The 230,515-nt window shown below is 41.1% G+C and overlaps 2 protein-coding genes and 1 long non-coding RNA gene across 11 annotated transcripts; 1 reads left to right on the top strand and 2 right to left on the bottom strand.

The window, feature by feature from the left end:
• Nucleotides 1-93,181: 93,181 nt before the first annotated feature.
• TMEM167A (transmembrane protein 167A) lies at nucleotides 93,182-101,392 on the bottom strand. The gene is made up of 4 exons (XM_083404482.1): nucleotides 101,260-101,392; nucleotides 98,996-99,105; nucleotides 97,996-98,030; nucleotides 93,182-94,743 (listed from the first exon to the last, which is right to left on the bottom strand). The coding sequence occupies exons 1-4, from the start codon at nucleotides 101,260-101,262 to the stop codon at nucleotides 94,673-94,675; spliced, it is 219 nt and encodes a 72-aa protein (XP_083260608.1). The 5' UTR covers nucleotides 101,263-101,392; the 3' UTR covers nucleotides 93,182-94,672.
• A 56-nt stretch (nucleotides 101,393-101,448) lies between these two features.
• On the top strand, nucleotides 101,449-205,128 carry XRCC4 (X-ray repair cross complementing 4). 9 transcript variants are annotated; one of them, XR_014503089.1, is made up of 10 exons: nucleotides 101,458-101,597; nucleotides 109,837-109,988; nucleotides 110,348-110,500; nucleotides 115,379-115,569; nucleotides 143,863-144,029; nucleotides 146,736-146,888; nucleotides 148,905-149,008; nucleotides 161,546-161,693; nucleotides 168,431-168,598; nucleotides 203,172-205,128. XR_014503089.1 is itself a non-coding variant. In XM_083404271.1 (10 exons), exons 3-10 carry the CDS (start codon nucleotides 109,958-109,960, stop codon nucleotides 203,278-203,280), a joined length of 1,056 nt encoding a protein of 351 aa, XP_083260397.1. In that variant the 5' UTR covers nucleotides 101,496-101,597; nucleotides 108,341-108,593; nucleotides 109,837-109,957; the 3' UTR covers nucleotides 203,281-205,128. The 9 variants fall into 9 exon arrangements, 6 of the variants coding, with proteins under 6 accessions (XP_083260401.1, XP_083260399.1, XP_083260398.1 ...); XM_083404271.1 differs by lacking the exon at nucleotides 168,431-168,598 and adding an exon at nucleotides 108,341-108,593 and having other exon boundaries at nucleotides 101,496-101,597; XR_014503088.1 differs by lacking the exon at nucleotides 109,837-109,988 and having other exon boundaries at nucleotides 101,449-101,597.
• LOC310660205 lies at nucleotides 128,126-133,035 on the bottom strand. The gene is made up of 2 exons (XR_014503305.1): nucleotides 131,176-133,035; nucleotides 128,126-129,067 (listed from the first exon to the last, which is right to left on the bottom strand). It is a non-coding gene; the product is annotated as an uncharacterized lncRNA (long non-coding RNA).
• Nucleotides 205,129-230,515: the final 25,387 nt, after the last annotated feature.

Genomic DNA, 230,515 nt, shown 5'->3' with positions numbered 1-230,515 from the left:
ATGATATAAGAAGTGAATGTGTGGTTCTGTCCTTGTAGGTTAAAAATACGGCTCTTGCCATGAAGACTCAGCAGTTTGTTATCGAAACTGATGCAATGACTTGAAGAAGTCTGAGATAAACAGCTGTACTTGGATATACATTGTATATAATGGCAGCCAGGGGTAGGGACTGGGAGCCTAAATGAACACACTTCTTTCCAGAATTAGAGGCTGAATTTAATCATAGGCTAAAGTGAAGTGGTACAGAAGAAAAAGGCTGAATTAATTTTATGCTAAGTAACTCTTGACTACATAAGATTTCTGCAGACATAACATGTAAAATTTTATTTCAGATATTCCAGTTTTCTTTTATTTCCAGCTATAACCCTATTGCTTTTTTTTAAGGTGTGGTCATATTAATGGCTTTTCATTTCTATTAGTTAGAATGGAGACTTCAGATGCTGTACCAATATGTTGATACTTACTCATACCAATGATCTCTAGTGCTAAGCCAATGTGTTGGTACTTAAATCACAGGAAGGAAAACAACAATATTCCATCCATCACTAGTAGGTCCCAGGTCAGGTTACAGCAATATAAAATACAGCATTAAAATCAGCATTAAAAATTCTATTCATAATATTACTTGATTAAATTAAGTTTAAAATGCAAGATTGTACAACCCTTCCTTCAATTAAAAAACCCGATTTGTATTATTTTTATTGTGCATTACACGAAGAAATAATTTGAAGGTGATCTCCCCCCTTTTTTTAATTTTCTGAATCGTGCTGAATTCTGCAGATCTCATGCATTGCTTCACTCTGTCAGTAACCACTATTACCAAGGTCATTCCATCTTTGCAAAATAATCTTTTGATCTGTATTGAGACTAAACAGGTATTTTCTCTGTTTACTTTTGGAAGCACTGAACATTAAAAAGCTAACCCTGGGGAATAAAATATTAAAGAAGCTTGCTTTGTGCGCTGAAGTCTAGCCTTTGGAAGACATTGGCAACAAATCTTGTAGAAATATTGCTCTATTACCTTAGGTCCCTGGTGGCAAAATGCAATCTTGAACACTGATCAGAATTTAACAGTATTTATGAAAGAGAGTAAGGCAAGAGCTACAAGCACCCTGAATGCATCTGGAATCATTTTGCTTCTGTCTGAGAACCCCAACAAGAACAGTTGAGATCTGAATTTGCACTGCCTGGTTATTTCATGTCTTGTAAAAAGCTTTATTACTGGGTCCAAACAAGCCAAGTTTAGATTATTTTTTCATGACTCACAATTTCCATGACAAATGAAAATTTACTACTGAGTTGAAAAGTTAATCCTGATATACACATATCCAGCACTGAAACTCAGGGCAGGGGAAACCTCTCTAGCCACCGGTTTAAGTAAGTCAATGGAAATGGAGTGGGTGGGGCGGGGGGAGACCTTCGTAATACCTCTGAAATAGGCCAAATGCAGTTCAAATTAAATGAAAGTAAACAAGATGCTTGCTCAACCTGCTGAGAGCCGACATATCCATGAAGTTATTCATGAAGCATGTCACACATCAAAAGCTGGGGCTGCCATGTGCCATTATTTACAGAGGACGAGCTATCTTACCCACTATGGTGAGGTGTATTGCCTTTCTACAGTGGTACCTCGGGTTAAGTACTTAATTTGTTCTGGAGGTCCGTTCTTAACCTGAAACTGTTCTTAACCTGAAGCACCACTTTAGCTAATGGGGCCTCCCGCTGCGCTGCCAGAGCACGATTTCTGTTCTCATCCTGAAGCAAAGTTCTTAACCTGAAGCACTATTTCTGGGTTAGTGGAGTCTGTAACCTGAAGCGTATGTAACCTGGAGCGTATGTAACCCGAGGTACCACTGTATTTCAATTTTAGTTCTAAATTTGCCTCTTGAGCACACAATGAGCACATGCAAATTCTATGCAAACCTGTGCCATCTTTTGCCCATTACAGTCATAACTCGGGTTGAATGTGCTTCAAGATGAGCGCATTCGAGTTGCGCTCCGCGGCAACCCGGAAGTAAGGGAGTGCATTACTTCTGGGTTTTGCCGCTTGCGCATGCGCAGAAGCGCCAAAATGTGACCCGCAGACGCATGGACACAGGTTACGTTTGCTTCTAGATGCGAACGGGGCTCCGGAATGGATCCCGTTTGCATCTAGAGGTACCACTGTATTCTGCTGATACATTTGCACTTTTTGGCAATGCATAAGTGCCCATCCTACATCAAGGGGTGGAGACAGAGGGAGCAAGATCCCCAGAGTGGCTTAACAATCAATCCTTCAACTGTTGCTATTTTCCAGGGACCATCCCGGATTTACAGAAGCCATCCCAGTTTCTGATTGGATCCCGGAATGTCTCACTTTCCCTTCGGATGTCCCTATTTTTATCAAAGAAATGTTGGAGGGTATGGTAGGATGTCCCTATTTTCATTGGTTATGGAGTTCTGTGACCCCCAAGCCAAGGAGATAAGTAACTATACAACCTTTAGAAGACATCTGAAGGAAGCCCTGTATAGGGAAGTTTTTTCAGGTTCAATGTTTCATTATGTTTTTATATACGTTAGAAGCCGCCCAGAGTGGCTGGGCAACCCAGTCAGATGGGTGAGGAATAATAATAGTAGTAGTAGTAGTAGTAGTAATAATAATAATAATAATAATAATAATAATAGAATAAGATATTCATATTTTCATTGGATAAATGTTGGACGGTATGTATTTCCAGGAAAACCTTGGGACTGAACTCTGGGAGAGGCATGGGAGTGTCCTCATAACTCTCAGCACCCTTAATAAACTTCAGCTCCCACAAATCATTGGGGGAAGCCATGACTGTTTAAAGTGGTGCTTTAAATGCATGGTGTGAATGTGGTCACAGTTAGATGCATACCATAAACCATATGCTATGGAAAAATATAAATCAACGTGTCACAAGATCATGGCATTTTGCATCAGCAGAAGATACTTGGGGATGGGCCGTAGCTCAGTGCAAAATGTCCCAGGTATGCTCCCTGGCCTGTTGTCTTTGTCAATGGAGTTTTCTTGGCAGGGATACTGGAGTGGCTTGCCGGTTCCTGCTCCAGGTGGATCACGTTTAGTCAAAACTCTCCACTATGACCTGTCCATCTTGGGTGGCCCTACACGGCATAGCTCATAGCTTCTCTGAGTTATTTAAGCCCCTTCACCACAGCAAGGCAGTGACCCATGAAGGAGACAAGGCAGTGATCCATGAAGGAGATTTTACTTTCTTGGGTTCCATGATCACTGCAGATGGTGACAGCAGTCATGAAATTAAAAGACACCTGTTTCTTGGGAGAAAATTGATGCCAAACCTAGACGGCATCTTAAAAAGCAGAAACATCACCTTGCCAACAAAGGTCCGTATAGTTAAAGCTATGGTTTTCCCAGTAGTGATGTATGGAAGTGAGAGCTGGAGCATAAAGAAGGCTGATCGCTGAAGAATTGATGCTTTTGAACTATGGTGCTGGAGGAGACTCTTGAGAGTCCCATGGACTGCAAGAAGATCAAACTTATTCATTCTTAAGGAAATCAGCCCTGAGTGCTCACTGGAAGGACACATCCTGAAGCTGAGGCTCCAATATTTTGCCCACCTCATGAGAAGAGAAGTTTCCCTGGGAAAGACCCTGATGTTGGGAAAGATTGAGGGCACAAGGAGAGGGGACGACAGAGGACGAGATGGCTAGACAGTGTTCTTGAAGCTACCAGCATGAGTTTGACCAAACTGCGGGGGGCAGTGGAACACAAGGAGTGCCTGGCGTGCTCTGGTCCATGGGGTCATGAAGAGTCGGACACGACTAAATAACTAAACAACAATAACATGCTCCCTGGCATCTCCAGGTATGGCTGGGAATATCCCCTGTCAGAAACTTTGGAGAGCTGCTGCCAGGCCGTGTGGACAATATGGAGCTAGACAGCCTGACATTGCCAAAGGCAGCTTCCTATGTGACTAATTATCATTTTTTCCCCTTTGAAAAAAACATTGATCACTCTGCCCAGCTGACCTTTTTATCCCACATATCACAGTCCTGTGTGTATTGATGTATAGAAGGCCAAGGATCAACAAAGACTTGAAAGTGGGTAAGCAGAGGGCTTATTTATTCTTCCCTCTTTTCTCTGGAGATGGATTTCAAAAGTGGGAAATAAAACCACGGCATTCACATCTAGCCCAGTGAACAGACAGATGTTCCTCCTGCAGTAAAAATAAGCAGCAACCGCCTGGTGAATGTTAGTCTGCAATGAGATACATTTATAGATCAGATGTGCTTCGATGCACAAGAATAAAGAATAGGGGCTTAAACGCTTGTATTTTGTGAAACAGTTGTGACTGTGAACAAGCATGAATCTAGTGCAGCCTTCAGAATTAAACTCTGGATATCTTCCAGCAAGCATAATTTCTTTGGCGTTTCTCATGATTAGCCACCTCACACTTTCTCTTCCCTTAGCAGTGTTGCCTGCAAAATAAAAATAAAAATTCTGTAGTTGTATATAGACTGGCAAACAGGCACAGAAAATGCACAAATCCTTGATAATATATGCTGATAAATCAGTCTAATTCATTCTCCAAATATACAGTATAGGGAAGATTTAATTTGCAATAGAAAAAGGTCAACAAACCCGGAGAACATCCACTGAACTCTTAAAGGCTTTTAGTATAAACTGAGGACTCTTATTCCCCCCACCAACCAGATGCACTCAATGGGCCCCTCAAAAACAGTTCTTCCAAATATGATATACAAATCCAACTATTTCAAAGATGTCCAGCAACACTATCAAAATCTTCTTGTCCCTCAGCTTCAAATTCTGTAACATGAAAGTGTAGCTTGAGTGTTTTATTTTCTTCTATGTATGTCTGGCACCTGACAGACATATGTCAGTTCAAATAAGCAACCGACCCTACCAAGTCTACAATTATGTTTTCCTGCTCACTTTGAATGTGTGAGGTAAAAAAAGCACCATTATTCGATGGAGTATATTTGTAAGCAGTTAAGCTAACACACACACACACACCCTGCAGCAGTATCAACTTTTTTTAGAAAAAAATTGTCGCTGGGGTAAGTAGAATATCCAGTCCTAAGAAAAAGACAGTGCAAGTTTTTGTTTTTATATCAGCTTCTGGTATGGGAAGCTGCACAAATGGCACTAAGATCACACTCTGTTTTGTCTTGTTGCTGCAGACAGCTCTTGTGTGGTAGAATTGCCACCTGGACAGTGGGAATTACTGTTGGGAAATGTATATTTATTTGCATTCTGCCTCAAGTTTCCTCCTTGTCAGGAACAGTGCATAATATGTTTGTAAAACTGGGAATTGCTACAGACTCAGCCTGGAACACAAAAGACTTCACATGAAGCAAAGACTTACTCTCCAGCAGCCCTGATTTCCTCAAGGAGGGCTCTGATTTTCACAGCACTGCTCCAGGCTCTGAGAACTTTAAAGAAGCAGCTGAGTGGCAGAACCTTGGGACGAAATGCCTTCATTTAAAGAGCCTGATTTTTTAAAAAAGCAATAGGTTTTGTGGCAGCACACCTACCCCATAAATTGGGCTAAAACTGAAGGATTGAGAACAGACACATGAAAAGCTGTCTGCCAAAAGTTGTATGTCAACCTCTGAATTTTTTTTACCTCACGGAGATGCAAACAATGAAGAAGAGCTGGGCATCTGGGCCTGCCATGGCCTGTTTTAAATGTCCTGGGAAGCCTGATTGTTCCTTCAAGCCCAACCCCGGAGAGCCCAGCCCAGCCATGCCAGCCTGCCATTGGCCGATTGTGTGACAGGCTGACACAGAACAGGATTTTCCATGAGCTGAAGCTTGCCCTCTGGCAGGGATCAGACCCTGATGCCCAGCCCTGCATCATTGGTGGGAGGGGAGGCACTGGCCATCCCGCAAAGCCGCTGCACCCCTAAAAGGGGGTACGCAAACATCAATAACTTGCAGTCACATAACCAGTTGCTCTGCATAAGCCAGTATGCTGAACTATGGCTCAGTGAGACTTCACGCTTCTGGATAAGAGTTTCTTTGCACCTCCCTGATCCTTCCCATGACAGTGTTAAACTAAGTCAAAGCTTGGCTTATCATGTCATCTGAACTAGGAATTTTGCTTAGTGAGGAGAGGCTTAATCACAAGTCTGGGTTTGGGTAAGATACTAAGCCAAGCCTTAGCTTAGCTCCATGCAGCTGGTCAGTAAAAAGTGTTCAGAAATAACATCCTAAAGGGGGAGGGTGACACCAAGCAGCCCAATGAAGACTGAACATGCTCAGTTGCTTCAGAATGCTGACTGGAAAATGGTGGGCAGAAAACTGGAAGGGAGAGCAATGGAATGGAGTATTCTGCAAATGCAGTTTGAACATTATATAGGTGAACTCCACACTGCAGTATCTTGTTGCAGGTTTCACTTGTGTGGTATAACACCCACCAGTAAGGATGTTGGATAAATTATCCAAATTCACATTTATGCAAAAATTCAGGGTATTTTGGAACAAACCCCACTTCCAATCTTATAACCTCTACATAAAAAGGTCCCTGTGGTGCAATGGGTCAGTGTGTCTGGCTCTTAATCAGAAGGTTGGTGGTTCAAGCCCATCCAGGAACAGCTGTGGTCAGGGGGTTGGACTAGTTGACTCTCGGTGTCTCTTCCAACTCTACAATTCTATGATTCTGTGAAATTTACAAGTGGTTCTTTAAATATATTTTTAAAAAGGTAGGCAGCCCACCTGAAATGTGTGGAGAGTTGGGAAGTAGTTGACCAAATTACACTACAAAGCAGAGATAAGTACACCTGGAGACTCCAATGAAAAGAAGAAATTTTGCTGGAGGGGTGAAAAAAACCTAGACTCTCCTTGCTTTGGGGTACATCTCTGTCTTTTCCCAGGCCTAATATTCTTCACTGCAAATGGCATTTTGCTCGACAGAATCTTAGGAAAGGATGGAAATATCATAAAGGTTTAGTTCCTCTGCTGGTTTCTTGCCTTTTGTACAATACTGGCTTTGTAGATGGAAAATAGCATCAGAAATTTATTTTGACTTGAAACTGCTTCTGCTTTTTAATAACTTGAATTGTTGTAGTTGTTTTTTTATTAAAAAATCAGCATAATTATTTTCTTTGATCATTCTAATTGCAACTGTCTGCTTCTGAAATTTTGTTTTTCCACAATCATCTGCAATGAATGAAGGACACTGGCAAATAGCTTCTGGGAGCAGAGGAGGAGTTGGAACGTTTGGCCCTTCTCAGAATTGTAGCATAGCTTGAATTTTAAATAATTGCAGGCCCATATAGAGCAGAGGGAATCCAAAATTGCTAAATCCCATGAAGCTGTGCTACCTGGCACAACATGTACCCCCAATAATATAATTAACTATAATGGTTAATTAACTGCTGCAGATAATGTTTTCTATTACCCTACAATTTCACTTTGTTTTTCACACTCCATGTTGTCTACTTAACTTGGGATTCTTGTATCCTCTACACAATAGCCCAGTCCAGACATTTATTAGTCCAGCAAGAGTCTTTCATTGTACAGAAAACATCTCATAGGACTTAACTTGGATGCTCCATATGAATACTTGATTCATAAAGACTTCCCACATTTCTTTGAGGGAAACATATTTTGCAAACTAGATATCTATGTGATTGGTCACCTATTGCTCACCTTGACAGTTGTAAATAGTAACTGATGTTTGAGCCATTGAAGGAGCCACACCCAGCACAGGTCCCTCTAACATACGACGTGTGGGCTGACAAGTGTACACAGGGGCGCCAGCTCCTAGGGGCTGAGCCCTTTTGGGCCTCCCAATATTTTGGGGGTGGGGGTTGCCCCCATGTTCAAAAAACATGGAGGTGAAGCATGGAGCTGAGAACAGCTCAGCTTCAGTGGCTGGCCCCTCCTCCTGCTGGGGAGGGGAGGAGGGTTGAAGCAGCCTCCCACCAGTGGTGGCGCCAGGAATGTTTAGTTGGTGATAAATCACAGTGCTGAAAAGCAAGCATCGCTCAGCCCTAAATGAACTGCCTTGCATATTTTTATTAATTTATAGTTAATAACACAATGGAGAATGTTCTCCATTGCCTAATTAAATGCAAAAGTGGTTTCTCAACCTCTCCCTTTGGGTATAACTTATATTAATTGCCTTTACAAATTGGCTTGTGTATTTGATTAGTTTTTAGTCAATAGCATTTAATAGAAAATATTGGTTAAAAGCAAATGTATATTTTTTTTGCAACAACCTATTAGGGTTGCCCTTGCTTGTAATGTAATCCTTCTGAGTAACCTTTATGAAGGCAAATGCAATTAAATCCTACATTTTTAATTTTAAAAAGCTGTGGGTTAGTTTGTATTTAGCATAAGGTGGTCCCTGTGTTCCTGTGCTCCTATGTTCCACATGGCTTTAGAGGAGAACAAGGGGTTAACAATTAACGTTTTGTGTGCCTATGGAAGCAGTAGCTTTGGAAATCTCCTCTGCTGAACATTCCCCAGCCCTGCCTGCACTGCAGCCTGATAACAATTCCATGCTGTTGGAGGGCTCCTGGGTGAAATTGTACCTGATTCATAAATTGTCCACGCATTGCGGGTGACACAAATGTATATTCCAAACCAGGTACATTTGAGATTGAATACCATCATTTATTAACGTGTGTGCAGTATTGTGAAATACAGCAAACTGGCTCATTTCTGCTACTGGCATTGCATGCCTTGCGGATTGGTTCGGACGACACACTGAAGGCTAAGAAGCAGAGAAACTGCACACTGAGGTCTATTTTCACAATGAGTGTATCATGGGAGCAACAATTTTTATCTTTTTGTGGGAAAGGAGCCCATTTTTCCAACATCACAGTTCTCATTCTGGTAGACCAATTTTAGGAACGGTTTTTTCCATTTATGTATGTTGCCTGCTGCAGTAGTATCCAAAGAACCACCCTAAGGCACATTTATTTAATATATTACATTTTTATCCAGCCTTCCTTGCACCATATTACACAAGGCACTCACTTTATTTACTATTTATTTATTTTTAAAAATTCTATTTCATTAAAAAAATCAGAGAAGTTTGCAATAGTTCTACATAAAATATAAACCATGTGAAACTTAAAACCAGCTGGTATGGAAATATGTATTATTAATTGCCTGCATAAGCTGGATGAAACAGAAAAATTGACATCATGCAGAAGCTGCTGAATCTCTACTGGCTGAGTATGTCACAAGACTGGGCCAATGATACGAAAAGCTTGGTTTCTTGTTGCTATCAAATGAGCCTTACCATCTTGGCAATAATGCTCCAATAATGTACCAATAATGCTCCTGCAGAGGGATCACCTATCACCAACAGCAGCTGGTTGGACACAACATAAAACATCAGATGTAGCTTAGGGAGCTATTTCTGGGTTCTCTGCCATGTAAGTCTTGACAGGTGGTTACCAGAATTTTGTTGGTATCTGACACTGGAACTACCTCTTAAGTGCCTGGCAAAAGTCATACTGGTCTCACAAGCTTGTGATTTTATTTATTTTATTTGCATATAGAGAGAAAAATAGACAGGCATCCCCCCCCCCCACTTGTGCACAACCAAATCAACCTTGACCTCATATACATGCAGTGCCGGGAAATCATTAAATATTTCAATACTAACCAGAAATGGTGGGAGAGAGCAGGAAGATCCTCGTGGCTCATGAGGAGATCCTTTACAGAGTCTGAAGTTCATAAAAAAAAGACTTCAAGGGCTCCAAAATGGCGCATAGGAGCTCTCAATGCTGCCATGCTACCCCACTCAACAGCTGTTGGGCAGGAAGCTATAATTTTCACAGGTTCACCACTTTCTGCAGGCTCCCCACTTACATGCATTTCACTTATGCACATGGGAGCCCAGAAAGTAACCCCCTCGTAAGTGGGGAGTCGTCTGTGTATATCTATCTATCTATCTATCTATCTATCTATCTATCTATCTATCATCTATCATCTATCTATCTATCATCTATCATCTATCTATCTCTATATCTATCTATCTATCTATCTATCTATCTATCTATCTATCTATCATCTGCTGGCAACATTAAGGGGAAATATCATAGGGAGCTTCTGGCTCAATATTGTCTACACAGACTGGCAGCAGCTCTCCGAGGTTTTCGGCAGGGTTATCTCCTGGCCCTTCTGCATGCAAAGCACATGCTCTACCGCTGAGCTTTGGCCCTTCCGCAACTAATCCCTCTCCCTAATCTGGAAACCATTATATTATGGCGCTACTATATTGTCATGGTGAACAGCGTAAAATCAATACTAAAACTACATCCATAAAACAAGGACAAATTAATGGAACCGATCAATATATCAGCATAGCTTTCCTGAGGAAAGGCCTGGTTTTAATGTCATTTAGATTGGTTTCGTTCTCTCCTCCTGCCCACTCCCACCCACAAAATAAGTACTGATTCTCTTGATTTCTAACCAAGACAAAATGGGAGCAGGACTCTGAGTTTTTAGGCTTGGCAACAGCCCCGTCCATCTATAAAAATCAAAAGCTGAATGTGTGTTATTTCTGAGAAAAGATGAAGGCATTGCTCATCTCTGTTGTGAAGGAAAATATTGAAATTTCTGCAAGGCTGAAGGAAACTTTGGTAAAGGCTGAAGTTAAAAAAAGAAACCCCCTACAGACAATAAACTATTTTTCCAATTAGCTCTTTGCCTCATACTTGTCCTAATTCTGAGCTGGGAATGAGCACCAGAGGAATACTCCTTGTGTAAAGGTCAAGAGGACCCAATGTTGCAAATTAGATTCTCAAAGTCAGAGGAGGAAAAATGCCTAGAGGTGACTCAGGCATTTTGCTACAGCCATAACCTCCACAATGACCCAGACATGCTAAAGGTGCTGCTTGCAGCATTGGTACTTTATTCTCTCTCTCTCTCTCTCCCCCTTTAAAAAACAGCTAGCAACTCTGTCCTTCACATTCTCTCTCTCAGTAATGAGTAGCTCTGAACTGGACTGCATCAACTATCATGGGATAATGAAATGACGCTCAGATTCTGAAGTTCCTTTTCTGCAATGCTGATAGACATGTGGCCAAACTAGAGGTGAAGTGGGAGACCTATGAGTAGCAGGTGGTGAAGTGATAGAGGCACCATCCTGGCATTGGTGGCGCTGCTACTTCCTCTGAAAGAATGGGGTGAGGTCAGAACACAGAGCATTCTTACTTGGAAGATGGAGAGATGTCTGTCTATCTGCGTGGGTGTAAAAGTAAAATGGACATTTGTTTCTGTACCCAACTTTTCCTCTGGTCCGGCATGTGACCCTCAGAAGTTGCCCAGAAGAAAATGCAACCCTTGGGCTGACTATGATTCCCCACTCCTTAAATACTGTAACGGGATAAGAGTACTGAATAATCGAAACATCACTACGAATAGATAGCTGTAGATTTAATTTCTGTTTAATTTATCCATAAATATAAACAATTTGTTCTGTTCTATCTTGTGTTTTTGACTGGTTTAAAATGACTGTCAGAGTTATTATTATTATTGTTGTTGTTGTTACAAAGTTCACAAAACCATTGAAAGGTTTGAAAACTAGGATCTAGCTGATGTTTGGTTTATCTCGGCAGCATCCAGCATTTCTATCTTGTTTCTGAAGGGATCTGCCTGCCTGCCTGCCTGCCTGCGGGTGCCCTAGCCTCCTCCTGCTTCTTTCTCTGGTGTATCCCCAGGGTGCTCTTCACTAGAAAGAGAATCCACAACAAAGTAGTTCAGAAGCTGACGGGTGGGTTGCCTCTGCCCCAGTGACCCCGTTTCTGATTTCCATCTCCTCTCCTCTCCTCTCTTCCCTGTTGTTCTTGTTGCTTCAGCTGCTGCTGACTTTCATCTCGCAGAATCCACCGTCTTCAACCGGGGCCTGAATACCATTTCCCTCCGGGGCTGATGTCAGCATTCCTGCAGTCGGCATGCAGAGTCTTGCTAAGTAGTACTTAAAGTGTGTGTTTAGATACTGTATCTTCCTTTGGCTGTTTTTGGTCCTAAGGACAGGCCTCTTTTTTTGTCAGAAGAAGGATTCACTTTAATGTCATCCCTGCAAGTGCATTGATTGATGTTTCCTTAAACACATATATACCATTTGTAGTTGCTGCCGCCTAAGTAGCAGCAGCCGTGTTAGCCTGATTTTTTTGCAAGCATGATTTTCAATGCACGTTTTTCTGCATTCATTTTCTTTCACCCTAGCTTCAAAATCCTCCCTTTTGAAGATTTATTCTGCTGGTGAAATGAGCTGCGTGCTTTCCGCTGACTCCAGAGCTATTAGTTCACACTGCTGAATTTCTCCATATGATTTACATGGGTGCAAAGACACGTGGAAAAAGGGTAGTGTGAACTGATTGGTACACAGTGACCTACCGTGCATGTCTGTGGTCAGGCAGCATCTTCCATTAGCAGCCACAATCTCCTAGACAGCTGTAGGGTGTATATTGGCAACCAATTTTCAACAGGCAGTTGTGTACCTGCAAACATAGCCACATGTAGAAATTTAATGGTGCCAGCTAGGAATGGTTGGATGTGTTGCATCTCCCCTTCTCCTCAGATTTACCTTGAAATTTAGCTGGGGGCAGGCAGGGGCGGAGAGAAATAGACTCATTTCTTGAATCAATCCCAGGAAGCTCCCCTCCCTTGTCTTTCCCGCCTGAAGTAATCCATATTCACAAACAAAAGCATTCTAGAAATGACTAAAGCCTCCTTAGGAAGCTTCTCCTACACTTTGACGGTCTTTCGTTTAGCAGTCGTAATTATCTGATAACTGAATGACACCTGAAGCAACAGTTCATTGCAACCTGTGATTTATTGTCACAATCCTCAGATGCCTACAGTGTGTTTTTATAGGAAACGTCAATGCTATAAAATTCCATTTTAGAATTTGCTGAGCAGAGGCAAGTTATATTTGAATGTATGTGTGCTTGTGTGTGCTAGATTGTTGCATTCTGTACAATAAGTAATTTCTGGTTGCAGATTTGATTGGGTAGCATTCTTAAATCACAATTTATTTTCTAGATAAGCACTGTTTACATTAATCAGAGCACACTACCTAGAAGGCTGTAACTCTGGTTTGTGATGTGAGGGTGCTTTTTGCCCTAGGGAATAAGAGTTCTCAAATAGCAATGCAACGTGAGCTGGCCTAATAGAGAGTTCCTGTGCTATAGAAATCAACGGCTATTATTCAATCAAGTTAATAAACCTCATTCGCTGATTGGAGAGCTGTCATCTGGAGATACTGATATTGAATGAATGGGATAATTTATACTTCCTTCAGGAAGACAGAAAAAGGAAATAACATCCTTTCAAAACTGAATCACAAATTTCACTTCCCCCTGAGAAAACCCAGTGCAATCATTATAATTTTTTCATTTCATTGTCTAAAGAGTTTCCCACCAATCTAGGGGAGAGGCATGGATAGTCCAGATCATCATATCAAGGCCTTCTGGGGCAAGAGTTAATCCAAGAGAGTACTGGCAGAGGCATACTGTCAGGGAGGTGTGTAGGAGAAAGTACAGTATGGCTTACAAAATAAGACCATACAATATACGACTCAGTTCCATTTGCTTCAAGAAGAACACCATGTGGCAGCATCCTTCTGATCCTCTGCAGTGCTTTTCTTCTGGTGGTACTCAATAAATGGTACACAGTGCCAGAACCCTTTCCCCCTCTCAAATCTTGCAGTAATGTAAATGGAGGTTGGGGAGAGCAACTGTGACTTAAAGGGGGACTGCAAAAAGCAGGAGGCTGAGGCAGAGACAGCGGGGAAATGGAAGTCCTTGTTTGCGGCTGTAGTTGCTCTCAGTCAAGAGGTTGCACAGTTCCCCTTTGGCTGCCCTGCCATGCATGCTCTCGCCCCGGGTGTGCTGCTGCCATGTCACCAGCTCGCTGCGCCGTGAGGTGTGGGGCGAGAGTGAGCACCGCTTTCCTTTCATCTGTGCTTCTCTTCCCATGTCTGTGGGGCAGGGGTGGGGAAAGGGAGGGAGGGAAAGAAGGAGAGAAGGGGCAGGAGTCAGCAGCTTCTGCTGCCTAGGCCGCCATCCTCCACTATGGGGATGAGGCAAACTGTAGAGGCGAGTTCAGATGTTGTGGCTGGTTACAGGAAGGAGAAGAGAGTGTGAAGACCAGATGGAGCAATGTATGGGGCAGAGGCGCACCTTGAAATCAGGACTTGCATATTTCATGCAAATACATTTCTTTTTCTTTTTTCTGATGGTGCCTTTCCTCTCTTTTGGTGCTGTGTAGCTGGCTGTCCTCACTGCAACAAGGAGTGCAGGAAACGTAAAGGCAGGATGAATCCACAACATCCTTCTCCATCTCTCCATTGTCTCAATTTTAATGAGAGCCGTACAAAACAAATGTGATTGTTCATGGAACCTTAGGAGCCATGCTTGTAAAGATGCCCAATAGCTCCTGCAAATACTGTCAGGATGGCTCAAAGTTCATTCATAAGGACAACACAGCCTCACAAAAGAACCGTTCGCTCAGCTGCTCCTTGAGTTGACCTTGCAGGCAGGCGTCTTTCTCTTGTGTGTGTGTGTGTGGCTTGCGGCTTCTGCTAGAACACTTTAAAGTCTGACTCTTTACCTTGACATCCAATTCCCACTGGAAACAAGATCTGGGTTTCGCTTACTGATCTAAGCTGGAGAGATCGTTGTAGTGGCAGGGCAATGTGCTGAGAGAAGGTCAACCCTGCAAGGAGAGAAAGGAATAGATCCACTGACTGAGAAAGCAAATAAAAGACTTTTTATGCACCGTTTGCTGTATAGTTGTGTATGTGTGTGTGTGTGTGTGTGTTTAAAACTATATGTAGTAGGGATTATGGCAGGCAATCACATGAGCACTTTAGTCAAAGCATTTCTTTCCCTGGCCACCAAAGTATGTCTTTCATTATTAAAGGAGAGGAATGTTCAGTGCACTTAGAAGGACATTGGGCTAGTTCAGTGCATGTCAGCACTTGCAGCTTACTATAATGAAATACTTTCTTATAGGCTGCGGTGTAATCTCTGAAAGGATATTTTGATTGTTCCTTTCATAATGTTATGGAAGGCATTTCAGTTTGGGTAATTAAAATGATAGATGGAAAGTGCACAAACACATTCACCATTTTTTATTTTCTTTTTGCACGAACGAGGTCAGTTTGCTAAGTGCTGCCTGTCCTTTCACCGGTTTACTATGTTACTTTCTCCCCTATTGTCTATTACAAAATAAATACTGTCTCAGCTGCATCTTTTTTCCATCAGCAAAATGCAACATTGGCTATTGTGAAGCTCAATCAACCTAGTGGCTGCTATCTAAGCCCTGTGTGCACCTGTGAACACCTTGTATCTCTTGCATTCCAGCATGTGGCGCACCTTGTGTCTAAGGAACTGTGCTGGGATCAATATTTATGATACTATTTTGCTACCATTTATCTTATAGTCTGGGGCTGTAGTCATATGACCCTAAGGGGGTTCCATTTATTATAATGGGCTGGAGCACAATTTTATTTCTAGTTCTCTTAGTTTATGTCCCATGTTATTCCTGCAATAAACATTGTTTGGTTAGCCGGCTTCTAAAGTGAGTATGCATTTTATTTATGTATAAAAATATGTTCCTAGATAAAAGGATCATTATGGTGAACATAATATGGTAATGTCAAAGCCTTAAAACACTACAGTTGCAGTAAGCAAGCAAGGCTTGCAAAAGCAATTTCATACAGATCAGAGCCAGTATAAAATTTTAGTACTGGGGCTCTAGGAGCCTATAGAGCAGGAATCTCTAGATGTTGTTGGACTGCAACTCCCATCACTCCTGACCATTGACAAGGCTGGCTGATGAGAGCGGGAATCCAGCAACATCTGGAGGGTACCACATTGATTATTTTCATAATTGATCATTGATTGTTTTCACAATTCATAATTCACAATTTGTTTATTTCATATACATGAAAAAATAGCTTACTTTGATTATTCGTTTCATTCTAGTTTTTGTGGAAGAATGGGAAACCTATTTTTTTCAGTATGTTAACATCTGAGATGTTAACTTATGAGAAGTACGGATGCTTGGTTCTTAATTCCCAAATTCTTAATTGTGAGCTTTGATAATTAAAGCAGACTAAATAGAATCTCTCTACTGAAGAGCTAGCCTTGACCATGGCTATTTTAAGGGGGGGGGTCACACTTCTATAGTACAGATAATAATCCCCTTTCATGGATGTGATAGCTTTTGTGTTATCATGAAAGAAATGCTTGAATGTTACATTTGTTCACATTTAGACATGGGATCAGAATCCAATGTCGTTTGTCACTCTCTGTGCTGTGGCCTGAATGGCACACTAAGATGGCAGTGAAAAGTGATTTCTTGGCTTTAAAAAAAGCCATTGTCAACATGACAGAGCAATTGCAAGGCAAGGCAAGACTTCTAGTGTACTGTACGAGGGATATTGGTGATAATTGGTCATGCCAACATGAAAATATTGTGACCTGCTCCCTTAAGAAATTAAAAATGATAGCTGTTATAATCTTGGATAAATAAGTTTTATTCTTCAGCATTAATGCATTCAGGCATTTGTGAGGAAGTCCATAAAGAATGAGCAAGTTGAACCCCTCTCATAACTTCATAACTTGGGGGAAATGACTGAGAAGGCACTCTACATGGTCCCAAACAGATGGAAAACAGAAACGGGTGGAAAGAGGGTATCTGCCAATGACCTTCCTAAGTGAGAGGGTTCATGCAGGAGAAGGCAGTCCTGCAGATAATGCCAGAAGAGACCTTCAGTAATGTGTATGAAGTCCCATTAGTAGGCTTCTCTTCAAAAAGTATTGTGGGCAGAACCCAATGATCTTGTTGTACAATTAACAACAAAAGTCTGGCCTCCCTTGCAATATAAGGCATGCTCCACATGAAGGCCGTTACCAATTATAAGGGCAATTCAGCTGAGGGTCCTAAAGGAGATTCAAAACCTTCCTGTGGAAAAAAAAAGCAGCTCAGAAATGCTGTGCCTGCTGCTGTTGTTTTAGAGCAGAAACAACAAACAGCGAGGGGTTTGCAAGATCAAAGTCTTCAGAGGGGTAATTAGAAAAATTTGAAAATTGCTTCTTATTAAAAGAAATTCACCACAAAAGGAGCAAAAAATTAAAATTGTTTCCATTTCATCAGGAAAAGATTATTCTTATCATGTTGTTGACCAAAAAAGGGACTTGATTGCATTTGTCTGTGGCATAATGGAGTTACTCTGATAACAAGCGGCAAGAGGGAAGAACACAAACTAGACAGAAAGTGTCTGCCTGCTTTTCCATTAGAAAGTCACTCGTGGGAGCATTCTGTTCACTACAGGCAAAGAATTATGGGATTAGGTTGATTTGCTGCACTTTTCCTTTAGTCTCCATGTGGTATCCATATGGAATAGCAAAAAGAGATGCGCTTCAGAGCACACGGACACCAGCTAGTTCCCATTAGGGGTGTATTTTGTTTTCACCGACGTGGTTCATGGGCCTGAGAAATCACAAAGGATCTGAGGGAGCCTAAATACAGCCCCTGTTGTGAATAAGGATGCACAACCTTATCTTTTGGGGGCCTTTACACAGAAAATTTGGTTCTCACTTAATTTTCCCCTCTCTTAGAAGTCATGCTTTTTCTTTCATACTTAACTCGCATTCATATTGTAATAAGAAGCATCTGTCAGCAGATCAGGTATTTCATGACATGCTCGTCTTTGTTATCACAAGAGTAGACTAATATTCATTTTTGGTGGTGCTAATTATAGAGAGAGCATCCCAACACTGGCCAGGATGCTAGGAAGAATGGGCCATTTTGTAAGGTTGCTGTAGCATCTGTTCAAATGGAGTTCCCCGAGGCTAATGAACAGCGCTTGAAACCACAACCACACCTCAATAAAACTAAATTCAAGTCATTATTTTACTACATGTTTTGTATTTTACTACATGTTTTACTACATGTTTTGGAAGGCTGTTCATCTTAAAATATCAAAGTTTTGCACAATAGTTCCTGAGATCAAGGAGCAGATTTTCACAGTGTTTGGGTACAATTGGATGCCATTTTGCATCAAGACAGTATAATGTATCTTTCAACTTTGCACTGATTTTATCCACCGATTTCAAAACTGTACTGATTTTTTTTGTTTCTTTAATTTCTTGAGAACGAGGCTGTTAGTTTGACTTTTTTACACATTTAAATTAAGTTTTGAATTTGCATACTCCATAAGCAAAAGGGCTTCATGCTTCCCACATTTCATATTTTGATAGTGCAACTCAGACACAATAGTGTCAAAACCAGAAGTTTTATAATATGGAAAATATGATTGGCTTAATTTTTATGAATTTCACATGTCACTTCTAATTAAAATTTTGAATTTTGTTATTATTATCATCAGCATGTTGTTGCTGTTGTTATTTTATTATATAGATGTATATTTACCTGCCTTTCACCATGAGGACCCAGAGCAGCTTTCAACCATCTAAAAATACAATGTTAACACTGTTAAAATAGATCAAGAGAACAGATAGGGTCTAAAATAAATTTCTCATGCATCAGAGGCCAGAACAAAGAGGTGAATTTTCAGCAAATGACAAAAACTACATAATGAAGGCCCCACAGGAATACCTATGGGAAGGAAATTCCATAGCTTAGGGGCTGCCCCAGATAAAACCCTCTGCTGGGGCTGCTGGCACAACCGAGTGGGTCCCTCTGCTGATCTTAGGACCTGAGAGCATCTGTAGAGAAAGAAGTTGTAGTTCAGCTTTCTGGGACCTATATTATTTAAAGCATTAAATACTAATTTGAGCACATGTAACTGAATCCATAAACAAACTGGCAACCCCTGCAGCTGTTTTAAAACAAGAGTTATGGAAGTTCTAAATGGAAACCCAGTCAGTAATCTGGCTGCTGCAAATGCAGATCCAAATGGTTCCTTAATCAACAGCTGAGTGAAAGATGTTTTGAATGAAGAAAGGATTCAACTATTTCGTTTGACAGTACACTTTCAAAGTTTCCCCATTTTCTCAAAGAAATGTGATCTCTGGTAGTAATTGACTCAGAGAACAACTGACAATGTCAATTAATATCTGTCTGATATATCCAAATGGTTTCTACTTCTCAGTGAGTGTAAAGTGGGGTAGCATTTTGGTTCTCATTGATTGGAGGTCAATGGCAGTGTGTGTCAAAGTGACAATTTCCAGTGTTATGTAGCCGATGGACGTTGGCACTGCTCAGATGAGCGGCAGCACTTTCTGAATATAATCATTGTAGTGTTGCAGATAGATTCCTTTTGTGGAAGTGTAAACAATGCAACTGGTACAGAGCTACTGAATCTACAATCTTGGACATTCTCTTGAAAATTCTGTATCTTTATCAAGAGGTTATTTTTAGTTTATATTCATGGATTCCTTGTATATGGTTAAGGGAGAAATGACTGTTGTGCATAGATAACTCTCTCTCTCTCTTTTTTTTAAAAAAGGTCCTATGAATAGCGCTTGAGCATATCAAAGTGCTTCATTATTTGTCCTTCCTTGATGATGGCAGGGACAGAATTCCAGCTTTCTTTGCAGCTGTGTGTATGTAGAACAAGCCAATAGACATGTCTGCCCCTTCCTGCAAAGTTCAAACACAAATACCCATAATATCATGTCACTAAGTTCTTCCGCCAAAAGCAATGGCTCATTCTATTCCACCTGCTAGTTTAAAAATGTCATTATTTGTATTTCACACTACAGCTGATATTTTAATCCTCAGTTTGAGCAGATGTGCTGTATTCATATAGAAAAGGCACTGAACTCATTTAATTAACACCAGATTTGCACAATGCTGCGAGTACTTCACCGTGGAGTCAGCTAGAATGCAATTACAAAGATGGGATTCTGATATAGATACACCCACCCCAACCCCCACAATGTAAAGCACATGCACAGCTCAATCTGAGGCATCCTTCCTTGGGAATAAGGTTCTCTGAGTTCAGTGGGACTTACTTCCAAGTAGATATGCATGCAATTTTAGCCTTAGTGCTATATCCAGTGCTATTTTTCTAGAAAAAGAGGTGCCGGAACTGAACATAAACAAGTTCTGGCTGAAAAAATCCCTGGCTATATCCAATGACCCTCTGAGCCCATGTCAACAGTGCTTTTCAATCTGGCTTTCAGCTGATTCTGTGTATGATCCATCTTCTTCTTTTGATGTTTCATGTTCTGAAACAACAAATGAATATGTGATGAGCAGATGCTTCCTTGCCCTACTGTACCACCCTCAGATTATTTGACATATTCACAGACACCTCTGCTCTCTAAGAAGCTGATCAGAGGAAATGTGTGTTGGTATTCCCTCTCTTATTCAACATGGATCAATTCCCCCAGGCTTTAAACGGCTCTAATTTTTACCCTCGTGTAGGAATGGGGGAGAAGTCAAAATGAGTTTGATTTTAAAGGCAAATCTACCTAACCTGCACTTTCCAAAACAAAACAACCTGAGGACCAAAACACAGAATTTCTGACACTTCCAAATTTTGAAATGCTCTTCTCTAGCCAAGTAATGTGTACAAAATTGCCAAGAGTAAAGTGTGCATGAAAATGCATATACAGTGGTACCTCGGGTTAAGTACTTAATTCATTCCGGAGGTCCGTTCTTAATCTGAAACTGTTCTTAACCTGAAGCACCACTTTAGCTAATGGGGCCTCCTGCTGCTGTCGCGTCGCCGGAGCCCAATTTCTGTTCTCATCCTGAAGCAAAGTTATTAACCTGAAGCACTATTTCTTCGTTAGCGGAGTCTGTAACCTGAAGCGTATGTAACCTGAAGCGTATGTAACCTGAGGTACCACTGTAGTGGTAAAAATAACTTACAAAAGTGTACTGTATTAGGGGACACTGAACTTCAGTGTTTCACTTCCAGGGGGCACTTAAGGGTATGCAGCACTGGCACTTTTGTTTTGTTAAAAAAGTGTGGCACTTACTGCAACAATTTCATGGTGAGTCTAGAAAAAAGCACTGCTGAAAAAAGGAGGAACTGAAAATTGACAGATTCACCCATCTGCCACCCATTTGTGACATGGTTATATAATATGGTCTATAGGGCTTCTTAATGAGCTCATTCATTTCAGGTAAATCCAATGGCTAGCCTAGCTGCACCATAGATAGGTAGATAGATATAATCTAGCTGTTGGCTTTCTGGATAGCTTCCATGTTAGTGACCCTCTTTGCATTTGTCTGCACAGAGGAGAAATGATTCCCACCCCCTGTCTTGGCATAAAGCCACTTTGGATGACTGCCCGTTACTAAGTAAAGAGACTAAAGTGGATCTTTCAAACTTACATTTAAATACTATTTTAGTTGCATGTGGATGAGATCACTTCCTAAGTTAATAACTAACAGGAATGACGGTTTAGACTGCTTGCTGAAAAAAGAAAACAAAGGGAGATTAAAGACACTTCAGGATCTGGATGGTTGCACTGAACTTCACAGAATTTCACATTTTAATCTGGTGCAGTGAAAAAGTCAGGCAGCATGACGGCATAATATATTATTGTGCTTGAATATGGAATCCCTTTAAGATGGATTAGGAAATGAAGGTACGAAACAAATGACATTTTGTCCTTATCATATAGCTCCAGGCTCCGCAATGTGTTCTATGGGTGTTCTATGTGTTCTATGGGTGATGCTGCCCCAGGAGACAGGAACTTATAATAATAATAATAATAATAATAATAAGAAGAAGAAGAAGAAGAAGAAGTTTTTATTTATACCCCGCCCTCCCCAGCCAAGACCAGGCTCAGGGTGGCTAACAACCAATAATAAAAACAAGTTGATTAAAATACAATTAAATACAATTAAAATACAGTCATACCTCGGGTTACAGATGCTTCAGGTTGCACGTTTTCGGGATACGGATGTGCCGAAACCTGGAAGTGCTGGGTTACTTCCGGGTTTTGCTGCTCGCGCATGCGCAGAAACACTAAATCACCCTTTGCACAAGTGCAGAAGCGCCGAATCACAACCCAATTGTGCACAGACACAGCGCTGTGGGTTGCGAACGTGCCTCCCAAATGGATCACGTTCGCAACCCGAGCGTCCACTGTAATGTTCTATATCTGACCAAGGATCACCTTGAAGATCAGCGGACCAAAATAATTATTATCAAGGCCATAGTCATTACAACGTAACGACCATTGATTTGGGGCCGCTTACCGTATTTCAAACTGGGCTGTGGTCAGACGACTTGAGCTAAACGAAAACCACTCCTCTGATGGCGCAGCCTTATTCAGAAGCTGTGAAAAGAAGGGCAGGGCTTATTCAGCTATGTCTGGAGGTGGGGATAGGATGTCAAGGCCAGGGGTACAGACTTGTGGGTGCTCCCCAAGTGTCAGGGACTCGATGGATGGGGAAGAGTGGTGGGCACCGCCTGCCTAATCGCCCCCCAGGGATGACACAGAAGATGACTTAGACCCCAAATTGTGGTGGTGGGACACTGGGGAACAGTCTGGGGAAGGGACAAGATGGGAGGTGCTTGAAGCAAGAGGCTTGTACGATCAAGGGGGGTCCAGAAGAAGGGGGCCCTTCTAGGACAGGGCTGGAGGATGAGAGTCTTAGTGTCTTAGTGTCAGTGCAGACCCAGACAGAAACAAATCAGAGATTGTCTCAATGAAAGCAGCTTTCTAAGTGCCTACGTTCCAATTTATTTTCAGGAACAAGCCCTAAGTCAGCTACGTTAAACAACAAAAGTGAGGAATTTTTTCTTTCACATAAAAAATTGCGGCTACTTCTCCCAGAACAATTACAAGTGGAGCTAATCCAGTTCAGGCTGCATCACAAGATACTCATAATTCACTCTACAGAGATTGTTTTGCCAACCAGTTAAATCTTGTGAGAAAATATTCTATGTTCTTCTTTTCAAGTCCCCAGAGAAAGATTTGCCTAGAATTTAGTCGGGGTAGCGTTAATGTCTCAATATTGCACATGCATGCCATTTGTGGTTTTTCAAGAAAACAACTGGTTCCGAAAACTCAATAAACTGGCCTTGAATGCTGATGAATTTGTGGTTGTTCTTGCCATTTATAGGGTTAGTCGATGCTCAAATATGCAAGCCCAACACATTTTTCTGCCTGAGACAAAAGACAAGATGGCACCCCCTATTCCACCTATATAACCCAACTAGACTGAAAGTCAGAACACAAAAACAACGTGCTGCATCACAGACCAGTGTCCCATCTAGTACAGCATCATGTGCTCAACCAGATGTTGATGGCAAGCCCACAAGCAGTACGGTACAACAGCACTCTCCCTGCCTGTGGTTTTCCGAAGCCTACTGCCTTTGACAGTGGAGGTAAAACATCGCTGTCCGAATTAGCAGCCGCTGACAGAGCCTTATCTGAATCCATGAATTTATCTAATCCTCTTTTAAAATTAGTGGCCACCACTAACTCTTAACCAATAACATAGGATGGCCATATGCTGTGTGAAGAAATACTTTTTGGGTCTGTCTTGAATTTTTCAATGTTCAGCTTTGCTGGATGTCCACAAGTTCTAGTATTATGAGCGAGGGATAAAAGCTTTTCTCTATTCACTTTCTCAATGGCATACTTTTTTAAATATACTCAGAGTGCCCCTTCAGCTGTTCCATTATTGTTTTGTAAGGAACAGTAGTGACGTCTTTAGGCGCAAGGAGAGCCCGGGCAATTTCGAACGTCTCCTCTCTGCAGACGCTGAAGAATATCGCCCTCTTCTTGGCATCGTTGGTGACCCCTTTGGCTTCTAGGAGGAAGGTGAAACAGGAGGCGTACGCTTCCCAGTCTCTGGATGCTGGGTTGAATGGTGAGAAGCTGCCGTCAGTTGCCATTCTGAGTTCCTTGGGTCCCGGAGCTGAAGCCTGGATACACGGTGCGAGGCAGCTGTGCGGCAGGTGGCGGTGCTGCGGTGCTGTGTGTGGCGGTCAGCTCAGTGGGATCCCATAATCGTCACCAGTGAAATATACTCGGAGTAAAGTGTGGATTTCATGTTCATATTCAGCTCATAGTAACAAGGAATGGAAGTTTCCCCAAAACGTCTGCTTTATATACATTATTTACACAATGGGCCCCACATGACTGGCTAATTCTAGGATTCTCCTGTAGGCCAATCAGGTTGTGGATTCACTTCCACCTGGAGCTGGATTGGGTGGCTCCTGCGGACCAATCAGACTGCTGCATTCTGGATCCTATTGTTCTAGGACCAATCAGACTGCTGCATTCTGAATCCTATTGTTCTAGGACCAATCAGACTGCTGCATTTTGGATCCTATTCAACTCAGTACATAACACTTTTAGATATTTTTATGGTGTCACCTCTTATTTGCCTTTTCTATAAACTTCTCTAACGTAGTACAGGCACAGGTTGGAGTCAGTAAGCCATGGTACACCAGCTTAAGCTCAATCCTGAAGAAATGATGCTGACCCATGAGAAGAGCTTTCGATCAGACAGTTTGGTTTCTAATTAGCTGTCTTAGAAAGGCTCATTTTAGAAATTAAGCATTGCACATTTGAAAGATGGGCTCGAATTAATGCCTGATTTTTCACCAGCATTTCCCCAATGAGAATGAAAGGAATTTTACTCACTGCAGATTCCTGTTGCATTGGTGGCTAAGTTTTGCTTGGAGAACATGAGTACCAAACACCCTCACCCCAAGATACCTGTTATTTTTTTCTTTTGCAATTAATTGTTTTATTTAAAAATGGTTTTATGGAAGAACTCTGTTAGGGAATTTAAAGGATGGGAAGAAGGCATGGCAGAAAGAGTGTAAGTAAGGCTGTAGGTATAGTACAGTGGGAAAGTGGATCAAAAGAAAGTGAAAGCAGAGGAATGTTGAATGAAATGTCATAGGTGCATAAGAAGTTGGTTTATGCCAAGTTAGACCACCAGTCCATCTGGCTTAGTACTGTCTACTCTCCAGGGTTTGGGGCAGGAATATGTCCAAGCTCTACCTGAAAATGCTGGGAATTGAACTTGGGAGATACTGTACCATCAGGTGGAACACCCTCCCCTCAGGTGTCAAAGAGATAAACAACTACCTGACATTTAGAAGACATCTGAAGGCAGCCCTGTTCGGGGAAGTTTTTAATGTATGACATTTTAATGTATTTTTAATCTTTGTTGGAAGCCGCCCAGAGTGGGCATACTAATAAATTATTATTATTATTATTATTATTATTATTATTATTATTAACCACTGAGCCACAGTCTTTCTCCTTAAAGGAGACATTTTTCTGGAATATTATCAGTGCTTTAGGAGCTGTCTGTGTAGTACTCTTGGGTCATCAGAAGGTGGTTGCTAGTCCTAGTGTAAATGCACAGACCAGTGTCTGCAACAAGGCATATTGTTATAGTTAAAACCAAATGGCCTTTGGGTTGATAGCTACCATATGTTGCAAGTTTGCCTTTCTGACCAAGAACATCTTCCAAGACCAATAGTTACTTTGTGGTGCAACAGCTTGTGGAAAAGGGAAGATTATTGTTTTTTGGTTTTGTTATGGAGGCCAATAGATTTTGCCCTGATCTCCAAAGGGATTTTTTAACAATGTGCAGTTTTACTTTCCCCTTATTCAAGTCACATGCTGGAATTATAGAATCAGTGCTCCCCCCCCCCCAGGGGGTACTCAAGGATACGCGGTACTGGCACCTCTCTCTCTCGTTGTAAAAAAGTAGCACTTACTGTGACAACTTCATGAGGAGTACTGGCACCTATTTTTCTAAAAGAAGAAAAAAACCCCACACTGCATAGAATCATAGAATTGTCGAATTGGAAGGGACTGTTTGTGATGTTCCTCAGTTTCATAATTTGGGTGGTGCTGAAAACAGCCTTGTCCCATAACTTGGAAACTACAAGCTTTCTATGGTCTCAGTCAAAGACATTTTGGATATTTCCACCAGTCCAAAGGGAGAATTGACAGGAGAATTGACAGATATAATCTGGGGCCTCCATCCTATAGATCCAAGCTAATGGACTTGCATCAATAGCTCCCAAGAAGGTACCCATTCACATAACTGTCTCTGTGCAATTATTTCTGGCCCGGGAGTCTGCCAGTACTCTACATGTTCCCAAGATGTGGATCACATGGCGCATGTATGAACTAGGGCAAACTCCACTGAAAGCAATGGGACATGCTTGTTGCAACAACTTTCTTCCAGTGCTTTTAGGGGGACGAAGTCAACTAACTTTAGCAGGAATGAGGCCATAATATGTTTATGGGTAATAAGCCTGGGTGTATATCATTCTGAGGAATAATGGACAATAGTTTTAGAATGGCTTGCTCCTAAATAGAAAGTACCCCAGGGAAGCTGGCACTGACAGCAAGCATTCATAGGAATAATTTGCCATGCCAACAGATTCGTTGAGCACTTGATTTTAACATGCAAAATGTGACTAAGTAGGAAAGGCTGCCTTGGACTCTTCTTTATCCCCAGCTGCTTGTCACTTTTCATTTCTTGTTCCTTCAAAACTGAGGAGGCTCCTCAGAACCACAACACAAGATAGCCCAGCCAATTCCTGTAAAAGTTTCAAGAAAACCAGTATAAATTGCTTATTGTGTTACTGGGTTTATACAATATGTGTTTATTTAAAACTTGTAACAGCTTCCAGCTTTCGACATGCAAATTCCAGGGAGATAATAAGAAACTGATCTTCACATCTAAATGTCACCTTTTACTGTGCACATCGTTGTATATAAACACAGGGTGGGAAAGAATATTACGCTCAGCCATTAAGGGGAGAGCATGGCTGTAATGCTTAAAATTGGATGCTTTCCTGCAAAATTCATTTCCTTCCCCTGCATGATCCTTTGACCCTGCTGAGTGAAGTAATGTGTTCCTTAGGCTAGGATCTAGTTCGCGGAAGGAGGAGGTACCACTTTTTAAGGTCAACTGCTAATTAAAAATTGCAGCCTGATTTTCTACTCCTAAACAGGCTTAGAAATATTCTACCACAGTAAGAGCACTTAGAAATTCTTGTCCGATTCTGAGAAGCTTCAGAAACATTGAAAGACTTAACCATGGATTTCATTCATTCATATTTTATAGTTACTAGTAAACATTTGTCATAGGCATGACTCTGGAGGTGTCTTCAAGGAAACAGAAGTTCACAAGATGGAGAAAGTGTAACTCCGTTTCTTCTGAGCTGCATTAAAGTGCATTTTGTGCTACAATTAACTCTGGAGAGCCACTGTGGTGTAGTGGTTAAGAGCGGTAGTCTCGTAATGTGGTGAACCGGGTTCATGTCTCCACTAATCTATATGCAGCTGCTGGGTGACCTTGGGCTAGTCACACTTCTCTGAAGTCTCTCAGCCCCACTCTCCTCACAGAGTGTTTGTTGTGGGGGAGGAAGGGAAAGGAGAATGTTAGCCGCTTTGAGACTCCTTCAGGTAGTGATAAAGCGTGATATCAAATCCAAACTACTACTACTACTACTACTACTACTACTACTCTTCTTCTTCTTCTTCTTCTTCTTCTTCTTCTTCTTCTTCTTCTTCTTCTTCTTCTTTTCTTGATGGGGGAACGGGGATGGCACACTCACCATTCAAGCACTGATCCCAGCTCTGTGACAGCTGCTTTTCTGTGATGTACCCCCACATGACTCCTTCCAAGGGAGGCCCAAGACATTCTGTTGCCTAAGGCACAGGACAATACAGACTATGATCATACTGGTAGCTGGGACAGCCATGCCCTCACAGTGCACACCTTAGGCATCAGGCTAACTGGGAGGGATGGGAGGGACTGCAGCCATCTCCAGCATTTGCCACCTGAGGCGGCCACCTCACTCTGTTTAATGGTAGGCTTGGGTTCTCACCTGTTCTATGGAATACCGGGTAACATTCCTTTCAAGCTAGGACAGGTGTCCACTACATGCACTTTCCAGAAAGGCATTTTTGTTCTGACAAGTTCACCCGGATGCATAAATGATTCTTTGCAATATCTATTCTGTATGGGTTTTGTTTTGTTTTAAATGTATATGGGGTGTGTGGGGGTGTGAAATTTTTTTAACTGTTTTTGCCATTTTTAATGGTACATTGCCATGAAACAATTGTACAGAAGGCAATTGACAACAATACTACTATTACTAACAGTATGTTATGCACAGGCTGGCGGAAGGTGTTTTTATCACAAAACATCGGCTTAAAAATTGATCACTACTTCATTATTTATTTGCAAAAGCTGTTCCATTTGCCTTTTGATTGTATATATTGGTATAGAGTAGACAGAGTTCCTCAAGCACCATTTTCATCTTCCCCTCCTGCAGCCCTCTGCACACCCTCAAAATCTGGAAGGCTGGGGGACCCACTGGAGAAGGTTTTTTTGGGGTGTGTGTCTGTATTGGGCTGCAGGGGGGAGAAGAGGCGATCACAATTGCATTTCTTGAGCAGAAGTCTTCATGCACCGTGTTTGAGACTATCTCTTATAAATCCACAAATCAGTTGTTGATTTCCTATCACTATGGGCAATGCACTGGAAGATTTAAGTAGGGTGTTCTTAAGGCTTATTTAAGAGGCACGGAACCTCGGGGTAAAAAAATAATCAATAAAAGCATAAATAAACCTTGGAAGTCAAGCTGCAGAAGGGACTTTTCATTCACAGCACGTCAGGAACTGTTCAGGTATCCGCTAGCACCACCACACACAGTGCTTTGCGGCTTTGCTTCCTTGCAATGTCGTATCAATGGCAGCTCTCCAATCTCCCCTGAGCCTGTTATTATCCCCGCTGTATTCCTCCATAACACAGTGTGAGGTTCTTTCCCTTGCAACATGATTTCCCATGCCATTCATAGACCTTGGGTAGGTTCCAAGGGTTTCCTAATCAATCTGCCATTGAAAGCTGTCAGATCTCATTTTCATTCCTAGCAGCTCAGATGACTATGCATTTAATATCTGCCGCATGCAAAACTTTCTCTCCCTTGTTCTTGTTTACTGCTTCCTTTGTCTTGTGGCATTTCTCCTCCGCTTCTTTTCTGGCCCCTTCCCATATAATCCCTTCTAGAACTGTGTTAGAATAACTGAGAATATTTTCAAATAAACAAAAAGACCCACCACGCCATTAGTACGATATTTATTTAGTGCCAACAGGGTTCTAAAATGTGAAATGTTTTGTCTCCTTGAGGTTTAGTGCAATGGTTTCTGAAAGCCTTTATTAGGAGTATCTGCCCAGGGAACCAATTTATTCAGCAATGAATAGTATTGTGCCATTTTTGACCGGGAAATTCATTTCCACAATTAATTTAAAACGTGTTTACTCTTTACACTAAATTCTTAAGAAAGCACACCTTGGCACATTAAAAACAACAACAACCTGAAGTACAAATAGTACAAGTAAACAATTAAATCTTGATGGGTCTTCTCATTCACAACATGGTAGCAGCTTTGCTAGTATTCTTTAGAACAGGGGCAATGAAAATTTTGCAGGCCAAGAACCACGTTAACTTATTTGAAAGCAGTTGGGAGCCACATTCCAGCAGTGGGTGGGAGCAGACCTGCACTCTTAGCTCACATACAATTGCATGCACTAAGAGAAAAGCAATTTCCTACAGAAGCAGAGCACGTATTTAATTCTTAGTAATTACACTCAAGTGCTATCTTTCATTTTCCTAACACATTTTAATAGTTAAAAAAAGCTGTCTGATACCTTTTATCTGTCCTGGTTGTGCAAAAGGAAAAAATAATCCCAGCAGATGAATGCCAACAAGGCTAGTGTGCATCTGAGCTGCTTGCCCTGCCTTACAGCTATTTAAAGCCTCAAACTACAAAATGCAATTGCACCCCCCCCCCCCAATTGCATGCGTGCAATTGCAAAAAGCATGGAGACATTTTTTTTTGCACTTTCCTCTCTGTTTTGACCTTCTTGCAGCAGGTCTTGAAGAAGAAGGAGCTGCAACGTGACACTTTGCACACCAAAACCCTTTCCTCTCTCTGCTGAACAGCTGGTGGCCAGGAGGGGACCCAGAGGGCTGGGTGAAATTCATCTGTGGTCTGCATCCAGCCAGCAGGCCAGGGATTTCCCTGCCGGAAGGTTAAATTGTCAGCATCCACTGCTAGTCCTGGGATCCATTCCACAATCTTTTTTCCAGTATCATGTGTACCACTAGTTCAAACTGTGTAGAAAATAAATTAGTTCAGAAGGGAAACCAAAGCAGCTAACAATGTAAAATTAAGAGGAGACTGACAGTGATAAATACATATAACAATTTAACCAGAGAGGCAGTAACAATAAACATCAGCTAGCTAAAAAAACAAAAACACAGTCCAGGAGAAACGCAGCAATAACACAATACCTCTGGACAGCAGAGAAATCACTTCAACATGTCAGGAACCTGCTGGACTAAGAAAAAGGAGGCCTCCCTGGACAGAGAATCCCAAGCCCTGTACACAACTACTGAGAAGGCTTTCTCCTGTATTCTCACCAAATATGTCTCTGATTCTGATAGGGCACAATGGAGGTTCCATCCTGCAGATCTTCATCCATGATCAGGTTTATATTACTGAAGCTCGTCCTTCAGGTAAACAAGTTCTTAGCCATTTAGGACTTGGAACTGGGCTTGGAAACTAAATTGGCAGCCCATATTTTAGTAGGTTTTTTTTGGTTTTAAATTTGGTTGGTTACATTTTTTTGTGTGTGGTTTACACCTCCTCCACTCAACATACCTGGTATCTGTATTGTTAATGGGTGGGTTATACATATTTTTAAACAAATTAAACTGAGATGTAACGAGAGCACATGTGACTATGGTTCTACACCATAGGAGAGCTTATGAACAGGATCTCGTCTTCAGATCCCGTGTACAACATGTGGACAGCAGAGGACGGCAGACAACATGGACACAATAGCTGAGGGGGCTTGGCTCCCTTCTCCCTTCCCCCTTCTCACAGTGTTGTTTGAAGGAATAACACTCAAACAGGGCCAATGTGTCATTACAAACCAAGCCAAAGTCAAGATGCTTTAAATGCCATGTTCAGTTGTAAGCCTAGGCATTTGGTAAAACCTATATGATACTGAACCACAGTTCAGCATGAATCCAAATTCCCAGTTGTGGTATGATACACCCTTGCTTCTTGACCTGCATTTTGCAATGTTCAACCACTTAACAAAAAGGCAACAGTTGTAGAGACATCTCCTTTTATGTACTTGATTGTAGGATGTGTTTCCCAGCCTTAAAGCCTAATAATCATTGTTGTAGGATCATCTCCAGTTCCCCAAAGAGACTCCAATAAAGAGTGGTTCACTAAATCAGAGGGGCTGATTAAATGTATTGACTGGGACTATCCAGCGTGAGCTTGGTACAATATGTCCTGGCTCTAGTCCTTTTGTGTTTCTTCCCTGGTTGACTGATACTGGCAAAAACAAATGCTTTTCAGAATTATGTTTGTTTATCCCCTTTTTTCATATGCACAAAAAAACTATCTCCAAGCTGTCAACATGTACTCCAAAATGTTATAGTATAACCCAGTACATACACACACAACTCATTCTAAAATGAGTCTGCTTTTTGATGGAACAAACTTTTAGTTATAATTTCAGTTAGCAGGACAGCTGAATAACAGCATGGTCAGCACATAGTGCAGAATCATGTACATAATGCAGATTCTGCACATAATGCAAAATTGCCTATCATGGCAAATATTCTGTTTTATTTGATGCAGGGCCAACCAATATTTAGATTTGGGTGGGCAGAGGATGAATCCAAGCAGCAGGGTTACACAGATTCATGGTCTTTATCCTTGCCTTGCATAGTTGCATCAAAAACTACTCTTCCACTCAGGAAGCATGCAGGTTTCAACTGGGTGACAGACAAATCTCTCAATTTCAGTTTTTCTCCATTTCACATTTTTTCCAGTCTTAAGATAAGTACACCACATTTCCACATCAGCTTGTTTGTTTTTTAAGTCCTCAGGAAAATTTGTCAGCGTTTTAGTGAAAATTTATCCCAATACCCACCTTTTTCTATCGAATTGTGACAGATATATACATTTCTCCCCCAAAATGATTTCCCCTAATATAATGCATTTTTGTTTGTGATTTCCTAAGAGCTGCTTTTTAATAAACACTTTCTCTTCATGTACAAAAAAAATTTAACAATTTTTTTGTTGGTTAGCCTCATTGCAAAATTCTGAAGGAATTTTGAAGGATGTCTGTGCTGTGGTCTGCGTATTGTTTCAGGATGTGCAAATTAGGTAAGTCCACATTATAATTCATGCCAAACTGAATTTATCCCTAGTTCATCAAATGAAACATAATTCAGTGTATAGCTTAGAGAAACATATATTTAGGAAAGACACGTTAAAAGCGCCGAATCTTAAGAAGACCTAGGCAGAAGAGAGAAACTATTGTTCACTATATCCATAGAGGACCAGGAATGGGGCAATGTGTTTTAAGCCACCTGACAAAAGATTTAATGTAAGTAGGGGCATATCTTTAGGAGGGGGCAATATTGAGCGGCAACATGGCATGTGCTACATCAGTGCATTGCGCAACGTGGTGTATGGCATGAGACACCAGCCCCTCAATAGCAGGGGCAAGCAGCTATTACCAAAAACAAAGAAAGACATGCCTTTCACATATGATTGTTTTTATCCTGCAGAATAAAGGTGAAAGGAATTTGAAGAAGGGTCGTAGCTCAGTGGTAAGTCATCTGCTTTGCATGCAGAAGGTTCTAGGTTCAATCTGTGGCATCTCCAGGGAGGACTGAGGGAGACCTTTTTCTGAAATTCTGGAGAGCAGCTGCCAGTACACAATACTGAGTGGGATGGGCCAATGGTCTGAATCAGTAAAAGGCAGCTTTCTCTGTTCCTAATTTGGAACTATACAGTTGTTTTGTTCCGGTTTATGTTTTGAAATGGCCCACCAGTTGATCATTTCCATGTGTTTTTAGTTTTACTAGAGGGCAGCTCTAGAGGCCTTTGCTGAGGTTATCAGCACAAACTATATCATTTGAATCACCTTTGTTTGAAATTCCTTTTGCTGACAACTAAATGTGTGTGATGAAATGTAAGGTGGCAGTATCTGGGTATGCAGATTATGATATCGGCTGGGGCTTGGAGAAGAAAATTGGAAAGCAAAACATTCACCATCTATTGATTAGATGAATGTCCGCTCACCCGTTGCCACAAAAGATCTTTGCCTAGCAATACTTTCTTGCCTGCTTTTCTGATTGACTCTCGGTGTTGGTGGTATTCGACTAAGTTTCACTCTATGTAGACCCACTAAAATTAATGAACATGACTAAGCTAGGCCCATTAATTTCAATAAGTCTGAGTAAAACTTAGTTGAACACCACCCTATATGATTTCCATTAAGATAACAGTCTTAACAGAGGAAGGAGTTGTGTAACTAGAAATGCCTTAATTTCTTTGATTTAGAACAGTGCTGAGGAAGCTTTGGCTCTCCAGATGTCGTTGGACAACGCCCATCATCCCTGACCATTGGCCGTGCTGGCTGGGGCTGACGGAATCCAGACTCCAGCAACATCTGGAAGGCCACGAGTTCCCCATCCCTTACTTAGGAAATACCAAAAAACATTTCTATGACCTGGAACCCTATTTCCGGAACATGGACCCTGGAGGAGCTGCCAGCTCCAAAGGAATGGTGAATCATCAGCTAAGCCAGCTGTCACTGTGATAACGGATGCCAAGTGTCCCAAAGAAACTAATTTTAAGTACAGGTGATTATTTGTTACAGTCAGAGATAGTTGCTTCCCTTTTTGGGGGGCTATCAGTTCTAATCACATTGCTATAGCATGACAGCTAGTTAATTTTATGAAGAGAGGGCAAGTGGGTTTTTCTTCAGGGAGTCTAGCAGAGCTGAATCCTCTCCGATGGATCATGCAGATGCCCCCTGACAGAAAAATAATAATCAAATCATCAGTTATGGTAGCGTGTGTGAAAGCGAGGGGGGAATGCTGTTCCCAGGGAGCTTTCTGAATCTGCTATTGGTAAACTTCTGTTGACATTTCTTTCCCACTCCTAGACTCTGGCTTTCTTTTTCGCACATTGTTTCATTTTATTTTATATGCCATTTCCCCCTTCCCCTGGCTATTTGGAAATGGGCAAGCGCCAGAAGGGGTGTGGGAAAAACAACTGCTGTATCGTATGAAGTCAAGGCGAAAGCCGCAGTGCGTTCTACCAAAAGTCCTGCTTTCCACTCTAACACAGTTTAGCCCTGCCGAAGATCCTACAATATTGCCTTACAGAAACTTCTTGGAAAGATCAGGCCAGAGCTCTCCAAGGTAATCAAAGAGAAAACACAATTTTTGGCATGCGCTTAAGACGCAGAATGAAGAACTTAAGGAAAGCATAGGGAATGCTCCCAGTTTTTTTAAAAAACAAAATTTACACAATGTGCACAAATGTCTACACAATATTAAGAGAATTCTGTAAAGTTATAAAGGAACATCTCTGGGGTATCCCAAGCCTTAAAGCATAAAAAACTTCAGCAGTGAGAGAAGGGTCAATGCTTATTAAAGATAAAACTATAGACATGACAAATGTCAAAGGTGCTTGTCTTTACAAGCCAAAGCCCTGTCATTATGATGGGTGGATTCTGTGTCAAGGGAGACCCTGTATATAGGAGGGACCTACTGGTGCAAAATTGTATGCATTTTGTATTTTCTTCCTGTATTCATGCAAGTTGTCTTGCTGTATGGTGACAAATCAATTAATAACAATGGGAATGACAGACCACTGTGAAAGATCTAGGGTGGGGAAACTTTCCCTACTGACATAGCCCCTATTTGTATAAAAGAATTACAATAGGCTGCTAACACTGGCTAAACCTACCTTTAAAAGTTGAGTAAATGGTTTAGCTTTTGACCAAACTGCGGGAGGCAGTGGAAGACAGGAGTGCCTGGTGTGCTCTGGTCCATGGGGTCACGAAGAGCAGGACATGACTAAATGACTAAACAACAACAACAACAAATGGTCTAGCTGCTTATGGGCTTCAATCTAAGCCCTATTGACAAGAACTCCTTCCTCCAGCCCAGCTTGGGGGTAGGGGAAGGAAGATGCTTTGGATGTACTCCCCCAAAGCCCCAAATGCTAGATCTTACAGAACTTTGTCACCTATCCTTAGAACACAACCATGCTGTTTTAGCACATGGATGATGTTGATGAGAAATTCTTTTTTAAACCCATGAAACCAAATGTCTAAGTATTTTTTTAAAAAAGAGATTAGTTTGAGAAAAGGAGGGCGGAGGAAGGCAAAAATCACCCAGGGGTACTTGTGGTACTCATTGGCATGCTGGGGTACTGGCGCTTACCTGACCTCCCAACACCTGAGTTGCTGCTACTTACTGGGAGATGAAGGGACAAAGCTTTGGGGAAACCAGTGTGGGGCAAATGCATAGTGGAGTCCAGCTGGCACTCCTGCCATGTGTTTGCACTGCCCTGACCTTTCTGCTACTTCTCCCCTCTGCCCTCTGAGTAAGCCGCTGTGACTGTTGGGAGGTTGGGTAACTGCCACACAATGCTGTCCACTACTGGAGGCTTGCAAACGAAATCAAAAAGAAAAAACTAATGTAGCTAGGTTCAAATTATCTGAGTATCCTTGGAAAAGTGAGGCTCTGAGAGAAAGCATCTTGGGTCATCACCTGTCTGGATGTTCCAAGAGACTGAGAGTGAATCTTCACATTTTCTATAGGAATCCAAGAGCAGGAAGAGCAGGACCCTTTTGGAGATGGAGAGTTTTGTCCATAGTGAGATATGCTCCATCTCTCATTGCAGTGGTCTCTGTGGCCAATCGGAAACATTTTAGACCATGGGTAGGCAAACTAAGGCCTGGGGGCCGGATGCGGCCCAATCGCCTTCTAAATCCGGCCCGCGGACGGTCCGGGAATCACGTGTTTTTACATTAGTAGAATGTGTCCTTTTATTTACAATACATCTCTGGATTATTTGTGGGGTATAGGAATTTGTTCATTTCCCCCAAAAAATATAGTCTGGGCCCCCACAAGATCTGAGGGACCTTTCAGCCCCCTGCTGAAAAAGTTTGCTGACCTTTGTTTCAGAGGGTAGATCCGCCTTCATAATGACTCTTCATTAGCATTATAAAATTCGGACTCCTTTTTCGGGGAGTCAGAATTTTAAGCTAGGAGTTCATCACAACCGCACCCTCTGCTTCCTTCTTACTGTTCAGAATTGAATAACTTTGAATTTTGCTTTTTCTCAATATGCTTTAGGGCTACTTTTCTTTCTAGCTGTGACAAAACTGGGTGATTTTTAGAAGTAACAAGGGATTCTCCAATAGTCCAATGGGCTGGTATAGCTTTAGGTTTTTAAAAGCATATAGCAATTGATCCGTGAACATTTTTAATCAGTTAGCATTTAATAATTCACATCCAAAAAAAGCATTCCGTTTCAAATAGTGTGTGTGTATAAATTTACATTTTACAAAAAAAATATAGCCAAAGTAAAATGATATTGCTGCAGGCTTTCCTATTGGGAAAAGGGCTTATATCTATATATCGTTTGTTGATTTCAGTAACCTGAGTTGTATTTCATGTAGTAAATATAAACCAACTTTTCCTGATATACAATATAAAAATTATATAAAAATCTCATTTTCACAGGTACTGAACTCCAGCAGAACTTGGAAGGAAAATGGAGTCACTGGCTTAAGTTTGTAGAGCCAAGAGTAGAGAAAATACCATACACATAATGATTGAATTTGTTCCCAGGGGGGCATTTATTGCAGAGTATCATTGACAAACACAGATGTTTTATGAAGGCACTGAAAGTGTTCATAAAGAAATATAGGTCTTTAAGTTACTAGTCTTCCCCTAAAAAATAACCAAGCAAAGAGAAGATAGTTTCAAATAAACATGTGCTTCTAACACTGTATTCATGTACAGTGCAACCTTATTCCTGTCTACTCAGAAGTAAGTCCCATTGAGTTCAGTATGTATAGGTTTGCATCCTCAAACACCTGCTTGTTTTTGACATATATGAAATAAAACAGCATCGAGAAAAACAAACCCACAGCCTGGGAGGACGAGGGAACTGTTTTGCTGGGAAGCACTTACCAATAGTGAATTTAGAGGGCTCTCGCAGAACAACATTACTACATCACTTTAATAGATTGTTGGGTTTTCCCTTCAGTGGGCATCTGCATGAAACATGTTGGGTGATTCAGCTGCACTAAATTTCCTGAAGCAACAACCACTACTCAACCCATCCATAAAACTGATTACTTGATAGTTGTCAAAATAATAAAATAATAAAATAATTGTCCAGTAGCACCTTAGAGACCAACTAAGTTTGTTCTGGATATAATAATAATAATTTATTATTTATACCGCGCCCATCTGGCTGAGCTTCCCCAGCCACTCTGGGCGGCTCCTAATCAAGTGTTAAAAACAGTACTTCCCTGAACAGGGCTCCCTTCAGATGTCTTTTAAAGATAGGATAGCAGCTTATTTCCTTCACATCTGAAGGGAGGGTATTCCACAGGGTGGGCACCACTACCTAGAAGGCCCTCTGTCTGGTTCCCTGTAACCTCACTTCTCGCAATGAGGGAATCGCCAGAAGGCCCTCGGCACTGGATCTCAGTGTGCATGCACACTTCTTCAGATATGAGGAATGCACATGAAAGCTTATACCCAGAACAAACTTAGTTGGTCTCTAAGGTGCTACTGGACTTAAAATAAAAATAAAAATTACCGTATTTCGACTGTGTCAGACCAACATGGCTACCTACCTGAATAGCTTGTCAGTTACTGACTTACCACAGAATGTGTTCAGATTTTCATTCTTGGGCTAGGGATTTGTAACTTTTTTCTTTTTTATTGTGGCAACAAAAACTTAGGGGGAAAAACAATTCCATACCCTCTATCAGAATACTACCACTCACCACTACTACATGCTTGTCTTCTGTAATATTTGAAGGAGTGATTGCACAATATGTTCCAGGCAGGGTGGAGGGAAGCTCTGAATTTGAAATAACTTGGAAGAAAGGAAGACGCTGACTGAGACAGAGGAGTTTGACACAAACTTTTTAAAGTGGCATCACAGTGCTTTAAATGTGTGGCGTGAATGTGTCCTCATCTTCAAACTGAACTTATGAACTTGGAATGGAGGAGTCCTTTAAACAGAGGACTGCCCTCTAGCCCTTCAACTACAGGGCTGTGCTCTGTTGGACATATGGCCATTATGGTAAGTCAGTAAAAGGGCCAGGCCCTATCTGCCTTCCCTCCTTGCAATTATTTCAGCCCTTATCTCACTGCTAGACTGTCACCCTTAATTGATACCTCATCCTGTGATTCCCTGAGTTGGGAGAGTTCTCCCATTGCAGAATACTTATTTGCTGTTTTTTTTAAAAGAAACATTGTATTTGTGCTCATTTTAGGTGTTTTGGATCCATTTCCAGACAAAATGAAATCTGCTGTCATAAAACATTCTAGAATTTTCCTCTCAAAAGCTTCTAAAAGATTTAACAATAAAGGAGGCAGCCAAAGAGACAGACCACTTGGAAGAGGGTCTTGTGTAACATAGGCTTAAGTTTCAGTCAACCGAAACCTTTGCTTTATACTGCAAATGACTTTTATTTTGTATAAATGTACAGGAGAATAAAGAAGAGAAGGTTTTAAAGCAGACACTGGAACAATATCTGACTTAAAGAAAGTGCACTTAAAAATGCCCTAATAATGAATGATCTAATATCATACCACACACACTGTGAGAAAGGCAAAAACTTCCAGCAAAGTCCATTATATTCTTTCTGTATATGTTTCCAATTTCTAGACATTGTAGGAAATGACGATCAGTTGATAAAAAATATAGCTGTACACCAACTGAATGTAAATATGATTTACTTCCTAATGCATACTAAAGAGACTCAGCAGTTTTGCTAGAAAGCCTGTTGGCCATATGAAGCCAAACAAATGCAAGATGTTGACAACCATCTGATTCATGCAAAGGTTCACCCTGGATAGAAAATTATGATGCAGACATTGTCAAAGAGCAATACCTTTATTAGATGAACTGGTAGGGCCTTTTTGCTTCAACAGTTTACCCCAAGTATTGCTTGCTTCTGCTGAGCTGTAGATCTCTCCTTCCTCCTCTCTAATCAAGATGCAGCATCCAACATGCCCTGAGAGAAAGACTAAGGAAACTCCGTAGGGAGAAATAAGAAACGAGGGGAAAAGGTCCAGAGGCAGAGAGGAGGTCATTTGTCAGCACAGCTTGCCTGTTACCTTTTGACCACTAATGAGAACATCACAGAAACTCCCAGCGCAACACAGTGGTTTCCCAGCTGCTGTAGACAACTGCTCTGTGTTTTGTTCATCGCACATTACATTAACTGGCAAACCTTCTTTGCCTCATCTCTCTCCAAAAGCCATACATTGCAATTTCCTGCGTTGCTGCTCACAAAAGTTAACATGGGGTTTTGCAGGACAAAGGGATCCTCCGCAGCAAAGGCTGTGGGTTAGGGAGGGAGATTGTTGGAAAGAGATCCAGATTAGGAGGACATGGTGAGGTTTTGAACCTTTGCCAGGGCAGACAGGGCTGGCAAAAGGGAAGGCAATTAGAATTGTTGTTCTGGCAAGATGGTTTTGTTATTAAGTGTCTGCTTACTGCCTTTGGGAAGCCTCATCTGTTCAGGGGAGAGGATTAATGTATCCAAGGAAGGTCGCACCTTGTAAGGAACATGGCTGTGGACATCAAGGCCTTTGTGGCAAGGCTTGACAAAGAAGAAAGGAAGCCAAGCTCAGGTGGTCCCCTCTTCTGACAGAAGGACCAATATGGACATGTATTTATCCCCAATAGGGTATTAATGGGAAGGTGTCCGGGACCTCCATCTTTAAGGACATGGAAAATAGCAAGACACTCACAAGTCTGGAGTGTCTCAAATGTGAGGATGCTATCTAAAGCAGCCTTTCTCAACAGTGAGTTCCCAGAAGTTTTTGGACTATGACTCCCATCATCCTTGAACACTACTCCTACTAGCTTTGGATGATGGGACTTGCAGTCCAACAACATCTGAGGACCCAAGGTTGAGAAAGGCTAGTCTAGAGTAATGAGACAACCAGCAAAGTTTTAGGAGGAACACACACTCATCTAGTCCTCTACGCAAGAACATGCTTCCTGCCCCCACAGCCTTCCCTTAGCCTTTCTTGTTACAGACTAGCTTTCATTGTTTATCACTGACCTTGCGCTGGTCAAATATTGTGGTGCCTTGGTGTTCCCCGGGCCAATCAGAGAAGGCCCAATATATTTTGCTGCCTGAGGTGAAGGGCAAGATGGCACCCTTTCATTGTGCGTAACAGAAGCCAACTGGGCTGGCAAGCAGGGATGAGATAAAAATGTGATTCTGTTTGCATTTAAAAGTGATCCTTTCTGGGTGACCTTGAACCAGTCACTTTGTCTTAGTCTACCCTACTGCACAGCATGGCTGTGAACAAAAAATGGAAAGGGGAAACTATGCAAACGTTCTTTGCAAGACAAGTAAGGTGTTAGTGCAGTAGTAGTGTGGTGGTAGTAAATATAAAGGAGAGGTCTATTGCCACTATCCCCTGCTTGAGCTTCCCATAGGCATGTGGATGACCACTATGGAAACCAGATGCTAGATTAGATGGAACTTTTAAGCAGGGGGCTTGGGGGGGGGGGCGAGGGACTACAACTCAATAGCAGAGTATTTTGCATGCAAAAGGTCCCAGCTTCAATCCTTGGTGCCTCCAGGTAACAAAAGATTGCCTAGCAGGTGATTTGAAAGGGAGTCAGAGTAGACTGGGCTACATGGATCAGTAGTTTGACCTGGTATAAGTCCACTTCTTGTGCTCTTAAGCACAAGTCTCAGAAGGAGGCATGCCATCTTTGCCCTCTGCGCCATCAAGCAACACTTTCCTACCTTTAGTAAAATATTTCCACACTGGGGAACAGCTTCCTCTGCTGAACTTTTGAATTTTAAAAGCTCACGAGACTCAAGAGGGTGGCAGATTGAGAACCCTAGTACTTTAGAGGCCTGCTACTTTAAGCATTTTAGGAGATCTGAGTGATGTATCTCATTGCAAACAATATGAGATATGGAAGGTGAACTTCACACAACAGAGGGCAGTGCACAGAACAGGAAGCAAGGAACTTCCATTACTGCCCCTCAGTCCACTTTATGGTCAGTCCTTATGTAGACCTGACATGGTCACAATGACATGGTCATTGCACATTGCAGGCATCCCATGTGCATGCTAATCTGACCACTGTATCCATAAGTGATATTGTTTCCACAACTATGATACTTTTTTGAACTAAATATGTGATTGGACCTACTCTAAACTTAGGACACCATCACTCAGTCCATAATTCTCCAGCTCACAAGTTTAGGGCTATAATCCTAAATATGCTTACCTTAGAGTAAGCCCCATTAACCACCATAGGACTTACTTCTTAATAAATGCGCATAGGATTGCCTTGTTAGAGGAGCATCTTATTCCTGGCCCTTTCTGCTCCATTTGGTGTCTCATGTTTTTTGAAATGGCTTTCTGGCTGGCTTCCCCTGCATTTTCATCAATGAAGGTCATGTTTCCATGACCTCATCTCTTTTTACCTTGAGCTTATATATATATATGAAGCACTCCACACCTGCACCCAGCAGGAGCAAGGCCCTTGATTCTCTATTCTCCAAGCCCCTAATGGCTGTTGTAGCAGCCAACTGTGATGTTACAAACACAGAATTACAAGAAGTCACCTGGTGAGGGAATAAGCAGCTGGAGCAGATGAAATCTTCACTACAGAGCATCTCGTGGAGCCAGAAAAAACTGGAAAAAGAAACAGGGAATAGTTCTAATCAATGCATTTGACAAGCTGCTCACTAGGATAACTTCCTGAAATGCAGCCAAACATTTTAATGTTTGTGTTATATCATGGGGAAAGCAATTATACAGTCGTTGAGTCAGACTATTAAGCTTCCAGGTAAAACAGCTGCTCTGTCTTTCCTTAACTGGTTCTTTCTTCAGCTGTACTCCATTAATGTGGAGGAATATGGAGCAGATGCCTTCATACAATTGTTCTTTCCTTGATTCTGTGGGGTTCCTTGAAGAGTATTGTTACGGTGGTGGTTGGGTGAAGGAAGCCTGAGAGTTGCTCTAGGCATGTATTCCATCACTCGTTTGACATTGACTTGGAACCAAGTTTGCATGAGGAGATGATAAATGCAGATACTTTGCATAAGGGATGTTTTTGCTTCCTCTGTTGGAAGCAGTCTTCCTGAAGACTGGCAGATATATCTTGCATGTAGACAACCCACTTCCCTGAGACATGGCCCATAAACACCCCAGGGGGAGGTGGGGGGGTGGGTGGAGAAAGAACTGCATGTGGGCTGAAACCAAATGTGAATAATAGTTTGTCTTGAACCATGTTTGGTCAGTACCCAGTGTACTGAATGTATATATACAGAACATTTTATGTGTTGACTAAATAGCCTGAGTTACAGCTGTATAACTGTACAGCTGTACAAAAGAGTTACAGCTCTCCTCTTCAGGTTATCAAACCTTGTTCAACTTATTGAAGATCATCTACATTTTGAGATAGCGGTGCTTTTGTATCACAACTGGGTCATTGGCAACAGGTTTTTCTAACACTGGATTTCCCCCCAGAAGGGAAAATCTGAATGAAATGGGAGGAACTACCCATGTAACTTTGATGTCAATGGCATTGTGTGGATGTTATGACAAATGTTCATGCATGAGGGGGACTGATGCCGCAATAAAAACCTCCCTGGAAACACACATCAACTGATACATTAGTAGTTATAGTAGTATTTAACAACTACAATGGTACCTCGGGTTAAGAACTTAATTCGTTCTGGAGGTCCTTTCTTAACCAGAAACTGTTCTTAACCTGAGGTACCACTTTAGCTAATGGGGCCTCCCGCTGTCGCCGCGCCGCCGGAGCACAATTTTTGTTCTCATCCTGAAGCAAAGTTCTTAACCTGAGGTACTATTTCTGGGTTAGCGGAGTCTGTAACCTGAAGCGTCTCTAATCTGAAGCATTTGTAACCCGAGGTACCACTGTACTAGTATTATTTAATTATTCACCACTTTTGCCAAGGTAGCTTCAAAGCAGTTTGCAAGAATAAAACCTTATTACAAAGAATAGGAACACACATAATTAAAATACACAAGTTTCCACCCTTAAAACATTAAAATAAATACCCACAATTAAAATGTATAATAAAACAAGCACATTAAAACAGTACAAAAAATAAAGCAGAAGGTTCAAATAAAGAGACTAGAGGAATTAAACAGGTGTGTCTTTAAAGGCCAGTGCATAGGCTTGAACAGAATCTTAGAGAGTTACTCTGGAATTACAAAGAGGTTGCAGGAGGTAAGGATAACAAGTGGTTTGGAACCAAAGGCTAAAGGTAGTTTGCAGAGTAGCAACTAGGGCCAAGAGTCAGTGGTTGAGGACTACATTTCACCTTTTTCTGTCAGCAAGTCCTGTGGCTCTCTAGCTTGACTAAGGAAGCAGTTCATATGTGTGTGTTTTTTGAAAAGAAGGCAATGATAGCTCTTTCATATTTGTACCAAAAACAAAAAATATTTTTGTATCATTTAAAGTACATCTGTATATGAGTGATTGCATTATTATTATTATTATTGGTAAAGTTATTCTGTGTTACGGACTGATAAAGCCTGCAAACAGAAACATTCCCCAGAAAGCACAGTTTCTTCATTGTGAGGAAATATTAAAAATACGTAGCATTTGCAAATGTAGACATTTTTGTTTGTTTGTTTCTTGATACAGCATACGCAAGCTACTGTGGGAAGTGACAATGTACCAGTCAGTTAGTGTGATCATTAAAAGGAGACAAATCACATGCTAATGTCATTTTCATTTGGGCTGGAACAACACAGAGCCATTATGGTCATGGGCTTCTAACAGCTGGTAGCATTACAAATTGAATTTGTTAGCGCAGTTGGTGGTGACTGTCTATTTTTATATCATAAGTTTTCTTGGGGGGAATGACTAAAAGGTGTTAACATGTTGTTCTGATCCATCAGCACCTCATGAAGGTGAGGTGTTGATGGATCATAAGCCAGCTGTACGTCTTGTAATGGGAGTCATATGGATGGAAACTTTAAGGCAGCGGCTGCTGCTATGGAAAGTAGATAGTGATTTGATGAGCATGGAACATTTGGGGTAACAAATAGGATCATTAAAGGAAACATTTATGGTTGCTAATTGCAGGCACTTTTGCAAAAACCATCCAACTGAGAATAAATGCAGAGGACTTCAAAGCATGCAACTGAGGTACTCAACCCAATTCTAATAGGTACCAGATTGTCTAATTCATTTCTACACCTTTTTATTTTACACTGAAACTAATTGTTACATTAAAAGGACAGGCGATTTCAGCTTGTACCATACAAAGTAAACTATTGATTTCCTTTTTATATCATGATTGCATTGGTTTCAGCATAAACTGAAATACGTGTGTGCAATAAGATCTTCACTATCTGTTTACCGGTAATTGTTTGTTTGCAAAAGGTATTAGAGAAAAATCTATTGCTGATTGGTCAGTGTGTGTCAGAAGATAGACCCCAATTTGCCTCATTATTTGGCTCCCACACAGAACGGATGCATACCCCTACCACATTGTCTTTATGAGGTTGCCAAGGGTCTCTTTCTTTCTTTCTTTCTTTCTTTCTTTCTTTCTTTCTTTCTTTTTCTTCAGCTGACTTCAGAATTAAACTCTGGGAAGGGCAGGCTGACAATTTGATGGGCTTAGGGGCATTTTTCCAGCTGATTCCACTACCTGAGACCCAGGGCTGCCCCTGGCATTAGACAGAGGTGGCTGCCTCATGCAGTGGATGCTGAGGAGAAAGGAAGCCGTTGGAGGACAAAGAGATGTGTACCACATCCCTGCTCTACACCCCTTAAGCTAGCCTGATGCTCTCAGGTGTGGTAGAAGATTATGTCCCACTGCCACTGCTGAAGTAAGATTCAACTGTCAGTCAGGTCTGTTGATGTAATGTGAACAATGTGTTAAACTACACAGCGTTTGGGTTCATTCTTTAGTTAGCACATCTCCCAGGCCTGGATGTTCAGAGATAAGAGATCAGGTGCAGTGGATTACCAGTGTATGACTTCCTGAGTCCTTCACTCTCCCGTTGGTTCAAGAAATATTCCAGCATGTAGAGATGGGCATAATAGTCTCTAGGGCAGGCTTCCTTAACCTCGGCCCTCCAGATGTTTTGAGACTACAATTCCCATCATCCCTGACCACTGGTCCTGCTAGCCAGGGATCATGGGAATTGTAGGCCAAAAACATCTGGAGGGCTGAGGTTGAGGAAGCCTGCTCTAGGGCATTGCTTTCATTGGGTCTTGCCTTGTTCTGTTGCACATACTGATGTTGTTGTTTGCTGATGGGTCTGACTCTGAAACTGTGAGAGTCAGGGGAAGAGGCTGTGGGTTTTACATATCAGCTAAGCTAGCATGGTGATAGTGTTAGTGGATCTGCATATACAGTGCTTTTAAAAAGGGGTGTTCACCATGAAGTTGTTACAGTACGTTTTGCTGCCACACTTTTAACATTTGGGGCAGAAAGGTGCTGGTACTGCATACCCTTTTGTACCCCCAGAAAAAAGCACTGTGCATTTATGTATCTTTACTTCAAAGACCAGAAAAACTGTACATAGCAGATAGCAGTTTTTAGCTTTGTCTTGTGTCTGGAGACAATAAACACTTTGTTACTTTGAACTGTGTGGGAGAGGGGTTTTTCCCTTAACCAGGGACTCTGGAAGAAACTGTTTCTGCTGGGAGTAGGAAATCTCTGAAGACTGTGTGGGGCTCTGCAAAATGTGCTGCTACATCACACTGGTTGAGCTGTGGTGAACGACCAGCTGATTCCACAAGTCACCAACAAGGTCAGCTTTGAAAAAAGAGGCTGGGCACCATTTTGTCCTTCACCTGAGGCAGCAAAACATCTTGGGTTAGCTCTGGGCAGGCAGGCCTGTCAGGATGCGCAAGTATTGAACTATAGGATTGCTCTGCAGATAAAGATAAACCACCAAAGATAAACTAGTAGTAACCACATCCACTTCCCATAAATCACCACATGAAAACATATCCAGCACTGAAACAATTATATAATTTTCTCTGTTGCATTTAGGATATGATTCATAGTACCTTCTGTGAAAATAATCACTATGAAAAGCAATGAGGCTTCAACATAAAATGCTTTAATTTGGGTGGCTATTTACACAAAACAGTCCATGGTCACTTTATAAAGCAGGAGCTAGCTGTCCTTGATTTATGACTATGACATTATGGTTTTTATTTTCCCTATGGCAATTTCCTTATAGTAATAGAAGTGACTTTAATGTGTTTATGTCAGTTTCCAGACTGATAACTCATATGAAGAAAGAACTTTAAAATAGCAGATACATGCCGGTAATGCAGCATTGCAAAATGCAGACTGGGCTCTATCTTGGAAATGATAAGGTGGCTTGCTGTTACTCGAAACCATGTTAAGTCAATTGGCCCTTCCTGCCTGCTTGGTGTGATGGAGGTAGGAAGACAATATCCAGCTGCCTCAAGTGCTTGAAACAAGTTGCCTTTTAACTCAGAAGTCTCCAGCATGCAGTCATAACATTATCTTAGCCAAAGTGATGCATTAAATTTCCCCCCACAAATTTACATCAATGAGTTGGGCTCCGTGTTGGAGATGAAGTCTTTGCGGTAACTCCTAGGTATGCCCTGGAGAGTACCTGGCTTATCACAAGACTGAGTAACTGAAAGCTGTAGCAATCGCAAAGGAAACCTTTCTAGTTCAGTCAGAAGCAACATATAGGCCATCAAATGCGTTTGACAAATGTTCATTCATTACCAATGCAAAGCCCTACCAGGAACATCCCCCCAAAGTAATCTGGGGGCAAAAATTGTTTCCCTTTCTTGCTATTCTTTCCCAACACACCACTGACTATTGCACTGTCTAGCACAGGGATGAGGAACCTGTGGCTCATCAGAAGTAGCTGGACTCCAAGTCCTATCATCCATGGCTATTGACCACGCTGCCTCGGTCTGAGGGGTGCTGGAGTTCAGAACCATCTGGAGGATCGCTGGTCCCCATTCCTATTCTAGCATAATAAAAACTCTGCACAGTTTATGCATAGTGGGTTTTATGTGTACAAATCCCAGTGCAGAAATTATTATCAGTGTGTGGAAAGCAGGGCATAGAGATTGATGAGGACCAGGCACTATTCTAATTCCACCTTCCATGCATATATTTATATGCACCTTGACCACATGGCACAGGGCTGAATATTTTTCAGATTATGCAACTGGCAAAAGAAAGGATGCACTGTAGTTTCCAGTGGGTTGTTTTTTTAAGCACTTCCTTAACAATTTTATCACAGTTAGGCCCAAGTACCTTCAGTGGAAATAAGGGCAGAAATGAAAGGTTGATTTTCTGTACCCACAAATTCATACATAAATATGATGTATCTTTCTACATAGCCTTATATGTATGTGCAGCAGTATTGGATAAGGTGTAGGAGCATTATTTATAGTCAACCTTTTATGGTCCTGCTACATTTGACCATGTAAAGTGGAAAGCCAACACTTACCAAAGCTGCATTGCTATGGGTACCCAGCAGCTACCCATGCAACCATGTATTACAATATACCCACTATGACATATGGAAATCAATCTCTTCCATAATTATCACTGCATGAGAGGAACTGTGAGTGCCCTCCTCTGTATCAATGCCATTCTCTGCAGCGTTTCATGAGTTAGTGTTAGTTGATCAATGTATTATCTACTTATGAAGGAACCTTACATGGTTTAGAACCCCAGAAGATCAGGGTTCCAAGTTGTGCAGGGAGCCTACACAAGGGGTTTCCACTGCAGAAATTCAGCACCCAATATATGGAGAACTGCAGGGACAGGAACACAGACAGGGCTCAGGGATTGCACCCCTACTCAATCATGTGAGAAGGGGGAAGTGCCTGAAAAGGGCTTATGTCTATAAGCTAAAGTTGCTAAGGATAGTGGCTCTTAGAACTCTACTGATTTGAAATGAGCACATTTTCTATTTAAAATCTCACACCAAACCTATTTAAAATCACCTTGGGGCAAATTTGAATTGATTATTGTCATTTCAAGACTACTTGAGGTTAGGGGTGCCATCTCTGTGGGGCTGTGGGGCAAAGGCCCCCAAAAAAATTCACTGAGGGGGCCAGGCCCCTTCAATATTCCACAGTCCACACCTTGTCACACCCTCCAGAAAGGTCCAATGGGGCCTTCTGTGGCTGCAACGGGCTCTGTCGGGCCCTCTGAGATGTCACAAATGTTGGGCAAAACCCAGAGCACCTGCTTGAGGTATTGTTAGGTACTATGTTCATGTTCTCCCCAAATGTCTCTTCTCTAACCAATATCCTGTTCCTCCACTTCTGTTCAGTTCCGAAGGCTTATTAATACTTTTAAACACCTTTTTCTGTTTCCAGATTTAGCTGGCAGCTCTGAGCTCAGTCAGTTCCACTTAGGGCTTCCGAAAGAACTGAGCATGCATAACAGGATATTGCCCTTCATTATTTATCTTTTCTTATGATTGCTATTTCCAGGGTTCTTAGGCCTGTAGTGACAGGAGCTGTCTGGCATGTGATTTCTGATAAGAGAGAGGTGTTCACACATGTGAATGCAAGAAGGCAGATAAGTGACAGTGTGTCAGATGAATGAAGAAATAAATCACCTATTGAGAAGCACTGAAGCAGCAAAGGGGAGTGGGGGTGGAGAGTGGAGGTTTCCCAAGACACTATTGTCTGAGCTCAGACACAGTGAGAGGGAAACAAACTTCGTCTCTGGAAAATGTTGATTCCTAATTGAATCTACAAGTTGCAATAGAGAAGATTTCTCAAGTCTTAGGGAGGGTTTAACTGAAAAAATGCACACAATGCCCTTCTTATAACACTGTGAATAAAGAAACAGCTGCTCAATTCATTGTTAGAGTTTCCATGGCAAGAGAGGCAAGAGATAGGGCAAAGTTTGGAGACTCTGCAGGCAAGATGCCAAGAGGAAGGTTTACATTTGACTTCTTCCACTCTGTCAGAAGCATGAATAGCATTTGCTTGTTGCTGCCTCTACCTTGAACATTGTCCCATGAATGATGAGATTGCAAGGAGTGCTCATTTTTCTTCTTCTAACCCCTTTGCTGGAAACTGGTACCAGTAATTTGCTCCGTAGCCATTACAGTTTTATGGGTGTTTTAAGCTTATTTGGATATAGTTGTTGGATATAGTTAATAAAGGAATATAGTTGTTGGATATAGTCAATAAAGGAAAACACAATTAGTTCCCCCCGCAATGGCTTCCCGCACTCCAGGAGAACTCCTGGAACAAAACACAGAGGGAGGAGAGGGGGGATAGTTCTGTCTGGCAAATGGAAATACTTGTCCTGAGGCAATGCTCACCTTAGCACAATACTGAATTCCTCATCCCTGTGTCCATTATCTTAAGCAGTCATTCAGTAACTTACTTTATGGAATAGGAAGAAGTTTTTGCAATCCAAACATTGGTTTGTGCTGTGGTTTGGCCATTCAGCCCAAGCTGTTGTAGAAGCAAAAGCTAATGCTGGAGGCAATTGTTAAGCTTTTAAATCTTAAAATGCATGATTTCTTCTGCACAGGAAAGACTGCTGTTTGAAGACAAGCCAGCGTGGGGGACCTGGCAGATGTTATTTCAATCCCTTGCAAACACACACTCTTTTGAACAACGCTTCCACTCCATCTCATAGTTATTTATTTTAATCCTGAAATGCATTTCATTTTCCCTCACATTATGCTGAATAGTGCTGAATGAAAACTAATGCACACAGACCAAACATTCCTTTAAATCTGAATATTGGTGAATTTGAGCTATGGATGATGAAATAGATGACAGCAAAGTAAAATATGAAATGTTGTTTTAGATTCTGTATTGTTATGTGTATGGGGTGGGGGTCTGAGTTTGTGGGTGCAGAGGCATCCATAACTCCTGGAATTAGCAATAGTTAGCATTGATCAGACTTTGATTAAAACTGTGCCAAACACTGCTGGATTAAATTTAGGATAACAAACCAGTCCAGCTCGATAGAGCTGGCTGGAGATAAGCCATTAAGAAACAAAGGCTAAAATGGCTAGTCAACAACCCATTAACAAGGCAGAAGACTCTGCAAGCACCGAGGGGGAAGTTGCCAGGGTTTCAGTGGGCAGTGATGTAACCAGAAGTCGTGTTTGGAAAGGCACAAACAAGCCCACACCCTGGGCCTATTTTTCTGCAGTTTGATAGATTTCTTACTGAGGGGCATTTCTCTCATGACTGCTATTTTCAGACCAGTTTTCCACAAAACTCTAGGGGGAGATGATGTTAATCTTTCTTACCCATCCCAAAACTGTGAAGGCTGCCCTTGCAGAAAAGTCACCGTAGCTATCCTTCTGAAGTTTGGCTGGAGTCATGTCCACAGAACTTCCTTTTAAAATAAAATATCAGTTTTTAAAGGTGCCCAGCACAAAACTCTGTGAACATATTTGCCTGTAATTTGGCAGGCTTGAGGTGCCAGTATTGTGTGTGAGGGATTTGTGCAAATGCTGGAACTTTAAGTTGGCTAAATAAAGTGGATTAAAGTTCCCTCTTGCCCTAGTGCAACAAATTCACTTTAAAACCCCCCAGACTTTTTGCAGTTCTAAAAGCCATGGGGAAATGTATTGCAAAGTGTAGGATTAACAAATGATTAACGGGAAGCCATGTAAACACCATGCAAGGAATCAGGATGAATGCAGGATTCACAGTGCATTTTTTTTTAAAGAAGAGTGCATGCTCAATAAAGATGTGACATAATCTAGCGACTGTGTAAACTTTGAACAAGTAAATCAAGATGAATGCTAAATAAACAGGTTGTTGGGAGAAGTCCTATATTCACAGTGGATGGGCTATTGTGCCTTGAAATTTCATTCACTTCTGTCAAAAAGAGGGGAAAGTTATGCCATTGCTTGATTTCATAAGAGTGAATGGGAAGAATGAAGACTCTCCCTCCCTCCACACCAAAAAAGTAGGCTTGACCTCAGACCCTGAGCTGAATCAGGCAATCTCCAAAGTACTTTGAACTAAGGCAGTCTGCTTTCCAAAATGCCGAATTAGGACTGGATTCTATGGTTGGTGTACTCCCCTACTGTTTACCACGTTATTGGGGACTGCACTACCCAATAATATTTTTTATATGAAGTAGTGCAGAATTGTCATTGATTTGGCAGGTGAAGGATCCAGAAGCACAATGGTCACAAATAATCAAATATCAATTTTTAAAAAAATCCCTGTCTCGTATTCATTGCCTGAGAAATAAAAACAAGCTGTTATGCTAACTATATGATGTACTATGCTGTGGGATCTGATTCTGGTGATAACTATTTGACAGATATAAAAGTGAAATATTTTTCTCTATTACACTGCACATACTATGACTTGTCAAGGCAAAATCTTCTGCCTATCCATCTCTCCAACTAAGCACTCCAAAAAGCTTGGTTAAGCCAGCAGTATAAGTTGGTTTCCTTTCCTGTTTTCCAATTCTGACTTAACCTACAATTCTTGGCATCCACCTCCTAGTTGAACATAGTTCATTACCTAGAACTTGAGACCACCACTGTGGTCACAGCAAACCACTGGCACATGGGAGAGATTGTGGCTGGTTTTTATGACCACCCAAAGCACTTTCCAATTGGAATCCCACTTGTCCTTTGAAAATACACTGAAAAAAGGCACTCTTGTTTTCCCCTGGCACATAGGCATAGGATATGAGAGCAGGGTTTTGGTTAATTTCCACAGGTGCATGTATTATTTTCTCTTCCTTAGAAATAATAGCTGCCACCTATTGCATGACCTAAACACCCATTACTTCCTGCTTTGTAACTGCATCTCTTAATACAGTATATATGCACTGGGAGAAAAACAGATAGACATCTCGGCCTCCAGTCACATAGGATATCTCCACATAAATAATTGACAAAAGAGCAGGATAGTTCTGTCAGCTTAAGATGCAGGTGGAGCGGCAAAAGCATCAAAATGGAGAAGTGAAACATCTGGCTTTGATACTCTATGACAGCTTTTTGTGCTACGCATCTGTATATTTTCTTTCATTTTGGCAGACGGACCGCTTTAATACTGCTCTTGTGCTGTAGGGTTTCTTTAAAAGGATGAAACTTTTATATATGTAAAAAAAGGAGCCTTAACAATGAGCCAAGGCAGTTCCAGATATTCAACCTTTGTCTGATTCTTTGGAACGTTCCTTCTCCCATGCTAAGCATCAGTGGGTTTTGCAGGGAGATGAGCAGACCCACCTTTTCAATAGACTGGACTTGAGAGAAAGAGAAACCAGACAAGCCGTTGGCTCTCTGCCTTGTGTGGTTGTAAGTAAACGTAGTGTTTCCTGTTCTTGCTACAGTTCCAGGAGCTGTAATAGACATAGCTCTGGCTGGCAGAGACTCGTTGAGCAATGCAACCTAATAAAACACTGGCCCAAACCCATTTTTAAAAATCATAAAGCTACAGTGAAATATAATGCAATAAATCTCAAGCCACTATACAGATGTTATCATGCAAGTCTACTTTATTAAGTGAAAACTACAGTAAAGCTGTCATGACTTAACATAGAACATTGGATTCAAGATCTAGCAACTGTAATAAGACGGTGCTAAAACATGCTAAAGTGCAGTTTTATCCTAGTAGCTGCCTATATTTATTATAAGTAAGAACAATTTAACAACAATGGAAGAACAAGAAGGATCTACTTGACTTTACTATGATTGTTACTTAGTATGAGATTTAGTGTGTTGAGTAAAATCATCAGTTTTCCTTGCTGAGTTGGTAGTTTGCCATGGGATCTCAGGTCTATGACAATTAACCAAGCTTTGCTTTTTATGAACTATAATACTTTCATACTGCGAGGTTAGCCAACATAGTGCCCTGCAGATTTTGTTGGACTACAACTCCCTTCATTGTTGCTCATTAGTCATGCTGGCTGGGACTGATGGGAGTTATAGTCCACAATAACTGGAAGGTACAATGTTGGCTAGCCTTAGTCTACAGTTTATTTCCCACAGGGAGAGTAAATCCATTTCTGGACTGTACCCATTTTATACTGTATGTATAGGGCAGGGCTGTCCAACAAGTTGATTACGATGTACTGGTTGATCGTGGGATGGCCTTGGTCGATCCTTATTGATCGCGGGATCATCTTGCCCCCCCAAAGCTCTACAACTTTGGCTTCCCTAAAAAAAAACTCAACAACTCTGGGTAGATCACTGTTAGTTGTTTTTTTTGTAGTGGTCGTAGATCACAGTCTATTGGAAGTCGGACAGCCCTGGTGTAGGGACTCACATGATGAAATGCTTTTTCACACACAACCCACACACTACATAGGGTTGCCATATTTCAAAAAGTGAAAATCTGGACATAAATGTTGTTAAGATTCATTTTTTGAAGGGGGTGGCAAAGTTGTTGAGCTTCTTTTAGTTTTGCCCAAAGTTGTTGAACTTTCTTGGCAAAATCACAAAAGAACAACAACAAATTTAGAGCTATTTTAAAGGGAAAACAGCAAAAATGACACTGCTGACATGAGTTGCCATACACCAGATTTTCCCGGACATTTCACCAATTTCCACCCAGACACTGCTTCCAACAGCAGTGTATGTCCGGAAAATTCCGAATGTATGGGAACCCTAACACTACAACTAGATTAGACTCCTTGGAATCTAGATTTCTATGTTGTTTTTTTAAAAAAAAACACACAGAGAAAATAGCATTCCTTTATGTGGCCTTCTATTTGCAGTCTGAAGTGGTACAATCTATATAAAAAATTATAATCTCTAAAAGAACTCAGGGAAGGGGAGATTAACTGTTTAACCAGTCTGAGAACTGCAGTGCTCTGGATGGAACAGAGGTCTCTTACCATCCTTGATAAACTGCAGACCTTCAGAGTATATCTGTTTCAAACCTGTTTGAATTTGGAGCCAACTTGCATTTTAGATAGCACTGCCACCAAGTAGACCCATTCTAGGCAGTCAAAAACCTTGAGGATGTCTAAGGACATGACTACCAGGTAGTTGCCCATTCACTATGTTTGATTTTGTTTAAAAGTTTTCTGATTGGTTCAGTGATGTTTTGATGGGGGACAAAACCATCTTGGTCTGGGGCTATAAGTTTATGTAAAAAAAAACACCTTAATCCTGTTGACTAGCACTAACGTACATATTTTATAATCCTGATTCATTAGAAAGGTTGCCCGAAAAGATTCTACCTTCTGTTGGCCATTAAATGGTTTTGTGAGAGCTACAATCTTGAGCCTGTTTGGGGATTCTAGCAGGGGAGCGCAGCTATCCTATACCCTTGACCGAAGAATGGTACACTCCTTCTATCTGGGATGGTCATCCTCTTCCACCGAGCGCACAGTTTTGGGAGGGATGCACATAGAGCGGTGAGGGAGCAAGGGGACACCCGGCTAGCCAGCCAGATCAGCCGAATCAACCCTGGCGATCAATGTGGTGACGGATGTTGCAGCCAGATCGCCCTCACATCCGTGAAAGCTACAATATAGAAGTGGTACAATGTTTTGGGGAGGGGTGTTCCTTTCATGAGGTTACTAAGTAGGCAGACTAGATATGGGAATAAAGTTTCTTTGAATTGTTCATAAAGCTTGAAATTGAAGCCATCAGCTCTTGGAGGTATATGTGGTTCCAATTTTTTTTAAAGAACATTGCCAATTTCTTTCTAGTGAGATAAGGCTATCTAGAAAGGTTTTCTCATCATGAGCTAATGATGGTATATTTAAGTTTTCTAAGAAATTGTGAATATCTTTTTTTATCTGGGGATTGTGGAGTATATAATTTAGAACAAAAGGAGGCAGATTCTCAGCAGATGTCTTTAGGTGACAATGTTTTAGTGCCATCCTTTTTTTTTAATACTGTGTACCCCTGACTTAGATTTTTTTCTTTTCACATCTGTCTGATGAAAGTCTAGAGTTTTACCTCCATATTCATAAAAGCGTTGCTTCATGTATAAGAGGCTGACTAGTGTGTTATTAATTTCAAAAGAGTATATTTCTGCCAAGTGGCACATGGGAAGGACCTCTTTGCTATAGCTATACTTTTGGATTGGGGTTGGCTGAATAGCACAGAGACCTGATTGGCCAGAGAACATAAAATTTACCAAAATGCCTCCCCAGGGCGTTGTTTTTTTACTGCCGGAACTCACTGGAACTCAGTTCCGGCACCTCTCAACTGGGCACCATTGCCATTATAAGAGAAAAAGGGAGGTGTTCATGGTGAGTTCCGGCATTTATTTTTCTAGAAAAATAGCACTGCCTAGAAGTATCAAATGTATGTATGTCAGGAAACTGTATATGGCTTTAAGATTGGGTTTGTATACAAAATTACTTGACATTTTGCTTAGGAAGGCTGTGCCTCAGTAGCCCTCCTGTATCAGCCTTCATTGAGTAGAAATGCTTCTTTAAAGGATCATTAGCACATCAGTATATTCACTACTGATGAACAGAAGCTGACTTGGTTTCCTTCACCCCATTCAAAATCATGTCTATATAGATAATTATATAGCAGAATACATTGGGTAATGTTTGAATTAGAGTTTTCAGTGAACCAATTAAAAGTTTCCACAATAGTCCATCTGTTGTCAATCAGTGCAATAGAAATCATATTTTTGTCTTTTGGTCCCTGAGCAAGTCCCTCCACTCTCAACAGGGGAAGGCAGACTAAATCAAATTGATAATCTTTGATCTGGCAGCTGAATTATTCCTCTGGAATAATGCATATTGGTTCAAGCTGTTTCTACTGCAAGCCAAAATCATGGAAGCCATTTTACAACTGTGGGCCTGAAGATTATCAGGGGGATGAAATATCACTAATTGCTCTCAGGAATGAGAGCTAACAAGAGAGGCAAGGAAGATGAAGTTCAGGAAGGGAAAGGAAGACAGATGTGCTCTTAAATTTGATTTTCTGGGTTTTTTTCTAAATTGTGTTTCAACACCAATATTATTCAAAATATTTTGTCTGCATGCAGGGGAAAGAGACACTAGATAAATGGTAGTTCTTTTTCTACATGATGTTTTTCCTCTTCATTATTTTACTTTTTGATTGTAAAGTTGCTGCAGAAAGTTTAATAACTGGTGACACTGGTGCTGAGTGATTGACAGCTGTGCACATATAAATGAAATTATAATTTTCCATAGAAAGCATCTCTCTCTCTCTCTCCCTCTCCCCCCCTCCTCTTCTCTCCCTCTCATCATTTTAAAGGTTACAATCCTATATACACTTGTTGTTGTTGTTTAGTTGTTTATTCGTGTCTGACTCTTCGTGACCCCATGGACCAGAGCACGCCAGGCACTTCTGTCTTCCACTGCCTCCCACAGTTTAGTCAAACTCATGCTGGTAGCTTCGAGAACACTATCCAGTCCTCTGCCGTCCCCTTCTCCTTGTGCCCTCCATCTTTCCCAACAGCAGGGTCTTTTCCAGGGAGTCTTCTCTTCTCATGAGGTGGCCAAAGTATTGGAGCCTCAGCTTCAGGATGTGTCCTTCCCTTGAGCACTCAGGGCTGATTTCCTTAAGAATGAATAGGTTTGATCTTCTTGCAGTCCATGGGACTCTCAAGAGTCCAGCACCATAATTCAAAAGCATCAATTCTTTGGCAATCAGCCTTCTTTATGGTCCAGCTCTCACTTCCATACATCACTACTGGGAAAACCATGGCTTTAACTATACAGACCTTTGTTGGCAAGGGTTACACTTACCTGGGAGTAAAACTGATTTGAAATTCAGGGGACTTACTTCCAAGTAGACATTTATGGGATTTCACTGTAAATAAACTACTCGATCCACAGTGATTTTTCACACATACCCAGTAGGACTTACCTCTGTGTATATAAGATTGCATTATAAGATTTTATTTTCCTGTTCGTTGCTAAACAGCTCTAAGGCCTGTTGCTTAGTTGGAGCTCAGAATTGGGGTTTGCTGTCTCCCAAACACTCTTCAACCAAGCTGCTGTTGGAGGGTAGTGAATGTGGGGCAATACTGGGGCAATTCCATGTGTAATCTGTGGCAGCAACATGGATAAAGAGCTTGCTGAAGGTTAGCTAACTTTCTGGCAGTTGGTATTATGATGATGATGATGAATTAAATTTGTATGTCACTCTTCATCCGAAGATCACAGGGCGGTTCACGACATAAAAATACAAAATGAGAACACAAATACATAATAAAACAAGAACAAACCAATAGCGCCCCTCCCACAAACACATTTAAAAGGCCATAGAACGTTAATTCAGCTAAAGGCCTGGTAGATCAACATCTTCACCTGGTGCCTAAAGATATATAAAGAAAGCACCAGGTGAGTCTCCCTGGGGAGAGCATTTGACAGACGGGGAGCCCCTGTTGAAAATGCATGTTCTCTTGGTTCACTGTTGCTTAGTGGAAGGGAGCGGGAGCAAGGGGACAGGGAGGTCAGTGTGGTGGAAAAGCAGAGCATCGGATTTGCTCCACTGGTATGTTTGTACCACATGACCTGCCAACTACCTCACTACCCTCCCATTCCTCTCCCTCTTGGTAAGCAACAGCTAGGTCATACCCTCCAGCACCATCCCATTCCACAATTGTAATATTTATATTCTACACATCTTACTGGGTTGCCCCAGCCACTCTGGGCAGCTTTCTATCTATCTATCTATCTATCTATCTATCTATCTATCTATATCTATCATCTATCTATCTATCTATCTATCTATCTATCTATCTATCATCTATCTATCTATCATCTATCTATCTATCTATCATCTATCTATCTATCCACATACACACACACACACAAGAAAACATTAAACGGTGTTTTTTTAAACAACAACAACACTTCCCTATACAAGATTGCCTTCAGACGGCTTGGGGGTCAGATAACTCCATACCTTCCAACATTTCTCCAATGAAAATAGAGACATCCTAAGGAAAAGTGGGACATTCTGGGATCAAATCAGAAACTGGGATGGCTTCTCTAAATTAGGGATGTCCCTGGAAAAGAGGGACACTTGGAGGGTCTGCTAGCTAGGAAGCTATCATAGCAACTCTGCCCTACCTGGTCAGCTGCTTCTACATGTTAATGAGTAGGGACATCACTCTAGCAGCATTGGGGAATATATTTAAAGCCCTTGAATTTGGCTGGGCACTTTTATTGTCGCTTAGCTTAAGGGTTGGTGTAGCTCTGGAACATGCACATTATCTTAGGATCATCAACAGCAGATCACAGGAGAATCTGCATGTGTTTTGTTTATTAAATGGACAAAAAATGGTACTTGAATTTGTTTTTATTGCTGATGGTCTTAAATTGCTTTGGGATGTTTGTTGGGAAGCGATTCATATCAGATAAGAAAAGTAAATATTTCCAGTACAATGGTACCTCCAGTTGGGGACGGGATCCATCCCGGAGTTCTGGTCGGATCCCGAGGTTTTCGCAAACGGAGGTGCCTGTTCTGTGCATGTGCGTGGTGCGGTAGAGCACTTCTGTGCATGCGCGCATAGCGAAACCCGGAAAAATACTTCCAGGTTTGCCATGTGCGTATCCCGAAGGATACGTAACCAAAGGTGCGCGTAAGTAGAGGTACCACTGTACAAGAAAGCTATAGGAGGGAAACGACATAACTTAAGTTCCCTTTTGTTTGTCTAATGTGTGCCATATATTAAAAGCAAGCATTTCTATGTGCTTCAAATAACAAATCCGGAATGCTTACTGTGGGTAGAACAAAGATGGTAACCACAATTTATTGCGACAAAACCTATACTTCATGATTGTATAGTGGTACCTCGGTTTACAAACTTAATCCGTTCCAAAAGTCCGTTCTTAAACCAAATCCATTTTTAAACCAAGGCGCGCTTTCCTAATGAGGCCTCCCACCAGCGGTGCCCTTCCACCGTTTGGCTTCCGTTCGTAGACCAAGGTAAAGTTCGCTAACCGGAACACTATTTACGGTTTTGTGGAGTTCCTAAACTGAATAGTTCGTAAACAGGACAGTTCATAAACCGAGGTACCACTGTATTTCCTTTAAGGGTGAAATGTTGGGAGTTGACTTTCAGCACTGGAGGGGGGAAGTTGTGGGCAGCATAATATTCTTATCCTCACCCCAAACTAGCTGTCAACCATTTTAAGCTGATTTTGCCGGAGAGACTGACTTGACTGTACTGCTGGTCCCAGCAACTTAAACTGGTTCAACTGACATGGCTTTTGCCAAGGAGCCTTGGAAGCTACAGAGGCTAAAATGAGTTGGTGGAAAATATCTAGAATTCTTCTATTTCAGATGTTCAGGCTGTGAGTTCCATTGACTTGCAGAGCTAAGATATTCTAAGATATGCTTAGACATACTGTAGAGTTGGCCATAGAAATATGGTAAGGTTATCTGCTGCACTGACTGACACGGCTATATTCTGCAAGCAGTGATGAAGCTGCATCAAGCCTATACAGACAGCTACTTGTATAACAGGCCAGCATAGCAGGACTCTGCATTGCTTGTGAAGGGGATTTCATTAGACATACCAGTCTGTGCTAGGAACAGTAATGTTCAAGGAGGAAACATGGAAACTTCCTAAAGAGACAAGCAGTATTATGTATGGTCAGCAGAGGGAGCAGAGACACTACCCCCTGGTACTCTTGGTAGGGATCTGTGTTGGTTTTCAGCAGAATTGCTTTTCAAAGTATCCTCAGGTTCCCCAGTTCAGTTAAAAGGATTTTTAATTTAAACATAATGTAGGGTTTCCATATGCTATCTACAGATGAAATCTATTTTTTAAAAGAGATCAATAGAACTCTTCATCATGCCAAGTTCCTCTCCCCAGTCCCTTGAACTGCCTCTGCATCTTCTACTTGCCTTTGCAGGCATGTCCAAAGTCCGTTTCGGGGGCCTAATCCGGCCCGCCGGTCGGTTTAATCCAGCCCCTGTGACAGTTTATTTCCCTGGGGTAAAATCCTAAAAAAAGCTCAAGAACTCCAACCCTAAAAAAACTACTTCAATCCTAAAAAAAGGTCAACGGTCAACGACTTTGGTCGGCCCCCACGGCCCTTCACTTCGTCAAATCTGGCCCTCTTTGAAAAAAGTTTGGATGCCACTAAAGCCTGCATGAGGACAGAGGACTCCATTTTAGCTGCACCATGAAAGGCTGCTGAGGGAGCAGAGGAGGATAGACCTCTCAGGGCACATTTGGACAGAAAATGGACAAAAAATCACTCAGTTCCCCATTTATTTAACAGAAATGCTGGCTCAAACTCTGTCATACACAGTTTTTCTAAACGAAACTGGGGGGGGGGGACAGGGGGATGGGACTTGTGTATCTCCAACTAGAATTAAAGGTGGGAACTGTACATCACCTTGAGATGATTGAGGCGACTAATCCTGGAATCTGGAAAAGACCCAGATGTTGGGAAAGATGGAGGGCACAAGGAGAAGGGGACGACAGAGGACAAGATGGTTGGACAGTGTTCTCGAAGCTACAAACATGAGTCTGACCAAACTGCGGGAGGCAGTGGAAGACAGGAATGCCTGGCATGCTCTGGTCCATGGGGTCACGAAGAGTCAGACACGACTAAACGACTAAACAACAAAATCCTGGAATAACAACAACATAGAGATGCAGCAATAAAACTGCTGGCACATTTGCAAAGCTAAGCAGGGTCCAGTATGGCTTCATATTGGATGGGGAACCCATGTTGAGACTGCTGCATTGCAGGAGACAAGACTAGATTATTGTTGGGGTCCTGTCCAACTCTATGATTCTATAACTGCTTAGCTAAAAGGTGAAATGGACATTTCAAATAGATAGGATAAAAAAAGTTGAAAAATTAGGAGGAATAGTCAGGAAACAGAAAGGATCCAAACAGACATCTTGGAGATCCTTGGTAATGTGATTCCATCCATCCGGCATTTGCTACGTATACCTCATAAGGTCATTGTGAGGATAAAATGGGGAGGAAGAGAACATCAATGCCCACCACCTTGAGCACCTTGGAGGAAAGGTGGGCTATACATACAATAAATAAATGATAAATATTGACAATTGGTGAGCAGAGGCCTTTTAAATCAGAGGCTATTCTTCTCACAGCAAACAGCCATGATAGCTTGAGATAACCAAAGGGCAGTTCTGATGAGAAATGTACAAAGGACACCTGATAGCATCTCCTCCATTAGCAGCTATTAAGATAGAGTCTTTTGCTCCCTCAGGTATAAATAGATTCTTAGCATCCTAATCCTCTGGCATCCATTTGCACATGCAGGGATAACAGATAAGGAAAGCCAAGGCTTAATGCTGAAAAAATGATTGACTGAAGTAGCTCCTTCCTCACACAACTGCTTTAAAAATACTCTCTCACACCCCCACCCCACCCCCATTAGGGACTTTGTTGTGGCCAGAAGCTCAGCTAGCATAACTTGGCAGATCACATTCTGTTTCAATTGAACTCTACCAACCCACGACTGTTGTTTCTAATCTTGGCTTTATTTGTTTACTTACTCATTTTAAAATGGGGTGGGGTGGACCCTGATTAAAAGAACATTCAATCAGGGTTGCCATACGTCCAGTCGGAAGCAGTGTCTGGGTGCAAATACCTTGGAAAAGTGGACATATGGCAGCCCATGCAGGGAGTGCCGTTTTTGCCAACTTTCCATAAAAATGGCATGGGGGGATGATTTTGCCAAAAAAGATCAACAACTTTGGCCAAAAAACCCCAAAGCTCAACAACTGTTTGAAATATGGCAACCCTAATTCAATTCTTATAAATGAAAATGGACAGATTGTGCCCCCCCCTTTTAAAAATAAACTCTTGGCTACCACCGGTGGCAGGCAGACTTGGGTACTATGACACCCTGTGTGAGGCCAAAAATTGGCATTGTTCCCCAGCCCTCGCGCGGCCCTCCCAAAGCCAAGCAAGGAAGCACCCGGCTTTGGGAAGGAGGAACTGCAAAGGCAGTTCTGTTATCAAGAACCTGTTGATATATGCAGAATTGTGTCCACTACAGTTGAGGGAAGATGAATTTTATAACACACACACACACACACACACACACACACAAGCTCCAGATATCTTTGTTTTAAAATCCCTTTCTGGGTCCAAACTTGGGCTGTATTGAACATTAGCTTTGGAGAGAAAGGAAACTTTAAGTGGGGGTTGAAATGTTTGCCCAAAGCCATCTAAAAATTTTTCTCGTTTGTAGCAGTTTGAAGGTTTTTCAATCTCAGCTGTCCACTGATTGCAGCACTGTTTATTAAAGTTAGATCTCTTGACAACTTTGTTGGGGTGGGTGAGTCAGATCCTAGTCCTTTGGCCATAGGTCTTTCACAGTTTAAGTTATGAATATATTTGGATAAATTAGCATTGAAAGTTGTATGCACCAAAGCTTTGATAACCCTCTAGCCCCTATAAGAGCACTTCTTCACAGCCACATATTGCCCCCCTGCAGGACCTCTGATGACTTCATTTCCACATGTCTTTCTGCACAAATTGAGTCTACAATCCTTTGGAGGTGCAGTCATACCTTGGAAGTCAAATGGAATCCATTCCGGAAGTCCGTTCGACTTCCAAAATGTTCAGAAACCAAAGCGTGGCTTCTGATTGGCTGCAGGAAGCTCCTCCAGCCAATCGGAAGCCATGGAAGCTCCATCAGATGTTCAGCTTCCAAAAATACTTCGCAGACCGGAACAGTCACTTCCAGGTTTGCGGCGTTTGGGAGCCAAAATTTTTGAGAACTAAGCTGTTCAAAAACTAAGGAACGACTATATTTAAGAGGTTCCAGGCCTACTATATATATATATATACTTGATTCAGAGACAAAGAACATCCCCTGCAACCCATATACATGTACAGCCAATATACATTTTCTCTCCAACTAGTATACATGTTATAACCTCCAAGTATGGTTTCATATCTTTTGTTTAGCTATTTCTCCTGACGTCGTGGCACAAGCTACAAACTTTTCAGCAACACTTTTGTTGAAAATGTTCTTATTCTTAAGTTGCATTAGTGGATTCATGGGATTGAGTGGATTGAGCTTTTGAATTTCATCAGCAGTTTTGGACAAGCTTGTTGTGTTCTTTTAAGGCTGCTTTGGTGATGTTTTATGGAAATTTTCTATAGACGGTAATATACAATTACTAAACCAACAACTTGTCAAAATGGAAACTTACATAAAATCAACGGCCAAATTAGACACATGTCACATGCAACAGCACACTGAGTTGGGGTGCAACATACGTGTAAACAATCAGGACAAATCAGCTAAGTCACAGACAAAATTCATTTTTGAGAGTTCGCCTGAACGTACTGCATGATTTAAAAACCTTGCAAAGGCAGCATTAATGGTGACAAGGCTGGGAGAAAGGCCTAGGCATTAAAAAGCATGTTTCTGCGAGTCTGAGAAGATTTGGAGTAGCAAATCTCTAGCAGGAGACCACATTGCACATTACAGAAGCTGTGTGCTTTATTTAAAAAATCACAAATCCTCAAACTAATCGAATCACCCAGGCTTCTAAGCTTTGATATTATATGCGTTTAACTGCACAGGAAAGAGACTTTCAAAACATGCCAGAAAATTACCAAATGCTTCTTCATATGTAAATTGCACATAAAGAAAGATAATTTGGTTTTGCAAAATAGCCCTGTTTACTTTTAAATCACCACCTTGTATGTACATTACATGCTAAGTTTATTTCAGTTATCAGCAGGAGGAAGAAGTCCCACTTGTTGAGGCTACATGCTAACCCTGGGCCTCTGGACAGGGAGAAGACTGGCATAAATGAATGAATGAATGAATGAATGTTCTGCACAAGCAAATAATTCTCCATTTCTCAGGGTAATTTATAAACCCAAAAATTCTTTACTTTTAGAAAATATACATCCTAAACTTTCACAGTAAAAACAAAGCAAAGCAAAACAATGCTCTGGGCAAAATTTGCAAGACTGGTGTAGTAAAATAGAGATTCCATCTGCTGTTAAGAAATGTTCTTTAGTCTAGGAGGCAAATAAAGAAATTGATGGATTGCAGTTAATGGCTGTGGTTTTTTTTTTTTGCCCCAAACCATTCTAAAGTCTATCCTATGACTTTGCTAAAGTTGACAAAACTTTCACCTGATGATGTCTCATGTAGTCTTGTATCCAAAGAGGATAAAGAAAATGTTTTTTGTTTTTTTAAGGATGGCAGAGATTACTAGTGAAGATACCATCCTTATCATGGCAAATAAAAATACCAATTTGCAGAGCAATCCTACCAGTGCCTGTTCTATTCCCCACCATTCACTGAATACAAACAATTTTCAGAAAGCCTTGTTTGTGAAGCTGAATAAATGCATACATTCTCATCACATTCTGGAAACTGGCTGCTTCCAGAAGATTCTTTTTCTTTTGTAAACTGTTATACATTACCCCTCTTCTTAATGTACTTTTAAGCCATGGAAAGTTTTGCTAGCTTCACTTTCCAAATTGAAGCAGTGTGTTGTCACACCAATGGCAAAAGCATCATTAACTCCATATGAAAAAGGCACAATTCAATATTTCGGAGTCTGAGGATGCAATCCTATACAGAGTCTGAGGATGGTCCACCAGTTGTTGAGGGCTATTGGACTCAACAGAAACCTGGAGACTGAAGGGGCATCACTAGCTGTGTCCCTGGAGCTCATGAAATGTTGTATTACCTGTTGTGTGTATACTGATGCCTGGTGTGTGCTGGAGGTGTGCAGGGGCGGAGGAAGGGAGGTGTGGTGGGTGCGGGACACCCCAGGTGTCACCACTGAGGGGGGTGACAAAATGCCGGGTGGCACTCACCGCAGGGCCTGCAGCACACCTGAGCCATGTGTCTCTCCTGGGAGAGATGCAGTGGCTTGGGAGCACACAGACTCCATGCTGTCCAAACGGTCCGCCCGCTGCCTCCCCTCCCCAGCTGTAGGGTGGCTGAGTGGGAGGAGGCAGGCAGATTCCAGAGGCCCCACGACGTGCCATCCCATGTGCCCGAGCGGCTTCCTCCACCGCTGGAGGTGTGTATCGTCGTAAATTACTTACTTCACTCAGAATGACCGTCTAGAGGACTCACAAAATACCTCTCCATGTATGAATGCAATGTGGGCACCATCGCTTGCATACCAGTCCTTGATTCATGAGTGCCGGTGCACTTGCCAGGGATGTTGTGGGTGTGTCTGTTGTTTTTACAGTATCTTTGTGTTTTCCACTGGTGTGTTTCCCCCAACTGAGCACACATTGGGCATGACAACAGTTGTACTGCAGCAGCAGCGTATCCTTGTGAGCATAGTGATTGCCCTGCAATCCTATAATCTCTTACCTTGGGGAACTCAGTGAAAGTTACTTCTGGGTCTGCACATGTAGAATTGCACTGTGACAGTATTTTCCAAGTATGATAGTACAGTCATACCTTGGGTTGAAGTAGCTTCAGGTAAGCATTTTTGGGTTGTGCTCCGCAGAGACCCAGAAGTAACAGAGCGCATTACTTCCGAGTTTCGCCGCTCGCGCATGCACAGACGCTCAAAATTACGTCATGTGCATGCGCGGAAGTGGTGAAATGCGACCTGTGCACATGCAGACGTGCAGTTGCGTGTTACGTTCTACTCAGGATGCGAACGGGGCTCTGGAAAGGATCCTGTTCACATCCAGGGTACCACTGTATTGGGAATGTAGTCATACTATAAGTAGCACTATTATTATTATTAAATGTGCTTATATACAGAGTTTTATCGCAAGTAACCGCAAAGTGGTTGACAATTTTTTAAAAATCATACCATTACGAATCAAAAAGATAATGGCTGCTTACCCTCTTCTGTGGTGAGCGGCGGTTGCGGCCTGCTGTGGCACCTCCATCGCTCCTGGAGTCTCACCACGTGGCCCCGTCCAGTTGAATTTCCTCTCCAGCCACCGCGGAGCACCGTGGGCACTGCCAGCCCCCTGTTTGAATTAAGCCTATCCGTGGCAGCCTGGGAGGCAGGGCCTGGGGAGCAGACCTGGACTTGGCAGGCTCCACTCAGGTCTGCTCCCCGGGCATATATTTGGGCCGATGGGGCTCTTAGAAAATCAAAAAGCAAAATTAAGATAATAAAATATCAACAATATCAACATTCAGGCAAATTTGCTGCATGGAATTTTTTACTGGATTATTATTATTATTATTATTATTATTATTATTATTAACAACTCAATCAGTTATTTTGGAGCTACATACTTAGAATGTAGTGGATTTCTTCAATATTTGCACAGCACAGCACAGTGTTGGATTCTATAGCTGTTTCAGCCAAAGGTTTTACGGATGAAATGTGCACAGGAAACTACAAATAATCACTATGCAATCTGGTCTCAGCTTCAATTAACCAAGCCCAAGGATAGCGTACTGAAGTCATTTTCAGAATTATAGTCTCCAGGGGACAGTAAATTCCACACTTTTGAGTTGCTTTGCTAGTAAAGATGCCTTTATTCTGTGGTAAAATATCCACTGGGCACCTCCCATGGAGCTAAGGATCAACTTCAGTGCAAAGCATCATGACTACTTGTCAGGGGAGACAGCGATGAACTGCCTCTTCAAAGGAAGCGAAGGAAACTTTCTTTCCTTCTGTTCACATCAGAAGCGAGTTCTCTGCCCACAGGACCCCTGAAAGGGAGATTTTCTGTTTTCAAAGGGGGGCACTGCTCCTTGTGCAATAAAAAGCTTCAGGCAAGTTTATTTGAGCTTTCCACTTATCTTCAGAAAGGTTCTTTTGGGACGGGGGTGGGGAATATAGCATGGTTTTGGGAAAAATGCCACCCCCCACCCCCGAGACAACATAAATCCATCACACCATGTCACATTTATTTTTTTGCTTATAAAATAGACTAAAAATGACAACCTATAAATTGTGAATAACCTTCCTGCTCTAACTGGCAGCCCCATTCTGATGTCATGAAATGTATATAAATGCTCTAGTGGCTAAATTCTATGCAAAATTCAATCTGTGCAGTAGCTGTGAAGAAAAAGGAAACCTGGGAAGGCTGCAGCATCACAGAGCTGAGTGAGGGATAAGAATTGCTGAGATCTCTTGGTGTGAAGAAATTTCAGGAAGCAGATAAAGAAGAGAACCAAAGGGTGTGGCTTCATTGCTAATGCTATATGAATTGTAATACACAGGTGGTAGTGTGTTTTTTAACTAGGCTTGCTAATACAAGATGATAAACATCCCCCAAGCTCATCCACACTTCCGCCAGATAAATTTGCATGTCCAGGACTCCTGTGATTAAATAACTAGTGCAACCATAGCTCATATGCTTCTTTACCGGAAGTTAGGACAGTTGTCAATCAACACAGGTATTTTGGAACCCACAACCTGAATTGCATGTACCCAGGAACCCACCACCCTTTTTCTTATAGATGTTCTCTCAGCATACAGAAGAAGTCTTGCTGAGGATGTCTCTGCATGGCTTCTGCAAAAAGCTCACCTGTTGAGAAGCTCATATATCTTGATAGATACTGTATACAGTGGTATCTTGGGTTACATATGCTTCAGGTTACAGACTCCGCTAACCCAGAAATAGTACCTCAGGTTAAGAACTTTGCTTCAGGATGAGAACAGAAATCACACGACGGCAGTGGGAGGCCCCATTAGCTAAAGTGGTGCTTCAGGTTAAGAACAGTTTCAGGTTAAGAACAGACCTCCAGAACGAATTAAGTTCTTAACCCGAGGTACCACTGTATTTGCATTTTCATAAGCTTTTTAAATAAAACTCTTCATCAGAGTGTTTTTATGTTTTTCTTTTAGCAAACATTCAGTAAGAGCAAAAGTCTCTTATTGACTGGCAACTTGCTAAAAGCCTTTTCGCTTGTTTTATTTACACTGCAGTTTAGCAAACAGATCTTCATTACATATCTGTAGGTGCCAGGCAAAAACATTCCTCTTCTCCTATGTCTTTGGCTAATTGAAGAATCTGCGGTCTTTAAAACTGTGTGTGCGCATGGGAGTGAGGGTGGGTTTTTTTTTGCTACTGTGATATAAATATTTGTGCTTTTATATTGTAAATTGCCCAGTGATCCTCATATGATGGGCAGCATAGAAATTTAATAAATAATAATAATGGCTCAAGGAATGAAAAGGAGTTGATCACAGTTATTTTGGGAGCATGTCACAAGGAGGAGTGAGGGGAAATGATAAATAGGTGGAGTCTTGAGGTACGCCCTAAGAAAAAGTGAGACAGCGAAGGAAACATGTAATCTCCTGCTTGTTCCAGCATCAGGATTACTTAGCCGTGAATTGTGATTCATAGGCAGTGCCATTTGAGTCATGTTTCCTCTGGGGGGCTCAGCTTTACATATCTTAAGGCTTAAATTCAGTCTAGTTAATAAAAGACAAGGCAGGAGAATATGATGCAGACTTTACTTCATCTACCATCTTTCAAATTTTGTCATTGTTTTGCACAGTCATGGAATGTCCCTCAGGCAGCTGTTCAGCCAAATGAAGCCTCCCAAAAAAATGTATTATCTGTCTGTGTGTTTTCTTCAGAGTCAATGGGTATTAATCTATTCAGTGTTCACTTGTTTTGCCTAATTTACTCTAGAGCTTCTGTTGTGAGCCTCAAGTGTCTTTTTGCTTTCTGAAGCCAATATTCTTTTCAAATACAGGAAACATCGCTGTGTGGAGAAACAGCATGCAAAGTTTTGAAAAAGTAAATGCCATTCAGCCATGATCTAATAACCATCTATTGAGAGACCATGGGGTTGCATCCAATAGTGTCATTCAACTGACGGTAAAGTTTCCATCACTGGAGAGAAGCCTTTTTGGGCAATTCTCCCTGCAGCCTCTGTAGTGATTGCAATATTGTGATGACATTTCCTTACTAGAGACATTGGGAAAGCCACCATGTTAACTAATGTCTCCATATGTTGAAACCAAACCTATTACAGCCTCTGCCCTCATTATCTGCTCCAAGGGGTTGGGGGACTCTACAGTGCAGGCATAGGGAGGGGATATGCAGAGGGAGGGACAAAATCCCGCAAGTCGCTTCCCAGACTTATCATCAATTGAGTAACACCATAGGATAAAATCCAATGAGGATTGTATTCATACAGGCCTGGTGCCTCCACATGGAGGGATCCTAATAGGAACCAAACTCAATTTGTTTCCTCCATGTGTGCATACAGACGCATGTGCAAGAACTATATCAGGCCATTCTAGGGAAAGACAGGTCTGCATGCACACCCCATATCCTTCACGCAGCTATTGGAAGGTGCCATCAGTGCCCCCCCCAACCTTGCCCCCTCCCAATCCATACAGCTTCTGAGAAAGAGAGGGAGAAGGGAGCTCTGTTTTCTCATTCTGGTCACTGCTTGCGTGGAGGACAGAAAGAAGTTTACAGAAAACGACAGTGGGTTGCCTGCAGGGGAGTGGGCCTTTACAAGAGAGCAAGGATGCTTACACCTGATATTGGCACTGTCTTGATCTACCCTGCCCCTTCCGTTTAGTATGGGCAGTGCAACCAAACTTCCCATTCCTCCTAATGTTCTGACTTGCCAAGTGTTTATGCTCACATGCTGAGGTAAAGGTAAAGGGACCCCTGACCATTAGGTCCAGTCGTGGCCGACTCTGGAGTTGCGGCGCTCATCTTGCTTTATTGGCCGAGGGAGCCGGTGTACAGCTTCCAGGTCATGTGGCCAGCATGACTAAGCCGCTTCTGGCGAACCAGAGCAGCGCACGGAAACGCCGTTTACCTTTCCGCCGGAGCGGTACCTATTTATCTACTTGTACTTTGATGTGCTTTCGAACTGCTAGGTTGGCAGGAGCAGGGACCGAGCAATGGGAGCTCACCCCGTCGCGGGGATTCGAACCGCCAACCTTCTGATCGGCAAATCCTAGGCTCTGTGGTTTAACCCACAGTGCCACCCGCGTCCCTCACATGCTGAGGAGGAAGGGGGAAATCTGCCCTCTGTCACTCCCTATCAAGATGCTTCTTTGTGAAAGTGAAGTACAGAGAAGATATACCCTCTGTAAATTTGTCTAATCCTTCTAAAATCCATTAGAAAAACCAATTATTATATTATTATCGTCATACATATGTTAAGGTTGATTAAAATATCACACAAATGTAAACAGTTTCTTTGCATTTTCTCCAACACGCAATATGGCCTACATAGATTTTAGCTGATCCCAGGAAATATTGAAAGCTGTTGCTCCTGGTCAGTTTTTGTCTTTTAAAAAAGCAGGAGATCCTCCCAAACAGAGTTTGGAGATGAGGGAACACTAGCTACACTCCCCCACCAAAAAAACCCACAAAAACCCCTTGAAGAAAAATCTGGCGCTTCCTACAGCTGCCATAGGTTGGCCGATGACAACACTGTTCAGAAGACAGTTTTGTGGTATATTGTGAACATTGTCTCCTTTTCCTAACATGCAGACCGCAGGAACAAATTTGAATAGGCTTTTACGCTAGCTAATGCCACAAAACTAATGGACATAATTATATGAGATCTGCAAATCCTTTTCATTATGAATCATACAGAAGACAGAACATTTGTGGGACGTAACAAATGGTTTTGAGTGGGAACAAGCTGATCCACTTCCTATGCGGAATGTTTTTTAAGCTCAGCAAACAGTTTCTTTCCAGAGCACAATTAGCTGCAGGTGATGGTGTGAAGAGAAAGTAAGAATTGCCTCCTCTGAGGTTTAGTGTGGACTGACAAAGCAGGAAATCTATAGCCCCATTCCAGACAGTTCTCTAAAATGTAAGTGTGTGTGTGTGAGAGAGAGTGAATAAAAGTGAGACATTGTAATTCAAGCAGGCATGCACACCCATACGCACACAGTCACATGATCATTTTCCAAATTGCTTTGTTGAGGCTTGTAGAATTCTCACTAAGCAGTTATCCTTTCCTAGGTTTTCTATCTACTGGCAAATGTCAGGCCTCCTGCTGTCATCAATAAGAAATCAAATGGATGAGGTGAAGTAAGTTGATGCCCTCTGGTGTGGATCTGGTGTGCTCTCTGACTGGATTGTTAAAATAAGGAAGAGAGGCAAGGGGGGGGGGCACACGCGCGAAGACACCCATGCTCAAAAGGTGACAGGGGAAACTTCAGTACTGATAGTCTACAGAGTTTGCAGTTCCATTGTTTGAATGGGAGAGTGCCTGGCTCATTTCCCCCCAGAAATGGTTCTCAGCTATACAGAAGACCAGACAAAATTTCATGATGTTACTGTGCCACAGGACCTATCAGCACATATTTGCGTGCTGAAGGATTCCTATACATGGCATTGGCATTGACAAAGAGCTCTTTGAATATATAAACATGGATCCTTACATTTATGAAAGAGCCAATGGAAGCCAATCGCTCAATGGAAGAGCATCTGTTTTGCATGCAGAAGATCCCAGATTCAATCCCTGGCATCTCCAGGTTGGGCTGGTGCAGCCCCCTGCTTGAAGCTCTAGAGAGCAACTGACAGTCAGTTGTAGACAATACTCAGCTAGATAGACTATTACAAGGGTGGCCAACTCCCAAGAGACTGCGATCTACTCACAGAGTTACTCTACTCACTGGCCGTGATCTACCCCTTTTTTTCAGGTTCAGGTCAAGGTTGAATGTTGTTGAGCTTTTTTTAGAAAGGAGGAAGACCCATTTTGGGAGGGGGGGTTCGGGTCAAATTTGTTGACTTTTTTCAGGGAGGAGGTAAAATGCTGAGCTTTTTTTAGGGGCGCCACAGTTGTTCAGCTTCTTTGGGGGGAGCCAATGGTCTACCAGTGATCTACCGCAGATGTCCAGTGATGTACCAGTAGATCTACCTGTTGGACATGCCTGGACTAAAAGTTTCATGTACTTTGCTCATGGAAGGAGCATCTGTTTCAGAGGAAGAGCTCATAGAAAGAGGTGGTGTCTCTGCCCCAAATGCTTATTCAGCTCAACTTCTTAGCTATATCCTGCACTCCACACATTATACAAGAAAATACAATAAGTACACAGATATAATCATGTCAGGTTCCTAATCTAATCTGCAGAAATAGCCAATAATCTTATATTGATACCATACAGACTAGCAAATTTATTATGGCATAAACCAGGAGGAGCTCACATGATGCTCTCCAGATGTTGTTGGACTATGACTTGCAACATTCAAGAGCATTGGGCTTATAGGTGTTGAAGTTCAACAACATCTCCAGGGCACACGTTAGCTGCCTCTTGAATAAACGTTTGTGGGCCTGAGACAATTATCTAGAGCAGAGGTTCCCCAATTGTGGTTTTCATTCAGCTGGTCTGTAGCATGTCTGTAGATCTGTGGTTGAAGATGGGAAATGGCATCTCTATCACCATAAAATATCCATATTGGTCTTCTATTGTATTCGCATTGCGTCCTTTGTTGTATTGCAGTCTGGATTCTACAAAATTCAGTGGTCTGCCGAAACCTTCAGGTCAGGAATTTTTAAATGATCTGAGGGAGGGAAAGTTTGAGACCCACTCATCATAACCTCTAGTCTATGCAAGCATATGCCAATAATAATTATATCTATGTTTAAAAAATTCTAAGAGGTGAGCAACATAAAATTCTCCTTGAACAATATAAATTCAATACAAAGAATAAACTAGTCAATTGGTCAAGGACAGAACAGATAACACATGGCTGGGTCACATTCCAGAGAAGGCTTGAGTGATTAAATACATATTTAGCAAGTATATGCCACTTAGACCTAGTTGACACGCTATGCTATTCTAAACCATGGTTTAGCATGAGTGCATGAGTGTGTTTGCTCCAGCAGAAGAGATTGACATGTCAGTCTGAAACCAGGCTTGTGGTTTAGCAGCCCTGGACAACCTACGCACCATAAACCATAGGGCAAACCTTGGTTACATCTAAATAGAGCTAAACCACAAGCCCAGGTTTGGATCCATGGCTCAGTGCAGTTCAGCAGCAGAACAACGCAGCCACAGTACTTCTTGAGTATCCCAAATGCTTGCACATTCATGTGAAGCCATGATTTGGCTTAGTATGACATGTGAAACAACCCTCAAAATTGATGGTGCTTGTTTGATGTAAGGTGTTCCACATTATTGGCACTGCCGCACTAAATCCTCTGCTCCTAGTATTCATGCAGCAGACATCATTTACTGCAACTAAAAGTGCTTCTCTCAATGATTGCAGGGGTTGGTCAGGGATATGCTGTGGAAAATGGTCCCGCTGTGGAAAATGGTCCCGCACACAAGCTACCTGTGTATACTAACAAAAAAAGAAAAAAAGAAAAAAAAGAAACTAGTGCAGATTTTTCTGCAAAGATGTTGTATTCTGTTGATGGTCCTTTCAGTTGACAACTGGGCTGGTTCCATTCTGTGCCACTACAACTTCTGAAGCAATGTGTTAGTCTTTAAGCTTTTTGTTGTTTTTGCTGCAACAAACTAACATAGCTACTACCTCTAGAAACTATTTACAGTAATCTGGACATTATTATTATATTGGATTATACTCAACCTCTCTAACCACACTGTATTACCACAGATATTTTGAATTAACTATCCCATAATCCAGGGGAAATGTTTTCCTTAAAAAGAATGAATGAAAATGCTCATTGTATTATTAATGCATTAATGTTGTTACAGCTTCTGACTGACTATTCTTCTGTTTCATTAATGGTCCAGAACTGTTGGTTAATGTTTTCTCTGTAGAAACTAATTGTTAGGAAATAGTCTCTTAATGCCTCGACGTCTCTCCAAGTATTTGAGTAAGAGGGTCATCAGAACTTAGAAAACTGCTCCCTCCTTCCCCAGATAACAAGAGAGGGTGATGTATTTGAGAATCCCTCAGGAACAGGAATTCCAAACAAAATAAAAACATTCCTTCCAGTAGCACCTTAGAGACCAACTAAGTTTGTTATTAGTACAAGCTTTCGTGTGCATGCACACTTCTTCAGATACTTCAACTACGGCAGACCAACACGGCTACCTACCTGTAGCAGGAATCCCAAAGTTAGACTGTGATAAAGGTGAGGTGACATGACTGAAAGGTCTGTCTTATTTCAGGTGCTTGGGGGCAGGAGGGTGGAGGAGAGAGTTGGGCCTCATTTGCACTATACATTTCAAGCATCATATTACCAGTTTAAGCAGTCATAGCTTCTCCCAAACAATCCTGGGAGCTACAGTTTGTTCAGGCTATAGAGAGCATTCCCTCCACCATGACACAACCAAAATCTGGGACAAAATCCCGTGTGAGTCATGTGACCCACATGAGATTGGGAGCACGGTGCCTCCAAACATGTGATTTGGAACACCGTGCAAAATTGCAGACCTGAAAATAACCACTTTTTTTCAGGGCGAGACCTTGGTCTGCAATCACACAAGAGCAAGGCACCTAAAATGGCTGCCGTACTCTTGCGTGGGGATGGGGACGGGATGTCCCAGGTTTTCCAAGGCAGTTGAAGAGTATGAGAGAGCGCCCTTGGGAGAATCCTGTTCTCCTCACAGAGCTATAATACCCTGAGTTGCCTGCGGGGAGATGGTTAAACCATTCTGCGTATTGTAGCTTTGCAAGGACAATAGGGATCTTTTTACAACTCTTAGGAGTCTTAACAAACTAAGGGGGTGGGGGAAGCCATGTTTGTTTAAAATGATAATGCTTGAAATGTATATAGTATACATGGACCTAGTATACATGGACCTAGGACTCAGAATATGACAAGCTATTGTTATTAAAATCCAGAAAGTTTCATTATTTCAAAGGAAGTTATTTCCAATTATCCCATTGGTAGTATCTGATATAATTTGGACACTTACCTTTGGACTACTGCCATTGCTAATACTCACTGAGACAGAAAACAGATATTTGAGGAAACCTTCCTGCTGGCATGGAGACAGATAAAACACCATAAATGGGACACAAACATGCTTAGTCCATAGTGACCCAGATCAGGGGAAAACTACATCCAGTCAGATCCAAGAATATGGGAGAGCAAAACAAAGTTGTAAAAGCAGATATGTACCAGGAATTAATGAATCAATGTGATCTCCAAGGCCAAATAAAAGAGCAAAGTAAATTACCCAATAGGATATATTATGGAGCACTGTAATGAGATCTGCCCACATTTTTGAAAAAAAGATGGCTGGAAGTTATATGATCACTGAAAGTATATGTGATTCAAAATATGAACTGGACACGTGTGATTTTATCAAACACAACTGTTTAGATCCCACTATTCCTGCAGTTTAAAAAATGCAAACATGTAAATGTTGGTAGATAATTATAAAAAATATTATTTTTACTGTGCTTTCATCTATACATATATTTTGGTTAGGGCTGAAACTTGATTAAAGGATCCTTCTGCATGTTTTGATCATTGGCATTGTGCAGGGTCTCAAGGGGTTTCTCAGGCTGTTGGCTCGTTCTCAGTTTGGGTATGTGGGCTTAGTTAGCTACGGTAATTTGATTGATAAAGGTCAAATTGGGTTCAAGTGGGGTAACTATTGTTGCCACCTTGCTGTTCTCCACTGTGCAAAGCTCACCCTGGAAAACAGCTGGATTTGCTGTTGCTACCTGGCTTTCTTTCTCAGAACAGAAAGAAGACCCTGGACAATATAGCAGTGAACTGTAAAGGAGACACAGAGATCTAAATAAAGACCATTATTTGTGGTGTGACACCCCTTTTACTTGTATTTATTTTTGATTCAGATTTGACATGGCCAATGGCTAGTACAACAAAGTTATTTGGATTTGGTTGATTAAAGGAATTTTATTTGATTAATTATTTAAATGACTATAGCTTAATTTTGCATATGGGTGGGGTATTAATTAATTAATTAATTAATTAATTAATAATTGGTAAAAACAATACTATTGAAGGGAGAAAAGTGCTTCCTTTGTTTTCAGATGACCCCGGTGGGGAGTTGCCACCATAATTTCTAGTGCCCTGCGAGTAACCACCCTAAGACAACCTTGCCTGAATCTTCGTTTTGTAAACAAGTTTGCTACTTGCTTGGGACAAAGGGCAGAAACAGTTTTCATGATGGGGATATATATCCAAAGAGACCTACCACAGTTTGTCAGGGACTGGGCAGAGAAGGAATGGTGGAGACCGCCTCCCCAGCCTGACCCTTCCAGAGAAGAAGACAGTTCAGAATTACAACAGAGGTTTGAGGGAGGTCACAGCTCAGAGGAAGATGAAGGGAAAAGTCGGGAAATAATGGGAGAGGAGGCAGAGCCAGAACTGCTGGTTGACATGTTATCACTAGAAAGCATTCCAGACCCACCATCTCCCAGAACCTGGTGAGTCTTAAAAGTAGGAGAGCAAAGAGCTCAAAGACAGATGGCGCTAAGCAGCAACTGTAAGGGGTGTGTGTGCTGTTGACGAATGAGGAGGTGGAAGAAAAGAGGGTGGAGATTTACTCGGGACAACGCCATTATTCCAAGAGGCTGCATTCTCAAGCCTCTCTCTGTATATATTGAATAAAAAGCAGATGGTAAGGATTTTCCCTTGTTTTATCCATTCCTGGCAACTTGCCATGGGGGTTGATTCCTCTGCTGCCTGACACAGTTATAGGAGTCCCTGCTCTCTGGTGTACATACATACTTTGAGCTCATACAGTACTTTCTCCACACAATTGCATGGAGGAAATTCTACCATATTATGAACCAATTCTAACGTCTTTAAATTTGAATCAAAGTCATTGTCATTTACTCAAGCAGAGCCTCTATTGACTTCCCTGAATTTTGCAAAATAAATAAATAAATAAAAATGAATTGGATTGAAAATAAGAATTTGTGCATAAGCTATTCTTATTCTTAGTCATGCTTTACCCGCAATTATCTAGCTGTCTCCAATATTATAGATACAGACAATGAAAAGACTGGATGACTCTTACAAAAAGTTTGTGGTTATTTTTGTGCTTCAAGAAAGCAGAACTAGTTGAACCCACTGCCAGAGGTTTACAGAATCTCTGCCAGACACAGGAAAGAAGATGCCTTTAGAGAATTTTCTAATGGAAGTCTGAAAACACAGGGGCTTCTTCTACCCGGACTGTCACACACATCTTAGATGAAAAACGAGCATAATGTGAGATTCTCCCTCTTAATTTATGCAAAGGCTTTATTCAGCCAGCTGGATTTGTTTGTTATGCATTGGGATGCTCACTGAGAGGATAAACAGAGCCAAAAATAAAGAGAACCAAGCCAAATGTGCAAGTGATCTGGATTCACAAGTGTCACATTTAGAAAGATTTCATCATCAGGCAATCCCAAGATAGAGCAGACTACGGTTTGACAAGATGGAAATAAATTGCCCTTTATATCTACATTTTTCACACATGCTGACAAAGCAAATGTGAACAAATGAAATATTAAACTAATAATAAATAATATCTAGCATGTGTATCATACAGTTTAAGTATCCTGTCAAAAGTGCTTCTCACATATTCTCAGAAATCCTTAAAACTTCTCTGTCAGGTAGGCCAGTATCATTATCAGACCCATAATACAAATGGGAGACCAGTGAAAGTGAATTGTTTTCTTTTCCTCCCGGCAAACTTGTGGGACCCCAATCTGGATCAGGACCACAGAAGGGACAAAGGGCAAAAATCCCCCCACACCAGCATCCTGATCTGGTCTGGGCCCTCTGTGATGGCAATTTCTCAGGAAATATAAAGTACTCAAGAACAAAACATATGAGTAGTTTGTCTCTGAGATCCAGAAAACAGTAGCTTGTGAATTCTGACATTCCACAGCTCAACTCTATTAGGCATTTTTTACAACTTAAACGTTCATATGTAAATTAAACAATCCATCAGCATTATGGATTTCTTTCAGTGAAATAAATAACCATCTTGTTGCTCTGGAGTCTCTAGAAGCCCCAATAATTGCTAATCTAGTCCCACTCACCAGCCACCTTTTGTTATTTTTGATGGTGTTTGGTTCCTTTATTCCACTGATCACAGCTTTTGTGCACTATGATTGGAAAAGCACACTGGATTATCAAACCTGGTTTCTTTCACAGCCTTTTATACTGCACTAATGAAAATTGATTAGAGGTTGTCTATCAGTTTTTCCAACTCATGGTCCTAATGGAGACTGCTATTTTTCCTTTGTTACACTTAACTTTGGTGAGAAACAGCTCTCTATTGTCTGAAATTTGGTTTCTGTCTTTTAGCCACTTAGGGATGATTTCTTTTTTTAAAAAAACTTCATCTTGTGTCAACTTACATTATTTAGTAAACTGTTGAAGGGCCTTTGTAAAAGGTGTAAAGCATATGCAGATGAATTTATGTCAGCAGCTTCTCCTTTAAGACATTGTTCCTCTGACATGTTGAAGAACTATGGAGAACAAAGGCGATTCCCTCCCCCTCCCCTTTGCAGAGGTACAGAGAGTTCAATGCAACTGTTAATCTTTGGTGGTATATCATTCTATGCCTGTGGTCTTAATTTACTCAGTAGCAAAGGAAGTCATGCTTTCAGTTTGTGCTTTGCCCTTTTAAAAATTGATAGAGCCTTGTTTCTTTTATGCTATAAATGTGGTTTTTATCACTTTTCCAATCTAGTATATAGAAGACATGTGTGCACATCGAGCAATGAATAAATGTAATTTCAAAAGGTATCCTAGCAACATCACATCCGTCTCCCTGATTGACAGCCCTGTGTAGTAATATTGAAGCATATGTTAGAGCTCAGGTTATATTTGTTTCCTTTATTTAAATATATTTCTTCCCCATGCTACATCTGCACAACAAGTTATTAGGCAGTAGCATAATAATATTTGATATTTGTACGTTTGTTTGTGTGTGGGAGGGACACATGTGGAGGTATAAATTGGCCGGTTATAAAATATTGAGTAAGAATATAGTACAATAAAACTGTAGCAATTGGGTCTAGCTCGCATACTGATGGCTGCAGGTTCAGTCCTCAGCATTTCTAGGTAAAGACTCCTGTCTCAAACCCTTGAGAGCCGCTGCAGACAGTATTGAGCTAGATGGATGAATGGATCTCACTTGTTACAAGGCATGTTATCAGTGCCATGGGAGCCTTTTTTGCTGATTGGCAGAGTAAATTTCAAATTAGAATGAACAAATCAATATCATAATCTGAACTCCTTTGTTGAACGAGGAATGCAAACATGTTTAAAATAAATATCCTTGATGTCTGGGGGGGAGGGGCTTTATTTTTTATTTATTTTTAAACCCAGAGACCTAATATGCAGCTTATAACAACATGCAATTTGGGGGGTAATGTCAGGATATCTCACTTAACTCACACCTTGTATAACATTTTAAAATTTTCAGGGTGCCTCTGCTTCCCTGTCAGACTCTGGGTGCCTCCAGACTGTATTTTGCGGCAGAGATTCAAATGCATGCTGGGAGTTTAGGTTTGCGTGGTTATAAATACTGCTTTTAATGTTTTTATACTGCTGTAGACAGCTCTGATATTTTATGAGAGGGTGAGATATGCTGTGTCACAAATCCATTTTTTAAAAATGAACTTTTTGCGTTTTGGAAAGTGACAGGGAAATGCATTGAAAATGTTGGGTGAACAAACAAGTAATGGGAAGATGATTGAATACCCCACAAGCAAATCAGGGTGAATGCTGGCTGGCTGCTCTTTGTCATATAAGCACCCTGTAAACAAATCAAAATGAATGCTTAATCAAGACCAGACATAATCTACCATGTGAGCTTTGTGCAAGCAAATGAGGATGAGTGCTGAATAAACAGGTTGTCCAGAACTTTTCTCTGATACACCAGCTGCACTCTGTCTCTCTGCAGGAAGAGAGTCCTCCTGTTTCTCTCTCTTCCTGTTTAATTATACCCCTGCTCAGGCAGCATACGTTCCGATTTGTCTCTCAGGGCCATTTTATTTTTGCTTCATTTTTGATGAGGCCCCAGAGAATTATCTAATGAGACAGATTTATAGACAATAAGACAAGACACAAACGATCTTTTATATTGTTAAGTCAGAGCCAAAATGACAGGCACACTAGCACAACAAGAGTGGGGGAGATTGCTGGGTTTTGGTGGGCTTTTTAAACCCTAATCTTCTCTGCCTCCTTAATTTTGAACTTGTCTCTTTTCCCCTCTGTAGTGGCCCAAGACATTTTGCCGCCTGAGAACAAGATAGCGCAATCACCCCTCCTCCATGCCATGTTTAGACGCTGACTGGACTGGCAGCTATGTACATACTGTTGATGGGGCAATGTTTTCATCTGCACCTGAGGGCAACTGGATTGCTTAGACCAGCTTTTGCCAAGCTGGTTCTTTCCAGATATTTTGGACTGCAACTACACAGCTGTGCTGGACAGGGCTTATGGGAGTTGCGGTCCAAAACATCTAGAGAGGATCAGGTTGGTAAATGCTGGCTAAGAGGGTCCAGGGCAGGCTGCATGGTACATCTGCCCTCAGAATCATCTGCCTGAAGCAGCTGCTTCACTCTGCCTAATGATAGGGCTGGCCCTGCACTCATTCTTATGCTTGCATCTCTCTCTCTCTCTCTCTCTCTCTCTCTCTCTCTCTCTCTCTCTCTCTCTCTCATATGCTCTTCTCACTTTTAGTCCTGTTGTAAAAGCTTTCACATATTCCAATTCTTCATTTATGCAGGTGCATGAAATTACTAGTGCCATTCAGAAAAATGATGGTTAGAATTAGAAAGTCAATGGTGAGCATAAGGATGACAAAAGCCAGTGGGAAGTACATTTGTTGACAGTTCAGAAGTGTGGGGGAAAGAGCTTTACTTTCAGGAATGAGGGACTAATTATTTCTCTTTCAGATTTTAAAGTGCTGGCAAGTTGGAACATGTCCTGTATTGAAACCCCTGAAAGGCATTGCCATAGCCAAGATGTAAGCTTGGACCATTGTATCTTAGCTGCAAGCTTAAGTGTTCAAATTTCATTCCAGGAATTTAGCTAGAATGTGTCTGAAAGGCTTGGCAAATATTTGTAGAAGAAAATATGCTAGACTACAAGCTGATGAAATCATTTCTGCCCACATCTGCAAAAATTAATTTTCATCAGCAAATAGATTTACAGAAGGAAAAGCGTTGTGAATATTCATTATTGCAGATAAATTTCCGAAGAGCAGCAGCATTAGATCACTTTGCACAAAATACAAAGGAATCCTGTCAGAAATATATTTTCCTTTCAAAATATATGCACATGGGAACTGGAGAAGGCCTGGGATCTTGGTTGCAGGTATGTTGAAGAGTAAATATGTGTACTGCAAATACCTTATGCAATAGAGCTGTCACAAATTTATTGTTCCTAATTACAGAATGCATCATACAAAACAGACTTTGCTTTGCAGCAGCTAAAAGAAACTTCAGATACAACACTGAAACATTTCAATCTTCCTGGGCATTCTCTCTAAAATTGTGCTGGGGAGCCCTGACTGGTGGCAACTCCTCAATAGGGCTCTGCTATTTGTTTAGGAACATGTAGCTTCCCTTTAAACCCGAAGCAGGGACCTTCTTCCACCAGAGAACCACATTCCTTAATAGGTAACCATCTGGGAGCTGCAAGCCAAAACCACAGCACACACATAGGCACCCTCTCTCCACCCTCCAGTCATTCCCTTGGGGTCCCTTCCAACTACACAAATCCATGGATTCTATGGTGATTTTCTTCTCACCAGAACCTCTTCCTTAATTTAACCTGTTCACTCCCTAGTTATGGGGTTGCCATATTTCAAAAATTGAAAATCTGGACACAAAAGTTGGGTTGGGGTCTTTTGGGGGGGGGAGTTATTGAGCTTTTTTTCTTTTGGGGGGAGGCAAAGTTGTTGGGTTGGTTCTTTTTTTTTTTTGCCAAAGTTTCTGAGCTTTCTTGCAAAACCTCTCTCTCAAAAAAAGAAGTTTTTGAGCTACCGGTATTTGTTAGGAAATTCGCCAAAAAAACCAACACTTCCGACCTGGGTTGCCATATGCCGGGGTTGCCATACCCCTATCCGAGGTGACTCTTCCTGAATCCCAGAATGGCTTTTGGCCTTCTAAGGGGACAGTGGACATGATTTTCACCTCTCGACAGCTCAAGAAAAATGCAGAGAGTAAAATCAACCCCTGTATATGGTGTTTATTGATTTGACTAAGGGCTTTCAACACTGTAAATCGTAATGCCCTGTGGACTGTCCTTCTGAAAATTGGCTGGACAGCAACAATCACAGATAACAATGGCTCTCAAAGCGAACCATTCACAGTGGGGTCAGGTGTTAAACAGGGTTGTATTATTGCCCCAACTCTATTCATTATTTTCATTGCTACGATCCTACACTTTGTCAAAAGGAAACTCCCCACCGGAGTAGAAATCATATATTGAACAGATAGAAAGCTCTTTAATCTGAGCAGGCTGAAAACAAAGAGTAAGGTTACCGTAACTTCCGTCATAGAGCTTCAGTATGCTGATGACAACGTAATGTGTGCACGCTCAGAGGATGACCTCCAAACTATCCTAAATATCTTTGCAGAAGCTTACAAAAATCTTGGCCTATCACTCAACATTAAAAAAACCCCAAAGTGCTGCACCAACAAGTACAAAATAACCCCTCTGTGGTGCCACAAATCCAACTCAGTGGTGTAACGTTGGAAAATGTCGATCACTTCTCCTACCTTCTCCTATTTTTCCACAAGGGCCAACATTAATGCTGAAATCCAGTATCACCTGAACTCTGCGAGTGCAGCTTTCTCCCGATTGAAGTGCAGAGTGCTTGAAGGCCGGGACATTTGCAGGGAAACCAAAATGCTTGTTTAGAAAGCTATTGTACTACCAACCTTACTGTACGCTTATGAAACATGGACCACTAGTAAAAGTGACGGGAGCACGCACAGGCTCTGGAACCTTCCCAAGAAGAACTCGTATATACGCGTTCACAAGGCCCCTCCCAGCTCCTCTAGAAATAAGGTTGCTCCCATAATGAAAGGCTGCCCAAGATGGCTCTCCCACACATGCGCACAGTGCCCGCCCATCTCATCTTTCAGACACCTCCCTACACCCATAAGCGCATGTGTGGAGTCTTTATACTGACTCCCAATGTGTTCTTTGTCTTCTTTAGAAAATCTGGTTTTAAACAAAACACACACAGAAAAACCTCCTTTTGGAGCTGTGCAGGCGCGAGCGCTATTTATTAAATGATAATAGTGACATAAGCATAATAAAAGTTAATTTGGGGCTAAACTAAATTTGGGGGTGCTGGGCGGATCTTTGCACCACAGCAGCGCATATGCTTAAGTTGGCCCTGGGTAAGTCGGCATGACTGCTGCTTTATTGATAATATTTGCAAAGCATCTCAAGGTTTTCAGAAGACTTGCAATGAACAATTGCCTTATAAACCACCTGAGTTTTGTAAACAGATGCTTCTCCATCCCTAGTGAATTGCTCTCCTACTAAACCACACATGAAAAGGAGTTTTCTTTGTTATTCTAAAAATCTTTTCGTATGGTTTGTCACACTTAAAATGAGTGAACTAGGTCACCCATATATACACCATCTATTTGAAGAGACAATGATGATATATGGGTTTCTTCTTACATTTCCCCACCCCTCATTTATTTGCTTCCAATTTAGTATTCATCAGTTGCATCAGGTATTTTCATATTTAATATTCTAATAGAATTAATTTAAAATCTGCCATGTTAACATGAAATTCAAAGAGAATTTCTATTTTAGCCTGAAATTTGCTGGATTAACACGAAATACAAAGATAATATAATTGAGAGGGAAATGGGAGGGAGAGTTTGGTAGCTTTATAGTTAACATTTCTAATTTTTGCCCTTATACCCCCTTCCCCTTCCCTCTGAAGGGCACTCTTTGGATAACTGCCATGCATAATCCTTTATGTGCATAGTTTTTAATGGGGTTCCCCCCCCTAAAAAAAACCCCACACAACAAACCTTGAAATCACCTGGAGGTCTGTTTTATCTGAAGCTTTGGATGTGACAGGTTGACATAGTAAAACAAGCGCCTTTTGTGTCTTCTGGCTAATCCTCTGCATGTGATGAAAGCTTATGATGACAAATAGACTCTTTCAGCATATCTAAATGATTATTTTAAAGCACGACAAATATAAAAGAGAGAAAGCACAACTCCCTGCAACAGACAACATTTAAAATGCACGATTGTGAAAGAGTTTCTAGATTTAATATGATAAATATTTTTTTTAAAAACCACATCTTTAAAAGATAAATAAATCACACCCTACCATAGGTTAGTAAGAAAACAGATGCCTCAAAAGGCTACCAGTCTCTAGGATGAGAGAAATAAATTGGAATAGTCTTGCTATAAAAGGAAGTTGGACATAAAATATTGTCATTTCCTAACTGTACATAGTTTCACTGGTAGAGTGTCTGATGAAAGGAGTTGGGCTAATGGGGTGCTCCTGCCAGCAGAAGGGGGAGTAGTATTTTTTGATGCTATTCTCTTCCTCCTGCAGAACATTTGCCCCTCAAAAATGTGCTCCAGAGGGTTGGGTGACCCTTTGCAGCAACATGCCACCCCATCGCCATACTCTAGTAATAGCCTGGACGGAACACCATTTTCCTCAGCTAATGGAAGGAGTCCTACCATTCCTGGATGGCTCTTTGGTATCCAGGCCATTGTTCTTCATTTTATCTAGCCCATTTCCCCGCTTCACCATGAAAGTGTGGACAAAGTAGAACCCAACGAAGGCCAAATCCACATGCATTTAAAGCACTGTGATACCACTGTCAACAGCCATCGCTCCCCAAAGAATTATGGGGACTGTAGCTTGTTAAGGCTCCTCACAGTGCTACAACTCCCATTCTGTGGCCTGCTTGGTGGGGATGATGGAGGTGTAGTCTAACACATCTGAAGGGCACCAAGTCAGCAAAAGCTGTTATAATGCATGGGAAAGAATAATGTTAGGGTTTGCCCACGTTTTCTGAAAATCTGGGGAGAGATAACCATTGTCTATATCAGCCTCTCATTGTTTATGTTTTATAAAGTTAGGGGCTGACTGTGTCTCACCTGTGGATAACACATAACATAAAGATACAGAGGAGCCTAGGGAAATAATGTGTTGTAGTAAACCTGTCATTAAAAGTGCAGTAAATCACAGGAGTAGTCATGTTTAAGTAGCACATATGGGAAGGGAAAGCATCCATTTGGGTATTCATTTATTGCACTTCCTTGAGTACGTTCTCACATGTGCCACATTTGTGAAAGGCAATTTTTAAAGACATAAATTTTGCAAGAGTAACTTCACCTCTTTAGAGCTATTGGCAGTAAAACTTTCCTCCCTCAGGCAGAGCTGCTGAGAGATGTTTTAAGAGGATTTTGCTTCATCCCGGCAAAAATTAAACTCAACGAGACCATTAGACCTCTGTAATACAGTGGTACCTCGGGTTACAGACGCTTCAGGTTACAGACTCCGCTAACCCAGAAATAGTACCTCGGGTTCAGGACTTTGCTTCAGGATGAGAACAGAAATCCCGTGGCGGCAGTGGGAGGCCCTATTAGCTAAAGTGGTACCTCAGGTTAAGAACAGTTTCAGGTTAAGAATGGACCTCCAGAATGAATTAAGTTCTTAAGCTGAGGTACCACTGTAATGACAGCAAGATACCAGATATCATAGACAACCATTGTGACATCAGTAAGTAGCACTGCTGTATTCATGGTCATACATTTTATGCATATGCAAAATGATTGTCAGAGTAAAATGTAAATCCAATGTCATTACTAAAAGAGAACTTCAAAATGGACTTGGATTGTCCCTGTCCCCCCCCCCCCCCGCAAATCATATAGATTCTAAAAGGCAGCATTTATAGTCAAATATACCTTTTTAACTCATAAGGGGAATGAAGCATTTAATGCAAGTCAGACTAGTAGAAGGAAGAATAAATGGGTGGTTTATAGATAATGGGTAGTTTGTCTATAGATTCTATAGATAACAATATGTGAGAATTCCTGAATAATGCTCCAGCAGTTAAAAGGAACTGAGTGGGAATGTGAGAGCCATGCCCCCTTAAGCATGTGCCCTGGGTGTAACCCCCCCTCCAGGTGGATTGGGGCCCACTATTTTCGATGGCACCTTGTGTAGCATATCTCCTAGTTCCATCCCAATTAAGCAAATAATTGTCCATATTTGTGAAATAAGCATTACCTACTACAGCCCACAGCTTGCTTAGTCATGGAGTCTTAAAAAAAAAGGTAAAGGTACCCCTGCCCGTACGGGCCAGTCTTGCCAGACTCTAGGGTTGTGCGCTCATCTCACTCTATAGGCCAGGAGCCAGCGCTGTCCGCAGACACTTCCGGGTCACGTGGCCAGCGTGACAAGCTGCATCTGGCGAGCCAGAGCAGCACACGGAACGCCGTTTACCTTCCCGCTGGTAAGCGGTCCCTATTTATCTACTTGCACCTGGAGGTGCTTTCGAACTGCTAGTTTGGCAGGCACTGGGACCGAACGACGGGAGCGCACCCTGCCGCGGGGATTCGAACCGCCGACCATGCAATCAGCAAGTCCTAGGCGCTGAGGTCTTACTGAGTTTAAAAATACTACTCTGAGGCACCTGGACAGCTTTTTGCTTTCTCTTCTTCCATATAAACGCTGGTAGCCTTGGAGGGCTTATTTGGGCTAAGGCTGGTGGCCCAGCAAAGAACTGATGAGCTCTCCTTGCACATAATGTATGACTCAATAATATGCACAAAATGCACTGTACTTGGGGTCAGGTTCAGTGTTAGATGTGTCATGGCTGCTGAAGTGGGGTACAGATGCAAATCGCAGCCTTGGGTGGGCGAGGAGGGGAGGGTTAAACCCTTAACTGCCTGCCGCACTCATGCGCTGGATCAGATCTCTCACCCCACACAGAGTGGCAATCGTTTGAAATTAAATTCCAATATGAATTTGACATAACATGACCTTTGGCCTTTGTTTTCCTTGCACTCTTAGGCTATAGCATCTGGATACTGGTCTTCAGATCATACAGTATTTCATTATGAGAAGAAAAGCTGAGGTCTTTTCATGACAGTGAAATCTCACAGAGGCACTCTGTGTGAATACGGTGGTCCTATTGCGCACTGTTGAGGAATGTGCTTCGCTTTCTTTCATAAATGTGTTTTCCAAGTGCAAAAGGAGTGGATATGTGGCATGTGGGAATAATGTCTTGTCTTCAGTTCGGATTCCACAAGCACATATTGAATCATTTTATCAAGTTGCAGGATTTCTTTTCCTAAACCAGGGAGGTCATCACCTCCCATCTGAGCGAGAGTAACACACAAAAACAAGAAGTACTTCATTCTCAGTGGCCCATAAGGGTTGCTACAGGAAGCAGGTGCTCAAGTGTGGCAGACTTGGATCCAAACAAACAGGGAAGGGAATATGAGGTTAGACAGAAGGGTGAAAAACCAAACAATTGGACATTCATTTCTCATGCTCAGGATGCTAATTTCCCCACTCCCTTCCCCACCCCCAGCTGTCATTGTGATGGACACCCAGCATTTGTTAACTTTACAGTAATCATGCTTTTTCTCCTCTGTGTGAAGCCCCACATGGCTATATCTCTCAACACACTTGGCTACAGAAGAACCTGTGCTTTGCCAAATATGTGACATGTGGGGAATAGGGTGAACAATTACACACAGACTGTCTTCCAGGCCAGGTGGGTCATTAACCAAACAATTTCACCTGAGACTTTGAAATGTTTCCTACGCACTTACCAGAGAGCAGGTTCCATGGAATCAGGGGCCTTTCTTCCAAGTAAAAAAAAAGATGCATAAAGCCCAAGCTGTTAGCACTGCATGATATTCAAACGTCAGAAATAATAATACTAACGCTAGAAAGATCCACAATGTGACCACTCAGGCTTTCACTAAATAAAGTTCTCTGTCATTGCTGACTTTCTTTCAGATTTGGCAACAACTTTTCTAGAATAGTGGAAAGGGAAGCATGAAGGAAAGATAAAAGACTACCAACCCTTATGTTTACTTACCACTTTTTATTTTATGCTTTATCCATCCTTGATTAGGAAAAAAAAAGTTATGGATCTGATCAGGAAAATCTCATTGTCATTGGCTGACTTCATCTCTTTATTATATGTAGTTTGAAGTCAAGCTAAGCAAATTGCGTGAATTTAAAAACAAATAGATGCATTGTTCTGTTCTCTAGTTTTAAGCAGTCCTTTTTGGGGGGGTGTACGCGGGGGTATGCACACCCCTAAACATTTTGTGAATCTTTGTACTTTTGTCCATTTACTGTATTTATTTTCCCCAATTTGAGCTATAAAATGGTAATTTTCTTGAGTCAAACTGAGAGTACCCCTAATCATTTTTAAAGAAAAAAAGCACTGGTTTTAAGTGTGATTAAGTTCATGAAATATTACTGGGTAAGTTTCATTTTAATAATGACTGGTTTCTGGCAATCCTATTTTCTTGTCCATCCTGTAAAACAACATATAATAAAGAGATGAAGTCAGCCACTGACAATGAGATTTTCCTGATTAGATCTGTAACTCCACCCTCCCCCCATTGGTGATAGAAATTGATGATGATGAACAGTAGAGATTGCAGATTAGGTGATCGGCTATCAGAAGTCTAGAAATAAAGATTAGCAATGGCCTGTTTTGAGAGCCCATTGCTTGGTGGCAATTCAATCAGATGGAAAACACTGTAGTTTTTCTAGATTGGCTTGCCCTAGAATGACAGTATAGTAGTATAGGAAGCACAATCTCTAAGTATGTTGGTAGCAGAAGCAAGTCCAGTTGATACCAGTTGGATTCATTTTCAAGTTAATGTTTGGGATCACAGCTTTATCCTGTAACTATATCTAGTAACACATTCATTGATTCCACGGCCTTTAATAGATCTAAACATTGGTAACTATGTTAAAAATAGCATTGAAAGGAAGAGTGTTGTAATTTAATTTCAAGATTCATTGTTTAATTTGTGTTCTTGAAAATCAATCAATAAATGCACGGGGGGTGGGACTGCAATCCAATTTGTCTTTCATCATCTCAGAGCATGAGGATGGTCAGATTGCCCCACTCCAAGATCTTTCTGATTTCATTTGCACACACACCATGCACACAAGATGTTAAAACTACCTACTACAGGTATATGTTCTGACATTCAACATCCAAAGCAGCTTGTTAGCTTTGGCAATGATAGAAAATGCAAATTATTGTCCAAACTTTTATTTTTGTTACCAGCTATGTAAGGGAAACAACTGTCTGCATCTTACACTTACAAAAGAAAACCCCCAAATTTTAATACAGTAGCAATGAAGCAGAATTCTAGCTGCTTAATTTTTGATCTAGAAAAACTTTTTAACAATGCAATTCTATGCATGGCGGAAGTTCCATTGAGATGTGGGTCTTTACTCCCAGGTAAGTGGGTATAGGGTTGCAGTCATAACAGTTTAAAAGCCATGACTTGCAAGAGGATTTCGTCCTTCTCACCAGCCTCAGCTAATTGATAACAAGACCTTTGTTGAAAGTTTGCCACTGACGTCAGAAGTCAGAGAGTTTCACGTTTTAAAGTTAATGCTTATTCCAGTAAAACGGAGAGCTACCACCTGGCAGTACATTCACTGCCTTCATTAATTAGAGGGGATGGGGTGGGCAGAAACATGTGGTCAGCATAGATGGCAGGGAAATCAGAAATCCTAAGTGAACTTGGCTGGTGGATGCAATAAAGCTAGCTGCATTCTTTCATTCCTGTGGTACATATTTAAAGGTGGTAGTGGAAGTATATGTTGAGAAGCATAGCTTGCCAGTGGCTTAGAATTATTATTTCTTTGTGGTTCCTCTGGGTGTGTATAAACACATCCATTATTTTGCTAGACTTTCCCTTACTCACAAAACTCGGGTGTTATTTAGGAGGTTTTCTGGATTATGAAAAGAGGCAGCTGTCAACGTTCTAAAATATGGATATTTATTCATTCAAGGGTAGAATTCAACATCATGCTATGCTGAATGTTACATCTGAGCAAGTGTAGCAGCTTGCCAGACAGAAATATTTCCCCTCCCTCCATGTGCTGATTTGGGGGTTCCCCTGACCTCCCTGGAGCAATTTTGGAGGGCACAGGCAGCACATGAGGTAAGAGAGGGGAAGCCCTGTTGTGCCTAATACAGGGCTTCCCCTGCTGGGGTTCATGAAATGAATCCCACTCCAAGGTATTTGTTTATTATTTACATGTAAAATATGGGGGAAAGTCCTCTAAAACAGCGAGGAAGAAGACAGAAAGAACTAGAGAAAAATGAACCAATCACAAGCTGCTACTGAACCAAAAGGGTTGTGCCTACCCCCCCCCCCCCATTGCAAAACACTCAGCTGAAATCTAATAAAAGCTTCTTTGGGGACATGCATTATAGCCCACTAAGTTTTACTCAAAGGAGACCCACTGAAATTAATGGACGTAAGTTTGCCATGTCTATTAATTTCAATGGGTCTAGTCTGCAAAGAACTTGCACTGGATTATTTCCCCTTGCTTTTGTTTGTTTAAAGCAACTCTCTCAAAATTAGCACTTTTACTGACAAGTTCCTAAAGAGCTGTCGGCACCAAGATATTATTGGTGGGGAGTGGGGTGTTGAGGGGAAAAGAAGAAAGCTTTTCATTTAGTATCAGCTTGAGGCTTGGCTCCCTATATATAGAGAGTGTGTTTGAGAGCAGTGATTTGCAATACTGTAGGGGCGGAAAACCAACTAACCAAAAACCAACGAAACAAACCACTAAGAATCTGGTTGTACAATTGTCCACACTCCAGTATCCATTTCTCTACAATCCAACAAACTGAAGAGGCCATGTGCACTAGGTCACATCCCCATCCTAGGCTTAATGCTCATTTAAAGCATTTGGCTCCCCCACAAAGAATAATGGGAAATGTAGTTTTTTTAAGGGTGCTGGCAATTGTAGCTCTGAAGGATAAATTTCAGTTCCCAGGGTTCTTTGTGGGAAGCTATGTGCTTTAAATGTACCGTGTAGATGTGACGCTATATGTGATTCCAAGGTTAATCAGAATAAAACTCTCTTTCCAATATGGCACTCACAGTTTAACACCCACAATCATAAAGAGGCACTCAAAAGAAGCTGAACCTACCCTTTCCTCATTCTCTGTAAATGTGACCAGGGAAGAAGCAAGTTCTTAAAGGATGAGAAAACCAATTGGTGAACACAACCATGTGTTCAGAGGTTGCTCTAAGTCCGTTATCTGTATATAAAGAGACAAGAGCTCCTGAAGAGCCAGAAGCATTTTTTGTCCCATTTTCAACATTTTGAGTCTCTACGTCAAACCTAGGATTACGCAAAACATTAGTGCCCTTGAGGTGAAACTGGACGTACATCAAGAGTATGTGAGGCCATTTTTCCTCACGACTCTCTTCCAAAGAACTTCCTTCCCTGAGGACCTCTCTCTCCTGCCAAGTATTCACATAACTGCACACTTGCTATCTGACTGCACATTTGCCACACTACAGAAGTTCAGTTGCAGTCTGTACTCTTTAACCAGACATGTCGTTCCTAAGTGCTAGAGTCATTCATGTTAATTGCTAGAATTGGAAAGTTCAAGACTGCCAGGAAGACTTCATCTTACTGGACTATTTAAAGCTAGTTATACACTGCAGAATTCTTTACAATGAAGAAATACAAAATCCGTTCCCCCACCCACACAATACCATCACTGTTTTCTCCATGTTTAAGGAATATGCTGTTCAACCAGCAATGGCTTGAGGCTTTTAGGTCTCTTCCAAATTCATTCTCGTACAGTGCAATGCAGCCTTGGGCTGAAAAAGAACGTGTTAATGCAAACAAATTATTTTCTGACTAGAGTTTGCGCTAGGCATACGTGCTAAAGCTCGTTTTTAAAAGATCACAATACGATTTAAGGAACTTAAAAACACAATGTAGGCACCAACTCTTAGGGGCCAACCCCATTTTTCCTTGAAAAGGTCAGGGGCCCCTATTGTTCAAAGGGCAGGAGGGCAAATGCGGAGCTGGGTGTGGCACTTTGGCGGCCAGTGGCTTCTCCTGCGACCACCACTGGCCAGGAGCGGTTCCTCCATCTTTCCCTTGTGTGGCAGGAGGATGGGGGTCTCCATCCACTAGGGTGATGTTGCCGTGTTCTGCTCCACCCCTGGCTCCTTGTAACAATATGCATCACTTCACACTTGTTTATCAGTTACATCTGCCATTTTACCACCCATTCATTCAGTTTGGAGAGGTCATTTCAGAACTCTTTGCAATTTTTAATGACCATGAAGAGTACTATTTTTCTAGAAAAAATGCCAATGGTGCCCACCTAAGAGGTGCCGGAATTGAGTTTTGGCTGAAAAAAAGCCCTGACCCTGAAAAATTTAGTATCATCAGCAAACTTGGCTACCTTACTGCTAACCCCTAATTTTAGATTGTTTATGAATAAGTTAAAAATCACAGGTCCTGATACCAATCCTTGGAGAAAACCACTTTCTACTTTTCTCCATGCAGACTACTGTCTATTTTTTCCTACCCTCTGCTTCCTGCTACTTAAGGGGTTGTGGAAAACTGAAACTTTTCATAAACATTGTAAACACATTCTGCTTTGAGCTACTTAATTATTATTTTTTAATCCCCAATTGTAACTGTGTTTTAATTCTGGGAACAAACATTTATAAACAATGGATATTATAAACTGAATACTTCAATACAGGATACAATGTAATATATTTTGTATTTCCTGATCACATTTGGAAACATTTGAACAGGCATGAACTTTCTGAAATAAATTTCTCTTAGCATTACTGCTTTTAAAAAAGGAACATCTTTTCAGAATAAATTTTGTATCAATGTGCATGATGCGTTTTCTCAAGGATAACAAATTTTATTTGTTTTCTCAGGTTTGTATTCAGAAGCTTGATTATAGTTATGGAACTGCCATTGTTAAAAACATGGTCAGAAAACAGGTTTTTTAGAAACTCTGTGGAGAGGTATATGAACAGATCAGAAAAGCATACATTTTGACCACTCATAAAAAGGAAACAATGCATAAACACAGCATTCTGAAGTAGTCATGGTTGGCCCCTTCTGTTCAGGTTTTCAGAAACTTCACACACAACAAATTGTGATGTGCATATTGGGAGTTCTGTGCATTCTTGTTCTGCAAACGCTACATGCAGGATTATGCCATGCCACACTGCTTTCAAAGAATATGAATCCATTGGCTGCTGACATCGCCTCTCAGTTTCATGAATAAATTTACATCTTAATTGTGTGAAAAATACTGCCTGCTAAATATCCTCCAAAATACACACCATTTTCCACACAAGAGTTTAGCAACAACTGCTCAACAATGACCTTTCTTTAATTTTGCGCTTGTTCATCCTGTTATTTATACAATTACTGTAATTTTGAAAAATATAACATAACGTATTGTAAAGAGAATTCTCAGAAGGTTGTAAGAAACTGAACACATCACTGAGTACAAAAATACACTTGAAGGTCCAAGGATATTAGCATTACTTGTTAAATAAGCACAAAATCCAGAGGGTTTTTGGTTGTTGTTGTTTACAGTAGCCCTAATATAAAGATAGCTAAGCAGAAATAGGATGGCCACATTATAAAAGCTCAGTTCATAAATAAGCCAGTATTATCAATTGTTCCTTTCTGAATTTTTGTATGAGCTGTAGTGAATATTCCAGCAGATACAACTACTGAATGAATATAAAAGCCAGGTTTCAGGAAAAGTTCTGGATTTCATAATAGGAGAAACAAATATATTTCTCATACATTCAAGACAAGTTCCAGAATTTAACAGCCTGCAGAGATCATAAGCACACAGCACGTTATTATATAAATGTTTATTTTAAAAAAATCAGAATAAACCAAAAATATTTGATTGTTAAGTGTTGACTTTAATACAGAGCAGCGTTTGCCTGAAGTAATTGCGAACAGGATTCAATCTTTGTAAAATGTATTTCTTTTATTTTACAGGTATTTTAACAACTAATTTAAAAATATTTTCAACCTGTGGTTATATGTGTGCCTGTGTGTGTGTATAAAACTATTAATCACAAATTTAATGTGCTTCTAATCTGAAACATTGTTTTGAACTTTTGCATATTTCCCTGCTTTACCTCAATCTCTACTGCTTATTACACCACCACTCTTATTGATATTGGTACAATATTGATCTGATTTTACTTTGTCTCTGCCTATGCTTTTAGGATTTTATTGTTTCAAGGTGATATCCAGCTTTGGCGTCCTGCTTGCACAAAAGGCAGTCGCTCATGCAAACAGCACTTCTCCTTCGTCTCCTTCTTCCTGCATTTTCATGTTGTGGGAATCCTCCAGAAAAGACTGGAGAAGGCACAGGGGCCATTGGGGAAGGAGAAGGAGAAGCCCAATCATGTTTGCTAATGTGACACTGGAATTCTATCTTTGTGATTTTGTATTTTTAAAATCAAAAGTTGTTGCAAAAAATATATACTTTTTAAAAGGTTTTGTATTTTAATAGCAACTCAATTCTCAAAGAGAGGTTTCTACTTTGTCCATCTTAAAATGTCTCATCTGAAATTCAGAATACAGTTCACATAAAAGAATTCGGCAGAAGTATGACAGTGTTAATTAATAACTGCATTTTTATAATTTAATACACCACTGCTCCCCTAACTGAAATATGGAAACAAATTGTCAAAGGTGTATCTTGTCCAGCATTAACAAAGAAAGTGAAGTGTAGAACATATTTTTCATCTCTTCTGTTTTCCCCGAGTCTTTTATTCCGTATGCGCTTGACAAATATATTCCTGACATTTCCCCATTTTTACTGTATAAATAGAATACTGAAGGCCATCGCAATACAGCACACAGCTACATAAGGGCTCTTCCGCTCGCCTGGAAAAAGAAACAAAATTGAATTACTGGCTAGTTCACATCACACAAGCGAGTATGACTGCTTGAAAGAAATGCAGTAACGTGAAGCAGGGAGATCTGCAAGGGAAAAGACACCGAAAATTAGAATTCCAAGCACGTTTTTGGGATCTACAGGAAGGTGAAGAGAAGGAGATGAAGGAGACATGCTATTTGTATGAGCAACAGTCTATTGTGCAAGCAGGACACCACAACTGGATAGGCTAGACAGAGCATAGACAGAGAGAAGGTACGGCCACCCCTGCCCCAATGCAATATCTACAAATATGCAAAATGTGTCAATATCAGCCTAATTTTCTGCCCAGACCACTTCCAGTGAAGGCTATAGGAACAATACTTTTAAGGTAAATCTGCAGCATTTCAGGGGTAAAGTGCATCAAGGGCACCAGAGAAACACAAATACAGCCTCTCTTTTACAATTTTAAGTTTGTAATCCCCCCTCCTTGTAACCGCTCAGCCCTCCCCTAAATCTTCTTAACATGCCCCCCCTTGCACAAGAGTTTGAAACTGCTAATATGTACTACAAGCCTTAAACAGACATGGGCAGCCTCCAGCCTGTAAGTCAGTCTTGTATCATCAGGGGGTACAATTTGGCCCACAAGGTCATAGTTGCTAAACCATGCCATTTGTAGACATCACTGGTGATGCCATTGGGTTTAATGCTGCATTGGCTCTGTTCCCTGTTGGTGAGCACAGATTGAAGCCCTTTGCAAAAGTGCTTTGTGAAACAGCTGTGTGCTTTTTCTTTACCGGTAATTGAGTGGGTGGATAGTGGACGTTGATGTGGGAGAAGGAGCCTCTTCTCCCCTATCTCCTGCCAGCTTAAATGGGCTACTTCAAAAACTACTTTGGCAAAGGGCATTATGACAGCGCCCATACTTCCTTTCAGTCTCTGTGGGTTGCTAGGTGCTTGGAAACCCTGCACAATGGATTTTAGGTGGGTGGGGCCTGCTTGTCAATCGGTCAATGTCATTAATGATGTCAGGTAGTTTGACAGGTGGGCAGCCCCACCCACCTGTCAAATTTGGCCTGCAAGGATGATCCTAATAATGATCTGGTCCATGGAGCCAAAAGAAATTCCCCACCCTTGCCCTAAAGCAGAAACATGTCAAAAATGTTTCTCTTGTAGTGAACAATTGTTGCCATATATCTATGGTGGGTAACATTTGGACAAACACCATAACATTTAACTGAATAAATGCTGTAATACCCAGAGTATGTTAAGCATGAAATATAATTCTTCTTCTTTGCTGATAACTCATAGCTGAGTAAAATTGTCTTCCATGAACATGGTCTTAGCAGTGAGTCCATAAGTGACTGTGGAGGCCAATTCTGGATCCACATGTCCTTCCACAGTGGGGACATAGGTTTCTGGGTGGGAGTTGATCATGGTGAGGGTTTGCCAAACGTGCCTTCCTCTTAGCTCGTTTCTCCTTTTCACCTTGAATTCGTGCATCTTAAAAGTCCATGACACCTTTGGTAAAGGCTGTTCTCCAATTGTTTTCCAGTTATTAGTGTTTATGTTACCTTTTATTAGATTTGCCTTGAGAGTGCATTTAAACCTCTTTTGTTGGGAATAGAGTAATTGCTTTGGAAGACGATAATCAGGCATCCAAACATGACCAGTCCAACAAAGTTGATGTTGAAGATTCATTGCTTCGACACTGGTGATCGTTGCTTCTTCCAGTACACTGATATTAGTTTGCCTGTCTTCCCAAGAGATATGTAATTTTTTTCAGAGACACTGTTGATGGAATCTTTCGAGGGGTTGGGAGATGGCATTGCTAATGCTTCTGTATTGGTGTGCTCAAAGGAATATGCATACAAGTATCCGCTCACACACGCTGGCTGCTTAGTGAGAAATCTTTCCACAGCAAAGAAACAGTTCACTGAGTCTTTGCACAAGTGAGGGCCACCACAATTACATTACGAGACACTGTCATCATCTGGCACACATTTAATTAAACTGCAAATAGCTGTGCAAATTAACGTCTGCAATTTCACATCTGCTTAGAATTAATGTTGAGGAAGTCCACCTCCTACAGTTTTCTTACATGTTGTACTTTTCTGTTCTTAATTTTCTTGAGAGAGGCATCCATCATCAATTAGGATTCAACGCCTGTTAGCACTACTTTACAAATAGGCAACAGCTTGTCTGCTCAAAGGTGCAGACATTAAAAAGGCTGTTTAAACACAAGGGGAAGAATTGCATTCTACACTGATGTAGCTTTGTGTTTATCCTTTTACAGAAAGAGAACAAGTGCTAAAACAGTCAGAAGGCAGGAGGGGGAGAATCACATAATGTCTGCTAGAATTTTTAGCTCTCCAGACAAGAAATTATGATTCTAATAAGGTCATGCCAAACCTGCCACATCTTTTGTGTCAAAACTAGGCCCAACAGGTTTTTGAACAAGTGATTAATTTTTTGTTTTGATAACTATTAGCCTCATGTGCTGCTTTGAAGATTGGGGAAGTGGCATTCTAGAGTGCTTAACGCTTTCCTCCTGTGCCCCTTTCTAAATCACAGCTTCTCTTGTGTTTGCATTTATATGCTGAGGACAGAACAAAATCTATAGGCACTCATGGCACATGAAGTGTGGTGCTGCCACTGCACCACCCTTTGAGTTGTAGTGGTGTGGCAGGGAAGAGTGGAAGGGAGGATGGGAGAAATATCAGGGGGGCAGTGGTAGCAGATGCAGGTTGACGCACTTGCGTTTGCTGCCACAACTAACCCAGCGCTCCCCTCCTCCATCCTGGCAAGCAGAAGTGCCACTCTAGCCAGGACAGCAGTGCCTTACCTCATGCACCACGACTATTCTTGAATCTCTCACATCACTCCTCACATTTTTCTGTCATATAGCCTTCCCACAGGCAGCTCAAAGTAGCATACATGCAGTCCTTGCAGACTGATCCCACAACAACCCCGTGAGACAGGCAGAGAGTCTAGAGCAATTTAGTGCTTGAACTTTTGCTAGCAATACTGTAATTCAGTATACAGAACATTTTTGCTCTTAAGTCTACACATTTTGATTCCTAATACTAGTAACACTTACATTAAGCAGTCTGTTTATCAAAGTTAAAATTGCAGAAAAGTACATGCTGTGTATTTGAAAATAATACCACTAAGAATTTTTTAAGGCAAATAAAAGCATGCTTAGATGACACACTAACATCCACTAATACAGTATATTTTTGGGAAACAACATGCACACTTACCAATCCTGGCACACTTCCAGAATATGCCCAATAATCTGAAAATGCATTTTGAGAAATTAGAAAAATGCAGCATTTCATATTTTATACACATACACACATACACACCCACCCACCCACCCACCCCATGCTTAATGGCTCAGGCATGCCCAGTAGTATTTTCGGCTGTTTTTGTTGCAAAAATTTGCACTTGAGATAGTTTTGTTTCAGATGGCTTTTCTTTTTTGAAGTTAGAGATTTTAAGGATACAGTGGTGCCCTGCAAGACGAATGCCTCGCAAGACGGAAAACCCGCTAGACGAAAGGGTTTTCCGTTTTGGAGGTGCTTCGCAGGACGAATTTCTCTATGGGCTTGCTTCGCAAGACGAAATTGTCTTGCAATTCCTGGGGGTTTTTTCCGCTCCCCACCCCCTTTTTCTAAGGCACTAAGCTGCTAATAGCCTTTTAGCAGCTAATCCGCTAATCCCTTAAGCCTTTAATAGCCGCTAATAGCCGCTAAACCGCTAATAGCGCTAATCCGCTAATGGGCTTGCTTTGCAAGACGAAAAAACCGCTAGACGAAGAGACTCATGGAACGGATTCTTTTCGTCTTGCGAGGCACCACTGTATGTTGCTTTTATGATTTAACAGTTCTTTCATTAATTTTAATTGATTGACACTGGGTTTAAAAAAAATAATCTTAAACCACCTTGTGTGTGCATCGATAAGAAAGGTATCATATAACACCTAATGCCCCAAGAAGCAAAAGCTCATGAAGATTTGTTGTAATGAATTATAGTTTAGCTAGGCTTTCAAAGGTTAAAATGCTTATGACACAGATCTCACGTCAATGATTACAGCTGAGAAGAAAATCCATTAATGGTGATATCCAGTGAAATCAATGGGCAAGTAACTTGTCTATTAATTTCAATGGATCTACTCTATCACTTGTGTCAGATATCATGCTGAGATTATAAACATGCAATTTATATTCCCCCTCCCCCAAAATTTCTAGAGTTACATACCCAGTTTGATTATTATCCAGTAACCTGGGAGCCAATGATCTTATGTATGCACAGGTACATATAAGCAGAAGGATTACTGTCAGTAGGCTCTGAAAATTGAAGATTGCAGACTGAAAGAAAAAAGTAAAACAGAAGAGGAGTTATGGTTCACTTTTGAAAATCATCTTCCTGCCCCATTTGTTTCTGCATCCCTCCCTGCCAGTGAGTAGAAAAAAGTGAGTTTTGGGGGCCCATTACGTTACGTACGTCTTTATGTTGTGAACAATTTCAGTACGTGCACACACCCTAAATCTCCTAGCAAAGAAATCGGTACAAGAATATGATATCTTTTCAATGCAGTACATAATCTACTGGAACTCTGTATTTATAAGCACTATACAGACCACAAACTAAACAGGCATTTCAACTCTCAAAACAAAAACAACTGATGAAAAAGTTATCTGCAACTCTGGAGTTCCTGCTTGTACCACACAACCACCAAAATGCTCATAATTATGGAAGCCTGGGTGTGTGCAAATGGAAGACTTGTGCATTTCAAGGACATACTGAGGGCACCGGAAGTCTCACAGACCCATTGTTCTCCTTTAGGGGATACCCTGTCAGTGAGGATCAGGCCACACAGCGTTAGGACACAAGGTCAGGTTTTGCCCTCAAAGAAATGCTATCACAACTCCAGCATTTTACTTTTCCCCATAGGTGTTAACTGCAGCCATTCCTTTTTAAGGTAAAATTAAGTAAGCTTGGGAACACAGTTGATGTGGTGGTCAAGCTTTTTCTTGCTGATCCAAGCCATTGATAATTAAGTCTTCTCCTATCTCTGAGGATGGGCTGCAGCTCAGCTGTTTGTTTGTTAGCATTTAGAAACAATTTAGTATTTTTTAAATCCTTGAGTAGCAAGCTGTAGAGCCCATACTTGGCATGCATTGATCCTGGGTTGAATCACTGACCTCCAAAAGGAGGGTGGGAAAGACCTCTGCCTAAAAGCATGCAGAACCATTGCCCATCCATGTAGACAATGCTTAGTTGGATAGACCAGTGGCCTGATTTGTATAAGGCAGTTTCCCATGTTCCTATCTGCATCTCATCATCTATCCTATCTAATCATGGATTCTATTTCTTGGCAATGTTCAAGTATGATGGACTGACTCTAAACTCACAAACTCAGACAGCTATAGTTGATGTAAAAAGACGAGAGTGATGTGTGTAGTGTAAAGTGAAAAAGGCAGAGAAAAAGTAGAGTTTATACCAGAACATCTGTGGTCTCACTATTTGAAAGAACTATGGTCAGGACCCAGAATCAAATACCAAGGACTGTGCATCAGATGGAAACTTTGAGCTAGTTTTTCCTCAAACAATAGCCACTCGTATCACACAACTAACTTCTTTTGAAACCAAGCGAAGATTCAAAAGCAACTAGAGATATAAGGTGATGTTTCACTAATCATCCCAACAAAATATCAAAAGCTGTTTGGCGCTCGGCACATGCACCTTTCTACTGAATAAAACCCCATTAGTGAAATCCTATGTAAACAGCATGGCTTGTACGTGTGCCTTTATCTATAGTTACATGTAAATAATGTAAAACACTACACTGCAGTCCTGTGCACATCCACTTCCATGTAAACTTGGGATAAGATTGTGCTGCTGCACACATGCAAGGGGGCACTAATTCCAATTGTTTAGCCACTGCATTTTAACGGGTACTTTCCAGTGCTTTTTACATGGAAACCTATGGCATCTTGATGCGAGGACAGTTTAAAGTCACGCAAAGGCCTCTGCAATTTAATGCAAATTATTATTATTAATTTATTAACCAGTCATTATTAGCACACAAAAAAACTCCTAAAGAATCCGAGTGCTGCTTTGGGGAAAGTAAAATGAAGATATGAGACCCTGAGTCATTTAGTTATTTCGTTATTTAGAATAGCAGGTGAGAATGCAGCATTTTAAATATAACAAGAAGAACCTCTTGTAAGTTAAAAAGGGGGAAGCAGGTTTCACAAACGATAATTTCACCACCACATTCTGGGAAAGGGAAGATGCTACAACGACAACAAGCTTTTTTTAAAAAAAGGAAAGGCCACTATTGTAGTGAGAGAGAGGCTGAGCGGGGGAGGAGCGGAAACGGGCAGAGACCACCCCCGGCGCCCATCTCTCAGCCCAACGGCCCCACTCACAAATACAGGCGGACTACCAGAGACAAAGGCGACCTAACCGAAGCCCCCCCCCCCCCATCCAAATAAACCCCCGACCGCCGCGCTTACCATAGTTACGCAGCGCCGCGAGCCACATCACACATCCGGTAGCCAAGGGGCGGGGCACGGAAGAAGCGGCGCCTTAGACGCTCCACTGATTGGTTCGGAGGAGGCACAGGCTCCGGATAGGCGCAGGCGAAGACGGGGCCGCCGTTCCCATTGGAGGAAGTGTGTGGGACGGGCAGCGCTCGAGGGGGTTGGAGGGGCCGAAACTGGGGAAAGGCGCTGGCTTCCCGTTGGCTAAAGAGAAAGGAGGAGGCGGGGCACTTTCAACCGACACACAGAGAAAGGGGGGAGGTATTATTGGTTATAGAAGCCGGAAGTGGCAGTTTTCAATGCGGTGTGAGGTAGGCAAAGTGAAGGGCAAGGAGCAGAGCCGGGGGCGGGGGGCCGAATGTGTGGGGTTGGAAGCGAGGAAGTTCCTTCCAAGGGGCGCGTTGAAGGAGCGGGCGGGAGAGAAGAAACACGTCTTTTGCCAGCAGTGCAATTCTGTGCCCGCTTACACAGGAGTAAACCCCGCTCTCCCTATAGAACTCACTTCTTGGGCGGCATAGTGGTCAGGACTGAACCCTAAAGAGTCCTATCCGCCCCGCGCCTCTTCCTTGCTCTCTTTCTGCATCAGGGAGGAGATACTCCATTCTGGGCACTTATACTGTATTTCCTGTACGAGAATTAGGCGTTTTGTTTTGGGTGCTCCTCACACGTTGCTTACAGGGGCTGATGGGAGTTGTAGTCCGAAAGCATCTGGAGGGTGCCCAAGGCTGCGCTAGAGAGTCTTGAACTGACAAGCCACACTCTGCTTAGATGATCTTTGTGAAAAGTAGTTCGTCGAAATCGGAAATAAGTCATCCTATATGCTTTGGTGGGGTTTTTTTTTACGAGAAGCCCCCAGACCTAGTAGGTGCTGCAAAGTTGCTCCGAACACAGTTTTTAAGAATTGGCGTTGGGTACCAGGACTGAAGCGGGTTCACGGGCCTTTCACGCAAAAAAAGGTCTGCTGTTTGCTTACTTTCTTAATTTCAGCAGCCTAACATTACAACGTTGTTTTTGCAATTGGGAACCAGAAAGCCACCCAATGACCTGTCAGTACATCCTGACCTGACTTTTGCCTGCCCCAATGTAGTTCAAGACAACTTAGTTGGTCCATGGTCTAAATGATAATAAAAAGCTGAAAACTATTTATTTAAAAAGATGGTTTTTTGTTTTTGTTTTTAAAAACACCTTTGGCTGTACTAAATCCAGACACTTGCATAGATCTGTGCTTCTGAGCTGCTGTATTTGTATATGAAATGAAGTTGGACCAAATGGCAACTCCCCTTGTATGCAGGGGTTCTATCTGAGGCACCACGTGTGCCAGCAGAACACACACAAGCCTGCCCAGCCCCCTTCCACCCCAACCCCCCTGCAGTGCTGAAAACGGGGGTGGGGTGGGGGGTGTTATCACGTGTTACTTTAATGCTTGCAAATGGGAAGTTGCTGTATTTTCAGGGAGAGTTCCCTAGTTTGAGCCAAAAGAGATCTGTTTGGAACCTTGGACTAGAGCTTTTTCCAATCATCTTTCTGAACACCCCAGTTTTGTTCCTACTAGGACCTAGAGTTTTGACCTGAAGTAAAAATTATGTTTAATTTTTTTTTATACCACAGTGAAACTAACCATTTAATGGGACCCAAGGAATCCATAATAATCACTTCACTGGCTTTTAAGTTGCCAATTGCATTCATTGCTTCTCTGCCCAGCTATGAAAAAAAGAGAAGCTATTAAATAACTATTTTCAGAGAGAGTGCCCTTGTATGACTTCTATTTTTGTTAAGAGTGCTTGTAATTGTAGCACTGTGAGGGGGCCCTCCTAACAACTCTTGGCAACCTTAACAAGCTACATATCCCAGGATCCTTTGTGGAGTGTGGTGACTGTTAAAGTGGTATAAGAGTACTTTAATTGTATGGTGTGGATGTGACCATTGTTGGACTTCAACTCCTATCTGACCATTGGCCATGCTGACAGAGGCTGATAGCAGTAGTAACCCAGCAGCAACTAGAGTGCACCATGTTGGCTATTCTGACTTGGTCTAGAATAGCTTATCACCCAGGAATGCCTGGAGTTGATCAAACACAATGTGCTTAACTATCTTTTTAAAAAATGTATTTCGAGGGGTTCCAGGTAGTAGTTCCCCAAATCTACTGGCTTGGAGGACACCGTTTTCAGCAAGGAAGGCTTGCCATAACACTCTTTTGTGTCACTCTTGCACAAGGTATTATTAGCATTATTGAAAGATGGGATAAAATGTTAAAATGTTTTAATAAATACTATTAATTAACTACCTTGTTCACAATAGGGGCCTGTGTTTTCTAGCTAGCTTTAATAAGCCATAAAAAGCAAGGATCAATTGTGGTTGAATGGACTTTTCCAAGCACCCTGTCAACATCCTCAGTTAATTATAACTGGAACTGATCCAAGCAATTGAGATAAGTGGGTGACACGAACATCTCAGACATAACTCTTGACCCAACAATAACAAGTTTGAATGGATGTGAGCAACTTTATCTGCAAACATACAACAATTATGTTACAGCAGGCTGTCAGGTATGAGGAGAAATGACTGTGATAGCCATTTCCAGACTGAACAATAGCTCTACTGCACAACATTCCATAGTTGCAGTGATGGCAGAGAAGGAGGATCTCTTTATCATCACACCACAGTCTTTCAAATAAACTCTATATTATGTTTGTCCAGAGTTCTCCTGTCAGAACTGGGTTGTTTGCTCAAGAGTGTCAGTACCTTGGAACTGAGAACTAGGATCTAAAGACAACAAGGAGGCAGCAAAAGATAACTAGCTAGAAGCATAGACTAATTGGGATCAGAGGACAAACCAGAGAGTAGGAATTGGGACCATGGAGGGAGCCCAGAAATGTAAGAGACACTGGAGCTTGTGTAAACTTCATTACTTAACCAAGGATTAGCTAGAAAAGTCCTTATATAACACCTTTCTGCCTAAAATCCAATGGCAAATCTGAGTGGGTGGAACCATGCAAGGTTGGAAGTGTCTTCCCTGAGAGGTTGCAGTTGTGTAGCTCACCACATGGGACATGGGCCAGCAATTTTGGACACGTCCAGACTTTTGTGTTCTGATTTGTTCCTGCAACTTGATTAACCTTAATTCCTCAGAGTAATTGTGTCAGTAGCCTATGTCAGTTCCTTATTCTGAGCGTCAACAAGGCCAGAGCTAGAAGGTTTGGTAGAACTGGTTGAAAAATATAGAGAGTTCAGCAGTCTGGCAGCAGATTGTTCTACTCGTGTCTCCCAGCTCTGCAAATGAATTCATGGCAAGAGGTGCAAGCCAGCTCCATGCTCTTCTGGAAACACATAGTTCACCCAAATCTGGGCCAGACCAGAACACAAGGTCTTGTGTGACTAGCTGTGTGCAATCATAGTCTTATGATTGTTTTGGCTGTCCAAACTCCTAAGCCAGGTTTGGTAAGGTGTTCTGAGCATGGAAGTTGTCTGCAACAATTTTATCTGTGTGATGACAACATGGGTGTAGCCAGGATTTTTGTTGGGGGAGGGCAAGACTTTTGTTAGGGGTGCAGAACTGATGTGATTGATCCATTAGTTAAGTATTTCTATTGTTTTACTTGATTGGGGTGGGGCCAGCTGCCCCCTTGCCCACCCACGCCTGCTTCACTCATGAATGACACCAGTACTTTAAATAGTTTCTGTCATCTCAGCTGTTTTCCTTTATGGATACAAAGTGGAATTATGTAAATTGAAGATTTGATATGTACTTGCAGCGATCCAGGTTGGTAGTATGAAGCAAGGGATTGGATCGCCCAGTTCCCTAAACTTCCCCTCTCCCTGCTGTACACTTTGATTTAGTTCAGATAGTCCTTTAATATGAGATATAATTGATTTGGGACCTTCAGGAACAGTGTTTATATATTAAGTTGGTAGTGGTCATGTTCTCTGGTGAGAGGAATACGTGAACATCCAAAATAGCAGGGTAATCTTGACTATTTGAAATGCTTTTATTCCTCTCCCAGCACCAGCAGACTATGGAGAGCAGAGGCACAATGGCAAGTCCTGGCCCCTAACTTGCTCTCACTAAATTATTTTTTCTCCTTTTTGGTAACATTAATGCTTAAGCTATGTAGTGATTTAGACTATACTTGAAATTTGTTCATTACATTTTATTTTGTTTTTAATGTTAATTATGCTTCATTTATATGGCAAGTTGAGTTGTCAGTAGAGGCTCCATGTTGAGTGTTTAGCTGAATATTATTTGAAATGATCCAGAAGCCTCATGTGGTTATGAGGACGAAGGCCAAATTCAGTCCCATCCACAGGTGGCAGGAAACTGATTATGCCTGCATTTGAGTCTTCGATAATGTTGGCTTTGGTTGCTGTCAGTAGATCCAAAATGAAATGCACTGGAGGACTGATGTTTACTGTGTCCATGTTTGGGGGAAATGATATACAATAATAATGTTTACAAAAAATATTACTTTAGGTCCACCATCCACTCTCAGAAATGAAGAATGTGTTTCCTTTATTGGAGAATAAAATAAATGACCTGAGAATGTGAAATGTAGACTTCCTCTGAGACATTTTGGCAAAAGAAAGCAGAAAACATAGGAAATACATCACTACATAGAGTTGTCTATGTTTCTTTACTGTTTTGTTGTAATATACAGGCTTAGTTAATATGTTCCCATTTGAAATCAATGGGGCAAACTAGTCCCGTTTTCAGTGGTAACTAAATGCAGCTAACTTAATCAGTCCATTGTGTGCAAACTTCAGTAAAATATCTAAATGTTGTAATACCATTTTGATAACTCTACTACTGATGTTGAGTTGAGTAATATTCTAATGGGCTCATTGCACTCCCCCCCCCCCCTAAAGTTCATTTCATTTGTTTGCTTTGTGGATCAAGCTGTGTGTCTGATGCAGCTCACATTAGAACATGGTTTTAAAAATCATGGCACAATCCAGCCAGAGTTAGTGAAATTCCAGTTCCATTGATTTCAGCTTGAAAAATGTAATCATCTTATGAAAACTTATTTTGAAGTCAACAGAACTATAAAGTACTTATGGTTTTTTTAAAAATACAGTAGCAACCCATAATAGGTTATGTGTAAGTAAGGTTTGCTCAGAGTTGGTTGTGCCTATTAATTGTGCCAAAGTTAGTCATGCCTATTGATTTCAATAGGGTTACTCTAAGTAGAACTAACGCTGGATGCAATCCAATGTTATATTGTTCTAACAAGAAGAAATCATAACTGATTAGTTATGAGATTAAACAAGTTGCTGCTTAATTATATATTTTCTGAGTTTTTAGCTTGATGGGAGGAACATAGCAATGGCTATTCTTCCATAAAGTCAAGAGTACCATGACTTGTTCTGGTTTACATTAGCTAAGTTCCAGAAAGCTAGCTTAAGCATTGCTTTGTTTTGTTGCAGCCATCAGTGACCATTTCTGTTCATATAAATTTAACCTGTAAAAGCAAATTAAAACTTTAAAGGCTTGACTTGCAAGTTTGAGATGCTCATGTTTCCTTGCCACCTAGAACATACGCAAATCTTCTGCCTGGCTTGTCTTCTACTGAGCATGTTTAGTTCTGGCCCATAACTCAGCAACAGCATGTTGTTCAGCTGAATCTCCTGCCTTTTAGAAAGGAGATGCAGTCAGCATTGGGATCAAAGAACTAATGATTCCCTAGGTTTGCTAGTACTTCCTCCAGTCCCAGCTAGCATTAGTCCCAGTGGGACATTGCTTTCCTTGCTCTTCATTGCTGTGTGGAGGTAGGACTGTGAACATCCTATTGGGTAGAGTTCTGCTCTTCTAAGATGGAAGGAGGCACACTGTTTGACTGATGGTGGTCAGGGAGTACCTGTAGAGAATAGTTTTTGGGGTAGATGGTGTGTGTGTGCATGTGCGCACGCCACAATAGCAACTGTAACAGAGATTCTTGCTATGAATTCCCTCAGGAGTGATGGGAAAACAGTTTTTTTTCAAACATCCTGACTGCAGGAATGAGTAAATGGTTGTGGGGCTCCTGTGTGATAGAAGGTTTGCAAGAATTTTGCCTGCTGCTTCAAAAATAATTACAGTGGTACCTCGGGTTATAAACACCTCAGGTTACAGACATTTCAGGTTACCGACTCTGCTAACCTCGGGTTAAGAATTTTACCTCAGGATGAGAACAGAAATCATGCGCTGGCAGTGTGGTGGCAGCGGGAGGCCCCATTAGCTAAAGTGGTACCTCAGGTTAAGAACGGTTTCAGGTTAAGAACAGACCTCTGGAACGAATTAAGTTCTTGACCAGAGGTACCACGCAGAATAATGACGACACAGCACATTTTGGCATGGAAACGCTCTGCTGTCATACAGAATAGACCAGAAAAGTTGGCAGATTTTTTTTGGCATTGGGTTGAAATATTGGTTTACAAGGAGGGACCAAACTGTAGAGGGGAGTCAAGATGTGTTTCTTTGCCCCGATCCACAAGAGGTCCCAGCCAGGCCCAAGCTCTAAGGCTAGCAGAAGGAAGCCTCGTTTGATAAGCCAATGAGAGGGGCACAGCTTTGCTCCTTTTCCTCCCAGGGCAAAATGAGCTGTGGAGAAAGCTAGTTAGAAGTGCACTGTACATTGGTTGCAAGTAAGTGGACAGGCAGATGGAGGTTGGTTGAGGCAGATTGGGGCTAACGGGCAGCCCTTACGGACAAGCCTCCACCACTGCTCATGTGTTTCTTGAAACAAGATCAGCTAAGGCTATGTGCCATGTGGACAGGATCAAGCTGTAAATGTAATTGCTCAAGAATTGTAATATTTTTTCTTTTAGATCTGCATGTTCCCAAAGTATAATAGCGGAGGTTTGAGACACCTGCTGCTGCAACCTTTCTCCCTCAATCACTCTCTCAAAAGACAGTTGTGTAAGCCAGAAAGAAAAAGCTGGAGTCGAAGTATAAATGACACTCTGTGGAACAGTGAAGGAAACCTAAAAATTGGCTTCTGTATTGTGCCTGAGTGCTGTCCAAAGCAGTGTACAAAATCATTTGTCTACTAATTTTTTTAAAAGTGTCTTGTTTATTCATCAGGAATGTGGACTGTCATTGTTTGTGGAGTAGACTCCAACTAATTACATGCCAGCCAACAGCTGATTCTTACCCAGAAGGAAGCATTGCCTAATAAAGATCATAGATGCCAACACTAAAAGACACAAAGTACTAAAGAGGAGCAGCTCAATCGTCAACTGTCTGATGCTTTCAATACAGCCAGTGATGTACAAATTGGGGTGGAACTCTGTGCTTCCCACCTGCAAGCCAATCTTTCTTCCTTAGCAGTTATATGGTGAGGTGTTGATATGTAATATGATTCTTCAAACCCTTAGGAAAAAAATGCTGGCTTTCCTGTTGCTATAATCAATCAGTTTCCCTAAAGCGTTTCTTTGTATTAATGAAGGGACATAGAGACTGAGTGCTTTAATTTTCCAGAGATGGCAAGTATCTTCAGACTACAGAAGCAGCTTTATTGAATCTTTAAAGGCATTCCAGGATACTCCTCCCGATCTGGCTATTACTGGCTGAGAGATGTTTATCATAGGATTAAAAATGGGTCTTATTTACAATAGCGTCTAAATGAGGTAGTGCTAGAAAATATTTGGGTTTTAACAGTCTGCTTTAATTAAACAGTGATATTGTTGTAAAAGTAAAATCCCAACAGTTATTATTCAACTGGCTGTCATATCAGAAATTTGCAAAAGCTGCTTTTAAGAACTTGTGAAGTTTTTAATGTGTGTTTTTCTTTCAGTAACAAATAGAAGCAAACTGTTTTTAATTGTTTATTTAAACATTTTCAGAAGAATTCACAAGCATTACAATAGGCTACTGGGTGTTTTAGGAACAAATGCTGAAATATGGTTGTAATGTGGATGATGTGCACTGAAGGGGACCTGTGTTATAAGTTTGTATTCCCCCTCCTTCCTGCCCCCATACTGTCTGGGCCCTGCGGGCTCTAAGGCCATCTGCATCATCGGCATCCCAGTGCAAACTGTGACTTCCACAGTGAATCAGATCCTTGATGTCTCTGTGGAATGAGAGAGGGGACCTGATCGACAGATGCCTCTAGGTTTGGCATGCACTGAAGATGATATCATTGCATTCTGTAGCCTAGATTAGTTTCTGACAGGCCTGAAATGAGCTGGTGTGGTGAATTCTTACAGGGTGGGTTGTGTCAAATTATCTTGGGTGTTTCTTTGCTTAACCATAATCTTCTATCAAAAGCTCCCCCCCCCCCATTTGCCCCTTTATCTACACTGCTTCTTTAGTTGATAAAAAACTTTTAAATAAATGAAATAAACAAGGAACTTATGTGTAATTACTAGAAGCCTTTTAAGCTTTGCATTGGTTACTCTGGGTATTCATGCTCAATCAAGAGTAGAAGACTGATTTTTCACCTAGAATTCAAACATGCTTTTCCAGTTGATGAGTTCCAGTTGTGATTTTTGTTATGGTTATAGTCTTTAGGTCCCCTCAGCATTATTTTAAGTGAATTGCTCCTCACTTTTTTTCTTTTTCTTTTTATTACAATGCAGCTGTTTTCTAAGTTAACATTTGGAGCTGAACTTCTCCATTGCTCAAGAGCAGAAGGCTTTGTTGACTTAGATCCAGGGATGCATGTGAACAGCAGTGACCACTGCCTATGGGTTTGCGCACATGTGTATAGTTGTGCTTAGCTTTGGGAGAGGTAAGAATCCTGACACAAAGGTCCCTCTTCCTCCACTTGTTGGCTCAAGTGAACTATATTTAGTACTCCCACCCCACTTGAATATTTACTCTAAAGTATAGTACAGTCTCTTTCAGGTTATGGAGGCCATGCAGGTTTTGTGTATTAGATTTTAAATTCCTACAGGACAAATAAAGGAAGCTTAAATTATTTGGTCCCATAGAGAAATTGAAACATTATCTGTATTAATTCACAGGGCTGTGGTTAGCATAGCTTGCCAATTTCATATTTTGTTCCTCTTCATTGAACTGGGAATAGATTTAAGTTATATATTGTTTCTCTCCGCCGCCCCCCCTCCATCTCTCAATTTTCCTAAACAGCCTTTTGGAGAACAATGGAGAAGAAAGTTGTTCGCATCTGCCCTGTTTCTGATCCAGGCACAACTTATTTTCTTCAGATAGCGTGGCAAAAAGATTTGGGCGCCGGTTTTGATGTAGTACTCAGTGATGGCCTATCAGCTTGGACTGGGAAAGGTGATGTATGATCAGATGCTATTTATTTATGTAATGATTTATTTCAAGGATTTCTGTCTCACTTTTCTGCAACAAGTGCACAGAATGGTACATGTGAAATGAGACTTTCCCCAGATTCTTCATAGTCAGGCCTCAAATGCATAAGCAAAACTTCAGAACTTATAGTGTTGAACTATAAGGCTAAGCCACAAACAGTGACTTTCCTGAAAACCTCAGCAGCCAGCCAGGATATAAGGTATCAAGTGGGCCTTAAGGTATCCTGGACCAAAGTTGTTAAGGGCCTTGTAAATTAATGCCAGAATCTTGAACTTGACCTGGTGCCATATAGATGGTCAATGCAAGAGTTTAAGTACTACAGTTTTCGGTAGTCTGACCACAGTGCTGATGGTACAGTCTGGCCACAGCATTTTGCTGTTGAGACAAGTTCAAGGGTAGCCCTACATAGAGTGCATTGCTTGCCAATCCATGATACACTACAGTCACGCTACCCCTGTTGAAGAATACCCATGGTTGGTGTACCAGCAGTAGGTGTCATGAACTGGCGAGATGACGGGGAGGAGGAAGCGGATCCCAGTGAGGGGCGTAGCCAAGATTGGGACACATCAGGGCAAGCAAGGAATAGGGAAGGAAATACTCACAGGATAGTGGAGGATGGCGAGGGGGATGGGAGTCAGTGCACCAGAACCAGAGCAGCAGGACCCATCACCAGAGGCAGAGAAGCCACTGCCTCCATGAACTTGGCAGACTCTGAGGCATAGGGAGCAGCGGAAGTGCCACTCTAGGAAGCTAAGGCAGGCAAGTGCCCATGACCCATCTTCCTAGCTCACTAGGTGAGGCTCACTAGTTCTGGGAGGAGGTGTGTGATTTTGCAGCTGGAGGAGCCTTGGAACAGGTGAGGATCACAAGCCTCATCATCCAGATACTGCAATCAACATGCAAAGTACAAAAGAGAAGCAGAGCTGAGAGGCAGCGTCTATTCAGCTGCCCATGTTGGTAGACCTTGACTTGGATGCTGTTGGACTGCACCTTGGGTTTGACTCTGGACTGTATCCTGACCGTTGGACTTCAGATTTGGTTACTTGGATTGACCCTGGACTGCATTTCTGGACCTTGGACCTTGCTTGTGTGGCTTGACCCCTGGTCTTTGAGCTTTGGACTTTATATACTGACTTGCCACTAGGTAGGCCAGGGGATCAGGACAGTAGGTGGTTGGAGGCACTTCTAGCTACTGCAGCTACCCAAGCCTCCAACAACACAGATGGATCCTTGAGCAGCCACATACTGCAAACCTTTCAGAAAGCATGCAGCCCTGTCCAGAACAGACAACCAACCAATTTCCTGGACATGGGAACCACCCACCCGCAGTGCCTGCATCTGCCAAGGATTCAAACTTAGTTTATTGGCCCTCATTTAGTCTACTGTTATATCCAGGAAGTGGACTAGATATTGCATAGCCTTTCCTGACTCAGGTGCTATGAAGATGTGGAGCTGTGTGTCATCAGCATACTGCTGACCCTTTGCAGCCCCCACAGCTCCTAATGATCACTTCTGCCATTGTCCCATTCAGGTTGCAGTCCAATGGAACTAGTGTGTGTAGGGAAACGGAGGGAGAGCCATGGTGTTCTTTTTAGGTTTTCATCACTGAATTACCCAGAGTTGGCAGGGCAATCTCCTTTTAAACTGAGCAGTGGCTTGACTCATGGGGTGACACAGAAGAGAAATCTCAAATGTCTTATTGGTTCATGCCTGGATATAAATGATTGTTCTGCATATATAGCTTTAGAGATTAAGTGGTTTACGAAATGTCGAGTATTTGAAGTGACCTTGTAGAGCTTGTTGGCAGGAAGAGTATTACACATATGTGTATGTAAAGTAAGTCTGTTTGCGGGTCCTTTCTTTATGCCTGTTTTGTGCTCCCAAGTGTGGGAAGCAATTGTTCTGGTGATCATCATACTTGGGTGGGTGCAAGTTGCTAAATCCTAATGCTTGTCACCCTCCCAATGATTAATGGACATCAATAATCTACACATTATCTTTCATTGTGAGCCATTTTCCCATGGTTCCTTTTCATGCTTGATTGTACTCCATAGTATTGCTCTGCAAAACTGTTGTGGGAATTACAGATGCCATTGAAAATTTTCTTTTAAAAAAATAATCTTTATTAATTTAAATTACACACTTTTACAAAGAATTTACAATCTCATACTACAAAAAGAAAATTAAAGAAAAAACAATTAAGAAAGAAGAAAATACAGAAAAAAGAAAGAAAAAAAGCAAATTTACGTACATAAAACAAACAAATTTAATCTTCCTAATTAATACTTAGCCATTGAAAAATTCCATAACAACTATGGATGCTTATTAAAACAGAAATTTTTACCAGGTGTCAGATGGCCCTGGACAAACAGTGTTCAAAACTCCCATTGTTCTAGGCGCATTTTGTGACAGAGAATTTCATTAGCATGAGCAATTTTTGAGCTCTGGGCACAGTACTGCGCCTAAGATTTCAGATTAAAACTGCAGAGTGGAAGGAAAGGAGGACTTTTTTCTGCCTCCCCACTTCCAGTTATTCCATGAAGACTGGAGAAGAGACCCTCTTAAGAATATTAGGGGGTGGGCATGGGAAGAACTAGACCATATGAAAAATGAACATAATATTTTAGCTGCAGTTCGTTCATTTTCAGTTTTGTATTCTTGTTACAGTGGTGCCTCGCAAGACGAAATTAATTCGTTCTGCGAGTTTTTTCGTTCTGCGAGTTTTTTCTTCTTGCGAAGCAGCACTGTGTATTGACGGTTCGTCTTGCGAAGCAAGCCCATAGGGAAATCCGTCTTGCGAAGCAACTCAGAAAACTAAAAACTCTTTCGTCTTGCGAGTTTTTCGTCTTCTGAGGCATTCGTCTTGCGAGGTACCACTGTATTTAAAGCACTTCTAGACATTCTGTTGTTGTACCCATAGCCTAGGTTTAAGGTGCCATTTAGCTCCTTGCTTTTGTATCTCAGTTTCTAACACTGTGGACAATGCATCCTTTGAGGAGCCTCTTCATTTGTCAATTGGCCCTGTTGGGTTTACCTGGCCGCTGTATTACAAACAGCACTTGGCAGCTCAGTCTAACCACCATTACAATTTCCCACAATGCCCCAGAGTGATGCTATATAGCAGGGATGTCCAACAGGTCGATCACGATCTACTGGTAGACCCCCGGGAGGTTCGTTGGGTCCCTTTCCTTAGCGCTGGTAAAGCTCCATCCTCCATTGTTGCACAATCTGCAGAACGGAATATGGAATACAGTGGTACCTCGGGTTACATACGCTTCAGGTTACAGACTCCGCTAACCCAGAAATAATACCTCAGGTTAAGAACTTTGCTTCAGGATGAGAACAGAAATCGTGCTCCGGCAGTGCAGCAGCAGCAGGAGGCCCCATTAGCTAAAGTGGTGCTTCAGGTTAAGAACAGTTTCAGGTTAAGAACGGACCTCCGGAACGAATTAAATACTTAACCCGAGGTACCACTGTACAGAGTTTAGTGAGGCTGTTTGTTTCCCCAGCAATCTGTTGGTGAGTGGCTGTCCCCCTTTCTCCCTAAAAATGGCCAACAGCTAAACTTTGAACTCCCCCAAAATGTGGCTCTCCTCCTCCATTAAAAAAGCTCAACAACTTTGACCTGAACCCCCCAAATGGGGGTAGATCACTGCTAGTTTTTAATTCTGTGAGTAGATTGCAGTCTCTTGGGAGTTGGCCACCCCTGCTATGTAGGAGCATTATATGAGATGAATTTGACAGCTAGATGTCTGAGCTGGGGAATTAATATGGCAGTTGATCCGACTGTCAGGTGAGATGTTTTAAAGGGGAGCTTGGACCAGATACTGGCACTCGACTCTGCTGTGGGGCTGAGGCCTCAGCAGTTGCCCAAGGGTGTTGGGTGCTGATACTGGCCCTGACTCCTAGTCATTAAGAAGAGGGGTGATACATATTAATGGAATGTGCAGGGTGTCACCATGGAGAAATGGCTCACTACAAGGATCAATAAATGTGCAGGATGGCTCTTAAATGGATTAGTGTTGAAATCTGGGTGGCGGTACATGCTGGTGTTGGAAGACCTGTTGAACTAAACCTAACTTTATTTGTGAATTTGGTTGAGTGTAAGAGTTAAGAAAGAAAAGGAGCACAAAAAATAATTGAATAATAACATTAAAATACATTGCAGTGGAATATAAAAGGGAGATATCAAATTATCTGATCCCAGGCATATGTTTACTAAGCCCGTAGTGTTTACTTCTAAGTAGAAATGTTGAGCTTACACTATCAAGACCAATGCCAAAGTGCGTACTTGTTTACTCTTAAAATCATCCACATGTTTTGGTTTGATGCTTTCCTTAACATAGGATTGTGAAATGGGCTTTGAAATCATAGCGTAACTTCAGATGGGGCGAGCAAAAACTAAATTGAGTTGTAAAGGTTAAAAAGAAGAAGATAAGGAGCATTAAAGAGGAGAGCTGATTCAAATACTACTGAGCTCTCTAGAAAGGTCCTCTAATCCTGTGAGGTTTGGTTCGAATCCTGGATTTCAGGCTATAATCCTTGCAGAGTTATGTGCACCTAAACCATTTTATTTTAGTGGGTTTATGTTTGCCTTACCTGGATATCATCAGGCAGTTCATATTTCTTTAGCTTTAGAAACTTTTGAATCCTTGTGGTGATTTTTAATTACTTGCTTCAGCAGTCAGCAGCAATAAATTGACCTATAAAGTGTTTGATAAATTACAGAATGTGATAAGGGATGGAATATAAAACCAACCATGTCTTGCCTTATTCTGTACTTTGAAGAAATCCTGTAAGAAACTGCATTTTGACAAAAATGTGTATGGAATCTTCCAACAGTGCCTGAGGAAGATATTTCCAAGGAAGCTGCTGAAATGGAAATGGAGCGAGAGAAATACATTGGAGAACTTAAAAAAGTGTTGTTATTTGAAGGAGGACTGGCAGACAAATACAATTTTGATATTTCTAAAGGAGGAGTGGATGGAGAGTGCCTCAATTTTTCTTATGAAAAGAATCTGAAAGATGTTTCTGTAAGTATTGCTTTATTAAGAATTGTTACATTATGGTTTTCCCAAGAGAGTTTCAGTATAGTAGACCATTAATCTTCAGTAATATAGTGGACACTGCACAGCAATTCCTTAAACTTTATTTTTCAATAATTCTGTAATGGGTAAGATCTGTGAGGTTGTTTTGATCAGTATAAGGATTTCCTTGAATTTTTGATTCCAAAATTGAAGTAAAGCAAGAAATCATTTTGTTAAACATACATTAAGTTTGAGTTATTGTCTGAATCCCAAGGAGTAAAAGGCTGTATAGTCTGATGAAGGCAGCAACAATGAAAGCTATGGGAACGGCTTAAATTATAATATAGCTTTGTATTTACCCTCCTCTTGGGAACATAATTTGAATGAATTTATTTTAATTTATTGCTTTACCACTTTAGACTATCTGGCGTGATTTGAAAAACGACAGAAGTTTCTTGTAAGTTACTAGCATTGATAAATAAAAATATTTATCACATGAGGTAAACAGAGGCTTGCCAGATCTCTAATTTTTTTCAGACCTGGTGGTAAACCTTTTATATGGATTTTAGTCATTAACATTTCTTCAATAACTCACACTCAAAGCTACACATGATGTTAATGTTATGTAGTTTTGTCCCTTAATGCTTCAACTAATTATTTTACTTAAAAACAACTGCTCAGGCCATAGACACCAATGTGGTACCTGTGGATATGTATGAGAGAGAGAAAGATCTGCCGTTTTACCATCTTCTATTTGTCCTTCCCAGCAGTGCCCTATGCTTTCCACTTTTATGTTGGAAAACTTATACATGTTTGTTTCAGGGGAAATAGGCACTTTTTTTGAGGAAATAACTACCTATCTGCACCAGAGAATTGTAGAGTTTGAAGGGACTTTGAGGGTCATCTAGTCCAATCCCCTGCAATACAGAAATCTTAACTAAAGCATCCGTGATAGATGGCCTCAGTCCACCACCTCTCACGGGAGTCTGTTCCACTGTTCAACAGCACTTACTGTCAGAAAGTTCTTTCTGATGTTTAGTCAGAATTTACTTTTTTTGTAACTTGAGGTCATTGGTTTGGGTCCTGTCCTCTGGCGCAGGAGAAAACAAGCTTGCTCCATCCTTCATGTAACAGCCCTTTAGATATTTGAAGATAGCTATCCTCCCTCCTCTGTCTCTTTACCAGGAAAAACTTATCAAATTCCCTTCACTGTTCCTCATAAAGCTTGGTTTCCAGACCTATGATCATCTTGGTCGCCCTCTTCTGCACACATTCCAGTTTGTCCATATCCTTCCTAAAGTGTGGTGCCCAGAACTGGACACAGTACTCCAGGTGTGGTCTGACCAAGGAAGAATAAAGTATACTGTCCCCTTAATCAGGACAATTTACTTCTGTTGATGCAGCCTAGAATAGCATTAGCTTTTTTCCTGTTGCATCACGCTCTGGACTCATGTTAAGCTTGGGGTCTTCTAAGACTCCCTAGATCCTTTCCACATGTAGTACTGGCAATCCAGGTGTCTCCCATCTTATATTTGTGCAGCTGGTTCTTCAAACCTAAGTGCAGAATCTGATATTTGTCCCTACTGAGATTCCTTTCTGTAGTTCTATTTCCATAGTTCTAGTCTCACTGAACCATGTAGGTTCCAAAAGGTGGCTTACCAGTCAAGCAGACCAGACCTGGGAAGCTGTGCTCATCAAGCCTATTGCATGAAAACTGCAATAAGATCAGGCTGCACTCTTTAGTGTACATCATTGGAAATAAGTCCTGTTGACTTTATTTATTTATTTCAACAAAATTTATCTATCACTTGATAGTAATAAAGCCATGTACAATAACATATAACATTTTCAGTAAAGGACAGCCACAGAGATATTTTTAAAAACGTTCACAAATAATTGGAACCAACAATAAGCTGAAAACAAGATTAAAACCCATGTAACTTCTATATGTCTGGAAAGGCTTTCCTAAACAAAAATGTTTTGAGCAACCATGAGAGAGTACTGCAAAGGTGTTTGCCTGATGTCATTAGGCAGGGACGTCCAAAGTGTAGGTGCTGCTAGACTAAAATATTGATTTCTATTATTTGGCACCTGAAACAATACCAGTTTCAAAAATTGAAGCAGTCAAGTGAGCATATATGGGATAAGATAAGATCCCACAAGTAAACTGGTCCCATACTGTTAAGGGCTTTATATATGAATAGCAACACCTTGAACCTGGCTTGGTTGAAAATTGTCAACCAGTTGCAGAGCAGAGATGTGATATACTAACAGGGTCTCCCTCCTGTCTTCAACTGTGCCAGAATTACTGTGGTTAAGCTCCCCTGGTCCAGGGACAGCACTGGTCACAGTTGAAATAAAAATAGGCCATGCTTCCACATAAATGTGTTCAAGAATGAGAAGCCAGGGTAACAATTTTTTTAAAAACCTAATTTGTATTTTATTTTTTACTCATCACATTTGCATTCTGTCATTTGTGTGTGTTATCTTCATGACAACCCAGTGGCTTGCCCAAGGCCACCCAGTCAGCTTCATGGCTCGATGGGGATTTAGATAAGGAAATGATTGAGGCGGACAGTCTTGTATAGTGGTGATGACATTAACCAGTGGCATTATCTGTGCTTTTGAAGTGTTAACATTTTTCATAACGGGATGGATAATAGTGATGGGTTGTTAAAAGGGTTGTTAAAAGTTAACCCACTAAGCATGTGGATAATTTGCATAACGATACTAATCAGGAAGGGGGTCTGGGGAGCATAACACAGTATGGGCCTCCTTTAGCTGAAAATTTCAATGTAACCCAGTTAATTTTATCTACTATATTAGATGTAATAAGTTAAAATAAAGGAAAGGAAAATAAGGGCTGTTGACTGGGGAACATGTACAGTTGGCAAAATCTGTATGTCTTTGGAAATACTTGCTGGAGGAAATAGTGGTAGTTTAGTTTGAGTCATTCTGCAATAAACTAGACAAAGCATTGGAAAATCTACGCCTTGAAGCAGTCTTGCATTGGCATTGAAATGCATTTCATGACCTAATTAGGTGTTTTGCATCCTAGAAATTTATAATTCTGTGACAGCTAGCCCACACATGGGGCAGACATGAAAAATCTTCCAAGCAATGATGTTTTAGTGAAGTACAATTCATTCGAGTCAATTCACAATACAAGCTAGTCCTCCTAAAATTTGATCTTCAATGTCTTGTGAGTGTTGATTTCAACACTAGGCCCACTGAGATGTGCAATTGGAGTCACATTCAAATCTACATCTCCAACAGCTGCACCAATAGAACTTATTTCTTTTTTGGCAGTTTAATTTTTTGCATTATGAGACTCAAATAGATTAGGAATTGGGGGTTCCTGTTTTGTGGTTTTATATTTTGATTTTGTTCTGTGAACCACCCTGAGACTACAGTGGTACCTCGGGTTAAGTATTTAATTCCTTCCGGAGGTCCGTACTTAACCTGAAACTGTACTTAAGCTGAAGCACCACTTTAGCTAATGGGGCCTCCTGCTGTCGCTGCACCGCCGGAGCACGATTTCTGTCCTCATCCCGAAGCAAAGTTCTTAACCCGAGCTATTATTTCTGGGTTAGCGGAGTCTGTAACCTGAAGCGTATGTAACCCGAGGTACCACTGTATTGGGTATAGGGCGGTATATAACTTCAATAAATAATAATACTAATTCTTTGACTTTACTGAATAGAGCAAAAGAAAACTTCCTTTGCCTTTCTGATTATGATATCCTAGATATATGTGGGATGCTGTGAAATTGTATTTGATGTTTGTCAGAAGATGATATTAATGTGCAGTGTAGAGAATTAATAAATTATTGCTACCAATAATTATTCTTCCCATGGAAGAAAAGGATTTACTATACTGTAGAATGTTACAACTTCATAATAGTTTGATAGCCAAAAGTAATGTTCAAATCAATTATTGTGTGGTTTAAACTATGTTATGAAGAAATAGAACAAGTATATAACACTGCCTCTGTTTCTGTGAAATGCTTTGTTCTAAGTCCACTGAACTTTCAGTCAAAGGACATGAGGCTTTCGTATACCAGAAAATACTAGAGATCTGTATTAGTTGCATCTGAAGCCACTAAATTATATAATACCAATTATTAATGACTTTGCCTCTTAAGACAGCTGTCTTTTGTCTTAAGAGTTTTTAACATGCTGCTCTTTGGAAACGCTCTTAGACTGGTAAGGGCAAACTAGACTGTTGAGAATTGCATTAAAATAACAATAGGCTTGGTACACAGTAGGGCTTGTGTGTCAAAGCAGCTGCAGAGCAAAATGGGCCACACACACTGAGAACTCAGTAAGGGGCCATTGAGGCTCGGCCAGCTAAACTGCTGCCACCTAAACAAACACCATAACAAGAGTCAGTGATTTACTGTTTGATCTAAGTAGGTGACCACTTGGAAGTAAATCTTTCCAAGTACTTCAGCTAGGAACTCTCTGCATATAACAAATAAATGGGACTCCTGCAAGACTTTCTCATTGGAGGTGGCAATTAAATTGATTAAAGACCTCTTGATAAGCAGCATTTGAGGGCTAGCAAACCTTTCTGTATAATAAGGTGGCAAGTATTGTATTTTCTTTCTGCCTCCACCCCCGCCTAAGAACATTGCTAAAATTTTAGTCAATGAAGTTCTGTCAGCATGCGGAAAACGACATGATTTACTAGGCTGAAGAAAGAAACCCACATAATTTGTTTCAGCTTGTCCATCTTTTTTGTAGCGTGTTCTTAAAATACAGGTCACAGGACAGAAGGATAATTTTAATTTTCAAATGGATTAAAGCATCACCTTATATGCATGTGTATATTTTCACATATCCCTCTGCACCACCACCAACTAGAATTTGTGTGCATTTCAGAGTTTCCCATATGGTAATGTCAAGGACCCAAAGGCTCTGAGTTGTGCTTTCCTGTTTTGGGATGCATGCTGGGCATTATAGCTCTTGATATTTCAAGTCAGTGTTTACATTTACTTGTTCAGCTGAGTTAAAATAACTTCTTGTCATGAGGAAAATCTTTAAATCATGGGGTGGTGACAAGACTTGGTTTCCACAGAGGGAGGAAGAGAGAAAGAGAAGAAAGAGATGATTATGGAATATCAAGTGCATCGTGACTGCTCTGCCACATCATTCATATTGTTAATTTTTTAAAAAATATAAACCTACAGGACGTAAAATGTTTTGCCTACAATTTGCCTTTGCCAGTGTTCTGCATCTTCAGAGAAGGAACTCATGCCCTATTAGATACTATGGAAACAGCTGCAGGCTCAAACTGTGAATTTCTATCATTTCACATTCATAAAGGCAAATGTTTAAATTTATTGGTTGCACAAAAAATTAAATCCTCATTGTTTCTATTTCTGATAGCCAGGCTCGAGTGCCAATGCATATGTAACAAAAACGGGACCACCCATGTGCAAGCTCTGGGGAACCCAGCATGTTTGGGGGAGCCCAGATGTGCATATGTATGGGGAAGAGGAAGTGAATCTCTAAAGCAAATTTCCCCAAACAGCCCATTGTGCAGTGAGCATGCTCAGTGGCCACCAGATGCTGACTGGGGGGTCTAGGGGATCAGAAATCAGGTAGAAAGACGACTGGAATGGAGTATGGTTGGCAAGGGCATGGCTGGGTAACCGGAACAGTTAACAGAAGCAGGGGAACTGGAACAGTTAACAGGGTATTTTGTCATATTTATGATATTTATGGCTGGATTCAAAAAGAACTTATTTTTTTGCTTACAAACATGGGAGTCTAGGGAAGCCCTGTGAGGACAGAGAATGATAAAAGGGTGGGGGGCAGTTTTGAATCAGTGCCATGCTTGTTGCTTGCTTGCTGCTGCTGCTGCTGTTTAAGAAGGCAGGGTCTTTTTGTATCATAAAAGTCATTCCAGGACTATTTGGATTCTGGCCACACTATACTGTAGACGGTTTTGCTCTTTGCCCCTCTGCCAAATCTCTGATTTAAATTCCCCACAGTTATGGTTAGCAGCGTCAGTTCCTGAACCTTAGCATTTTTGTCTCTGCAGCTAACAGCAGCTTCTAAGGTGGAGGTGCAGGGTAAAATTCTCCTCCTCACCATGTTGTATCCAGATCTCTTCTCCAGTGGCTGCTTCTTGAAATACTTGTATACTGCAAGCTTCCAGTCCAAAAATTATGGCAGCACTTCAAGCCTTATCTTTACAGCCATTGATGGACCCATCCTTTGTAAATTTGTACAGTTATTAGCTAGTACTGTATTGCAAAAACATCTAAACTGGTGGCCATCATAATGTTTTGTAGTGAGATTTCATAAATGAAATATCTGTCATGTGAAGAAGTAAATTAACATTGTGGTTCATCTTGTTTACCTACCTAAACTATTAAAAACTTTTCAAGAGTATTTACTATATTTCTAATCTAAGAAAACTGTTTTACACCAGTGATATTTTGTTTCGTAGCCATTTGTTGGATTCGCAGAGAAGCTATACCTTGTTCATAAGAAGACTTAGAGGAATCTCCTGATAGCTGGAACTCTGACTCCCATTACTAGAATGAGATTTAAATTAAACAAATGGCCCTGATTCTATGTACATAGGCATGGCCCAGCATATAATGTCCTGGGAATACAGTGGTGCCCCTCAAGACGAATGCCTCGCAAGACGGAAAACCCGCTAGACGAAAGGGTTTTCCGTTTTGGAGGTGCTTCGCAAAACGAATTTGCTATGGGCTTGCTTTGCAAGACGAAAATGTCTTGCGATTCCTTGGGGTTTTTTTTCGCTCCCCACCCCCTTTTTCTAAGGCACTAAGCTGCTAATAGCCTTTTAGCAGCTAATCCGCTAATCCCTTAAGCCTTTAATAGCCGCTAATAGCCGCTAAACCGCTAATAGTGCTAATCCGCTAATGGGCTTGCTTCGCAAGATGAAAAAACCGCTAGACGAAGAGACTCACGGAATGGATTCTTTTCGTCTTGCGAGGCACCACTGTATTGTCAAATATCAACAACCTCTACAACTGGCAAATGACAATTACAATCCTCATTAAAAACCTGGTGTTTTCCATGAATAATTAATATAAGCCTTATCAAGGTGGTGTTCAGGACAAATCCATTTCATTCTCAGATCCAGGGACTAATTTCCTAGCTCTTCAGATGCATGAGTAGAGTCCAATTTGCTTTCAAAACTTTTTTCTGGTTTACAGGGTTTTTCCTCCCTTCTGTCCCCAAGTATGCATACGAGCCAGCTATCCTACATGGCTTAGCTAGTGGGTGATGAAGGGTGCAATAGCCTCAACAGTGTTTGCGATAGGGCTATGTTGTTGCTGTTATATATCACTGAAAGAAGTTAAATGTAAAACCTCCCCTAAAGTCTCCCATATATCATTTTTCAGGAATTCCTCATTAACAATCCAGTAATTCCGTTCATGGGCACAGTTACATAATGAATGTTAGGGAGCGGGTGGTGCTGTGGTCTAAACCACTGAGCCTCTTGGGGTTGCCTATCGAAAGGTCAGCAATTTGAATCCATTGCTGTGTCCCAGCTTCTGTCAACCTAGCAGTTCAAAAGCATACGAGTGCAAGTAGATAAATAGGTACCACTGCAGTGGGAAGGTAAACGGCATTTCCATGTGCTCTGGTTTCTGTCACAGTGTTCCATTGCGCCAGAAGCAGTTTAGTCATGCTGGCCACACGACCTGGAAAGCTGTCTGAGGACAAACGCCAGCTCCCTCGGCCTGAAGCGAGATGAGTGCCGCACCCCATAGTCTACTTTGACTGGACTTGACCATCCAGGGGTCTTTTACCTTTACTTAGATAATGAATAGTAGTGACCACAGACTTTTCTGGATCACTTGACAAAGTTGGAAGCAGGGAGCACTGTTTTGTAATGTTTCCACTTATCTGTTGAGCAAGTTCCAGAACTTAATACAAAGAGACTATCACTCCATCTCAAAGCTATGCATTTTGTCTTTCACTGTTTAATATCTACTGGACAATTTACTGGACAGGGATTTGGAGTTCAGTTTCAGAAATATGTGGCTCTTAGTGAGATGGTGGTTCAGTGAATCTGGTATCTGGCGTCAGTAATGGGTTAGATGAACACCTGTGGACGAGCTCACTGTAGATATCACTGAGATGTTAGTGATTTGTGGCCAGTTGAACTTCTGGTTGTGGTTATTATGTATTGAAGGATCCGGTTTATAGCTTGGGAATTTTTGGTGTTTGGTGTTTCTGGACCTGGCTTTTATGTTTAGGTGGCATATGTGACCAAGAATATTTTTTCAATCCAGCTTCCCCAGTCTTCTAGCTCTAATCTCTTAGCTATGGTGTTTGGTCCACTTGTTGCAGGTTTTGTCGATGGGGTTGAAGTTCATTCTTTTTCAACAAAAGCTTTTATGTTAAGTTTGCAACTCTTCTTTGCATCTGGCCTTCTGACTTATCAGACAGATGGGAAAAAGCACTCCTAGCCAGATAATTTCCTAAAGATTTAACAGCTGTTGATATGAAACTTAAACTAGCAAACATTATTCATACTCCTCATAAAAAAACATTTTTGTATGATGATACGAAAATAATGAATATTTTGAACTCGGAGCATAAAATTTATATGGAGAGAGAGAGAGAGAAATACAGTTTTGAGGAGTATGTAAGCAATTAGCTAAGTTCTTGAGAAAGCGCTTGCTAGGATCCCTCCAATATGGAGAGGGGGGCAAACTTCATGCTATTCTGTTGGTGCTTGCTGAGTGCTGTTGCTACACCAACACATGGCAGCAGAGAATGTTCATTGGCTCTTTATGTGAAGCAGATGGTGCCAGAGAATTATGTGGTGTTCATGTAAATGTGGGTATCAGAGGGATAAGTCCATATCAAAACTTGTCAGCTTTTTTTCATGGTTGGTAGATAGTGTGGCATTGCCATTTATGTGTGTCTGCCTGCTCTCTGTGGTATCTCTTTGGGCTATGGCCCTTTGTTGGCATCTGGTGATAATATGTTTTCCCTTAGTATTATGCTTTGGGATTTTATTTTTGCACTGCTACAACATGGCTTCTCTCTGTGTCTGCTCCCACTTTACCCATATCTGGTACAGTTGCAATGTCCCACGTTGCTTTGCTGGTGGAACTTAAAGGTGTGCTTGTGGTCACAATCCCAGTTACCTTAAGCACTTTCTGTGCTTAAGAACCAGAAACTAAACCAAAGGGAAACATCCAAGGTGGAGATCTTTCTATTTGTTAAGTAATCTTTTTTAAATGCTTGATCATAACCAGGCAAGGAAATTCATAGTCATCTGTGACCAGAAGAAGACCTTTAGGGCTAATGCTGCCTTTAGAGTAGTGATGATAGCCATGACGGGTTAAACCCAGGGATATTGAAAGCTTGTGGATTTTAATTGCCATGTAATTTAAATCAGACGTGCCAGACAGTATTTGTATAACATTTTAAGCACAAAGGTTTGTGCCTGGCATGCTTCCAGTGCTGCATGTGTTCCTCAAATGTTGTTTAGTCATTGCAGTATATTTATGCTATCTAGAAACACATGTATTTAGTTTCCTGAACAATGAGCTTTAATCAAGGCCACCTCCTAGAGATAGACAACAAGGACAACAAGTATGTAGCAAGTACATTGCCAGGATAGAAATTAAGTGTACATTTGCTTGAATCTCTTTTAATTCCCCCCCCCCCCCCATAGTTTTCTAAGTTGGCGAGGAGTGGGGGGTGGGCTGCTAAAGATGTTTTGGGCAGAGGACTTACTCATATCGGATTTTATAGTTTGGACAGTGGCCAAAACATTAAAGCACTTAAGGAAAAATAAAACGGAAGTAATTGTCATCCGTGAATGCTTGTATCAGCTTAATGTTGGTCCTTGTTGTTCAGCTCTGCGTTTCTCACAACCTGCTGGTATAAAATTTCATTGTAGTTTTCCAGTGGTAATGGCTGTGATCCAGAAAAATGCCTGGCTAGAGTCTCCCCCACCCTGCAAAGGGAACCTCCCACGTTGAAAACTACTTTAAAATAAAGAGGAGTTTTGAAACCAATTCATAATAGTGGGGGCAAGGAAAGTCTGGTCATGCATGATGTCCACAAGCCCTTGATTACCAAAGGTCCTTTCTGCATGATACTCACTTTTTACAAAATAGGTTGATAGTTGTATTATTGTTCTGGTATTACTTAGAAGCATACACTTAAGGGATAGTCCTCTGTGCAAATAATGTCATATGGACTCCACCTTTTAGGAACAATAGCTTGGTTTAATATTGATGGAGTTTGACCAGAAATCATGGAGTCTTTTTAAATATGACCCCCCCCCCACCCTTACACAAAAATACTTTGACCAAAATTTGCTCACAGGTCTAAAGTGTTGGGCCCAGCCATGCGGATAATTTTTTTCTTACATTTTTTCAGGGTCCCAGCCATTAGTAGTGTAAGAAACAGGGAAGTTCTGTCCTTTGATTCAGTCCTAGCCTTTCTGTCCATAGGCATGTTCCTAATGTACACCACAAAATAGCACACTCTCCTCTAAGGTAAAACAAACTTCAGTCAACTGGTTGTGTGCCAAAAGCAGAGAGTGGGGGCAAACTGGATGACTCACATAATTATTGCCTGTGTGAGTTTGGAGCCAGCGGCCACACCTCAGGAACGGCTTTGCCTGGCCTCCTATACCAGGGGTAGCTGATGGATCTCAAACATTCAATGAGTTAGGGACTTCCCCTGCATGTGGAGACAGGCTCAAGTGGATTGAGAGGACAAAGCCAATAGTGGGTCCAACAGTCAAGAATGCAGTTTCTGGATGAGGTGTAGAAGGAAATGAGGGGCAACCTCAGACGGTAGCCCATCTAGGAAAAGGAAAACTCTGCTTTGAAACCTCTGCTGCCTTGCAATATATCTTTGTGAGGGGGGAAAAGGCAAAGGTGTAAACCCTACACAAATCCGGAGCACAGTCCCTAAGGTAGTTGGATGGCGCATTATTTGCTTCCTTCTGGTAACTCCTGCAGCCAAGCTGGTGCCAAATGTATTGCTTCCCTTTCCTTTGAACCACATCAGCAAGGCTGAGGGGGAAGGGGGTCTTGTTACCTGGGCAGCCTAAGGACTTCCATATACGCTGCTCAGGCTTGAATCCTGGAGAGGTCACTTTGGTTCTGCTACTGCAGCAAAAACTACATGAGAGGCAGCAGTTATGAGTTACTGGTCTGCAGCCACAGCAGGTCCTGGAATTCTCCAGTGGTTTGACTTCACCTTCAGAGGTGCACTCCATTGTCTCTTGAGACAGACAAATGCCAACAGTGTTTCAAGGTTGGAAGCAGTTATGTGAAGAGGTCAATGTGTATTAAAACTACATGTTATAAGGGAGTGCAAAAGGAAACTCAATACTGTTCATTCATTTCCCATGTGGTAAAACATGTTTCGGTAAAAGTATTAATTTTAGTGGAAAGGAGGGATGGAAATAATCTTAATAAATAATGAAGACCACTTTTAGTAGCCTTTGTCAACCTCACACTTTCCAGCTGCTTTGGACTAGAACTCTCATCAGCTCCAGCTTGCACTGGCTGGGGCTGACGGGGCTCCTTCTGACCATGCATCATTGTCCCACCACCAGTATCCCGACTCTGAGCCTTCTTCCTCTGAGCATTCCCTTGGTGGGTTCCCCAGCTGCTGCCTCCCATCTCTCCTCTGCAGCCAGCCAGTCCACGACAGCATGCAAATTCATAATTCAGGAGTTCCATGTCTCACAAGGAGCAGGGAACGAAAGCATATTTCAGGTTCATTATTGAATGTTGCATCTCTCCCTATCTGGGGGAAAAAATAGGCATCCTTGAGAAAATGGAACTGAAACCTGCGTGAAGGCAATAGTGCTGTGTGTAATTGGCCCAGTTTGCTCATCACTTTAAACCATTGTTTAAACCAGGGGTCGGCAACCCGCGGCTCTGGAGCCGCATGTGGCTCTTTTACACCTTTGCCGCGGCTCTGGGGCAGATACTAGCGAGGGGAGGAGGCGCATTGTGCGCCCCGACACTCCCCACTGTGGCAGGGGCTGTACTGGCTGTGGGTGGTGCGTGCGTTAGTCACGCACTGTCCCGATGTCACCTTCCCGCCCTCCCGCTACATTGTAAGGGGCATGTACGCTGGTCACTGCATTGAAAGGGGGCATGTACGCTGGTCACTGTTTTGAAGGGGAGTGAAGAACACACACACACAAAAAGGTACAGTGGTGCCCCGCAAGACGAATGCCTCGCAAGACGGAAAACCCGCAAGACGAAAGGGTTTTCCGTTTGCAGAGGCGCTTCGCAAGACGAATTTCCCTATGGGCTTGCTTTGCAAGACGAAAATTGGCGAAAAATTATGAATTTTTTTTTCTCGCTCCAAAACCCCTTTTTCTGAAGCGCTAAGCTGCTAAAAGCGTTTTAGCAGCAAAACCGCTAATCCCTTAAGCCTTAAAAAGCTGTTTTTAGCCCTTAAAATGTCAATCGCGCTAATAGCGCTAATCCGCCAATGGGCTTGCTTCACAAGACGAAAAAACCGCAAGACGAAAAGACTCGCGGAATGGATTCTTTTCGTCTTGCGAGGCACCACTGTAACTTGTTAATTTAACGTTTATTTCTATGAGGAGGAGTAATTCTGAGGGGTCAAACAAAGAAATAATTAAAAAGTGACAAAAAAGTTATTTTTATAATGACAAGTTTTGCGGCTCCCAGTTTTTTTTTCTTCGGAAACGGGTCCAAGTGGCTCTTTTTGTCTTAAAGGTTGCAGACCCCTGGTTTAAACTATGGCTTCATGTGATGTGTGAACCAGGACATTATCATGAATGAACTAACCATTAACATGTTAGATGAAGAATTGTGATTGGATTAAAGGTTATTGTGGATGTGATACTGAATATGCTACTTGGAAGTACAGAGGTCAGAAATTTGCTCTTGTTATAACAGCGTCCTGCAAAGCAATATATCGGGTGCCAAATAATTTATATACCAAATAGTCATGTTTTCTAGCGGTTCTTACTGCGTTGTGAACTCAGTGACTTTTTCATTTCTGGAAACTTGTTTTAGACACCTACGACCAGAGAGCAAGATCATGCTTTCATGAGCCCAGTGGAAGTGCTTGGCACAGTAAAAACTCCATGCTCAAGTATCATGAGAGCAGTCATGATACTTGCAGTTTATCAGAACTTTTATTACTTTCTCTGCTTGAGAAAATTTTACAGACCATGGATCAAAGTCTAGGGATAGCAGTGGGGATCTTTCCAAAGGTTTCTAATCTCTCATTATGCCTTCTTACGAACCTTGGCACTTTGGAAGAGGAACTTGAGTCTGATTTGGATGATGAAACAAAAAAGTTTATTCATATATGTTGACTTTAGGATTTCACAATGTTATGGCCTTGATAACAAGATGTCCTGTCCTTGAATGTCCTATGAGGGCAAGCTGATAAAGCATGACTAATTCATTGAAATGGAAGTGAAGAAACAGAGCCTCAGAATTGTGCTTGAAAAATAGCAGTTTGTTCTTATTTGAAGATCTCTGTTGAAACATTTGTAAATTAATTCAGGATACAATCGTGGTATATATACATTTTGTAAGTAAAGAGATAAACAAATAAGAGTGCTGAGTCTGTGAACAAGGTTAAATATACTAAAACAAGTTTTTTCTGCCATTCAGGAGTAGGAAACTTGTGGTTCTTCTAATGTTGTTGGACTCCTAATGGTCAGGGATGATGGAGCACGTAAGCCCAGCAACATCCAGAGGGAAACAGGTTACTTACCTCTGCTTTGGTTAACATATGCATGCATTAATAGGCAAAACTGAAATTGGCTTATTTTCATTTTTCTGAGGGTTAAAAGGTAAAGGTACCCCTGACCATAAGGTCCAGTCGTGGACGACTCTGGGATTACAGTGCTCATCTCGCTTTATAGGCCGAGGGAGCCAGCGTTTATCCACAGACAGCTTCCGGGTCATGTGGCCAGCATGACTAAGCTGCTTCTGGCGAACCAGAGCAGCTCACGGAAACGGCGTTTACCTTCCCGCTGGATCGGTACCTATTTATCTACTTGCACTTGACGTGCTTTTGAACTACTAGGTGGGCAGGAGCTGGGATCGAACAACAGGAGCTCACCCCATCATGGGGATTCGAACCACCGACCTACCGATCGGCAAGCCCTAGGCTCAGTGGTGTAGTCTAGAGTGCCACCTGCATTCTGAGGGTTACATCTGAATAAATACACAGACAACTTGCATTGCACGCATTTCACTTGCATGATTTCAGCTTTGTGTGCTTGGCAGCCAACCAGCTGAAATTGCACAAATTAAATGCACACAAGGCGGAAAGCTTAAAAGCTCTTCCCACACTGGGTTTTCCTAGTGCACCAGCTTCAGAAAGGTAGGGGTATTCATGCGGAAGGCAGTTCCAGGTTGTCGTGATTGCAGGGATTGTCTGTAAATCTGAAATCACATACAATGTAACCTCACGTATGTTGCAAGGTGACGGGGGCAGGACACAGATTCAAATGCATGTTGATGTTTTGTATTCTAATACCTTGCAATGCTTCTTACCATGGAAAGTCATCTTGGGCCGATCTTGGCCGGGGGGGTGGGGGCTGCGCTGAATGTCACCCCCTCTTCGGGCTGAAGGGGGTGTGACATTCGGTTCTTCCCAACTCTCAAGCCTACAGCTTTGCTGCTTGCTGGGCTTGGGGGGAGTCACGGGCGGTGCGGGGCACGCTGAATGTCACCCCCTTCAGGATGACAGCCGGGACGGCCTGCACCCCCCTTCTTAAACCCCTGGCTGCAGCTGATCAAGGAAGCTAGTGTTTGTGATATTCCTGAGCGAAAACAGAAGGATGTGTGGGCCTGGCCATAGGAAGGAGCCAGGGCTATAGTCTTGTCTCCTGCTCCAAGGCTAACTTGGCTGCTGTCTGAGAAGGGTAGAGGCAAGCAAGTGAGCAATAAATAAAAGCCGCCAATGCAATGTAATATAGCGTGCCTTAACATTACATTGTCTAAAACTTTGAAATTGAAACTTTAAATTTCATCCCTGTTTTTTCCAAACTCCTTGCTTCCATTTCCTGCTCCTTGAACCCGATTTCCTCTTTTCTCCCCCCACTCCTGCACTTTGCCAACAACCCTTTACAAATTAACTGAAAGAAATAACTGTTGATTCTGCCTTGGGTATACATTTTTTTTAATGTTTCCCCACCATTTACTGTTTTACAGCCTGCATCCTGCATATTGCTACTCTTTTTCTTTTCTTTTTAAGTTGGGAAAATGATAGCGGAAACATGTTGGTCAATATATCCCTGCATTAAGCTAGAACAGCTGCAGTTCAGCTTTTTCTTCCTGAAAGCTTGTGGGATTGGCTGAAGTTCATTTTGGATCTCACTAATTCTTCACGCATTTAGCCTTTTGTGTTCCCTTTGGCTCGATTGTGGAGGGGGAAAAACTCTTTCTAAAAATGTTCTTAAGCTGTAATATTTAAAGTAAACAGACTGTTCATTGCTGTGGTAACGAGACAGCACCCATGAATTGTATCAGCTTTGTAAACTGAAAAAAATATTTAAGTCGTTCATCTTGGACGGTAATCTCCACCCAGGTTTGTATTTGTCCAAAATACAGTTTCCCCCCTCATTACTTACTTGTTGACACACTGTGTGATCTTGTGACGTCACCTGCTACGTCCTTGTTGCAAAAACCTTGGAGGGGATGGGCAATGGTTCAAATACCCTAGTGGATAAATCTTTGTATGGGAGTCAAGTCAAAAGTTTCTGTAGCCAGTCAGTATTGTCATGACATTGATTGAAAGGGCAAGAGAAGAGTGGAGAATGGGCTACCCAATTTAGAGCTGAACGCTGCATTTCTGTTGTGATCAAGCTGTGAATCAAGCCTTCCTACCTTGCAGAGCTGATGGTTGCACAAGGAGGCATTCCTTTGTGGATATCTTGTGTCACTTGACATGGTGAAGCATTGCAGGTTGTCAACCTGGTCCCACTGCCCGCCAGTGGGCGTTTCAGGATTCTAGGTGGGCAGTAGGGGGTTCTACAGCACAACCTGAATCCTTGTTCCATCGAGCACTGGTGGGCGGTAAGGAAATTTTACCATCAAGAAAGATGCATTAGTGGGCAGTAGGTATAAAAAGGTTAACTACCCCTGCATTAGATGGAGCATTATTTTAATTTCTTGCCCAATGCTACTGCAGAAGGGACAAAAAGAATGAAAAAAATAAATAATTACCAATAAATAACCACCACTGCCCAATACCAAAATCAAGCGCTAAAAGAATCAAAGAAATTAAAACAGGCAATCATTTAAGAACTTACATAGTACAGTGGTACCTCGGGTTACAGATGCTTCAGGTTACATACGTTTCAGGTTACAGACTCCGCTAACCCAGAAATATTATCTCGGGTTAAGAACTTTGCTTCAGGATGAGAACAGAAATCACGTGGCAGCAGTGGGAGGCCCCATTAGCTAAAGTGGTGCTTCAGGTTAAGAACAGTTTCAGGTTAAGAACAGACCTCCAGAACGAATTAACTTCTTAACCCGAGGTACCACTGTAATTATTACCTATGTTTCTGTCCATTCTATGGGGTCAGATTTAGAAAAAGCAAGGTATGGATATTGCCTTAGCGTAGAAAGAGAGTTGAATATTGCTACTGAAGAGAAGCCAGTAGCAGTGCTGGAGTATGGATTGTTTTAGTCCATCATAGAGTGATCTATCCAAGTTAGTCACAGACTGGAGAGGAGCAGTGGAAAAGCTTGCATCATTGACCTACTCATTTCAGATCACTTTTTACTTTTTCACTAGTGCTGATTAGACTTTGGCTTTTATAAAGCAAGAAAACAATCTTGCAAAGCTCTTTCAAACTTAAATTGGCCCAATAAAATTCACTTTAATGACGTGCATTCTAGTGCTTGGTGAAGCTCATATACCTGAATGAATATTCCCCAAGGAATTCTACCACTTTCAATTTAAATGCCTGCTGTTATAATTAGGTAAGTTAAAATATCGACTGACCTAGGTCACAAAATTATGCCCACTTACCTAGGAGTAAGCCCCCTTGAAAACAAAGGGGTTTACTGCTGAATAAGATTGCACTTCAAATGCTACCCCCCCCCCCCGACATGAGGGAAAGCAGTGGAAAATCATGTTGTAAGAGTGCAAGGCACAGATGTACTGCCAATGCCGTGATTGTGGATGTGGTTGTGAATGCATGTCTTCCAGACACTGCAATAATCACAGTTGCTGCCACTTAGATTTATGATGATCGGGTTTCCTCACATTCCATTTGTTTAAAGGAATACCCAGGAATGGTTTGGGACTGTTTGCATGTGAAAAAGTGTTTTGCTCTTCCCTAATATCATACATACCATTATCAACTTTCTGAGATGGAAGCAATTTAAGTTTCCTTCATTCATTTGTCCTGTTGGGAAGACCATGTTTCACGTGTGTCTTAAAACGCATTTCAGCATGCCAGATGTTACGTTCTCTGCGAGTAGCTGCTGAAAACATGATGCAAAATGTGGAATAATTGAATTGTATTAAGACAACAGACTCCTTGATACCAAGGACTTTGGTATGTAGGGCAGCTGCATGGCTTTCAGTTTGTTTAAGCCTTAATGAACTTTGGTTCTACTGTTTTTTTTTGCCTTGCAAGCAGCCAGGTCCAAGTTAAATTATCTAATTTAACAGTACAAATATTTGACAGTAGAAATATTTTAGGATTTTAAATTTATTTTAATGGCTGTCATTGTAGTACATCTAAGACAGGGTCGGGGAATCCAAGGCCCAAATGCGGCCCTCCAGTACTTTCTGTTTGGCCCTTGGGACTATCTCCAGACCATACCATCTCTCAGAGGCCACCCTCTTGAATGCTTTCGATTGGCTGGAATGTGTTCTGTAACTGTGATAATGCCTCTTGTCTTCGTGAAAGGAGGATGGAGAGAGGTGTATGTATTTGGGCATGTGGAAGTCTCTGCTATTGGCATGGCTGGAGTGTAAAATGTCACACAAAGGTAGGAGTCACAACCTTTGCTCTGCCCACTTTTTTGATTGGCTCCACACACACACACACACACACACACACACACACCCGGCTCCCAGAAGGTCGCTCACAATTTAAGATTTCTTTCCCCATATGAGTACCTTGTGTGGACTGTAAAATCGGGAGCTGCTTGTTGCTCCCTAGGCTATATATAAATAATACAAATATGCCTGACATTTTAAATTCATTATTAAATATCAACCATTTAAACACATCTAAATCAATGTTATTTATCAGTTTTTTAAAAATATATAATAAATCAGAGTCAGATATGATAAAACTTTCCAGTGTGGTCAGGTACAGTATTAATAAATAATATTAACTAGCAGCTAGTTCCTAAAAAGAGCCAAGCAGGAAATAGCAAACAGATTTCGGCTGATGCTGTCTCCTGCTCCTCCACTCTCTCATATTCTGGTGCAGTTCTTAAAGGCTCCAACAGCAATAGAGACAAGGGGAAGGGGAAACTGGTGTTCAGGCTTCCACCTTGTGCTTTGGATGTTCCTGATTTTTCGCGACCATTGTCGACACTAAAAGCATTTTTAGAAAGGGAGCGTTTACATGAGGTGTTTGCTCAAACAAATGGGTGTTTGTTCAGAAGTAAATGCCTCTGAGTTCAGTGGAGCTTCCCTGCAAATAACCGTGCAACAGGATTTTCTGCGGCCTCATTTCAGAAAAGGCGTATTTCCCAAACAGATATTCCATTTGCTAAAGAAGTATAGAGAACTTTGCCACAGTAGAGGAAATGTGAACCCTGCTTCACAGAGGATGTGCTCTTGATTCTGTCAAGCTGTTTGTAACTCAGAGTGCAGTTCCAGAAATCAGCATTCAGTCTTCTTGTGCTATGTATGTAGTAACCAGGGTACGCTAATCCAAAATACGGCTTGAGTTAATTAACTTAAAATGATTATTTTCTAAACTTTTGCTGTATGCAGCTGAAAGAAAAAGTAAAGTAATGTTTCCTGTAAAAACTTGATCTGAGTAAAACACTAAAAGTTTGGACACCGTTTTTCTCAAATGTGTACTTTGTATACAACATACATTTTAGGTTAAGCCCCCAATAAATAAATCAATGAAATGACTCTCCCTCGGGTACCACCTTTGTTAACCTTGGCACAGCTGTTGTAATTCAACTTGCACACACAAATATAATGAAGTCCTTGACATCGCAGATTTTCTGTAACTGCTGCCTAATGGCCAGGCATTGTAAACATATATACCCCCCTCTGAAATTGTACTGATTCAAAATGCTTTTAAACTTTTTTCAGCTGAAGTTCATACTTCTCATCTGTGTGGTGGCCGATATTGTACTCAGGTTGAATTAGATCTTTGTTTTTAATGACCATTAATGGCTAGGTGCTGGGCAGCAGGGTCATTATTTACTTAGTTACCACAAAATACCACCGTGTACTTCACTGAAATTGAACAGCAACGTCTCTGGAAACAGTGATAACGCTGGCTTACTAGCACATTATATCCTGCCAGACTGTGACTGCATATTCTGATCTTGAAAGCTAAATGGGATCAGAGTCTTGGAGGCGAGACATCCAACGAAACTCCTTTTTTACTGCATGAACGGCTGTTGATCATTCCTCATGACACTCTTTATTCAAACTCTGTGTTTCAGGAAAGGGAAATATGTGATGCCATTCATGGACTTGTCACTGGAAACAGCATTGTGTGCCATGATATCCCCCGTTGTCTCCCTGTAACTTTTAGTGAGAGAAACGTGACGTGGCATTATGCATTTCCCCACTCCTGCTCCACAGTGCAGTGATGGCACATCAGTCAGGTATAAGGAACCCGCAACCATCCAGATGTGATGTTAGCACAGCCTTCCTCAACCCGATGTTTTGGACTTTAGCTTCCTTCATTCCTGACCATTGGCCATGCTGGCTGGGAGTGATTAGACAATGTCTAGAGGGCCAAAAGTTCCCCACTTCTGAACCAAGAGAGCCAGCAGAGCAGGCTGTCCTGCTGCAGGTTGCCTGGGCCATTCATTCACTTCCTCTTATTCCACTGTAGTTTGCAGCGCCACCCATCTGTGGCCAAGCAAACTGTTGCATGATGACACTTGTACATTTTCATTATATAGTAAGAAATGCTTACATGTTAATTTGCTAAGTTATCACCCTTCTAATTTTTATTTAAGTAACTAAATTTGTTTTTTTCCCAATCAAGTTAGAGTGCATTCCTCTTATACTAGACATGCTACTCTTGTTTAACATAAGACAGTCTTCTCCAAGCTGGCATCCTTCAGATCTTTTGGACTAAAATTCCCATTAGCACTGGTAGCTAGCACACCTGTGCTGTATAGAGGCTAATGAGCAAATAGAGAGAGGTTGAGAGAAGTAATGAATGGAAGATACAACTGGTGCATTAAGAAAACCTAAGAATTGGCTATTATATTAAGCATGTATGTTACATAATAATAATAATAATAATAATAATAATAATAATAATAATAATAATTTATTTGTACCCCGCCCATCTGGCTGGGTTTCCCCAGCCACTCTGGGCGGCTTCCATAGAAACCAAAAATACACTAAAATATCACAGATTAAAAACTTCCCTGAACAGGGCTGCCTTAAGATGTCTTCTGAATGTCAGGTAGTTATTTATTTACATGTGGGTTCAGGGACTGTTTCTCCCCTTCAAAACAAAGAATCTGAAAATTTGTGTTTTACAGTGGCAAGGTGGACTTGTAATCGACTATAGAGAAGGGTACACAATCTTATTGCATTCAAGTTTATCTTTAGTCGAGAATATTTGTTTAAGAAAGGAAAACTGTTGCTGACCTCTTGCACAGTTAGCACTATCCAATTGGTTTTGATAGAAATATTGTTTTCATAGTTGCCAGAATTTCCTCTTGTTTCACTGTGAAGTATCTCCCAGTTTTCCTCAAGAGAATTTTATGACACAATCCTAATATTATGTATTGAATTAGTTTTGCTTTGTAGGCTAGAAGAAAATATTGCATGTTAACCAATCGACGGCAATGTTTTCCTTATGTATTCCAAAAACTGCCTTCCAGTTTCCTGTCCTATGTTCTTTCATTTTCCTCCTTCTCCTATGAAATAGCCTTCTCACACAAAACTGACCGATAGAAAATATTTGCCTTTAGATTTGATGACAGACTATAGAAACTGTAAAACTATAACAGTAGACACTTCCTCTCACTGTCCACTCACCATGATATTTCCTACCAGTATGACCATCTCTGCAGTCCTACCAGTATGTCCATCTGCAGTCCTTGGTGCCAGCTAGCTTTTGGGGTTAAGGATAAGGAGTCTCTATCAATAAAGCAGAATCTCTCCTAATCTTCCCACCATATAGATTATTGAAATGTTTACACATGAACTTCCCAATATATTAATATAGAAAGTGGTGATTCAAAAGCCTTAAAATAATACTGAATGTGCCATTAAGGTAAGATGGGGAATATGCAGGAGAAATGATTCTGAGGAGATACGGAGGGCGCTTGTAGAATTTGTACTGTTAAAATGGACAGGGGTCAAACCATTGCAAGAGGTGTTGAAATTTTGGGAGGTTGGATAGTTATAATGGAATGGTCTCGGTGGTGGGGTGCACATTTTTATTCTTATTTATTTATGATTATTACTTTGTCAAAATATATTTTTTAAATTTAACAAATGTATAAAAATAGATAAAAAATTAAATAATAATGTTATTAATAATACTAATAATACTGAGCGCTAATACTTTAAGGCTAAAGTCTTTAGAGAGGTTTGTACTTGCTAATAGGTGATTTATACATAATTTACTTGACAATTCTAGCTGGATGCAGTTTGGAACTTCAGTAGGATTTTGTAAAATATTAGTATTATGAGAATTAATAATTCAATTTATATCCTGCCTTTCTTCCTGGAGGAGCCCAGTAAAAAGCACCAAGAAAACAGGCTATAGTTATTTGAAATGAACATAATGTTATTACTCATACTGGAAAATTGTTTGTAGTACTCAATTTAGAAACATGTATATTTTGCCTCAGTCTAGGCATTATCTCATGCTTATTCATATTCACGGGGGTATACATTGACTTTCCACGCTAGGAACCAAAACACAGAAATGTAAAAGCCTCCACAATGGTTCAGATTTTCACTTTCTGATTACTGTATATTCAAAAGGAGTTGGGTTTAAATTACTGCACACCACTGCCGTATTAATTTCAGTGGTATGTTTAAGAGGTACTTTATATAGTTTCCATTACTTCTCAAATGAAAAGGTCAACACCTGAAAGGGAAGTAGTTCCCAAGACATGTTCTCTGCATACCTGACATTTATTATGCTAGACGTTTCAGTTGTGTTTTATTAAGGCTTTTTAAAAAATCAGTCTGGCTTTGCCTTTTTATAAATATGGCCAATTGAGATGTAGTTTTAACATGCTCCTATTTATGTAGCCGCTACTACATCATATGTTGGTGTGCTGTTGCTTTTCTTAAAAGTGCTGGAAGTCTTAATTATTACTTTTGCCAACTTTGTGTGCTTTGACAGCATATTGCAAGCATGATAGCAAGCACAAATCTAGATTTATATAACTCTGCAGCTCACATTCTGGTTGTGACGGTTGATGGTCTGATGTTGTTAATTGACTGCTTATTATTTGGCAACCTTGAGAGGCTTGTGTGAAAACTGGGTTGTTTACACCTGTTATAAGGCTAGGGTTGACTGCCTGAGGCTGCCTTAGGCAAAAGATAAAATGATGTGTTTCCATTCTGATATATGGAAGCTAGCTGGCCTGGCAGTCTATTCATTCTTCAACACAAGAGTCTTCCACTTCACCTAAGGGGCTAATTTAGGGGTGTGAGATAGGCTTGCACACACTCCCATGCGAGTATAATAAACATTAACAGCTTGCCTCTTGCATCTTGCTGAGGCAATTAGCAGCAAACCAAAGTCACCATTTCTGAGCATGTGGTTAGGTGTGTTGGAGAGGGTTTCCCTTGCCCTCCCAGGGCTGGTAACTCACCAGCTTGCCTTGCCTCCATCTGTCTGCTTAATTCCTACTTAAATCTGGACCCATCTTTGTGTCTGCTCATACAAGCCAGATGCTTCTTCTGAAATTCTACTTGAGTATTCTTCAATTCAAGGGTGTAGCTAGCTGCTCCGGCACCCGGAGCAGCAGGGGCGGGGCGATCCACGCATAGGGGTGCCACAGCGATCCATGCTCCACCCAGGGCGGGGGCGCTGCAGCAATCCGCCCAGGGGGACACCACAGTGAGCTGCCCACAGAGTCCGCCTGGTGGATGCAAGCCCCACGTTGCCGTTTTGGGCAGTGTGGGGCCCCGAGCCACTGGGTCACTTCGCGTTATGCCCCCCACGGTATGCCATTTTGTCACCCCCTCTGGGATGACACCTGGGGCAGACCACCCCCCACCCCCTTCCCACACCCCTGCTTCAGTTCTGTCCATGGGTTGTGCATGCCAGCCAGCCAGCCCTGCTTCCTCCATCGCTGACCTTCCTGCTGACTGAAGGAGAATTATAAGGGCATTTAGCTGAATGCAGTTACAGGGCACCTTGCAAACAGGAACCCAGATTACACAGGGCTCTCTCTCTCTCTCTCTCTCTCTCTCTCTCTCCCTCTCCCTCTCCCTCTCTCTCTCTCTCACACACCCACCCACCCACCCACTACAGATCTTCCTGCCCAATAAGGGAAGGTCAGGGGTGGAGAAGGAGATGTCACATGCAGATGCCCCTATATCCTCACACAGTACAGTGGTACTTCGGGTTACATACACTTCAGGTTACATATGCTTCAGGTTACAGACTCCGCTAACCCAGAAATAGTGCTTCAGGTTAAGAACTTTGCTTCAGGATGAGAACAGAAATCGTGCTCTGGTGGGGCGGCGGCAGCAGGAGGCCCCATTAGCTAAAGTGGTGCTTCAGGTTAAGAACAGTTTCAGGTTAAGAACGGACCTCCGGAACTAATTAAGTACTTAACCCGAGGTACCACTGTACTCCTGCTTGGGGCCCCTGCACCCTTTGCTAAATATCACCCAGCCATTGAGCAAGCCAGATAAAACTTAGTTAGCCCTTCTAAGCCACTTATGTAGCCTGAGCCTCTTGGTTGCAATAATAATAATAATAATAATAATAATAATAATAATAATAATAATAATAATACCCCTGCCATCTGGCTGGGTTTCTCCAGCCACTCTGGGTGGCTCTCAACAGAATATTAAAAACACGATAAAACATCAAACATTAAAAACTTTCCTAAACAGGGCTGCCTTCAGATGTCTTCTAAAAGTCAGATAGTTGTTTATTTCCTTGACATCTGATGGGAGGGTGTTCCACAGGGCGGGTGCCACTACTGAGAAGGCCTTCTGCTAATATTGGGAATGTTCTGTGCACTGTTTTTGTTGTACCTGTTTGGTTTTGATTTTATGTTTTATTATATATTTACCCTGCTTTCATTGTAAGCGGCCTGGAGAACTTTGTGTGAGGGGGATGATGAACAAATGCTGGGGTTGTGTGGGGAGAGATATTATGGCCCATCCTTTCCATGCACATTCATTGTAATTTCTGAACAATTGCTCTAGGAAGCCTACATGAATCCATTCTGTGCATATGCCGCCTCTGTTCAGATGGCCATTCATGGAGTAGGCAGGTCCAGCTGTTGATAGACTTACTTCCACTACCACCTGCCCCATGTTCAGAACACATATCCCCTCCTTAAATGTGAACCAACTAGCTTTCCTATGAAAGAGAAAATGAGGAAACCATACAAACATCAATGATCTGTCTTAAAACAAACCACTTATAACCCAGCTCAACTTTTGCTGATGCGACACCTAGAATACTGTAACCAAAGTTTTTACTTTCTTTCCAGAATTTTCAGACAAAAGGCTAGTTTAGCTTTTACATTTTTTGTAAGTGTGTTGCGTAATAACACGGGTTCTTTGCCGCACCCAGCAATGACATGGTTGCTGTTGAACATTATCCCTGGAGATGGTGATGGCACAGCTTAAAAAAACACGTATCAGGACCACTGACTGATTAACTTAGGAAATCAAATGGCATAATGTTTTCCAGATGGATGTTTTGTGAAAACAAGTTTGTCATTGTGTCAATTTCAAACAGGAACACTTGGAAAGTGATTTTAAAAACACGATATAATGCTTTTATTGTTTAAGTTTCTCGCCTCATAACTTGTTGCATTGATGTGGCATTTTGTTATTTGAAATGTATCAGTTGCATTCAATGTTTTACATAGAAAAGGGGGGTATAAATATATTGTGATTTAAAAAAGAGTGCTTGTTGAGGCAGGATTATGTACCCAAACATTTCTGATATATCTTCCTAATTTTTTATAAAGAATGTTATGAAATGGTTTTCTCCGCACTATACAGCAGCAGCAGCTCATTTGGGGGGGGGAATAGAGCATTGTGGCGTTCGTACAGAGCCCCCGGTCGTCTCACAGACTATTGACCCGTACACCACTAATCTGCTGCCCCCAACCAGGTCCTCCCTGGTAAATCACTTATTCTCAGTCAGGTTCTTAAATTAACAAAGAGTGTAGTTTATTGCAAACACAAATAAACTTTAACTGCATTCAAAACGTTGTTACTCTTTACCTTCTTAGTCTTATTTTATCCTGTCTCTAACTCTTCTATCTCCCCTAACTGTCTCTCTATTTCCAACTGTCTGCCAACTGCTTTCCCAGCTGACTTTCCTCAACCAACCAACTAAGTAACTAAAACCAACCTTGGGCTATAAACAGGTGGGCTCCACCTCTGGCTTTTCTATTGGTCTACCTATTAACTCTTTCTCTCCCCCGTACAGACATTTTCAAACTAACGGGCAAACGCCACAAGCACGAACCCCCCTTTTCTTCTTCTAGTGGTGTAGGATGGGAGAAGCAAGACAGTGGTGAGATCAGGGAAGCTCCGGGGTGGCAATGGTCATGTCCTGGAAGTGTGAATCTACCTGTGGGACACTGCTGCTGCTTCTAACCCAAACGGCTCCCAGACTTGCCCTGTCCTGGCACATGCAGCCCTGCCATTGGCTGTTGCTGGTCTACATCCCCCCCCCACCTCACAAATAAGTGAACTTCAGCAAATTCTGCTTTCATTCCCCCTTTTCCCTCGAATTCTGACATCCCCAGTGAAGAGTAGCTGAGGTTTTCCCCATAAATAAAAGCAGCGGTTGGCTCATTATGAAGAAAACCATATATAATACGCCACTGAATTAGGAAAGGATCTATTTGGGGTGGTTGGAGCTGGTTTCTTGTCTCTGTGTACAGTCATTTATGTAGAAGGCAGAATATTGCAGGTGAGGTCTTCCTCTTCCTGGTATCTTAATTATGGCAGAAACTGAACTCCATGGAATTTTATGCTCTCTGTGAAGCTATTAAGGGTACAGAAGACTTCTTGGGGACTGGTGGGAAGGTAGTCTTATTGGGAATAGGGACTTCCTTAGATGAGGGTTTGATAATGTGATGGATCAGAACAATGTGCCCCAAATCAAGACCTTGTTATGTCAAGTGCTCATTATTCTCATTGGAGAGGTTACATTAAGTAATATGTTTGAATGTTGAATATGTAAGTGAATGTCTAGAGAGAATGGATAAAACAGACACCATTAGATGTACTGCTGGATAAGTGCTTAATAGTTATTTTATTTGTATTTGTTTAAAAACCAATAAAAATGTTGTTTTTATATAAAAACCAATGTACCCTCCACCCTCTTTTTCCTGTTTTGCTCCATTCTTTTCCTCCCTATGTCATCCGGCGGATAGAGCCTGGAAACAATTTGGTATAGAGATCTAGTATTTTATATGGTATAATACACTTGCTCACTCTGAACAAACCAACATCAAAGCAAAAGAAAGAAAAACCTACAAAACCCAACACCCTGTGGTGTAAGACTGATTTGTAGTTTGCTGAATTTTCTCAACCAAATATCTTTGCAATTGTAGTAATTGGAAAAGTTAGCATTTGGAAAAGGTAAATGTTATCAGAAGAAGCTTGATACTAGTTTCACCCAAAGAGCATCAGCGCTCAATGAAGTCGTTGATTGGCTAGGCAAAAGATACAAGGTTTTAGAAATCCAGGTAGAGAGACAATTCCAAACAAGCTATATTGGTGCATGCCCAGTTAGACTATAATCCTATAGCTGGATACATATGAGTAAGCCTAATTGAATTCAATACCATTTTCTTCTTATTAGGCATGAATATAGGATTCTGCTCTTACTTGCTTTGCACTGTGTCTCTGTCATGTAATGGGTATTATTAAAAAAAAAAGTGGGGGATTTCAGATTGAGACACCAGCGGATCCACTTAGAAATGTCAGTGGAATATATATACTGGACCACCAAAATCCTGGTGTTGGGTTCTTGTTAAATGTTTTGTTAGTACACTGAAAAGAGAAGTGAGAAACAAAGTAATTACATTTGCACATGGTACAAAATCAGATAGCTGAAAACAGCTGGAGGCAGTAGGAAGATATGAATTGATCTGTAGAGATTTCAGCAATGTGCAGAAATTAGTGAAATTTGTCTTGGGGGAAAAACATTAACTGGGGAAGGAAAGAGAGGAGTTGGGACATCAGAAAAAAAGAAATTTGTGAACCACCTACATGTTGTACAGTAGTGTAGCAAATACCCATGACAGAAAAAGTGACGTAGGAACTTAAATTAGCTACAGGCAGAGCTTTTTTCTGGGGATATGCAGGGGTATACATGCCCCTAAACATTTTGTGAATCTAAGTTTGGCCTCATTGTCATCTTCGCTAGTGGATTACCTTTACTCTTGATAAAATGTAAAAAATTCAATGCCTAATGTCCCAAGCTTTTTGGATTGATAAATTGATTTATTAATAAATTTTGAGTTTCCCAATGACTTTATGAGTTAGCAAGATCTGAATGCACATGCAATTTCTTGTGGCTTGTATTAAACCACTATGCTGGCAAAGACAGATTTGAGAGGTATAGCTTTATCCTATGCAGATGCAATAAAGTCCTATATTTTATGGCACTTCTGTTTCAGAAGGCAGCACACAATCTGTGTTTTATTGGAGTTCCATTTACAGTTGAAATGAAACTAATCCCTGCTCTAATGTCCATTTTCAAATATCAGTAGAGACCTTTCAGATCAAGTCCTAGGAAGGAAAAGCTTTCACCAGTATACAAGCTCTATCTTCTTGCTGTTGTCATTTGTAACAGGAAAGCATTTGTAAAGTGAACACTGAAAATGCCTGATTGAAAATGGGTATCCTGACCTTATCTAGCTAAGTAACTCATTGTTTCTTTTTGTCCTAGTTTAGACTAGGATCGCTGATGTTACAGAAAGTCTCAGGTCCGGCTGAAGTCATTAGTGAGCTGATTAGCTATTGCCTAGACTGCATAAAAGGACTACATTCAAAAAATGAGCATCTGCAAAAAGAGAATGAAAGACTTCAAAGTGATCTGGATGATGTGCAAGAGCAGTAAGTTGAAAATAAACTGCATGGGATAGTCTTGGTTTGATTTTTATTCTAATATCAGTGAAATAGCCGCAATAATCTGTGCTTCTAAAGTAAGGATGGATAATGACTATTTTGATGATAAAGGGTCTTAAAATAACCATCTTAAAATATCTTAAGGGCTGTCAACTGGAAGATGGAGCAAGCTTGTTTTCTCCTGTTCCAGAGGGTAGGACCCGAACCAATGTCTTCAAATTACAAGAAAGGAGATTCCGACTAAACATCAGGAAGAATTTTTGTCACAGTAAGAGCTGTTCGACGGTGGAACAGACTCCCTCGCGAGGTTGTACTGTAGACTCTCCTTTCCTGGAGGTTTTTAAGCAGTGGTTGGATGGCCCAATGTCATGGATGTGTTAGTTGAGATTCCTGCATTCCAGAGGGGTTGGATTAGATGACTCCCGAGGTCCCTTCCAACTTCAGTTTATTGGCCCACTTTCATCTTATCACTGCCTCCAACCACTGGCTTAATAGCTCAACTGCCTCTCCTGATTCAGATGGTACAGATAGAGCTTGTGTCATCTGCATATGGATGATACTTCACTCTGAATCTCCTGTTGACGATACAGCATCAGACATTAAAAACTTCCCTAAACAGGGCCACCTTCAGTTGTCTTTTAAAAGTAAAATAGTTGTTTATTGCCTTGACATCTGCTGGGAGGGTCTCCACAGGGCAGGCACCACTACCGAGAAGGCCCTCTGCCTGGTTCAGTGGCCCCCAACCCCCTGAGACACTCCAGAAGGCTACTGTGGTTAACAGTTTTGAGAGATCAAGGAGAGAGTGCAGTGTTGCACTGCCACCATCTCTCTCCCAATTAATCATCAACAAGGGTGACCAAGCCAGTTTCAGGGCCGTGAGGAAGCCTGAAGCCAGATGGAAATGTAATCTAGAACAAAAAGGAGAGCAATACAAATAAAATGAGGACATAAGGCAACAAAGGATGAAAGTAACACTTGCAAACTTAAATTTTGTAAAGTGTAAAATGTCCCTCCTTATACTAGATGCAACAAGTTTTTGGTCACCTTCTAAGATGGTGGAGCTTGTTCTTCTGTGAAAAAGAAGCTGCCTGGTTTTTGTGACTTTCATAATCCTTGCATGCCACTACTCCGTGCTAAACCAGGAATCTGCTGGTGTTAATGTAAATCTGTTGCTTTTAGCAATAATAAAAGCATACTTCCATCTGCCGAGCTTTGGTTTATCCTCCAGATAGCTATAATTCAGAAATTTGTACGGATTTTGTTTCTTACTGAAAGCAGTTGTAGAAGTATTTTCTGCAAATGATAAGGTCCTATGGCTGATGTATAAGCAAGATTGAACTTTTTGAACCTTGCTGCTACAGAAAGGAAAAAACTCCAATCATCACTTTGTCTTTATTTTCTGAAACATTTTTTTTTAATTTGCTTCCCCAATGAAATGTGTAAGGATGCTCCTTTTACTGTTAATCCTCACATTTTACCATTTCTGTTCAATTTCCCCACCCCTGCTAAAGAGTTTGAGGTTTGATTTATAGTTGATTAGTACATATCATCTTTCTTTTAAGAGTTATTGAGCTGATCTACATGCTAATAATACACAGCCATTTGCATTTGCATTTAAATTAGATGAATTATTTATCAGCTGTTGAACACATCAAGGCAGACTCTGTTAGTAGTTCATAAGATTATTTTCCCATTATGGAATTTAATCTGTACAGCGGTACAATCTGTATTTGCTAATATTTTAAACTGGGCTAGTGACCTAAAGAGCCAAATACATTCTGAAACATAAGCTTAATATGTTGGGTCTTTATGGTTTAATATGCACAAAAAACCTGAATTTTAAATTTTAAATTTATAGACACTGGGTGAAATCAGTGGGCCTGCTCAGAGTAACATTGAATATCCCCCAATAGTATGACAACACATTCCATTTTAGGTGCTGGTTTCTCTACTTGGGTAAACTTGGAAGGCTGCTGTCATGCCTCATGCTTTTGATGTAAGCATCTAAGACAATTTAGAGACCTCTCTTACTCTTTATAATAAACATGAAATGTACGTTTGTATTTTTATTAACATTTTAAAGTTTTTAAAGCTCATCTGTGCTAATACATATATGATTATTAATAACCTGCTATACTCATTCCAAACTCATTCCAAATAGCAGTATGTTTATCCAAACAAAGTCTGCATCTATAAGCAATCTGTTCATATGTTGTTAGTGCTGTAATGTCTTCAATCCATTGGTTAAAGGGCACCATAGTCCCCCCCCCCCTTCCAATTCATCAGTACCAGTCTCTTGGCCATAGTTAGGGCTCATAGTTAGAGTCCATTTTTGTTGTCCAGTTGTCAACTTCCATATGATAGGTATATAATTCAAAATACTATTTTTTTAGTTTTTCCATACAGTCAGACTTATGTTCGTATATTACCTAGACAGTGGGACAGTGTCTTAACTTCTGTAAGCAGTGGTATCAATGGATCTAAGACTTACACAACAGAAAATCATGTTTAGAATATATTAGATTTCACTACGTTTGTATAGAAAAGGACTGTCTAACACTACTTCTTGTTGGAGATTTAATAATCTTTGAAACATCTTTGAAACATATGTTCTTGCATATTCTCACTAAGTTTTGGGGAACAGTGTTGAAGTGTATAAAGCTGACTGTATGGAAATATACATTTGTTTTTAAGGTTACAAAAATGTGTTGAAGCTAAAGAAGAACTAGAGATGGAACTTTATAAAAGATTTATCTTGGTCCTCAATGAAAAGAAAGCGAAGATAAGAAACTTACAGAAAAGTTTGAAAGAAGCTGAAGAAGCTGTCTTGGAAACAACACAAGCAAGGTGCTCTTTATTACTTTCTTTGTGCTACTAAGCATCATGCTTAAAATAAATGTGGTTCTGTTTGGTTGACTCGTCATAAGCTTACAGCAAAAATCACTTTGTTGAGCTCTGAAGTGCAGGCACCTTTAGCAGTTCTGCAATTCAGTCTCATTAATGCCATCTAGAAGCAAAGTAGTAAATCTGAATCTTCATTTGAAACTGTCAAACATTTTGTATATCACAGGCACGCCTGCCCGTCTTTTCTTAATCCTGGCTTTAAAAGAAGGATAAAAGTGTTAGCTAATGAGATACCTGATATGCAGATTGGGCTTTCCTTGAAAATATTTGTGATGATGGAATGGCTAAGACTTAGCTAGAACAGAGATTGATCAGGGTTAGCAAAAGTTTATTCCATGTAAATGCAGTAAAGTATTAGAGCTCGTTAATAATAATCTGAATTTGACAAAAGGAGCTATTGGTGGCTATTTTCCCCACTAAGAGTGGGGCTTTGTTTCCACTGAGGAAGCTAATTGGGACTGTAGAAGGATGTATTTGTAGGATTTGAAGCTATATCACCATCTCTAATGGCAGATGACCTTGAAAACATCAAGCTTGTATAATTTTAGGTATAAAATAAAATACTCTATTACTCTGGCTTGTTTCACACAATGCAACAGAAACAGGCACACATTGCAAATTTTGCATGTACCTTATTTTTACTATTATGCATAGTATTTTCCTGGAAATATGTTCAGGGCCTTACTGTGACTTCATAAGGGAGGGGAGAAGATATGTTGTAACTAGGGGTGGACAAATCAGTATATTTCTTCTCTGTGTACTTTCCCATCTGTTCATTCATAACACATTCATTTCATCTCATCTTGATATTTATCTGTATTGTTTTTAAAGCACAAAGATCCTAAATATGTTTGTATGTATTTCCTCACGCAATCCAAATTTCTAAATATATTTTTTCTCACAGTACACATCAATGTATTTTGATGTATTTTATCCTAAAATAATGCATTTGATGGTACTTTTTTGAACGGAGAAATTCACTGAAAAATTTAGAGGAGAGCACAAAATCTGAAAGCTTAGTTTCCAATCTGTGATTTAATCCGGAAGGTGAAGATCAAATAGGTTCATATTGAAATTCCCAGAATTAGTCGAGGAGGTGTGGATCAGGTCAACCAGTCTTAGAATTCATTTTACCTTTCCTTTCTGTCCTTGGTTTTCTCTTTGTTTTAGCAACATCACACATTACGTACTAAACTTTTTAATGAGAACCTGCTATAACTATCGTATGTGAAGTGGCCTTTAGACAGATGATAGTAACACTAACCTTCAATGGCTGGGTCAGGACCCACAGCTGGGTGGTGCCCTGACCTAAAGTGGGTCACACCAGCAGCAGCACTATCTTTTAAGGATTTGTTTTTTTAACGGAGAAACACAGAGAGAAAGTGGGGAGAGTTAGGAAAAGGAGAAAAGGAAAAGAGAGAATGAGAAAGACAGCAGAGAAGGACTAAAAACGTATATACGGGGAGGAAATGGGTTTCATTGGAGGCTAGGACTAAGGTCAGTCCCAATTATGAAAATGTTGGAAACTGCCAACTTAAAGGACTTTTGTGAAATCTTCACCACACTTACTTCATTTAATATACATTTGGAAAGGAACATACTTTAAAAAACATGTAACCACCATAAATGTTATCTAAACTTAGGAATCACAATAATTATTTTTTTCAAAGAAAAATGGTTAGGGAACCTGAGTTTGGTCAGATTTTTCTAAAACTTTTATTATCCAGTCCAGTCCAGATATCTTTTTTGCACCAGACATTGGCCATGACAAATCTGAATCAAAGCAAAACGTGGTGTCACACCACAGATAGTGGTCTCTATTTAGATCTCCTATCCAATTAATGCAATTCAAACAAATACCTGTTCATCTGCACTGCATATGCAGATGATGATGTCATATCTATTGGTTTAAGATGTATTTTAAAGGCATGAGAAGGAAATGCCTTTGTGCTTTTACAGGGACACCATGTCTACATCCGAAAGTAAAGTTGAAACAGAAGATTATGATGGAAGCACTGATGATGAAAGTGAAAATTCAACACAGCCCTCCACATCAGCAGCAGGTGAGGTAGACCAAATTGTTTATACCAGCGATATCACAGGAATCCCTTTTATTTTACAGGAATATTTTATGATGAAGGCCAAGCTATCAGGCAGACTACTTTGCTGCTGCCGCCACCTGCTCCTCTCCAGCATCCTTTTTCCTCCCTTGCTGCCTTCAGTATGTTGGGACTTTCCTGGGCTGCCTCCAGTCACTTCAGACAGTGGTAAAAGAGGAGGGGGGAGCAGTGGCGGAGGGGGCAGTGGCAGGATGCAACACTTTCTGTTTTGCTTCAAGCAGCAAAATGTATTGAGCTGGTCCTGTCTCCAGTCCTTATTTGACTAAGATTTATACATGCTACCGGGATTACCCTCAGGTTGAGGTCTGAGCCACTAATAATAATAATAATAATAATAATAATAATAATAATTTTTATTTATACCCCGCCCTCCCCAGCCAAGGTCGGGCTCAGAGCGGCTTACAAGCAATAATAAAAACAAGTTAAATGATTACAACTTAAAAACAAAATTTAAAATACAACATTAAAATATTGAAACATTAAAATATTAAAATGTTGCCTCATCGCAGGAGGAGAAGGAAAAGAAAAAAGAAAGAGAGGGAGGGAATCAAATTGGCTCCAAGCCAAAGGCCAGGCGGAACAACTCTGTCTTACAGGCCCTGCAGAAAGAAATCAGATCCTGCAGGGCCCTGGTCTCGTGAGGCAGAGCGTTCCACCAGACCGGAGCCAGAGTTGAAAAGGCCCTGGCTCTGGTTGAAGCCAATCTAACTTCCTTAGGGCCCGGGACCACTAGGGTGTTGCTATTTATGGACCTTGAGGCTCTCTGTGGGGCATACCGAGAGAGGCGGTCCCATAGGTACGAGGGTCCTAGGCCGTGAAGGGCTTTAAAGGTCAAAAGCAGCACCTTAAATCTGATTCTGTACTCCACCGGGGGCCAGTGCAGCTTGAAAAGCACTGGGTGAATATGCTCTCTTAATTACCTTACCCAGATATGGAAGATTTGAAACTGGGCGGTAATTGGATAGGTCTAAGGGATCTAATGAAGTTTTCTTTAAGAGTGGACATACCACTGCTTCCTTCAGTTCCCCTGGGAATGTCCCCGTGTCAAGGGACAAATTGATAATTTCAACCAGGGGGGTCTGTGCAACATCTGGACACTTCCTAATCAGCCAAGACGGGCATGGATCAAGGAGGCAGGTGGTGGGCCTACCAACTTGGAGGAATCTATCCACATCAGCAGGGAGTATTCGATCGAAATGGTCCAACACTGGACCTGAAGTCAGTCGAGGGGCCTCCAATTCAGTCACTGTATCTAAATTGGCAGGGAGGTCACGGCGGAGCAACAGGACTTTCTCCGCAAAAAAGCTCGCGAATGCCTCACAGCTGTGGATCTAATTTGTGCTTAAATTTGGTTGTGCTTAAATATGCTGTTTTATCGAAGTGCTCCTATGATGTGAATGCTACAATACTTGTCATGACGCTTCTGATGATTGACTTCTGAAATTTTTCTTAAGTTAAAAAACAAAAACTTCTCCCTTCCTGTTAGCGGACACTGAATCCACACCAAACTGGGAGGTACTGAAAAAATACAATTTTATATAAAGGGATGGGGGGTGGGAGGCAGCATTGATTAATTACTAAGAGATGAAAATGATCAGAAATGGATTTAATGCTGTGCCAGAGTATTGTAATAATTGCCATTAAAAAGGAAGCATCTGTCTTTATGCTGAGTTCCAGTAAGTCTCATTCCGAAAGGCCTGGGAGCTCTCTTTCATCTTCATGATGAAAAGCTCTCCCCAGGACACTTTCCCCTGCATCTGCATAGCATGACAGACACACTTTCAATATGGTGTTATAGATTTGTAAAACTTAGTGCAAGGGCTTTGTAAGACTAGGCAGGCTGGAAGCAATATGAATAATATTTTTATCCCTCCTTTATTAAGTTAAAATATAACCAGGTTCTAAAGTAGCAGGACGTTTGGGATATTGCTGTTCTTAAAATAAATTAAGAGTATTCTGAACGTTGCTGTTCTTAAAATAAATTAAGTTCAGGTTTCCATATTGCTCTATCTTTGCTCTGCACATTTGTTTCTCGTGGCAAATGTGGAATAGCCTGTTCATTATCTATAGCTTCACATGATGGACAGAAATGTAGGAGACCAAAGCTGTTAATTCCAAAACCTTTCTGCAGATGGATATTGCAATATAATAGACATTTGAAAGACAGCTCACTCTTGTGGAACCATATCAATTCCCTCCTCCTCCTCTCAAAAAATTGAACCTGTCAACATAGGCTGCTATTAGTAGCAGCCTTTGGGGCTTATTGTATAAATTGGGTTTAGGGGGTGGATTGGCATAGTAGAATAGCACACACAATGAGCTCTGTATTCAGCTTTGTAACAGTGGGAAATATTGAAACAAAAGTATGCAGTACTTGAAGTGAAGGGTTTCTTTATTTCTACATTAGAAATAATTTCATCAATTAAAATAGCATTTGGGGTGCTGTTATTTCACATTAGGGTTCCAGCCCTAATGTGATTTAAATAGCAATAGGTAGAGGATGTTTAATGATTGTATTTTACCAAAAAAAGAGGGGAGAAATGTCTAGTTCTGTATTCCAAATGGTTTGAACCCCTTAACTTCCAGGTCATCAATATATTTTGCAGAAGCCAAATGTGTTGAAACCAATGGGAATTTCTCCAATAAAATGGAAATAATCCAGCAGAAGTTGTGTTGTTAGATTACAGCAGGGGTGGAGAAACATTTTAAGCCCAAGGGCCACATTAAGCCCAAGGGCCCTTCTGAGCAATGCTCTGAGGGCCACATGCTGAAGAGACCAGAGATTTACCTACTTGTAAGAAATCCCATATTCAAGGAAATTTGGGAGGAGGTGGCAGTGGCTGATATTATAGAGACACTATTTTCCTAAGAGTGTGCCTGTGTGCAGCGTATATGTCATCTGATGAAGTAGACTGTGGTCCATGAAAGCTTATCCCTTAACAAATTTGTTAGTCTTTACCATAAGACTCTTTTTTCACTACCACAAACTAATAAAGGTACCTTTCTTGAAATTTAAACCATTCTAGTTTATTATGTTATGGTTGCTTGTTTGTTACTGTTACAACTACTGAACAATTACACATTAAACAAAAATAAAGATAGAATTTGGAAGAACATGTCTTGCTTGAGCAGTCCTTCAGAGAGTATATGTTTTCTTTTGCACAAGACTGAAGTGAAGAAAGGAAACTTTTATAACGGTAAATCCTAAAGAACTTCATTATTTGTAGCAGAGAAAAAGATCTTTATTGCCGCCTTCCTAAATGTCCGTATACTGACACTACAATATCTCTCGCGATAAACCAAAAGCTTATGGTGAATAAAATTAGCAAGAACATAGTAGCCTTTTCAAGAAAAGAAATAAAGACTTCCTAGCACTTTACATAGGAAATTGCTCTTGAATTAATTTTTAAACCTATAAATAATGTGGAGGCAATGTCAGTCCTCTGACGTTTGGTCTTAAGTAGATTTGAAACAGACACAATGTGTGCATAGCATGAATTGGAAGGATCTTTGTAAATCATTTTACTTTCTCCTGTGTTCAAAACAAATTAGAGTGTAATGTTTACAGGTCTCTTAGCTGTTTATAGCTCTTACCTGACTGCTTTCTTTGGCAAAGCATAGCCACTCTGGGAAGCAGTCTTATTTTGTTTACTTACGTTGCTACTCAGACTGGGCTGTTACAGCTGTCTTTCAGCAAAATGCTCCTCGGATCTCTGATCCGCAAAGAGTAGTTTATCCCACTTTTTGTCATTCTTTCTCATAACATTTAAGTGTTGCTGTTTGGTACAAATTACTACTAAAAGCACTCTATTCATTACTTGGCTAATATCCGGTGCTTATTCACAGGTAGCTTTGACTGCATTTTCAGGAGTTGGAAAGACTTGGTTGGTTGATTTCTTCATTTTAAAATCTAAATTTACTATGTGTAAGCCATTGTACTTAACAAAGCAAGCTTCTCACTGCACTAGCACACTGCTTATTTGTTGGACGACGTCATCTGGAACAATCTATTGTGCAGAAGAATAAAAGCACCACTGCTGGGTTGAAATGAAGTTAGCTGTTAGAGTATTCTGATTTTAGCTGATAATTCTGTGCCCTTAAATCAAGGGTAGCTAACAAAGTGCCCACCAGAAGCCCACCAGCTCCCATCAGCCTCATGGCCAATTAGTAGGAATTATGGGAGTTGTAGTCTAGCAACACCTGGAGGGTACCATGTTGGCTATCCCTGTCTTAAGAATAAGTAGTGGCATTCTAGGAATGAAAAGAGAATTACCAGTATTGCATGGATCTAGGGTCCAAATTAGACACTAGACTAAACATTCAGCTGCCATTGCAAATAATAGTTGTGCATCTAGTTACCTGCTTCACAATATCTAACAGAACCTGCCTCCTGCTGTTATGATAGACTGCATTTCCCTCCATCACCACCAGCAGCCAATGATGATAGGCAGGAACAGGGAAGAAAACTGCAACAGGAAGCCTTTCTCAAGGTCATCCTCCAATGGCATTAGACAACAGTGTTGGAAGGGCTGTGGCAAGCTTGATTCATTTATTCAGGTTTTGTGGGAATGCCTCCATGTTAAAAACTTTTGGAATAGAGTATTCTCCATCATAACTGCAATTGCAGGCCAACCCCTTTCTCTAAATCCTGCCTTAGCCCTACTATCTTTGGACATGGACGTAGATTCCACCCTTCTCCATAGAGAACTAGTAGGCGTCTTACTGACTGCAGCACGATTAGTGATAGCTCAGTGATGAAAGAACCAGATTGAAATACCCCTGAATATATGGGAGAATAATAACTGGGATACAGCAATGTCTGAGCATCTCACCAGACACAGAAAGGCAATTAAAGACATAACAAATAAGATACCTTCCAAGACACATAGGCCCCTTTAACTATGTTAACGGCCAAAATCAAGACCTTGTTATACCAACCGCTCAATATTCTCATTGGAGAGGATACGTTAAATAATATGCTTGAATGTTGAATGTGTAAGCGTATGTCTAGAAACAAAGGATGAAACACAATTAGATGTACTGCTGGATGTGTCTTTAATGGTTATTGTATTTGTTTAAAAATCAATGAATTTTTTTTTAAAGTACCACTAGATATTGTTGAGGAGCTGGAACGCTATTGGGGTACCTTTGGCCAATTTATTATGGAATAAGTGTTGATGGCATAGATGTGTAAAGTATATTACACAAGTCTGTGCATGTGTGTGTATATATAAACACAGAGAGAGGCAAAAGCCAGTAGACAGAAATCTGGGACATGGGAAGCTCCTTTATTTCATGTCAGTTGGTTGGTCCAGCTAGCTTGGTACTGACTGGCAGCAGCTCTTCAGGCAAGAGATATTCCCAGTCCTGCCTTGAGATGCTGGGGACTGAACTTGAGATCTTCTACATGCAAAGCAGATTCTCTACCTTTCAGAAATGGCAATATGCCTTTAATGTGATCTTTCAAATAAGTTTTCATATTCAGTTCCGAGAGAAGACACAAAGTCTAATTGCTTTGGTGTTAAGTTGGTGGTTTATTTTAAGAGTATTGGAACATGGTTCCTTTTAGAGTGGTGTTTGTTAAATTGTCTTTTGGTATCCTTGGGTAGCAAGATCAACATAGCTCTGTTATTATGAGTAAAAGCAAGTTTGGAGAAAATAACAGGTGTCCTGGTAGTAAAAAGTCAATGAAAGAGTAAATCACTGGGACACACTTATTTTCTTTCTAGGTGAGATTGAAATAAGAGCCCTGAAATGAGCCTAAATAGGCAGCAGTGTAAGCTAGCAGCAAAGCAGTGATCAGCTTCTTGAATGAGAATCCTGAGTTGCATCAGGGCATGACCTCCTCACGGCTGACATTTGACCCTCCAGTCAGACAGCTCAGTTGGGCTTTCTCTCAGGCCTGAAAAAGATTTATTATTTCAAATATGATGACTGGGAAAGCATAGAATGACCTGTGCTTTGGAAACCAGTGGGACTTTCCTTGAGGGGCACAGGCAAGAGATTAAAGAGTGCGTAGAAATTAATGTTTGTAAGCTAGCAAATTAAGTGGGACTCTGCACAGAGGAAGCATTTATTAACCTTGGTAAATATGCAGACTGTTAAATAAAACAAGGAATCTCTCAGATGTGTAGATACACATTCTTAATCTTGTCAGAAACTGGTAAAACTAAGTTATGTTGTTTTAAAGTTTCAGAATTTTGTTAATAGCTAAAATTCCTATTCCTATATTAATCCAAAAATAACATATTCAGAAAGTATACTCCTACAGGCCTTTACAGTCAAACAAATAAAAAAGAAACGCAAGTGCATAAGTAGATGCAAATGATAAAGGGGAAGAGAGAGAGTTGTATATTTTAGAACTCACCTTATTTCTGTGATTGTACATTGCTTTAAACTGCATTTGACATTGTGTTTAAATTGATGTAATTGGAATTGAACAGAAGGAGCGTGTCACTGTTGGTTCTGCTTCATCTTTGTGGCTTTCGATACCATCAGCCATAGTATCCTTCTGAGCCGCCTTCTTGGGATAGGACTTGGAGACAAGTGTTTTACCGTGGCTTTGTTTCTTCCTGGAGGGGCAAACCCTGAAGGTGGTGCAGGGGGACCAGTGGCGTAGCGTGGGGGGGGCGGCCGCACCGGGCGCAACATCGGGGGGGGGGCGCGCGCTCGCACTCGAGTGCTAAAATCCACGGGTTAGGGGGCGCAAATTACTTGCCTTGCCCCGGGTGCTGACAACCCACGCTGCGCCACTGAGGGGGACTCTTGTTTGACACCTTGGTCATTGGTCTACGGGCCCCTCAGGGTTCTGTCATGCTATTTAACATTTACCTGAAACCACTGGGAAAGATTGTCCATATTTTCGGGGTTCTGTGACACCGGCTCTATTTCTCCTTTCCACCAAAATCAAAGGAAGCCATTTTGATTCTACACTGGTATCAGTAATGGACTGGATGAGGGTATTCTCTCATAGGAACCTGCCCAGGCTTTGAGATCTTTGGAGGTGGCCATATCCTGGTCCCTCCACCCTCATATGGATGCGGAAGAGGGCCTTCTCAGTGGCTGCTCTGAAATTTTGGAACTCCCTAATGAAGCTAGACTGGTTCCCTCCTTGTTGTTCTTCCACTGACAGACTTTCTTGTCCCAACAGGCTTTTGGGAACTGATTGCTTTTAATGAAAGGGCTGTTTCTGTGCTATTTTTATTGCAGTTGTTGGTATTAATAGATTTCATATATGTATATAGTTTTAATTTTATCAACTTTTAATTGTTTTTAATTATTGCATTTTCTATGTTTTTAGTGTTTTTACTCTTGTCTGTAAGCTGCCTTGAGTTCTGTCAGGGAAAAAGTTGGGTTATAAATAATTATAATTATAATAAAAAATCTAGTCACTGGACAGATTGCAACATAAAGTTGGCAAAGCTGCATTGAAAACATGAACTTTATAAGTTAGAAATTTATGGTGGGTGGGAATGTTTAATTTTGGACATTATATTAATGAACATCTTATCATTCAACAACTTTTGGTTAGTCAAAACATGGGATCAAGAAAATGTTTCTACTGTCATTGTAGTCACTGCTACTTATCTTAACCATTTTAAAGAAAATAACAGGGCGGGGGGAGAGAATCAACTTGTGGGCTAGAAGTTTCAGATAACAAAATTATAATTCCTCAGCTTTCAGCAGCTTTGTAATGGATCTTTTACCTCCAGTGTATGTCACAGAGGTTTTAAAGCACTATTATAAAGCTTTCATTGTACTGTGAAACAGCCTCATTTTTTTTTAGCCAAAAAGTTTTTGAAAGTTCCCATCATGGTTTTTTTTCTTGATGAAGGGAGAGGGGTTCATTTTATATCTTAAATGTTTCATTTTGACAATATGACAGCTTATGTCACTGTTGTTAATATTATTGGTTTTAAAAGCATGTTTTCCCCATAAAGCACTGAACTAGGGATGAGGAACCTGTCTAGCATGCCTAGTGGTCAGAGATGATGGGTTGTAATCTAGCAGCATCTGGACATCCATAGATCTCTCACACCTGCTTTAATGAAGAAAAAATCACTATAACTAAACACCAGTTTGCTGGATCCAAGAGTTCTCTTCTCCAATGGAAGGGAGGCGAGTAAGTCTCCTTTTGGAGAAAGCTACCTTTATATATGATGGTGACAGCAGCCACGAAATTAAAAGACGCCTGCTTCTTGAGAGAAAAGCAATGACAAACCTAGACAGCATCTTAAAAAGTAGAGACATCACCTTGCCAACAAAGGTCCGTATAGTAAAAGCTATGGTTTTCCCAGTAGTGATGTATGGAAGTGAGAGCTGGACCATAAAGAAGGCTGATCGCCGAAGAATTGATGCTTTTGAATTATGGTGCTGGAGAAGACTCTTGAGAGTCCCATGGACTGCAAGAAGATCAAACCTCTCCATTCTTCAGGAAATCAGCCCTGAGTGCTCACTGGAAGGACACATCCTGAAGCTGAGCCTCCAATACTTTGGCCACCTCATGAGAAGAGAAGACTCCCTGGAAAAGACCCTGATGTTGGGAAAGATGGAGGGCACAAGGAGAAGAGGACGACAGAGGATGAGATGGTTGGACAGTGTTCTCGAAGCTACCAGCATGAGTTTGACCAAACTGCGGGAGGCAGTGGAAGACAGGAGTGCCTGGCGTGCTCTGGTCCATGGGGTCACAAAGAGTCGGACACGACTAAACGACTAAACAACAACAACCTTTATATATATATAGAGAGAGAGTTTGTAGATCCTCTCCTAATAATACTTTTATATCACTGTATACATGGAGGTGAAATTTGTTAGGCCTTTCCCTGTGAAGTTGGTTGGGGAAAATCTTCCTCCCAGTTTGGGGGGTTTTCTGGTCATGCATCCAGCCTTAAATCTGCATAGCAGATAAAAGGATGTACAGGTGGGCACTTAGGCACCAGCAGGAAAGAGGAAATGGATCTGTCTGAAATCTGCATATGCTAATTATAGATGCTAATCTACCACAATTTAACTAGAAATACATCTTACCAAAATGGGGAAGACTTTAACCTGTCTACAGTCCTCCATCTTCTGTCCAAGTGCTATTTATAGGCAATTTCTCTCCCTTCTTATATCCCCCCCCCTTGTATTTATTTCAACCATTTGTATACCACTTAATCACAACCATCTCTAAGCTACAGATAGAAGATGTAATACTGCAAAAATGAGTTGAAGCTATAAAATCAGAATTCAGTTTAAAAGCCTGGTGGGTTTTTTTTAAAGTGCATTCAGTGTCAGAAGTTCAACAGGGAGCCTATCTAACCTCAACTGCAAGGGAGTTCCACAAACTTCAGCTCACAATATGAAGCACCCAACTCCTTGTGGATCTGTGCTATGAAAGTAGCTAACAGTGACTTTCACAAAGATCTCAGTGATTGAGCAGGGATATAAGGGATTAGGTGGTCTCTGAGGTATGCTGAACCCAAGTTGTTAAGGGAGAATTAATACAAGAACATTGAACCTGACTCAGTAGCTTATGGGCAGCAGGTGCAAGCATTTGAACATTGGAGTTAGGTGCTGGCAATAGTCTATCCCCATCAACAGTCTTGCTGCAGCATTTTCCAGCAGCTTGTCTTCTGGACCAGGTCCAAGGGTAGCCTCACATAGAACTACTTGCAGTAATCAAGACTTGAAGTAACAATTGCATAAAACACTGCAACTGGACTAACTATGTCCAAGAATGGTCATAGCTGGTGAAAGGCCCTCCAGGCAACTGAAGCTATCTGAGCCTGCAGCGACAAAGATGGATCCAGTAGCACCCCTAAACTCCATGCCTGTTCTTTCAAGGAACTGCCGCCCCATCCAAAACAGGCAACTGACCTATCTCCTAGATATGGGAAGCACTCCTCACCCATGGTGCCTCTGTCTTTCCAGGGCTCAGACTCATCATATTGGCCCTCATCCACTCCAGTACTGCTTCCAGAAAACAGCCTAGACTCTAGATCATTCACAGTCTCTCCTGAGTCACATGTTATGGAGAAGCAGAGCTGCATTGCATCAGCATACTGATGACCCTTTGCTCCAAAACTTGGACTGGACAGCCTGTCAAATAGAGGACTTTCCCCTGCAAAGTAAGACAGATGGCCACCCTGCTGGGTGCATGCAACTTAGCATGTGATTATTCAGCAAGTAGAATGTCACCATTTACCTTCCAGGCACAGAACTGTGCCCAAGAGTACACCCAGACTAGGATTCTGCAGCACTTTCTATGAACTCTCTCTGTGTGCGTTTGTGTTCGTTCTCCTTTCTGGCTCTGTGTTTGTGCTCATGTCCATGCAAAAGGTTGTATCTGACTCATCTGCCTTGAACTCATTAGGTGGTCTTAGGCAAACCACTGTCTTTTAGCCTCTCCACCTGCGCTATAGGGATAGGAATAATAATGACCTACCTTGTCAAAGTTGCTGAAATACTGTATGTGAAGTGTTTTGAAAAGCCCAAAACACTATTGCAAATGCTTGTGTTGGTACATTTTAGGCTTTGGCGCAGTTCTGTAAATGGTCTTTCACTGGCTTTCTTCATGGCCACTAGCCATTCTTCATTATCCACCATTGTTGGCCTCCTCCCTCCCTCCCTACCCAACTGTTTTCCTCCAATCAGAATTTAGTGCTGCTGAAGTGGTTCAGAAGATATACTCTAAATTGCAGTGGCATGAGCATCTTACTGGCTGCTGCAACATAAACCATCCAGTTGTTGTACTAGAGCCAGTTATCTCAGGTAATCATGACACAAATAAACACTCCATAGTAAATGATCGTATTATCCAAGTGGATTCTGGGATCTCTCTCCATACATGAAAACTCTCCCTCCTCTTTACTGCAGACCTGACAATATATATAAAAGCAAAGTCATTGCAGATTTTCTAATGGCGGTTTTCCAAAAGGAAAACATTTAGGGGAATCTTGCATTCACTTTTGAGAGGCAGTGAATTCTCAACTTGAAGCATTTGTTCTGGTTTTAACCGCATATAACCTTGACTTCATTCCCCTCCCCCGCCCTGTTGAAGTCCCATTGTTCATTTGAGGAGGTATTAAATAAAGTTTATTATTAGCTATAAAGAGTAATGCATCTTTTCGGTTAGGAAATCTTTCTTAATAGCAAGCACTTCTCTGAATTAATTAAGATCTTTGGGAAGATACTGTGAGTGGAATTGTAGCTTGGCTGCCTAACAAGTTCTATGTAACATTATAGTAGAGTCTATCTAAGTAAAGCAAACCTTTTTGGAATAGGAAATATAGGCTTTGATCCAAAGAACCATGGATAGCATTCTGCACATACACACACAACAGGAGTCCCCCCCCCCCCCCTGTTTCCACTCACTCACTTCTGTAAATCTAGAATCATGTGCGGAACACGAAGGACCTATGATTGTGGTGGGCATTCAAGAAAATGAGAGAAGCCCTACTCCTAGCCCAAACAAGAAAGGGCTAATTGTATCTAAGCCACTATTGATGGGTTTAGGAATATAGCCGTATCTATATAATCACAGATTTGTAAAGTATTTGATAGTCAAGCTTCTAGACGTTTTGATAAAGTCGTATTCTTAATGCCCTGCACCAGCAAAAATGGATATTAGAGTATTTTTTTTTGTAATCTCTTTGGGTGTCCAAACCAGCTATTCATTTTGTGTGTAATGTATAGGAATCCGAACACATTCAACCTAAATTTTATAAGAAAAACACAGCAGCAGCAACAAAATCTGAGGCAATACCCTTGTATTTATTTATTTTTACTTGTGATTAGAATGGCCTGTATAGGAATGCAACTACACAATCTGCCTTTAAAAGTTTTGTGTTATTAGTACTGTGTAAATACTGGGCCCATCCAGTGGTCCAATTCCTGAAACAGTAATGGAGAAAAAGCAAACCTGCTCTTAAGATTTTCACCTAGGGAGGAATAAAAATGACATTATGCACTATGCAGCTGCTTTGCAAAACAAGACCGCCAAATCTGGAGAATGAATTTCCTGTCTTCTTCTCTTGCAAACTTTGATCTCTTCAAGTTTTGGCCTGTGCATTCTGAAATAAATTGCTGTAAGAAACAGTAGATCCAACCAAGAAGTTTAAGCAAGTGAATAGAACTATTATTAACTGATTAATGCATTGTTTTAAGATTTCAAAAATATAAAATCTTTCCAAATTCTCCAACTACCAAATACAAATGTATTTGTAGAATCATTGTAAAACCAGATTCACTTGGATTCCATTATCTGCATTTGGGAGATTATATCAGAATGTGGATATTTATTAATAGGTAGGAAACACCTAGATGCTATTATTAGTGGTGAAGAGTACTTCCTAGCACCTACTATGTGTGGGGTGTATGGAGTGGATTTATGTTTTGCCTGAAAAATTATGTGCTGAGCAGTGCAACTTGCAAAACAGTCATATAACATTCCCATAAATGATAATCTATTTTGTCATTTTCTACCTCTTCTCTCTTTAGTAGCTAAACCCAGAAGAGACTCATTACTTGGTAGCCCAGATATTATTGATGTTGCACCAAGTAGAAAGAGAAGGCAGCGGGCCCGAAATGTTCCAAGGGCAGAACCAAAAGTGGCGCTATACGAGTCCCAAACGGCAGCAAAGAAAAGGTAAGAATGGTTTAGTAGTTATATCAATTGCCAAAGGTACCGCTTGTAGCATATTGAATTTAGATTTAGACTGTGCTACAAATCCATGCATGTTTGCACCAAAGTAAATTCCAGCGTTTTCAATGGGGCTAACATGCAGCTTTAAGGATAACATAGACTGTTAAGGATAATTTAGACCTGTGGTTCCCAACATGGGGTGCACGCCCCACGGGGGGAAAGTTTGATTTTTAAGGGGGGCAATTTGAGAATGAGTTTTTAACAGTTAATGGCCTTTTAGGCTTCCTCCACATGAATAGTTCACTTTTTGAATAATAAGAATTATTTGTAATGGGGGGGGGCAGGATTTTAGAGATACTTAGGTGAGGCAGGCCAAAAAAAGATTGGAAAACACTGATTTAGACTGAAATCCAATTACTAGGTCAAGCCATAAAAAATAGTATTAATTTTTTTGCATTAAAGTAGTAATATCTACGTAAAAATAGATATCTGCGTAAAAAATATCCAAGGCAACACGATGACCAAATACAATGATACAATATCAATATACACTCTTTATATAATATCAAATATATGAAATCACATAAACAGAAAACTTATGAATCTCTAAAGATCACAAAATATGTACAGTGGTACCTCGGGTTAAGTACTTAATTCGTTCCGGAGGTCCGTTCTTAACCTGAAACTGTTCTTAACCTGAAGCACCACTTTAGCTAATGTTGCCTCCTGCTGTCGCCACGCCGCTGGAGCACGATTTCTGTTCTCATCCTGAAGCAAAGTTCTTAACCCGAGGTAATATTTCTGGGTTAGCGGAGTCTGTAATCTGAAGTGTCTGTAATCTGAAGCGTATGTAACCCGAGGTACCACTGTATTCTTAATGGATTCTCTTGAAAACATAAAACCAAATAAACATAAGTCTTAGAAGTCTCTGAAGTCTTTGAAGACTATGCAAGTCTCTGAAAGAAGCAATATATCAGATTCTTATCTGGTGAAAACAGCCTTGGATATTACTAACCATTGTTTGCAACACAGGGGTTAAATTGTAAAAATAGATCAGGCCAGCACCCTGGTCTCAAAGTGGCCAACAAGCAAGATGCACACGAGCAAGACTCTTCCTTCCTGTGGTTTCCAGCAACTGGTATTCATAGGTGCCTCCTCTGACAGTGGAGGTAGAAGCTAACCAGCATGACTAGTAGCCATATAATGGATCTCAGGTGTTTTGAGGTAATTTTTCATGGGGATTTTTTTTATCATGCTCCCTTCCCCCCAAATTATATTTGTAGTTCCTGCATGTTGTGGTATTCTTTCCCTTGTGGCTTTCGTTCCCATGTAATTTACTTTCCTGTCATGCTACTATAGTGTATTGTACTGTACATAGGCCTGGCTCTAGTAATTGTCCTTTTTAATGGCACAAAGAAAGCAATGAGGAAACCGTAGTGTCCTCCAAAATAACAGGGAAAATAAACAAAAAGTTATTATTTATTTAATAGCACGTATTTGGTTCAAAGTTCTTAATCACCTGCAGTTCAAACAAAGCAATGCACACTGCATGAAGAGATTTCAGTATGCTTATAATAGAAGCAGTTAAGTACGGTAAGTTGGTTGGCTGAAATCCCGTTTGCAGTCAGACTACTTAAAGCCCATTGAAGTCACTGGGATTCAAGCAGCCTAATGGTGCATAAGATTATTGCCTTAGGGTGCTGTCTTGGAAGATGGTTATGTTAATATCCCTGCTGTCTTATGAAAGCATTTCCAAATGATCTCTGGGGAACAGAAGCAGTGTGTATATCAGAGATTCTTGAGAGCGCTGACACTAGTATTGAAAACCGATCCTTCAGAATCTGTAGCAAATCACTTCTGAAAATGATATTCTACTATAATTTGCAGCATTCTGCAAATAATAAATTGTCTATGAAGAAGCAGGAACAAATCAACAAGAGACAATTTCCTAAGATTAGTTGGGATTTACTTTTACTATTTGTATTAGAGGTGCCACTTCCCAATGAAGATTGCTATGGATTGTTGCAAAAAGCTTTATTTGAGCAAGCGGCTCCCTTCCATGTACCGTACATCTGTTTTGTTTTACTCTTTACTCCACATTTAAGTTAGTGTCATTGGTGACTGTGTTATGACAGAATTTATAATAGTATAGCAGTAGCTTGGGATTTCATTGCATCATCATGCACATATGGCTCAGAAATAGTTCAAACATATCAAGTGATATCAAATTATTTCTTTCAGTATAAAAGGAAAGCCATAATACTGGAGGCAGAATACGGAGCAATAGGCTAAAATAGTCTTGAAGGTGCGTGAAAGCAGTGAAGATTTTTGTGATCATAGCCCTAGCTATACCTCTTTATTAATAAAATAGGAACTTTAGAATGGAGTGAGATTGGATTTTGAATGCTGACTCAAAGAATTTGACTCATTTTCAGTGCTAGTAAATACACATGATTAATTTATCCTATCTACAGGAAAGAGCTTTCAGCCTGTTTAAAGGGTCATGACTCATACCGCATCTGGATCTGAGAGGCAGTGTGGTCCAATGAATCGTTTGCTAGACTTGGACCTGGGAAATCTCGGTTCAAATCCCCTAGCTCAGATCCAGACGTGTTGGGTGGCCCTGGGTAAGCTGCTTTCTGCGTCAATTCGCCCATCTGTAAAACTGAACGTTAAAGGTTGACATTGCTCCGTAGTTGGGAGGATGAATAAATTTGTTAAAGAAGTCTTAAAATGAAAACTGTTTTAGAATATTATACAAGTATAATGCCCAAGTAGGCATTAATCTTATCACATGAAAGCAACCTAACTCTGCATGTGAGAATTTGGAAGATTCCCCCACCAACAGGGAAAGAAAGCTCAATCAAATATGCATTGAAGAAGTAACTGCTGACTGGCCCATTCTTTATGTTCTTGTCTTTTTGCCCTTGCCATTTCCCCTTGATTTTTAGGGGAAACTGGCCTCTAAGAAGTGAAAATAAATAGGGACAGAGGGGAGAATCAGGTAGCAGGTCTTCTTTCCCTTTCTTGCCTATTTGACCAGTCTTCTTTGCTTGTGTCAAAGGGAGCCTATAGAATTCTCAGCAGGCACAGCCAGTGCAGTGGTCTCACCTAAAAAGGTAAAGCTAAAGGGACCCCTGACCATTAGGTCCAGTCTTGGCCGACTCTGGGGTTGCGGTGCTCATCTTGCTTTATTGGCCGAGGGAGCCGGCGTACAGCTTCCGGGTCATGTGGCAAACCAGAGCAGCACACGGAAATGCCATTTACCTTCCCACCAGGACGGTACCTATTTATCTACTTGCACTTTGACGTGCTTTCAAACTGCTAGGTTGGCAGGAGCAGGGACAGAGCAATGGGAGCTCACCCCGTCGCGGGGATTCGAACCGCCAACCTTCTGATTGGCAAATCCTAGGCTCTGTGGTTTAACCCGCAGCGCCACCCGCGTCCCTTTGGTCTCACCTAGTGAGTGTTATATTTAGTGAGATGCAAACAGCATAGTATCTGCTTTGCATGTGGAAGATCCCAGTTTCAGTCCCCAGCATCTCCAAGTAGGGCCAGGAGAGATCCCTGTCTGAGCTCAGATGGTAGAGCATGAGACTCTTAATTTCAAATCATGGGTTCAAGCCCAATGTGGAGCAAAAGATTCCTTCATTGCCAGGGGTTGAACTAGATGACCCTCATGGCCCCTTCCAACTCTAATGAAACCTTGGGGTCACTGCCAGTAAGTCTCTACAGTACTCAGCTAGATCGTATCAAGAACCTTCTTTCTCTCTCACCCCCATCACATCACCTTCTGCTAATTATGCTTGGAACGGAAGGAGATGATTCAGAAACTCTCCTTGGGTAGAGGAAACCTGATGGATAAAAATTAGGGTTTTCCCTCCTTGTGGATGTGACATTGACCTTCTCTACCAAGAAGTTCTCAAGGGAAATTTAAGTGCAGTGCTGTGTGTACCTCCTCCTTTCAGCAGTCTATATTATCTCCTTGGGAAATGTCTCACTAAAGTTGCCTAGGATTTTCTTCAAAACGTTGTGTGGATGTAAACAGCTTTTCTTTTGATAACCCCCTGCCTCCTTAAAAGCATGGCAAGTCTGCAGTACATCATGAATTCCCTTGGGATTCTTTCTCTTCTTTTGCCTAATTTATTGCCTGTGGCTCACATTTTTAAACACTGAATTCAACCTTTGTTTAAAATGTGGTTTGCTACCATCAATGATTCAAGTAGCAACAGCTTGGGCTTATCTTGAATTTCAGCTTTCTCAGAGGGCCATGCAGATGTTGGTATTACTGTCTCACATGAAGCAATATTTTACTGGAAAGGTTTAACTCTGTGAAATTGGATGCCACTTAAAAAGGCATCAACCTTTTTCGTGGCCCAGCGAGGGTATGAAGTTTACACTACGGTCACTCTTTTTTTCCCTTTAAAAAACCCCCTATTTTCTTTCAAACCTGTATGTTAGCATGTCATTGCACTTTAGAAAGATTTAGTTATTGTAATTTAAAGGGTATTTTAGAACCTGCATAGTGTGCTTCTGTCGCAACTTAACACAGGTAACCATTGTTGGAGAAAACCTTTACTTAAATGCCTAAAACAGTACTGCAAACAAGGGTTTGTTGTATTTATTTATTTACTTCATTAAGAGATTTTATGCTGTCCTTCACCAAAGAAAGATCACAAGGAGTTTTACCAAAATAAAGCAAGACACCATATTCATAAATAATGCAACTGGCAAATAATAACCCATCAACTTCTAAAAACCTGGTAGCAGGGAGTAGAGTTGGGTTTTTACTAGGCATCTAAAGAAATATAAGTTGTGGGTGAGGCACATTTCAGTGGGGACGTCATTCTGCTTTAGGCCTCAAGTGTCATACAAATTTCTTGCAGGTGAATGAAATAGGTTTACTGAAATCAACTCAAATATTTATCCAGCCACACCTGTGTCATGTATGGTAATTGGGTAAAGTCCCACAAAATGAAAAAATGCAAGATAAGCCAGTAAAAGTTACATCTGGGGTGGTAATTTGTACATTATAGACATTTCCCTGATTTATGCACGGTGCTATTAATTGGAAAATACAGCTTTGAATTTGCAAGCATTTGCACTGCAAAATTATCCAGTTTCAAGAGGACTGATTTTCACTCTTTTGTTCCCAAATTTGCACTGTAAAGATTCCACCATAAAATATGGAGGAAGGGAAGTTTTTCAGTTTCTTTTCAGCAGTTTCCTAGTCCAAAGAGCAGCTAACCTAATCCTTGACACACAATATAGTACCCATTTATTTTGTATGTAAGTAAAAGAAGCCTTGAATAATGACTACCATGGACAGTGAAAGGATCAGTTCACAAATGCAGTTTCTTACAGGGAATAGACATAATCTCTCCTTGGTCATTTGTTTACAATTACAAGAGTGAAATGTTAGTGACAATCTATTTGGTATTTGGATATAGGCGAAGTAGTTCACAGAAATCTACATGCAGCCCATTTCACACAAACCTTCTGATGTACAATTACAGGTAGATGTACAATTACAGAGAGAAAAGTTGCTGCTGTTTGTGTGTAGGCAGAACTGTCCATTTGTCCTGCAAACATTGGCTATCTCTACCCTACCATTATCCATTTCTGCAGCCTATAATAATGGAAGGAAGTAATAGATGGAACAAGGAAGAATATGCATTGTTCTCCTTGATCCCATGACACAAGTAATCCTAAGTAAAGCCCCCTAGCACAATTGCATTCAGTATATACCCATTTTTTGCTTTTGAAGCATTCAGGGCTTCTTTTTTAATGGAACTGCTTACATGAATAAGAATGATGAAATGTGGGGGAAATTGAATACATTTTTCTCAGCTGACTGCCTCTCTAAATCAGTTCTAATTTATATGAGGAAAATATGTGCTTTATTGTATTTCTGAATCTATGTTTTGGTGGGTCTGGCTTGCTTCCTTTGTCCTCACAAGTAGAATGTAAGTACTGCAGTAACTGTTTTCATTATGGTGAATTCCTCTGGTGTACATCATAGCACATTAGTTCATCCCTGCAGGGGCATTTCTGCCTAGCAAACCAAAGCACTCATTTTCTAATGATGCATTGGTCATGGGGTCACAGACAGAGCTACCAGGCACAGCGCACTGAAGGATGCACAGGAGCTGCTTCTGTATATATTCTTCACAGAATTAGGTCTAGTCAACGCTGGGCAAGAAACTGGCTGGAGCAGGGAGAGTACTCAAGTATAGGGGGAAATGAAATTTCAGTGCCAACATGGCAGCGTAGAAGAACATTCCACTGGTTTTTCTTCCTGATACTGAAAGGAAGAATGACATTCCCAACTGATGACATCTGCCCAGTTCTGTAGATAATGACCTTAATGAATGCCTGTGTGTCAGAGATTTGTCTTCTTCTTTGGAGACACTTCTGCATATTCTAAATGCTGAATATTTGAAAAGGTTGTACCCTTGTGTGGCAGTGGCCCAAAGGGCCATAGTAAATGTGATAATGTGTACCCCTGTAAATCCTTGAGTGTGCTTCTAATAGAGAAGTTATGGTAGCCTATGTGTTGTATTATCCCTACAGGTGTGCATTATCTTCACCCAGGGATGCAAATGGTCTTTGTAGTCAGCTCTGCAGGTCACATTTGTTTGCCATCACTGGGAATACACAACTTTTATGTGTTGGGGAGGGGGGCTTCAGGGGAGATTGTGCAATGGAGATCGTGCAGGTGTCGGGTCCCCACTTTGCAGATGGATTGCATGGATCCAGGCCCCTGCTGATTAAAAAGGAGAAGGAAGAAGCAAGGCGGCAGATATCCAATTCCAGGTTCCCCTGCCTGCTGGATATTCCCTCTGCTAAAGGAGAAGAGAAAAGTGGACCCCTCAGTGTGGGAAAGACTTTAGAGGCCGAAGGTGGAGGTAAGAATAAAGCATAAGGTTGTTGTTGTTTAGTCGTTTAGTCATGTCCGACTCTCCGTGACCCCATGGACCAGAGTACGCCAGGCACTCCTGTCTTCCACTGCCTCCCGCAGTTTGGTCAGATTCATGTTTGTAGCTCTGAGAACACTGTTCAACCATCTCGTCCTCTGTCATCCCCTTCTTCTTGGGCCCTCAATCTTTCCCAACATCAGGGTCTTTTCCAGGGAGTCTTCTCTTCTAATGAGGTGGCCAAAGTATTGGAGCCTCAGCTTCATGATCTGTCCTTCCAGTTAGCACTCAGGGCTGATTTCCATAAGAATGGATACGTTTGATCTTCTTGCAGTCCATGGGACTCTCAAGAGTCTCCTCCAGCACCATAATTCAAAAGCATTAATTCTTCAGCGATCAGCCTTCTTTATGGTCCACTCTCACTTCCATATATCACTACTGGGAAAACCATGGCTTTAACTATACAGACCTTGTTGGCAAGGTGATGTCTCTGCTTTTTAAGATGCTGCCTAGGTTTGCCATCACCTTTCTCCCAAGGAGCAGGCGTCTTTTAATTTCGTGACTTCTGTCACCGTCTGCAGTGATCATGGAGCCCAAGAAAGTAAAATCTCTCACTGCCTCCATTTCTTCCCCTTCTATTTGCCAGGAGGTGATGGGACCAGTGGCCATGATCTTCATTTTTTTGATGTTGAGCTTCAGACCATATTTTGCGCTCTCCTCTTTCACCCTCATTAAAAGGTTCTTTAATTCCTCCTCACTTTCTGACATCAAGCATAAGGTACAAATCCCTAAAGCCTACTGATGATACCCAAGGAAGATTGTGTAATCCACAGGGCCAGCTTAAGCATATCCAGCGCTGTGTTGCAAAGATCCCCCCAGCACCCCCCCTTTCCCAGAGTTGTCGACCTTTTTGGGGGGATGGAACCCCAAAGTTGTTGCCTTTTTAAGGAAAGGTTCCCCAGAGTTGTCGACCTTTTGATCAATGTGGAAAATGAATCAGCCCACAAAAAAGTTACTAAAAGTCAATGTATATCAAACATTTTCTCAATTGGAGCCACAGTTAGTTTGCTTTCATCTCATTAACACATACTGTATGTTTCAAATACCAGTTAAGAGATTATGCGTACTATTGGTCACATAATGTTGTCAACAGCAATAGAATTCACAACAACAAAAATGTTTGCCCCTAGCACATTTCACAGCCTCAACTGCTACAGACTGTCACTGAAAACAATGCATACTTCCAGCCTGCGAAAAGTAGTGGAACTTGGCTATCAGACATTTTGAAAATGTGATAGGGCCACAATAAATGTGATAATGCGTACCTCTGTAAATCCTTGAGTATGCTTCTAATAGAGAAGCTATGGTAGCCTATTAATTTATGAAACTGATGATTTTGCAAGTTGCCGTCCCCCTCCCCCAAATTGGGGCAGAAATACAGCTAATATGTGAATCATAAATAATGTTGGACTCCTAACTCCTCATGTTTCTGAGTTTTACTGGCCTAAACTCAGGAGATAGGCTATTTTCTGGCTTACAACAGTCCTAGCAGGATAACACAAGGCACTGTTGGTGCTTTTCATGATATACTTTGGTAGGTTAATGCTTCAGAGGCAGTTTGGCCAAGAGCCTACATTGCCATGTTCCTCTGTTCAGCCCTCGTGATGAAGATAGACATCATGGGAAAATATCAGACTAAGGCTGCAGTCTTACGTACGCTTCCTAGGGAGTAAGTTCCACTGAGCATGGTGGGTCTTACTTCTGAGTAAACATGTGTAGGATTGATTTCTGCAGTCCTGTGTGCACTTATGTAGGGATATGTCTCATTGAACGCATTGGAACCAACTTCATTAAATAGATGTACAGCAGTGGAGATTGGTCCATTATGGCAAATGCGGTACTGCCCCACCTGGCTTCTTCTGCCTGTAGCCAGCCCCACCTGCCTGCCTGCTTACTTAGAGCCAGTCTAGGGGGTGGTACTTCCTCCTCCTGATTCTTGGTGTTGGACACTTGTGAAGCTCAGCAGAGACAAAACGGGAATTAGTTGGCTCTGCCTGTCATTGGCTCTGACCCTCATCTATGGTTGACTTCCCTGACCTCTGCCTACCAGCCCAAGGGGAACCAGCCACCACTGACATACAAAGAAATATACCGTATTTTTTGCTCTATAAGACTCATTTTTTCCCTCCTAAAAAGTAAGGGGAAATGTGTGTGCATCTTATGGAGCAAATGCAGGCTGCACAGCTATCCTAGAAGCCAGAACAGCAAGAGGGATTGCTGCTTTCACTGTGCAGCGATCCCTCTTGCAGTTCTGGCTTCTGAGATTCAGAATATTTTTTTTCTTGTTTTCCTCCTCCAAAAACTAGGTGCGTCTTGTGGTTTGGTGCGACTTATAGAGCGAAAAATACAGTACGTAAAGAATTGCACTGTAAAGCTTTCATATAGTAGTAACGTATTGTAAATGGGGAGGGGGTGATCTTCCATTTATGGTTTTAATTCCTCCCTATAGTGTGAGGCCACAGAGCTAGACCTGTACTGTCGTTTCTCTCTGTCTGGCTGCACCTAACTCGTGAGTGTTCTCTTGTCACCGTGTAATTTGGGTTTTTCTGTTTAATGTGCAGCATAGCATGCTTTCAATTACAGAAACCAGCTATAGGACGTCAGTTTTGGGTAAACCTTTCATGTCGTTTTTATTAAATATGATGTGATGGCTCTCGGATACTCATTATGTTTCACATCAGTAGCATCAGATAATTTTCATACCGCAAACCTTTGATCACACTATGGAAGTACTAAATGCATCGGACAGAATTTATTTTTCTGGTAAATTGCATTGCCACCAGCAATACAGCAGCTAACTATTTTCAATTATGTAAAATGGAACTCTGATTTAGAAAATGATTTATTGTAAAGGTTTTATTGAGAAACTAGTACAAAAATTAATAATAAATTAGTTTGATACTCAACAAAGCCGCAAATTCCAAAAATTTTGGCAGAGGTGTTAAAATATGCCAGAACTAAACACAAAGAGATCGACAGCATCATTGTCTTCTTCTCCCCCATCCCAAGTGACCATGGCCGTACCCCGCCCCCCACCACATCCATATCTTGGGAACAGCCTCTCAGAGGAATTTGCATAGCAGAGAGTGGATGACCAGGTGGCGTCCCAGTTCCAGTTCAGACAGCTGCGCCCGGAAGATACCATGCTGCTTGGTATCAAGCTACTGAAAGATCAAGTACCAGTGTCACACTTCCCCATCTCTTTCACAACAAAGGGTGGCCAAGGTAGTTTCTGTGCCAATGCCTGGTTAAGGAGCCTAATGTAGTAAGAAAAAAATCTGTTGACTGCCAGAACACTCAAAGAACATCAAGCAAACTTATCTCTTTAGTGAAATTCTTTAAAGCAAGGAAAATAAAAAAAATAGATCTTTAAGTAGTAGTAGTAGTAGTAGTAGTAGTAATTTATTTATATCCCACCTATCTGGCTGGGTTTCCCCAGCCACTCCAGGCAGCTTCCTACAACACACATCAGTGTGGCCATTTTGGTAGCTCACAATTTTCTAAGTCATGGATACCATTTGGCAAGGCACATGTAACACATTGGCCATACGTTATTAGAAAGCCACTTGAGTGTAACAGAGATATTCTATTCATATGTTTAAAAATATAGTTCAGAGTTTCTGTTTGTATAAACTGGCACAGTTTCTAATTTCAAAATGTATTAAAAAGCTGCTAAACTATTCATAAGTAAATGATTCTGTCAATCTAATGTATATAAAGTAATCTCACAGGCGTAAGTATCTCATGGTTCTTTAACGTAAAGCATTAGGGCCATAAAACAATATACGGCAACAGAGACTGAATGGTGCAGAAATATTCAGACTAGAGTTCTCTGAAATACTGAATTTGGATCCTATCATGAAAAAAAAGAATGCTTCCTTCAGGTCCATGTGTTTTATTCTCTGGCAAACAGATCAGGCCCATATGAATTTGAGTCTGTCATTGTTATTGCTCCTCACACGGGTAGGCTCACAAGGGTTACAATAAGGCTGTTCACCTGCTTAATTGACTAGAGGTAATGTGCTGTGAAATTACAGAGCTGTGAATGAGTTAACATGAAAGAAACTGAGCTACAACATCTGAGCCAGTTCCAGAGGTCCAAAATGAATGCTGTGTTAGCTGTGAAATATTTGCCATCCCAGTGGAAATGTATTCCTTTTGAAGGAGTGTCACCCTTCTTGAAGAGTAGAACCCAGCATTTTTTGTTTGAAAGCTGTTAAACAAAAAGGCCTGGAAATAAAATATTTGATTCACGTAGAAACCGGTATAATGATTTGTGGCGGTGGTGGTAATAAATTATATACCTATGAGCTAGTCACTCACTTAGAGAATTTGGGGGGAAATAATTAATCTCACATTAAAGGTGAAGTTACCTAATTTGCACTTTCTGAAATAAAATGCAAGCCAAAACACAGCCATCCAAAATTCACACTTCACTGAATGAAGCAATGCAGTCTGCTAGGTTGGAACCAGCCTTTCTGTTGGGTTGAGCAAAGGAGGCCTCCCACAAGTGGGAAGGCACCTTTAGATAGATATAATTCAATTTTAAGAGGCTAGGATTCACCATGTTTTAAGAAATTCACATTTTAATTTAACCCAGGTAATTTAAAAAAAGAAAAAAACTTACTGTTTTAAATTTTGTAAACCCCTTTCCCAATTTTTCTTATGCTTTCTATGCTGGGTATGGGTGTTAGATTACATTTCACAGGGTAAATGAGGCAAATGCATTATTGATGTAGTTCTCGATCATATTTAGATCTGCCTCTTTAACTGTTTTACTAAATGAAAGGTGGAGATATATCACCGTATAAGTAGAGTTGCACTTACAGTGATCATCAGATTGTCCCATATACAATTTGACAAGGTCTGGAGAGACAGGAAACCTATGGCAATCCCCTTGATCTGCTAGTGCAATTTCTAATTGAAAGAAAGAAAAACGTTTATTCATTACAATTTATGCCAATCAAACAATGAAATACATAGGAGACGTTGAAATATCAGCTGTATGACTCAGGTGACTTCTAAAGCACTTGAAGCTCCCTGCTGGAGTATTGGCAAAAAAATAAAATAATGCAACATCAAATCATGTTATTAAAATACCTGTGTTATCAATATTTTGAATCTGTCTCAGTCAGTTAGTGAAGGCAGTTCACAGTAAATACTCTTATTTCTTCTATTAATCCATCTGTGATCCTAATCTCCCTTTCTTTCTTTTTTTGTTAAATGTCCCTTGGCAAGTCAAGAAAGTGGGCAGGTGTGGGTTCTGCCATGGCTGCAGACCATGTCAAGTTATAGATGTGAGAATTTAGAGATCCCTGGTATCTAAATGTAGCAAGGTTTCCAGAACGTCTAAGCAGAAAACCAGACAAAAATGTCACAGGAGTGTCCACATTTAATTTTTGGCAAGCTGTTATGACACTGCATTTTTTCTAGTTGCTGCTGAATTTGGCATTCTGCTAAGCAGATGACCTGTATTATTGAATACTTCCATTGCCTCATGTTTTCTGCTTCCAACTTGAGTGAATGAATTAAAATGGGAGGATAAGGTCTGTATTGTTACTTATGCAGAAAGCTGAGTTAACTCTTTTCTGGCTACCCATGTTTTTATGGAAAGCATCTGAAACTATAGTCACCTGAGACATCACAAACTAAGAAGTGGTCCTATACCTTTCAGGCTATAACTGTAGGCTACCCGTTTATGAATAAGCATAAACTTATGGGTAGCAAAAGTCACCAATATTTGAAATGGAACTCTAACAAAAAGAAGTTTTAAAAACAGGTGACACTGCCATTATTTAAACAAGCAATGTTTTGTTCTTTCCCAAACAGCAGTTTTCTTTCCATTACTTCAGCAAAAACATTTAGGCATGTTTAATCTTAGGAAACCTTTCGCAGTGCCTCAAGTACCTGTTTCACTGCTTTGAATAAAGTACTAGGGTTTAAATTTTGCAGAAGTAAATCTCACAGACTCACGGTGAAAAGACTGAAGCATACAAATTATTCTTATTGTCTAGTCTTTTAAAACATGGGGTGAGGAACCTAGAGCCCCCCAGATGTTGTTGAACTCCAGCCCCAGCCAGCAGTCAGGAACAATGAGAGCTGTTGCTGGGGTATGTGTGTCCCATTTTTAAAAGGATATTGTCTTAGCTGAGTGTCTTAGGTGTGCTTGTTTTTTTCAAAAATAATAATTTTTGTTGTGAAAAGATTGGTTCTCCCTAGAAGTTGCCAGATCAAAATTTCTGTGGTATACGGATACTTATGGAATGATGATGCTCTGTAGCAAAGTACAGCCATTTGATACATAGGTCTAAAATGTTTCCATACACTAAGATCAACTTCAGAGGTTGTTTTCTCGGTATCGCTTATATCTCATTCTCTGAGGTTGAGGGCAGAAGGCCTTTTCACTTCCAAGAGCTTTGGAAGATCCTACTCTTGAGAGACTTTACTACGCTAGGTGGATACTTCAGGCTTTATTTTCTTGGGGTTTTTCTTGGGCTTTTCAATATAATTTAAACTGTTTTTACCCTCAGTGGGCCTGGGAATTTTTTCTGTATCTGTTGTTGTTTTTTATGTCATATGATTTGGAAGCAATAGCACTGAAGAGCAGGGTATGCATTTTTTAACAGGAGTAAAGTTGTGTCAATAAGTCAGATGTTTGTTTTATCTGTCCTGAATCTTCCAACATTCAGCTTCATGTCCACGAGTTCTAGTGTTATGAGAGAGCCAGAAAAACTTTCCTTTCTCCACTTTCTCCATGCCATGCATAATTTTATAGTTTTATTTCGTGTCACCTCTTAAATGAATTATTACATAAAATTTACACATATGGTACACTTGTATCCACTTGTACCTTCAGAAAGTAATATTGGAAATCCATAAGTTTCAAAGTTAGCTCTTTGAAGCAAACAAACAATACCAAAAGGAAAACCTTGAGAAATCAAAAGTGCAGTTGATTCCACAAATCAACAAGAGTTGCTGAGTTGATTCAATACGATATAGTTAAATGGCTAAGGTCTGACTTACTGTATGCCCATGTTTTAGAACTGAGCCCTGATAGTTCTTTTGTTTTGTTTTGTTTTTTGTTTCCATTTCCCCCTATTTGTTGGTTTGGTGATCATGGAAGCAAATATGATACAGTGCTGAATACCATCTCCTGAAGCAGTCTCAGGAATGTGTGGGACACACTATTTGTGTTACATTCTGAGCCACAGATCTGAAATAGGAGCACTGTTTCCCCAGGTTGGGCTAGAATATTTTGGCTGCTACCATACTTTTAATTGTCTAATTGTGGCGGAAGTCATTGAAGTGGCCATCTCTAATCTTTACCCTAACTACTGACCCACCTAGGAATGTGGCTTTGATAAGATTCTCCCAAGTGCTGCAATGACCTATAAAATCAGCAAAGTGAAAGCCAGGCAATAAATGAAACAAAGAATGGACTTTATTTCTTTTTTTGTACAGCCAAGGCATTGTTGTTTGGACAACTGAGTAAAAGAAGATCATGACATGGAAGCAATCAATAGTTCTCTGATAACAGACCATTTCCTTTCTACCGGATTTAGCATTGTCCTTACTTTTGTGCTGCTATTCAAACATTCACAATGACAGTCCAATAAAGAGTTTGGTCTATAGGAAACACTCCTTTTCCAGGTGAACAGTTTGTATCTATGTGTGAGGCAAAAGTTAGCAATTCAGTTTCCCCCTGTGGCTTGACAAATGTTACGAAGTTATCTCTTGTACAAGGCATTATTTAATGTTGCACAAATCTTATTTTTATTTTAGTTAAAGTTTTGAACAGGAAGGGCGTTTTGAATGGACATGTTTTCCAAAATCATTAGTTCTTTAATAACATATGATTTTAATTTCTTAGATTTCTTTCTGAATGCCAACATTTCTTATTAGATTCCCTTTCTATAAATTTGCATAGTTTTTGTGTTGTACTCAATGAACAGTTTCTTCCTTTTTTCAGTTCTGCACTGCAAAAATGAAATTAGCATTGTGCAGTTGAACTCATGACTTGAGTTTTACATTGAAAATGAAAAAGGTAGCCTCACAACAAATATTTATTGATGAGTGGCTATGTATGTTTTAACAGCAGTAGCAATAATACAGTAGTAATAAATTAATGTTTTTAAAAAATACAATTTCAAATGTTAAATAATTTTTTTAAAAGCTTCACTTGGTTTTGACTTTTTTGGTAGACTTGAATTTTAAGTTGTTTCATTTTTATCATGAAACTGAAACCAAGCCAACTCTCCTGATAAAATGGCCTCATAAAGTTGCAATCCTGTACCTACTAACCTGAGAGTAAGCCCCATTGAACTCAGTGGGACTTACCTCTGAGTAGGCATACATAGGATTGCACTGCTAATGTCTGTATCGTCATGTTGCATGCATCCTATAGCTCAAGTCCATGCGTTACTTTGCTGAAAATTGAAGAGCAGCATGGCAGTAGCAGTTTGCTGCCATGCCGTGAATTAAATTGCTGTCAGGTTTTATATTTCTTGAGTGTTAAAATGGATAGCTCATTATTGCCTGTTGAATGAGAGAGATGAAAAGTAAAGGGAAGAAAGTAGTTTTTCCAGAATAATTTAATCCCATATGCAGCCCTCGCCAATAACAGAAAATTAATCAAGCAGTGTAAGCCCTAACTGTAATAATATCCCCCGTGCCCTACTTTTAACAGTCTGCATTGGTAGCCGGAATGACAACTAGGACATTTGAAAGCAAAATATTAAGCCATGTATTGCCATTGCTGAATTTATGAACATTTGGCAATTCCTTGGGGCTTTCTGAATTCTGGTTGAGGGCGGAGGTGCATTCGTATTCCTTCAGCCTTCTTTCCAACGATTCTGGAACATTGAGATTGATTCCCCAGATTTATAAACATTACTTGCCATAGAAGCAATTTTGTTGTCAAAATTAATAGGAGCCAAAACTGGAGCGGCTATGACTTATACAGAACACCTGGCACATGGGAGTGATGCTGAGATCCAGCTCTTAATTCCTAGTTAATAAAGTGCTGCATGTTTCAGGGAGAAGTTTTGTGGGAGAGGATATTCATTCATTCCAGTGCTCAGTTCTAAATGACTTATCTCAGCTTTCAACTGTGAAGACCGTGGTCTAGTTTGTCTGAATTAGTTTCCTGTCTTAGCCACTGCAATTATCAAATGTAAGCCCCTACGTGCTGGCTAGGGCTTCAGTGTGTGCTCTCCATACCCCTCCCCTGCCACATCTATAACTATATATCATTTCTAGGACCGTTGTGAAGGACTGCCCAGATTTCTGTAAACTGCGAACCAGAATTAAGAGAGGGTGGGGGAGTATGGGAGAAAGTGTGGGGACTGAGACAAGTCTACCAAAATGTAAAGCCGGATAAGTTACAGAAGGTAGGAAGCAGAAGCGGCCCCCACACTCTACTCAGATAAATTGTCCAGTTAGAGAAAATCTGGGGGTGAAGGTGAAAGTGGCACTTAAAGGGACTTAAAGGGAAAGCTGCAACTGGCTTACAGTACCAGCCCCCTGTACTGTACTTAGGAACATAGGAATCTGCCTTATATTGGGTCAGACCATTGGCCTGACTCAGCTAGCTCCATCTAGTTCAGTATTGCCTATATTGACTGGTAGTAGCTCTCCAGAATTTTAGCCTCCCAGGCGTACCTTGTGATACCAGGGATTGAACCTGGGACCTTCTGTAAACAAAGCATAAGCTCTGCCCCTGAGCTATGGCTCTTTCCCTTCATCATCATCATTTTTAATTTGTATACCGCCTTTCTATCTTACAAGGCGGTTTACGAGCTGAAGAAACAAAAAATGTACATCTTATAATCTAGTGCAATACAAAAATGTGATAATAAAACATAACTTTAAAATAGGCAACCTTCATCAAAAAAGTAACATTCAACAATCATTAGGTAAAGGTAAAGGGACCCCTGACCATTACGTCCAGTTGTGGCCAACTCTGGGGTTGTGGCACCCATCTCGCTTTATTGGCCGAGGGAGCCAGCGTACAGCTTCCGGGTCATGTGGCCAGCATGACTAAGCCGCTTCTGGTGAACCAGAGCAGTGCACGGAAACGCCGTTAACCTTCCTGCCAGAGTGGTACCTATTTATCTACTTGCACTTTGACGTGTTTTCGAACTGCTAGGTTGGCAGGAGCAGGGACCAAGCAACGGGAGCTAACCCCATCACGGCGATTCGAACCACCGACCTTCTGATTGTCAAGTCCTAGGCTCTGTGGTTTAACCAACAGCGCCACCCGCGTCCGCTTCAACAATCATTAGAATAGTATAAAATAATAATATCAACATATAAAAGTTAAACAGAAATCCGCTCAACAGTTACAATAATATCTAAACTATAATCAGTAAAACAATGGCAAGCCACAGTACATAATACAGTACACATTGAGAAGCAGAGAGTAGAGCAAGGCAGGTGGAAGGAGGCTTTGCCTGATGGAGTCTCTCCCCTCACAGTTCTTCCTCCAGGAACAGCTCCCTTATGAGGACTCCTAGGGCCGGAGGGTGGGGCAAGGCAGGTGGAAGGAGGGAGACCAAGAAGGCCACTTCTTTATTAAACATGTCATTATTTTTTTTATTGACAGCATTGTTAAAGAGGGAAGCAGTGGAAGCTTGCCCCCCACAAACCCCTAAAACACAGGCAAGTGAAGGGTGCTAAAGAAGAGATTCCAATAGTGTAGATATAAATCCATGCTATTGCAAACAAAAATGTGCACTAGTGATAGAGGTTAACATTTTCTAGACATGTAGAGGGATGGTAAAAGTAACACACTGAGGTTCATTCTGTTTTGAATGTTTATTCTTTAGGAAAAAAGTAGACTCAGCACACTTAGCATGGTACAGATCAAATAACAGACTAGGGAGAAAATACTGTTAATGTTAATGCTCTGACAAGAGGTATATTTGTCCTTCAGAATTTTTATTTGCTGTGGTATTATCAGCAGGCTTTTGTACATTTTCCTTGGGGGATCTTATTATTTCCTTAAGTCATAGCAAGGTCATCCATTACACAAACACACACACATATTGTCTCTCTCATACCAATTATGATACAACAGTCAGCCTGGGGGAAAATAGCTTGCTAGTCTAAAGCAATGAAATGGAAGAGCCCAGTATCTCTTTAAAATGTTTATACCAGGATACAAATGAATGGGTCAGAGTAGGAGAATAGTCTGATACGTTTTGACTAAACCCTTCGAGTATGCCTAATATGATAACTTGGGAAAGATGCAAGATAAAAATGAAAGAAGCTAGCAAAAGTGATCCGTCCTGTGCGTCTGTATTTTCCTATATTTAGCTCAGAAAGAAGGATTTCAAGGGATATAGAGAACAAGGCAAATAACTAGTTTAAAAATGGGTACTGAAAATGTCATAGAGCCTTTACTGAAGATTTTCAAAATACATTAATTTACATGGCATTAGGAAATGTGTGGTTTGTACATTTATTCCATGCACTAAGTGTAAAAACAATTGTAGATGTGCTGCTTTAACTTGTAAAAGCCAATCATTTAAACTGACCACTAAAGCAGATTGACTTGATGCAATAATTTTGGAATAATCATTCTTGAAAACAAATGGTATGGTTAAGAGAAGGCCATGATGGGAAAGCAAGTTCACTGAGTAGCTCAGGACAATCATTGGCTCCTTTTATGGTCTTGTGTATGTTGTTCCCTATATTTGGAATAACCTCCTGCAGCTGAAACAACCTTTCTCTACCCTTACAAATCCTACTCAAACATCACTACTTTTGAAAAACCCTTCACTGGACCACTGTAGCATCAGATGGTTTGCAATTTCTCTTGCCAGTTCATCGTTGCCTGCTTTGATTCAGAATGGTGTCAGTGATTTGGAGTATAGAGCAAAGAGGAGGAACCTGTGCCTCTCCAACTCCCATCAGCCCAAGCCAGCATGGCAAGTGGTCAGGGATGCCATCATCCACTTCATGTCCTTTTTTTCAGCCCCACCACTTCCACGGAGCTGTCACAATTACCTACTACTAGAAGTCATGTTAGCTTAAGTTTCTTTCCATGTATGTGTTCGGGCTTGAAAAGGAAGCTTGTCAATGAATGTCTGAAATATAAAACTTGCAAATCTATGAAAAGTAGAATTAAAATAATAAAATATTTAATATTTATTTGCTATGAACTGTAAAATATTCTGCATGAGTTTATATCGCTGGATTTTCTTATCTATTTTTTTTTTACCCTCTCTGCAGAAATCCTAGCTGCTAAATATGTATTTCAAGCGTAAACAATATGTTTGTGTTTCAACAAGATAAATCTTTAAAAGGACAGACCTTAGAATTTATAGCATTACTTTGCATTAAATTGCCACTCTATGAGATTAATATGCTACTTTATTTACAGAAAATGAAAAGTTTTTAAAATTCCACAGTAAGGACAGTTTCTTTAGTTTTTATGACCATCTTCATTGTGGCAGAAATGACATGGATTTAGTAAGTGCTTTTAGGAATCTCCATGTGGAAAATACTGCAGTTGCCATGACAGAATCAAACAATACAGTGCATTTTAATGACATCCTCTGCCTAGAATGTAGTATCTCAGTAAAGCGTAAAACCATAAATGTCACATTTTCCCTTCACAAACAATTGGGAATCAATAAATCTTTACTGAAAATGAAACACAGCACCCTTAGTGGTGAAAGAAAAGTGCAGCATAATAACAATACAGCAGCGTAAAACTATTATATGGCTAACATATTTCTGGCAGTGGGTATTTCCCACTGGGCTTTTAAAGTAATATCTCCCTCTCTGCCCCCCTCCTCCATTTTGTTTACAATGTTGTAGAACTGATGGCATGCATTAAGCATGTTTTAATCCCCCACTTTCTAACACAGACAGAAGCCACCAGATAAAATGTTAAGGCCTCTGTTTTGAATACATTGCCCATTTTGGGTAAGAGGTCATTCATAAAGCATTCCTGTTTGATAGGTATTTTTTTGTAGAAAACTGAGCTTATTTGGTGATGAGCTAGTACAGGAGTTGAGAACCTCAGGCCCAGGTCTGGATTCCTGGGCTACACAACAGTGTGTGTGTGTGTGTGTGTGTGTGTAGTTTGGTATAAAAGTAAAGTAATAAGGTCAGTGTTGTTACACTTAACTTCATACTAGTGCTGTTACACCTGCTGTACACATATTTTTGATGTGTCAAGAACAAATAATTGCCCCTTAGCATTTATAGTTATGTATTGATATATGCTTTTGTGAATATAAACTAGGTATTATCCAGGGCCCTGGAAACCAAGTCTGGCTATTAAAAAATTGTGTAAGAAGCCTACCCATACTATGTTGGTGGTTTTATTTTTTATTTTTTGTAGCTATGGTTCCAGGGCAGGTTAAAAAAATATTGCCATTAAAATAAGTACAATCTACTTTAAAATTGGAAATTAAAATCTCAAAAGCAGGTACCAGAATAGCAAAACAAGCAGAGACCAGTCCACAGCAATGCCGGAGGAGAGAAGGCATATCCTCAACCAAAGGCCTGGTTAAAGAGATGCATCTTGAACAATCATCAAAAAGCATACAGTGATGACACAAGACACACCTCAGAAGAGTGCATTCCACAATCTGGAGGGCCATCACAAGAAAGCCCCTCTCACATGCCACCAACCCGTAAACTACAGATAGCTGGCAGCGCTACCAATCTTTTAATGACGGTTCCACACATTATACAACAGCAGACCTGTTATACAGTTGGAGCCATAGCCTATCCAACTGCTGGGAAATGGTTTGCAAACCAAGGAGAAATGTAAAGCATCTCATGTACTCACTAGAAATGTGAGAATCATCCAGTAAGCGTCGCTACAGTCGGCTATCAGGTTCAGACAGGCTATTGCGTACTGGGGGCAGCTGCCTGCTTGAGTCTTCCACACTCTATGCCTCATTTTATTAGATGCCCTATATGCTCCCAACCTGCTTCATTGTATTGATAAGCTTGGCTCGTATCACTTGTGAGTTCACCATTTGTTTAGCATCCAATTTGCAGAACCAGAATTACTGTGGATCCCCAACATCCTCTGGGCAATCTAAATGTTGAGATGAATTTATTCCAGTTAAAATGAAGTAGATGGTGTGCTGGATTCACAGCATTCATTCCCAGTTTTAGGATTCTCTTCTCTTTTTTAAAACCAAATGGAAACATTTTGGCTAACCTAGGCAGCCTTGCTCGTTTCACATCTAATTGAAAAGAAAACATCTGAAGGGCTGCTAGCTAAGAAAAGAAAAATGATAACACAGGAGATTCTGATCGCATAATTTTCTATTTTATATCTTGCTTAGCTCTCAAATAGGAATCAGTGGCTTCTGACCCCTCTATGCCATTCTGGTATTTCATTGGAAAACATAAGTAGCCAGACTCACTATGAAGGGGGTATTGGCAGAGCTAGGAGGCTTCCACAAGCATCTGATTTTGGATGTCATGAAAGTAGCAATTTAATTTTTTGTTCTATTTTTACTGCCAGGAGGAAGCAGTTGTGAGATATTATGTCTTGGTTATTGTTCTCCTTAACTGGGAAGTGTAGGGAGAAGGTGCCATTTACTTTCCACTTCCATCATCAAAAAGTCTTAGGCCAGCCATGGGAAGGAGATAGCCCAATTTACTCCTCCCTACCTTGCCTTCCCCACCTTCCCATCTTGTCCCTTCCAGACTTCTCCACCTCCAGTATCCCTTCTATGTAAGCCATGGGTGGGGCACCTATGGCCCTCCAGATGTTGTTGGGCTGCAAACTCCCATCAGCCCCAACCAGGGCCGGGGGACCCCCCAGAACAGCATGGAAGGTGTCACAGGGAGAATCTGAGGGATGTGCCTTGTCTCCTCTTACGATGCCTCAACTGGATCTGACGCTGTTCTGCAAGGAGGGTGGCAGCATTGGATCTCACCCTGTGTTTTGAAGCCAGAAAGACATGCCATCAGCCAGTGAGCTAAACATGTGCTTACACCATGTCAATTCATCAGAGCGTTGGCAGGAAAAAAATGTAATGGGAAGAAACACTGTTCTGTAATGAACAGCATCTCCTAATAACTTTTCAGCACATCTAGCTGTAAACAGCATTGCTGCTTCAGGATGTGTGGCAGCATGCTGAAAATGAAACTGCTTTTTTTTTAATGTGTAACAGGAAAATTTAGAAATCTGTCCAAGTTTGCTAAGGTCATCTGCGTGAGATGCCTACCACACACTAACCATGATCCTTGACTGGATGCTGTGCCAGCACAGAAATCACTCAAATCATCTATGGTACACAAAGTCCAGGGTGATTCTTGGACATCTCTCTTTTGTACTGGTTTAGTGGGTGGAACAGGAAAAGACCAGGAGTGACTTGGGATGCTTTTGCCTCCAGCACAAGAGACTGGGAGTTGCTATGGGCTTGTTACATTTCCTCCTTAGCAGCTGGTCACCTCACAAATGTTCCTACCTTGTTCTTTCATGCCTTATGTACAAGATAAAAAGGTTTATAAGTGCAGCTATTTACTGAAGTCTGCTGATGTCATTTTTTGAACAGATTGTTTCAATGCACAAACAATGAACCAAGTGTTGTATAATGGTGAATTAATGTTCAGTTTTTGGCTCTCGTCTCCCTGTAAAGCCTGTTAATTTCAAATAATTTGTGTGTGTTTTTACTTGTACTAAAGGGTAGAAAGTGCTGAAGTGGGGGGAGAATCATTATTCGATTTTGGCCCCTTCCCATTTATACCGACTGAATGGTAGCAATTTTGAAAGTATTTCAATATGTTCTTTGATATTCAAATTGATCTTTACATCATATGTTATTAGAGACACTGCTGCCACTTCTGTACTTAAAGGTTTATTAGCACGTTGGAACTCATTTTCCAAAATGTATTATTATTGGCTGTGAAAAACCTCTTTGTATTAGGTTCTAGCACATGCCATATTTGACTGAGGAGCAAATCTTTCTTGAAAGAATGCTGATGGGGGAGAAATTAGGCAATTAAAATGAATAGCGCTGTAAAACAATCCAGTCTCACATACGCGTTCCCTTGCTTTTTGTTTCTGTAGCTTAAAAGGGGGATAAAATAGAACCAATTACGCTGCTAGAATTTGTATGAGAGAGAGAGTGCTCCAAATTTCACTACTCTGAAAATAAAATAAAACCAGTCTATAAGAATGATTTCTGCCCTGTTAGCCCACAAAGTTAAGTAACTTGCAAATTATAGGCTGTTGTAAATCACGCCCCAATATGACTTTGGGTAGGAAGTGATTTGGAAGTGTCAAGCAGGGTCCAAATTGATGATTCTTGTGGTGGGAGAGGGCATCCCTCTCCCCCAGAATGTCTGGAAGAGCAGAGATGACCCCTCGACCTCACCTACCACATCCGACCACTCCAGGTCCAAAAAACCTAGGAGCTACTAATGACAGAGACACACTGTCAGAGGCAAAGAACAGTTAAACAAGTAATGTGTACAGGACAGTGAAAAACAGGAGGACAAAGTGGACTTCCCTTAGGAGGCCCTTGACTGACTTCCAGAACACAGCACCCACCCACCCCTGCACTGGATATGACCAGCTTCTGGCAGAAGAGGTGGGTACTGCCTGGAGGAACCTCAGGATGTCCACCATTTCCCTAAATCTGGGGTCCCTCCCACTATTCCTGCACTAGTCAATAAACACCCTCCATGTGGAGCCATACTAACGTATTTGTGGAACTCTTCCTGGAGACCAGGAGCATAGTCAGGACATTGTCTGATACGCCAAGCTGCTTCAGCCAGAGCCGCTCAGCCACCAAGCTATCAGATGGAATAGTTCTGGGCCTGGGTGAACAAACAGTACCTGAAGAAGAAGAGCCAGGCACAGGCCCTGGAGAGATGGAGGAGCTCCAGGAACCAAAACCTGCATGGCCACTAGGGTGTCCTCAGAAGTACTTTCTCCCTCAGCAGTCAGACTCTGTGCAAGACCTTGGGCAACAGGAACCGGGGTGGGAATGCATAGGCCTGAAGGTCAGTTCTTCATCAACACAACTAGCCCATCTAGCTCAGTACTGCCTACACTGACTGGCAGCAGCTCTATGGGTTTTCAGGTAGGAGCAAGGCAGATGCTTTTCCACTGAGCTATAGCCTCTCAAACTGCTCAGCAAGACAACATTCCTACCTAAACTCTACAAGATGATTGTGTCCATGCAAGACACCATATGGGAATCCCTTGCAGACGATGGCAGTGCTTGGAGACAGACAGATCATGTATCCACAGCAGTGACCAGAGGAGGAATGATCACTGGGAGAAGCGCAGAGAGAATAACCTGTAGCAGCAAAACTGGATGCCCTCATCTGCCCCACCTGCAATAAAGCATGTCTCTCCTGTATCAGGCTTTGCAGCCACAGTTGTAACTTTCCAACCGTTTGACTTTACCTCCGAAGGTAAAGTCTTCCAGTGTCTCCCAAGACTGTTGGATGCAAACAACAACAACTATCCTGGGAGACTGGATTTGTATGTTAAGATTAGTTTTGGAATCAAAAGCTATATATATATATATATATATATATATATATATATATATATATGTCTAGCCATTCATACTCACCTTCAAAGGAGCTTGGGTCTTCCCAGGTCAATCCTATACATTTTAATCAATGGTCTTAAGCATACTTGTCCCTGAATTCTTTTTCTTTTCTTTAACATAGTTATGGATTGCCTTTGTGCTCACAAGGGTTATATACAATCATTAAAACAACTATACAAATCAAAATACAAAGCCATACAGCAGAATTTAAAGCCCATTGAAAGCCAAGTAAAACTAAACCGCTTTTATGGCCTGCCTAAGGCTAGGCTAGGATGTTGGCCAACCTATCTGCCTTAGGGAGGAAATTCCACAATTGGGGCACTCCTTACAGGAAAGGCCTTGTCCTAAATACCTACCAACCTAGTCTGTCTTGAAGGTGAGGCATAGATTGAAAATTTTGGATAGGTTTATATTTACAGGCTGTATATAATAACTACCATTCTGGATGAGATAAATGCTTTCCTTTGGACACAATTGTATGTTGTTTGTTTGTTTTGGAGGAATGATCAATTGATTGCCAAACAACTGGAATTCAGACTGTGAGTGATTTTCATAATTAGAGAATGAATACATAATCGGTGGCTTCTTTTTCATCACCATAAAATAAATGCGAGAGCTTCTTGAGGTAACAGGCAATAAACACGCCCCACCCTCGTTCAAAAGAGACAATGACAAATTCTCATTCAGCAAATTTCAGCTGCTTAAAGATTCAGCATGTCTGTCCCAGCAGTCAACCACTTGCTGTTTCCTAGGGCATCCTTCAGAATCATAGTAATTAGTTGATCAGCGGCATGTGCCTGCAGGGTCACCATCAGCTAGCTTTTGACACTTTAGTGTTTCATTCCTCCCTCTCATTTTAGATGAGCCGTGGTGTCATTAGCATAAATTTACTATCTAAGAGTAAAGCTTTTTATTCTTCCAGAGAGATATGACATAAAAGCTCTCTCCATTTTTTCAGATTGTATTATAATATGCAAATCTCTGCTGCATGCTTATGCTGCCACTGTGGTGTCCTCACCCAAAATGTACAGCGAACAAAGAAAGCACCCCTCAAAATAGAAACGCACAAATTTATTTGGTAACAGACAAAATCACTAATGTATTAAATTGCAGCCACTATTTCCGAGTACAAAATACATTCTTTTTCTTTTTTTATATAAAAAAGATAAGCATCAGAAAATGGTAAATAGGAATGCACTGAAACCGTACACAGGTGCAGGATCTGATTTGTGTGATAGATAAATAAGTAACAATCCGCACAGTGTGTATGACCATGAGGTATAGCCAGTGAAAACTCAGTGACTGCATTCAGATATGAAAGCAAAACATTGTTTGCTATTATGAACATAAGCAACCCCAGGCTAGTCTTCTCCCTCCTCTCCTCCTTCCATATGTAAGGGGTAGAGATCAAGTACTTTCCTGAATTGCTGTAAACAGTGGTTACACCTGAATACACCCAATAGGAAGCTATATATAGGCTTATATTAGTTTATGCATGAACATGCATATTTAACTATATGATACAAGATGTTCCTGTGTACTAATACTTTTTGAAACCTATTCATTAGCTCCATGTATTAATCATTGTGTGGATTCTATTAATATATCACAAGGATCAAACTCTCCATACAGTTTGAATGTCTGCATTCTTGCTGATTTTCTCACTATAGTCGTTACACCCACACCCACCTACCCATAATTATTAAAAGTTTTCAGTGAAAAAATAACATGAAATATAATGAATAATGTGAATAATGTGCTTTCCCCTGAGCAGGCAGGCAAATGCCATTGAACGTTGTCTTATATGTTCACAATCCTTTGTTTAGTTATTTATAATTAGAGTTTTTTTGTCTGTAGAGTATTTTGTCTGATTTCTATTTTATGGGGTGCTTTTTGCTCTGTGGTTTGGACTTCTGAGCTGTCCTCCCACTTTGAGTTTTACAGACCAGAAATGTCTGAATGTCTTTATCCTTTCTTAATTCCCCGAGGGAAATTAAACTGCTTCTATGTGCGGCATAGCAACAGAAGTCTACACAGACAGCTAAACAATACGCAGTTTGGTGCTTGGTATAATTGTGCATTGAGTTCAATCAGTATTTATTTTGTTTATGAATTAACTCCTTGCCATGATGCTTTCATACAATGAAGTGAAAGGAAAATGCCAGGCGGGGAGGGGTGTGTGGCTGCGGGACAGAGCGCAGGCTATGCAGGCAAAATGTTCTAGGTCTTGAGCTAGATCAGGATCTCGCAACTTTCTTTCCCATAGCTAGTTTGCTGTTGTCCTTGGGAGGGTGTGATGAACCTCAGCCATCTTCTCAGTCTTGCAGCTGCAGAGTTGGGTGCGAATTGTCTCTGCCTCCTCCACCGTTTCAAAGTTGGGAAGAAGGCTAAGGTCCCTTTGGCTGCTGGAGCAAATTCCATGGTGTTGGGGCAAACTGAAAAGCCCTTGCTATCCTTTCTAGTTTCAGACATAGGGAGGGGAGCGGGCAATTGTTCATGAGCTTCCAGTGATGACAAGTTCAAGGATTCTGGCAGTTGCAACCAAGGTGAGCCAGAATGTTTGATCCCACACATTCATAACTGGAATGGTTATTTGTCTTAAAAAAAATTAAGCAGCTGGAGGGAGAATTGGATTTGAACTGTAGCGGCCATTTCCTTGACTTAACAGCGCCCCCAAGTTTCTGTAAGTTGGAAAATGTGAAGTACCCATATTAGATCAAGGTAATTGGTATTCTTTAACAAATTTGTAGAATCCAAATATTTGCCTATGCGTTGACCACTTTATGCTATATGTGGTTGACCACCATATGTTAACTATTCATTTGTAATTGTTGGTTAAAGTCTACATTTATTTTTCTTCTTTCTCAGCAAAGGCACTAGGATCTTTGTATGACTTTCACAAACATAGTGAAGGTTCATAATATTCATAATGATATTTCATATCATCAGATTAGTTAAAACATTTTCATCTCCTTCAGCTGCAAAATCATTTGCAAAAGTGCCTCAATCCATGAGGCGCACAGTTAAATCAGCATATTTGATTTCCAGAGAGTGTTAGCATAAAGGTTTTGGATTTGCATTTACACATTATTATTTTTTAAAAAAATATTTTAAGAAAACCTATTGTCTGCTTATTTGGCTTATTCCTTTGGAAATGTTGAATTGCAGAGTGGAACTTAGTTTAAATTGTTCCAGACATTGAAAATAGTGTTCTAACGTGAAAGCATCTTAAAAGGAAGAAGTTTTGTTCCAGCAAAAATGCAGCAGTAAATTATCCTCCTCAGACCATTTTGGTTTCCCTGGGATTTTGTTCCCATCATTGTGAGATGAGTAAGCAATTGACATTAAATTGTATGGCCTGTAATTCGTGTTGTCCCAAAGCCATAGCACAAGCAAGCCTGCCTTTCAGCCAAGGCAAAACAACCGATTAGGCAAGACATTCTGAATCCCTGGACTGGGTCTTCCTGCTGGGTCTTCACAAGCTTTGGCATATCTCCATATTGGAAAAGCTAGAATTTCTGACTCAGCTGCTTGTGCATCATCAGGAACAACGTTAGCAAAGAGCAAAGACAGGAAGATTGAGGACTTAATGTGGCCAAAGAAGCACAAACACCAGGAAATGTAAAATCTGGGAATTTCCAGGTAACTGTACACAAGCAGTTCATAACAGACCAACTGTTGCTGCTGTACTAGTCTCAGGGAATAGGGAATAGGGAATTTGAGAGTTGGGGTAGTTAGTGTTTTTTTTGCTGGTCCACCACCTGTCGGTAGTGAAAATGTTTGCCTCAGAATAGCTTTTCTCTTTACCTAGCAAAGACCTAAGTATTCTTCTAACTTGCCCGATGAAGAGTTCTGCCTTCCTTAGAAAGTTGCATATTCCTACAAAGTAAATAGCTTTTTACCTATTTTATCTCTCTAAACGCAGTGAGAAATATTTCATTCCTGGCAGTCTTTCACTTCCTCAGTAACCTGACGATTTGGTTTGTGCTTAGCCTGCGGAGAGATGGGTGGTCAGAGCACCCTAATCTCAGAATAGCAATCACAGTTTGGAGGGTGAGATTTTTGTTCTGTGATGGCTCAAATAATGAAAGGAAGCACAGAAAATACAATCACGTTGCACCAGGAGATGAGAGGATTCTGCACCTGGACCCCATGGGTTATCATAATGTTTTTACAGGAAAGTTTACATGGCTCAGCAGCACAAAGAATTTTGTTTTAAAGAAATAGCTCATAGAGGTTTTTCGTTTCCCATAGTACTATACTAGGCAAGGCTTGATCTGCCAATTTGAAGTCGGCCCCTGTCACAAGAATGAGACTGAAAACTTAGCTTTATCCCTGAGTTGTTGCATTTTGAATGCCTTACTGAGATCTACCTTTATAAAATGCTAGGTTGAATGTCATTCTTGAAGAATGTTGGAAGGAAAGGGGGGGGGGGGAGATACCCATACATTTTCTTCCCCATTAACAGAACCATCTTTGCTGGATAAAGAGTAAACAACTTGCAAAGCCTCAGGGTTTCGGCTATGCAGAGATTTGTTAACTTGAATCAGTCAAGCAAGACAGGTACCTAAGAGGGGGTCCGATGCTCCTATGTTCGTTGATTTAATCAGAGTTAGTTTGGTTCATTATTCTCATATCGATTTAATTCTTGCTCTTGCTCTTGTATTGATCCCAACTGTGTACGTAAGGGACATTTAGACAACAGTTATTGTCTTTTATTCAGTAAAGAATCAGTCAAGAAAACATGACAGCAAACTATTAAATTAAGCATATTCTCCAAGGAGTGCTGCCTAGAGGCAGCATCTAAAAACAGACAAAGGCCTTTCCCACTTTCTTTGACTTTCCGCCCTGCAAATATTTTGTATAGATGATACTGGCATTGACCCCGGAGGTTACACATGAACAAATCTAAAGCCATACTTACATTAAATTAACACTGCATGGTAGCTCCCTCTGCCTGGCAAGCCATTTGTCTGCAGCAACCTGCCATGTAGTATTGTGCAGTAATGCTAGGTTTCCCCAGCTGGCCAGCTGGCAAAGACTAAAGACTAAGGTTCACGTTTGCATGGAACAATTGTGCATGTGCAGTTGTATGCAGACTGGCTCAATGTGCATCTCCAAGGAACATGCATAGTTACACTGAATATTATAAATAAAACAGCAAACACAACATCAGTTACAACATTGAAAATGAACAGTATACATCAGGGATGTCCAACCGGTTGACTGCGATTGACAGGTCGATCCCCGGGTGTTAGTGGTCGATCGCGGTCTATGCGGGCTCACTTTCCTTTGTGGGGGAAAAAGAGCAAAGGCCTACCTGGATCATACCAAAGGTCCATCTAGTCCAGCCTCCTGTTCTCACAGTGGCCAACAAAATGCCTAATGGAAGCCCACCAGCAGGCATTTGTGCTCTCCAGCAACTGATAATTAGAGGCAAACTGCCTCTGGTCCTGGAGGTAATACATAGGCAGTACGACTAGGAGCCATTTTTCTCTGAATGTGACTGAAAAGGGCTGCATCTCAGACCCCTGTTTCCCAACCTTTTGGTTACACTCATTTGCCCACCATGGATCAGATGTCTGAAAAGGGCTCGTATTTGTTCTGTAAATACATTTAAATGATCTTCTGGTAGATTTTGTTGGCGGTTGTCATACTACTCAAGATAAGCTGTTGTAGAACAGGTGGTCTTGCCTTTGCATGAATGCAGGTTTGGCACTGTGTTTTTATAGCCCATCTTCCTGTTCTACCTCTCAGTGATATCAAAATTTGCAGTATAGCTGCTTTTAGAACATTTGTCACATGCATCTCCAATCAGAACATCTGCATGGCTAGAAACCGTAAGTAGGCTTGCCTGTTGTAGATTTAAGGAATACAGCTGTCTCCTATCTAGAAGAGACTACATTTAGCCATTGCTGTCTGCTGGCAACTGCTTCTCGATTCATTTCCTTAAACCTCTTGTCTACCAAACACATTACTCTTTTTGTTGCTGTTTTGGCTACCACGAATGATTTAGAGGAGAGGGGAGGAAGAATTGCGGCCAATTTCACCAGCCAATACTATTGATGGTAGTTTTATGAAAGTTCCCCTGTGCTTGGCATAATGGACTGATTGATTATGCTTTGTACACATCTCTTCTTTGCTCCAATGGATAGATGTGAAAAATAGTTTTTGAATGCATATTTTAGCACTTTTTAATGTTAAAGCCTGCCAACCTAGCAGTTCGAAAGCACCCCTGGGTGCAAGTAGATAAATAGGGACCGCTTACTAGCGGGAAGGTAAACGGCGTTTCCGTGTGCGGCTCTGGCTCGCCAGAGCAGCGATGTCACGCTGGCCACGTGACCCGGAAGTGTCTTCGGACAGCGCTGGCCCTTGGCCTCTTTGAGTGAGATGGGCGCACAACCCTAGAGTCTGTCAAGACTGGCCCGTACAGGCAGGGGTACCTTTACCTTTTAATGTTAAAGTTGTGTTTACTTCTCTGTTTACTGCTGCTGATTCTCCAATCCTCATAACAACCTGATTTGCACATAAAACTAAGTCAAGACATGACTTGGCGTGAACATGTGGATTCCTGGAGAGACAAGTGAGGCTACCTGGTCCCTCCCACAGTCCTCCTGCTACTGCAAACTAAGCCATGGTTTGGATTAGCATACTCTTTGAACCTGGGCTCATGGTTTGTCTCACTTCAAAAAAATCATGAGCTGTAAACAAGATGTAATTTGTTTACAGCTTGTGGTTTGTCTGGAGGAGACAAATCACAAGCTGAAGTTTGGACAATGTGCTATGCCAAACCATGGCTTAGCTCACAGTAACACAACAGCAGCAGGATGGAACTGGACTGCAGGAAGAGCAGAGCAGCCACAATTTCCTCTCCAAGAGCCCATGGTTTGGTTTAGTTTTACATGCAAACTGAGTCAATATGTACGTCTTATTGCAGGATGTAAATGAATACCTCCATGAGTGATGAATATCCAAAATGAATGTGCTTCCTGATATCCTCCCCGCCCCCCACCGATCCTTACAGAATAATAATTTCTGTAAAGTTTTCCTGCAGAAATAGTACTGCAGCAACAAAAGAGATTACGCATGAAGTATCCCAGGTTTTGTGGCAGATGGGGGGAAATAATATAGACCATCTAAATTCAGTGCCTTAAGAGCAAGCCTTTAGACTAATTCTGACATGCTAGTCATCCAGGAAGTAAATAATTATTACAATTAGGATCAACATGTTGGCATTCCAGATTCCTTCCAGCAAAATTCCTTCCAGCAAAATATAGTAATAACGTGTCTCGAGAACTGGGTCCCTTGAATTTATTAGTAATTTTAACCCACATAAATCTATATTCTATATGCCACCGCAAAACTTCATAGGAACATGCTAAAAGTTCTTAAATGCCTTTCACTGAATCAATACACATGCCCTGAATCCCTGAATACTGAGTTCAGCAGTGAGTGTTACATGGACTTTAGATCAGACTCATTCCCGTATGCTTTAGAGGACATAGCTGGATTAGTGAAATCCCTGGATATAATTAGTCCCTATTATTAATATGCTAGTTCTTGTGAACCACCTCCTGGTGATGAAGTTTGATTGGGGTTTTCAGACCAATGCATTTTATGAGCTAATATTTGATTCAGTTGCTGAAAGTAGACTGTTGTGATCCCTACAGAACTATTGTAATGCACACTGCTCAGTAGTGCTATTTACTCAAAACTTGTCTCATGGTTGTGAATTTAATGACGTGATTAAAAAGACTGTGTGAAAAGCCCAGCCACAGGATCATAATAGTCTGGGAGAGCCAGCACTTGCACAGATCAAGGAATCTATTGCCTTTAAGGAATGCCTACGTAGAAGCTTCCATGATCTCAGTTTGGTGCTTAAGAGCATAACTTAGAATTGCAGGAATCAGTGTCAATAATCAAAAGTTCCATGATGTATGGAATGTTGCAGACTACCACCTGCCTCTGACCCCACCAATATCCTTGTGCGCAGTTCAGGGCCATTGCAGGTGCATTGCAGCACATCCCACTCTGATTCCATATGCCATACATGGCATTAACTGTACATGGGCCCTCAAGTTTTTATGGCAAGAATTGCTCTAAAGTCTGCAAAAAGGAACCTAGTTTTGCATGTTATCGCCTTGGTTTGTTTCCGACATTTATAAAATTCCAATATGTAGTACAGTGGTACTGTGGTTCTCAAACTTAATCCATTCTGGGAGTCTGTTCGACTCCCAAAACCATTTGAAAACCAAGGCGCAGCTTCCGATTGGCTGCAAGAGCTTCCTGTACTCAAGCAGAAGCTGCGTCGGATGTTTGGCTTCCAAAAAACGTTCACAAACTCGAATACTTCTGGTTTTGCGGCATTCGGGAGCTGATTTGTTCGGGAGCAAAGCCATTTGACAACCAAGGTACCACTGTAAATTGTCGCCCCTTTCACACACCACCTGCAGGAATAGGCAAAGCATTGTGAAGGAGCCTGCAGGTTGTGCCTTTGGTCTGATAGCAGGAGCTTTACAAAGCATCAGAGTGCTCTCAACCTTTCATCAGGGTGGGTTTCTCACTTGGAGCTCTCTGTGGTTCTGTAATTGGTGACTTGATGCAACCTGCCTCCAGCCTTGCCTTTCTCTCTGGGATCTGGCATCAGACCGGAACATGACTCTTACATAGACCTTTTTTGTGTAATTGGAAATTTGGTGTGCTGCCTTCTGTTGAATGCAAGCGGGGCCAGTGGGAATCTGATGTTGCAAAAAATAAAACTCTTTTGTAGCTTGTAATTGTATTATATTTGCATACTTCAATTATAAATATATATAAATATAACAAATGTAGTGATAGTGTGGTCTCCAGAGTAAGAACATCACTATTGTTCAGTATTAAATGCCCCGAATTCAGCAAGATTATAGAAGCCAGTGCAATTTTGTCTGTCTAAGCTTAATCATCTCCCGTAAAGATCCCCAAAATACTTTTGCTATTTCCCCAAAATTAGCTTTTGAGCGATCACACGTGCCAGGTACTTATTTGTGCAGATGTGTGCAGTAGCACATAAATAGAGAGATAAGTTCTGTAACATGAGAAGCAAACAGCACTACTCAGATGGCAACAAAAGTGCCACACTGAAAATGCTGTGCTAATGTTCTGGTTTGGAATGGAGATGCAGAGATATTCCATGCCATAACAACAGCTATCAAACAGAAGATAATCTTTTTTTAAAAGGAAAGACATATGGAAAACTGTTACATATGAGCTTATCCTCAGAAAAAGTTCTTTTCATTGATTTTAATATATGTTTGTACTTCATGTTAATGGGATAATAATCATATCATTACTTAGATTCTGCTCTTTGCATTTGTTACAATTACCTTTCTTGTAATTAGAGTTCTAAAAATCTGTAGGGAGTAAAATTTGTTAATTTCTGCCATTTCTGTCTTGATTTTTTAAAAAACGCTAAATGATTTCAGTCTGTGAACTATGCCATGTTTTCAAATCTCATATTTTTCAGCATATATATTGAATTCCAGCTTTGCAATGTAAATAGTGACACACACACCTAGTTAATGAAAGACAGCAGATGAAAGCTTTCCCTGTGATGCTGAACCATAAACATACAATTGCTGTTTATCCTTTGGAAGGGGAAAGCGAAAGCCTCAAGTGAGAAACTGATGCCTGACAAATGTCTGCCAGCCATTCTTCCTGTTCCCCTGTCCAGAGCTGGGGAGCAGGGGGAGAAAGATTAGGGAGTTGAAACTTGCACTGGCTTTCAGAGAAGAATAACCCAAGAAAGATGGGACATTAGTGCTTCCCAGGTTCATCTGGGTAACACTGTGTTATTTTACATGGGTTGCATCTGGTCTACATATGGCCAGTGTGTTATTTATTTATCAATCTTTCCATTGATATCCTGACTTTCCGTGAGAAACAGACTTAAAGACAGCTTATAGTGATTCAGCAATAAAAGTCAAAATAAAACAATAAATTAAAGTCTCTCCATTGTCAAATGAATGAATGAAAGAAAGAAAGAAAGAAAGAAAGAAAGAAAGAAAGAAAGAAAGAAAAAATTTCAATTAACACCTCACTTCTCTTTATACCAGTCTCATTAATTTGCTTTGTACTGCAGTCCTGAACATGTATTTGCTTCAAGATCAGTAGGGTTGGTAAATACCATTTAGGCGAAATGCATGCTTTAGTCTTGCAAAGGGCTCTCATCAATTTTGGGGGTCGATCAATTCAACTTCCTGCCAAGAATGCCGCTATGAATTCTTCATAAACTTGCAAAGTGTAAATTATTTAACTTGGAAGCAGGTTTCCTGTCTGCAAATGAAGGAAGAACTGACAGCGGAATGCTCTCTGAATTGCAACTAGACTGGTACTTCATCCCTTGGTGTATATTAACATCCAGAGAAGACTCACCTCTGCTCTGTCTGTCCTTTCTGTCCAGCTATGGAATTAATTATCTCTTGGTAGAGTGATGGCACCCAGCTCTAGAATCATTGTTTGATCCTGAAGTATTTAAATTCATTCATCCAGAGAGCTGAATCTTTGTCAGTTTCACAGACCTCATCAATGAACTGGTACAGACACGTGGCAAAAACATCGGAAGGACAAAACACACAGGCATGAAAAGGGTCCTCACTTCTATCACATTTCAAAGATGAAATAAATTTAATATTTTTTTAAAAAAATTGTCCAGTGGCACCTTAGAGACCAACTAAGTTTGTTCTGGGTATAAGCTTTCGTGTGCAAGCACACTTCTTCAGATACTTCAAAGATGAATATTAACTCAGTTTCCCTTGCCTCTTGGCTTTATGTGGCTAAGAATCCTGCCAAACAGGTATTTATTCTGCCAATTATGGTCTGCATGCTTTTTTGATGCTACCAACAACTGAGACTGCCAATAGCTACCTACTGTGTAGTAGTCTTTTAGCCTTTTGATTTCATCTCTAGCTAAAAAATAGATGAAAGTAGTTCGATCATTGTGATTGCAGCACAAATCCATTTCATGACCTGGCTAAAATAATTCTATATAGAATTGTGGGATAGTAGGGGAAAACACTCATTTGGGGAGCGAAAAAAGAGAGAGAAGCTACCTGAACTTGCACCAATATGAATGAGAATACACAGGTGATGAACCAGAGGCTCCTGGAAAGCTAGCAAGTTGGGAGCATAATCAATTCACCTTTAAAAAAAATAAATGTTACATTTTTAGAAGTCAAATTAAATCTTACTTTGTTGAAGTAAACAGGTAAGACTGATCATGTCCACTTAAATTAAATTAACACACTATCTGAATCACTGCAAATTTTTAATGGTGCTATCTGTTGAGAGCCACTTGTGAAACCAACAAACTCCTCTCATTCAAATTTCATTCAAATGCATGGGATTTGAACATTACATTTTAGCATTTTCTATGTAGAAGGAATTTGGGGCTACATCCAGGATTCAATATTTTTACTTGGCCTTTGAGGGCCAGGAGAAGGTGAGGCACCTGAGACATCGCTGTCTCAGGTGCCTCAGCTTTAGAGCGAACGAGTCTCAACCGTTTCCGCACACCCACCAGATAGAAGGCATTTGTATACTAAACGGAGGTCTTGGACTTTCTAGTGTGGCCTTTATGAACTAACCTCCTCAGCTACTTTGATGGAGGAGTTTAATGTAAAGGTAAAGTTTTTTGAAGACAATATCTGCCCTCCCTCAAACTTTTGTTCCCCCAATTCAGCAAGATGAACATTCTAGATTGAGAGGTGGCAGATCAATAGTGGCTGCTGGGTGTATTCAAGAAGGCATTCCATAGTGATGTATCTAAATAAGAAATCATGAGCGGAATGACCAACATTATTGAGTTTGCTCAAGATTATTAGCTGCTGTAGGGTTGCTGGAAGGGACAAAGTATTGAGCACCAGCATATCATTGTAAATATAGTTTAAAAAGACAAAGTAGAAAATATTGCGATATTGGTGGTTAGTTTATGTTGTATTGGGTTTGTAAAAACTCTTGTCTAAAATGCTAGGCAAACCCAAACTTTTGTGCTGTGTATATACTTTTTTGTGGTTTTGACTAAGTAATCAGATCCCTTTTCCCCCTCCCTACTGAGACAGTGGCTGTAAAACGATTTCTCAGTCTAGATGTGTGGTCTAGTTCCTTTATGCAGGAATGAGCTTAAGTGTAAATGAACCACAGGAATGTATGTCTCTTGTTAACTCACCTCAGGCTTGTGAATTTTTTTTTAATGGTATATGGATTTAATTCTCAAAACTTGAATTGTTGACAAGCAGGCAGAAATGTGTTTTAACTACATATAATAATTATATATCACTTTGTTAATTCTCCTAATGTAATAATGTTAAACTGAATATACTTGTTGCCACCGCCTATTTTTACAATATTAAATTTAGTTTAAGAAAAGAAGTAGATCTTTATTAAGATGGGCTAATTTTGGCCAGTATGTATTTGTGAGTTAAATTATTTTATATATCAATAGCTATCATTCTTTAAATGATCCAGCCAAGCTATATCCAAGCAGATCACAGTTAATTCTTTAAAAACAAAAACACTAACCTCAATTTTAAATGTAATTTAACAATTGAAAGCAGCAAATGGTGGGCATCATGAAGCCTTCAGTCTGGAACATGCACATAGGATTTGTTGAATTAGTGCCTTTAGATCTTTTTTTCATATGCATTATGCCGATTGTATTTCTGATAAATGCAGGTGCAGTTTTTACTTCTGCCAAACACTTATGCTGGGTAATGAGTGCTGAATTTCTTCCGGACTGTTCAGTTGCCCGGTGTCTTTGAAAATGTCTTTCTAGAATGCACAATTTAGTAAACTCTTCCCCTCGCCATATTCCCATACTTCCCTCCTCCCCAGACCATCCTCTCTCCTAGTCATGTGACAAAGTTAGAAATGGGGGGTGGCAGAGGCAGATTTAGAGCATCACAACCAGTTCTGCCGCACTGGGCGCTGAGCCTAGAGGGTGCTGCAGGGTACTGCAACTATGACATAGTGAATTGAGCAAAATGGAAGATGAGAAGCAGGGATTGCCGAATTTTTGCCTTGTACAGGGTGCAGCTGATATTTGAAAGACTGAAGTCCACCCCTTTTGTGCCTAGTTAAATCTTTATGGGTCTTGATTTCTGTATTGAGCTTTGCATTATTAAATGATGTAATTTTTATTTTATTTTTATAAGAAAATCAAAATAATTGTTCTCTTTTTGTTTTCTTTTGTTTCATTCCATGTCTGGTCACAAAGCACTGCTCACAGAGAGATGTGCAGGAAGCCACAAAGTTTTTGTCCTACAAGACTGTTTCTAGGGGTCTGTTGGGTCTTGAGAACTTCATGATTGTGCAGGGCCTGAGCTTAGTCCACAAAAGCCAAGTTTAAGGAAACATCTCAACCATACTGAGTGAGAGACACCAGCCAGCCTTTGCTGTTATATACCCAGGGAAATTCCTCACACCCTCCCATTTCATCTGGGTTATAGTGTTTCTATCTCATGCCCTACCAATAGCTCCTCATCCCCTTTGTGCCCAGGATTTCATCCAGCTTTTGCTTGGTTTGAAAATGATAATGATTTTGAAGAAGCAAAACATCTCAATAACAAAAATTAAACTGGTTGGATAATTTCAACTTGGCCATAGCCAACTTGGTGCTCTCCAGATATTGTGGATTACATCAGTCATCTTCTCTGACCATTGGCTGGCTGGGGCTGATGAGAGTTGGGGTCCAACAACTGCTGGATGCTACCAGGTTGACTACCCCTGCCTTAAGCAGCTAAGTAATGTCATGATGTAATGAAGGGATGTCTATCTTCCTGACTACATTACCATCCAGTACAATGGTGATGAGTATTTTACCCCACCCCTTCCATAGAAGAAACCACTACCATGAATTTGTTGCTCTGCACAGTGATAGGAGGTGAAGGAACCCCCATAGTATCTGAAAACATGACGGAGTTAGAAATTCTCACCCTGGGAGGCACAAAGTTTAGTGGGAAACATGTCAGTTCCCCATCATTTTCATACAGGGGAGTGATTAACTAATGATAAATTTATATAGAGCAGAGAGCATAACCAAATCCAAGTAGTTTTCCAGTGTAGTTGTTAGAATTTCTAGGAAAACATTTCCTAATACGTGAACCATGCTACAATATACCCCACACTGGGAATTTAAGAACAAAGCCCCAGTAAATATGTCAGCACAGCCTAGGACATGATGGATGTGCCAGCACTGGCAAAAAACCAAGCATCCTACACATATGTAGATCTTATATAAAGTCTTGGCAAATTCAGCCTCCAATCTGAATTTTTCTTTTTTCAAACGGAAAAGGGCAAAGTGTTTATTCCCCGTCTTATTAACAATAGCACATATCACTTTGGACATAGATGTTAACATGTAACTGAGTTTTAGGTAAACGTTCCAAGAGCTTTTAAATATTTAATTTGTTGTCAGAATTCTGAAATTTGTGTGGCTGTAAGAGCATTTAAGTTGCATTATCTGTCGTATCACCTCATCATTAGGATAGGCACTCCATCACACTAAATAGTTAGTGGGTGCTTTGCTTTGTCTGTTCAGATGTCTCACATCTGCTTTTTCAGTTTTGTGTGGCTCATTCTCAGCTGAGAAAACAAATACTTATCAGTGCTCTTACCTGCCCTTCAATTTGCGGTTCAGCTCTCTGTGTTATTCACACAACTCATAAACAGAGTTGATGTTTCACATTTGAGGGTGCTAAACTGTGGTGAAGTTAGAATTCTTTTTTCATTACATTATTATCCTGCTTTTTCTCCACGGAGATGAATGCAGTGTGTGTACTTCTTTCCCTTTGTTTTATCCTCACAACAACCTTAGGTTTGTCTGAGAGATAGCCCAATGTCACCCAGTGAGGTTTATAGGTGAGCATGGATTTCAACCTGGGACTCCCCAAGCAGACATATTCTCAAGTTCTGGCACACTCCCAAAGCAGACCTCCTTCATCTGTAGTGGGAATGTTCAAAACATCACTGGAAAAACCACGGTGGGACTATAATCGCCTTGATTTGGGGATGTATTTTAAAGTTTTGGTTCCCTGGCAATCCTGCTATATGTCATAGAGTTCACAAAGCTCCTTTAACTAATGTGGTGGCGGAGGCACAAACTGTATGAGCCAGAGAACGGAGATTCCATTGCTTACTGTGTATTTAAGAAAACACTTTGTGTATTGTAACAGTGTGGGGGAAAGAGCAATGCCTCTTCATGCTCTTCTGTCCATGCCCCTGGTATCTGTGCATCTGTGCTTCAAAATCAGGATATAAGATGGAAGCCCCTGTGCTGTACTTAGTATGAGGATACGATGGTCTCTTTACTGTGGTACCTCGGGTTACATATGCTTCAGGTTACATACGCTTCAGGTTACAGACTCCGCTAACCCAGAAATAGTGCTTCAGGTTAAGAACTTCACTTCAGGATGAGAACAGAAATCGTGCTCCGGCAGTGCAGCAGCAGCAGGAGGCCCCATTAGCTAAAGTGGTGCTTCAGGTTAAGAACAGTTTCAGGTTAAGTACGGACCTCCGGAACGAATTAAGTGCTTAACCTGAGGTACCACTGTGTTTCTTACTTTTGTAACATTTATACCCTGCCTTCTGTCATGGAACCCACAGGGATATACATGTGTTTCCCTGGTGGTCTCCCACCTGAACTGGCTAGGCTCATGTCTGCTTAGCTTTGGCAAAATGGTGACCTCCTGTCAAGGGCACCAACTATAGAGGGCTCTGGGTGCCCAAGCACCCAGAAAAAATTGTTGTGGGTGCTCATCACAGGGCCCCCGACACAACTTCCAGTGTCTCATGAAGCACCAGAAGTCAAGTCTGAAGTCTTGTGAGGTTCCAAGGCCAGGGTACGGGCATGACAGCATGCTGTCATGTGCACCGGTCACCCATAAACTGGGGCCCAGGGTGGCTCCCCTGCCTCTTGTTCCTTCATACCATTTGCTTCTTTCAGCTAAACACATAGTCTGCTGTTGGGGTGTGGCTAGATGGATGCGCTGATGTTGGGAGTGTGGCTAGCTGGCATAGTCTCATTTTACTCTCAGATACTGGGGAGAAGTAAGAGGAGGTTGTCCAAACAGGGCCTTATGATTGCCCATATCTCTTGGTTTGCGTGGAATACCTGGCTTACGTGATAAGTTACTTGTGTGGTACATAACAGAAGTTTGGATCATGCAATTCCTGTGCCAGCTGCTTGACTGTATCAACCTGCTAACGACTCTATGAATCAGGATTTATTACATTTCTCAGTAAACTGCAGATTTATTTTTTTTTAACCGATGTAATTAAAAGACAAGCAATGAAGGTAAAGAAATTGGGAATCTCTAAACACATGCTTCTCAAGGATTTCAAATATGCACAACAGGCCCAAATACACTCTCTAGATTTGAAAGCTCAAATCTTTTTGCTATTTGTAAGGTGTCTTTTTTGTTGGTTTTGATATTTCAACTATTGGCAAGGCAGAAGGTAGCGCTTAAGACCTTGAAATTTAGGCATTTGCTCCTAATGTCAAAATATTAGAAAATGGCTATAAATCTCATGCAAGAAAAATGAGGGGGGAACTCCAGCCAATTTTCAGCTATGCCATGCAGTGGTAACTGAACTAAATACAGCTTAGCTGTCTTTTCCATTTACTTGCTTGCTTCTGCTTAATTCTTTCGTTGGCATCACAGGTTGGATTGGCATCTTGAGGAAAATGAGAGGGGGGATTCAAATGGAAAAGTGACAACTAAACTATTGCAACCTGAATAGTTTCATTGCTGGCTTTACCACAGATGAGCAACTAGCAAATACTGTATGAGTACAATTCCTTCCTAAACATGAATACAGTCTCCAAAGACACTAAACTTTCCTTTAAGTATCTTCACCTAACATTGTTTAAAAATAACGAACATAAATTTGTTTCACTAAGGTTATCTGCTTTAAATCTCTAGAGCTGATTCTCCTCCAAAATCGTCAGACAAGCAGCCGTCATCGAAAGAGATGCCTTCAGAGTCAGAAAAAAACGCTGGTGATCCTGAAGACCTCTTTGATTATATCTGACCAATCTGGAAGACTATGACCTCACTACAAGCCGTTTATCTCCAATTAATTATTTGTCTCAAAAAGAATATTTTTATCTAGAAGTGGGGGGCTATTTGTTCTTTCGGATAACTTTTTTAACAATGGTTTTATCTTTTTCTAATAAAGTTTTTGTGTGTGATCCCCCTAGTGGTCATCATTTGTCACTCAATATTTCAACGATGGGTTTGTCTACGGTTGATTTGTGTGAGGGAAGCTGATCTTCCCTTGGGGGTTAGGGAGAAAAATTAACCAGACCACCAAAGTGGCAGCAATAAAAACAGTGAGGGGAGATTAAGACTGCAATTCCTGCAGAAAGGTGTCTTTTAAAGTCTATAACTTTTTCATAAAGCCGTAAGATATTTCTCAAATTCAAGGCTGACAAATATTTTCTAATTTGCACCATTCTGCTATGGCATCCAATGTCCCCTCTGTCTCTCCTTGGTCGCCACTTTTTTTAAAAGTCCCAGGATGAAGGCTGATCATCATTAGCTCCAGTTATGCAGTGGTCTAAGCTGCTACATCTTGCTCAAGCCTGCACCATTGTTTCATATTTTTATTGCTGCAAACCACTTTGGGACCTACTGGCAAAAGGCGGTAAACAAAAGTTTCAATTAAATAATAAACAGAAGGGAGCATAGAACAAAACCAAATAACTTCAGCCTCCCACTGTACCTCTCAAATGTATCACTTCTTATTGCGGAGGTTATTCCAGAGGGCAAGTTTTTATATGACAATGCCTTCAAGGGCAAAAGAAGTCACTTGTGAAAGAGAGCAAGAGAAGGTAGTGCAGATGAATAGGTAGATGTTTTTGCAGGCGCTGCCAAAAAACACAGAAGAAACGGGACATTATTTCTTTTTTACTACAAAACATGCTTCTGGAAAACTGTGTCCGTTTCAGCCTTAATCGATGCTAGTTGCTACTGGAGCAGATGGTGCAGATCAGCTCTGGGAAGATGAAAGAGAAATGCCAAAATTAAATTATAGTTGCTATATGGAACTCCCATTTTAGCAGTCACACATTTATGATTTTCAATTCTTTTGGACTCACTGGGGTTTCTGATCTAAGTTTGTTTTGGATGGGCATCTACCAACCTTTGCTCAGAGAAGACCTACTGAAATTGTTGGCCATGGCTAATTTAGAGAACATTAATTTCACAGAGTCTACCAAAAATAAAAGTTAGTTGAATACAACGCTTTGTTTCTTTTCAGTTCGACGTTTGCTGCCACATTTTATAGCACTGCAAATTCAACTCGCTTAACGCATACAGGACTAAACAAATGATAAGAAACAAAAAATATATATATGAAAATAGGACACTGAATCTGTTATGGAAATAAGAAATATGGATGAAAAACACTACTCTTTCTATAAACAGTGTGTGAAGCTGAAAAGGGATAAGAAGGATTAGAGTGTATGTTATGAAAAGATAGGTAGATTGTTACCAGGTCTCCCTACTGTAGATGCTTTCTAATGTATAACCATATTTAATTAGGAAATAATGGGAAAACACACTTTTACTTTTTACTCATACACTTTGGACTTGTGTTGGCTGCAACTCCATAAGTTTGCCCATCCTGGAATCTTAAATGGGTTGGATCTTGAGGAAATTAGTCATAGATTATAGTTGTGACTAATTTCCTCTGAATCCAACTCAACTTTTTCCTTGGGATTGCAGCCATATCTTCTTTTTAAAAATGCTTTATGTGTAAACATCTGCTCAGCTATATACAGTTTTCATGACTTTTTATCAATGCCTCTACCGTTAAATGCGAAATGTACAGAGATTATATGCATCATCTTCAAACCATTAAAAACTATTTTTTATAGCCAGTGGTGGAGAGTTTGACTTTGGGCTAGAAAATTATGGGTTTGTTGTAGTGCCAAAGCAAAATGCACTTCCATAGATTTGTAATCCCATTCACAGGATATGAAAATGAAGTGGGGAGAGGTATTTTTCAAGATTACTTTTATGGGCGAAGTGCTCCTTGAAAGAAAGGTAAGGAAACAAATGTGACAAATTCCAAATCTGTCTCTTGATGCAAAATATTCATGTGGTTTTCATTCTTACGTTGTCACCCTCAGCTTATTGTTCCTTTCTTCTTGGCATACAGAACAGGACACAATAAATTTAACAGCATATATAAAAGGCCAAATGCAAATTAAAACCACTCAGATGTGCCAAATCGGGTGTATACGGGCTAAAATTATGCATGCAGGTTTATTATAGATAAGTAAAATCAAATGTTGTGCATTCAGTCTTACACCCAACCTTACCATCATTTTCAAAGAAATCCTGTTGATGCAATAAGCCAAAATATAAAGCAGAGCCACTCGGGAAATGATTACAAGCTAGTTTACCTTTTGAGTGGATCCTGTTTATTTTGTACACTTAAGAGGTGTAAGAGTCCTCTCTGTGGTCAACCCAATAGTTGTCTATTTGTTCATTCTCTCTCTCTCTCTCTCTCTCTCACACACACACACACACACACACACACACACTTTAGTGCATGTCCCTCTTTGATATATTGTCTCACTGATTTCAGCAATTTCCAAATTACTTGGGGTCTTGTTGCTTTTTTTCAACCAGTGGAGGACATTCCATAAGGCTACTTATCCTAGTATAAAGCACTTCTGCAAAGTGCCCCAGTACACAAAATGATGTCAAGTCATTTTTATGCTATTTAATTAAAGAGCAGCTGAAAGTCCCATAGTTTCTGCATATGGTTCTGATTACTCCGGCTGAGCATGAATCCTGTATTGGATCAAAGCTTTTTTGCCCTTGTATTTCCCTCTAGCCTTGTGTTTCCATTCTCCCCACCCCCCACCCTGCTAAGCTTATACAATGTTCTCTTTCATTTAACAAGACGATTAAAGTGTAGTTTTAAATATTAGTTTTATTTTAACAGTAACCTGGAGGTACTACTCAACAGGGCAAAGGTAACTCTAAAAAAAATTATGTCTGGGTTCGTGAAAGCAGTCATTTTGGAAGACCGATGCAGGAGGATGGAAAATGATCTGCAAATGATTGCAGTCAGTTTTCTTGAGATTTGCTCAGCACTGGAAAGGAACTGCATGAAAACAAAGCCTGCTCACTCTAATGCTGCTCACGAGAAGTCTCTTGAAAAGAAAGAAGAGAACTAGCTTTGGCTGGAACAGTGAGGAAGCTCAGCTGTTTGGGGATATTGTTATTGCCTCGCTGGAACAAGGGGGAAAGTCTGTGACGTGTGTTTGAGAGAGTGAGATGGAACAGATCGGTGTTATTAAGTCATCTTGTACATCCGGTTGCTGATGCTTTCAGGAGAACTGCAGTACACAGATGCTTACATGTCGTTATATTCCCAGATATCTGCACCAATCCAGAGAGCTTTAGCTACCCAGTAGCTTGAGTGAGATAGTGTATACTAATCATACTAATACCAGTATACAAGTGTGTACTAATCATGCAGTATCAAATGCTCATTTTTCAAACCCCGAATTTTATAATTTAGCTTTTTTAAAGAAGGTTATTGGGGACATGATTTAGCTAAAATTGTTGGTGGAGGGGTTACATTTCATGAACGGGTCTCAATTCCTTTTCTCCATTGTTTGAGCACTGCTCTGAAGAGAGACCTGGCTTGGACTGCTCTGAGCACTGTGCATGTCTGACTGCCCTTCAGTCTGGCTGTTGTGGTATGCACTTCTCTCCGTGACGATCCCTGCTTATTTCCTATTGCTAGACCTGGAAAAGAAATCATTCTGCTAGGCAACTGCAGCCACAATGCTGATGTGCCCCAAAGACTTACTTTGAGACAAAGCTCAGCCCTCAATCCTGTTTTCATGCTCGGGAGCTCAACTCTCAAATATGTGAATTAAAATGGGATTTTAATGATGCAAGGGATCCTTTTGAGGACATGCAGAACGGCTTCCCTTCATCGCCACGCAGCCCCAAGTAGCTGTTTCACTTCTAAGATTGGGAAAGAGGTCTTCTGGCCCAAACAGCCCGGCTTCCAGGAACTGGGGCCTCTAGATTTTGAGAAATAAAGCACTGGGTATTTGGTGATGACGGCTGTGGGTTGCCTAGCAACATCAACAGAGTGATTCCCCTTTCCCTCTGACCCTGCAAAATGAACACTCAGGGCTGGCAGACAGCAGAACACATGTGGGATGGATATCCAGGGCCTCGATATGTTGAAAAAGGTGAAGGTGTGTTTCAATCTTGTTCCTAAACTTTGTAGCTTTCTATGGAAGAGTTCTGATAGGTTGGGCCACGAATCATGAAGTCTAGAGATCCCAAGAATGCATATGCAAGAGATTTTAGGCTTTCTAGTTTTTCCTCAACTGGTGTGGGTCTCTCGAAGGAGTTTGTTTACAAAACTCAGATCCGTAATGGAAATTGCTTTCAAAGATATCCCTAAGACCTGGAAGTCACAATTCTTCAGGCAATGTAATGTGGTTCCAGACAAGGAGCACAGCTGCTGTGTTTAAGCTGAGCAACATTTATGATAAGTTAATCAGGGGTGATTTATGGAAATAATTGCCGAGAAAGAAAAATCACCTCTTCTTTCCTTACACTTGTTGGGCACTGGAAATCCCTGGCAAATTGGCAGTCTTCCCAATAATGAATCAGGGTAAGTGTGTTCCTTCTTCCCATTTGACTTTGGGAAGGCATCAGTCAAGGTGAGAGTGATTCTGATTTATGAGGGCAACTCAGCAATGAGATGCAATGTAAGCTGTTTTCTTTTACACTTGATCTTGACACATGGTTCGCCTGCAGAGCTGCAGATAGCAGCGTGTTGCTGTTGCATTTCCACCCTTTTCATTGAGCTATAGGCAGATATGAAACAACAACCTTTCTGCTGCCCGAAACTTTCCTGTTGCAATATAATGAAACAAAAACACAGAGTGATGGAATAGGCTGACAAAGGGCTGAATAGAAGTAAATGTTGCCCTGGCAGCTTCACCACAGAATAGCATCTCCATTAGAGTTAGTAGAAAGACACACACTTCCTTCAAACAGTCATGGCTTCCCCCAAAGATTTCTGGGAACTGCAGTTTGTTAAGAGAGTTGTTAAGAGACCCCTATTCTCCTCCCAAAGCTACAGTGCCCAGAATGGTTTAACAATTGATCCATCTTCACAGGGAACTCTGGAAATTGTAACTCTGCCCCGAATCTTCCAACATGCAGCTTTGTGAGTGTTGTATAGCTCCACACCAAGATTGGTGTCATATCACAAATCTGAGTACTTTTCTTGAAATACGTAAGAATTCTCTCAGTGTTCATATACATTTGGGGACTAGGATTTCCCCAGTGTAGTGTGGGACATGTCAGCTGCTGAAGTCCTCAGAGGCCATTCAGTAACAAGCATCTGCTCTCATGTCAACCTATTTTTCATCTATCAAATGCCTGGGTGCTATATGATCAGCAGAAAAAGGAGGGGGAACTGTGCAAGAGCACCTTCTTATTCACCCCCTAATTTATATCAACAGGGTTACAAAGAAAAATATTTCAGTAGTTTGTTTCCTAAAGGCATATTTTAAATCATCAATAAAAGAGATTATTTGAAATCAGTGTTTAGTTGGGAAGGTGGAAATGTGAGTCATTGTTTATGAATAACTTGTTGCTGGCAACACTGATAATAAAAGTTGGAAGGGCAGAGGGAGTCCCCTGTTGAATTGACAAAAATCTCAGGTCAAAAATTAGTCCTCAAAATTAAATTATTGATTCAGCTTTAACTGTCCCTTGTTTCCCAAGAGATTACCAAGAATTGCATTGTCAGGAACAACTCTGATGCAGAAGTCCGAAGGGCAGCAGGAGTCCCCTGCCGAACAGACAAAAATCTCAGGGCATTTCCCCGTGTGTTTTAAGCAAAAATCTGGAATGCAAAAATAGTCCTCAACATGAATGTACTGATTCTGCTTTACCCTCTTCTCTTGAAATATTACCACTGCATTGTCAGGGACAAAAGCTAAGAACTTCAGGTGTATAAGTGGCTACCTGTTTTCATTCTGGACTGGAAGGGGAAGCCAAAATGTTCAAGGACTTGAGCTGCCTATTAGGAAAGACTAACTAAAAGGAGATGCTTTACTTTAGAGAAGAGGTGACTACATGGGGACCTGATCAAGGTTAAAAAATGATGCATCGTGTTGAGAAAATTGGGGGGGGGGTCTATCCTTTCCTATGATGCTAAGAATCAGGGGTTACCTAAACTGATTGGCAATAGATACAGAACAGATAAGAGAAAGTACTTCTTGCCATAATGCATAATTAAGGCTGCAATCTCATTGGATGAGTAGACTTATGAATTATGCAGCAAATGCTAGACTTCATGACCAGGAATTAATGAGTGTTGGCTATGAGCTTAGAGGGCTTTCAATGGGAAATAGACCAGTTCAACAAAGATATGCATCATGAGTTATTAGGGCATTAATCCAACAGAACCTCTATCAGAAGCAGCAACCACTGAATACCATTTGCTAGGAGGGCAACAGCATGGAAGGGCTAGCTATTGCCTTTGTCCACTGCTTGTGGACCTTTTCAATACATCTGGTTGCCTGTTGTGATACAATAAAAAGGACTGGAGATCATGTAGAACTACAGCTCCCAACATCCCTGACTGTTGGTCCTGCTGGCTTGGGCTGGTGGGCGTTGGAGTCCAATGACATCTGGCCACAGGTTCCCATCTCTGGACTAGATGTATCCTTAACTGAAGTTGTACTCTGCTTCCAACCTCTTATTTCCTATCTGGGCTTCATTGGCAAGAACTGTGGTTTAGCTTGTTACTGCCAGCAATCCTAAATTTTGAGAGATTAAAGCACCCCTAGGAGTGCTTCATATGAAGGCCGTAGTGGACTGGCAAAGGGGAAAGTGCCTGAAGCAACAGCAGCTCTGTCTTCCCCTCTTCCAAGAATGCACACAGAGTGGGAGGAGGCAAGAATGAGTGAATCAAGCACATGGGAGGGTGGAATTAAAATATCACTATATACCAAATGTTGAATCTAAGAGGTCATCTGTGGAGAGTGAAGGAGACGGAGCCACACCCCATGTTTCAGACCAATATAATTAGACTTCAGCGAATCTCTACTGCTGGCCAACAAACTGGTTCTGCACACTGAGATGGCACATTCAGAAATGGTATGTTCCCAGGACATCTGCATCAGTAACAGTTTTGGACATGTAGTTCAGTTCTTGCTGCCTCCATTGTGAGATGATGCAAGTATTTCCACCTCTGCTTCCTGGACAGGCTGCATCAAGTGTCCTACTTCGCCCCTGAAAGAGTTGATGTAGGTTTCCTAGGGCCAAATAGGTGTAGCAGGAAATTTGTGAGTCAGTGGAGGATAAAATCTCCTCAAAAATAAATAAATGAGGTTATAGTACATCTGGAAATAGTGTTCTAAATCCATAGTTTGAAAGCCCTTTAAGAAAAAAGCAGTCAGAACTATGAAAATAAACTTTGGATTGTGCATTTTAGAGTGTGTGTTACTGATGCAGGAAGCGAAGTCTCTTACACCAAGGGAAATGCAGCTGGCGCACCTGTATGCTCTGGGTCAAACGATGTTTCATGAGCATTTCCCTAAAACCATATTTTGCAGAGCTGATGACTAGCGTCGTGACCCCATTGAAGCAATATTACTTTTTTAATCACATTAATTTTAGTTGATTAATCTAAATTTGCTCATGGGTAAAAGCAATTTTACCCATGGGACCCGGGTGGCGCTGTGGGTAAAAGCCTCAGCGCCTAGGACTTGCCGATCGAAAGGTCGGCGGTTTGAATCCCCGTGGCGGGGTGCGCTCCCATTGCTCGGTCCCAGCGCCTGCCAACCTAGCAGTTCGAAAGCACGTCAAAAAGTGCAAGTAGATAAATAGGGACCGCTTACTAGCGGGAAGGTAAACGGCGTTCCATGTGCTGCGCTGGCTCGCCAGATGCAGCTTCGTCACACTGGCCACGTGACCCGGAAGTGTCTGCGGACAGCGCTGGCTCCGGGCCTATAGAGTGAGATGAGCGCACAACCCTAGAGTCTGGCAAGACTGGCCCGTACGGGCAGGGGTACCTTTACCTTTAAAAGCAATTACTATGAAGCAGGAAGCATACTTCCTTTGTTGTAGATAATGGGCACATATTTCATCATGGCCTTTATCTTAGAAGAGGCATGCTAGTGAAAAGGGAAATGCCACTTTCAAAATGGTTTAACTACCTGCAGTTTTTTAAAGGACTTCTGCACAAAATCTTACACTCAATTCCTTCTGGGCACCGTTTTAATAGAACTGATTGATCAGTTAAAATTCCAGCCCCACCAATGGCTCTTTGCTTTAAAGTTGCTAAAATCCTGACAACTGAACCAAATTCCAGCTCTTTCTTTTCCCAAGTATTTCCCCATTGCTTATGCAAAATATAAGACTTAACTTCATATGAATGCTGTTCATCTATGATACGTAGAGCTGACTAGTTGCTACTTTCCATTCCAGAGGAAGTTGTACCCCATGGGCTCATAAAATGATACTGTGCACAGAAATACTTTGTGATCTTTTAGTGTGGAAGTTGCACACAAGGTACATGTTCCCAAATTACTACCTATTACAGTGATACAATTGTAGTCACAAAAGCAAGAGATTATCCCCAGGGCTTGCCCATTCACTTCTCTTCTCATCTGTTGCTTTGTTGGTTGGGGAGATTATTGCTTTTGTTCTTTCTCCTTATTAGCCCTGGCAATTTAGGGGGATATGTGGGTGTAGTATCTAATTTGCTGTTTGCCTCTCACACCGGCTCATTAAAATCTGAATGCATTGTGAAGTGAACAAAAATATCACTTGGGCTTATCTGGTGTGAAACTGGCTTAGTCATGCCCAGATGGTGGTGTCTGCTGACTGCAAACAGAAAGACCTCAGCTGGAGACACTGAGGATATTATAAGGATTCTCTGAGATCTTGTGATACCAAATCTATTTCCCAGGGCCTCGGAAACAGGTATCCAAATTAGGTTTACTTCATACTGTAATTTTCACTTTACACAGCAAGCATCTTTTCAGTGTGTCCAAAGCACATCCTTCAGTGACTACTCAACAGAAGAGGCACATACTGTATGTAAACAGGCAGTGGAAATGCATTGGAAACTGTGACTAGCCACAAATAACTGGCACATACTCCATTTTTACAGTTACAGACACAAATAGCTGCCAGTATTGTTGCATTCATCATGAATAAGAACTATTGTGGGAATTCTAATCTGTGTTAATGAAGTGCTTTGGAATCTGGAGGTAACATTTAGTCCATCTTAACTAATGTTAGTTAATTTGGTCTGTTGAATTTAGAAGGGAATGTTCTGAAACAGAGTAGCATCTCTGCCAAATTTTGTGGGCAAACATTGTGTTGCTCCAGATCAAGAGGAGCAGATGATTACAAAGGTTGCAAGGTTTCTAGCTGAGGAAATCAGAATAAGGTCCACTGTTTGACTGCTGATTCAGGACCCTAAACTGTGTTTTATATAATCGACTTTTTATTTTGTTCTGTGTATATCACAATGTTCTTTTGTTGCTATGGCTGATGGCTGACGCAAATAAAGTTCCATTCATTCATTGTGCTGCTCAGTAAATAATAACATTTTGGCATGTATATTTTAGTTGTGAGGGGCAGATGGGGTTTGTCAACAAGGTAGCCCATCTAGGAGAAGGAAAACTCTGATCCTTGCAGGGTATCTTGGGGAGAAGAAAAGGCTAAGGGGTAACCCCTACACAATCATGAACTGGCAGGACAATAGGAAGGAGGAGGGAGAACCTGGCAACGGGTGCAACCATGACTGGGACACACCGGGACAAGGTGGCGATGAGGAAAGAGAGTTTGGTGTAGGAATTACTCAGAGGGTGATGGATAATGACTAGGGGATGGGGGTCAGTGCACAGGAAGCAGAGCAGCAAAACCCATCACCAGAGGGGGCCCTGTCTCCACAAGCATGGCAGGCTCTGAAGCATAGGGAGCAGCAGGTGGGGCACCCCAGGAGGCTGAGGCAGGCAAGGCCCACAGCCCAGCTCCCTAGTTGGCCAGCTGGGGCTCACTAGCTCTGGGAGAAGGTATGGAGTAGGCTCAGAACAGGTGAAGGTCACATGCCTCATCAAGCCCAGGTGCTGCAATCAGCATGCAAAGTATAGAAGGGCAGCAGAGCTGAGGGCCTGTGTCTGCTCAGCTGCCCATGTTGGTGGCTCTCAGCTTGGATGCTCCAGAATCTCTGCAGGACTTTCAACACGTGAGTTGATTCTGGATTGGGGACTTGACATACTGACTTGCCACCAGGTAAGCCAGAGGTTCAAGACCATTGCCAAGAGGGGAGTCTTGTTGTCTGGTCAGCTCAAGACCTCCATTCACACTGCCCAGGCTTAGGCCCTGGGGAAGTTACTTTCATGCTGCTAACACAGAGGTTTACTTTACCCCCTAAAGGCGCACTCCATTGTCTCTCGAGACAGACAGATGACAACAATCTATATGCTGAATATTCCACAGATTTATGCTTATGGTAATTTATGTAAAAAAAAACACCCTAGTCTAAATACATAATGCATAATTATAATATCACTACATCACTAAACAAATAGTTTAACAATTCATTTAAAATACATATATTGCATTGCACTATGGTGGAAATTTTAATTCAGCCAAACAATACCTGAGCTAGTCTGGTTCCTGAGACCTCACTCGGCCATGTAGGAAGTAGGAACAGCCAGGAAGAGTTTTTGCAGTGTGGCTGATGGTTCCTAAATTATGAGAACTATGGTGAAAAACTAGGAACTCTGGATCTCTGCTCTAGTATAAGGAGGTGACTCGCTCCAAATTCCCACTGATTGGACTTTGAGGCTGAGTTCTGTGGATTGCATTGCTAGTTCACAATATTGTAGAAATTAATTTCAATGCTGGGAATTTGATTTGCATGCTTGAACTAATCCATGTTTACAAAGGGTAGCTTTTCAATTTCAGGCTTATTTGATAAAGGGAAGTATGTGTGTGTAGCCAACATTGAATAGGACTCCTTGACTAAATGTAGGTTTTCATGCTTTTTCTATGTATCTCTTCCTCTTAAAATCTGAAGGACCCTGGAGGAAGATTCTTTGCAGCATCTAAATAATCTGTAGCTTCTTTATTGGAGATCTGTTTAGTTTGTGGAAAACTGCACATTTTCAGTGGGAATTCTTTTTACAGCTGCCTTATTCTGTTTATCTGGATCTGTCACTAAAGTAAACTTGCATTTGGTTGTTTAGAATACCGTGGTGGTTTCCAAGGCCCCCTTTCTGCCCATGTTCATGAAAGGGCTTGGTTTATTATCATAACCTTTGCTTAAAGGTCCTAACCTTGCAGTTTGTACTCTGAGTGAATACTCACTGATTAAAGAAGAGGAAAATGGCAGCTCACATTCAGATAAGGGTCTTGTAAGTCTAGCCAGTTCCATCCAACATCTAAGTTATAATGGGGATCATATGCCCTGCCTGGCTCCTTTTGTGCCCTCCAGTCCTCCTCCTCTGGGCTGCAAACCAGATATTCTTCACCTAGTACACTTGTTTGTATTCAGCTCTCTTAGGGGGATATGTATACAATTCCTAGCTTCATGTCCCTGGGGTAAAGCATGATTTGACTTGAGCACCTGTGCTTTTGGCATTAACACCAATTCTCAGGAATTCTGTTCCCTCAGAAGTGACTCCCCAATATTTTCATGTTTTCAGTGTGTTTGTGTGGAAATAGAATATTCACACTCCTTTGACCAAATACTTCTGCTTAAGTACTTGAAAATTACAAGTTATTTTGTTTATGTTGAAAAAATTAAAATATTTCTCAAAGACTTTACAACTGAGACTAGATTTGAGATTAAGGGAAAAGGCTTGTTTTGGCTTCACTCGTCTCCTTGAATAAGTAAATGTGGCGAGGAGACAAAGAACTTCATCAGGTACATCTGAGGTCTTAGGCATGTGGCATGTCCAGTATGATGCTTTGTTTGTTTGTTTGTTTTAAACAGACTCCTATTTGGCGTTAAACTGCTTTTGAACATCTCCTCAGTTAACAAAACAGATTGGCTCAATCACTTTTGGGATATATATTTGTGTTCAATAACTGGGTGGCGTGGTAGCATGAGACCACAGCACTGGCGTTGCCCCACCATTCAATGTGTTCAGCTGATCCCATGCGCAGATCTAACACATAAACAAATATAGCTGGATATCAGTAGGCAAGGAGTTTCAAAGTATAGGTATTTCCACACTAAAATATTGATTCTTTAGAAATGTATGAGTATTATGCGGTACCTGATATAACGCTAGTTCCACAGACTGAAGTGGTTGAGTGCAGTACAGATGTAGCCTCTGTGAGAGGGCTGGGGATGAGACCAACAGGCACGATTCCACTCCTGAATCTATCCCAGGTCTGAAGACATAAGAAAACTACATTTTATTTCTTCACCAAGTATCACTGATGGGAGAGAATAATCTAGAAATACAGCCAGATGGCATCTGCACTAGATGCAGAAGTATAAATAGATGACATCCTTTGCTCCAGGCATGAGAAAACCTGTTGGATAACCCATTCCCTTTTGCTTTGGCTGAGTGTTTGCAGCAATACTGAACCAAGATATATAGCTGGAGCTGGCACTTAACCAAATATTTTCAAGCAGAGGGACTAAATCAAAGTATTGTGCCATTATAGTAGTGCTAATCTTTAAAGCTGCCATATGTCTTCATAAGCAGCGCATCCAAGGAAAGCTGCTTGATAAATGCTTCCATAGTATAAGAGAAACAGATACCCTGAATGTGGCCCAATACTTGTTATGAGACGTGTTCAGCTGCAGAAAGAACTGAACCCCCTACCAGTCTGTGAGGGGTGCTATCTATTTTGCTCAAGGGTGGGGACAGGAATCCCAAGACGATTTAATTGAATATGTGACTTAGCCTGTGAAGAATGAGCTGTGTATGCATTACAGAAAATAAAGTAGACTCATCTTGGTCCAAAGTCCTCAGTGGGTGAGGCAAGACAGTGAGATATTTCCATTGGTTTGGCTAGGACAAACAGCCATTAGCTGCTCCTCAATTGGTCTCCTATAATGGCTTTTTGATACAGCAGTGATGGGCAACCTATGGCTCTCTAAACATTGCTGGAATGCAACTTCAGATATCCCTGACCATTAGCCATACCGGCTGGAGATGATGAGAGCTGGAGTCCAACAACATGGTTGCCCATCCCTGCAATAAATGGTCAGTCTTCAGCCATTACTCAAGAACTTGAATGTACTTATTCTCACATTCCCACTGTGTTCCTTTATTCAGTGGCGTAGCTAGCTGCTTGGGCACCCAGGGTGGTGCAAATGCCCTGAACTCTGGGGTGGGGCAAGCCACCCACAGGGTGGGGAAAGCCGGGGCAGAGCACGCTGTGTGGAACCTCCATGGAGTCCGCAAGCCCCACGTTGCCATTTCAGGCAGTGCGGAGCCTGCAGGTGCCAGAGCCACTGCATCACTCCCCAAGAGAGATGTGTGGCTTGGGCATGCTGCAGGCCAGGCCCCATGGTCAGCCCCTCAGTGAAGACACCTGGGACAGCCCACCCCCACCCTACGCCACTGCCTATTTTCTTTTTGTATCATGCCTATTTATTTGTAAGCTGTCCTATGTTGATAGAAAAACCACATATAAACCTAAGCAGGTAAGTAAATGGCCAAACAAATCCCCACATATTTTCCAGTAGATACACAGCTCTGGGTAAGTGGGCTTTTTCATTAACCCAGAGAACCAAGGTCCACATTACGTTGCTGTCGCTGAAGCTAAACAGATCTGATCCTAATAGGCAACTGCCTGCAAACCGTATGTTGTTTCTTTTGAGCTCTTCCGGGAAGAGAAGGACTAAAGTATAAAACAGAACAACATGCAACTCTCTTTACACAAAGGAATATGTGTAGGGAACTTCCCCCTTTGCTGGAATGAATAGGGAGATGCTTCTGAGCAGACGAGGTTGGTGTGTGTGTGCAATGTATCTAAGCCCCAAACCCAGAGGAGATTATGATTTCTCAGTTTTCTAGCTGTTGAGTGAGCCATCTTACCTAATAGCTGTAATTCTCAACAAGATGCAATCGATTAAGGTTCTTGCAAAACAAAAGCACCATATTAATGTTATTACTGTACATTTAAGAGACCCACAGGACTATTATTTATGTATATTTTAATTATCACATAAGGCACACGTAAATATACATTATGTACTGGTTTGGTGGTTCATAACTCAGCTTAATAAACTGAGTTATGAATGAACCATTTAGCCACACTCTCTGCTCCTTTCCACGAGGGAGCAAACCCACCAGGAAGTCTTCAGATTTCCTTGCCATCTAAGGCAGTCTTCAGTTAACTATAGTTTCTTTTTTTTTTTTATAATATTTTTTATTGCGTTTCTTTCCAAATTTTGTGCATTGCAAACATACCTACAAATTTACAAGAAACCATTTTTTTTTTTTTTTTTTTTTTGTATAGCAAAACAATATAAATCAAACCAAAAAAAGAGTCCTAACTTGGACTTCCCCACCCCTTCCGATTCTGCATTCTTTGTATTAACAATGTCAGCAATTTGTTACCTTATGTCATACCTTATTGTAACTTTCACATGTTATGTATCCAAATTCAATATATTATGTCACCATTTTTATACCTTTAAAAATAAACGTAACATGTTCAATTCATATTATCTCCTTTTCTCTTTTCTCACTTAATTTACTGTTCACTTAATCATAGTTGCTAAAGCATATCATTTCCAAATCATGCATAATCTTAAGATTCATACAGCTTATAATACTTTTGCAAATAATCTTTAAATTTTTTCCAGTCCGCCTCAATTGTTTCTACATCCACATCTCGGATTCTGCCGGTCAATTCAGCTATCTCCATGTAATCCATCAACTGCGTCTGCCATTCCTCCAGCGTGGGTAGATCTTGTGTCTTCCAGTTCTTAGCGATGAGTATTCTTGCTGCTGTACTAGCATACATAAACAAAATTCTGTCCTTCTTTAACACTCTCTGGTCCACCATGCCCAACAGGAAGGCCTCTGGTTTCTTGGGAAAGGTATACCTAAATACCTTTTTCAACTCATTATAAATCATTTCCCAAAAGGCCTTAACCCTTGGGCAAGTCCACCAGAGGTGAAAGAATGTCCCCTCTGCTTCTTTGCACTTCCAACATTTGTTGTCAGACAGGTGATGTATCTTAGCTAACTTGACTGGGGTCATGTACCACCGGTATATCATTTTCATGATGTTTTCCTTCAAGGCAGTACTTGCCGTGAATTTCATTCCGGTGTTCCATAACCTTTCCCAGTCTTCAAACATAATGTTGTGTCCAACATCCTGTGCCCATTTAATCATAGCAGATTTAACTATCTCATCCTGTGTATTCCACATAAGCAGCAAGTTATACATTCTAGATAACAGCTTTGTCTTTGGTTCTAACAATTCTGTCTCTAGTTTCGACTTTTCCACCTGGAATCCAACTTTTTTATCCATTTTGAAAACCTCTTGAATTTGAGCATAATGTAACCAATCTCGCACCTTGTTTTTTAATTTCTCCTGGCTCTGCAGCTTCCACTATAGTTTCTTCTGAATCAGAAAACCATGTTAACAGTTTTGGAACAATCCATCTTCAAGTCAAGGCTTCAGGTCCTGGTTTGTTCCAAAGCCACAAAGCATAGTTTCCTGGTTTGAGTGAAATATGAAACCATGGTTAGTGGAATGCTTCCTGGTTTGCTAGTTCACTTGTTCATGCAAAGGAGCAAAGGCACTGCATGTGCAACTAAAAGGCTTGTTCATGCCTTGGCTTATTGAACAGATGGTCAATGATGCATTCTGAATGTGTGAACTGACTCTATTGGAAACCATAGTCAGTGTTTGTAGCCTTTCAGACATTTCCTCCATGTGTTCACTGGATGTGTGCAGTGGGGACTAACCCCCAACTTCTGCACATTCTGTGATAGATATGTACAGTGTCTCTATGCATATGCAGCTGTATGTCCATAAGCTCTTCCACATGATTAGAAACCCTAATCATGCAGCATTCCCAGTCACGTTGAAGACATTATATGCAGACATTACAAAATGTGTAAAAGTCAGGAGAAGTCAGGGCCACAATCTCTCTCACTGTCTGTAAAATCAGTGAATGTACAGTATGGAAGAACTGTCTTCAGTGGCCTTGAGATTAGTTAAATGGCAGGTTTTATCTTCAGTTTTGGTTATGCAGTGGCACAGTTATTCATGTATACAGCCATTTGATGCTGCAGTAATAATAATAATAATAAATTATAATTTATATCCTGCCAATCTGTCTGGGTTTCCCCAGCCACTCTTGGCAGCTCCCAACAGAATATTAATAATGCGATAAACGCCCTCACATCAGATATAAAGGAAATAAACAACTACAGTGGTACCTTGGGTTAAGAACTTAATTTGTTCTGGAGGTCCATTCTTAACCTGAACCTTGAGATCTGATGGGAGGGCGTTCCACAGGGTGGGCGCCACTACCAAAAAGTCTTTAAGTGATGAGCATACACGTGTGAACCAGCCCTAAGAAAACTGTAGTTTAGTCAGGTTCAGATCTTCATTTAAATCTGAACTGAAAATAACTTTAAAGTTGATTGTCAGGCTGGCTCATCCATTGAAGATGATAAGCCACAAACAGAATGCAGGGAATGAATGAGCAATGTGCCTTGCATTTTAAAAAAAGCCCTAAAAAGAAAACAGTCATCTCATCAAAAGTATTTGAACTCTGAGGAAACTGGGGGAACATGGAATATGATCCTGTTCTCCATCAGTGCCCTGGGATACTGTAAGCAATGCAGTGTGAGAACTCAAACACAAATTATGAGTCAAGGGTGGGGGGTCTTTGTTTTTAGAGTAACAAAAAAAAAGTTTGCCCAGGGAAAAAGAAGAGATACTGATGACAAATTCAAGTAACATAATATGTACCTAAGGTAATGAGTAAACCTTGTAAACTGTGCCAAATCTTATGAACAGGCTTCTCCAGCAGTAGAGGTAACTATTTCAGGGATAGCTGAGCATGTTTCGTGACAACCAATCTTTTAAAATAACGATACAGTGGTACCTTGGTCTAAGAACAGTCCTGTTTATGAATGATTTGGTATACAAACTCCGCAAAACCAGAAGTAGTGTCCCGGTTTGTGAACTTTACCTCTGTCTAAGAACGGAAGCCGAACAGTGGAAGGGCACTGGCAGCGGGAGGCCTCATTAGGGAAAGCGTGCCTTGGTTTAAGAATGGTTTCGGTGTAAGAACGGACTTCCAGAATCGATTAAGTTCATAAACAGAGGTACCACTTTACAGGTCTCTTGAATAATGGACTCTAGACCTGGATGCCAGTTTTTGCTTAGGGCAGATCTGCACCATACGTTTAAAGCATATCCAACATACATTCCCCAAAGAATATTGGGAACTAGTCTTTGTTAATGGTGCTGAGAGTTGTAGTTCTGTGTGAAGAAAGCTACACTTCCCAAGATTCTTTAGAGGAAGCTGTGTGTATGCATTGGATGTGCTTAAAATGTATGGTGCAGATCTGCCCATAGTCTTATGGATTGTCATATCTAGATTTTAACCACGTTTACTTGGATGGAAGTAGAGGATGACATCCTTTAGTCATATTTACTTACTTTAGCTATTTAACAGAATGAATATACCGGTTGACTAAAAGGAAAGAAAGAAACCTCAAAGTGGTTTACCAGAATATAAAATAAATAAAATGAGCCCTATATTCTAAACAAAATGCTTGATTAACCTGGAGGTAGGCTGTATGAATTGTGTATTGATTTGTAATGATTTTTTGGGTCTCTGGACCGTAATGAAGATTGATTGATTGATAAAATAAAAAATTATTGAAACCCCACCCAGTAAAAATAGGTATTAACATATTCAAAAGATGATTAAATTCAACAGAAGTTTTTAAAAAATAAAAAATAAAACACATGCAGCTTCTACATATCTGGTTAGGTTTGTCTTAAAAAAAAGTTTTAAGCAGGTTCTGAAAGTGTACAGCAAACTGCCTGCCTGGTGTCAATTTCTTGCAAGTGCCACTTCAGGCTTTTGGAAATTATTTGCTTTGTTTTATAAAGTTAAGGTTTTCACTAAACACTCAAAATAATGTCTCATGAGTCTGATTACCTGAGCTAACAGCAAGGCAAGAAACGATTGCCTCTAAAAGTTACTACATATAGCTGATCAGACTATAGCTTCTGGGCTATAGGTCTCCAGAAAATGCTAAACATTTCCAAAATAACAAAAGAAATATTTACCTATATTTGTTTATTTATAATATTGTTTTAGATCAGATACGTGTTCTGAGTGGAGGCCTCTCCTGTACCTAAAATAGTGCTCCAAACCTAAACCCAACCTGTCATTACATATAAAGCATACAAGACAAATATTACTACCCATGAACTATGTTGGAGAGTCTCAGGCCTACTTCTTAAATTGCAAATGAGGTAGAAAAATCTGTTTCTGAACCTTATTATTATTATTATTATTATTACTACTACCACTTAAGACAGCAAGTTATGTCCTCCCTAGCTCCATTACAATTGTGCTTATTTCTCTAATGATTGTACTGTATATCTTCCTGAGGCGTCATACACCCTTTTTCATTCAGGGTGACTTTTACTTACTAAGGTTTGGACCAAAAAGATTCAGGCAAAGCATTTGCTATGCTTGTTTCCAAGAGCATTCTTTATCCCTCCTCTCTGTTTTCAGTGAATGAACTAGGCAGCTAACAATTCAAAAATTAAAATAATCAGAAATATATTGCATGTGTTTCATTTTATATTTTATCTATCAACTTTCTAAAGTGATAATTTTTTTTTTTAAAAAAAGGAAACACATTGGAGTGAGCAATATTTTGCGTCCTGAAAAGGTGGTGAAAGGAAACATGGCCAGGACAGATGGCTCTCCCGGGACAGGGAGTTCCACCACTTGGACACTATAATGGAGAAGTCACATGCTCCAAAGGGTCAGCTGTGGTCAAGACTTTCACTGCAGCCTTTTGAAACAGCTGAAGTTTCCAAACGCTTTTCTAAGGCAGCCACATATAAAGCCTATTTAGAGCCATCTAATCTTTATGAAACTTAAGGCACACGTCACCATGGCCAGGTCGACCTTTTCTTGGAATGGGAGCAGTTTGCATGCCACTCTAAGCTGTGTGTAAGTACTCTTGGACGTAAGCTGCCACCTAGAGATCTAGTAGGAATTATAGGTGACAGAAGATGCCCAAACGACACAGCTGTACAGTGATACCTCAGAAGTCGAATGGAATCCGTTCTGGAAGTCCGTTCGGCTTCCAAAACATTCGCAAACCAAGGCGTAGCTTCCAATTGGCTGCAGGAGCTTCCTGCACTCAAGCGGAAGCTGCAGAAGCCGTTCGGGTTCCTAAGAACCTTTGCAGACAGGAACACTCACATCTGGATTTGCAGCATTCGGGAGCCAAAACATTAGACTCACAGGTGTTCGGAATCCAAGGTACGACTGTATTTTGAAAGGGAGTGTCACCTTCTTGGAAACAGGATTAAGCACTTCTTTGCCTGGACTACCCATTCTCTCTCTGTGTTACAGAACACCATAGAAAACACAGTATTAATTATCACATATAGTCATACCTCAGGTTACAGCCGCTTCAGGTTGCATTTTTTTGAGTTATGGACCTCCGAAACCTGGAAGTACCGGAACGGGTTACTTCCGGGTTTCGTGGTTGCGCATGCACAGAAGCGCTGAATGGCGCTTTGTGCATGTGCAGAAGCGCCGAATCGCAACCCACGCATGCACAGACGCGGGTTGCGAAGGCTGCAGGTTGTGAATGTGCATCCCGCACCGATCACGTTCGCAACCCGAGCGTCCACTGTAATAATCTATAAAATGCTAAAATATGAAATCTAGCATAGGAACTTACTGGGTTTATATGCTGCCCAAGCAGAGTTTAACTCGCAGGGCAGGCTCTCCCAACCCTTTGGAGCAGACTAAGAGGGTGTTGGGAGATTTCTGGGCAGAGGAGTGGGAAGTTCTTCTGAAGAAGCAGAAATCTGCTGCATGAGCAGAACAGTGTTGGGTACAGCCCAAACGTGCTTGTAAACGCTGCTGTTTCATTTTTAGCATAGCACTTCTCAAGCAAGCTTTTCTACATAAAATCAGCAAAGTGTGAAATATTTCTAAATTAAATCTCTCTCATGTATTTTGTAAAAGGAGAACGTGGTTTTCAACATATGTCTTAACTGCACGTTAATTGTATATATGTGGGCAGGGGATCCCTGCCTCCCCTTGCTTCAAGTCTGGATGGAGAGTCCTAGAAATTGAATCAATCAAGTAACATTTGAGATCCTGGTTTCTGCTAATACAGGAATGACTATGGCTAGCACACTGGGGGGGGGGGGGCGCTGTCTCTGCTGAAAGTTTGCCTCTCCTGCAGCTGCTAAAAACAAAGGAACCCAGCCAAAGAAATTGGTGACAACTCTCCGAAAGCTAAGGTTGAGGTTTTCCTCATGAATTGTGTTACTCTTGTTTTCTCACAGACATTGCCTGGTCTTGTAGGGACATCTGGGTGAATTACAGGTAAAATCCAGGCCTTAGAAATTAGTAAATCTACAGAGTAATTTGTGACTCTAACTTAACCAAACTCTGGCTTTACTTGTGTTTAATGTGGCAGTTGAAGGACGGAGTTTGAGTCAGTGAGCAATTTCCAGATACTCTAATCTAAGAAACATAGCTTTGCATAAGACCTTAATTAGTGGCCTCTCTGCCTTTCACCCAGTTACCAAAACAGCAACACAGTGGTGATTATTACCTAGATAAAAGAGTTGCTGATAATCCTTATCAGCTTCAAATAATTGCATTATAATTATGGTAGGTAATGTAAGAGATAAAGCACCACCTAGTGGACAAAAATCTCATCCCCTGCAGCTCCCTTAATTTATGTAGGTATTATTTCCCCAACCCAAAGTCGTTAAAACCCAGTTTTCAAAGGTAATTTTCTGGAAATACCCAGATTTCATCTACTGTGTCCTCACTTAGTGGAATGCTAAGAGCGGTCAGCACTACAAAATCTGAGAAGGAAAAAGTCTGTTCCTAGCCTTCTGTTGCCTTGTGGGATATCTTTGGGAGAAGAAAAGGCTAAGGAACAAACCCTATGCAAATCTGGAGTGGAGGCCCTAAGATGGTTGGATGGCGCCTTTATATGCCTCCTTTCTGCAACTCCCACAGCCAAGCTGGTACCAGATGTGTTGCTCTGTTTTGGACCACACCAGCAAGGCTGAGTGTGTGGTCTTCTCATCTGGGCAGCCTAGGACCTCCATACACTTGCCCAGCTTGCACCCCAGAGAGGTCACTTTGGTGCTGTTAACACAGCGCTTTGACTTCACCCCCAGAGGCACACTCCCTTGCATCTCAGGACAGGTGGATGCCAACAACTTACCACCTGCTTTGAAAACCATTGTTGAAAAATGGGCCGTGGATATGACAAAGGCATACATTTAAACAACAGTTCCTGGATTCCACTCCAGATTGCATGTGGGGGCTGCTAGGACTAAATATTCCCTCTTTTCCCAAACGTATTTTTCCACATAAAACTGAGCTACCCTGCTCCTGAAGTGTAAGGTTATTCACTCGCCAGCTCTTTCTGAGAACTGGACCTAAGATTAGAGAGTCGTCTGAAATCACTTGACACAATTTTACTGCTTAAGTGAAGTAGCTCAGGCCTTGGAGACAACATGGAAGGCAGATCAGCTGAGGGACCATGTTTAAACTGCTCTAAGCTCCCCAATGGAAGCGAACGAAATAACAAAGGCATATTTTTACGTATACAGTGGTACCTCGGGTTAAGTTCTTAATTTGTTCCGGAGGTCCGTACTTAACCTGAAACTGTTCTTAACCTGAAGCACCACTTCAGCTAATGGGGCCTCCTGCTGCCGCCTTGCCGCCATGCCGCCGGAGCACGATTTCTGTTCTCATCCTGAAGCAAAGTTCTTAACCTGAAGCACCATTTCTGGGTTAGCAGAGTCTGTAACCTGAAGCGTGTGTAACCTGAAGTGTATGTAACCCGAGGTACTACTGTACCTGTTTTGGACTGGGACCAAAAACAAACTTAAAGAAGCAAACCTGTGAACAAAAGATAAAAGAAGAGTTACAAGAGCAATAAATTAAATATGGTAGAGATGGATTGGGAACCTTTGGGATTTGTAAGTTATTTCAGTGGGGCTTCTGCACGAGAATTTCCCAGTTAATTTGGGCCCTACGGTCATTTTCCATTGAGTTTCATACATTTGGACTGAGTTCCCTTTTATTGTAACATTTAGCAGATACAGAGTGAGGCTCAGGAAAGGATTACTGACAGACACACTGCTTTTCTTGGTTTCAAGAGCCCTCCCTATCAGTGTGGACCCAGACTTAGTATTTGCACAATTGCGGTAACATCATATCGTAAATTATGAAAGTCTGGTTGCATGAGGTAAAAGGGGAAAGAACAAACCCGCAATTGATTGTCCAGTATTACTTCTGCGTCAACTCTTGTGGTGCAGTCTCTGCATTATCAAAACAAAAATAATATGAGCCCGGGGTGAAATTTATCAAAGGAAGTCTGAGACAGTAAGGATTAACACAGTACTTCACTGTGACTGGGACCTCTTGATAGTGATAAGTTTCTCTCCCTCATTTGATTGTGCTCTGTTCCCATTCAGACCGGTGTGCAGAAGGAAACTGGTAGCATGTGACCTTTTAAACCCTTCTCTAAAGACTCCCACTATAAACTACAGAAGGCCTATTCTTTAAATATACAGATCAAATTCTATACCGGCCAAACAGACTATCATTTATACCTGACACACAGATAGGCAGAAGTGCCATTGCTTCTTATACCAACCAGAGTATTATTTCGTGTCTGCTACTTGATTTCCAGTCAGGCTGTTCGATAAAGTAACCGCTGCACAATATTAGCATGTGTATTATCTGGTCCAATTGTGAAAACTTTCAAAGCAACAAACCAATTAACCAATTAAGCAAATGATTGTGAATTTATGGTCTTTTAGACAGTGGACCACTAACAGTCAAAGATTCAATTGAGCACTGCCCCAAATTTCAGCCAATGGACCTCAGAATGATTTTTAACCTTCTTTCTGTTTTTAAGAGTCCCTGCTGCCAACATTTATGCTGGGGCAGAACAGCCTTAAGAGGACTTTTTTTTTAATTTCCCTCTGAAACTTCAAGGGACTATCCAGGGGGAAAAAATACTGCATTCTGAATTATTGAGCTACAGGATCAAAACCCATCACTTTTAGAGCAAATTCCTCTTAGGGCATGGTCTGAAGGTGCATTATGTAGGTTTAGAGCTGTTCAGTAGCTGAATAGTGACCCACTTGTGTGGCCCGTGTACAGTGCCTTGAGTTCCACAATGGAAGAAAGGTACATTATAAATGTACTAAATAAATAAGCAAATAATAATAAAAGAGACTATGTAAAGCGAGTTCCTCTACCAAGCCATCCACAACTGTCAGTCATCCTAATTCAGTGGGATCTCATCTTATCCCGTATGCGCAAAATGGTGGTGTATGTGACATTCTCCTTTGTGGATCTCCCCATACAGCTCAACAACACATTTCTCTTTGTAGATCAGACGGTCATTGTCGCGTCTCCATATTTCACATCATAATTCACTAGAATCTGCTTGATCATTTTCATTGCCCTTTTCTGAACCTTTTCCAACTCTACAATATCCTTTCTGAAAGGAAGTTACCAGAACTGTAGACAGTATTCCAGATGTGTTCCCCAGGGGGGTGTCCTGTCCATGAGGTAGACAGAGGCAGCCACCTCAGGTGGTAGAATCCAAGGAGTGGCCTCCCCAAGTACACCACTGCAGCCATCAGAAAAGCAACTGCGATGGCTTCTGGGTTCTGGTGAGATCTTATGAGAGCCCCAAGAGGCTGTGTGGAGGCTTCTGGAGGCCTCCATGTAATCCCACAAGATCTTGCCAGAAGCTCACATGACCCCGGTAAGCGAGGTTTTGGTGGGAGTGGTAGGGAGGCAGCAAAACTAGGCAGGCCACCATAGATTTGTATTTATGATCAGCAGTTTTGTTTTAGATTCCTTCTCTAATGATCCATAGCATGGAATCTGTCATTTTCACAGCTGCCTCGCACTGGATCAACACCTCCATAGAGCTATCCACAATGATCCCAAGGTCTCATTCCTGGTCAGTCACTGCCTGTTCAGATCCCATGAGCATATATGTGAAATTAAGAGTTTATGCCCTGACATGCATCATTTTACACTTGTTCACACTGGGTTGCATTTGCCATTTTACCACCCATTAACTCAGTTATCCTTCTGGAGATATCCTTCTGGAGCTCTTTTTTGCAATCTCTTTTTGTTTTAATGACCCTGAACAATTTAGTATCATCAGCAAACTTGGCTAACTGCTCATTCCCAAATCAAGATTGTTTTTGAACAAGTTAAAAAGCACAGGTCCCAATACCGGTCTTTGAGGTACTTGCATCTCTGGAGAAATGTCTGTTTATTCCTACTGTCTGCTTTCTACTACTTAACAAATTCCTGATACACAAGAGGACATCTCCTCTTATTCCATGACTGTTAAGCTTGTTCAGGAGTCTTGGGTGAGGTACTTTGTCAAAAAAGTTTTGAAAGTCCAGGTACGCAGTATCAACTGGATCACCTCTGTCTATAGAGTCTAATAGGTTCTTGAGACAAGACTCGCCCTTGTTGGTTCTGCTTCAGCAAGGCTTTTTCTTCTGTATGCTTCGCTATTTTATCCTTAACAATACTTTTCACCAGTTTTTCTGGGACAGATATTAAGCTGAGTGTCCTGTACAAGACCTCTAGAATTCATATACACCTTGGCTTGATAACTTTTTTCTCTAATCACACAAAGGTAAAAGCTAGTTGTGTTGACTCAATAGCATCCTGCATATAGTTATTTTTTCTTCCAAGTTTCATGACTGTGTCAAATAAAGCTTGTCAGCTGATAAGTTTTATCTGATGATTAAATATGTCTTTTAACTGCTTCATTTAATAAATTTGTGTCAGCAGAATTTTGATAATTGTTTTTTGAAAATCGGGGAAAATGTGAATTAATTTACAGTTTGGGAGAGAAATGGTACCACTAATAGTTAGAAAGAAAGCTATATTTAGTGTCCCTCCCTTTCCTATTAAGTAACACGCTAGAACCAAAATATCATCTCAAAACTAGTGTGTACCCGTAGCTCTGTCTCAGTGATTAAAACTTAATATTTATAGAGGCACTTGTCAGGGCTATCCAATGCTGACACGATTATTCACAAAATCACTGGCTCCTTCAGCTGAACACATGAGCAGATAATACTCTCAGTAGAATACAGATGAAAACTCAACCAATCAAAATAAAATTACACGCAGGCTACATCATGTTCCATGTGATTGTGGTGGCCTCTGGCTACAGGCAACAAAGTTTGTATTGATACAATATTAAACCATCAATAAGAGAATTGAGATAACTAGTTGAAAGTAATATATAACTTTTCAGCAGTGTGCATGCCAGGCTAGGGTACTGCACATGAAATAAAAGCAAACAAACCAATCTTTAAATTATTACAGCATTTATATCCCATTTTCAGGGCAGCTTACAACATTAAAAAAATTCATAAAACAGCAATATAGAACTTGAAGAAAGAGAAAAGGTCAGTACTACAAATTTTGCTTGCTGTTATGCAGCTCACACCTACACTATGCAGTCAAAGCACATAGCATCCCCCAGTCTTGGGACCTGTAGTTTACTCCTTGCACTGCTACAATTCCCAGCAACCTTAACAAACTACTGTTTCCAGGATTGTTTTGGGAAGCCATGTGCTTTGAATGTATGGCGCAAGGGCCACAATAATCAGCACAGAAGGTTGAGGGAGGGGCCCAATGTCAATCTGGGTGCAGCCACTGCAGGAGGTCGTGGGTGATATACACAGAATAGATGCATTAAAATCAACGGACTTAAATTATGTAAGTATCAATTGTAATGGATCTACTAACAGTGTGTCTAACAGTGGATATCGTCTGTTAAGTTTTAATCAGAGGTGTTAATTTGTTCTTATTAAGATGAACATTTATCAATGGAGAATTTTATTAATAAATCACAAATAGTTGCTACATAGTATGTTTGGACAGCACTAGTTCACATTTACATAGAATTCCCACTCTTTAAGTATTTTGAAAGAATGAGCCCCCTGGAACATATTGAACTTGTCATTATAAAATAGAACTAACATCAGAAAAAAGAACTGTCTTTCTCCCCCCAAAAACCTTTCTATTCATATCAGTTTGTACAGAACTCCGTAAAGTGGTCTTTTGTGTTGAAGCGTTGCTAAACCTGGGTTCATAGGACTCAACTTCTAGGGGGTGAGGGGGCTTCAACCCCCCAATAAAATATTTGAGCCCTGCCCCAAAGTCAATGAGAAGTGCCATTCAAATGGTGCACATGCACTGTGTCATGTGATTGATGAAGCAGGGCATATCTGCACCCCCTCATATTTCATTCTAGTTGGCACCCCTGGCTGAGCTGTAGTGTTGTATCTCCACACACACACACACACACACACAGATCTGCATGCTCTCTTGTTCTGAAGTCTGGAAGAAAATTTGTTCTACAGGCCATGGTGACCCAGTAGGGTCACCCAAGGCGGTAAGGTCAAGAGGGAAGAGCTAAACAAAAAATGATCCAAGAAGTCCTCAATAGCAGAACCAAGCAGAAGATAACAAGTGGTATGTTACAACAGCTACATCAGCTGTGAAGGTGGATGAAGGCTGCAGCAGATAAGAATCTACTGGTTGTTGTGATGCTCATGGCATCGGAATACAGCCATACGGCAAAAACTGTCCGTTGGTCAGCGTGCCCTGATTTCCACACATAAAACAAATTCATGCACAGGTGTCTTCCAAGAAGAAGACCAAAATTAAGGGCACCCCACTGATCGAGACCGCATTATTTACGTTACAGGATTGCCACAAAATCAAAGGTGTTCCACCCGCCTATGCAATTGGAAGCACAAAAGCTGTGTGACTAAGATGCAGAAGTGGAAAGCCAAGAATAAAACAGGCACATGAGAATCGTAATAAGGGAGGCGTAAGCCTGTAAAAAAGGAGTCTGACCCTGGTCATATTCTGACATTTATACCTCTGTTGAGCTCCATTGTTAATGATATTTTGAATAGGCCTTTGGGACTAG

Source organism: Podarcis tiliguerta, assembly GCF_965153285.1.
Source record: "Podarcis tiliguerta genome assembly, chromosome: 11".
In the NCBI taxonomy this organism is placed as follows: domain Eukaryota; kingdom Metazoa; phylum Chordata; class Lepidosauria; order Squamata; family Lacertidae; genus Podarcis; species Podarcis tiliguerta.
This window is presented reverse-complemented; position numbering and strand designations above follow the sequence as displayed.

Bases quoted from the DNA above. Each gene is read 5' to 3' on its own strand.
- TMEM167A (XM_083404482.1), bottom strand. The intron at 98,031-98,995 runs GTATGTAACTCT...ATGCATTTTCAG, and splicing joins CTGGATAATAATCAAACTGG to ATTATTGGGCATATTCTGGA. The intron at 94,744-97,995 runs GTAAGTGTGCAT...TTCTTTTTCCAG, and splicing joins CTGGAAGTGTGCCAGGATTG to GCGAGCGGAAGAGCCCTTAT.
- XRCC4 (XM_083404270.1), top strand. From the start codon at position 109,958: ATGTGTATAGTTGTGCTTAGCTTTGGGAGAG. The intron at 109,989-110,347 runs GTAAGAATCCTG...TTTCCTAAACAG, and splicing joins TGTGCTTAGCTTTGGGAGAG to CCTTTTGGAGAACAATGGAG. The intron at 149,009-161,545 runs GTGAGGTAGACC...TTCTCTCTTTAG, and splicing joins GCCCTCCACATCAGCAGCAG to TAGCTAAACCCAGAAGAGAC.